General features: G+C 39.8%; 1 protein-coding gene across 1 annotated transcript; it reads left to right on the top strand.

Moving 5' to 3' along the window:
* The first annotated feature begins 129,394 nt into the window (after positions 1 to 129,394).
* LOC126416839 (piggyBac transposable element-derived protein 4-like) lies at positions 129,395 to 131,047 on the top strand. Its single transcript, XM_050084721.1, has one exon. It carries the CDS (start codon positions 129,395 to 129,397, stop codon positions 131,045 to 131,047), a length of 1,653 nt encoding a protein of 550 aa, XP_049940678.1.
* The last annotated feature ends 157,311 nt before the right edge of the window (positions 131,048 to 288,358 follow it).

Below are 288,358 nucleotides of genomic sequence, written 5' to 3'. Positions count from 1 at the left end.
GATACACTAAACCTGAAGTAATGCATCGGAATCTTAAACTGGACTCACAGGAGTTTTTCAAATCATAGAAAGTTAGAGTGTCAGTCCTCTTGTACTTAAGTCGGCTTTGTGCCTTTTGTATTAAATTTGGATGCAATTTCAGTGTTTCATCGTCAATAAGAAAGTCCAAGGGATACAGTAAACCTGAAGTGAAGCATCGGAATCTAAAACTGGATTCACAGGAGAGGTTCAAACCATAGAAAATTAGAGTGTCAGCCCTCTTGTCCTTAAGTCGGCTTTGTGCTTTTTGTACTAAATTCGGATGCAATTTCTGTGTTTCATCGTCAATATGAAGGTCCAAGGGATACAGTAAACCTGAATTGAAGCATCGAAATGTAAAACTGGACCAACAGGAGAAGTTCAAATTATCGAAAGTAAGAGTGTCAGTCCTCTTGTACTTAAGTCGGCATTGTGCCTTTTGTATTAAATTCGGATGCAATTTAGGTGTTTCATCGTCAATTAGAAGGTCCAAGGGATACAGTAAACCTGAAGTGAAGCATCAGAATCTAAAACTGGACTCACTGGAGAGGTTCAAACCATAGAAAATTAGAGTGTCAATGCTCTTGTACTTAAGTTGGCATTGTGCCTTTTGTTTAAATTCGGATGCAATTTCTGTGTTTCATCGTCAATAAGAAAGTCCAAGGGATACAGTAAAACTGAATTGAAGCATCGGAATGTAAAACTGGACCCACAGGAGAAGTTCAAATCATCGAAAGTTAGAGTGTCAGTCCTCTTGTACTTATGTCCGCATTAAGCCTTTTGTATAAAATTCGGATGCAATTTCTGTGTTTCATCGTCAATTAGAAGGTCCAAGGGATACAGAAAACCTGATGTGAAGCATCGGAATCTAAAACCGTACTCACAGGAGAGGTTCAAATCATAGAAAATTAGTGTGTCAGTCCTCTTGTACTTAAGTCGGAATTGTGCCTTTTGTATTAAATTCCGAGGCGATTTCTGTGTTTCATAGACGATAAGAAAGTATAACGGATACAGTAAACCTGAAGTGACGCATCGGAATCTAAAACTTGACTCACTGGAGAGGTTCAAATCGTAGAGAGTAAGAGTGTCAGTCCTCTTGTACTTAAGTCGGCATTGTGCCTTTTGTATTAAATTCGGATGCAATTTCTGTGATTCATCGTCAAAAAGAAGGTCCAAGGGATACAGTAAACCTGAATTGAGGCAACGGAATCTAAAACTGGACTCACAGGTGAGGTTCAAATCATAGAAAGTTAGAGTGTCAGTCCTCTTGTGCTTAAGTCGGCATTGTGCCTTTTGTATTAAATTTGGATGCAATTTCTGTGTTTCATCGTGATATAGAATGTCCAAGGGATACAATAAACCTGAAGTGAAGCATCGGAATCTAAAACTGGACTCACAGGAGAGGTTCAAATCATAGTGAGTTAGAGTGTCAGTCCCCTTCTACTTAAGTCGGTATTGTGCCTTTTGTATTGAATTCGGAAGTTATCACTGTGATTCATCATAAATAAGAAGGTCCAAGAGATACAGTAGACCTGATGTGGAGCTTCGGAATCTAAAACTGGACTCACAGGAGAGGTTCAAGTCATAGAAAGTTAGAGTGTCAGTCCTCTTGTACTTAAGTCAGCATTGTGCCGTTTGTATTTAATTTGGATGCAAATTCTGTGTTTCATCTTCAATAAGAAGGTCCAAGGGATACAGTAAACCTGATGTGAAGCATCGGAATCTAAAACTGCCCTCACAGGAGAAAATCAGAGTGTCAGTCCTCTTGTACTTAAGTCGGCATTGTGCCTTTTGTATTAAATTCGGATGCAGTTTCTGTGTTTCAGCGTCAATAAGAAGGTCCAAGGGATACAGTAAACCTGAAGTGAAGCATCGGAATCTAAAACTGGACTCACAGGAGATGTTCAAAACATAGAAAGTTAGAGTGTCAGACCTCTTGTACTTAAGTCGGCATTATGCCTTTTGTATTAAATTCGGATGCAATTTCTGTGTTTCATCGTCAATAAGAAGGTCCAAGGGATACTGTAAACCTGAATTGAAGCATCGTAAGCTAAAACTGGACTCACAGGAGAGTTTCAAATCATCGAAAGGTGGAGTTTCAGTCCTCTTGTGCTTGAGTCGGCAATGTGCTTCTTTTATTAAATTTGGATGCAATTTCTGTGTTTCATCGTCAATAAGAAGGTCCAAGAGATACAGTAAACCTGATGTGAATCATCGGAATCTAAAACTGGACTCACAGGAGAGGTTCAAATCATAGAGAGTTAGAGTGTCAGTCCTCTTGTACTTAAGTCGGCATTGTGCCTTTTGTATTAATTTCGGATGCAATTTCTGTGTTTCACCCTCAATAAGAAGATCCAAGGGATACAGTAAACCTGAAGTGAAGCATCGGAATCTAAAACTGGACTCACAGGAGAGGTTCAAATCATAGAAAGTTAGAGTGTCAGTCCTCTTGTACTTAAGTCGGCATTGTGCCTTTTCTATTAAATTCGGATGCAATTTCTGTGTTTCATCGACGATAAGAAAGTCCAAGGGATACAGTAAACCTGAAGTGAAGCATCGGAATCTAAAACTGGACCACTGGAGAGGTTCAAATCATAGAAAGTTAGGGTCTCAATCCTCTTGTACTTAAGTCGGCATTGTGCATTTCTTATTAAATTCGGATGCAATATCTGAGTTTCATCGTCAATAAGAAGGTCCAAGGGACACAGTAAACCTGAATTGAAGCATCGGAATCTAAAACTGGACTCACAGGAGAGGTTTAAATCGTAGAGAGTTAGAGTGTCAGTCCTCTTGTACTTAAGTCGGCACTGTGCCTTTTGTATTAAATTTGGATGCAATTTCTGTGTTTCATCGTCAATATGAAGGTCCAACGGATACAGTAAACTTGAAGTGAAGCATCGAAACCTAAAACTGGACTCACAGGAGAGGTTCAAATCATAGAGAGTTAGAGTGTCAGTCCTCTTTTACTTAAGTCGGTATTGTGCCTTTTGTATTGAATTCGGATGTAATTTCTGTGTTTCTTCATCAATAAGAAGGTCCAAGAGATACAGTAAACCTGATGTGAGGCATCGGAATCTAAAACTGGACTCACAGGAGAGGTTCAAATCATAGAAAGTTAGAGTGTCTTTCGTCTTGTACTTAAGTCGGCATTGTGCCTTTTGTATTAAATTCGGATCCAATTTCTGTGTTTCATCGTCAATAGGAAGGTCCAAGGGATACAGTAAACCTGAACTGAAGCATCGGAATCTAAAACTGGACTCACAGGCGAGGTTCAAATCATAGAAAGTTAGAGTGTCAGTCCTCTTGTACTTAACTCGGCATTGTGCCTTTTGTATTAAATTCGGATGCAATATCTGTGTTTCATCGTCAATAAGAAGATCCAAGGGATACAGTAAACCTGAATTGAAGCATCGGAATCTAAAACTGGACTCACAAGAGAGGTTCAAATCATTGAAAGTTAGAGTGTCAGTCCTCTTGTACTTAAGTCGGCATTGTGCCTTTTGTATTAAATTTGGATGCAATTTCTGTGTTTCATCGTCATTAAGAAGGTCCAAGGGAGACAGTAAACCTGATGTGAAGCATCGGAATCTAAAACTGGACTCACAGGAGAGTTTCAAATCATAGAGAGTTGGAGTGTCAGTGCTCATGTACTTAAGTCGGTATTGTGCCCTTTGAATTGAATTCGGATGTAATTTCTGTGTTTCATCGATGATAAGAAAGTCCAAGGGATACAGTAAACCTGAAGTGAAGCATCGGAATCTAAAAGTGGACTCACAGGTGAGGTTCAAATCATCGAAAGTTAGAGTGTCAGTACTCTTGTGCTTAACTCGGCATTGTGCTTTTTTTATTAAATTTGGATGCAATTTCTGTGTTTCATCGTGAATAAGAAGGTCCAAGGGATACAGTAAACCTGAAGTGAAGCATCGGAATCTAAAACTGGACTCACAGGAGAGGTTCAAATCATAGAGAGTTAGAGTGTCAGTCCTCTTGTACTTAAGTCGGAGTTGTGCCTTTTGTATTGAATTCGAATGTAATTTCTGTGTTTCATCATCAATAAGAAGGTCCAAGAGATACAGTAAACCTGATGTGAAGCATCGGAATCTAAAACTCGACTCACAGGAGAGGTTCAAATCATCGAGAGTTAGAGTGTCAGTCCTCTTTTGCATAAGTCGGCATTGTGCCTTTTATATTAAATTTGGATGCAATTTCTGTGTTTCATCGTCAATAAGAAGGTACAAGTGATACAGTAAACTTGAAGTGAAGCATCGGAATCTAAAACTGCACTCACAGGAGAGGTTCAAATCATAGAGAGTTAGAGTGTCAGTCCTCTTGCACTTAAGTCGGAGTTGTGCCTTTTGTATTGAATTCGAATGTAATTTCTGTGTTTCATCATCAATAAGAAGGTCCAAGGGATACAGTAAACCTGAATTGAAGCATCGGAATCTAAAACTGGACTCACAGGAGAGATTCAAATCATCGAAAGTTAGAGTTTCAGTCCTCTTGTGCTTGAGTCGGCATTGTTCTTTTTTTATTAAATTTGGATGCAATTTCTGTGTTTCATCGTCAATATGAAGGTCCAAGAGATACAGTAAACCTGATGTGAAGCATCGGAATCTAAAACTGGACTCACAGGAGAGGTTCAAATCATAGAGAGTTAGAGTGTCAGTCCTCTTGTACGTAAGTCGGTAATGTGCCTTTTGTATTGAATTCGGATGTAATTTTTGTGTTTCATCATCAATAAGAAGGTCCAAGAGATACAGTAAACCTGATGTGAAGCATCGGAATCTAAAACTGGACTCACAGGAGAGGTTCAAATCATAGAAAGTTAGAGTGTCAGTCCTCTTGTACTTAACTCGGAATTGTGCCTTTTGTATTAAATTCGGATGCAATTTCTGTGTTTCATCGTCAATAAGACGGTCCAAGGGATACAGTAAACCTGAATTGAAGCATCGGAATCTAAAACTGGACTCACAGGAGAGGTTCAAATCATTGAAAGTTAGAGTGTCAGTCCTCATGTACTTAAGTCGGCATTGTGCCTTTTGTATTAAAATTGGATGCAATTTCTGTGTTTCATCGTCAATAAGAAGGTCCAATGGAGACAGTAAACCTGATGTGAAGCATCGGAATCTAAAACTGGACTCACAGGAGAGTTTCAAATCATAGAGAGTTAGAGTGTCAGGCCTCTTGTACTTAAGTCGGTATTGTGCCTTTTGTATTGAATTCGGATGTAATTTCTGTGTTTAATCATCAATAAGAAGGTCCAAGAGATACAGTAAACCTGATGTGAAGCATCGGAATCTAAAACCGGACTCACAGGAGAGGTTCAAATCATTGAAAGTTAGAGTGTCAGTCCTCTTGTACTTAACTCGGCATTGTGCCTTTTGAATTAAATTCGGATGCAATTTCTGTGTTTCATCGACGATTAGTAAGTCCAAGGCATACAGTAAACCTGAAGTGAAGCATCGGAATCTAAAACTGGACTCACAGTGAGGTTCAAATCAACGAAAGTTAGAGTGTCAGTCCTCTTGTGCTTAACTCGACATTGTGCTTTTTTATTAAATTAGGATGCAACTTCTGTGTTTCATCGTGAATCAGAAGGTCCAAGGGATACAGTAAACCTGAACTGAAGCATCGAAATCTAAAACTGGACTCACAGGAGAGGTTCAAATCATAGAGAGTTAGAGTGTCAGTCCTCTTGTATTTAAGTCGGAGTTGTGCCTTTTGTATTGAATTCGAATGTAATTTCTGTGTTTCATCATCAATAAGAAGGTCCAAGAGATACAGTAAACCTGATGTGAAGCATCGGAATCTAAAACTGGACTCACAGGAGAGGTTCAAATCATCGAGAGTTAGAGTGTCAGTCCTCTTGTGCTTAAATCGGCATTGTGCCTTTTACATTAAATTTGGAGCAATTTCTGTGTTTCATCGTCAATAAGAAGGTCCAAGTGATACAGTACACTCGAAGTGAAGCATCGGAATCTAAAACTGGACTCACAGGAGAGGTTCAAATCATAGAAAGTTAGAGTGTCAGTCCTCTTGTACTTAAGTCGGCATTGTGCATTTTTTATTAAATTCGGATGCAATTTCTGTGTTTCATCGTCAATAAGAAGGTCCAAGGGATACAGTAAACCTGAATTGAAGCAACGGAATCTAAAACTGGACTCACAGGAGAGGTTTAAATCGTAGAGAGTTAGAGTGTCAGTCCTCTTGTACTTAAGTCGGCATTGTGCCTTTTGTATTCAATTTGGATGCAATATCTGTGTTTCATCGTCAATATGAAGGTCCAAGAGATACAGTAAACCTGATGTGAAGCATCGGAATCTAAAACTGGACTCACAGGAGAGGTTCAAATCATAGAAAGTTAGAGTGTCAGTCTTCTTGTACTTAAGTCGGCATTGTGCCTTTTGTATTAAATTAGGATGCAATTTCTGTGTTTCATCGTCAATAAAAGGGTCCAAGGGATACAGTAAACCTGAACTGAAGCATCGTAATCTAAAACTGGACTCACAGGAGAAGTTCAAATCATAGAAAGTTAGAGTGTCAGTCCTCTTGTACTGAAGTCGGCATTGTGCCTTTTGTATTAAATTCGGATGCAATTTCTGTGTTTCATCGTCAATAAGAAGGTCCAAGGGATACAGTAAACCTTAACTGAAGCATCGGAATCTAAAACTCTACTCACAGGAGCATTTCAAATCATAGAAAGTTAGAGTGTCAGTCCTCTTGTACTTAAGTCGGCATTGTGCCTTTTGTACTAAATTCGGATGCAATTTCTGTGTTTCATCGTCAATAAGAAGGTCCAAGGGATACAGTAAACCTGAATTGAAGCATCGGAATCTAAAACTTGACTCACAGGAGTTGTTCAAATCATTGAAATTTTGAGTGTCAGTCCTCATGTACTTAAGTCGGCATTGTGTCTTTTGTATTAAATTTGGATGCAATTTCTGTGTTTCATCGTCAATAAGAAGGTCCAAGGGAGACAGTAAACCTGAAGTGAAGCATCGGAATCTAAAACTGGACTCACAGGAGAGTTTCAAATCACAGAGATTTAGAGTGTCAGTCCTCTTGTACTTAAGTCGGTATTGTGCCTTTTGTATTGAATTCGGATGTAATTTCTGAGTTTAATCATCAATAAGAAGGTCCAAGAGATACATTAAACCTGAGGTGAAGCATCAGAATCAAAAACGGGACTCACAGGAGAGGTTCAAATCATTGAAAGTTAGAGTGTCATCCCACTTGTACTTATGTCGGCATTGTGCCTTTTGTATTAAATTTGGACGCAATTTCTGTGTTTCATCTTCAATAAGAAGGTCCAAGTGAGATAGTAAACCGGAAGTGAAGCATCGGAATCTAAAACTGGACTCACAGGAGAGTTTCAAATCATAGAGAGTTAGAGTGTCATTCCTCTTGTACTTAGAAATTACATCCGAATTCAATACAAAGGGCACAATACCGACTTGTGTTTCATCATCAATAAGAAGGTCCAAGATATACAGTAAACCTGATGTGAAGCATCGGAATTTAAAACCGGACTCACAGGAGAGTTTCAAATCATAGAAAGTTAGAGTGTCAGTCCTCTTGTACTTAAGTCGGCATTGTGCCTTTTGTATTAAATTCGGATGCAATTTCTGTGTTTCATCCTCAATAAGAAGGTCCAAGGGATACAGTTAACCTGAAGTGAAGCATCGGAATCTAAAACTGGACTCGCAGGAGATGTTCAATTCATAGAAAGTTAGAGTGTCAGTCCTCTTGTACTTAAGTCTGCATTGTGCCTTTTGTATTAAATTCGGATGCAATATCTGTGTTTCATCGACGATAAGAAAGTCCAAGGGATACAGTAAACCTGAAGTGAAACTTCGGAATCTAAAACTGGACTCACTGGAGAGGTTCAAATCGTAGAGAGTTAGAGTGTCATTCCTCTTGCACTTAAGTCGGCATTGTGCCTTTTGTATTAAATTTGGATGCAATTTCTGTGTTTCATCGTCAATAAGAAGGTCCAAGGGATACAGTTAACCTGAAGTGAAGCATCGGAATCTAAAACTGGACCCACAGGAGAGGTTCAAATCATAGAAAGTTAGAGTGTCAGTCCTCTTGTACTTAAGTCGGCATTGTGCATTTTGTATTCAATTCGGATGCAATTTCTGTAATTCATCGTCAATAAGAAGGTCCAAGGGATACAGTAAACCTGAATTGAAGCATCGGAATCTAAAACTGGACTCACAGGAGAGGTTTAAATCGAAGAGAGTTAGAGTGTCAGTCCTCTTGTACTTAAGTCGGCATTGTGCCTTTTGTATTAATTTTGGATGCAATATCTGTGTTTCATCGTCAATATGAAGGTCCAAGGGATACAGTAAACCTGAAGTGAAACATCGAAATCTAAAACTGGACTCACAGGAGAGGTTCAAATAATAGAGAGTTAGAGTGTTGTTCCTCTTGTACTTAAGTCGGTATTGTGCCTTTTGTATTGAATTCGGATGTAATTTCTGTGTTTCATCATCAATAAGAAGGTCCCAGAGATACAGTAAACCTGATGTGAAGCATCGGAATCTAAAACTGGACTCACAGGAGAGGTTCAAATCAAAGAAAATTAGAGTGTCAGTCCTCTTGTACTTAAGTCGGCATTGTGCCTTTTGTATTAAATTCGGATCTAATTTCTGTGTTTCATCGTCAATAAGAAGGTCCAAGGGATACAGTAAACCTGAATTGAAGCATCGGAATGTAAAACTGGACTCACAGGAGAGGTTCAAATCATCGAAAGTTAGAGTTTCACTCGACTTGCACTTAAGTCGGCATTGTGCCTTTTGTATTAAATTTGGATGCAATTTGTGTGTTTCATCGTCAATACGAAGGTACGAGAGATACAGTAAACCTGATGTGAAGCATCGGAATCTAAAACTGGACTCACAGGGGAGGTTCAAATCATCGAAAGTTAGGGTGTCAGTCCTCTTGTACTTAAGTCGTCATTGTGCCTTTTGTATTAAATTTGGATGCAATTTCTTTGTGTCATCGTCAATAAGAAGGACCAAGTGAGACAGTAAACGTGAATTGAAGCTTCGGAATCTGAAACTGGACTCACAGGAGAGTTTCAAATCATAGAGAGTTAGAGTGTCAGTCCTCTTGTACTTAAGTCGGTATTGTGGCTTTTGTATTGAATTCGGATGTAATTTCTGTCATTCATCATCAATAAGAAGGTCCAACCTGATGTGAAGCATCGGAATCTAAAACCGGACTCCCAGGAGAGGTTCAAATCATAGAAAGTTAGAGTGTCGGTCTCCTTGTACTTAAGTCGGCATTGTGCGTTTTGTATTAAATTCGGATGCAATTTCTGTGTTTCATCGTCAATAAGAATGTCCAAGGGATACAGCAAACCTGAATTGAAGCATCGGAATCTAAAACTGGACTCACAGGAGAGGTTCAAATCATTGAAAGTTAGAGTGTCAGTCCTCATGTACTTAAGTCGGCATTGTGCCTTTTGTATTAAATTTGGATGCAATTTCTGAGTTTCATCGTCAATAAGAAGGTCAAAGGGAGAAAGTAAACCTGAAGTGAACCATCGGAATCTAAAACTGGACTCACAGGGGAGGTTCAAATCATCGAATGTTAGAGTGTCAGTCCTCTTGTACTTAAGTCGTCGTTGTGCCTTTTGTATTAAATTTGGATGCAATTTCTTTGTTTCATCGTCAATAAGAAGGACCAAGTGAGACAGTAAACCTGATGTGAAGCATCGGAATATAAAACTGGACTCACAGGAGGTGTTAAAATCATTGAATATTAGAGTGTCAGTCCTCATGTACTTAAGTCGTCATTGTGCCTTTTGTATTAAATTTGCATGCAATTTCTGAGTTTCATCGTCAATAAGAAGGTCCAAGGGAGAAAGTAAACCTGAAGTAAAGCATCGGAATCTAAACCTGGACTCACAGGAGAGTTTCAAATCATAGAGAGTTAGAGTGTCAGTCCTCTTGTACTTAAGTCGGTATTGTGCCTTTTGTATTGTATTCGGATGTAATTTCTGTGTTTAATCATCAATAAGAAGGTACAAGAGATACAGTAAACCTGATGTGAATCATCTGAATCTAAAACCGGACTCACAGGAGACGTTCAAATCATTGAAAGTTAGAGTGTCAGTCCTCTTGTACTTAAGTCGGCATTGTGCCTTTTGTATTAAATTCGGATGTAATTTCTGTGTTTCATCCTCAATAAGAAGGTCCAAGGGATACAGTAAACCTGAAGTGAAGCATCGGAATCTAAAACTGGACTCATAGGAGAGGTTGATATCATAGATAGTTAGAGTGCCAGTCCTCTTGTACTTAAGTCGGCATTGTGCCTTTTGTATTAAATTCGGATGCAATTTCTGTGTTTAATCGACGATAAGAACGTCCAAGGGATACAGTAAACCTGAAGTGAAGCATCGGAATCTAAAACGGGACTCACAGGTGAGATTCAAATCATCGAATGTTTGAGTGTCAGACCTCTTGTGCTTAAGTCGGCATTGTGCCTTTTGTATTAAATTTGGATGCAATTTCTGTGTTTCATCGACGATAAGAAAGTCCAAGGGATACAGTAAACCTAAAGTGAAGCATCGGAATCTAAAACTTGATTTACTGGAGAGGTTCAAATCATAGAGAGTTAGAGTGTCAGTCCTCTTGTACTTAAGTCGGTATTGTGCATTTTCTATTGAATTCGGATGTATTTTCTGTGTTTCATCATCAATAAGAAGGTCCAAGAGATACAGTAAACCTGATGTGAAGCATCGCTATCTAAAACCGGACTCACAGGAGAGGTTCAAATCATAGAAAGTTAGAGTGTCTGTCCTCTTGTACTTAAGTCGGCATTGTGCCTTTTGTATTAAATTCGGATGCAATTTCTGTGTTTCATCCTCAATAAGAAGGTCCAAGGGATACAGTAAACCTGATGTGAAGCTTCGGAATCTAAATCTGGACTCACAGGGGAGTTTCAAATCATCGACAGTTAGAGTGTCAGTCCTCTTGTACTTAAGTCGGGATTGTGCCTTTTGTATTAAATTTGGATGCAATTTCTGTGTTTCATCGTCAATAAGAGGGTCCAAGTGAGACAGTAAACCTGAAGTGAAGCATCGGAATCTAAAACTGGACTCACAGGAGAGTTTCTAATCAAAGAGAGTTAGAGTGTCAGTCCTCTTGTACTTAAGTCGGTATTGTGCTTTTTGTATTGAATTCGGATGTAATTTCTGTGTTTCATCATCAATAAGAAGGTCCAAGAGATACAGTAAACCTGATGTGAAGCATCGGAATCTAAAACCGGACACCCAGGAGAGGTTCAAATTATAGAAAGTTAGAGTGTCAGTCCTCTTGTACTTAAGTCGGCATTGTGCCTTTTGTATTAAATTCGGATCCAATTTCTGTGTTCCATCCTCAATAAGAAGGTCCAAGGGATACAGTAAACCTGAAGTGAAGCATCGGTATCTAAAACTGGACTCACAGGAGAGGTTCAAATCATAGAAAGTTAGAGGGTCAGTCTCCTTGTACTAAAGTCGGCATTGTGCCTTTTGTATTAAATTCGGATGATATTTCTGTGTTTCATCATCAATGAGAAGGTCCAAGGGATACAGCAAACATGAATTGAAGCATCGGAATCTAAAACTGGACTCACAGGAGAGGTTCAAATCATCGAAAGTTAGAGTTTCAGTCATCTTGTACTTAAGTCGGCATTGTGCCTTTTGTATTAAATTCGGATGCAATTTCTGTGTTTCATCGTCAATAAGAATGTCCAAGGGATACAGTAAACCTGAATTGAAGCATCGGAATCTAAAACTGGACTCACAGGAGAGGTTTAAATCGAAGAGAGTTAGAGTGTCAGTCCTCTTGTACTTAAGTCGGCATTGTGCCTTTTGTATTAATTTTGGATGCAATATCTGTGTTTCATCGTCAATATGAAGGTCCAAGGGATACAGTAAACCTGAAGTGAAGCATCGAAATCTAAAACTGGACTCACAGGAGAGTTTCAAATCATAGAGAGTTAGAGTGTCAGTCCTCTTGTACTTAAGTCGGTATTGTGCCTTTTGTATTGTATTCGGATGTAATTTCTGTGTTTAATCATCAATAAGAAGGTACAAGAGATACAGTAAACCTGATGTGAATCATCTGAATCTAAAACCGGACTCACAGGAGACGTTCAAATCATTGAAAGTTAGAGTGTCAGTCCTCTTGTACTTAAGTCGGCATTGTGCCTTTTGTATTAAATTCGGATGTAATTTCTGTGTTTCATCCTCAATAAGAAGGTCCAAGGGATACAGTAAACCTGAAGTGAAGCATCGGAATCTAAAACTGGACTCATAGGAGAGGTTGATATCATAGATAGTTAGAGTGCCAGTCCTCTTGTACTTAAGTCGGCATTGTGCCTTTTGTATTAAATTCGGATGCAATTTCTGTGTTTAATCGACGATAAGAACGTCCAAGGGATACAGTAAACCTGAAGTGAAGCATCGGAATCTAAAACGGGACTCACAGGTGAGATTCAAATCATCGAATGTTTGAGTGTCAGACCTCTTGTGCTTAAGTCGGCATTGTGCCTTTTGTATTAAATTTGGATGCAATTTCTGTGTTTCATCGACGATAAGAAAGTCCAAGGGATACAGTAAACCTAAAGTGAAGCATCGGAATCTAAAACTTGATTTACTGGAGAGGTTCAAATCATAGAGAGTTAGAGTGTCAGTCCTCTTGTACTTAAGTCGGTATTGTGCATTTTCTATTGAATTCGGATGTATTTTCTGTGTTTCATCATCAATAAGAAGGTCCAAGAGATACAGTAAACCTGATGTGAAGCATCGCTATCTAAAACCGGACTCACAGGAGAGGTTCAAATCATAGAAAGTTAGAGTGTCTGTCCTCTTGTACTTAAGTCGGCATTGTGCCTTTTGTATTAAATTCGGATGCAATTTCTGTGTTTCATCCTCAATAAGAAGGTCCAAGGGATACAGTAAACCTGATGTGAAGCTTCGGAATCTAAATCTGGACTCACAGGGGAGTTTCAAATCATCGACAGTTAGAGTGTCAGTCCTCTTGTACTTAAGTCGGGATTGTGCCTTTTGTATTAAATTTGGATGCAATTTCTGTGTTTCATCGTCAATAAGAGGGTCCAAGTGAGACAGTAAACCTGAAGTGAAGCATCGGAATCTAAAACTGGACTCACAGGAGAGTTTCTAATCAAAGAGAGTTAGAGTGTCAGTCCTCTTGTACTTAAGTCGGTATTGTGCTTTTTGTATTGAATTCGGATGTAATTTCTGTGTTTCATCATCAATAAGAAGGTCCAAGAGATACAGTAAACCTGATGTGAAGCATCGGAATCTAAAACCGGACACCCAGGAGAGGTTCAAATTATAGAAAGTTAGAGTGTCAGTCCTCTTGTACTTAAGTCGGCATTGTGCCTTTTGTATTAAATTCGGATCCAATTTCTGTGTTCCATCCTCAATAAGAAGGTCCAAGGGATACAGTAAACCTGAAGTGAAGCATCGGTATCTAAAACTGGACTCACAGGAGAGGTTCAAATCATAGAAAGTTAGAGGGTCAGTCTCCTTGTACTAAAGTCGGCATTGTGCCTTTTGTATTAAATTCGGATGCAATTTCTGTGTTTCATCATCAATGAGAAGGTCCAAGGGATACAGCAAACCTGAATTGAAGCATCGGAATCTAAAACTGGACTCACAGGAGAGGTTCAAATCATCGAAAGTTAGAGTTTCAGTCATCTTGTACTTAAGTCGGCATTGTGCCTTTTGTATTAAATTCGGATGCAATTTCTGTGTTTCATCGTCAATAAGAATGTCCAAGGGATACAGTAAACCTGAATTGAAGCATCGGAATCTAAAACTGGACTCACAGGAGAGGTTTAAATCGAAGAGAGTTAGAGTGTCAGTCCTCTTGTACTTAAGTCGGCATTGTGCCTTTTGTATTAATTTTGGATGCAATATCTGTGTTTCATCGTCAATATGAAGGTCCAAGGGATACAGTAAACCTGAAGTGAAGCATCGAAATCTAAAACTGGACTCACAGGAGAGGTTCAAATAATAGAGAGTTAGAGTGTTGTTCCTCTTGTACTTAAGTCGGTATTGTGCCTTTTGTATTGAATTCGGATGCAATTTCTGTGTTTCATCATCAATAAGAAGGTCCCAGAGATACAGTAAACCTGATGTGAAGCATCGGAATCTAAAACTGGACTCACAGGAGAGGTTCAAATCATAGAAAATTAGAGTGTCAGTCCTCTTGTACTTAAGTCGGCATTGTGCCTTTTGTATTAAATTCGGATCTAATTTCTGTGTTTCATCGTCAATAAGAAGGTCCAAGGGATACAGTAAACCTGAATTGAAGCATCGGAATGTAAAACTGGACTCACAGGAGAGGTTCAAATCATCGAAAGTTAGAGTTTCAGTCGACTTGCACTTAAGTCGGCATTGTGCCTTTTGTATTAAATTTGGATGCAATTTGTGTGTTTCATCGTCAATACGAAGGTACGAGAGATACAGTAAACCTGATGTGAAGCATCGGAATCTAAAACTGGACTCACAGGGGAGGTTCAAATCATCGAAAGTTAGGGTGTCAGTCCTCTTGTACTTAAGTCGTCATTGTGCCTTTTGTATTAAATTTGGATGCAATTTCTTTGTTTCATCGTCAATAAGAAGGACCAAGTGAGACAGTAAACGTGAATTGAAGCTTCGGAATCTAAAACTGGACTCACAGGAGAGTTTCAAATCATAGAGAGTTAGAGTGTCAGTCCTCTTGTACTTAAGTCGGTATTGTGGCTTTTGTATTGAATTCGGATGTAATTTCTGTCATTCATCATCAATAAGAAGGTCCAAGAGATACAGTAAACCTGATGTGAAGCATCGGAATCTAAAACCGGACTCCCAGGAGAGGTTCAAATCATAAAAAGTTAGAGTGTCAGTCTCCTTGTACTTAAGTCGGCATTGTGCGTTTTGTATTAAATTCGGATGCAATTTCTGTGTTTCATCGTCAATAAGAATGTCCAAGGGATACAGCAAATCTGAATTGAAGCATCGGAATCTAAAACTGGACTCACAGGAGAGGTTCAAATCATTGAAAGTTAGAGTGTCAGTCCTCATGTACTTAAGTCGGCATTGTGCCTTTTGTATTAAATTTGGATGCAATTTCTGAGTTTCATCGTCAATAAGAAGGTCCAAGGGAGAAAGTAAACCTGAAGTGAACCATCGGAATCTAAAACTGGACTCACAGGGGAGGTTCAAATCATCGAATGTTAGAGTGTGAGTCCTCTTGTACTTAAGTCGTCGTTGTGCTTTTGTATTAAATTTGGATGCAATTTCTTTGTTTCATCGTCAATAAGAAGGACCAAGTGAGACAGTAAACCTGATGTGAAGCATCGGAATATAAAACTGGACTCACAGGAGGTGTTAAAATCATTGAATATTAGAGTGTCAGTCCTCATGTACTTAAGTCGTCATTGTGCCTTTTGTATTAAATTTGCATGCAATTTCTGAGTTTCATCGTCAATAAGAAGGTCCAAGGGAGAAAGTAAACCTGAAGTAAAGCATCGGAATCTAAAACTGGACTCATAGGAGAGTTTCAAATCATAGAGAGTTAGAGTGTCAGTCCTCTTGTACTTAAGTCGGTATTGTGCCTTTTGTATTGTATTCGGATGTAATTTCTGTGTTTAATCATCAATAAGAAGGTACAAGAGATACAGTAAACCTGATGTGAATCATCTGAATCTAAAACCGGACTCACAGGAGACGTTCAAATCATTGAAAGTTAGAGTGTCAGTCCTCTTGTACTTAAGTCGGCATTGTGCCTTTTGTATTAAATTCGGATGTAATTTCTGTGTTTCATCCTCAATAAGAAGGTCCAAGGGATACAGTAAACCTGAAGTGAAGCATCGGAATCTAAAACTGGACTCATAGGAGAGGTTGATATCATAGATAGTTAGAGTGCCTGTCCTCTTGTACTTAAGTCGGCATTGTGCCTTTTGTATTAAATTCGGATGCAATTTCTGTGTTTAATCGACGATAAGAACGTCCAAGGGATACAGTAAACCTGAAGTGAAGCATCGGAATCTAAAACGGGACTCACAGGTGAGATTCAAATCATCGAATGTTTGAGTGTCAGTCCTCTTGTGCTTAAGTCGGCATTGTGCCTTTTGTATTAAATTTGGATGCAATTTCTGTGTTTCATCGTGTATAAGAAGGTCCAAGGGATACAGTAAACCAGAAGTGAAGCATCGGAATCTAAAACTGGACTCACAGGAGAGGTTCAAATCATAGAGAGTTAGAGTGTCAGTCCTCTTGTACTTAAGTCGGTATTGTGCATTTTCTATTGAATTCGGATGTATTTTCTGTGTTTCATCATCAATAAGAAGGTCCAAGAGATACAGTAAACCTGATGTGAAGCATCGCTATCTAAAACCGGACTCACAGGAGAGGTTCAAATTATAGAAAATTAGAGTGTCAGTCCTCTTGTACTTAAGTCGGCATTGTGCCTTTTGTATTAAATTCGGATCCAATTTCTGTGTTCCATCCTCAATAAGAAGGTCCAAGGGATACAGTAAACCTGAAGTGAATCATCGGTATCTAAAACTGGACTCACAGGAGAGGTTCAAATCATAGAAAGTTAGAGGGTCAGTCTCCTTGTACTAAAGTCGGCATTGTGCCTTTTGTATTAAATTCGGATGCAATTTCTGTGTTTCATCATCAATGAGAAGGTCCAAGGGATACAGCAAACCTGAATTGAAGCATCGGAATCTAAAACTGGACTCACAGGAGAGGTTCAAATCATTGAAAGTTAGAGTTTCAGTCATCTTGTACTTAAGTCGGCATTGTGCCTTTTGTATTAAATTCGGATGCAATTTCTGTGTTTCATCGTCAATAAGAATGTCCAAGGGATACAGTAAACCTGAATTGAAGCATCGGAATCTAAAACTGGACTCACAGGAGAGGTTCAAATCATTGAATGTTAGAGTGTCAGTCCTCATGTACTTAAGTCGGCATTGTGCCTTTTGTATTAAATTTGGATGCAATTTCTGAGTTTCATCGTCAATAAGAAGGTCCAAGGGAGAAAGTAAACCTGAAGTGAACCATCGGAATCTAAAACTGGACTCACAGGGGAGGTTCAAATCATCGAATGTTAGAGTGTCAGTCCTCTTGTACTTAAGTCGTCATTGTGCCTTTTGTATTAAATTTGGATGCAATTTCTTTGTTTCATCGTCAATAAGAAGGACCAAGTGAGACAGTAAACCTGATGTGAAGCATCGGAATCTAAAACTGGACTCACAGGAGGTGTTAAAAGCATTGAAAATTAGAGTGTCAGTCCTCATGTACTTAAGTCGTCATTGTGCCTTTTGTATTAAATTCGGATGCAATTTCTGTGTTTCATCATCAATGAGAAGGTCCAAGGGATACAGTAAACCTGAATTGAAGCATCGGAATCTATAACTGGACTCACAGGAGAGGTTCAAATCATCGAAAGTTAGAGTTTCAGTCATCTTGTACTTAAGTCGGCATTGTGCCTTTTGTATTAACTTTGGATGCAATTTCTGAGTTTCATCGGTAATAAGAAGGTCTAAGAGATACAGCAAACCTGATGTGAACCATCGGAATCTAAAACTGGACTCACAGGAGAGGTTCAAATCATCGAAAGTTAGAGTGTCAGTCCTCTTGTACTTAAGTCGGCATTGTGCCTTTTGTATTAAATTCGGAAGCAATTTCTGTGTTCCATCGACGATAAGAAAGTCCAAGGGATTCAGTAAACCTGAAATGAAGCATCGGATCTAAAACTGGACTCACAGGTGAGGTTCAAATCATCGAAAGTTAGAGTATCAGTCCTCTTGTTCTTAAGTCGGCATTGTGCCTTTTGTATTAAATTTGGATGCAATTTCGGTGTTTCATCGTGTATAAGAAGGTCCAAGGGATACAGTAGACCTGAAGTGAAGCATCGGAATCTAAAACTAGACTCATAGGAGAGGTTCAAATCATCGAAAGTTAGAGTATCAGTCCTCTTGTTCTTAAGTCGGCATTGTGCCTTTTGTATTAAATTTGGATGCAATTTCGGTGTTTCATCGTGTATAAGAAGGTCCAAGGGATACAGTAGACCTGAAGTGAAGCATCGGAATCTAAAACTAGACTCATAGGAGAGGTTCAAATCATAGAGAGTTAGAGTGTCAACCCTCTTGTGCTTAAGTCGGCATTGTGCCTTTTGTACTAAATTTGGATGCAATATCTGTGTTTCATCGTCAATAAGAAGGTCCAAGAGATACAGTAAACCAGATGTGAAGCATGGGAATCTAAAACTGGACTCACAGGGGAGGTTCAACTCATCGAAAGTTAGATTGTCAGTCCTCTTGTACTTAAGTCGGCATTGTGCTTTTTGTATTAAATTTGGATGCAATTTCTGTGTTTCATCGTCAATAAGAAGGTCCAAGTGAGACAGTAAACCTGAAGTGAAGCATCGGAATCCAAAACTGGACTCACAGGAGAGTTTCAAATCATAGACAGTTAGAGTGTCAGTCCTCTTGTACTTAAGTCTGTATTGTGCTTTTTGTATTGAATTCGGATGTAATTTATGTGTTTCTTCATCAATAAGTAGGTCCAAGAGATACAGTAAACCTGATGTGAAGCATCGGAATCTAAAACCGGAGTCCCAGGAGAGGTTCAAATCATAGAAAGTTAGAGTGTCAGTCCTCTTGTACTTAAGTCTGCATTGTGCCTTTTGTATTAAATTCGGATCCAATTTCTGTGTTTCATCCTCAAAAAGAAGGTCCAAGGGATACAGTAAACCTGAAGTGAAGCATCGGAATCTAAAACTGGACTCACAGGACAGGTTCAAATCATATAAAGTTTGAGTGTCAGTCTCCTTTACTTAAGTCGGCATTGTGGCTTTTGTATTAAATTCGGATGCAATTTCTGTGTTTCATCGTCAATAAGAAGGTCCAAGGGATACAGTAAACCTGAATTGAAGCATCGGAATCTAAAACTGGACTCACAGGAGAGGTTCAAATCATTGAAAGTTAGAGTGTCAGTCCTCATGTACTTAAGTCGGCATTGTGTTATTTTTGTATTACATTTCGATGCAATTTCTGTGTTTCATCGTCAATAAGAAGGTCCAAGGGAGACAGTAAACCCGAAGTGAAGCATCGGAATCTAAAACTGGACTCACAGGAGTGTTTCAAATCATAGAGAGTTAGAGTGTCAGTCCTCTTGTACTTAAGTCGGCATTGTGCCTTTTGAATTGAATTCGGATGTAATTTCTGTGTTTAATCATCAATAAGAAGGTCCAAGAGATACAGTAAACCTGATGTGAAGCATTGGAATCTAAAACCGGACTCACAGGAGAGGTTCAAATCATTGAAAGTTAGAGTGTCAGTCCTCTTGTACTTAAGTCGGCATTGTGCCTTTGGTATTAAATTCCGATGCAATTTCTGTGTTTCATCCTCAATAAGAAGGTCCAAGGGATACAGTACACCTGAAGTGAAGCATCGGAATCTAAAACTGGACTCACAGGAGAGGTTCATATCATAGAAAGTTAGAGTGTCAGTCCTTTTGTACTTAAGTCGGCATTGTGCCTTTTGTATTAAATTCGGATGCAATTTCTGTGTTTCATCGACGATAAGAAAGTCCAAGGGATACAGTTAACCTGAAGGGAAGCATCGGAATCTAAAACTGGACTCACGGGTGAGGTTCAAATCATCGAAAGTTAGAGTGTCAGTCCTCTTGTGCTTAAGTCGGCATTGTGCCTTTTGTATTAAATTTGGATGCAATTTCTGTGTTTCATCGTGTATAAGAAGGTCCAAGGGATACAGTAAACCTGAAGTGAAGCATCGGAAACTAAAACTGGACTCACAGGAGAGGTTCAAATCATAGAGAGTTAGAGTGTCAGTCCTCTTGTACTTAAGTCGGTATTGTGCCTTTTGTATTGAATTCGGATGTATTTTCTGTGGTTCATCATCAATAAGAAGGTCCAAGAGATACAGTAAACCTGAATTGAAGCATCGGAATCTAAAACTGGACTCACAGGAGAGGTTTAAATCGTAGAGAGTTAGAGTGTCAGTCCTCATGTACTTAAGTCGGCATTGTTCCTCTTGTATTAAATTTGGATGCAATGTCTGTGTTTCATCGTCAATATTTAGGTCCAAGGGATACAGTAAACCTGAAGTGAAGCATCGAAATCTAAAACTGGACTCACAGGAGTGGTTCAAATCATAGAGAGTTAGAGTGTCAGTCCTCTTGTACTTAAGTCGGTATTGTGCCTTTTGTATTGAATTCGGATGTAATTTCTGTGTTTCATCATCAATAAGAAGGTCCAAGAGATACAGTAAACCTGATGTGAAGCATCGGAATCTAAAACTGGACTCACAGGAGAGGTTCAAATCATAGAAAGTTAGAGTGTCAGTCCTCTTGTACTTAAGTCGGCATTGTGCCTTTTGAATTAAATTCGGATGCAATTTCTGTGTTTCATCGTCAATAAGAAGGTCCAAGGGAGACAGTAAACCTGAAGTGAAGCATCGGAATCTAAAACTGGACTCACAGGGGAGTTTTAAATCATAGAGAGTTAAAGTGTCAGTCTTCTTGTACTTAAGTCGGTATTGTGCCTTTTGTATTGAATTCGGATTTAATTTCCGTGTTTAATCATCAATAAGAAGGTCCAAGAGATACAGTAAACCTGATGTGAAGCATCGGAATCTAAAACCGGAATCACAGGAGAGGTTCGAATCATTGAAACTTAGAGTGTCAGTCCTCTTGTACTTAAGTCGGCATTGTGCCTTTTTTTTTTTAAATTCGGATGCAATTACTGTGTTTCATCCTCCATAAGAAGGTCCAAGGGATACAGTAAACCTGATGTGAAGCATCGGAATCTAAAACTGGACTCACAAGAGAGGTTCAAATCACAGAATGTTAGAGTGTCAGTCCTCTTGTACTTAAGTCGGCATTGTGCCATTTGTATTAAATTTGGATGCAATTTTCGTGTTTCATCGACGATAAGAATGGCCAAGGGATACAGTGAACCTGAAGTGAAGCATCGGAATCTATAACTGGACTCAAAGGTGAGGTTCAAATCATCGAATGTTAGAGTGTCAGTCCTCTTGTGCTTAAGTCGGCATTGTGCCTTTTGTATTAACTTTGGATGCAATTTCTGTGTTTCATCGTGAATATAAAGGATTAAGGGATACAGTAAACCTGAAGTGAAGCATCGGAATCTAAAACTGGACTCACAGGAGAGGTTGAAATCATCGAGAGTTACAGTGTCAGTCCTCTTGTACTTAAGTCGGTATTGTGCCTTTTGTATTGAATTCGGATGTAATTTCTGTGTTTCATTATCAATAAGAAGGTCCTAGATATAGAATAAACCTGATGTGAAGCATCGGAATCTAAAACTGCCCTCACAGGAGAAAGTTAGAGTGTCAGTCCTCTTGTACATAAGTCGGCATTGTGCCTTTTGTATTAAATTCGGGTGCAATTTCTGTGTTTCATCATCAATGAGAAGGTCCAAGGGATACAGTAAACCTGATTTGAAGCATCGGAATCTAAAACTGGACTCGCAGGAGAGGTTCAAATCATAGAGACTTACAGTGTCAGTCCTCTTGTACTTAAGTCTGTATTGTGCCTTTTGTATTGAATTCGGATGCAATTTCTGTGTTTCATCGTCAATAAGAAGGTCCAAGGGATACAGTAAACCTGAATTGAAGCATCGGAATCTAAAACTGGACTCACAGGAGAGGTTCAAATCATTGAAAGTTACAGTGTCAGTCCTCATTTACTTAAGTCGGCATTGTGCTTTTTGTTTTAAATTTCGATGCAATTTCTGTGTTTCATCGTCAATAAGAAGGTCCAAGGGAGACAGTAAACCTGAAGTGAAGCATCGGAATCTAAAACTGGACTCACAGGAGTGTTTCAAATCATAGGGAGTTAGAATGTCAGTCCTCTTCTACTTAAGTCGGTATTGTGCCTTTTGTATTGAATTCGGATGTAATTTCTGTGTTTAATCATCAATAAGAAGGTCCAAGAGATACAGTAAACCTGATGTGAAGCATCGGAATCTAAAACCGGACTCACAGGAGAGGTTAAAATCATTGAAAGTTAGTCAGTCCACTTGTACTTAAGTCGGCATTGTGCATTTGGTATTAAATTCGGATGCAATTTCTGTGTTTCATCCTCAATAAGAAATTCCAAGGGATAAAGTAAACCTGAAGTGAAGCATCGGAATCTAAAACTGGACTAACAGGTGAGGTTCATATCATAGAAAGTTAGAGTGACAGTCCTCTTGTACTTAAGTCGGCATTGTGCCTTTTGTATTAAATTCGGATGCAATTTCTGTGTTTCATCGACGATAAGAAAGTCCAAGGGATACAGTAAAAATGAAGGGAAGCATCGGAATCTAAAACTGGACTCACGGGTGAGGTTCAAATCATCGAAAGTTAGAGTGTCAGTCCTCTTGTGCTTAAGTCGGCATTGTGCCTTTTGTATTAAATTTGGATGCAATTTCTGTGTTTCATCGTGTATAAGAAGGTCCAAGGGATACAGTAAACCCAAAGTGAAGCATCGGAAACTAAAACTGGACTCACAGGAGAGGTTCAAATCATAGAGAGTTAGAGTGTCAGTCCTCTTGTACTTAAGTCAGTATTGTGCCTTTTGTATTGAATTCGGATGTATTTTCCGTGTTTCATCATCAATAAGAAGGTCCAAGGGATACAGTAAACCTGAAGTGAAGCATCGGAATCTAAAACTGGACTCACAGAGAGTTTCAAATCATAGAGAGTTAGAGTGTCAGTCCTCTTGTACTTAAGTCGGTATTGTACCTTTTGTATTGAATTCGGATGTAATTTCTGTGTTTCATCATCAATAAGAAGGTCCAAGAGATACAGTAAACCTGATGTGAAGCTTCGGAATCTAAAACTGGGCTCACAGGAAAGGTTCAAATCATAGAAAGTTAGAGTGTCAGTCCTCTTGTACTTAAGTCGGCATTGTGCCTTTTGTACTAAATTCGGATGCAATTTCTGTGTTTCATCGTCAATAAGGTGGTCCAAGGGATACGTAAACCTGAAGTGAAGATCGGAATCTAAAACTGGACTCACAGGAGAGGTTCAAATCATCGAGAGTTACAGTGTCAGTCCTCTTGTACTTAAGTCGGTATTGTGCCTTTTGTATTGAATTCAGATGGAATTTCTGTTTTTCATTATCAATAAGAAGGTCCAAGATATAGAGTAAACCTGATGTGAACCATCGGAATCTAAAACTGCCCTCACAGGAGAAAGTTAGAATGTCAGTCGTCTTGTACACAAGTTGGCATTGTGCCTTTTGTATTAAATTCGGATGCAATTTCTGTGTTTCATCATCAATGAGAATGTCCAAGGGATACAGTAAACCTGATGTGAAGCATCGGAATCTAAAACTAGACTCGCAGGTGATGTTCAAATCATAGAGAGTTACAGTGTCAGTCCTCTTGTACTTAAGTCTGTATTGTGCCTTTTGTATTGAATTCGGATGTAATTTCTGTGTTTCATCATCAATAAGAAGGTCCAAGGGATACAGTAAACCAGAAGTGAAGCATCGGAATCTCAAACTGGACTCACAGGAGAGATTCAAATCATCGAAAGTTAGAGTGTCAGTCCTCTTATACGTAAGTCGGCATTGTGCCTTTTGTATTAAATTTGGATGCAATTTCTGTGTTTAATCTTGTACAAGAAGGTCCCAGGGATACAGTAAACCTGAAGTGAAACATTGGAATCTAAAACTGGGCCCACAGGAGAGGTTCAAGTCATAGAAAATTAGAGTGTCAGTCCTCTTGTACTTAAGTAGGCTTTGTGACTTTTGTATTAAATTCGGATGCAATTTCTGTGTTTCATCCTCAATAAGAAGGACAAAGGGATACAGTAAACCTGAAGGGAAGCATCGGAATCTAAAACTGGACTCACAGGAGACGTTCAAGTCATAGAAACTTAGCGTGTCAGTCCTCTTGTACTTGAGTCGGCATTGTGCCATTTGTATTAAATTCGGATGCAATTTCTGTGTTTCATCGACGATACGAAAGTCAAAGGGATACAGTAAACCTGAAGTGAAGCATCGAGATCTAAAACTGGACTCACAGGAGAGGTTCAAATCATAGAGAGTTAGAGTGTCAGTCCTCTTGTACTTAAGTCGGTATTGTGCCTTTTGTATAGAATTCGGATGCAATTTCTGTGTTTCATCCTCAAAAAGAAGGTCCAAGGGATACAGTAAACCTGAAGTGAAGCATCGGAATCTAAAACTGGACTCACAGGAGAGGTTCAAATCATCGAAAGTTAGAGTTTCAGTCCTCTTGTACTTATGTCGGCATTGTGCCTTTTGTATTAACTTTGGATGCAATTTCTGTGTTTCATCGTCAATAAGATGGTCCAAGAGATAAAGTAAACCTGATGTGAATCATCGGAATCTAAAACTGGACTCACAGGAGAGGTTCAAATCATCGAAAGTTAGAGTGTCAGTCCTCTTGTATTTAAGTCGGCATTGTGCCTTTTGTATTAAATTCGGAAGCAATTTCTGTGTTTCATCGACGATAAGAAAGTCCAAGGGATTCAGTAAACCTGAAGCGAAGCATCGGATCTAAAACTGGACTCACAGGTGAGGTTCAAATCATCGAAAGTTAGAGTGTCAGTCCTCTTGTTCTTAAGTCGGCATTGTGCCTTTTGTATTAAATTTGGATGCAATTTCGGTGTTTCATCGTGTATAAGAAGGTCCAAGGGATACAGTAAACCTGAAGTGAAGCATCGGAATCTAAAACTAGACTCACAGGAGAGGTTCAAATCATAGGAAGTTAGAGTGTCAGTCCTCTTGTACTTAAGTCGGCATTGTGCCTTTTGTATAAAATTCGGATGCAATTTCTGTGTTTCATCCTCAATAAGAAGGTCCAAGGGAGACAGTAAAACTGAAGTGAAACATCGGAATTTAAACTGGACTCACAGGAGAGTTTCAAATCATAGAGAGTTAGAGTGTCAACCCTCTTGTGCTTAAGTCGGCATTGTGCTTTTTGTATTAAATTTGGATGCAATTTCTGTGTTTCATCGTCAATAAGAAGGTCCAAGAGATACAGTAAACCAGATGTGAAGCATGGGAATCTAAAACTGGACTCACAGGGGAGGTTCAAATCATCGAAAGTTAGAGTGTCAGTCCTCTTGTACTTAAGTCGGCATTGTGCATTTTGCATTAAATTTGGATGCAATTTCTGTGTTTCATCGTCAATAAGAAGGTCCAAGTGAGACAGTAAACCTGAAGTGAAGCATCGGAATCTAAAACTGGAGTCACAGGAGAGTTTCAAATCATAGAGAGTTAGAGTGTCAGTCCTCTTGTACTTAAGTCTGCATTGTGCCTTTTGTATTAAATTCGGATCCAATTTCTGTGTTTCATCCTCAAAAAGAAGGTCCAAGGGATACAGTAAACCTGAAGTGAAGCATCGGAATCTAAAACTGGACTCACAGGACAGGTTCAAATCATATAAAGTTTGAGTGTCAGTCTCCTTTACTTAAGTCGGCATTGTGGCTTTTGTATTAATTTCGGATGCAATTTCTGTGTTTCATCGTCCATAAGAAGGTCCAAGGGATACAGTAAACCTGAATTGAAGCATCGGAATCTAAAACTGGACTCACAGGAGAGGTTCAAATCATTGAAAGTTAGAGTGTCAGTCCTCATGTACTTAAGTCGGCATTGTGTTATTTTTGTATTAAATTTCGATGCAATTTCTGTGCTTCATCGTCAGTAAGAAGGTCCAAGGGAGACGGTAAACCTGAAGTGAAGCATCGGAATCTAAAACTGGACTCACAGGAGTGTTTCAAATCATAGAGAGTTAGAGTGTCAGTCCTCTTGTACTTAAGTCGGCATTGTGCCTTTTGAATTGAATTCGGATGTAATTTCTGTGTTTAATCATCAATAAGAAGGTCCAAGAGAGACAGTAAACCTGATGTGAAGCATTGGAATCTAAAACCGGACTCACAGGAGAGGTTCAAATCATTGAAAGTTAGAGTGTCAGTCCTCTTGTACTTAAGTCGGCATTGTGCCTTTGGTATTAAATTCCGATGCAATTTCTGTGTTTCATCCTCAATAAGAAGGTCCAAGGGATACAGTACACCTGAAGTGAAGCATCGGAATCTAAAACTGGACTCACAGGAGAGGTCCATATCATAGAAAGTTAGAGTGTCAGTCCTCTTGTACTTAAGTCGGCATTGTGCCTTTTGTATTAAATTCGGATGCAATTTCTGTGTTTCATCGACGATAAGAAAGTCCAAGGGATACAGTAAACCTGAAGGGAAGCATCGGAATCTAAAACTGGACTCACGGGTGAGGTTCAAATCATCGAAAGTTAGAGTGTCAGTCCTCTTGTGCTTAAGTCGGCATTGTGCCTTTTGTATTAAATTTGGATGCAATTTCTGTGTTTCATCGTGTATAAGAAGGTCCAAGGGATTCAGTAAACCTGAAGTGAAGCATCGGAAACTAAAACTGGACTCACAGGAGAGGTTCAAATCATAGAGAGTTAGAGTGTCAGTCCTCTTGTACTTAAGTCGGTATTGTGCCTTTTGTATTGAATTCGGATGAATTTTCTGTGTTTCATCATCAATAAGAAGGTCCAAGAGATACAGTAAACCTGAATTGAAGCATCGGAATCTAAAACTGGACTCACAGGAGAGGTTTAAATCGTAGAGAGTTAGAGTGTCAGTCCTCATGTACTTAAGTCGGCATTGTTCCTCTTGTATTAAATTTGGATGCAATTTCTGTGTTTCATCGTCAATATTTAGGTCCAAGGGATGCAGTAAACCTGAAGTGAAGCATCGAAATCTAAAACTGGACTCACAGGAGAGGTTCAAATCATAGAGAGTTAGAGTGTCAGTCCTCTTGTACTTAAGTCGGTATTGTGCCTTTTGTATTGAATTCGGATGTAATTTCTGTGTTTCATCATCAATAAGAAGGTCCAAGAGATACAGTAAACCTGATGTGAAGCATCGGAATCTAAAACTGGACTCACAGGAGAGGTTCAAATCATAGAAAGTTAGAGTGTCAGTCCTCTTGTACTTAAGTCGGCATTGTGCCTTTTGTATTAAATTCGGATGCAATTTCTGTGTTTCATCGTCAATAAGAAGGTCCAAGGGAGACAGTAAACCTGAAGTGAAGCATCGGAATCTAAAACTGGACTCACAGGAGAGTTTTAAATCATAGAGAGTTAAAGTGTCAGTCTTCTTGTACTTAAGTCGGTATTGTGCCTTTTGTATTGAATTCGGATTTAATTTCCGTGTTTAATCATCAATAAGAAGGTCCAAGAGATACAGTAAACCTGATGTGAAGCATCGGAATCTATAACCGGAATCACAGGAGAGGTTCAAATCATTGAAACTTAGAGTGTCAGTCCTCTTGTACTTAAGTCGGCATTGTGTCTTTTTTTTTTTAAATTCGGATGCAATTTCTGTGTTTCATCCTCCATAAGAAGGTCCAAGGGATACAGTAAACCTGACGTGAAGCATCGGAATCTAAAACTGGACTCACAAGAGAGGTTCAAATCACAGAATGTTAGAGTGTCAGTCCTCTTGTACTTAAGTCGGCAATGTGCCTTTTGTATTAACTTTGGATGCAATTTCTGTGTTTCATCGTGAATATAAAGGATTAAGGGATACAGTAACCTGAAGTGAAGCATCGGAATCTAAAACTGGACTCACAGGAGAGGTTCAAATCATCGAGAGTTACAGTGTCAGTCCTCTTGTACTTAAGTCGGTATTGTGCCTTTTGTATTGAATTCGGATGTAATTTCTGTGTTTCATTATCAATAAGAAGGTCCTAGATATAGAATAAACCTGATGTGAAGCATCGGAATCTAAAACTGCCCTCACAGGAGAAAGTTAGAGTGTCAGTCCTCTTGTACATAAGTCGGCATTGTGCCTTTTGTATTAAATTCGGATGCAATTTCTGTGTTTCATCATCAATGAGAAGGTCCAAGGGATACAGTAAACCTGATGTGAAGCATCGGAATCTAAAACTGGACTCGCAGGAGAGGTTCAAATCATAGAGACTTACAGTGTCAGTCCTCTTGTACTTAAGTCTGTATTGTGCCTTTTGTATTGAATTCGGGTGCAATTTCTGTGTTTCATCGTCAATAAGAAGGTCCAAGGGATACAGTAAACCTGAATTGAAGCATCGGAATCTAAAACTGGACTCACAGGAGAGGTTCAAATCATTGAAAGTTACAGTGTCAGTCCTCATGTACTTAAGTCGGCATTGTGCTTTTTGTTTTAAATTTCGATGCAATTTCTGTGTTTCATCGTCAATAAGAAGGTCCAAGGGTGACAGTAAACCTGAAGTGAAGCATCGGAATCTAAAACTGGACTCACAGGAGTGTTTCAAATCATAGGGAGTTAGAGTGTCAGTCCTCTTCTACTTAAGTCGGTATTGTGCCTTTTGTATTGAATTCGGATGTAATTTCTGTGTTTAATCATCAATAAGAAGGTCCAAGAGATACAGTAAACCTGATGTGAAGCATCGGAATCTAAAACCGGACTCACAGGAGAGGTTCAAATCATTGAAAGTTAGTCACTCCTCTAGTACTTAAGTCGGCATTGTGCATTTGGTATTAAATTCGGATGCAATTTCCGTGTTTCATCCTCAATAAGAAATTCCAAGGGATAAAGTAAACCTGAAGTGAAGCATCGGAATCTAAAACTGGACTAACAGGAGAGGTTCATATCATAGAAAGTTAGAGTGACAGACCTCTTGTACTTAAGTCGGCATTGTGCCTTTTGTATTAAATTCGGATGCAATTTCTGTGTTTCATCGACGATAAGAAAGTCCAAGGGATACAGTAAAAATGAAGGGAAGCATCGGAATCTAAAACTGGACTCACGGGTGAGGTTCAAATCATCAAAAGTTAGAGTGACAGTCCTCTTGTGCTTAAGTCGGCATTGTGCCTTTTGTATTAAATTTGGATGCAATTTCTGTGTTTCATCGTGTATAAGAAGGTCCAAGGGATACAGTAAACCCAAAGTGAAGCATCGGAAAATAAAACTGGACTCACAGGAGAGGTGCAAATCATAGAGAGTTAGAGTGTCAGTCCTCTTGTACTTAGGTCTGTGTTGTGCCTTTTGTATTGAATTCGGATGTAATTTCTGTGTTTCATCATCAATAAGAAGGTCCAAGGGATACAGTAAACCAGAAGTGAAGCATCGGAATCTCAAACTGGACTCACAGGAGAGGTTCAAATCATCGAAAGTTAGAGTGTCAGTCCTCTTATACGTAAGTCGGCATTGTGCCTTTTGTATTAAATTTGGATGCAATTTCTGTGTTTAATCTTGTATAAGAAGGTCCCAGGGATACAGTAAACCTGAAGTGAAACATTGGAATCTAAAACTGGGCCCACAGGAGAGGTTCAAGTCATAGAAAATTAGAGTGTCAGTCCTCTTGTACTTAAGTAGGCTTTGTGACTTTTGTATTAAATTCGGATGCAATTTCTGTGTTTCATCCTCAATAAGAAGGACCAATAGATACAGTAAACCTGAAGGGAAGCATCGGAATCTAAAACTGGACTCACAGGAGACGTTCAAATCATAGAAACTTAGCGTGTCAGTCCTCTTGTACTTAAGTCGGCATTGTGCCATTTGTATTAAATTCGGATGCAATTTCTGTGTTTCATCGACGATACGAAAGTCAAAGGGATACAGTAAACCTGAAGTGAAGCATCGAGATCTAAAACTGGACTCACAGGAGAGGTTCAAATCATAGAGAGTTAGAGTGTCAGTCCTCTTGTACTTAAGTCGGTATTGTGCCTTTTGTATAGAATTCGGATGCAATTTCTGTGTTTCATCCTCAAAAAGAAGGTCCACGGGATACAGTAAACCTGAAGTGAAGCATCGGAATCTAAAACTGGACTCACAGGAGAGGTTCAAATCATCGAAAGTTAGAGTTTCAGTCCTCTTGTACTTAAGTTGGCATTGTGCCTTTTGTATTAACTTTGGATGCAATTTCTGTGTTTCATCGTCAATAAGATGGTCCAAGAGATACAGTAAACCTGATGTGAATCATCGGAATCTAAAACTGGACTCACAGGAGAGGTTCAAATCATCGAAAGTTAGAGTGTCAGTCCTCTTGTATTTAAGTCGGCATTGTGCCTTTTGTATTAAATTCGGAAGCAATTTCTGTGTTTCATCTACGATAAGAAAGTCCAAGGGATTCAGTAAACCTGAAGCGAAGCATCGGATCTAAAACTGGACTCACAGGTGAGGTTCAAATCATCGAAAGTTAGAGTGTCAGTCCTCTTGTTCTTAAGTCGGCATTGTGCCTTTTGTATTAAATTTGGATGCAATTTCGGTGTTTCATCGTGTATAAGAAGGTCCAAGGGATACAGTAAACCTGAAGTGAAGCATCGGAATCTAAAACTAGACTCATAGGAGAGGTTCAAATCATAGAGAGTTAGTGTGTTAGTCCTCTTGTAATTAAGTCGGTATTGTGCCTTTTGTATTGAATTCGGATGTATTTTCTGTTTCATCATCAATAAGAAGGTCCAAGAGATACAGTAAACCTGATGTGAAGCATCGCAATCTAAAACCGGACTCACAGGAGAGGTTCAAATCATAGAAAGTTAGAGTGTCAGTCCTCTTGTACTTAAGTCGGCATTGTGCCTTTTGTATAAAATTCGGATGCAATTTCTGTGTTTCATCCTCAATAAGAAGGTCCAAGGGAGACAGTAAACCTGAAGTGAAACATCGGAATTTAAACTGGACTCACAGGAGAGTTTCAAATCATAGAGAGTTAGAGTGTCAACCCTCTTGTGCTTAAGTCGGCATTGTGCCTTTTGTATTAAATTTGGATGCAATTTCTGTGTTTCATCGTCAATAAGAAGGTCCAAGAAATACAGTAAACCAGATGTGAAGCATGGGAATCTAAAACTGGACTCACAGGGGAGGTTCAAATCATCGAAATTAGAGTGTCAGTCCTCTTGTACTTAAGTCGGCACTGTGCATTTTGTATTAAATTTGGATGCAATTTCTGTGTTTCATCGTCAATAAGAAGGTCCAAGTGAGACAGTAAACCTGAAGTGAAGCATCGGAATCTAAAACTGGAGTCACAGGAGTGTTTCAAATCATAGAGAGTTAGAGTGTCAGTCCTCTTGTACTTAAGTCGGTATTGTGCCTTTTGTATTGAATTCGGATGTAATTTCTGTGTTTCATCATCAATAAGAAGGTCCAAGAGATACAGTAAACCTGATGTGAAGCATCGGAATCTAAAACCGGACTCCCAGGAGAGGTTCAAATCATAGAAATTTAGAGTGTCAGTCCTCTTGTACTTAAGTCTGCATTGTGCCTTTTGTATTAAATTCGGATCCAATTTCTGTGTTTCATCCTCAAAAAGAAGGTCCAAGGGATACAGTAAATCTGAAGTGAAGCATCGGAATCTAAAACTGGACTCACAGGACAGGTTCAATTCATATGAAGTTTGAGTGTCAGTCTCCTTGTACTTAAGTCGGCATTGTGGCTTTTGTATTAAATTCGGATGCAATTTCTGTGTTTCATCGTCAATAAGAAGGTCCAAGGGATACAGTAAGCCTGAATTGAAGCATCGGAATCTAAAACTGGACTCACAGGAGAGGTTCAAATCATTGAAAGTTAGAGTGTCAGTCATCATGTACTTAAGTCGGCATTGTGCTCTTTGTATTAAATTTCGATGCAATTTCTGTGTTTCATCGTCAAAAAGAAGGTCCAAAAGAGACAGTAAACCTGAAGTGAAGCATCGGAATCTAAAACTGGACTCACAGGAGTGTTTCAAATCATAGAGAGTTAGAGTGTCAGTCCTCTTGTACTTATGTCGGTATCGTGCCTTTTGTATTGAATTCGGATGTAATTTCTGTGTTTAATCATCAATAAGAAGGTCCAAGAGATACAGTAAACCTGATGTGAAGCATCGGAATCTAAAACCGGACTCACAGGAGAGGTTCAAATCATTGAAACTTAGAGTGTCAGTCCTCTTGTACTTAAGTCGGCATTGTGCCTTTGGTATTAAATTCCGATGCAATTTCTGTGTTTCATCCTCAATAAGAAGGTCCAAGGGATACAGTAAACCTGAAGTGAAGCATCGGAATCTGAAACTGGACTCACAGGAGAGGTTCATATCATAGAAAGTTAGAGTGTCAGTCGTCTTGTTCTTAAGTCGGCATTGTGCCTTTTGTATTAAATTCGGATGCAATTTCTGTGTTTCATCGACGATAAGAAAGTCCAAGTAATACAGTAAACCTGAAGGCAAGCATCGGAATCTAAAACTGGACTCACGGGTGATGTTCAAATCATCGAAAGTTAGAGTGTCAGTCCTCTTTTGCTTAAGTCGGCATTGTGCCTTTTGTATTAAATTTGGATGCAATTTCTGTGTTTCATCGTGTATAAGAAGGTCCAAGGGATACAGTAAACCTGAAGTGAAGCATCGGAAACTAAAACTGGACTCACAGGAGAGGTTCAAATCACAGAGAGTTAGAGTGTCAGTCCTCTTGTACTTAAGTCGGTATTGTGCCTTTTGTATTGAATTCGGATGTATTTTCTGTGTTTCATCATCAATAAGAAGGTCCAAGAGATAAAGTAAACCTGAATTGAAGCATCGGAATCTAAAACTGGACTTACAGGAGAGGTTTAAATCGTAGAGAGTTAGAGTGTCAGTCCTCTTGTACTTAAGTCGGCATTGTTCCTTTTGTATTAAATTTGGATGCAATTTCTGTGTTTCATCGTCAATATGAAGGTCCAAGGGATACAGTAAACCTGAAGCGAAGCATCGCAATCTAAAACTGGACAGACAGGAGAGATTCAAATCATAGAAAGTGAGAGTGTCAGTCCTCTTGTACTTAAGTCGGTATTGTGCCTTTTGTATTGAATTCGGATGCAATTTCTGTGTTTCATCGTCAATAAGAAGGTCCTAGGGATACAGTAAACCTGAAGTGAAGCATCGGAATCTAAAACTGGACAGAAAGGAGAGATTCAAATCATAGAAAGTGAGAGTGTCAGTCCTCTTGTACTTAAGTCGGTATTGTGCCTTTTGTATTGAATTCGGATGCAATTTCTGTGTTTTATCGTCAATAAGAAGGTCCAAGGGATACAGTAAACCTGAAGTGAAGCACCGAAATCTAAAACTGGACTCACAGCAGAGGTTCAAATCATAGAAAGTTAGAGTGTCAATCCTCTTGTACATAAGTCGGCATTGTGCCTTATCGTCAATAAGTAGTTCCAAGGGATACAGTAAACCTGAAGTGAAGCATCGGAATCTAACACTGGACTCACAGGAGAGGTTCAAATCATTGAAAGTTAGAGTGTCAGTCCTCTTGTACTTAAGTCGGCATTGTGCATTTGGTATTAAATTCGGATGCAATTTCTGTGTTTCATCCTCAATAAGAAATTCCAAGGGATAAAGTAAACCTGAAGTGAAGCATCGGAATCTAAAACTGGACTAACAGGAGAGGTTCATATCATAGAAAGTTAGAGTGACAGTCCTCTTGTACGTAAGTCGGCATTGTGCCTTTTGTATTAAATTTGGATGCAATTTCTGTGTTTCATCGTGTATAAGAAGGTCCAAGGGATACAGTAAACCCAAAGTGAAGCATCTGAAACTAAAACTGGACTCACAGGAGAGGTTCAAATCATAGAGAGTTAGAGTGTCAGTCCTCTTGTACTTAAGTCGGTATTGTGCCTTTTGTATTGAATTCGGATGTATTTTCTGTGTTTCATCATCAATAAGAAGGTCCAAGGGATACAGTAAACCTGAAGTGAAGCATCGGAATCTAAAACTGGACTCACAAGAGAGTTTCAAATCATAGAGAGTTAGAGTGTCAGTCCTCTTGTACTTAAGTCGGTATTGTACCTTTTGTATTGAATTCGGATGTAATTTCTGTGTTTCATCATCAATAAGAAGGTCCAAGAGATACAGTAAACCTGATGTGAAGCTTCGGAATCTAAAACTGGGCTCACAGGAAAGGTTCAAATCATAGAAAGTTAGAGTGTCAGGCGTCTTGTACTTAAGTCGGCATTGTGCTTTTGTACTAAATTCGGATGCAATTTCTGTGTTTCATCGTCAATAAGGTGGTCCAAGGGATACGTAAACCTGAATTGAAGATCGGAATCTAAAACTGGACTCACAGGAGAGGTTCAAATCATCGAGAGTTACAGTGTCAGTCCTCTTGTACTTAAGTCGGTATTGTGCCTTTTGTATTGAATTCGGATGTAATTTCTGTTTTTCATTATCAATAAGAAGGTCCAAGATATAGAGTAAACCTGATGTGAACCATCGGAATCTAAAACTGCCCTCACAGGAGAAAGTTAGAGTGTCAGTCGTCTTGTACACAAGTTGGCATTGTGCCTTTTGTATTAAATTCGGATGCAATTTCTGTGTTTCATCATCAATGAGAAGGTCCAAGGGATACAGTAAACCTGATGTGAAGCATCGGAATCTAAAACTAGACTCGCAGGTGATGTTCAAATCATAGAGAGTTACAGTGTCAGTCCTCTTGTACTTAAGTCTGTATTGTGCCTTTTGTATTGAATTCGGATGTAATTTCTGTGTTTCATCATCAATAAGGAGGTCCAAGGGATACAGTAAACCAGAAGTGAAGCATCGGAATCTCAAACTGGACTCACAGGAGAGGTTCAAATCATCGAAAGTTAGAGTGTCAGTCCTCTTATACGTAAGTCGGCATTGTGCCTTTTGTATTAAATTTGGATGCAATTTCTGTGTTTAATCTTGTATAAGAAGGTCCCAGGGATACAGTAAACCTGAAGTGAAACATTGGAATCTAAAACTGGGCCCACAGGAGAGGTTCAAGTCATAGAAAATTAGAGTGTCAGTCCTCTTGTACTTAAGTAGGCTTAGTGACTTTTGTATTAAATTCGGATGCAATTTCTGTGTTTCATCCTCAATAAGAAGGACTAAGGGATACAGTAAACCTGAAGGGAAGCATCGGAATCTAAAACTGGACTCACAGGAGACGTTCAAATCATAGAAACTTAGCGTGTCAGTCCTCTTGTACTTAAGTCGGCATTGTGCCATTTGTATTAAATTCGGATGCAATTTCTGTGTTTCATCGACGATACGAAAGTCAAAGGGATACAGTAAACCTGAAGTGAAGCATCGAGATCTAAAACTGGACTCACAGGAGAGGTTCAAATCATAGAGAGTTAGAGTGTCAGTCCTCTTGTACTTAAGTCGGTATTGTGCCTTTTGTATAGAATTCGGATGCAATTTCTGTGTTTCATCCTCAAAAAGAAGGTCCAAGGGATACAGTAAACCTGAAGTGAAGCATCGGAATCTAAAACTGGACTCACAGGAGAGGTTCAAATCATCGAAAGTTAGAGTTTCAGTCCTCTTGTACTTAAGTCGGCATTGTGCCTTTTGTATTAACTTTGGATGCAATTTCTGTGTTTCATCGTCAATAAGATGGTCCAAGAGATACAGTAAACCTGATGTGAATCATCGGAATCTAAAACTGGACTCACAGGAGAGCTTCAAATCATCGAAAGTTAGAGTGTCAGTCCTCTTGTATTTAAGTCGGCATTGTGCCTTTTGTATTAAATTCGGAAGCAATTTCTGTGTTTCATCGACGATAAGAAAGTCCAAGGGATTCAGTAAACCTGTAGCGAAGCATCGGATCTAAAACTGGACTCACAGGTGAGGTTCAAATCATCGGAAGTTAGAGTGTCAGTCCTCTTGTTCTTAAGTCGGCATTGTGCCTTTTGTATTAAATTTGAATGCAATTTCGGTGTATCATCGTGTATAAGAAGGTCCAAGGGATACAGTAAACCTGAAGTGAAGCATCGGAATCTAAAACTAGACTCATAGGAGAGGTTCAAATCATAGAGAGTTAGAGTGTTAGTCCTCTTGTAATTAAGTCGCGTATTGTGCCTTTTGTATTGAATTCGGATGTATTTTCTGTTTCATCATCAATAAGAAGGTCCAAGAGATACAGTAAACCTGATGTGAAGCATCGCAATCTAAAACCGGACTCACAGGAGAGGTTCAAATCATAGAAAGTTAGAGTGTCAGTCCTCTTGTACTTAAGTCGGCATTGTGCCTTTTGTATAAAATTCGGATGCAATTTCTGTGTTTCATCCTCAATAAGAAGGTCCAAGGGAGACAGTAAACCTGAAGTGAAACTTCGGAATTTAAACTGGACTCACAGGAGAGTTTCAAATCATAGAGAGTTAGAGTGTCAACCCTCTTGTGCTTAAGTCGGCATTGTGCCTTTTGTATTAAATTTGGATGCAATTTCTGTGTTTCATCGTCAATAAGAAGGTCCAAGAGATACAGTAAACCAGATGTGAAGCATGGGAATCTAAAACTGGACTCACAGGGGAGGTTCAAATCATCGAAAGTTAGAGTGTCAGTCCTCTTGTACTTAAGTCGGCATTGTGGATTTTGTATTAAATTTGGATACAATTTCTGTGTTTCATCGTCAATAAGAAGGTCCAAGTGAGACAGTAAACCTGAAGTGAAGCATCGGAATCTAAAACTGGAGTCACAGGAGAGTTTCAAATCATAGAGAGTTAGAGTGTCAGTCCTCTTGTACTTAAGTCGGTATTGTGCCTTTTGTATTGAATTCGGATGTAATTTCTGTGTTTCATCATCAATAAGAAGGTCCAAGAGATACAGTAAACCTGATGTGAAGCATCGGAATCTAAAACCGGACTCCCAGGAGAGGTTCAAATCATAGAAATTTAGAGTGTCAGTCCTCTTGTACTTAAGTCTGCATTGTGCCTTTTGTATTAAATTCGGATCCAATTTCTGTGTTTCATCCTCAAAAAGAAGGTCCAAGGGATACAGTAAATCTGAAGTGAAGCATCGGAATCTAAAACTGGACTCACAGGACAGGTTCAAATCATATGAAGTTTGAGTGTCAGTCTCCTTGTACTTAAGTCGGCATTGTGGCTTTTGTATTAAATTCGGATGCAATTTCTGTGTTTCATCGTCAATAAGAAGGTCCAAGGGATACAGTAAGCCTGAATTGATGCATCGGAATCTAAAACTGGACTCACAGGAGAGGTTCAAATCATTGAAAGTTAGAGTGTCAGTCATCATGTACTTAAGTCGGCATTGTGCTCTTTGTATTAAATTTCGATGCAATTTCTGTGTTTCATCGTCAAAAAGAAGGTCCAAAAGAGACAGTAAACCTGAAGTGAAGCATCGGAATCTAAAACTGGACTCACTGGAGTGTTTCAAATCATAGAGAGTTAGAGTGTCAGTCCTCTTGTACTTATGTCGGTATCGTGCCTTTTGTATTGAATTCGGATGTAATTTCTGTGTTTAATCATCAATAAGAAGGTCCAAGAGATACAGTAAACCTGATGTGAAGCATCGGAATCTAAAACCGGACTCACAGGAGAGGTTCAAATCATTGAAACTTAGAGTGTCAGTCCTCTTGTACTTAAGTCGGCATTGTGCCTTTGGTATTAAATTCGGATGCAATTTCTGTGTTTCATCCTCAATAAGAAGGTCCAAGGGATACAGTAAACCTGAAGTGAAGCATCGGAATCTGAAACTGGACTCACAGGAGAGGTTCATATCATAGAAAGTTAGAGTGTCAGTCGTCTTGTTCTTAAGTCGGCATTGTGCCTTTTGTATTAAATTCGGATGCAATTTCTGTGTTTCATCGACGATAAGAAAGTCCAAGTAATACAGTAAACCTGAAGGCAAGCATCGGAATCTAAAACTGGACTCACGGGTGATGTTCAAATCATCGAAAGTTAGAGTGTCAGTCCTCTTTTGCTTAAGTCGGCATTGTGCCTTTTGTATTAAATTTGGATGCAATTTCTGTGTTTCATCGTGTATAAGAAGGTCCAAGGGATACAGTAAACCTGAAGTGAAGCATCGGAAACTAAAACTGGACTCACAGGAGAGGTTCAAATCATAGAGAGTTAGAGTGTCAGTCCTCTTGTACTTAAGTCGGTATTGTGCCTTTTGTATTGAATTCGGATGTATTTTCTGTGTTTCATCATCAATAAGAAGGTCCAAGAGATACAGTAAACCTGAATTGAAGCATCGGAATCAAAAACTGGACTCACAGGAGAGGTTTAAATCGTAGAGAGTTAGAGTGTCAGTCCTCTTGTACTTAAGTCGGCATTGTTCCTTTTGTATTAAATTTGGATGCAATTTCTGTGTTTCATCGTCAATATGAAGGTCCAAGGGATACAGTAAACCTGAAGTGAAGCATCGAAAACTAAAACTGGACTCACAGGAGAGTTTCAAATCATAGAGAGTTAAAGTGTCAGTCCTCTTGTACTTAGGTCGGTATTGTGCCTTTTGTATTGAATTCGGATTTAATTTCTGTGTTTAATCATCAATAAGAAGGTCCAAGAGATACAGTAAACCTGATGTGAAGCATCGGAATCTAAAACCGGAATCACAGGAGAGGTTCAAATCATTGAAACTTAGAGTGTCAGTCCTCTTGTACTTAAGTCGGCATTGTGCCTTTTTCTTTAAATTCGGATGCAATTTCTGTGTTTCAACGTCAATAAGATGGTGCAAGGTATACAGTAAACCTGAAGCGAAGCATCGGAATCTAAAACTGGACAGACAGGAGAGATTCAAATCATAGAAAGTGAGAGTGTCAGTCCTCTTGTACTTAAGTCGGTATTGTGCCTTTTGTATTGAATTCGGATGTATTTTCTGTGTTTCATCATCAATAAGAAGGTCCAAGAGATACAGTAAACCTGAATTGAAGCATCGGAATCTAAAACTGGACTCACAGGAGAGGTTTAAATCGTAGAGAGTTACAGTGTCAGTCCTCTTGTACTTAAGTCGGTATTGTGCCTTTTGTATTGAATTCGGATGTAATTTCTGTGTTTCATTATCAATAAGAAGGTCCAAGATATAGAGTAAATCTGATGTGAAGCGTCGGAATCTAAAACTGCCCTCACAGGAGAAAGTTAGTGTGTCAGTCTTCTTGTACATAAGTCGTCATTGTGCCTTTTGTATTAAATTCGGATGCAATTTCTGTGTCATCATCAATGAGAAGGTCCAAGGGATACAGTAAACCTGATGTGAAGCATCGGAATCTAAAAGTGGACTCGCAGGAGAGGTTCAAATCATAGAGAGTTACAGTGTCAGTCCTCTTGTACTTAAGTCGGTATTGTACCTTTTGTATTGAATTCGGATGTAATTTCTGTGTTTCATCATCAATAAGAAGGTCCAAGAGATACAGTAAACCTGATGTGAAGCTTCGCAATCTAAAACTGGGCTCACAGGAAAGGTTCAAATCATAGAAAGTTAGAGTGTCAGTCCTTTTGTACTTAAGTCGGCATTGTGCCTTTTGTGATCAATTCGGATGCAATTTCTGTGTTTCATCGACGATAAGAAAGTCCAAGGTATCACAGTGAACCTAAAGTGAAGCATCGGAATCTATAACTGGACTCACAGGTGAGGTTCAAATCATCGAAAGATAGAGTGTCAGTCCTCTTGTGCTTAAGTCGGCATTGTGCCTTTTGTATTAATTTTGGATGCAAATTCTGTGTTTCATCATGAATAAGACGGTCCAAGGGATACAGTAAACCTGAAGTGAAGCATCGGAATCTAAAACTGGACTCACAGGAGAGGTTCAAATCATAGAGCGTTAGAGTGTCAGTCCTCTTGTACTTAAGTCGGTATTGTACCTTTTGTATTGAATTCGGATGTAATTTCTGTGTTTCATCATCAATAAGAAGGTCCAAGAGATACAGTAAACCTGAAGTGAAGTATCGGAATCTAAAACTGGACTCATAGGAGAGGTTCAAATCATAGAGCGTTAGAGTGTCAGTCCTCTTGTACTTAAGTCGGTATTGTACCTTTTGTATTGAATTCGGATGTAATTTCTGTGTTTCATCATCAATAAGAAGGTCCAAGAGATACAGTAAACCAGAAGTGAAGCATCGGAATCTGAAACTGGATTAACAGGAGAGGTTCAAATCATCGAAAGTTAGAGTGTCAGTCCTCTTGTACGTAAAGTCGGCATTGTGCCTTTTGTATTAGATTTGGATGCAATTTCTATGTATAATCTTCTATAAGAAGGTCCCAGGAATACAGAAAACCTGAAGTGAAGCATTGGAATCTAAAACTGGGCCTACAGGAGAGGTTCAAGTCATAGAAAATTAGAGTGTCAGTCCTCTCGTACTTAAGTAGGCATTGTGACTTTTGTATTAAATTCGGATGCAATTTCTGTGTTTCATCGACGATACGAAAGTCAAAGGGATACAGTAAACCTGAAGTGAAGCACCGAGATCTAAAACTGGACTCACAGGAGAGGTTCAAATCATAGAGAGTTAGAGTGTCGGTCCTCTTGTACTTAAGTCGGTATTGTGCCTTTTGTATAGAATTCGGATGCAATTTCTGTGTTTCATCCTCGAAAAGAAGGTCCAAGGGATACAGTAAACCTGAAGTGAAGCATCGGAATCTAAAACTGGACTCACAGGAGAGGTTCAAATCATCGAAAGTTAGAGTTTCAGTCCTCTTGTACTTAAGTCGGCATTGTGCCTTTTGTATTAAATTCGGAAGCAATTTCTGTGTTTCATCGACGATAAGAAAGTCCAAGGGATTCAGTAAACCTGTAGCGAACCATCGGATCTAAAACTGGACTCACAGGTGAGGTTCAAATCATCGAAAGTTAGAGTGTCAGTCCTCTTGTTCTTAAGTCGGCATTGTGCCTTTTGTATTAAATTTGGATGCAATTTCGGTGTTTCATCGTGTATAAGAAGGTCCAAGGGATACAGTAAACCTGAAGTGAAGCATCGGAATCTAAAACTAGACTCATAGGAGAGGTTCAAATCATAGAGAGTTAGAGTGTTAGTCCTCTTGTAATTAAGTCGGTATTGCGCCTTTCGTATTGAATTCGGATGTATTTTCTGTTTCATCATCAATAAGAAGGTCCAAGAGATACAGTAAACCTGATGTGAAGCATCGCAATCTAAAACCGGACTCACAGGAGAGGTTCAAATCATAGAAAGTTAGAGTGTCAGTCCTCTTGTACTTAAGTCGGCATTGTGCCTTTTGTATAAAATTCGGATGCAATTTCTGTGTTTCATCCTCAATAAGAAGGTCCAAGGGAGACAGTAAACCTGAAGTGAAACTTCGGAATTTAAACTGGACTCACAGGAGAGTTTCAAATCATAGAGAGTTAGAGTGTAACCCTCTTGTGCTTAAGTCGGCATTGTGCCTTTTGTATTAAATTTGGATGCAATTTCTGTGTTTCATCGTCAATAAGAAGGTCCAAGAGATACAGTAAACCAAATGTGCAGCATGGGAATCTAAAACTGGACTCACAGGGGAGGTTCAAATCATCGAAAGTTAGAGTGTCAGTCCTCTTGTACTTAAGTCGGCATTGTGCATTTTGTATTAAATTGGGATGCAATTTCTGTGTTTCATCGTCAATAAGAAGGTCCAAGTGAGACAGTAAACCTGAAGTGAAGCATCGGAATCTAAAACTGGAGTCACAGGAGAGTTTCAAATCATAGAGAGTTAGAGTGTCAGTCCTCTTGTACTTAAGTCGGTATTGTGCCTTTTGTATTGAATTCGGATGTAATTTCTGTGTTTCATCATCAATAAGAAGGTCAAAGAGATGCAGTAAACCTGATGTGAAGCATCGGAATCTAAAACCGGACTCCCAGGAGAGGTTCAAATCATAGAAATTTAGAGTGTCAGTCCTCTTGTACTTAAGTCTGCATTGTGCCTTTTGTATTAAATTCGGATCCAATTTCTGTGTTTCATCCTCAAAAAGATGGTCCAAGGGATACAGTAAATCTGAAGTGAAGCATCGGAATCTAAAACTGGACTCACAGGACAGGTTCAAATCATATGAAGTTTGAGTGTCAGTCTCCTTGTACTTAAGTCGGCATTGTGGATTTTGTATTAAATTCGGATGCAATTTCTGTGTTTCATCGTCAATAAGAAGGTCCAAGGGATACAGTAAGCCTGAATTGAAGCATCGGAATCTAAAACTGGACTCACAGGAGAGGTTCAAATCATTGAAAGTTAGAGTGTCAGTCATCATGTACTTAAATCGGCATTGTGCTCTTTGTATTAAATTTCGATGCAATTTCTGTGTTTCATCGTCAAAAAGAAGGTCCAAAAGAGACAGTAAACCTGAAGTGAAGCATCGGAATCTAAAACTGGACTCACTGGAGTGTTTCAAATCATAGAGAGTTAGAGTGTCAGTCCTCTTGTACTTATGTCGGTATCGTGCCTTTTGTATTGAATTCGGATGTAATTTCTGTGTTTAATCATCAATAAGAAGGTCCAAGAGATACAGTAAACCTGATGTGAAGCATCGGAATCTAAAACCGGACTCACAGGAGAGGTTCAAATCATTGAAACTTAGAGTGTCAGTCCTCTTGTACTTAAGTCGGCATTGTGCCTTTGGTATTAAATTCGAATGCAATTTCTGTGTTTCATCCTCAATAAGAAGGTCCAAAGGATACAGTAAACCTGAAGTGAAGCATCGGAATCTGAAACTGGACTCACAGGAGAGGTTCATATCATAGAAAGTTAGAGTGTCAGTCGTCTTGTTCTTAAGTCGGCATTGTGCCTTTTGTATTAAATTCGGATGCAATTTCTGTGTTTCATCGACGATAAGAAAGTCCAAGTAATACAGTAAACCTGGAGGCAAGCATCGGAATCTAAAACTGGACTCACGGGTGATGTTCAAATCATCGGAAGTTAGAGTGTCAGTCCTCTTTTGCTTAAGTCGGCATTGTGCCTTTTGTATTAAATTTGGATGCAATTTCTGTGTTTCATCGTGTATAAGAAGGTCCAAGGGATACAGTAAACCTGAAGTGAAGCATCGGAAACTAAAACTGGACTCACAGGAGAGGTTCAAATCATAGAGAGTTAGAGTGTCAGTCCTCTTGTACTTAAGTCGGTATTGTGCCTTTTGTATTGAATTCGGATGTATTTTCTGTGTTTCATCATCAATAAGAAGGTCCAAGAGATACAGTAAACCTGAATTGAAGCATCGGAATCTAAAACTGGACTCACAGGAGAGGTTTAAATCGTAGAGAGTTAGAGTGTCAGTCCTCTGGTACTTAAGTCGGCATTGTTCCTTTTGTATTAAATTTGGATGCAATTTCTGTGTTTCATCGTCAATATGAAGGTCCAAGGGATACAGTAAACCTGAAGTGAAGCATCGAAAACTAAAACTGGACTCACAGGAGAGGTTCAAATCATAGAGAATTAGAGTGTCAGTCCTCTTGTACTTAAGTCGGTATTCTGCCTTTTGTATTGAATTCGGATGTAATTTCTGTGTTTCATCATCAATAAGAAGGTCCAAGAGATACAGTAAACCTGAAGTGAAGCATCGGAATCTAAAACTGGACAGACAGGAGAGATTCAAATCATAGAAAGTGAGAGTGTCAGTCCTCTTGTACTTAAGTCGGTATTGTGCCTTTTGTATTGAATTCGGATGTATTTTCTGTGTTTCATCATCAATAAGAAGGTCCAAGAGATACAGTAAACCTGAATTGAAGCATCGGAATCTAAAACTGGACTCACAGGAGAGGTTTAAATCGTAGAGAGTTACAGTGTCAGTCCTCTTGTACTTAAGTCGGTATTGTGCCTTTTGTATTGAATTCGGATATAATTTCTGTGTTTCATTATCAATAAGAAGGTCCAAGATATAGAGTAAACCTGATGTGAAGCATCGGATTCTAAAACTGCCCTCACAGGAGAAAGTTAGAGTGTCAGTCTTCTTGTACATAAGTCGTCATTGTGCCTTTTGTATTAAATTCGGATGCAATTTCTGTGTCATCATCAATGAGAAGGTCCAAGGGATACAGTAAACCTGATGTGAAGCATCGGAATCTAAAAGTGGACTCGCAGGAGAGGTTCAAATCATAGAGAGTTACAGTGTCAGTCCTCTTGTACTTAAGTCGGTATTGTACCTTTTGTATTGAATTCGGATCTAATTTCTGTGTTTCATCATCAATAAGAAGGTCCAAGAGATACAGTAAACCTGAAGTGAAGCATCGGAATCTAAAACTGGACTCACAGGAGAGGTTCAAATCATAGAGCGTTAGAGTGTCAGTCCTCTTGTACTTAAGTCGGTATTGTGCCTTTTGTATTAAATTTGGATGCAATTTCTATGTATAATCTTCAATAAGAAGGTCCCAGGGATACAGAAAACCTGAAGTGAAGCATTGGAATCTAAAACTGGGCCTACAGGAGAGGTTCAAGTCATAGAAAATTAGAGTGTCAGTCCTCTCGTACTTAAGTAGGCATTGTGACTTTTGTATTAAATTTGGATGCAATTTCTTTGTTTCATCCACAACAAGAAGGTCCAAGGGATACAGTAAACCTGAAGTGAAGCATCGGAATCTAAAACTGGACTCACAGGAGACGTTCAAATCATAGAAACTTAGCGTGTAAGTCCTCTTGTACTTAAGTCGGCATTGTGCCTTTTGTGTTAAATTCGGATGCAATTTCTGTGTTTCATCGTCGATACGAAGGTCCAAGGAATACAGTAAACCTGAAGTGAAGCATCGGAATCTAAAACTGGACTCACAGGGGAGGTTCAAATCATAGAGAGTTAGAGTGTCAGTCATCTTGTACTTAAGTCGGTATTGTGCCTTTTGTACTGATTTCGGATGTAATTTCTGTGTTTCATCATCAATAAGAAGGTCCTAGAGATAGAGTAAACCTGATGTGAAGCAACGGAATCTAAAACTGCGATCACAGGAGAAAGTTAGAGTGTCAGTCCTCTTGTACTTAAGTCGGGATTTTGCCTTTTGTATCAAATTCGGATGCAATTTCTGTGTTTCATCGTCAATAAGAAGGTCCAAGGGATACAGTAAGCCTGAATTGAAGCATCGGAATCTATAACTGGACTCACAGGAGAGGTTCAAATCATTGAAAGTTAGAGTGTCTGTCATCATGTACTTAAATCGGCATTGTGCTCTTTGTATTAAATTTCGATGCAATTTCTGTGTTTCATCGTCAAAAAGAAGTTCCAAAAGAGACAGTAAACCTGAAGTGAAGCATCGGAATCTAAAACTGGACTCACTGGAGTGTTTCAAATCATAGAGAGTTAGAGTTTCAGTCCTCTTGTACTTATGTCGGTATCGTGCCTTTTGTATTGAATTCGGATGTAATTTCTGTGTTTAATCATCAATAAGAAGGTCCAAGAGATACAGTAAACCTGATGTGAAGCATCGGAATCTAAAACCGGACTCACAGGAGAGGTTCAAATCATTGAAACTTAGAGTGTCAGTCCTCTTGTACTTAAGTCGGCATTGTGCCTTTGGTATTAAATTCGAATGCAATTTCTGTGTTTCATCCTCAATAAGAAGGTCCAAGGGATACAGTAAACCTGAAGTGAAGCATCGGAATCTGAAACTGGACTCACAGGAGAGGTTCATATCATAGAAAGTTAGAGTGTCAGTCGTCTTGTTCTTAAGTCGCATTGTGCCTTTTGTATTAAATTCGGATGCAATTTCTGTGTTTCATCGACGATAAGAAAGTCCAAGTAATACAGTAAACCTGGAGGCAAGCATCGGAATCTAAAGCTGGACTCACGGGTGATGTTCAAATCATTGAAAGTTAGAGTGTCAGTCCTCTTTTGCTTAAGTCGGCATTGTGCCTTTTGTATTAAATTTGGATGCAATTTCTGTGTTTCATCGTGTATAAGAAGGTCCAAGGGATACAGTAAACCTGAAGTGAAGCATCGGAAACTAAAACTGGACTCACAGGAGAGGTTCAAATCATAGAGAGTTAGAGTGTCAGTCCACTTGTACTTAAGTCGGTATTGTGCCTTTTGTATTGAATTCGGATGTATTTTCTGTGTTTCATCATCAATAAGAAGGTCCAAGAGATACAGTAAACCTGAATTGAAGCATCGGAATCTAAAACTGGACACACAGGAGAGGTTTAAATCGTAGAGAGTTAGAGTGTCAGTCCTCTTGTACTTAAGTCGGCATTGTTCCTTTTGTATTAAATTTGGATGCAATTTCTGTGTTTCATCGTCAATATGAAGGTCCAAGGGATACAGTAAACCTGAAGTGAAGCATCGAAAACTAAAACTGGACTAACAGGAGAGGTTCAAATCATAGAGTGTCAGTCCTCTTGTACTTAAGTCGGTATTCTGCCTTTTGTATTGAATTCGGATGTAATTTCTGTGTTTCATCATCAATAAGAAGGTCCAAGAGATACAGTAAACCTGAAGTGAAGCATCGGAATCTAAAACTGGACTCACAGGAGAGGTTCAAATCATTGAAAGTTAGAGTGTCAGTCCTCATGTACTTAAGTCGGCATTGTGCCTTTTGATTTAAATTTGGATGCAATTTCTGTGTTTCATCGTCAATAAGAAGGTCCAAGGGAGACAGTAAACCTGAAGTGAAGCATCGGAATCTAAAAGTGGACTCACAGGAGAGTTTCAAATCATAGAGAGTTAAAGTGTCAGTCCTCTTGTACTTAAGTCGGTATTGTGCCTTTTGTATTGAATTTGGATTTAATTTCTGTGTTTAATCATCAATAAGAAGGTCCAAGAGATACAGTAAACCTGATGTGAAGCATCGGAATCTAAAACCGGAATCACAGGAGAGGCTCAAATCATTGAAACTTAGAGTGTCAGTCCTCTTGTACTTAAGTCGGCATTGTGCCTTTTTCTTTAAATTCGGATGCAATTTCTGTGTTTCATCGTCAATAAGATGGTGCAAGGTATACAGTAAACCTGAAGCGAAGCATCGGAATCTAAAACTGGACAGACAGGAGAGATTCAAATCATAGAAAGTGAGAGTGTCAGTCCTCTTGTACTTAAGTCGGTATTGTGCGTTTTGTATTGAATTCGGATGTATTTTCTGTGTTTCATCATCAATAAGAAGGTCCAAGAGATACAGTAAACCTGAATTGAAGCATCGGAATCTAAAACTGGACTCACAGGAGAGGTTTAAATCGTAGAGAGTTACAGTGTCAGTCCTCTTGTACTTATGTCGGTATTGTGCCTTTTGTATTGAATTCGGATATAATTTCTGTGTTTCATTATCAATAAGAAGGTCCAAGATATAGAGTAAACCTGATGTGAAGCATCGGAATCTAAAACTGCCCTCACAGGAGAAAGTTAGAGTGTCAGTCTTCTTGTACATAAGTCGTCATTGTGCCTTTTGTATTAAATTCGGATGCAATTTCTGTGTCATCATCAATGAGAAGGTCCAAGGGATACAGTAAACCTGATGTGAAGCATCGGAATCTAAAAGTGGACTCGCAGGAGAGGTTCAAATCATAGAGAGTTACAGTGTCAGTCCTCTTGTACTTAAGTCGGTATTGTACCTTTTGTATTGAATTCGGATGTAATTTCTGTGTTTCATCATCAATAAGAAGGTCCAAGAGATACAGTAAACCTGAAGTGAAGCATCGGAATCTAAAACTGGACTCACAGGAGAGGTTCAAATCATAGAGCGTTAGAGTGTCAGTCCTCTTGTACTTAAGTCGGTATTGTACCTTTTGTATTGAATTCGGATGTCATTTCTGTGTTTCATCATCAATAAAAAGGTCCAAGAGATACAGTAAACCAGAAGTGAAGCATCGGAATCTCAAACTGGATTAACAGGAGAGGTTCAAATCATCGAAAGTTAGAGTGTCAGTCCTCTTGTACGTAAAGTCGGCATTGTGCCTTTTGTATTAAATTTGGATGCAATTTCTATGTATAATCTTCTATAAGAAGGTCCCAGGGATACAGAAAACCTGAAGTGAAGCATTGGAATCTAAAACTGGGCCTACAGGAGAGGTTCAAGTCATAGAAAATTAGAGTGTCAGTCCTCTCGTACTTAAGTAGGCATTGTGACTTTTGTATTAAATTTGGATGCAATTTCTTTGTTTCACACACAACAAGAAGGTCCAAGGGATACAGTAAACCTGAAGTGAAGCATCGGAATCTAAAACTGGACTCACAGGAGACGTTCAAATCATAGAAACTTAGCGTGTAAGTCCTCTTGTACTTAAGTCGGCATTGTGCCTTTTGTATTAAATTCGGATGCAATTTCTGTGTTTCATCGTCGATACGAAGGTCCAAGGAATACAGTAAACCTGAAGTGAAGCATCGGAATCTAAAACTGGACTCACAGGAGAGGTTCAAATCATAGAGAGTTAGAGTGTCAGTCATCTTGTACTTAAGTCGGTATTGTGCCTTTTGTACTGATTTCGGATGTAATTTCTGTGTTTCATCATCAATAAGAAGGTCCTAGAGATAGAGTAAACCTGATGTGAAGCATCGGAATCGCAAACTGCGATCACAGGAGAAAGTTAGAGTGTCAGTCCTCTTGTACTTAAGTCGGGATTTTGCCTTTTGTATCAAATTCGGATGCAATTTCTGTGTTTCATCGTCAATAAGAAGGTCCAAGGGATACAGTAAACCTGAATTGAAGCATCGTAATCTAAAACTGGACTCACAGGAGAGGTTCAAATCATCGAAATTTAGAGTTTCAGTCCTCTTGTACTTAAGTCGGCATTGAGCTTTTGTATTAAATTTGGATGCAATTTCTGTGTTTCATCGTCATTATGAAGGTCCTAGGGCTCCAGTATACCTGAAGTGAAGCATCGGAAGCTAAAACTAGACTCACAGGAGAGTTTCAAATCATAGAGAGTTAGCGTGACAGTCCTCTTGTACTTAAGTCGGCATTGTGCCTTTTGTATTAAATTCGGATGCAATTTTTGTGTTTCATCGTCGATACGAAGGTCCAAGGGATACAGTAAATCTGAAGTGAAGCATCGGAATCTAAAACTGGACTCACAGGAGAGGTTCAAGTCATAGAAAGTTGGAGTGTCAGTCCTCTTGTACTTAAGTCAGCATTGTGCCTTTTGTATTAAATTTGGATGCAAATTCTGTGTTTCATCTTCAATAAGAAGGTCCAAGGGATACAGAAAACCTGAAGTGAAGGATCCGAATCTAAAACTGGACTCACAGGAGAGGTTCAAATCATAGAGAGTTACAGTGTCAGTCCTCTTGTACTTAAGTCGGCATTGTGCCTTTTGTATTAAATTCGGAAGCAATTTTCGTGTTTCATCGTCAATATGAAGGATCAAGGGATACAGTAAACCTGAAGTGAAGCAACGGAATCTAAAACTGGACTCACTGGAGAGGTTCAAATCATAGAGAGTTACTGTATCCCTCGGACCTTCTCATTGATGACGAAACACAGAAATTACATCTGAATTCAATACAAAAGGCACAATACCGACTTAAGTACAAGAGGACTGACACTCTCACTTTCTACGATTTGAACCTCTCCTGTGAGTCCAGTTATAGATTCCGATGCTTCACTTCAGGTTTACTGTATACCTTGCACCTACTTATTGACGATGAAACACAGAAATTGCATCCGAATTTAGTACAAAAGGCACAATGCCGATTTAAGTACAAGAGGACTGACACTCTCACTTTCTACGATTTGAACCTCTCCTGTGAGTCCAGTTTTAGATTCCGATGCTTCACTTCAGGTTTACTGTATACCTTGCACCATCTTATTGACGATGAAACACAGAAATTGCATCCGAATTTAATACAAAAGGCACAATGCCGACTTAAGTACAAGAGGACTGACACTCTCACTTTCTACGATTTGAACCTCTCCTGTGAGTCCAGTTATAGATTCCGATGCTTCACTTCAGGTTTACTGTATACCTTGCACCTTCTTATTGACGATGATACACAGAAATTGCATCGGAATTTAATACAAAAGGCGCAATGCCGACTTAAGTACAAGAGGACTGACACTCTCACTTTCTACGATTTGAACCTTTCCTGTGAGTCCAGTATTCGATTCTGATGCTTCACTTCAGGTTTTTTGTATACCTTGCACCTTCTTATTGATGATGAAACACAGAAATAGCATCCGAATAGAATGCAAAAGGCACAATGCCGACTTAAGTACAAGTGGACTGAGACTCTCACTTTCTACGATTTGAACCTCTCCTGTGAGTCCAGTTTTAGATTCCGATGCTTCACTTCAGGTTTACTGTATACCTTGAACCATCTTATTGACGATGAAACACAGAAATTGCATCCGAATTTAATACAAAAGCACAATGCCGACTTAAGTAGAAGAGGACTGACACTCTCACTTTCTACGATTTGAACCTCTCCTGTGAGTCAACTTTTAGATTCCAATGCTTCACTTAAGGTTTATTGTATACCTTGCACCTTCTTATTGACGATGAAAGACAGAAATTCCATCCGAATTTAATACAAAAGGCACAATACCGACTTAAGTACAAGAGGACTGACACTCTCACTTTCAATGATTTGAACTTCTCCTGTGGGTCCAGTCTTAGATTCCGATGCTTCACATCAGGTTTACTGTATCCCTTGGACCTTCTTATTGACGATGAAATGCATAGTTTGCATCCGAATTTAAAACAAAAGGCACAATGCCGACTTAAGTACAAGAGGACTGACACACTAACTTTCTATGATTTGAACCTCTCCTGTGAGTCCAGTTTTAAATTCCGATGCTTCACTTCACGTTTACAGTATCCCTTGGACCTTCTTATTGACGATGAAACACAGTAATTGCATCCGAATTTAATACAAAAGGCGCAATGCCGACTTGAGTAAAAGAGGCCTGACACTCTCACTTTCTCTGATTTGAACCTCTCCTTTGAGTCCATTTTTAGATTCCAATGCTTCACTTCAGGTTTACTGTATACCTTGCACATTCTTATTTAGAATGAAACACAGAAATTGCATCCGAATTCAATACAAAAGCACAATGCCGACTTAAGTACAAGAGGACTGATACTCTCACTTTCTACGGTTTGAACCTCTCCTGTGAGTCCAGTATTGGATTCCGATGCTTCACTTCAGGTTTACTGTATACCTTGCACCTTCTTATTGACGATGAAACACAGAAATTGCATCCGAATTTGATACAAGAGGCACAAAGCCAACGTAAGTACAAGAGGACTGACACTCTCACTTTCTACGATTTGAACCTCTCCTGTGAGTCCAGTTTTAGATTCCGATGATTCACTTCAGGTTTACTGTACACCTTGCACCATCTTATTGACCATGAAACACAGAAAATGCATCCGAATTTAATACAAATGGCACAATGCCGGGTTAAGTACAAGAGGACTGACACTCTCACTTTCTACGATTTGAACCTCTCCTGTGAGTCCAGTTTTAGATTCCGATGCTGACTTCAGGTTTACTGTATACCTTGCACCTTCTTAATGACGACGAAACAGAGAAATAGCATCCGAATTTAAAACAGAAGGCACAAGGCCAACTTAAGTACAAGAGGACTCACAATCTCACTTTCTATGATTTGAACCTCTCGTGTGAGTCCAGTTTTAGATTCCGTTGCTTCACTTCAGATTTACTGTATCCCTTGGACCTTCTTATTGACGATGAAACACAGAAATTGCAACCGAATTTAATACAAGAGCCACAATGCCGACATAAGTACAAGTTGACTGACACTCTCCCTTTCTACGATTTGAACCTCTCCTGTGAGTCCAATTTTAGATTCCGATGCTTCACTTCAGGTTTACTGTATCCCTTGGACCATCTTATTGACGATGAAACACAGAAATTGCATCCGAATTTAATACAAAAGTCACAATGCCGACTTAAGTACAAGTGGACTGACACTCTCACTTTCTACGATTTGAACCTCTCCAATGAGTCCAGTTTTAGATTCCGATGCTTCACTTCTGGTTTACTGTATACCTTGCACATTCTTATTGACGATGAAACACATAAATTGCATCCGAATTTAATACAAAAGGCACAATGCCGACTTAAGTAAAAGAGGACTGACACTCTCATTTTCTACGATTTGAGCCCCTCCTGTGAGTCCAGTTTTAGATTCCGATGCTACACTTCTGGTTTACTGTATACCTTGCACCTTCTTATTGATGATGAAACACAGAAATTGCATCCGAATTTAGTACAAAAGGCACAATGCCGATTTAAGTACAAGAGGACTGACACACTCCCTTTCTACGATTTCAACCTCTCCTGTGAGTCCAGTTTTAGATTCCGATGCTTCACTTCAGGTTTACTGTATACCTTACACCTTGTTATTGACGATGAAACACAGAAATTACATACGAATTTAATACAAAATGCACAATGCCGACTTAAGTACAAGAGGACTGACACTCTCACTTTATACGATTTGAACCTCTCCTGTGAGTCCAGTTTTAGATTCCGATGCTTCACTTCTGGTTTACTGTATACCTTGCACCTTCTTATTGACGATGAAACACAGAAATTGCATCCGAATTTAATACAAAAGGCACAATGCCGACTTAAGTACAAGTGGACTGACACTCTCACTTTCTACGATTTGAACCTCTCCTGTGAGTCCAGTATTCGATTCTGATGCTTCACGTCAGGTTTACTGTATACCTTGCACCTCTTATTGACAATGAAACACAGAAATTGCATCCGAATAGAATACAAAAGGCACAATGCCGACTTAAGTACAAGAGGACTGACACTCTCACTTTCTATGATTTGAATCTCTCCTGTAAGTCCAGTTTTAGATTCCGATGCATCACCTCAGGTTTACTGTATACCATGCACCTTCTTATTGACGATGAAACACAGAAATTGCATCCGAATTTTATACAAAAGCACAATGCCGACTTAAGTAGAAGAGGACTGACACTCTCACTTTCTACGATTTGAACCTCTCCTGTGAGTCAACTTTTAGATTCCAATGCTTCACTTAAGGTTTACTGTATACCTTGCACCTTCTTATTGACGATGAAAGACAGAAATTCCATCCGAATTTAATACAAAAGGCACAATACCGACTTAAGTACAAGAGGACTGACACTCTCACTTTCAATGATTTGAACTTCTCCTGTGGGTCCAGTCTTAGATTCCGATGCTTCACATCAGGTTTACTGTATCCCTTGGACCTTCTTATTGACGATGAAATGCATAATTTGCATCCGAATTTAAAACAAAAGGCACAATGCCGACTTAAGTACAAGAGGACTGACACACTAACTTTCTATGATTTGAACCTCTCCTGTGAGTCCAGTTTTAAATTCCGATGCTTCACTTCACGTTTACAGTATCCCTTGGACCTTCTTATTGACGATGAAACACAGTAATTGCATCCGAATTTAATACAAAAGGCGCAATGCCGACTTGAGTAAAAGAGGCCTGACACTCTCACTTTCTCTGATTTGAACCTCTCCTTTGAGTCCATTTTTAGATTCCAATGCTTCACTTCAGGTTTACTGTATACCTTGCACATTCTTATTTAGAATGAAACACAGAAATTGCATCTGAATTCAATACAAAAGCACAATGCCGACTTAAGTACAAGAGGACTGATACTCTCACTTTCTACGGTTTGAACCTCTCCTGTGAGTCCAGTATTGGATTCCGATGCTTCACTTCAGGTTTACTGTACACCTTGCACCATCTTATTGACCATGAAACACAGAAAATGCATCCGAATTTGATACAAGAGGCACAAAGCCGACGTAAGTACAAGAGGACTGACACTCTCACTTTCTACGATTTGAACCTCTCCTGTGAGTCCAGTTTTAGATTCCGATGCTTCACTTCAGGTTTACTGTACACCTTGCACCATCTTATTGACCATGAAACACAGAAAATGCATCCGAATTTAATACAAATGGCACAATGCCGGCTTAAGTACAAGAGGACTGACACTCTCACTTTCTACGATTTGAACCTCTCCTGTGAGTCCAGTTTTAGATTCCGATGCTGACTTCAGGTTTACTGTATACCTTGCACCTTCTTAATGACGACGAAACAGAGAAATAGCATCCGAATTTAAAACAGAAGGCACAAGGCCAACTTAAGTACAAGAGGACTCACACTCTCACTTTCTATGATTTGAACCTCTCGTGTGAGTCCAGTTTTAGATTCCGTTGCTTCACTTCAGATTTACTGTATCCCTTGGACCTTCTTATTGACGATGAAGCACAGAAATTGCAACCGAATTTAATACAAGAGCCACAATGCCGACATAAGTACAAGTTGACTGACACTCTCCCATTCTACGATTTGAACCTCTCCTGTGAGTCCAGTTTTAGATTCCGATGCTTCACTTCTGGTTTACTGTATACCTTGCACATTCTTATTGACGATGAAACACATAAATTGCATCCGAATTTAATACAAAAGGCACAATGCCGACTTAAGTAAAAGAGGACTGACACTCTCATTTTCTACGATTTGAGCCCCTCCTGTGAGTCCAGTTTTAGATTCCGATGCTACACTTCTGGTTTACTGTATACCTTGCACCTTCTTATTGATGATGAAACACAGAAATTGCATCCGAATTTAATACAAAAGGCACAATGCCGACTTAAGTACATGTGGACTGACACTCTCACTTTCTACGATTTGAACCTCTCCTGTGAGTCCAGTATTCGATTCTGATGCTTCACGTCAGGTTTACTGTATACCTTGCACCTCTTATTGACGATGAAACACAGAAATTGCATCCGAATTTAATACAAAATGCACAATGCCGACTTAAGTACAAGAGGACTGACACTCTCACTTTATACGATTTGAACCTCTCCTGTGAGTCCAGTTTTAGATTCCGATGCTCCACTTCAGGTTTACTGTATACCTTGCACCATCTTATTGACGATGAAACACAGAAATTGCATCCGAATTTAAAACAAAAGGCACAATGCCGACTTAAGTACAAGAGGACTGAAACACTAACTTTCTATGATTTGAACCTCTCCTGTGAGTCCAGTTTTAAATTCCGATGCTTCACTTCACGTTTACAGTTTCCCTTGGACCTTCTTATTGACGATGAAACACAGAAATTGCATCCGAATTTAATACAAAAGGCACAATGCCGACTTAAGTAAAAGAGGCCTGATACTCTCACTTTCTATGATTTGAACCTCTCCTTTCAGTCCATTTTTAGATTCCGATGCTTCACTTCAGGTTTACTGTATACCTTGCACCTTCTTATTGAGAATGAAACACAGAAATTGCATCCTAATTTAATACAAAAGCACAATGCCGACTTAAGTACAAGAGGACCGACACTCTCACTTTCTACGATTTGAACCTCCCCTGCGAGTCCAGTATTGGATACCGATGCTTCACTTCAGGTTTTCAGTATAACTTGCACCTTCTTATTGATGATGAAACACAGAAATTGCATCCGAATTTAATACAAAAGGCACAATGCCGACATAAGTACAAGAGGACTGACACTCTCACTTTCTACGATTTGAACCTCTCCTGTGAGTCCAGTTTTAGATTCCGATGCTTCACTTCAGGTTTACTGTATACCTTGCACCTTCTTACTGACGATGAAACACAGAAATTGCATCCGAATTTAATACAAAAGGCACAATGCCGGCTTAAGTACAAGAGGACTGACACTCTCATTTTCTACGATTTGAACCTTTCCTGTGAGTCCAGTTTTAGATTCCGATACTTCACTTCACGATTACTGTATACCTTGCTCCTTATTATTGACGATGAAACACAGAAAGTGCATCCGAATTTAATACAAAAGGCACAATGCCGACGTAAGTACATGAGGACAGACACTCTGACTTTCTACGATTTGAACATCGCCTGTGAGTCCAGTTTTAGATTCCGATGCTTCACTTCAGGTTTACTATATACATTGGACCATCTTATTGACGATGAAACACAGAAATTGCATCCGAATTTAATACAAAAGGCACAATGCCGACCTAAGTACAAGCGGACTGACACTCTCACTTTCAATGATTTGAACCTCTCCTGTGGGTCCAGTCTTAGATTCCGATGCATCACATCAGGTTTACTGTATCCCTTGGACCTTCTTATTGACGATGAAAGGGATAGTTTGCATCCGAATTTAAAACAAAAGGCACAATGCCGACTTAAGTAAAAGAGGCCTGACACTCTCACTTTCTATGATTTCAACCTCTCCTTTGAGTCCATTTTTAGATTCCGATGCTTCACTTCAGGTTTACTGTATACCTTGCACCTTCTTATTGAGAATGAAACACAGAAATTGCATCCGAATTTAACACAAAAGCACAATGCCGACTTAAGTACAAGAGGACTGACACTCTCGCTTCCTACGATTTGAACCTCTCCTGTGAGTCAACTTTTAGATTCCAATGCTTCACTTAAGGTTTACTGTATACCTTGCACCTTCTTATTGACGATGAAAGACAGATATTCCATCCGAATTCAATACAAAAGGCACAATGCCGACTTAAGTAAAAGAGGACTGACACTATTACTTTCTACGATTTGAACCTCTCCTGTGAGTCCAGTATTAGTGTCCGATGCTTCACTTCAGGTTTACTGTATACCTTGCACCTTCTTATTGACGATGAAACACAGAAATTGCATCCGAATTCAATATAAAAAGGCACAATGCCGACTTAAGTACAAGAGGACTGACACTCTCACTTTCTACGATTTGAAACTCTCCTGTGAGTCCAGTTTTAGATTCCGATACTTCACTTCAAGATTACTGTATACCTTGCACCTTCTTATTGACGATGAAACACAGAAATTGCATCCGAATTTAATACAAAAGGCACAATACCGACTTAAGTACAAGAGGACTGACACTCTCACTTTCTACTAGTAGAACCTCTCCTGTGAGAACAGTTTTAGATTCCAATGCTTCAGTTCAAGATTACTGTATACCTTGCACCTACTTACTGACGATGAAACACAGAAATTGCATCCGAATTTAATACAAAAGGCACAATGCCGACCTAAGTACAAGCGGACTGACACTCTCACTTTCAATGATTTGAACCTCTCCTGTGGGTCCAGTCTTAGATTCCGATGCTTCACATCAGGTTTACTGTATCCCTTGGACCTTCTTATTGACGATGAAAGGCATAGTTTGCATCCGAATTTAAAACAAAAGGCACAATGCCGACTTAAGTACAAGAGGACTGACACAATAACTTTCTATGATTTGAACCTCGCCTGTGAGTCCAGTTTTAAATTCCGATGCTTCACTTCACGTTTACAGTATCCCTTGGACCTTCTTATTGACGATGAAAGAGTAATTGCATCCGAATTTAATACAAAAGGCACAATGCCGACTTAAGTAAAAGAGGCCAGACACTCTCACTTTCTATGATTTGAACCTCTCCTTTGAGTCCATTTTTAGATTCCGATGCTTCACTTCAGGTTTACTGTATACCTTGCACCTTCTTATTGAGAATGAAACACAGATATTGCATCCGAATTTAATACAAAAGTCACAATGCCGACATAAGTACAAGAGGACTGACACTCCCACTTTCTACGATTTGAACCTCTCCTGCGAGTCCAGTATTGGATTCTGATGCTTCACTTCAGGTTTACTGTATACCTTGCACCTTCTTATTGACGATTAAACACAGAAATAGCATCCGAATAGAATACAAAAGGTACAATGCCGACTTAAGTACAAGAGGACTGACACTCTCACTTTCTATGATTTGAATCTCTCCTGTAAGTCCACTTTTAGATTCCGATGCTTCACTTCAGGTTTACTGTATACCTTGCACCTTCTTATTGACGATGAAACACAGTAATTGCATCCGAATTTAATACAAAATGCCCAATGCCGACTTAAGTACAAGAGGACTGACACTCTCACTTTCTACGATTTGAACCTCTCCTGTGAGTCCAGTTTTAGATTCCGATGCTTCACTTCAGGTTTACTGTATACCTTGCACCATCTTATTGACGATGAATCACAGAAATTGCATCCGAATTAATACAACAGGCACAGTGCCGACTTAAGGACAAGAGTACTGACACTCTCACTTTCTACGATTTGAACCTCTCCTGTGAGTCCTGTTTTAGATTCCGATTCTTCACGTCAGGTTTACTGTATACCTTGCACCTTCTTATTGACGATGAAACACAGAAATTGCATCCGAATTTAATACAAAATGCACAATGCCAACTTAAGTACAAGAGGACTGACGCTGTCACTTTCTACGATTTGAACCGCTCCTGTGAGTCAAGTTTAAGATTCCGATGCTTCAATTCAGGTTTACTGTATACCTTGCACCTACTTATTGACGATGAAACACAGAAATTGCATCCGAATTTAATACAAAAGGCACAATGCCGACTTAAGTACAAGAAGACTGACTCTCTCACTTTCTACGATTTGAAGCTCTCCTGTGAGTCCAGTTTTAGATTCCGATGCTGCATTTCAGGTTTACTGTATACCTTGCACCTTCTTATTGACGATGAAACACAGAAATTGCATCCGAATTTAAAACAAAAGGCACAATGCCGACTTAAGTACAAGAGGACTGACACTCTCACTTTCTACGATTTGAAACTGTCCTGTGAGTCCAGTTTTAGATTCCGATGCTTCACTTCAAGATTACTGTATACCTTGCACCTTCTTATTGACGATGAAACACAGAAATTGCATCCCAATTTAATACAAAAGGCACAATACCGACTTAAGTGCAAGACGACTGACACTCTCACTTTCTACTATTTGAACCTCTCCTGTGAGAACAGTTTTAGATTCCAATGCTTCAGTTCAAGATTACTGTATACCTTGCACCTACTTACTGACGATGAAACACAGAAACTGCATCCGAATTTAATACAAAAGGCACAATGCCGACCTTAGTACAAGCGGACTGACACTCTCACTTTCAATGATTTGAACTTCTCCTGTGGGTCCAGTCTTAGATTCCGATGCTTCACTTCAGGTTTACTGTATCCCTTGGACCTTCTTATTGACGATGAAACGCATAGTTTGCATCCGAATTTAAAACAAAAGGCACAATGCCGACTTAAGTACAAGAGGACTGACACACTAACTTTCTATGATTTGAACCTCTCCTGTGAGTCCAGTTTTAAATTCCGATGCTTCACTTCACGTTTACAGTATCCCTTGGACCTTCTTATTGACGATGAAACAGTAATTGCATCCGAATTTAATACAAAAGGCACAATGCCGACTTAAGTAAAAGAGGCCTGACACTCTCACTTTCTATGATTTGAACCCCTCCTTTGAGTCCATTTTTAGATTTCGATGCTTCACTTCAGGTTTACTGTATACCTTGCACCTTCTTATTGAGAATGAAACACAGAAATTGCATCCGAATTTAATACAAAAGCACAATGCCGACATAAGTACAAGAGGACTGACACTCTCACTTTCTACGATTTGAACCTCTCCTGTGAGTCCAGTATTGGATTCTGATGCTTCACTTCAGGTTTACTGTACACCTTGCACCATCTTATTGACCATGAAACACAGAAAATGCATCCGAATTTAATACAAATGGCACAATGCCGACTTAAGTACAAGAGGACTGACACTCTCACTTTCTACGATTTTAACCTCTCCTATGAGTCCAGTTTTAGATTCCGAAGCTTCACATCAGGTTTACTGTATACCTTGCACCTTCTTATTACGATGAAACACAGAAATTACGTCCGAATTTAATACAAAATGCACAATGCCGACTTAAGTACAAGAGGACTGACATTCTCACTTTATACGATTTGAACCTCTCCTGCGAGTCCAGTATTCGATTCTGATGCTTCACTTCAGGTTTACTGTATACCTTACACCTTCTTATTGACGATGAAGCACAGAAATAGCATCCGAATAGAATACAAAAGGTACAATGCCGACTTAAGTACAAGAGGACTGACACTCTCACTTTCTATGATTTGAATCTCTCCTGTAAGTCCAGTTTTAGATTCCGATGCTTCACTTCAGGTTTACTGTATACCTTGCACATTCTTATTGACGATGAAACACAGTAATTGCATCCGAACTTAATACAAAATGCACAATGCCGACATAAGTACAAGAGGACTGACACTCTCACTTTCTACGATTTGAACCTCTCCTGTGAGTCCTGTTTTAGATTCCGATGCTTCACGTCAGGTTTACTGTATACCTTGCACCTTCTTATTGACGATGAAACACAGATATTGCATCCGAATTTAATACAAAATGCACAATGCCGACTTAAGTACAAGAGGTCTGACACTCTCACTTTCTATGATTTGAACCTCTCCTGTGAGTCCAGTTTTAGATTCCGATGCTTCACTTCAGGGTTACTGTATACCTTGCACCATCTTATTGACGAAGAAACAAAGTAATTGCATCCGTATATAATACAAAAGGCACAGTGCCGACTTAAGTACAAGAGGACTGACACTCTCACTTTCTACGATTTGAACCTTTCCTGTGAGTCCAGTTTTAGATAGCGATGCTTCACTGCACGTTTACTGTATACCTTGCACCTTCTTATTGACGATGAAGCACAGAAATTACATCCGAAATTGATACAAAAGGCACAATGCCGACTTAAGTACAAGAGGACTGACACTCTCACTTTCTACGATTTGAAACTGTCCTGTGAGTCCTGTTTTAGATTCCGATTCTTCACGTCAGGTTTACTGTATACCTTGCACCTTCTTATTGACGATGAAACACAGAAATTGCATCCGAATTTAATACAAAATGCACAATGCCAACTTAAGTACAAGAGGACTGACGCTGTCACTTTCTACGATTTGAACCGCTCCTGTGAGTCCAGTTTAAGATTCCGATGCTTCAATTCAGGTTTACTGTATACCTTGCACCTACTTATTGACGATGAAACACAGAAATTGCATCCGAATTTAATACAAAAGGCACAATGCCGACTTAAGTACAAGAGGACTGACTCTCTCACTTTCTACGATTTGAAGCTCTCCTGTGAGTCCAGTTTTAGATTCCGATGCTGCACTTCAGGTTTACTGTATACCTTGCACCTTCTTATTGACGATGAAACACAGAAATTGCATCCGAATTTAAAACAAAAGGCACAATGCCGACTTAAGTACAAGAGGACTGACACTCTCACTTTCTACGATTTGAAACTGTCCTGTGAGTCCAGTTTTAGATTCCGATGCTTCACTTCAAGATTACTGTATACCTTGCACCTTCTTATTGACGATGAAACACAGAAATTGCATCCCAATTTAATACAAAAGGCACAATACCGACTTAAGTGCAAGAGGACTGACACTCTCACTTTCTACTATTTGAACCTCTCCTGTGAGAACAGTTTTAGATTCCAATGCTTCAGTTCAAGATTACTGTATACCTTGCACCTACTTACTGACGATGAAACACAGAAACTGCATCCGAATTTAATACAAAAGGCACAATGCCGACCTTAGAACAAGCGGACTGACACTCTCACTTTCAATGATTTGAACTTCTCCTGTGGGTCCAGTCTTAGATTCCGATGCTTCACTTCAGGTTTACTGTATCCCTTGGACCTTCTTATTGACGATGAAACGCATAGTTTGCATCCGAATTTAAAACAAAAGGCAAAAATGCCGACTTAAGTACAAGAGGACTGACACACTAACTTTCTATGATTTGAACCTCTCCCGTGAGTCCAGTTTTAAATTCCGATGATTCACTTCACGTTTACAGTATCCCTTGGACCTTCTTATTGACGATGAAACAGTAATTGCATCCGAATTTAATACAAAAGGCACAATGCCGACTTAAGTAAAAGAGGCCTGACACTCTCACTTTCTATGATTTGAACCCCTCCTTTGAGTCCATTTTTAGATTTCGATGCTTCACTTCAGGTTCACTGTATACCTTGCACCTTCTTATTGAGAATGAAACACAGAAATTGCATCCGAATTTAATACAAAAGCACAATGCCGACATAAGTACAAGAGGACTGACACTCTCACTTTCTACGATTTGAACCTCTCCTGTGAGTCCAGTATTGGATTCTGATGCTTCACTTCAGGTTTACTGTACACCTTGCACCAACTTATTGACCATGAAACACAGAAAATGCATCCGAATTTAATACAAATGGCACAATGCCGACTTAAGTACAAGAGGACTGACACTCTCACTTTCTACGATTTGAACCTCTCCTGTGAGTCCAGTTTTAGATTCCGAAGCTTCACTTCAGGTTTACTGTATACCTTGCACCTTCTTATTACGATGAAATACAGAAATTACGTCCGAATTTAATACAAAATGCACAATGCCGACTTAAGTACAAGAGGACTGACATTCTCACTATATACGATTTGAACCTCTCCTGCGAGTCCAGTATTCGATTCTGATGCTTCACTTCAGGTTTACTGTATACCTTGCACCTTCTTATTGACGATGAAACACAGAAATAGCATCCGAATAGAATACAAAAGGTACAATGCCGACTTAAGTACAAGAGGACTGACACTCTCACTTTCTACGATTTGAACCTCTCCTGTGAGTCCAGTTTTAGATTCCGAAGCTTCACTTCAGGTTTACTGTATACCTTGCACCTTCTTATTACGATGAAACACAGAAATTACGTCCGAATTTAATACAAAATGCACAATGCCGACTTAAGTACAAGAGGACTGACAGTCTCACCTTCTATGATTTGAACCTCTCCTTTGAGTCCATTTTTAGATTCCGATGCTTCATTTCAGGTTTACTGTATACTTTGCACCTTCTTATTGAGAATGAAACACAGAAATTGCATCCGAATTTAATACAAAAGCGCAAGGCCGACTTAAGTACAAGAGGACTGACACTCTCACTTTTTATGATTTGATCCTCTCCTTTGAGTCAATTTTTAGATTCCGATGCTTCACTTCAGGTTTACTGTATACCCTGCACCTTCTTATTGAGAACGAAACACAGAAATTGCATCCGAATTTAATACAAAAGCACAATGCCGACTTAAGTACAAGAGGACTGACATTCTCACTTTATACGATTTGAACCTCTCCTGCGAGTCCAGTATTCGATTCTGATGCTTCACTTCAGGTTTACTGTATACCTTGCACCTTCTTATTGACGATGAAACACAGAAATAGCATCCGAATAGAATACAAAAGGTACAATGCCGACTTAAGTACAAGAGGACTGACACTCTCACTTTCTACGATTTGAACCTCTCCTGTGAGTCCAGTTTTAGATTCCGAAGCTTCACTTCAGGTTTACTGTATACCTTGCACCTTCTTATTACGATGAAACACAGAAATTACGTCCGAATTTAATACAAAATGCACAATGCCGACTTAAGTACAAGAGGACTGACATTCTCACTATATACGATTTGAACCTCTCCTGCGAGTCCAGTATTCGATTCTGATGCTTCACTTCAGGTTTACTGTATACCTTGCACCTTCTTATTGACGATGAATCACAGAAATAGCATCCGAATAGAATACAAAAGGTACAATGCCGACTTAAGTACAAGAGGACTGACACTCTCACTTTCTACGATTTGAACCTCTCCTGTGAGTCCAGTTTTAGATTCCGATGCTTCACTTCTGGTTTACTGTATACCTTGCACCATCTTATTGACGATGAAACACAGAAATTGCATCCGAATTTAATACAAAAGGCACAATGCCAACTTAAGGACAAGAGTACTGACACTCTCACTTTCTACGATTTGAACCTCGCCTGTGAGTCCTGTTTTAGATTCCGATGCTTCACGTCAGTTTTACTGTATACCTTGCACCTTCTTATTGACGATGAAACACAGAAATTGCATCCGAATTTAATACAAAATGCACAATGCCGACTTAAGTACAAGAGGTCTGACACTCTCACTTTCTATGATTTGAACCTCTCCTGTGAGTCCAGTTTTAGATTCCGATGCTTCACTTCAGGTTTACTGTATACCTTGCACCATGTTATTGACGCTGAAACACAGTAATTGCATCCGTATATAATACAAAAGGCACAGTGCCGACTTAAGTACAAGAGGACTGACACTCTCACTTTCTACGATTTGAATCTTTCCTGTGAGTCCAGTTTTAGATTCCGATGCTTCACTTCACGTTTACTGTATACCTTGCAACTTCTTATTGACGATGAAGCACAGAAATTGCATCCGAAATTAATACAAAAGGCACAATGCCGACTTAAGTACAAGAGGACTGACACTCTCACTTTCTACGATATGAAACTCTCCTGTGGGTCCAGTATTAGTGTCCGATGACTCACTTCAGGTTTACTGTATACCTTGCACCTTCTTATTGACGATGAAACACATAAATTGCATCCGAATTGAATATAAACGGCACAATGCCGACTTAAGTACAAGAGGACTGACGCTGACACTTTCTACGATTTAAACCGCTCCTGTAAGTCCAGTTTTAGATTCCGATGCTTCAAATCAGGTTTACTGTATACCTTGCGCCTTCTTATTGACGATGAAACACAGAAATTGCATCCGAATTTAATACAAAGGCACAATGCCGACTTAAGTACAAGAGGACTGACTCTCTCACTTTCTACGATTTGAACCTCTCCTGTGAGTCCAGTTTTAGATTCCGATGCTCCACTTCAGGTTTACTGTATACCTTGCACCTTCTTATTGACGCTGAAACACAGAAATTGCATCCGAATTTAAAACAAAAGGCACAATGCCGACTTAAGTACAAGAGGACTGACACACTAACTTTCTATGATTTGAACCTCTCCTGTGCGTCCAGTTTTAAATTCCGATGCTTCACTTCACGTTTACAGTATCCCTTGGACCTTCTTATTGACGATGAAACACAGAAATTGCATCCGAATTTAATACAAAAGGCACAATGCCGACTTAAGTAAAAGCGGCCTGACACTCTCACCTTCTATGATTTGAACCTCTCCTTTGAGTCCATTTTTAGATTCCGATGCTTCATTTCAGGTTTACTGTATACTTTGCACCTCCTTATTGAGAATGAAACACAGAAATTGCATCCGAATTTAACACAAAAGCGCAATGCCGACTTAAGTACAAGAGGACTGACACTCTCACTTTCTACGATTTGAACCTCTCCTGTGAGTCCAGTATTGGATTCCGATGCTTCACTTCAGGTTTACTTTATACCTTGCACCTTCTTATTGACGATGAAACACGGAAATTGCATCCGAATTTAATACAAAAGGCACAATGCCAACGTAAGTACAAGAGGACTGACACTCTCACTTTCCTCGATTTGAACCTCTCCTGTGAGTCCAGTTTTAGATTCCGATGCTTCACTTCAGGTTTACTGTACACCTTGCACCATCTTATTGACGATGAAACACAGAAAATGCATACAAATTTAATACAAATGGCACAATGCCGACTTAAGTACAAGAGGACTGACACTCTCACTTTCTACGATTTGAACCTCTCCTGTGAGTCCTGTTTTAGATTCCGATGCTTCACGTCAGGTTTACTGTATACCTTGCACCTTCCTATTGATGATGAAACACAGAAATTGCATCCGAATTTAATACAAAATGCACAATGCCGACTTAAGTACAAGAGGACTGACACTCTCACTTTCTATGATTTGAACCTCTCCTGTGTGTCCAGTTTTAGATTCCGATGCTTCATTTCAGGTTTACTGTATACCTTGCACCATCTTATTGACGATGAAACACAGTAATTGCATCCGTATATAATACAAAAGGCACAAAGCCGACTTAAGTACAAGAGGACTGACACTCTCACTTTCTACGATTTGAACCTCTCTTTTGAGTCCAGTTTCAGATTCCGATGCTTAACTTCACGTTTACTGTATACCTTGCACCTTCTTATTGACGATGAAGCACAGAAATTGCATCCGAATTTAATACAAATGGCACAATGCCGGCTTAAGTACAAGATGACTGACACACTTACTTTCTATGATTTGAACCTCTCCTGGGAGTCCAGTTTTAAATTCCGATGCTTCACTTCACGTTTACAGTATACCTTGGACCTTCTTATTGACGATGAAACACAGAAATTGCATCCGAATTTAATACAAAAAACACAATGCCGACTTAAGTAAAAGAGGTCTGACACTCTAACTTTCTATGATTTGAACCTCTCCTTTGAGTCAATTTTTAGATTCCGATGCTTCACTTCAGGGTTACTGTATACCTTGCACCTTCTTATTGAGAACGAAACACAGAAATTGCATCCGAATTTAATACAAAAGCACAATGCCGACGTAAGTACAAGAGGACTGACACTCTCACTTTCTACGATTTGAACCTCTGCTGTAAGTCCAGTATAGGAGTCCGATGCTTCACTTCAGGTTTACTGTATACCTTGCACCCTCTTATTGACAATGAAACACAGAAATTGCATCCGAATATAATACAAAAGGCACAATGCCGACGTAAGTGCAAGAGGAGTGACATTCTCACTTTCTACGTTTTGAACCTCTCCTGTGAGTCCAGTTTTAGATACCGATGCTTCACTTAAGGTTTACTGTACACCTTGCACAATCTTATTGACGATGAAACACAGAAAATGCATCCGAATTTAATACAAATGGCACAATGCCGACTTAAGTACAAGAGGACTGACACTCTCACTTTCTACGATTTGAACCTCTCCTGTGAGTCCAGTTTTAGATTCCGATGCTCACTTCTGGTTTACTGTATACCTTGCACCTTCTTATTGATGATGAAACACAGAAATTGCATCCGAATTTAGTACAAAAGGCACAATGCCGATTTAAGTACAAGAGGACTGACACTCTCCCTTTGTACGATTTAAACCTCTCCTGTGAGTCCAGTTTTACATTCCGATGCTTCACTTCAGGTTTACTGTATACCTTGCACCTTCTTATTGACGATGAAACACAGAAATTACATCCGAATGTAATACAAAATACACAATGCCGACTTAAGTACAAGAGGACTGACACTCTCACTTTATACGATTTGAACCTCTCCTGTGAGTCCAGTTTTAGATTCCGATGCTTCACTTCTGGTTTACTGTATACCTTGCACCATCTTATTGACGATGAAACACAGAAATAGCATCCGAATTTAATACAAAAGGCACAATGCCGACTTAAGGACAAGAGGACTGACGCTCTCACTTTCTACGATTTGAACCTCTCCTGTGAGTCCAGTATTGGATTCCGATGCTTCACTTAAGGTTTACTGTATACCTTGCACCTTCTTATTGACGATGAAACACAGAAATTGCATCCGAATTTAATACAAAAGGCACAATGCCGACGTAAGTACAAGAGGACTGACACTCTCACTTTCCTCGATTTGAACCTCTCCTGTGAGTCCAGTTTTAGATTCCGATGCTTCACTTCAGGTTTACTGTACACCTTGCACCATCTTATTGACGATGAAACACAGAAAATGCATCCAAATTTAATACAAATGGCACAATGCCGACTTAAGTACAAGAGGACTGACACTCTCAATTTCTACGATTTGAACCTCTCTTGTGAGTCCTGTTGTAGATTCCGATGCTTCATTTCAGGTTTACCGTATACCTTGCACCATCTTATTGACGATGAAACACAGTAATTGCATCCGTATATAATACAAAAGGCACAAAGCCGACTTAAGTACAAGAGGACTGACACTCTCACTTTCTACGATTTGAACCTCTCCTTTGAGTCCAGTTTTAGATTCCGATGCTTCACTTCACGTTTACTGTATACCTTGCACCTTCTTATTGACGATGAAGCACAGAAATTGCATCCGAATTTAATAGAAAGGGCACAATGCCGGCTTAAGTACAAGAGGACTGACACACTAACTTTCTATGATTTGAACCTCTCCTGTGAGTCCAGTTTTAAATTCCGATGCTTCACTTCACGTTTACAGTATACCTTGGACCTTCTTATTGATGATGAAACACAGAAATTGCATCCGAATTTAGTACAAAAGGCACAATGCCGATTTAAGTACAAGAGGACTGACACTCTCCCTTTCTACGATTTCAACCTCTCCTGTGAGTCCTGTTTTACATTCCGATGCTTCACGTCAGGTTTACTGTATACCTTGCACCTTCTTATTGACGATGAAACACAGAAATTTCATCCGAATTTAATACAAAAGGCACAATGCCGACTTATTTACAAAAGGACTGACACTCTCACTTTCTATGATTTGAACCTCTCCTGTGAGTCCAGTTTTAGATTCCGATGCTTCACTTCAGGTTTACTGTATACCTTGCACCATCTTATTGACGATGAAACACAGTAATTACATCCGTATATAATACAAATGGCACAATACCGACTGAAGAACAAGAGGACTGACACTCTCACTTTCTACGATTTGAACCTCTCCTGTGAGTCCAGTTTTAGATTCTGATGCTTCACTTCACGTTTACTGTATACCTTGCACCTTCTTATTGACGATGAAACACAGAAATTGCATCCGAATTGAATATAAAAGGCACATTGCCGACTTAAGTACAAGAGGACTGACGCTATCACTTTCTACGATTTGAACCTCTCATGTGAGTCCAGTTTTAGATTCCGATGCTTCACTTCAGGTTTACTGTATACCTTGCACCTTCTTATTGACGATGAAACACAGAAATTGCATCCGAATTTAATACAAAAGGCACAATGCCGACTTAAGTACAAGAGGACTGACACTCTCACTTTCTACGATTTGAACCTCTCCTGTGAGTCCAGTTTTAGATTCCGATGCTCCACTTCAGGTTTACTGTATACCTTGCACCTTCTTATTGACGATGAAACACAGAAATTGCATCCGAATTTAAAACAAAAGGCACAATGCTGACTTAAGTACAAGAGGACTGACACACTAACTTTCAAAGATTTGAACCTCTCCTGTGAGTCCAGTTTTAAATTCCGATGCTTCACTTCACGTTTACAGTATCCCTTGGAGCTTCTTATTGACGATGAAACACAGAAATTGCATCCGAATTTAATACAAAAGGCACAATGCCGACTTAAGTAAAAGAGGCCTGACACTCTCACTTTCTATGATTTGAACCTCTCCTGTGAGTCTAGTTTTAGATTCCGATGCTTCACTTCAGGTTTACTGTATACCGTGCACCATCTTATTGACGATGAAACACAGTAATTGCATCCGTATATAATACAAATGGCACAATACCGACTGAAGAACAAGAGGACTGACACTCTCACTTTCTACGATTTGAACCTCTCCTGTGAGTCCAGTTTTAGATTCCGATGCTTCACTTCAGGTTTACTGTATACCTTGCACCTTCTTATTGACGACGAACCAGAGAAATAGCATCCGAATGTAAAACAAAAGGCACAAGGCCGACTTAAGTACAAGAGGACTCACACTCTCACTTGCTACGATATTAACCTCTCCTGTGAGTCCAGTTTTAGATTCCGATGCTTCACTTCAGGTTTACTGTATCCCTTGGACCTTCTTATTGACGATGAAACAAAGAAATTGCAACCGAATTTAATACAAAAGCCACAATGCCGACATAAGTACAAGAGGACTGACACTCTCCCTTTCTACGATTTGAAACTTTCCTATGAGTCCAATTTTAGATTCCGATGCTTCAGTATAGTTTTACTGTATCCCTTGGACCTTCTTATTGACAATGAAACACAGAAATTGCGTCCGAATTTAATACAAAATTCACAATGCCGACTTAAGTACAAGAGGACTGACGCTCTAATTTCCTACGATATGAGCCTCTCCTGTGAGTCCAGTTTTAGATTCCGATGCTTAACTTCAGGTGTACTGTATACCTTGCACCTTCTTATTGACGATGAAACACAGAAATTACATCCGAATTTAATACAAAATGCACAATGCCGACTTAAGTACAAGAGGACTGACACTCTAACTTTATACGATTTGAACCTCTCCTGTGAGTCCAGTTTTAGATTCCGATGCTTCACTTCTGGTTTACTGTATACCTTGCACCATCTTATTGACGATGAAACACAGAAATTGCATCCGAATTTAATACAAAAGGCACAATGCCGACTTAAGGACAAGAAGACTGACACTCTCACTTTCTACGATTTTAACCTCTCCTGTGAGCCTGTTTTAGATTCCGATGTTTCACGTTAGGTTTACTGTATACCTTGCACCTTCTTACTGACGATGAAACACAGAAATTGCATCCGAATTTAATACAAAAGGCACAATGCCGACTTAAGTACAAAAGGACTGACACTCTCACTTTCTACGATTTGTACCTCTCCTGTGAGTCCAGTTTTAGATTCCGATGCTTCACTTCAGGTTTACTGTATACCTTGCACCATCGTATTGACGATGAAACACAGTTATTGCATCCGTATATAATACAAATGGCACAATACCGACTGAAGTACAAGAGGACTGACACTCTCACTTTCTACGATTTGAACCTCTCCTGTGGGTCCAGTCTTCGATTCCGATGCTTTACTTCAGGTTTACTGTATCCCTTGGACCTTCTTATTGACGATGAAACTCATAGTTTGCATCCGAATATAAAACAAAAGGCACAATGACGACTTAAGTACAAAAGGACTGACACGCTAACTTTCCATGATTTGAACCTCTCCTGTGAGTCCAGTAATAAATTCCGATGCTTCACTTCACGTTTACAGTATCCCTTGGACCTTCTTATTGACGATGAAACACAGTAATTGCATTCGAATTTAATACGAAAGGCACAATGCCGACTTAAGTAAAAGAGGCCTGACACTCTCACTTTCTATGATTTGAACCCCTCCTTTGAGTCCATTTTTAGATATCGATGCTTCACTTCAGGTTTACTGTATACCTTGCACTTTCTTATTGAGAATGAAACACAGAAATTGCATCCGAATTTAATACAAAAGCACAATGCCGACTTAAGTACAAGAGGACAGACACTCTCACTTTCTACGATTTGAACCTCTCCTGTGAGTCCAGTTTTAGATTCCGATGCTTCACTTCACGTTTACTGTATACCTTGCACCTTCTTACTGACGATGAAGCACAGAAATTGCATCCGAATTTAATACAAAAGGCACAATGCCGGTTTAAGTACAAGAGGACTGACACTCTCACTTTCTACGATTTGAACCTCTCCTGTGAGTCCAGTATTAGTGTCCGATGCTTCACTTCAGGTTTACTGTATACCTTGCACCTCCTTATTGACGATGAAACACAGAAATTGCATCCGAATTTAATACAAAAGGCACAATGCCGACTTATGTACAAGAGGACTGACACTCTCACTTTCTACGATTTGAACCTCTCCTGTGAGTCCAGTTTTAGATTCCGATGCTCCACTTCAAGTTAACTGTATACCTTGCACCTTCTTATTGACGATGAAACACAGAAATTGCATCCAAATTTAAAACAAAAGGCACAATGCCGACTTAAGTACAAGAGGACTGACACACTAACTTTCTATGATTTGAACCTCTCCTGTGAGTCCAGTTTTAAATTCCGATGCTTCACTTCACGTTTACAGTATCCCTGGGACCTTCTTATTGACGATGAAACACAGAAATTGCATCCGAATTTAATACAAAAGGCACAATGCCGACTTAAGTAAAAGAGGCCTGACACTCTCACTTTCTATGATTTGTACCTCTCCTTTGAGTCCATTTTTAGATTTCGATGCTTCACTTCAGTTTTACTGTATACCTTGCACCTTCTTATTGAGAACGAACACAGAAATTGCATCCGAATTTAATACAAAAGGCACAATGCCGACATAAGTACAAGAGGACTGACACTCTCACTTTCTACGATTTGAACATCTCCTGTGAGTGCAGTTTTAGATTACGATGCTTCACTTCAGGTTTACTGTATACCTTGCGCATTCATATTGACGACGAAACAGAGAAATAGCATCCGAATTTAATACAAAAGTCACAATGCCGACTTAAGTACAAGAGGACTGACACTCTCACTTTCTACGATTTGAACAACTCTTGTGAGTCCAGTTTTAGATTCCGATGCTTCACTTCAGGTTTACTGTATCACTTGGACCTTCTTATTGACGATGAAACAAAGAAATTGCAACCGAATTTAATACAAAAGCCACAATGCTGACATAAGTACAAGAGGACTGACACTCTCCCTTTCTACGATTTGAAACTCTCCTATGAGTCCAATTTTAGATTTCGATGCTTCACTTTAGGTTTACTGTATCCCTTGGACCTTCTTATTGTCGATGAAACACAGAAATTGCGTCCGAATTTAATACAAAAGTCACAATGCCGACTTAAGTACAAGAGGACTGACACTCTCACTTTCTACGATTTGAACCTCTCCAATGAGTCCAGTTTTAGATTCCGATGCTTCACCTCTGGTTTACTGTACACCTTGCACCTTCTTATTGATGATGAAACACAGAAATTGCAACCGAATTTAGTACAAAAGGCACAATGCCGATTGAAGTACAAGAGGACTGACACTCTCCCTTTCTACGATTTCAACCTCTCCTGTGAGTCCAGTTTTAGATTCCGATGCTTCACTTCAGGTTTACTGTATCCCTTGGACCTTCTTATTGACGATGAAACGCATAGTTTGCATCCGAATTTAAAACAAAAGGCGCAATGCCGACTTAAGTACAAGAGGACTGACAGACTAACTTTCTATGATTTGAACCTCTCCTGTGAGTCCAGTTTTATATTCCGATGCTTCACTTCACGTTTACAGTATCCCTTGGACCTTCTTATTGACGATGAAACACAGTAATTGCATCCGAATTTAATACAAAAGGCACAATGCCGACTGAAGTAAAAGAGGCCTGACACTCTCACTTTCTATGATTTGAACCTCTCCTTTGAGTCCATTTTTAGATTCCGATGTTTCACTTCAGGTTTACTGTATACCTTGCACCTTCTTATTGAGAATGAAACACAGAAATTGCATCCGAATTTAATACAAAAGCACAATGCCGACTTAAGTACAAGAGGACTGACACTCCCACATTCTACGATTTGAACCTCTCCTGTGAGTCCAGTATTGGATTCCGATGCTTCACTTCAGGTTTACTGTATACCTTGCACCTTCTTATTGACGATGAAACACAGAAATTGCATCAGAATTTAATACAAAAGGCACAATGCCGACGTAAGTACAAGAGGACTGACACTCTCACTTTCTACGATTTGAACCTCTCCTGTGAGTCCAGTTTTAGATTCCGATGCTTCACTTCAGGTTTACTGTACACCTTGCACCATCTTATTGACCATGAAACACAGAAAATGCATCCGAATTAAATACAAATGGCACAATGCCGACTTAAGTACAGGAGGAAAGACACTCTCACTTTCGACGATTTGAACCTGTCCTGTGAGTCCAGTTTTAGATTCCGATGCTTCACTTCAGGTTTACTGTACACTTTGCACCATCATATTGACGATGAAACACAGAAAATGCATCCGAATTTAATACAAATGGCACAATGCCGACTTAAGTACAAGAGGACTGACACTCTCACTCTCTACGGCTTCAACCTCTCCTGTGAGTCCAGTTTTAGATTCCGATGCTCACTTCAGGTTTACTGTTACCTTGCACCTTCTTATTGACGACGAAACAGAGAAATAGCATCCGAATTTAATACAAAAGGCACAAGGCCGACTTAAGTACAAGAGGACTCACACTCTCACTTTCTACGATTTGAACCTCTCCTGTGAGTCCAGTTTTAGATTCCGATGCTTCACTTCATGTTTACTGTATCCCTTGGACCTTCTTATTGACGATGAAACACAGAAATTGCAACCGAATTTAATACAAAAGCCACAATGCCGACATAAGTACAAGAGGTCTGACACTCTCCCTTTCTACGATTTGAAACTCACCTGTGAGTGCAATTTTAGATTCCGATACTTCACTTCAGGTTTACTGTATCCCTTGGACCTTCTTATTGACGATGAAACACAGTAATTGCATCCGAATTTAATACAATAGGCACAATGCCGACTTAAGTACAAGAGGACTGACACTCTAATTTTCTACGGTTTGAGCCTCTCCTGTGAGTCCAGTATTAGATTCCGATGCTACACTTCTGGTTTACTGTATACCTTGCACCTTCTTATTGATGATGAAACACAGAAATTCCATCCGAATTTAGTACAAAAGGCACAATGCCGATTTAAGTACAAGAGGACTGACACTCTCCCTTTCTACGATTTCAACCTCTCCTGTGAGTCCAGTTTTAGATTCCGATGCTTCGCTTCTGGTTTACTGTATACCTTGCACCCTCTTATTGACGATGAATCACAGAAATTACATCCGAATTTAATACAAAATGCACACTGCCGACTTAAGCACAAGAGGACTGACACTCTCACTTTATACGATTTGAACCTCTCCTGTGAGTCCAGTTTTAGATTCCGATGCTTCACTTCTGGTTTACTGTATACCTTGCACCATCTTATTGACGAAGAAACACAGAAATTGCATCCGAATTTAATACAAAAGGCACAATGCCGACTTAAGGACAAGAGGACTGACACTCTCACTTTCTACGATTTGAACCTCTCCTGTGAGTCCTGTTTTAGATTCCGATGCATCACGTCAGGTTTACTGTATACCTTGCACCTTCTTATTGACGATGAAACACAGAAATTGCATCAGTATATAATACAAAAGGCACAATGCCGACTTAAATACAAGAGGAACAGAAATTGCATCCGATTTGAATATAAAAGGCACAATGCCGACTTAAGTACAAGAGCATGGACACTCTCACTTTCTACGATTTGAACCTCTCCTGTGAGTTCAGTTTTAGATTCCGATGCTTCACTTCAGGTTTACTCTATACCTTGCATCTTCTTATTGACGATGAAACACAGAAATTGCATCTGAATTTAATACAAAAGGCACAATGCCGACTTAAGTACAAGAGGACTGACACTCTAACTTTCAATGATTTGAACCTCTCCACTGGGTCCAGTCTTAGATTTCGATGCTTCACTTCAGGTTTACTGTATCCCTTGGACCATCTTATTGACGATGAAACGCATAGTTTGCATCCGAATTTAAAGCAAAAGGCACAATGCCGACTTAAGTACAAGAGGACTGACACACTAACTTTCTATGATTTGAACCTCTCCTGTGAGTCCAGTTTTAAATTCCGATCCTTCACTTCACGTTTACAGTATCCCTTGGACCTTCTTATTGACGATGAAACACAGTAATTGCATCCGAATTTAATACAAAAGGCACAATGCCGACTTAAGTAAAAGAGGCCTGACACTCTCACTTTCTACGATTTGAACCTCTCCATTGAGTCCATTTTTAGATTCCGATGCTTCACTTCAGGTTTACTGTATACCTTGCACCTTCTTATTGACGATGAAACACAGAAATTGCATCCGAATTTAATACATAAGGCACAATGCCGACTTAAGTACAAGAGGACTGACACTCTAATTTTCTACGATATGAGCCTCTCCTGTGAGTCCAGTTTTAGATTCCGATGCTACACTTCTGGTTTACTGTATACCTTGCACCTTCTTATTGATGATGAAACACAGAAATTGCATCCGTATTTAGTACAAAAGGCACAATGCCGATTTAAGTACAAGAGGACTGACACTCTCCCTTTCTACGATTTCAACCTCTCCTGTGAGTCCAGTTTTAGATTCCGATGCTTCACTTCAGGTTTACTGTATACCATGCACCTTCTTATTGACGATGAAACACAGTAATTGCATCCGAATTTAATACAAAAGGCACAATGCCGACTGAAGTAAAAGAGGCCTGACACTCTCACTTTCTATGATTTGAACCTCTCCTTTGAGTCCATTTTTAGAATCCGATGTTTCACTTCAGGTTTACTGTATACCTTGCACCTTCTTATTGAGAATGAAACACAGAAATTTCATCCGAATTTAATACAAAAGCACAATGCCGACTTAAGTACAAGAGGACTGACACTCCCACATTCTACGATTTGAACCTCTCCTGTGAGTCCAGTATTGGATTCCGATGCTTCACTTCAGGTTTACTGTATACCTTGCACCTTCTTATTGACGATGAAACACAGAAATTGCATCCGAATTTAATACAAAAGGCACAATGCCGACGTAAGTACAAGAGGACTGACACTCTCACTTTCTACGATTTGAACCTCTCCTGTGAGTCCAGTTTTAGATTCCGATACTTCACTTCAGGTTTACTGTACACCTTGCACCATCTTATTGACCATGAAACACAGAAAATGCATCCGAATTTAATACAAATGGCACAATCCCGACTTAAGTACAGGAGGAAAGACACTCTCACTTTCTACGATTTGAACCTCTCCTGTGAGTCCAGTTTTAGATTCCGATGCTTCACTTCAGGTTTACTGTACACCTTGCACCATCTTATTGACGATGAAACACAGAAAATGCATCCGAATTTAATACAAATGGCACAATGCCGACTTAAGTACAAGAGGACTGACACTCTCACTCTCTACGGCTTCAACCTCTCCTGTGAGTCCAGTTTTAGATTCCGATGCTCACTTCAGGTTTACTGTATACCTTGCACCTTCTTATTGACGACGAAACAGAGAAATAGCATCCGAATTTAATACAAAAGGCACAAGGCCGACTTAAGTACAAGAGGACTCACACTCTCACTTTCTACGATTTGAACCTCTCCTGTGAGTCCAGTTTTAGATTCCGATGCTTCACTTCATGTTTACTGTATCCCTTGGACCTTCTTATTGACGATGAAACACAGAAATTGCAACCGAATTTAATACAAAAGCCACAATGCCGACATAAGTACAAGAGGTCTGACACTCTCCCTTTCTACGATTTGAATCTCTCCTGTGAGTCCAATTTTAGATTCCGATACTTCACTTCAGGTTTACTGTATCCCTTGGACCTTCTTATTGACGATGAAACACAGAAATTGCATCCGAATTTAATACAATAGGCACAATGCCGACTTAAGTACAAGAGGACTGACACTCTAATTTTCTACGATTTGAGCCTCTCCTGTGAGTCCAGTTTTAGATTCCGATGCTACACTTCTGGTTTACTGTATACCTTGCACCTTCTTATTGATGATGAAACACAGAAATTCCATCCGAATTTAGTACAAAAGGCACAATGCCGATTTAAGTACAAGAGGACTGACACTCTCCCTTTCTACGATTTCAACATCTCCTGTGAGTCCAGTTTTAGATTCCGATGCTTCGCTTCTGGTTTACTGTATACCTTGCACCCTCTTATTGACGATGAATCACAGAAATTACATCCGAATTTAATACAAAATGCACACTGCCGACTTAAGCACAAGAGGACTGACACTCTCACTTTATACGATTTGAACCTCTCCTGTGAGTCCAGTTTTAGATTCCGATGCTTCACTTCAGGTTTACTCTATACCTTGCATCTTCTTATTGACGATGAAACACAGAAATTGCATCTGAATTTAATACAAAAGGCACAATGCCGACTTAAGGACAAGAGGACTGACACTCTCACTTTCTACGATTTGAACCTCTCCTGTGAGTCCTGTTTTAGATTCCGATGCTTCACGTCAGGTTTACTGTATACCTTGCACCATCTTATTGACGAAGAAACACAGAAATTGCATCCGAATTTAATACAAAAGGCACAATGCCGACTTAAGGACAAGAGGACTGACACTCTCACTTTCTACGATTTGAACCTCTCCTGTGAGTCCTGTTTTAGATTCCGATGCTTCACGTCAGGTTTACTGTATACCTTGTACCTTCTTATTGACGATGAAACACAGAAATTGCATCCGTACATAATACAAAAGGCACAATGCCGACTTAAATACAAGAGGAACAGAAATTGCATCCGATTTGAATATAAAAGGCACAATGCCGACTTAAGTACAAGAGCATGGACACTCTCACTTTCTACGATTTGAACCTCTCCTGTGAGTTCAGTTTTAGATTCCGATGCTTCACTTCAGGTTTACTCTATACCTTGCATCTTCTTATTGACGATGAAACACAGAAATTGCATCTGAATTTAATACAAAAGGCACAATGCCGACTTAAGTACAAGAGGACTGACACTCTAACTTTCATTGATTTGAACCTCTCCACTGGGTCCAGTCTTAGATTCCGATGCTTCACTTCAGGTTTACTGTATTCCTTGGACCATCTTATTGACGATGAAACGCATAGTTTGCATCCGAATTTAAAACAAAAGGCACAATGCCGACTTAAGTACAAGAGGACTGACACACTAACTTTCTATGATTCGAACCTCTCCTGTGAGTCCAGTTTTAAATTCCGATCCTTCACTTCACGTTTACAGTATCCCTTGGACCTTCTTATTGACGATGAAACACAGTAATTGCATCCGAATTTAATACAAAAGGCACAATGCCGACTTAAGTAAAAGAGGCCTGACACTCTCACTTTCTACGATTTGAACCTCTCCATTGAGTCCATTTTTAGATTCTGATGCTTCACTTCAGGTTTACTGTATACCTTGCACCTTCTTATTGACGATAAAACACAGAAATTGCATCCGAATTTAATACATAAGGCACAATGCCGACTTAAGTACAAGAGGACTGACACTCTAATTTTCTACGATATGAGCCTCTCCTGTGAGTCCAGTTTTAGATTCCGATGCTACACTTCTGGTTTACTGTATACCTTGCACCTTCTTATTGATGATGAAACACAGAAATTGCATCCGTATTTAGTACAAAAGGCACAATGCCGATTTAAGTACAAGAGGACTGACACTCTCCCTTTCTACGATTTCAACCTCTCCTGTGAGTCCAGTTTTAGATTCCGATGCTTCACTTCAGGGTTACTGTATACCTTGCACCTTCTTATTGACGATGAAACACAGAAATTACATCCAAATTTAATACAAAATGCACAATGCCGACTTAAGTACAAGAGGACTGACACTCTCACTTTCAATGATTTGAACCTCTCCTGTGGGTCCAGTCTTAGATTCCGATGCTTCACTTCAAGTTTACTGTATCCCTTGGACCTTCTTATTGACGATGAAACGCATAGTTTGCATCCGAATTTAAAACAAAAGGCGCAATGCCGACTTAAGTACAAGAGGACTGAGAAACTAACTTTCTATCATTTGAATCTCTCTAGTGAGTCCAGTTTTATATTCTGATGCTTCACTTCACGTTTACAGTATCCCTTGGACCTTCTTATTGACGATGAAACACAGTAATTGCATCCGAATTTAATACAAAACGCACAATGCCGACTTAAGTAAAAGAGGCCTGACACTCTCACTTTCTATGATTTGAACCTCTCCTTTGAGTCCATTTTTAGATTCCGATGCTTCACTTCAGGTTTACTGTATACCTTGCACCTTCTTATTGAGAATGAAACACAGAAATTGCATCCGAATTTAATACAAAAGCACAATGCCGACTTAAGTACAAGAGGACTGACACTCCCACTTTCTACGTTTTGAACCTCTCCTGTGAGTCCAGTATTGGATTCCGATGCTTCACTTCAGGTTTACTGTATACCTTGCACCTTCTTATTGACGATGAAACACAGAAATTGCATCCGAATTTACTACAAAAGGCACAATGCCGACGTAAGTACAAGAGGACTGACAATCTCACTTTCTACAAATTGAACCTCTCCTGTGAGTCCAGTTTTAGATTCCGATGCTTCACTTAAGGTTTACTGTACACCTTGCACCATCTTATTGACGATGAAACACAGAAAATGCATCCGAATTTAATACAAATGGCACAATGCCGACTTAAGTACAAGAGGACTGACACTCTCACTCTCTACGGCTTCAACCTCTCCTGTGATTCCAGTATTAGATTCCGATGCTCACTTCAGGTTTACTGTATACCTTGCACCTTCTTATTGACGACGAAACAGAGAAATAGCATCCGAATTTAATACAAAAGGTACAAGGCCGACATAAGTACAAGAGGACCCACACTCTCACTTTCTACGATTTGAACCTCTCCTGTAAGTCCACTTTTAGATTCCGATGCTTCACTTCAGGTTTACTGTATCCCTTGGACCTTCTTATTGACGATGAAACACAGAAATTGCAACCGAATTTAATACAAAAGCCACAATGCCGACATAAGTACAAGAGGACTGACACTCTCCCTTTCTACGATTTGAAACTCTCCTGTGAGTCCAATTTTAGATTCCGATACTTCACTTCAGGTTTACTGTAACCCTTGGACCTTCGTATTGACGATGAATCACAGAAATTGCATCCGAATTTAATACAAAAGTCACAATGCCGACTTAAGTACAAGTGGACTGACACTCTCACTTTCTACGATTTGAACCTCTCCAATGAGTCCAGTTTTAGAATCCGATGCTTCACTTCTGGTTTACTGTATACCTTGCACCTTCTTATTGACGTTGAAACACAGAAATTGCATCCGAATTTAATACAATAGGCACAATGCCGACTTAAGTACAAGAGGACTGACACTCTAATTTTCTACGATTTGAGCCTCTCCTGTGAGTCCAGTTTTAGATTCCGATGCTACACTTCTGGTTTACTGTATACCTTGCACCTTCTTATTGATGATGAAACACAGAAATTGCATCCGAATTTAGTACAAAAGGCACAATGCCGATTTAGGTACAAGAGGACTGACACTCTCCCTTTCTACGATTTCAACCTCTCCTGTGAGTCCAGTTTTAGATTCCGATGCTTCACTTCTGGTTTACTGTATACCTTGCACCTTCTTATTGACGATGAAACACAGATATTGCATCCGAATTTAATACAATAGGCACAGTGCCGACTTAAGGACAAGAGGACTCACACTCTCACTTTCTACGATTTGAACCTCTCCTGTGAGTCCTGTTTTAGATTCCGATGCTTCACGTCAGGTTAACTGTATACCTTGCACCTTCTTATTGACGATGAAACACAGAAATTGCATCCGTATATAATGCAAAAGGCACAATGCCGACTTAAATACAAGAGGAATAGAAATTGCATCCGATTTGAATATAAAAGGCACATTGCCGACTTAAGTACAAGAGCATGGGCACTCTTACTTTCTACGATTTGAACCTCTACTGTGAGTTCAGTTTTAGATTCCGATGCTTCACTTCAGGTTTACTCTATACCTTGCATCTTCTTATTGACGATGAAACACAGAAATTGCATCCGAATTTAATACAAAAGGCACAATGCCGACTTAAGTACGAGAGGCCTGACACTCTCACTTTCAATGATTTGAACCTCTCCTCTGGGTCCAGTCTTAGATTCCAATGCTTCACTTCAGGTTTACTGTATCCCTTGGACCATCTTATTGACGATGAAACGCATAGTTTGCATCCGAATTTAAAACAAAATGCACAATGCCGACTTAAGTACAAGAGGACTGACACACTAACTTTCTATGATTTGAACCTCTCCTGTGAGTCCAGTTATAAATTCCGATCCTTCACTTCACGTTTACAGTATCCCTTGGACCTTCTTATTGACGATGAAACACAGTAATTGCATCCGAATTTAATACAAAAGGCACAATGCCGACTTAAGTAAAAGAGGCCTGACACTCTCACTTTCTACGATTTGAACCTCTCCTGTGAGTCCAGTTTTAGATTCCGATGCTTCACTTCAGGTTTACTGTATACCTTGCACCTTCTTATTGACGATGAAACACAGAAATTGCATCCGAATTTAATACAAAAGGCACAATGCCGACGTAAGTACAAAAGGACTGACACTCTCACTTTCTACGATTTGAACCTTTCCTGTGAGTCCAGTTTTAAATTCCGATGCTTCACTTCAGGTTTACTGTACACCTTGCACCATCTTATTGACCATGAAACACAGAAAATGCATCCGAATTTAATACAAATGGCACAATGCCGACTTAAGTACATGAGGACTGAATCTCTCACTTTCTACGATTTGCACCTCTCCTGTGAGTCCAGTTTTAGATTCCGATGCTCACTTCAGGTTTACTGTATACCTTGCACCTTCTTATTGACGACGAAAACAGAGAAATAGCATCCGAATTTAATACAAAAGGCACAAGGCCGACTTAAGTACAAGAGGACCCACACTCTCACTTTCTACGATTTGAACCTCTCCTGTGAGTCCAGTTTAAGATTCCGTTGCTTCACTTCAGGTTTACTGTATCCCTTGGACCTTCTTATTGATGATGAAACACAGAATTTGCATCCGAATTTAGTACAAAAGGCACAATGCCGATTTAAGTACAAGAGGACTGACACTCTCACTTTCTACGATTTGAATCTCTCCTGTGAGTCCAGTTTTAGATTCCAATGCTTCACTTCAGGTTAACTGTATACCTTGCACCATCTTATTGACGATGAAACACAGAAATTGCATCCGAATTTAATACAAAAGGCACAATGCCGACTTAAGTACAAGAGGACTGACACTTTCACTTTATACGATTTGAACCTCTCCTGTGAGTCCAGTTTTAGATTCCGATGCTCCACTTCAGGTTTACTGTATACCTTGCACCTTCTAATTGACGATGAAATACAGAAATTGCAACCGAATATAAAACAAAAGGCACAATGCCGACTTAAGTACAAGAGGCCTGACACACTAACTTTCTATGATTTGAACCTCTCCTGTGAGTCCAGTTTTAAATTCCGATGCTTCACTTCACGTATACAGTATCCCTCGGACCTTCTTATTGACGATGAAACACAGAAATTGCATCCGAATTTAATACAAAAAGCACAATGCCGACTTAAGTAAAAGAGGCCTGACACTCTCACTTTCTATGAATTGAACCTCTCCTGTGAGTCCAGTTTTAGATTCCGATGCTTCACTACACGTTTACTGTATACCTTGCACCTTCTTATTGATGATGAAACACAGAAATTGCATCCGAATTTAAAACAAAAGGCACAATGCCGACCTAGGTACAAGAGGCCTGACACACTAACTTTCTATGATTTGAACCTCTCCTGTGAGTCCAGTTTTAAATTCCGATGCTTCACTTCACGTTTACAGTATCTCTTGGACCTTCTTATTGACGATGAAACACAGAAATTGCATCCGAATTTAACACAAAAGGCACAATGCCGACTTAAGTACAAGAGGACTGACACTCTAATTTTCTTCGATTTGAGCCTCTCCTGTGAGTCCAGTTTTAGATTCCGATGCTTCACTTCAGGTTTACTGTATACCTTGCACCATCTTATTGACGATGAAACGCAGTAATTGCATCCGTATATAATACAAATGGCAAAAGGCCGACTTCAGTACAAGAGGACAGACACTCTCACTTTCTACGATTTGAACCTCTCCTGTGAGTCCAGTTTTAGATTCGGATGCTTCACTTTACGTTTACTATATACCTTGCTCCTTCTTATTGACGATGAATCACAGAAATTGCATCCGAATTTAATACAAAAGGCACAATGCCGATTTAAGTACAAGAGAACTGACACTCTCACTTTCTACGATTTGAACCTCTCCTGTGAGTCCAGTATTAGTGTCCGATGCTTCACTTCAGGTTTACTGTATACCTTGCACCTTCTTATTGACGATGAAACACAGAAATTGCATCCGAATTGAATATAAATGGCACAATGCCGACTTAAGTATAAGAGGACTGACACTCTCACTTTCTACGATTTGAAGCTCTCCTGTGTGTCCAGTTTTAGATTCCGATGCTTCACTTCTGGTTTACTGTATACCTTGCACCTTCTTATTGACGATGAAACACAGAAATTGCATCCGAATTTATTACAAAAGGCACAATGCTGACTTAAGTACAAGAGGACTGACACTCTCACTTTCTACGATTTGAACCTCTCCTGTGAGTCCAGTTTTAGATTCCGATGCTCCACTTCAGGTTTACTGTATAGCTTGCACCTTCTTACTGACGATGAAACACAGAAATTGCATCCGAATATAAAACAAAAGGCACAATGCCGACTTAAGTACAAGAGGACTGACACTCTCACTTTCTATGATTTGAACATCTCCTGTGAGTTCAGTTTAAGATTCCGATGCTTCACTTCAGGTGTACTGTATACCTTGCACCTTCTTATTGACGATGAAACACAGTAAGTGCATCCGAATTTAATACAAAAGGCACAATGCCGACTTAAGTACAAGAGGACTGACACTCAAAGTTTATACGATTTGAACCACTCCTGTGAGTCCAGTTTTAGCTTCCGATGCTTCACTTCAAGTTTACTGTATACCTTGCACCTTCTTATAGACGACGAAGCACAGAAATTGCATCCGAATTTAATAGAAAAGGAACAATGCAGACTTAAGTACAAGAGGACTGACACTCTCACTCTCTATGATTTGAACCTCTCCTGTGAGTCCAGTTTTACATTCCGATGCTCCACTGCAGATTTACTGTATACCTTGCACCTTCTTATTGACGATGAAACACAGAAATTGCATCCGAATTTAATACAAAAGGCACATTGCTGACTTAAGTACAAGACGACTGACACTCTCACTTTCTACGATTTGAACATCCCCTGTGAGTCCACTTTTAGATTCCGATGCTTCACGTCAAGATAACTGTATACCTTGCACCTTCTTATTGACGATGAAACACAGAAATTGCATCCGAATATAATACAAATGCACAATGTCGACTTAAGTAGAAGAGGACTGACACCCTCACTTTCTACGATTTGAACCTCTCCTGTGGGTCCAGTATTAGATTCTGTTGCTTCACTTCAGGTTTACTGTATACCTAGCACCTTCTTACTGACGATGAAACACAGTAATTGCATCCGAATTTAATACAAAAGGCACAATGCCGATTTAAATACAAGAGGACTGACACTCTCACTTTCTACGATTTGAACCGCACCTGTGAGTCCAGTTTTAGGTTCCGATGCTTCACTTCAAGTTTACTGTATACCTTGCACCTTCTTATTGACGATGAAGCACAGAAATTGCATCCGAATTTAATACAAAAGGCACAATGCCGAATTAAGTACAAGAGGACTGACACTCTCACTCTCTATGATTTGAACCTCTCCTGTGAGTCCAGTTTTAGATTCCGATGCTCCACTTCAGGTTTAGTGTATACCTTGCACCATCTTATTGACGATGAAACACAGAAATTGCATCCGAATTTAATACAAAAGGCACAATGCCGACTTAATACAAGAAAGGAGACACTCTCCCTTTCTACGATGTCAACCTCTCCTGTGAGTCCCGTTTTAGATTCCGATGCTTCACTTCAGGTTTACTGTATACCTTGCACCTTCTTATTGACGATGAAACACAGAAATTGCATCCGAATTTAATATAAAAGGCACAATGCCGACTTATGTACAAGAGGACTCACACTCTCACTTTCTACGATTTGAACTTCTCCTGTGAGTCAAGTTTTAGATTCCGATGCTTCACTTCATGTTTACTGTATTCCTTGGACCTTCTTATTGACGATGAAACACAGAAATTGCATCCGAATTTAATATAAAAAGGCACAATGCCGACATAAGTACAAGAGGACTGACACTCTCACTTTCTACGATTTGAACCTCTTCTGTGATTCCAGTTTTAGATTCCGATGCTTCATTTCAGGTTAACTGTATACCTTGCACCTTCTTATTGACGATGAAACACAGAAGTTGCATCCGAATTTAGTACAAAAGGCACAATGCCGATTTAAGTTCAAGAGGACTGACACTCTCAATTTCTACGATTTGAACCTCTCCTGTGAGTCCAGTTTTGGATTACGATGCTTCACTTCAGGTTTACTGTATACCTTGCACCTTCTTATTGACGATAAAATACAGAAATTACATCTGAATTTAATACAAAATGCACAATGCCGACTTAAGTAAAGAGGACTGACACTCTCACTTTCTCCGATTTAAATCTCTCCTGAGAGTCCAGTTTTAGATTCCAATGCTTGACATCAGGTTTACTGTATACCTTGCACCTTCTTATTGACGATGAAACACAGAAATAGCATCCGAATTTAGTACAAAAGGCACAATGCCGACTTAAGTACAAGAGGACTGACACTCTCACTTTCTACGATTTGGACCTCTCCTGTGAGTCTAGTATTAGTTTCTGATGCTTCACTTCAGGTTTACTGTATACCTTGCACCTTCTTATTAACGAAGAAACACAGAAATTGCATCCGAATAGAATACAAAAAACACAATGACGACTTAAGTACAAGTGGACAGACACTCTCACTTTCTACGATTTGAACCTCTCCAGTGAGTCCAGTTTTAGATTCCGATGCTTCACTTCAGGTTTACTGTATACCTTGCACCTTCTTATTGACGATGAAACACAGAAATTGCATCCGAATTTAATACAAAAGGCACAATGCCGACTTAAGTACAAGAGGACTTACTTTTTCACTTTCTACGATATGAACCTCTTCTGTGAGTCCAGTTTTAGTTTCCGATGCTTCATTTCAGGTTTACTGTACACCTTGCACCTTCTTATTGACGATGAAACACAGAAATTGCATCCAAATAGAATACAAAAGGCACAATGTCGACTTAAGTACAAGAGGACTGACACTCTCACTTTCTATGATATGAATTCCTCCTATGAGTCCAGTTTTAGATTCCGAAGCGTCACTTCAGGTTTACCGTATATATTGCACCTTCTTATTGACGATGAAACACAGAAATTGCATCCGAATTTAATACAAAAGGCACAATGCCGACTTAAGTACAAGAGGACTCACTTTTTCACTTTCTACGATATGAACCTCTTCTGTGAGTCCAGTTTTAGTTTCCGATGCTTCATTTCATGTTTACTGTATTCCTTGGACCTTCTTATTGACGATGAAACACAGAAATTGCATCCGAATTTAATATAAACGCACAATGCCGACATAAGTACAAGAGGACTGACACTCTCGCTTTCTACGATTTGAACCTCTTCTGTGATTCCAGTTTTAGATTCCGATGCTTCATTTCAGGTTAACTGTATACCTTGCACCTTCTTATTGACGATGAAACACAGAAGTTGCATCCGAATTTAGTACAAAAGGCACAAAGCCGATTAAAGTACAAGAGGACTGACACTCTCACTTTCTACGATTTGAACCTCTTCTGTGAGTCCAGTTTTAGACTCCGACGCTTCATTTCAGGTTTACTGTATACCTTGCACCTTCTTATTGACGATGAAACACAGAAGTTGCATCCGAATTTAGTACAAAAAGCACAATGCCGATTTAAGTACAAGAGGACTGACACTCTCCCTTTCTACGATTTGAACCTCTCCTGTGAGTCCAGTTTTAGATTCCAATGCTTAACTTCAGGTTTACTGTATACCTTGCACCTTCTTATTGACGATGAAACACCGAAATTACATCCGAAATTAATACAAAATGCACAATGCCGACTGACGTACAAGAGGACTGACACTCTCACTTTCCACGATTGGAACCTCTCCTGTGAGCCCAGTTTTAGATTCCGATGCTTCTCTTAGCGTTTACTGTATACCTTGCACCTTCCTGTTGACGATGAGACACAGAAATTGCATCCGAATTTAATACAAAAGGCACAATGCCGACATAAGTACAAGAGGACTGACACTCTCACTTATTACGATTTGAACCTCTTCTGTGAGTCCAGTTTTAGATTCCGATGCTTCATTTCAGGTTTACTGTATACCTTGCACCATCTTATTGCCGATGAAATACGGAAGTTGCATCCGAATTTAGTACAAAAGGCACATTGCCGACATAAGTACAAGAGGACTGACACTCTCACTTATTACGATTTGAACCTCTTCTGTGAGTCCAGTTTTAGATTCCGATGCTTCATTTCAGGTTTACTGTATACCTTGCACCATCTTATTGCCGATGAAATACGGAAGTTGCATCCGAATTTAGTACAAAAGGCACAATGCCGATTTAAGTTCAAGAGGACTGACACTCTCACTTTCTCCGATTTAAACCTCTCCTGTGAGTCCAGTTTTAGATTCCAATGCTTGACATCAGGTTTACTGTATACCTTGCACCTTCTTATTGACGTTGAAACACAGAAATAGCATCCGAATTTAGTACAAAAGGCACAATGCCGACTTAAGTACAAGAGGACTGACACTCTCACTTTCCTCGATTTGGACCTCTCCTGTGAGTCCAGTATTAGTTTCTGATGCTTCACTTCAGGTTTACTGTATACCTTGCACCTTCTTATTAACGAAGAAACACAGAAATTGCATCCGAATAGAATACAAAAAACACAATGACGACTTAAGTACAAGTGGACAGACACTCTCACTTTCTACGATTTGAACCTCTCCAGTGAGTCCAGTTTTAGATTCCGATGCTTCACTTCAGGTTTACTGTATACCTTGCACCTTCTTATTGACGATGAAACACAGAAATTGCATCCGAATTTAATACAAAAGGCACAATGCCGACTTAAGTACAAAAGGACTCACTTTTTCACTTTCTACGATATGAACCTCTTCTGTGAGTCCAGTTTTAGTTTCCGATGCTTCATTTCAGGTTTACTGTACACCTTGCACCTTCTTATTGACGATGAAACACAGAAGTTGCATCCGAATTTAGTACAAAAGATACAATGCCGATTTAAGTACAAGAGGACTGACACTCTAACTTTTTGCGATTTGAACCTCTCCTGTGAGTCCAGTTTTAGGTTCCGATGCTTCACTTCAGGTTTACTGTATCCCTTGGACCTTCTTACTGACGATGAAAGACAGAAATTGCTTCCGAACTGAATACAAAAGGCACAATGCCGACATAAGTACAAGAGGACTGACACTCTCACTTATTACGATTTGAACCTCTTCTGTGAGTCCAGTTTTAGATTCCGATGCTTCATTTCAGGTTTACTGTATACCTTGCACCATCTTATTGCCGATGAAATACGGAAGTTGCATCCGAATTTAGTACAAAAGGCACAATGCCGACTTAAGTACAAGAGGACTGACACTCTCACTTTCTACGATTTGGACCTCTCCTGTGAGTCCAGTATTAGTTTCTGATGCTTCACTTCAGGTTTACTGTATACCTTGCACCTTCTTATTGACGAAGAAACACAGAAATTGCATCCGAATAAAATACAAAAAACACAATGACGACTTAAGTAAAAGTGGACAGACACTCTCACTTTCTACGATTTGAACCTCTCCAATGAGTCCAGTTTTAGATTCCGATGCTTCACTTCAGGTTTACTGTATACCTTGCACCTTATTATTGAAGATGAAACACAGAAATTGCATCCGAAATTAATACAAAAGGCACATTGTCGACTTAAGTACAAGAGGACGGACACTCTCACGTTCTACGATTTGAACCACTCCTATGAGTCCAGTATTAGACTCTGATGCTTCACTTCAGGTTTACTGCATACCTTGCACCTTCTTATTGACGATGAAACACAGATATTGCATCCGAATTTAATACAAAAGGCACAATGCCGACTTAAGTACAAGAGGACTGACACTCTCACATTCTATGATTCGAATCTTTCCTGTGAGTCCAGTTTTAGATTCCGATGCTTCTCTTCAGGTTTACTGTATACCTTGCACCTTCTTATTGACGATGAAACACAGAAATTGCATCCGAATTTAATACAAAAGGCACATTGCTGGTTTAAGTACAAGAGATCTGACACTCTCACTTTCTACGATTTGAACCTCTCCTGTGAGTCGAGTTATGGATTCCGATGCTTCACGTCAAGATTACTGTATACCTTGCACCTTCTTATTGACGATGAAACACAGAAAGTGCATCCAAATTTAATTCAAAAGGCACAATGCCGACTTAAGTACAAGAGGACTGACACTCTCACTTTCTACGATTTGAACCTCTCCTGTGAGTCCAGTATTAGATTCTGATGCTTCACTTCAGGTTTACTGTATACCTTGCACCTTCTTATTGACGAAGAAACACAGAAATTGCATCCGAATAGAATACAAAAAACACAATGACGACTTAAGTACAAGTGGACAGACACTCTCACTTTCTACGATTTGAACCTCTCCATGAGTCCAGTTTTAGATTCCGATGCTTCACTTCAGGTTTACTGTATACCTTGCACCTTCTTATTGACGATGAAAGACAGAAATAGCATCCGAATTTAATTCAAAAGGCACAATGCCGACTTAAGTACAAGAGGACTGACACTCTCACTTTCTACGATTTGAACCTCTCCTGTGAGTCCAGTATTAGATTCTGATGCTTCACTTCAGGTTTACTGTATACCTTGCACCTTCTTATTGACGAAGAAACACAGAAATTGCATCCGAATAGAATACAAAAAACACAATGACGACTTAAGTACAAGTGGACAGACACTCTCACTTTCTACGATTTGAACCTCTCCAATGAGTCCAGTTTTAGATTCCGATGCTTCACTTCAGGTTTACTGTATACCTTGCACCTTCTTATTGACGATGAAACACAGAAATAGCATCCGAATTACAAAAAAAGGCACAATGCCGACTTAAGTACAAGAGGACTCACTTTTTCACTTTCTACGATTTGAACTTCTTCTGTGAGTCCAGTTTTAGTTTTTGATGCTTCATTTCAGGTTTACTGTACACCTTGCACCTTCTTATTGACGATGAAACACAGAAGTTGCATCCGAATTTAGTACAAAAGGCACAATGCCGATTTAAGTACAAGAGGACTGACAATCTAACTTTTTGCGATTTGAACCTCTCCTGTGAGTCCAGTTTCAGATTCCGATGCTTCACTTCAGGTTAACTGTATACCTTGCACCTTCTTATTGACGATGAAACACAGAAATTGCATCCGATTTTAATACAAAGGGCACAATGCCGACTTAAGTACAAGAGGACTGGCACTCTCACTTTCTACGATTTGAACCTTTCCTGTGAGTCCAGTTTTAGATTCCGATGCTTCACTTCTGGTTCACTGTATACCTTGCACATTTTTATTGACGATGAAACACAGATATTGCATCCGAGTTTAATACAAAATGCACAATGCCAACTTAAGTACAAGAGGACTGACACTCTCAGTTTCTACGATTTGAACCTCCCCTGTGAGTCCAGATTTAGATTCCGATGCTTCACTCCAGGTTTACTGTATACCTTGCACCTTCTTATTGCCGACGAAACACAGAAATTGCATCCGAATTGAGTACAAAAGGCACAATGCCGATTTAAGTACAAGAGGACTGACACTCTCACTTTCTACTATTTGAACCTCTCCTGTGAGACCAGTTTTAGATTCCGATGCATCACTTCAGGTTTACTGTATAGCTTGCACCTTATTATTGAAGATGAAACACAGAAATTGCATCCGAAAGTAATACAAAAGGCACAATGTCGACTTAAGTACAAGAGGACTGACACTCTCACGTTCTACGATTTGAACCTCTCCTATGAGTCCAGTATTAGATTCTGATGCTTCACTTCAGGTTTACTGTATACCTTGCACCTTCTTATTGACGATGAAACACAGAAATTGCATCCGAATTTAATACAAAAGGCACAATGCCAACTTAAGTACAAGAGGACTGACACTCTCACATTCTATGATTTGAATCTCTCCTGTGAGTCCAGTTTTAGATTCCGATGCTTCACTTCAGGTTTACTGTATACCTTGCACCTTCTTATTGACGATGAAACACAGAAATTGCATCCGAATTTAATACAAAAGACACATTGCTGACTTAAGTACAAGAGATCTGACACTCTCACTTTCTACGATTTGAACCTCTCCTGTGAGTCGAGTTTTAGATTCCGATGCTTCACGTCAAGATTACTGTATACCTTGCACCTTCTTATTGACGATGAAACACAGAAAGTGCATCCGAATTTAATTCAAAAGGCACAATTCCTACTTAAGTACAAGCGGACTGACACTCACACTTTCTATGATTTGAACCTCTCCTGTGAGTCCAGTTTTAGATTCCGATGCTTCACTTCAGGTTTACTGTATACCTTGCACCTTCTTATTGACGATGAAACACAGAAATTGCATCCGAAATTAGTACAAAAGGCCCAATGCCAATTTTAGTACAAGAGGACTGTCACTCTCACTTTCTACGATTTGAACATCTCCTGTGAGTCCAGTCTTGGATTCCGATGCTTCACTTCAGGTTTATTGTATACCTTGGACCATCTTATTGACGATGAAACACAGAAATTGCATCCAAATTTCATACAAAATGCACAATGCCGACTTAAGTAGAAGAGGACTGACACTCTCACTCTCTATGATTTGAACCTCTCCTGTGAGTCCAGTTTTAGATTCCGATGCTCCACTTCAGGTATACTGTATACCTTGCACCTTCTTATTGACGATGAAACACAGAAATTGCATCCAAATTTAATGTAAAAGGCACAATGCCGACTTAAGCACAAGAGGACTGACACTCTAACTCTCGATGATTTGAACCCCTCCTGTGAGTCCAGTTTTAGATTCCGATGCTTCACTTCAGGTTTACAGTATACCTTGCACCTTCTTATTGACGATGAAACACAGAAATTGCATCCGAAAAGAATACAAAAGGCACATTGCCGACTTAAGTACAAGAGGACTGACACTCTCACTTTCTATGATTTGAATCTCTCCTATGAGTCCAGTTTTAGATTCCGAAGCGTCACTTCAGGTTTACTGTATACCTTGCACCATCTTATTGACGATGAAACACAGAAATTGCATCCGATTTTAATACAAAGGGCACAATGCCGACTTAAGTACAAGAGGACTGACACTCTCACTTTCTACGTTTTGAACCTTTCCTGTGAGTCCAGTTTTAGATTCCGATGCTTCACTTCTGGTTCACTGTATACCTTGCACATTCTTATTGACGATGAAACACAGAAATTGCATCCGAGTTTAATACAAAAGGCACAATGCCGACGTAAGTACAAGAGGACTGACACTCTCAGTTTCTACGATTTGAAACTCTCCTGTGAGTCCAGATTTAGATTCCGATGCTTCACTCCAGGTTTACTGTATACCTTGCACCTTCTTACTGACGATGAAACACAGAAATTGCATCCGAATTTAGTACAAAAGGCACAATGCCGATTTAAGTACAAGAGGACTGACACTCTCACTTTCTGCTATTTGAACCTCTCCTGTGAGACCAGTTTTAGATTCCGATGCATCACTTCAGGTTTACTGTATACCTTGCACCTTCTTATTGACGATGAAACACAGAAATTACATCCGAATTTAATACAAAATGCACAATGCCGACTTAAGTACAAGAGGACTGACACTCTCACTTTATACGATTTGAACCTTTCCTGTGAGTCCAATTTTAGATTCCGATGCTTCACTTCAGGTTTACTGCATACCTTGCCCCTTATTATTGAAGATGAAACACAGAAATTGCATCCGAAATTAATACAAAAGGCACAATGTCGACTTAAGTACAAGAGGACTGACACTCTCACGTTCTACGATTTGAACCTCTCCTATGAGTCCAGTATTAGATTCTGATGCTTCACTTCAGGTTTACTGTATACCTTGCACCTTCTTATTGACGATGAAACACAGAAATTGCATCCGAATTTAATACAAATGCACATTGCTCACTTAAGTACAAGAGATCTGACACTCTCACTTTCTACGATTTGAACCTCTCCTGTGAGTCGAGTTTTAGATTCCGATGCTTCACGTCAAGATTACTGTATACCTTTCACCTTCTTATTGACGATGAAACACAGAAAGTGCATCCGAATTTAATTCAAAAGGCACAATGCCGACTTAAGTACAAGCGGACTGACACTCACACTTTCTATGATTTGAACCTCTCCTGTGAGTCCAGTTTTGGATTCCGATGCTTCACTTCAGGTTTACTGTATACCTTGCACCTTCGTATTGACGATGAAACACAGAAATTGCATCCGAATTTAATACAAAAGGCACATTGCCGACTTAAGTACAAGAGGACTGACACTCTCACTTTCTACGATTTGGACCTCTCCTGTGAGTCCAGTTTTAGATTCCGATGCTTCACGTCAAGATAACTGTGTACCATGCACCTTCTTATTGACGATGAAACACAGAGATTGCATCCGATTTTAATACAAAATGCACAATGCCGACTTAAGTGGAAGAGGACTGACACTCTCACTTTCTACGATTTGAACGTCTCCAATGAGTCCAGTTTTAGATTCCGATGCTTCGCTTCAGGTTTACTGTATACCTTGCACCTTCTTATTGACGATGAAACACAGAAATAGCATCCGAATTTAATAAAAAAGGCACAATGCCGACTTAACTACAAGAGGACTCATTTTTTCACTTTCTACGATTTGAACTTCTTCTGTGAGTCCAGTTTTAGTTTCCGATGCTTCATTTCAGGTTTACTGTACACCTTGCACCTTCTTATTGACGATGAAACACAGATGTTGCATCCGAATTTAGTACAAAAGGCACAATGCCGATTTAAGTACAAGAGGACTGACAATCTAACTTTTTGCGATTTGAACCTCTCCTGTGAGTCCAGTTTTAGATTCCGATGCTTCACTTCAGGTTAACTGTATACCTTGCCCCTTCTTATTGACGATGAAACACAGAAATTACATCCGAATTTAATACAAAATGCACAATGCCGACTTAAGTACAAGAGGACTGACACTCTCAATTTCAACGATTTGAACCTCTCCTGTGAGTCCAGTTTTAGATTCCGATGCTTCACTTCAGGTTTACTGTATACCTTGCACCTTCTTATTGACGATGAAACACAGAAATTGCATCCGAATTTAATACAAAAGGCACAATGCCGACTTCAGTACAAGAGGACTGATACTCTCACTTTCTACGATTTGAACCTCTCCTGTGAGTCCAGTGTTAGATTCTGATGCTTCACTTCAGGTTTACTGTATACCTTGCACCTTCTTATTGACGATGAAACACAGAAATTGCATCCGAATAGAATACAAAAGGCACAATGTCGACTTAAGTACAAGAGGACTGACACTCTCACTTTCTATGATTTGAATCTCTCCTATGAGTCCAGTTTTAGATTCCGAAGCGTCACGTCTGGTTTACTGAATACTTTGCACCTTCTTATTGACGATGAAACACAGAAATTGCATCCGATTTTAATACAAAGGGCACAATGCCGACTTAAGTACAAGAGGACTGACACACTCACTTTCTACGATTTGAACCTTTCCTGTGAGTCCAGTTTTAGACTCCGATGCTTCACTTCTGGTTCACTGTATACCTTGCACATTCTTATTGACGATGAAACACAGAAATTGCATCCGAGTTTAATACAAAATGCACAATGCCGACTTAAGTACAAGAGGACTGACACTCTCAGTTTCTACGATTTGAACCTCTCCTGTGAGTCCAGATTTAGATTCCGATGCTTCACTCCAGGTTTACTGTATACCTTGCACCTTCTTATTGACGATGAAACACAGAAATTGCATCCGAATTTAGTACAAAAATCACAATGCCGATTTAAGTACAAGAGGACTGACACTCTCACTTTCTACTATTTGAACCTCTCCAGTGAGACCAGTTTTAGATTCCGATGCATCACTTCAGGTTTACTGTATACCTTGCACCTTCTTATTGATGAAGAAACACAGAAATTGCATCCGAATAGATTACAAAAGACACAATGACGACTTAAGTACAAGTGGACAGACACTCTCACTTTCTACGATTTGAACCTCTCCAATGAGTCCAGTTTTAGATTCCGATGCTTCACTTCAGGTTTACTGTATACCTTGCACCTTCTTATTGACGATGAAACACAGAAATAGCATCCGAATTTAATAAAAAAGACACAATGCCGACGTAAGTACAAGAGGACTCATTTTTTCACTTTCTATGATTTGAACTTCTTCTGTGAGTCCAGTTTTAGATTCCGATGCTTCACTTCAGGTTTACTGTATACCTTGCCCCTTCTTATTGACGATGAAACACAGAAATTACATCCGAATTTAATACAAAATGCACAATGCCGACTTAAGTACAAGAGGACTGACAGTCTCAATTTCAACGATTTGAACCTCTCCTGTTAGTCCAGTTTTAGATTCCGATGCTTCACTTCAGGTTTACTGTATACCTTGCACCTTCTTATTGACGATGAAACACAGAAATTGCATCCGAATTTAATACAAAAGGCACAATGCCGACTTAAGTACAAGAGGACTGATACTCTCACTTTCTACGATTTGAACCTCTCCTGTGAGTCCAGTGTTAGATTCTGATGCTTCACTTCAGGTTTACTGTATACCTTGCACCTTCTTATTGACGATGAAACACAGAAATTGCATCCGAATAGAATACAAAAGGCAAAATGCAGACTTAAGTACAAGAGGACTGACACTCTCACTTTCTATGATTTGAATCTCTCCTATGAGTCCAGTTTTAGATTCCGAAGCGTCACTTCAGGTTTACTGTATACCTTGCACCTTCTTATTGACGATGAAACACAGAAATTGCATCCGATTTTAATACAAAGGGCACAATGCCGACTTAAGTACAAGAGGACTGACACTCTCACTTTCTACGATTTGAACCTTTCCTATGAGTCCAGTTTTAGATTCCGATGCTTCACTTCTGGTTCACTGTATACCTTGCACATTCTTATTGACGAAGAAACACAGAAATTGCATCCGAGTTTAATACAAAAGGCACAATGCCGACTTAAGTACAAGAGGACTGACACTCTCAGTTTCTACGATTTGAACCTCTCCTGTGAGTCCAGATTTAGATTCCGATGCTTCACTCCAGGTTTACTGTATACCTTGCACCTTCTTATTGACGATGAAACACAGAAAGTGCATACGAATTTAATTCAAAAGGCACAATGCCGACTTAAGTACAAGCGGGCTGACACTCACACTTTCTATGATTTGAACCTCTCCTGTGAGTCCAGTTTCAGATTCCGATGCTTCACTTCAGGTTTACTGTATACCTTGCACCTTCTTATTGACGATGAAACACAGAAATTGCATCCGAAATTAGTACAAAAGGCCCAATGCCAATTTTAGTACAAGAGGACTGACACTCTCACTTTCTACGATTTGAACATCTCCTGTGAGTCCAGTCTTGGATTCCGATGCTTCACTTCAGGTTTATTGTATACCTTGGACCATCTTATTGACGATGAAACACAGAAATTGCATCCAAATTTCATACAAAATGCACAATGCCGACTTAAGTAGAAGAGGACTGACACTCTCACTCTCTATGATTTTAACCTCTCCTGTGAGTCCAGTTTTAGATTCCGATGCTCCACTTCAGGTATACTGTATACCTTGCACCTTCTTATTGACGATGAAACACAGAAATTGCATCCGAATTTAATACAAAAGGCACATTGCCGACTTAAGTACAAGAGGACTGACACTCTCATTTTCTACGATTTGGACTTCTCCTGTGAGTCCAGTTTTAGATTCCGATGCTTCACGTCAAGATAACTGTATACCATGCACCTTCTTATTGACGATGAAACACAGAAATTGCATCCGATTTTAATACAAAATGCACAATGCCGACTTAAGTGGAAGAGGACTGACACTCTAATTTTCTATGATTTGAACCTCTCCTGTGGGTCCAGTTTTAGATTCCGATGCTTCACTTCAGGTTTACTGTATCCCTTGGACCTTCTTATTGACGATGAAACACAGAAATTGCATCCGAAATCAATACAAAATGAACAATGCCGACTTAAGTAAAAGTGGACTGACACTCTAACTTACTATGATTTGAACCTCTCCTGTGGGTCCAGTTTTAGATTCCGATGCTTCACTTCAGGTTTACAGTATACCTTGCACCTTCTTATTGACGATGAAACACAGAAATTGCATCCGAATATAATACAAAAGGCACAATTCCGACTTAAGTACAAGAGGACTGACACTCTCACATTCTATGATTCGAAACTTTCCTGTGAGTCCAGTTTTAGATTCCGATGCTTCACTTCAGGTTTACTGTATACCTTGCACCTTCTTATTGACGATGAAACACAGATATTGCATCCGAATTTAATACAAAAGGCACATTGCTGACATAAGTACAAGAGATCTGACACTCTCACTTTCTACGATTTGAACCTCTCCTGTGAGTCGAGTTTTAGATTCCGATGCCTCACGTCAAGATTACTGTATACCTTGCACCTTCTTATTGACGATGAAACACAGAAAGTGCATCCAAATTTAATTCAAAAGGCACAATGCCGACTTAAGTACAAGAGGACTGACACTCTCACTTTCTACGATTTGAACCTCTCCTGTGAGTCCAGTATTAGATTCTGATGCTTCACTTCAGGTTTACTGTATACCTTGCACCTTCTTATTGACGATGAAACACAGAAATAGCATCCGAATTTAATAAAAAAGGCACAATGCTGACTTAAGTACAAGAGGACTCACTTTTTCACTTTCTACGATTAGAACTTCTTCTGTGAGTCCAGTTTTAGTTTCCGATGCTTCATTTCAGGTTTACTGTACACCTTGCACCTTCTTATTGACGATGAAACACAGAAGTTGCATCCGAATTTAGTACAAAAGGCACAATGACGATTTAAGTACAAGAGGACTGACAATCAAACTTTTTGCGATTTGAACCTCTCGTGTGAGTCCAGTTTTAGATTCCGATGCTTCACTTCAGGTTAACTGTATACCTTGCCCCTTCTTATTGACGATGAAACACAGAAATTACATCCGAATTTAATACAAAATGCACAATGCCGACTTAAGTACAAGAGGACTGACACTCTCAATTTCAACGATTTGAACCTCTCCTGTGAGTCCAGTTTTAGATTCCGATGCTTCACTTCAGGTTTACTGGATACCTTGCACCTTCTTATTGACGATGAAACACAGAAATTGCATCCGAATATAATACAAAAGGCACAATGCCGACTTAAGTACAAGAGGACTGATACTCTCACTTTCTACGATTTGAACCTCTCCTGTGAGTCCAGTGTTAGATTCTGATGCTTCACTTCAGGTTTACTGTATACCTTGCACCTTCTTATTGACGATGAAACACAGAAATTGCATCCGAATAGAATACAAAAGGCACAATGCCGACTTAAGTACAAGACGACTGACACTCTCACTTTCTATGATTTGAATCTCTCCTATGAGTCCAGTTTTAGATTCTGAAGCGTCACTTCAGGTTTACTGTATACCTAGCACCTTCTTATTGACGATGAAACACAGAAATTGCATCGGATTTTAATACAAAGTGCACAATGCCGACTTAAGTACAAGAGGACTGACACTCTCACTTTCTACGATTTGAACCTTTCCTGTGAGTCCAGTTTTTAATTCCGATGCTTCACTTCTGGTTCACTGTATACCTTGCACATTCTTATTGACGATGAAACACAGAAATTGCATCCGAGTTTAATACAAAAGGCACAATGCCGACTTAAGTACAAGAGGACTGACACTCTCAGTTTCTACGATTTGAACCTCTCCTGTGAGTCCAGACTTAGATTCCGATGCTTCACTCCAGGTTTACTGTATACCTTGCACCTTCGTATTGACGATGAAACACAGAAATTGCATCCGAATTTAGTACAAAAGGCACAATGCCGATTTAAGTACAAGAGGACTGACACTCTCACTTTCTACTATTTGAACCACTCCTGTGAGACCAGTTTTAGATTCCGATGCATCACTTCAGGTTTACTCTATACCTTGCACCTTCTTATTGACGATGAAACACAGATATTACATCCGAATTTAATACAAAATGCACAATGCCGACTTAAGTACAAGAGGACTGACACTCTCACTTTATGCGATTTGAACCTCTCCTGTGAGTCCAATTTTAGATTCCGATGCTTCACTTCAGGTTTACTGCATACCTTGCACCTTATTATTGAACATGAAACACAGAAATTGCATCCGAAATTAATACAAAAGGCACAATGTCGACTTAAGTACAAGAGGACTGACACTCTCACGTTCTACGATTTGAACCTCTCCTATGAGTCCAGTATTAGATTCTGATGCTTCACTTCAGGTTTACTGTATACCTTGCACCTTCTTATTGACGATGAAACACAGAAATTGCATCCGAATTTAATACAAAAGGCACAATGCCGACTTAACTACAAGAGGACTGACACTCTCACATTCTATGATTTGAATCTCTCCTGTGAGTCCAGTTTTAGATTCCGATGCTTCACTTCAGGTTTACTGTATACCTTGCACCTTCTTATTGACGATGAAACACAGAAATTGCATCCGAATTTAATACAAAAGGCACATTGCTGACTTAAGTACAAGAGATCTGACACTCTCACTTTCTACGATTTGAACCTCTCCTGTGAGTCGAGTTTTAGATTCCGATGCTTCACGTCAAGATTACTGTATACCTTGCACCTTCTTATTGACGATGAAACACAGAAAGTGAATCCGAATTTAATTCAAAAGGCACAATGCCGACTTAAGTACAAGCGGACTGACACTCACACTTTCTATGATTTGAACCTCTCCTGTGAGTCCAGTTTTAGATTCCGATGCTTCACGTCAGGTTTACTGTATACCTTGCACCTTCTTATTGACGATGAAACACAGAAATTGCATCCGAAATTAGTACAAAAGGCCCAATGCCAATTTTAGTACAAGAGGACTGACACTCTCACTTTCTACGATTTGAACATCTCCTGTGAGTCCAGTCTTGGATTCCGATGCTTCACTTCAGGTTTATTGTATACCTTGGACCATCTTATTGACGATGAAACACAGAAATTGCATCCAAATTTCATCCAAAATGCACAATGCCGACTTAAGTAGAAGAGGACTGACACTCTCACTCTCTATGATTTGAACCTCTCCTGTGAGTCCAGTTTTAGATTCCGATGCTCCACTTCAGGTATACTGTATACCTTGCACCTTCTTATTGACGATGAAACACAGAAATTTCATCCGAATTTAATACAAAAGGCACATTGCCGACTTAAGTACAAGAGGACTGACACTCTCACTTTCTACGATTTGGACCTCTCCTGTGAGTCCAGTTTTAGATTCCGATGCTTCACCTCAAGATAACTGTATACCATGCACCTTCTTATTGACGATGAAACACAGAAATTGCATCCGATTTTAATACAAAATGCACAATGCCGACTTAAGTGGAAGAGGACTGACACTCTAATTTTCTATGATTTGAACCTCTCCTGTGGGTCCAGTTTTAGATTCCGATGCTTCACTTCAGGTTTACTGTATCCCTTGGACCTTCTTATTGACGATGAAACACAGAAATTGCATCCGAAATCAATACAAAAGGCACAATGCCGACTTAAGTACAAGAGGACTGACACTCTCACTTTCTACGATTTGAACCTCTCCTGTGAGTCCAGTTTTGGATTCCGATGCTCCACTTCAGGTATACTGTATACCTTGCACCTTCTTATTGACGATGAAACACAGAAATTGCATCCGAATTTAATACAAAAGGCACGTTGCCGACTTAAGTACAAGAGGACTGATCCTCTCACTTTCTACGATTTGAACCTCTCCTGTGAGTCCAGTGTTAGATTCTGATGCTTCACATCAGGTATACTGTATACCTTGCACCCTCTTATTGACGAAGAAACACAGAAATTACATCCGAATAGAATACAAAAAACACAATGACGACTTAAGAACAAGTGGACAGACACTCTCACTTTCTACGATTTGAACCTCTCCAATGAGTCCAGTTTTAGATTACGATGCTACACTTCAGGTTTACTGTATATCTTGCACCTTCTTATGGACGATAAAACACAGAAATAGCATCCGAATTTAATAAAAAAGGCACAATGCCGACTTAAGTACAAGAGGACTCACTTTTTCACTTTCTACGATTTGAACTTCTTCTGTGAGTCCAGTTTTAGTTTCCGATGCTTCATTTCAGGTTTACTGTACACCTTGCACCTTCTTGTTGACGATGAAACACAGAAGATGCATCCGAATTTAGTACAAAAGGCACAATGCCGATTTAAGTACAAGAGGACTGACAATCTAACTTTTTGCGATTTGAACCTCTCCTGTGAGTCCAGTTTTAGATTCCGATTCTTCACTTCAGGTTAACTGTATACCTTGCACCTTATTATTGACGATGAAACAAAGAAATTACATCCGAATTTAATACAAAATGCACAATGACGACTTAAGTACAAGAGGACTGACACTCTCAATTTCAACGATTTGAACCTTTCCTGTGAGTCCAGTTTTACATTTCGATGCTTCACTTCAGGTTTACTGTATACCTTGCACCTTCTTATTGACGATGAAACACAGAAATTGCATCCGAATTTAATACAAAAGGCACAATGCCGACTTAAGTACAAGAGGACTGATACTCTCACTTTCTACGATTTGAACCTCTCGTGTGAGTCCAGTGTTAGATTCTGATGCTTCACTTCAGGTTTACTGTATACCTTGCACCTTCTTATTGACGATGAAACACAGAAATTGCATCCGAATAGAATACAAAAGGCACAATGCCGACTTAAGTACAAGAGGACTGACACTCTCACTTTCTATGATTTGAATCTCTCCTATGAGTCCAGTTTCAGATTCCGAAACGTCACTTCAGGTTTACTGTATACCTTGCACCTTCTTATTGACGATGAAACACAGAAATTGCATCCGATTTTAATACAAAGGGCACAATGCCGACATAAGTACAAGAGGACTGACACTCTCACTTTCTACGATTTGAACCTTTCCTGTGAGTCCAGTTTTAGATTCCGATGCTTCACTTCTGGTTCACTGTATACCTTGCACATTCTTATTGACGATGTAACACAGAAATTGCATCCGAGTTTAATACAAAAGGCACAATGCCGACTTAAGTACAAGAGGACTGACACTCTCAGTTTCTACGATTTGAACCTCTCCTGTGAGTCCAGATTTAGATTCCGATGCTTCACTCCAGGTTTACTGTATACCTTGCACCTTCTTATTGACGATGAAACACAGAAATTGCATCCGAATTTAGTACAAAAGGCACAATGCCGATTTAAGTACAAGAGGACTGACACTCTCACTTTCTACTATTTGAATCTCTCCTGTGAGAAAAGTTTTAGATTCCGATGCATCACATCAGGTTTACTGTATACCTTGCACCTTCTTATTGACGATTAAACACAGAAATTACATCCGAATTTAATACAAAATGCACAATGCCGACTTAAGTACAAGAGGACTGACACTCTCACTTTATACGATTTGAACCTCTCCTGTGAGTCCAATTTTAGATTCCGATGCTTCACTTCAGGTTTACTGTATACCTTGCACCTTATTATTGACGATGAAACACAGAAATTGCATCCGAATATAATACAAAAGGCACAATTCAGACTTAAGTACAAGAGGACTGATACTCTCACTTTCTACGATTTGAACCTCTCCTGTGAGTCCAGTGTTAGATTCTGATGCTTCACTTCAGGTTTACTGTATACCTTGCACCTTCTTATTGACGAAGAAACACAGAAATTGCATCCGAATAGAATACAAAAAACACAATGACGACTTAAGTACAAGTGGACAGACACTCTCACTTTCTACGATTTGAACCTCTCCAATGAGTCCAGTTTTAGATTCCGATGCTTCACTTCAGGTTTACTGTATATCTTGCACCTTCTTATGGACGATGAAACACAGAAATAGCATCCGAATTTAATAAAAAAGGCACAATGCCGACTTAAGTACAAGAGGACTCACTTTTTCACTTTCTACGATTTAAACTTCTTCTGTGAGTCCAGTTTTAGTTTCCGATGCTTCATTTCAAATTTACTGTACACCTTGCACCTTCTTATTGACGATGAAACACAGAAGTTGCATCCGAATTTAGTACAAAAGGCACAATGCCGATTTAAGTACAAGAGGACTGACAATCTAACTTTTTGCGATTTGAACCTCTCCTGTGAGTCCAGTTTTAGATTCTGATGCTTCACTTCTGGTTCACTGTATACCTTGCACATTCTTATTGACGATGAAACACAGAAATTGCATCCGAGTTTAATACAAAAGGCACAATGCCGATTTAAGTACAAGAGGACTGACAATCTAACTTTTTGCGATTTGAACCTCTCCTGTGAGTCCAGTTTTAGATTCTGATGCTTCACTTCTGGTTTACTGTATACCTTGCACCTTCTTATTGACGATGAAACACAGAAATTGCATCCGTATTTAATACAAAAGGCACAATGCCGACTTAAGTACAAGAGGACTGATACTCTCACTTTCTACGATTTGAACCTCTCCTGTGAGTCCAGATTTAGATTCTGATGCTTCACTTCAGGTTTACTGTATACCTTGCACCTTCTTATTGACGATGAAACACAGAAATTGCATCCGATTTTAATACAAAATGCACAATGCCGACTTAAGTGGAAGAGGACTGACACTCTAATTTTCTATGATTTGAACCTCTCCTGTGGGTCCAGTTTTAGATTCCGATGCTTCACTTCAGGTTTACTGTATCCCTTGGACCTTCTTATTGACGATGAAACACAGAAATTGCATCCGAAATCAATACAAAAGGCACAATGCCGACTTAAGTACAAGAGGACTGACACTCTCACTTTCTACGATTTGAACCTCTCCTGTGAGTCCAGTTTTAGATTCCGATGCTCCACTTCAGGTATACTGTATACCTTGCACCTTCTTATTGACGATGAAACACAGAAATTGCATCCGAATTTAATACAAAAGGCACATTGCCGACTTAAGTACAAGAGGACTGATCCTCTCACTTTCTACGATTTGAACCTCTCCTGTGAGTCCAGTGTTAGATTCTGATGCTTCACATCAGGTTTACTGTATACCTTGCACCCTCTTATTGACGAAGAAACACAGAAATTACATCCGAATAGAATACAAAAAACACAATGACGACTTAAGTACAAGTGGACAGACACTCTCACTTTCTACGATTTGAACCTCTTCAATGAGTCCAGTTTTAGATTCCGATGCTACACTTCAGGTTTACTGTATATCTTGCACCTTCTTATGGACGATGAAACACAGAAATAGCATCCGAATTTAATAAAAAAGGCACAATGCCGACCTAAGTACAAGAGGACTCACTTTTTCACTTTCTACGATTTGAACTTCTTCTGTGAGTCCAGTTTTAGTTTCCGATGCTTCATTTCAGGTTTACTGTACACCTTGCACCTTCTTATTGACGATGAAACACAGAAGATGCATCCGAATTTAGTATAAAAGGCACAATGCCGATTTAAGTACAAGAGGACTGACAATCTAACTTTTTGCGATTTGAACCTCTCCTGTGATTCCAGTTTTAGATTCCGATTCTTCACTTCAGGTTAACTGTATACCTTGCCCTTTCTTATTGACGATGAAACACAGAAATTACATCCGAATTTAATACAAAATGCACAATGACGACTTAAGTACAAGAGGACTGACACTCTCAATTTCAACGATTTGAACCTTTCCTGTGAGTCCAGTTTTACATTTCGATGCTTCACTTCAGGTTTACTGTATACCTTGCACCTTCTTATTGACGATGAAACACAGAAATTGCATCCGAATTTAATACAAAAGGCACAATGCCGACTTAAGTACAAGAGGACTGATACTCTCACTTTCTACGATTTGAACCTCTCGTGTGAGTCCAGTGTTAAATTCTGATGCTTCACTTCAGGTTTACTGTATACCTTGCACCTTCTTATTGACGATGAAACACAGAAATTGCATCCGAATAGAATACAAAAGGCACAATGCCGACTTAAGTACAAGAGGACTGACACTCTCACTTTCTATGATTTGAATCTCTCCTATGAGTCCAGTTTCAGATTCCGAAACGTCACTTCAGGTTTACTGTATACCTTGCACCTTCTTATTGACGATGAAACACAGAAATTGCATCCGATTTTAATACAAAGGGCACAATGCCGACTTAAGTACAAGAGGACTGACACTCTCACTTTCTACGATTTGAACCTTTCCTGTGAGTCCAGTTTTAGATTCCGATGCTTCACTTCTGGTTCACTGTATACCTTGCACATTCTTATTGACGATGTAACACAGAAATTGCATCCGAGTTTAATACAAAAGGCACAATGCCGACTTAAGTACAAGAGGACTGACACTCTCAGTTTCTACGATTTGAACCTCTCCTGTGAGTCCAGATTTAGATTCCGATGCTTCACTCCAGGTTTACTGTATACCTTGCACCTTCTTATTGACGATGAAACACAGAAATTGCATCCGAATTTAGTACAAAAGGCACAATGCCGATTTAAGTACAAGAGGACTGACACTCTCACTTTCTACTATTTGAATCTCTCCTGTGAGAAAAGTTTTAGATTCCGATGCATCACATCAGGTTTACTGTATACCTTGCACCTTCTTATTGACGATTAAACACAGAAATTACATCCGAATTTAATACAAAATGCACAATGCCGACTTAAGTACAAGAGGACTGACACTCTCACTTTATACGATTTGAACCTCTCCTGTGAGTCCAATTTTAGATTCCGATGCTTCACTTCAGGTTTACTGTATACCTTGCACCTTATTATTGACGATGAAACACAGAAATTGCATCCGAATATAATACAAAAGGCACAATTCCGACTTAAGTACAAGAGGACTGATACTCTCACTTTCTACGATTTGAACCTCTCCTGTGAGTCCAGTGTTAGATTCTGATGCTTCACTTCAGGTTTACTGTATACCTTGCACCTTCTTATTGACGAAGAAACACAGAAATTGCATCCGAATAGAATACAAAAAACACAATGACGACTTAAGTACAAGTGGACAGACACTCTCACTTTCTACGATTTGAACCTCTCCAATGAGTCCAGTTTTAGATTCCGATGCTTCACTTCAGGTTTACTGTATATCTTGCACCTTCTTATGGACGATGAAACACAGAAATAGCATCCGAATTTAATAAAAAAGGCACAATGCCGACTTAAGAACAAGAGGACTCACATTTTCACTTTCTACGATTTGAACTTCTTCTGTGAGTCCAGTTTTAGTTTCCGATGCTTCATTTCAGGTTAACTGTACACCTTGCACCTTCTTATTGACGATGAAACACAGAAGTTGCATCCGAATTTAGTACAAAAGGCACAATGCCGATTTAAGTACAAGAGGACTGACAATCTAACTTTTTGCGATTTGAACCTCTCCTGTGAGTCCAGTTTTAGATTCTGATGCTTCACTTCTGGTTCACTGTATACCTTGCACATTCTTATTGACGATGAAACACAGAAATTGCATCCGAGTTTAATACAAAAGGCACAATGCCGATTTATGTACAAGAGGACTGACAATCTAACTTTTTGCGATTTGAACCTCTCCTGTGAGTCCAGTTTTAGATTCTGATGCTTCACTTCTGGTTTACTGTATACCTTGCACCTTCTTATTGACGATGAAACACAGAAATTGCATCCGTATTTAATACAAAAGGCACAATGCCGACTTAAGTACAAGAGGACTGATACTCTCACTTTCTACGATTTGAACCTCTCCTGTGAGTCCAGTGTTAGATTCTGATGCTTCACTTCAGGTTTACTGTATACCTTGCACCTTCTTATTGACGATGAAACACAGAAATTGCATCCGAATAGAATACAAAAGGCACAATGCCGACTTAAGTACAAGAGGACTGACACTCTCACTTTCTATGATTTGAATCTCTCCTATGAGTCCAGTTTTAGATTCCGAAGCGTCACTTCAGGTTTACTGTATACCTTGCACCTTCTTATTGACGATGAAACACAGAAATTGCATCCGATTTTAATACAAAGGGCACAATGCCGACTTAAGAACAAGAGGACTGACACTCTCACTTTCTACGATTTGAACCTTTCCTGTGAGTCCAGTTTTAGATTCCGATGCTTCACTTCTGGTTCACTGTATACCTTGCACATTCTTATTGACGATGGAACACAGAAATTGCATCCGAGTTTAATACAAAAGGCACAATGCCGACTTAAGTACAAGAGGACTGACACTCTCAGTTTCTACGATTTGAACCTCTCCTGTGAGTCCAGATTTAGATTCCGATGCTTCACTCCAGGTTTACTGTATACCTTGCACCTTCTTATTGACGATGAAACACAGAAATTGCATCCGAATTTAGTACAAAAGGCACAATGCCGATTTAAGTACAAGAGGACTGACACTCTCACTTTCTACTATTTGAATCTCTCCTGTGAGACCAGTTTTAGATTCCGATGCATCACATCAGGTTTACTGTATACCTTGCACCTTTTTATTGACGATGAAACACAGAAATTACATCCGAATTTAATACAAAATGCACAATGCCGACTTAAGTACAAGAGGACTGACACTCTCACTTCATACGATTTGAACCTCTCCTGTGAGTCCAATTTTAGATTCCGATGCTTCACTTCAGGTTTACTGTATACCTTGCACCTTATTATTGAAGATGAAACACAGAAATTGCATCCGAAATTAATACAAAAGGCACAATGTCGACTTAAGTACAAGAGGACTGACACTCTCACGTTCTACGATTTGAACCTCTCCTATGAGTCCAGTATTAGATTCTGATGCTTCACTTCAGGTTTACTGTATACCTTGCACCTTCTTATTGACGATGAAACACAGAAATTGCATCCGAATTTAATACAAAAGTCACAATGCCGACTTAAGTACAAGAGGACTGACACTCACGCATTCTATGATTTGAATCTCTCCTGTGAGTCCAGTTTTAGATTCCGATGCTTCACTTCAGGTTTACTGTATACCTTGCACCTTCTTATTGACGATGAAACACAGAAATTGCATCCGAATTTAATACAAAAGGCACATTGCTGACTTAAGTACAAGAGATCTGACACTCTCACTTTCTACGATTTGAACTTCTCCTGTGAGTCGAGTTTTAGATTCCGATGCTTCACGTCAAGATTACTGTATACCTTGCACCTTCTTATTGACGATGAAACACAGAAAGTGCATCCGAATTTAATTCAAAAGGCACAATGCCTACTTAAGTACAAGCGGACTGACACTCACACTTTCTATGATTTGAACCTCACCTGTGAGTCCAGTTTTAGATTCCGATGCTTCACTTCAGGTTTACTGTATACCTTGCACCTTCTTATTGACGATGAAACACAGAAATTGCATCCGAAATTAGTACAAAAGGCCCAATGCCAATTTTAGTACAAGAGGACTGACACTCTCACTTTCTACGATTTGAACATCTCCTGTGAGTCCAGTCTTGGATTCCGATGCTTCACTTCAGGTTTATTGTATACCTTGGACCATCTTATTGACGACGAAACACAGAAATTGCATCCAAATTTCATACAAAATGCACAATGCCGACTTAAGTAGAAGAGGACTGACACTCTCACTCTCTATGATTTGAACCTCTCCTGTGAGTCCAGTTTTAGATTCCGATGCTCCACTTCAGGTATACTGTATACCTTGCACCTTCTTATTGACGATGAAACACAGAAATTGCATCCGAATTTAATACAAAAGGCACATTGCCGACTTAAGTACAAGAGGACTGACACTCTCACTTTCTACGATTTGGACCTCTCCTGTGAGTCCAGTTTTAGATTCCGATGCTTCACGTCAAGATAACTGTATACCATGCACCTTCTTATTGACGATGAAACACAGAAATTGCATCCGATTTTAATACAAAATGCACAATGCCGATTTATGTACAAGAGGACTGACACTCTCAATTTCAACGATTTGAACCTTTCCTGTGAGTCCAGTTTTACATTTCGATGCTTCACTTCAGGTTTACTGTATACCTTGCACCTTCTTATTGACGATGAAACACAGAAATTGCATCCGAATTTAATACAAAAGGCACAATGCCGACTTAAGTACAAGAGGACTGATACTCTCACTTTCTACGATTTGAACCTCTCGTGTGAGTCCAGTGTTAGATTCTGATGCTTCACTTCAGGTTTACTGTATACCTTGCACCTTCTTATTGACGATGAAACACAGAAATTGCATCCGAATAGAATACAAAAGGCACAATGCCGACTTAAGTACAAGAGGACTGACACTCTCACTTTCTATGATTTGAATCTCTCCTATGAGTCCAGTTTCAGATTCCGAAACGTCACTTCAGGTTTACTGTATACCTTGCACCTTCTTATTGACGATGAAACACAGAAATTGCATCCGATTTTAATACAAAGGGCACAATGCCGACATAAGTACAAGAGGACTGACACTCTCACTTTCTACGATTTGAACCTTTCCTGTGAGTCCAGTTTTAGATTCCGATGCTTCACTTCTGGTTCACTGTATACCTTGCACATTCTTATTGACGATGTAACACAGAAATTGCATCCGAGTTTAATACAAAAGGCACAATGCCGACTTAAGTACAAGAGGACTGACACTCTCAGTTTCTACGATTTGAACCTCTCCTGTGAGTCCAGATTTAGATTCCGATGCTTCACTCCAGGTTTACTGTATACCTTGCACCTTCTTATTGACGATGAAACACAGAAATTGCATCCGAATTTAGTACAAAAGGCACAATGCCGATTTAAGTACAAGAGGACTGACACTCTCACTTTCTACTATTTGAATCTCTCCTGTGAGAAAAGTTTTAGATTCCGATGCATCACATCAGGTTTACTGTATACCTTGCACCTTCTTATTGACGATTAAACACAGAAATTACATCCGAATTTAATACAAAATGCACAATGCCGACTTAAGTACAAGAGGACTGACACTCTCACTTTATACGATTTGAACCTCTCCTGTGAGTCCAATTTTAGATTCCGATGCTTCACTTCAGGTTTACTGTATACCTTGCACCTTATTATTGACGATGAAACACAGAAATTGCATCCGAATATAATACAAAAGGCACAATTCAGACTTAAGTACAAGAGGACTGATACTCTCACTTTCTACGATTTGAACCTCTCCTGTGAGTCCAGTGTTAGATTCTGATGCTTCACTTCAGGTTTACTGTATACCTTGCACCTTCTTATTGACGAAGAAACACAGAAATTGCATCCGAATAGAATACAAAAAACACAATGACGACTTAAGTACAAGTGGACAGACACTCTCACTTTCTACGATTTGAACCTCTCCAATGAGTCCAGTTTTAGATTCCGATGCTTCACTTCAGGTTTACTGTATATCTTGCACCTTCTTATGGACGATGAAACACAGAAATAGCATCCGAATTTAATAAAAAAGGCACAATGCCGACTTAAGTACAAGAGGACTCACTTTTTCACTTTCTACGATTTAAACTTCTTCTGTGAGTCCAGTTTTAGTTTCCGATGCTTCATTTCAGGTTTACTGTACACCTTGCACCTTCTTATTGACGATGAAACACAGAAGTTGCATCCGAATTTAGTACAAAAGGCACAATGCCGATTTAAGTACAAGAGGACTGACAATCTAACTTTTTGCGATTTGAACCTCTCCTGTGAGTCCAGTTTTAGATTCTGATGCTTCACTTCTGGTTCACTGTATACCTTGCACATTCTTATTGACGATGAAACACAGAAATTGCATCCGAGTTTAATACAAAAGGCACAATGCCGATTTAAGTACAAGAGGACTGACAATCTAACTTTTTGCGATTTGAACCTCTCCTGTGAGTCCAGTTTTAGATTCTGATGCTTCACTTCTGGTTTACTGTATACCTTGCACCTTCTTATTGACAATGAAACACAGAAATTGCATCCGTATTTAATACAAAAGGCACAATGCCGACTTAAGTACAAGAGGACTGATACTCTCACTTTCTACGATTTGAACCTCTCCTGTGAGTCCAGATTTAGATTCTGATGCTTCACTTCAGGTTTACTGTATACCTTGCACCTTCTTATTGACGATGAATCACAGAAATTGCATCCGATTTTAATACAAAATGCACAATGCCGACTTAAGTGGAAGAGGACTGACACTCTAATTTTCTATGATTTGAACCTCTCCTGTGGGTCCAGTTTTAGATTCCGATGCTTCACTTCAGGTTTACTGTATCCCTTGGACCTTCTTATTGACGATGAAACACAGAAATTGCATCCGAAATCAATACAAAAGGCACAATGCCGACTTAAGTACAAGAGGACTGACACTCTCACTTTCTACGATTTGAACCTCTCCTGTGAGTCCAGTTTTAGATTCCGATGCTCCACTTCAGGTATACTGTATACCTTGCACCTTCTTATTGACGATGAAACACAGAAATTGCATCCGAATTTAATACAAAAGGCACATTGCCGACTTAAGTACAAGAGGACTGATCCTCTCACTTTCTACGATTTGAACCTCTCCTGTGAGTCCAGTGTTAGATTCTGATGCTTCACATCAGGTTTACTGTATACCTTGCACCCTCTTATTGACGAAGAAACACAGAAATTACATCCGAATAGAATACAAAAAACACAATGACGACTTAAGTACAAGTGGACAGACACTCTCACTTTCTACGATTTGAACCTCTCCAATGAGTCCAGTTTTAGATTCCGATGCTACACTTCAGGTTTACTGTATATCTTGCACCTTCTTATGGACGATGAAACACAGAAATAGCATCCGAATTTAATAAAAAAGGCACAATGCCGACCTAAGTACAAGAGGACTCACTTTTTCACTTTCTACGATTTGAACTTCTTCTGTGAGTCCAGTTTTAGTTTCCGATGCTTCATTTCAGGTTTACTGTACACCTTGCACCTTCTTATTGACGATGAAACACAGAAGATGCATCCGAATTTAGTATAAAAGGCACAATGCCGATTTAAGTACAAGAGGACTGACAATCTAACTTTTTGCGATTTGAACCTCTCCTGTGAGTCCAGTTTTAGATTCCGATTCTTCACTTCAGGTTAACTGTATACCTTGCCCTTTCTTATTGACGATGAAACACAGAAATTACATCCGAATTTAATACAAAATGCACAATGACGACTTAAGTACAAGAGGACTGACACTCTCAATTTCAACGATTTGAACCTTTCCTGTGAGTCCAGTTTTACATTTCGATGCTTCACTTCAGGTTTACTGTATACCTTGCACCTTCTTATTGACGATGAAACACAGAAATTGCATCCGAATTTAATACAAAAGGCACAATGCCGACTTAAGTACAAGAGGACTGATACTCTCACTTTCTACGATTTGAACCTCTCGTGTGAGTCCAGTGTTAAATTCTGATGCTTCACTTCAGGTTTACTGTATACCTTGCACCTTCTTATTGACGATGAAACACAGAAATTGCATCCGAATAGAATACAAAAGGCACAATGCCGACTTAAGTACAAGAGGACTGACACTCTCACTTTCTATGATTTGAATCTCTCCTATGAGTCCAGTTTCAGATTCCGAAACGTCACTTCAGGTTTACTGTATACCTTGCACCTTCTTATTGACGATGAAACACAGAAATTGCATCCGATTTTAATACAAAGGGCACAATGCCGACTTAAGTACAAGAGGACTGACACTCTCACTTTCTACGATTTGAACCTTTCCTGTGAGTCCAGTTTTAGATTCCGATGCTTCACTTCTGGTTCACTGTATACCTTGCACATTCTTATTGACGATGTAACACAGAAATTGCATCCGAGTTTAATACAAAAGGCACAATGCCGACTTAAGTACAAGAGGACTGACACTCTCAGTTTCTACGATTTGAACCTCTCCTGTGAGTCCAGATTTAGATTCCGATGCTTCACTCCAGGTTTACTGTATACCTTGCACCTTCTTATTGACGATGAAACACAGAAATTGCATCCGAATTTAGTACAAAAGGCACAATGCCGATTTAAGTACAAGAGGACTGACACTCTCACTTTCTACTATTTGAATCTCTCCTGTGAGAAAAGTTTTAGATTCCGATGCATCACATCAGGTTTACTGTATACCTTGCACCTTCTTATTGACGATTAAACACAGAAATTACATCCGAATTTAATACAAAATGCACAATGCCGACTTAAGTACAAGAGGACTGACACTCTCACTTTATACGATTTGAACCTCTCCTGTGAGTCCAATTTTAGATTCCGATGCTTCACTTCAGGTTTACTGTATACCTTGCACCTTATTATTGACGATGAAACACAGAAATTGCATCCGAATATAATACAAAAGGCACAATTCCGACTTAAGTACAAGAGGACTGATACTCTCACTTTCTACGATTTGAACCTCTCCTGTGAGTCCAGTGTTAGATTCTGATGCTTCACTTCAGGTTTACTGTATACCTTGCACCTTCTTATTGACGATGAAACACAGAAATTACATCCGAATTTAATACAAAATGCACAATGCCGACTTAAGTACAAGAGGACTGACACTCTCACTTCATACGATTTGAACCTCTCCTGTGAGTCCAATTTTAGATTCCGATGCTTCACTTCAGGTTTACTGTATACCTTGCACCTTATTATTGAAGATGAAACACAGAAATTGCATCCGAAATTAATACAAAAGGCACAATGTCGACTTAAGTACAAGAGGACTGACACTCTCACGTTCTACGATTTGAACCTCTCCTATGAGTCCAGTATTAGATTCTGATGCTTCACTTCAGGTTTACTGTATACCTTGCACCTTCTTATTGACGATGAAACACAGAAATTGCATCCGAATTTAATACAAAAGTCACAATGCCGACTTAAGTACAAGAGGACTGACACTCACGCATTCTATGATTTGAATCTCTCCTGTGAGTCCAGTTTTAGATTCCGATGCTTCACTTCAGGTTTACTGTATACCTTGCACCTTCTTATTGACGATGAAACACAGAAATTGCATCCGAATTTAATACAAAAGGCACATTGCTGACTTAAGTACAAGAGATCTGACACTCTCACTTTCTACGATTTGAACTTCTCCTGTGAGTCGAGTTTTAGATTCCGATGCTTCACGTCAAGATTACTGTATACCTTGCACCTTCTTATTGACGATGAAACACAGAAAGTGCATCCGAATTTAATTCAAAAGGCACAATGCCTACTTAAGTACAAGCGGACTGACACTCACACTTTCTATGATTTGAACCTCACCTGTGAGTCCAGTTTTAGATTCCGATGCTTCACTTCAGGTTTACTGTATACCTTGCACCTTCTTATTGACAATGAAACACAGAAAGTGCATCCGAATTTAATTCAAAAGGCACAATGCCTACTTAAGTACAAGCGGACTGACACTCACACTTTCTATGATTTGAACCTCACCTGTGAGTCCAGTTTTAGATTCCGATGCTTCACTTCAGGTTTACTGTATACCTTGCACCTTCTTATTGACAATGAAACACAGAAATTGCATCCGATTTTAATACAAAATGCACAATGCCGACTTAAGTGGAAGAGTACTGACACTCGAATTTTCTATGATTTGAACCTCTCCTGTGGGTCCAGTTTTAGATTCCGATGCTTCACTTCAGGTTTACTGTATCCCTTGGACCTTCTTATTGACGATGAAACACAGAAATTGCATCCGAAATCAATACAAAAGGCACAATGCCGACTTAAGTAAAAGAGGACTGACACTCTAACTTACTATGATTTGAACCTCTCCTGTGGGTAGTGTTTTAGATTCCGATGCTTCACTTCAGGTTTACAGTATACCTGGCACCTTCTTATTGACGATGAAACACAGACATTGCATCCGAATATAATACAAAAGGCACAATTCCGACTTAAGTACAAGAGGACTGACACTCTCACATTCTATGATTCGAATCTTTCCTGTGAGTCCAGTTTTAGATTCCGATGCTTCACTTCAGGTTTACTGTATACCTTGCACCTTCTTATTGACGATGAAACACAGAAATTGCATCCGAATTTAATACAAAAGGCACATTGCTGACTTAAGTACAAGAGACCTGACACTCTCACTTTCTACGATTTGAACCTCTCCTGTGAGTCGAGTTTTAGATTCCGATGCTTCACGTCAAGATTACTGTGTACCTTGCACCTTCTTATTGACGATGAAACACAGGAAGTACATCCAAATTTAATTCAAAAGGCACAATGCCGGCTTAAGTACAAGAGGACTGACACTCTCACTTTCTACGATTTGAACCTCTCCTGTGAGTCCAGTATTAGATTCTGATGCTTCACTTCAGGTTTACTGTATACCTTGCACCTTCTTATTGACGAAGAAACACAGAAATTGCATCCGAATAGAATACAAAAAACACAATGACGACTTAAGTACAAGTGGACAGACACTCTCACTTTCTACGATTTGAACCTCTCCAATGAGTCCAGTTTTAGATTCCGATGCTTCACTTCAGGTTTACTGTATACCTTGCACCTTCTTATTGACGATGAAACACAGAAATAGCATCCGAAATTAATAAAAAAAGCACAATGCCGACTTAAGTACAAGAGGACTCACTTTTTCACCTTCTACGATTTGAACTTCTTCTGTGAGTCCAGTTTTAGTTTGCGATGCTTCATTTCAGGTTTACTGTACACCTTGCACCTTCTTATTGACGATGAAACACAGAAGTTGCATCCGAATTTAGTACAAAAGGCACAATGCCGATTTAAGTACAAGAGGACTGACAATCTAACTTTTTTCGATTTGAACCTCTCCTGTGAGTCCAGTTTTAGATTCCGATGCTTCACTTCAGGTTAACTGTATACCTTGCCCCTTCTTATTGACGATGAAACACAGAAATTACATCCGAAGTTAATACAAAATGCACAATGCCGACTTAAGTACAAGAGGACTGACACTCTCAATTTCAACGATTTGAACCTCTCCTGTGAGTCCAGTTTTAGATTCCGATGCTTCACTTCAGGTTTACTGTATACCTTGCACCTTCTTATTGACGAGGAAACACAGAAATTGCATCCGAATTTAATACAAAAGGCACAATGCCGACTTAAGTACAAGAAGACTGATACTCTCACTTTCTACGATTTGAACCTCTCCTGTGAGTCCAGTGTTAGATTCTGATGCTTCACTTCAGGTTTACTGTATACCTTGCACCTTCTTATTGACGATGAAACACAGAAATTGCATCCGAATAGAATACAAAGGGCACAATGCCGACTTAAGTACAAGAGGACTGACAGTCTCACTTTCTATGATTTCAATCTCTCCTATGAGTCCAGTTTTAGATTCCGAAGCGTCACTTCAGGTTTACTGTATACCTTGCACCTTCTTATTGACGATGAAACACAGAAATTGCATCCGATTTTAATACAAAGGGCACAATGCCGACTTAGGTACAAGAGGACCGACACTCTCACTTTCTACGAATTGAACCTTTCCTGTGAGTCCAGTTTTAGATTCCGATGCTTCACTTCTGGTTCACTGTATACCTTGCACATTCTTATTGACGATGAAACACAGAAATTGCATCCGAGTTTAATACAAAAGGCACAATGCCGACTTAAGTACAAGAGGACTGACACTCTCAGTTTCTACGATTTGAACCTCTCCTGTGAGTCCAGATTTAGATTCCGATGCTTCACTCCAGGTTTACTGTATACCTTGCACCCTCTTATAGACGATGAAACACAGAAATTGCATCCGAGTTTAGTACAAAAGGCACAATGCCGATTTAAGTACAAGAGGACTGACACTCTCACTTTCTACTATTTGAACCCCTCCTGTGAGGCCAGTTTTAGATTCCGATGCATCACTTCAGGTTTACTGTATACCTTGCACCTTCTTATTGACGATGAAACACAGAAATTACATCCGAATTTAATACAAAATGCACAATGCCGACTTAAGTACAAGAGGACTGACACTCTATCTTTATACGATTTGAACCTCTCCTGTGAGTCCAATTTTAGATTCCGATGCTTCACTTCAGGTTTACTGTATACCTTGCACCTTATTATTGAAGATGAAATACAGAAATTACATCCGAAATTAATACAAAAGGCACAATGTCGACTTAAGTACAAGAGGACTGACACTCTCACGTTCTTTGATTTGAACCTCTCCTATGAGTACAGTATTAGATTCTGATGCTTCACTTCAGGTTTACTGTATACCTTGCACCTTCTTATTGACGATGAAACACAGAAATTGCATCCGAATAGAATACAAAAGGCACAATGCCGACTTAAGTACAAGAGGAGTGACACTCTCACTTTCTATGATTTGAATCTCTCCTATGAGTCCAGTTTTAGATTTCGAAGCGTCACTTCAGGTTTACTGTATACCTTGCACCTTCTTATTGACGATGAAACACAGAAATTGCATCCGATTTTAATACAAAGGGCACAATGCCGACTTCAGTACAAGAGGACTGACACTCTCACTTTCTACGATTTGAACCTTTCCTGTGAGTCCAGTTTTAGATTCCGATGCTTCACTTCTGGTTCACTGTATACCTTGCACATTCTTATTGACGATGAAACACAGAAATTGCATCCGAGTTTAATACAAAAGGCACAATGCCGACTTAAGTACAAGAGGACTGACACTCTCAGTTACTACGATTTGAACCTCTCCTGTGAGTCCAGATTTAGATTCCGATGCTTCACTCCAGGTTTAGTGTATACCTTGCACCTTCTTATTGAAGATGAAACACAGAAATTGCATCCGAATTTAGTACAAAAGGCACAATGCCGATTTAAGTACAAGAGGACTGACACTCTCACTTTCTACTACTTGAATCTCTCCTGTGAGAACAGTTTTAGATTCCGATGCATCACATCAGGTTTACTGTATACCTTGCACCTTCTTATTGACGATGAAACACAGAAATTACATCCGAATTTAATACAAAATGCACAATGCCGACTTAAGTACAAGAGGACTGACACTCTCACTTTATACGATTTGAACCTCTCCTGTGAGTCCAATTTTAGATTCCGATGCTTCACTTCAGGTTTACTGTATACCTTGCACCTTATTATTGAAGATGAAACACAGAAATTGCATCCGAAATTAATACAAAAGGCACAATGTCGACTTAAGTATAAGAGGACTGACACTCTCACGTTCTACGATTTGAACCTCTCCTATGAGTCCAGTATTAGATTCTGATGCTTCACTTCAGGTTTACTGTATACCTTGCACCTTCTTATTGACGATGAAACACAGAAATTGCAGCCGAATTTAAAACAAAAGGCACAATGCCGACTTAAGTACAAGAGGACTGACACTCTCGCATTCTATGATTTGAATCTCTCCTGTGAGTCCAGTTTTAGATTCCGATGCTTCACTTCAGGTTTATAGTATACCTTGCACCTTCTTATTGACGATGAAACAAAGAAATTGCATCCGAATTTAATACAAAAGGCACATTGCTGACTTAAGTACAAGAGATCTGACACTCTCACTTTCTACGATTTGAACCTCTCCTGTGAGTCGAGTTTTAGATTCCGATGCTTCACGTCAAGATTACTGTATACCTTGGACCTTCTTATTGACGATGAAACACAGAAAGTGCATCTGAATTTAATTCAAAAGGCACAATGCCGACTTAAGTACAAGCGGACTGACTCTCACACTTTCTATGATTTGAACCTCTCCGGTGAGTCCAGTTTTAGATTCCGATGCTTCACTTCAGGTTTACTGTATACCTTGCACCTTCTTATTGACGATGAAACACAGAAATTGAATCCGAAATTAGTACAAAAGGCCCAATGCCAATTTTAGTACAAGAGGACTGACACTCTCACTTTCTACGATTTGAACATCTCCTGTGAGTCCAGTCTTGGATTCCGATGCTTCACTTCAGGTTTATTGTATACCTTGGACCATCTTATTGACGATGAAACACAGAAATTGCATCCAAATTTCATACAAAATTCACAATGCCGACTTAAGTAGAAGAGGACTGACACTCTCACTCTCTATGATTTCAACCTCTCCTGTGAGTCCAGTTTTAGATTCCGATGCTCCACTTCAGGTATACTGCATACCTTGCACCTTCTTATTGACGATGAAACACAGAAATTGCATCTGAATGTAATACAAAAGGCACATTGCCGACTTAAGTACAAGAGGACTGACACTCTCACTTTCTACGATTTGACCTCTCCTGTGAGTCCAGTTTTAGATTCCGATGCTTCACATCAAGATAACTGTATTCCATGCACCTTCTTATTGACGATGAAACACAGAAATTGCATCCGATTTTAATACAAAATGCACAATGCCGACTTAAGTGGAAGAGTACTGACACTCTAATTTTCTATGATTTGAACCTCTCCTGTGGGTCCAGTTTTAGATTCCGATGCTTCACTTTAGGTTTACTGTATCCCTTGGACCTTCTTATTGACGATGAAACACAGAAATTGCATCCGAAATCAATACAAAAGGCACAATGCCGACTTAAGTATAAGAGGACTGACACTCTAACTTACTATGATTTGAACCTCTCCTGTGGGTCCAGTTTTAGATTCCGATGCCTCACTTCAGGTTTACAGTATACCTTGCACCTTCTTATTGACGATGAAACACAGAAATTGCATCCGAATATAATACAAAAGGCACAATTCCGACTTAAGTACAAGAGGACTGACACTCTCACATTCTGTGATTCGAATCTTTCCTGTGAGTCCAGTTTTAGATTCCGATGCTTCACTTCAGGTTTACTGTATACCTAGCACCTTCTTATTGACGATGAAACACCGAAATTGCATTAGAATTTAATACAAAAGGCACATTGCTGACTTAAGTACAAGAGATCTGACACTCTCACTTTCTACGATTTGAACCTCTCCTGTGAGTCGAGTTTTAGATTCCGATGCTTCACGTCAAGATTACTGTATACCTTGCACCTTCTTATTGACGATGAAACACAGAAAGTACATCAAAATTTAATTCAAAAGGCACAATGCCGGCTTAAGTACAAGAGGACTGACACTCTCACTTTCTACGATTTGAACCTCTCCTGTGAGTCCAGTATTAGATTCTGATGCTTCACTTCAGGTTTACTGTATACCTTGCACCTTCTTATTGACGAAGAAACACAGAAATTGCATCCGAATAGAATACAAAAAACACAATGACTACTTAAGTACAAGTGGACAGACACTCTCACTTTCTACGATTTGAACCTCTCCAATGAGTCCAGTTTTAGATTCCGATGCTTCACTTCAGGTTTACTGTATACCTTGCACCTTCTTACTCACGATGAAACACAGAAATAGCATCTGAATTTAATAAAAATGGCACAATGCCGACTTAAGTACAAGAGGACTCACTTTTTCACTTTCTACGATTTGAACTTCTTCTGTGAGTCCAGTTTTAGTTTCCGATGCTTCATTTCAGGTTTACTGTACACCTTGCACCTTCTTATTGACGATGAAACACAGAAGTTGCATCCGAATTTAGTACAAAAGGCACAATGCCGATTTAAGTACAAGAGGACTGACAATCTAACTTTTTGCGATTTGAACCTCTCCTGTGAGTCCAGTTTTAGATTCCGATGCTTCACTTCAGGTTAACTGTATACCTTGCCCCTTCTTATTGACGATGAAACACAGAAATTACATCCGAATTTAATACAAAATGCACAATGCCGACTTAGGTACAAGAGGACTGACACTCTCAATTTCAACGATTTGAACCTCTCCTGTGAGTCCAGTTTTAGATTCCGATGCTTCACTTCAGGTTTACTGTATACCTTGCACCTTCTTATTGACGATGAAATACAGAAATTGCATCCGAATTTAATACAAAAGGCACAATGCCGACTTAAGTACAAGAGGACTGATACTCTCACTTTCTACGATTTGAACCTCTCATGTGAGTCCAGTGTTAGATTCTGATGCTTCACTTCAGGTTTACTGTATACCTTGCACCTTCTTATTGACGATGAAACACAGAAATTGCATCCGAATAGAATACAAAGGGCACAATGCCGACTTAAGTACAAGAGGACTGACAGTCTCACTTTCTATGATTTGAATCTCTCCTATGAGTCCAGTTTTAGATTCCGAAGCGTCACTTCAGGTTTACTGTATACCTTGCACCTTCTTATTGACGATGAAACACAGAAATTGCATCCGATTTTAATACAAAGGGCACAATGCCGACTTAAGTACAAGAGGATTGACACTCTCACTTTCTACGATTTGAACCTCTGATGTGAGTCCAGATTTAGATTCCGATGCTTCACTCCAGGTTTACTGTATACCTTGCACCTTCTTATTGACGATGAAACACAGAAATTGCATCCGAATTTAGTACAAAAGGCACAATGCCGATTTAAGTACAAGAGGACTGACACTCTCACTTTCTACAATTTGAACCTCTCCTGTGAGACCAGTTTTACATTCCGATGCATCACTTCAGGTTTACTGTATACCTTGCACCTTCTTATTGACGATGAAACACAGAAATTACATCCGAATTTAATACAAAATGCACAATGCCGACTTAAGTACAAGAGGACTGACACTCTCACTTTATACGATTTGAACCTCTCCTGTGAGTCCAATTTTAGATTCCGATGCTTCACTTCAGGTTTACTGTATACCTTGCACCTTATTATTGAAGATGAAACACAGAAATTGCATCCGAAATTAATACAAAAGGCACAATGTCGACTTAAGTACAAGAGGACTGACACTCTCACGTTCTACGATTTGAACCTCTCCTATGAGTCCAGTATTGGATTCTGATGCTTCACTTCAGGTTTACTGAATACCTTGCACCTTCTTATTGACGATGAAACACAGAAAGTGCATCCGAATTAAATTCAAAAGGCACAATGCCGACTTAAGTACAAGCGGACTGACACTCACACATTCTATGATTTGAACCTCTCCTGTGAGTCCAGTTTTAGATTCCGACGCTTCACTTCAGGTTTACTGTATACCTTGCACCTTCTTATTGACGATGAAACACAGAAATTGCATCCGAAATTAGTACAAAAGGCCCAATGCCATTTTTAGTACAAGAGGACTGACACTCTCACTTTCTACGATTTGAACATCTCCTATGAGTCCAGTCTTGGATTCCGATGCTTCACTTCAGGTTTATTGTATACCTTGGACCATCTTATTGACGATGAAACACAGAAATTGCATCCAAATTTCATACAAAATGCACAATGCCGACATAAGTAGAAGAGGACTGACACTCTAACTTTCTATGATTTGAACTTCTCCTGTGGGTCCAGTTTTAGATTCCGATGCATCACTTCAGGTTTACTGTATCCCTTGGACCTTCTTATTGACGATGAAACACAGAAATTGCATCCGAAATCAATACAAAAGGCACAATGCCGTCTTAAGTAAAAGAGGACTGACACTCTAACTTACTATGATTTGAACCTCTCCTGTGGGTCCAGTTTTAGATTCCGATGCTTCACTTCAGGTTTACAGTATACCTTGCACCTTCTTATTGACGATGAAACACAGAAATTGCATCTGAATATAATACAAAAGGCACAATTCCGACTCAAGTACAAGAGGACTGACACTCTCACTTTCTATGATTTGAACCTGTCCTGTGGGTCCAGTCTTAGATTCCGATGCTTCACTTCAGGTATACTGTATCGCTTGCGCCTTCTTATTGACGATGAAACGCATAGTTCGCATCCGAATTTAATACAAAAGGCACAATGCCGACTTAAGTACAAGAGGACTGACACTCTAACTTTCTATGATTTGAACCTCTCCTGTAAGTCCAGTTTTAGATTCCGATGCTTCACTTCAGGTTTACTGTATCCCTTGGACCTTCTTATTGACGATAAAAGACAGAAATTGCATCCGAAATTAATACAAAAGGCACAATGCCGACGTAAGTACAAGAGGACTGACACACTAACTTTCTATGATTTGAACCTCTCCTGTGGGTCCAGTTTTAGATTTCGATGCTTCACTTCAGGTTTACAGTATACCTTGCACCTTCTTATTGACGATGAAACACAGAAATCGCATCCGAATTTAATACAAAAGGCACAATGCCGACTTAAGTACAAGAGGACTGACACTCTCACTTTCTATGATTTGAACCTCTCCTGTGGGTCCAGTCTTAGATTCCGATGCTTCACTTCAGGTTCACTGTATCCCTTGCGCATTCTTACTGACGATGAAACGCATAGTTTGCATCCGAATTTAATACAAAAGGCACAATGCCGACTTAAGTACAAGAGGACTGACACTCTAACTCTCTATGATTTGAACCTCTCCTGTGAGTCCAGGTTTGGATTCCGATGCTCCACTTCAGGTTTACTGTATACCTTGCACCTTCTTATTGACGATGAAACTCAGAAAATGCATCCGAATTTAATACAAAAGGCACAATGCCGACTTAAGTACAATAGGACTGATACTCTCACTTTCTACGATTTGAACCTTTCCTGTGAGTCCAGTTTTAGATTTCGATGCTTCAGATCAGGTTTTTCTGTATACTTTGCACCTTCTTATTGACGATGAAACTCAGAAATTGCATCCGAATTTAATACAAAAGGCACAATGCCGACTTAAGTACAAGAGGACTGACACTCTCACTTTCTATGATTTGAACCTGTCCTGTGGGTCCAGTCTAAGATTCCGATGCTTCACTTCAGGTATACTGTATCCCTTGCGCCTTCTTATTGACGATGAAACGCATAGTTTGCATCCGAATTTAATACAAAAGGCACAATGCCGACTTAAGTACAAGAGGACTGACACTCTAACTTTCTATGATTTGAACCTCTCCTGTGAGTCCAGTTTTAGATTCTGATGCTTCACTTCAGGTTTACTGTATCCCTTGGACCTTCTTATTGACGATAAAACACAGAAATTGCATCCGAAATTAATACAAAAGGCACAATGCCGACTTAAGTACAAGAGGACTGACACTCTAACTGTCTATGATTTGAACCTCTCCTGTGGGTCCAGTTTTAGACTTCGATGCTTCACTTCAGGTTTACAGTATACCTTGCACCTTCTTATTGACGATGCAACACAGAAATTGCATCCGAATATAATACAAAAGGCACAATGCCGACTTAAGTACAAGAGGACTGACACTCTCATTTTCTATGATTTGAACCTCTCCTGTGGGTCCAGTCTTAGATTCCGATGCTTCACTTCAGGTTTACTGTATCCCTTGCGCATTCTTACTGACGATGAAACGCATAGTTTGCATCCGAATTTAATACAAAAGGCACAATGCCGACTTAAGTACAAGAGGACTGACACTCTCACTCTCTATGATTTGAACCTCTCCTGTGAGTCCAGGTCTAGATTCCGACGCTGCACTTCAGGTTTACTGTTTACCTTGCACCTTCTTATAGACGATGAAACACAGAAATTGCATCCGAATTTAATACAAAAGGCACATTGCCGACTTAAGTACAAGAGGACTGACACTCTCACTTTCTACGATTTGAACCTCTCCTGTGAGTCCAGTTTTAGATTCCGATGCTTCACGTCAAGATAACTAAATACCATGCACCTTCTTATTGACGATGAAACACAGAAATTGCATCCGAATTTAATACAAAATGCACAATGCCGACTTATGTAGAAGAGGACTGACACTCTAACTTTCTATGATTTGAACCTCTCCTGTGAGTCCAGTTTGGATTCCGATGATTCACTTCGGGTTTACTGTATCCCTTGGACCTTCTTATTGACGATAAAACACAGAAATTGCATCCGAAATTAATACAAAAGGCACAATGGCGACTTAAGTACAAGAGGACTGACACTCTAACTTTCTATGATTTGAACCTCTCCTGTGAGTACGGTTTTAGATTCCGATGCCTTACTTCAGGTTTACTGTATACCTTGCACCTTCTTATTGACGATGAAACACAGAAATTGCATCCGAATTTAATACAAAAGGCACAATGCCGACTTAAGTACAAGAGGACTGACACTCTCACTTTCTATGATTTGAACCCCTCCTGTGGGTCCAGTCTTAGATTCCGATGCTTCACTTCAGGTTTACTGTATCCCTTGCGCCTTCTTATTGACGATGAAACGCATAGTTTGCATCCGAATTTAATACAGAAAGCACAATGCCGACTTTAGTACAAGAGGACTGACACTCTAACTTTCTATGATTTGAACCTCTACTGTGAGTCCAGATTTAAATTCCGATGCTTCACTTCACGTTTACAGTATCCCTTGGACCTTCTTTTTGACGATGAAACACAGAAATTGCATCCCAATTTAATACAAAAGCACAATGCCGACTTAAGTACAAGAGGACTGACACTCTCACTTTCTACGATTTGAACCTCTCCTGTGAGTCCAGTATTTGATTCCGATGCTTCACTTCAGGTTTACTGTATACCTTGCACCTTCTTATTGACGATGAAACACAGAAAATGCATCCGAATTTAATACAAAAGGCACAATGCCGACTTAAGTACAATAGGACTGATACTCTCACTTTCTACGATTTGAACCTTTCCTGTGAGTCCAGTTTTAGATTTCGATGCTTCAATTCAGGTTTACTGCATACTTTGCACCTTCTTATTGACGATGAAACTCAGAAATTGCATCCGAATTTAATACAAAAGGCACAATGCCGACTTAAGTACAAGAGGACCGACACTATCACTTTCTACGATGTGAACCTCTCCTGTGAGTACAGTTTTAGATTCCGATGCTTCACTTCAGGTTTACTGTACACCTTGCACCATCTTATTGACGATGAAGCACAGAAATTGCATCCGAATTTAATACAAAAGCACAATGCCGACTTAAGTAGAAGAGGATTGACACTCTAATTTTCTATGATTTGAACCTCTCCTGTGAGTCCAGTTTTAGATTCCGATGCTTCACTTCAGGTTTACTGTATCCCTTGGACCTTCTTATTGACGATGAAACACAGAAATTGCATCCGAAATTAATACAAAAGGCACATTGCCGACTTAAGTACAAGAGGACTGACACTCTCACTTTCTACGATTTGGACCTCGTCTGTGAGTCCAGTTTTAGATTCCGATGCTTCACGTCAAGAGAACTGTATACCATGCACCTTCTTATTGACGATGAAACACAGAAATTGCATCCGATTTTAATACAAAATGCACAATGCCGACTTAAGTAGAAGAGAACTGACACTCTAGTTTTCTATGATTTGAACCTCTCCTGTGGGTCCAGTTTTAGATTCCGATGCTTCACTTCAGGTTTACAGTATACCTTGCACCTTCTTGTTGACGATGAAACACAGAAATTGCATCCGAATTTAATACAAAAGGCACAATTCCGACTTAAGTACAAGAGGACTGACACTCTCACTTTCTATGATTTGAACCTGTCCTGTGGGTCCAGTCTTAGATTCCGATGCTTCACTTCAGGTATACTGTATCCCTTGCGCCTTCTTATTGACGATGAAACGCATAGTTTGCATCCGAATTTAATACAAAAGGCACAATGCCGACTTAAGTACAAGAGGACTGACACTCTCACTTTCTATGATTTGAACCTCTCCTGTGGGTCCAGTCTTAGATTCCGATGCTTCACTTCAGGTTCACTGTATCCCTTGCGCATTCTTACTGACGATGAAACGCATAGTTTGCATCCGAATTTAATACAAAAGGCACAATGCCGACTTAAGTACAAGAGGACTGACACTCTCACTCTCTATGATTTGAACCTCTCCTGTGAGTCCAGGTTTGGATTCCGATGCTCCACTTCAGGTTTACTGTATACCTTGCACCTTCTTATTGACGATGAAACTCAGAAAATGCATCCGAATTTAATACAAAAGGCACAATGCCGACTTAAGTACAATAGGACTGATACTCTCACTTTCTACGATTTGAACCTTTCCTGTGAGTCCAGTTTTAGATTCCGATGCTTCACGTCAAGATAACTGAATACCATGCACCTTCTTATTGACGATGAAACACAGAAATTGCATCCGAATTTAATACAAAATGCACAATGCCGACTTAAGTAGAAGAGGACTGACACTCTAACTTTCTATGATTTGAACCTCTCCTGTGGGTACAGTTTTAGATTCCGATGCCTTACTTCAGGTTTACTGTATACCTTGCACCTTCTTATTGACGATGAAACACAGAAATTGCATCCGAATTTAATACAAAAGGCACAATGCCGACTTAAGTACAAGAGGACTGACACTCTCACTTTCTATGATTTGAACCCCTCCTGTGGGTCCAGTCTTAGATTCCGATGCTTCACTTCAGGTTTACTGTATCCCTTGCGCCTTCTTATTGACGATGAAACGCATAGTTAGCATCCGAATTTAATACAGAAAGCACAATGCCGACTTTAGTACAAGAGGACTGACACTCTAACTTTCTATGATTTGAACCTCTCCTGTGAGTCCAGATTTAAATTCCGATGCTTCACTTCACGTTTACAGTATCCCTTGGACCTTCTTTTTGACGATGAAACACAGAAATTGCATCCCAATTTAATACAAAAGCACAATGCCGACTTAAGTACAAGAGGACTGACACTCTCACTTTCTACGATTTGAACCTCTCCTGTAAGTCCAGTATTTGATTCCGATGCTTCACTTCAGGTTGACTGTATACCTTGCACCTTCTTATTGACGATGAAACACAGAAAATGCATCCGAATTTAATACAAAAGACACAATGCCGACTTAAGTACAATAGGACTGATAATCTCACTTTCTACGATTTGAACCTTTCCTGTGATTCCAGTTTTAGATTTCGATGCTTCAGTTCAGGTTTACTGCTTACTTTGCACATTCTTATTGACAATGAAACACAGAAATTGCATCCGAATTTAATACAAAAGCACAATGCCGACTTAAGTACAAGAGGACTGACACTCTCACTTTCTACGATTTGAACCTCTCCTGTGAGTCCGGTATTTGATTCCGATGCTTCACTTCAGGTTTACTGTATACCTTGCACCTTCTTATTGACGATGAAACACAGAAATTGCATCCGAATTTAATACAAAAGGCACAATGCCGACTTAAGTACAAGAGGACTGACACTCTCACTTTCTATGATTTGAACCTCTCCTGTGGGTCCAGTCATAGATTCCGATGCTTCACTTCAGGTTTACTGTATCCCTTGCGCATTCTTACTGACGATGAAACGCATAGTTTGCATCCGAATTTAATACAAAAGGCACAATGCCGACTTCAGTACAAGAGGACTGACACTCTCACTCTCTCTTGTTTTGAACCACTCCTGTGAGTCCAGGTTTAGATTCCGATGCTCCACTTCAGGTTTACTGTATACCTTGCACCTTCTTATTGACGATGAAACACAGAAATTGCATCCGATTTTAATACAAAATGCACAATGCTGACTTAAGTAGAAGAGGACTGACACTCTAGTTTTCTATGATTTGAACCTCTCCTGTGGGTCCAGTTTTAGATTCCGATGCTTCACTTCAGGTTTACAGTATACCTTGCACCTTCTTGTTGACGATGAAACACAGAAATTGCATCCGAATTTAATACAAAAGGCGCAATTCCGACTTAAGTACAAGAGGACTGACACTCTCACTTTCTATGATTTGAACCTGTCCTGTGGGTCCCGTCTTAGATTCCGATGCTTCACTTCAGGTATACTGTATCCCTTGCGCCTTCTTATTGACGATGAAACGCATAGTTTGCATCCGAATTTAACACTCTAAGCGCCAAGCCCGTAAAATTTACGGGCCTGGGATCGCGCGAAAATCACCAAGCCCGTAAAATTTACGGGCCGCTACATTTAATTTCATTCAAAACACTGCAACGTTATTTCTACGGGTTTGGCCAGCGCTATACGTTTTTCAGATGTTTATTAACAAAATGCGTCCATAGATGTCACGGCAGCGCTGTAATTCATGTTAAAACTTATCTTTGCGTTCTCAGTCTGTATATCATTCAGTTGTTTGTCATCATGTTTCGGCGCGGTTTATCAGACGCAGAAATTGCGGATTTGATCAATCATAGCGACACTCTGGATAATGTAGAGAGTGATTCAGACGATTCTGAATGCAATGGTGTGTTTGAAGGTACGTATTTCCGAATTTTCCACGTAATTGTGCAGTACGCACATATCTGTTGAACATGTGTAAACGATGTATGTAGTTACACATAATGTGATATTCTTTTTAGAAGACGAGATTGATGACAGTTTGTCTTCAGATGAAGACGAGAATGATGTTGAAGGTGTTGCTTCAAATCCAGCAGCTGTGCCGTATCCGAAAGACAGTGAGTGGACTGCAGTTGACACCTACCGACCTCTGCCTGTCAACACGACACCCAGGCAGATACTAGTGGATATTGATGAGTCGAGTTCTGTACTGGATTGCAGTAAAGTGTTCCTTACTGACAGTGACGTAAATGAACTCAAGAGACAGACAAATTTGTATGCATCACAGACAATACAGAAGAAAAGAAGAGGAAATAATCTGAAGCCCCATTCAGTTTTGAGTTCGTGGAAGCCAGTGACTATAAGTGAGATGAGGCGTTTCTTGGGTATTATTTTCCACATGTGTGTTTCGAAAAAGCCAAAAATTGCGGACCATTGGAGCACTAATCCTGTTCTTAGTTGTAACTTTTGTCCCCATGTCATGAGCCGTTTGCGTTTCACTCAGATACTGTCATGCTTGCATCTTGTTGACAATTCAAATCAGAAAAAACCAGGCGAAGATGGATTTCATCCACTTTACAAAGTTTTGCCATATTATAATAATTTGAAGGAGCGATGTATCCAGGCATATCGTCCCTCAGAAAAAGTGACAATTGATGAAGGAATTTGCCCATTTCGAGGTCGTGTGAGTTTCCGTGTTTACATGCAAAATAAGCCTCATAAGTATGGACTGAAAGTATATGCTGTTGCTGAAGCCAGTAGTGGCTATGTTGTAAATTTTGAAGTTTATGCTGGTAAGCATATTGTTGACAATTCTTCGTCTGCGGTTATTTTGCGATTGTTGTCTGACAGCAGCTTGCTGAACAAAGGCCACACTGTGTATTTAGATCGATTTTATTCCAGTCCAGAGCTATTTCAGCAACTGGCAGAGAAAGGCACTGGAGCTGTTGGTACTGTGAACAAATCCAGGAAAGGATTGCCTAAAGATTTAGTATCTGCTAAGCTGAAAAAGGGCGAAATGTCTTTTCGGCGTAAAGATAATGTATTGGCAATGAAGTGGAAAGATAAGAGAGATGTGTATACATTGTCTACAAGGCATCAAGCAACATTTGGTACGCATACTAAGAGAAATGGGTCTGTAGTATTGAAACCACTTCAGGTACTTGATTACAACCTCAATAAAATTGGAGTGGATATTGGAGACCAACGCCTGCAGTACAATCCGTTCCAGCACAGAACTGTGAAATGGTGGCGAAAATTATATTTCCATTTGCTGCTTATGGGAGTATCAAATGCATTTTGGCTGTACAATGCAGTGCACAGGAAGAAAATTACAATAACAGACTTTATAACAGTGCTTGCAGTTCAGCTTGTTGAAGACGACACACTTGAATTCATTCCAAGAAATGAAGGAACTGTAGGTCGGCTAACAAAGAGACATTTTTTGCAGCACATACCTGCAACTACTAAGAAGTATGCTGCTCGTGTGTGTCACGTGTGCAGTTCCAGGAGCAAGAAACAGAGTGGCAAGGCTTCTCGCAAAGAGACACGATACGAATGTGAACAGTGTGGCGTTGCACTCTGCCTGGAACCTTGCTTTAAAATTTTCCACACTAAAAAACAATATGATTCTGTGTGAAATTTATATGTAATACTGTATACTATCAGAAACATGTAATGTAGTGCCACAATTTTGGTTAAAAATAAATCACAATTGTATTCCCTTATTCGTATGACTTTTTCTAAATTCTTAAAACATCTAAGTGATTTCTATAACTGTACCTTAAAGCTGTGCATTGTAAAGTAGTTTCTTTCACTCAGAATTAAAGTAGAAATGTGCAGCTTCAAGATGGTACCAAATTTGCCACAATCCAAACAGTAGATTTGATGCAGTAATTTTTTTAATATTGGTAAAATTGCCCGGTTTCTAGGGACGGGTGCATAAAATAGGCCTGGTACAGAGAGTGTTAATACAAAAGGCACAATGCCGACTTAAGTACAAGAGGACTGACACTCTAACTTTCTATGATTTGAACCTCTCCTGTGAGTCCAGTTTTAGATTCCGATGCTTCACTTCAGGTTTACTGTATCCCTTGGACCTTCTTATTGACGATAAAACACAGAAATTGCATCCGAAATTAATACAAAAGGCACAATGCCGACTTAAGTACAAGATGACTGACACTCTAACATTCTATGATTTGAACCTCTCCTGTGGGTCCAGTTTTAGATTTCGATGCTTCACTTCAGGTTTACTGTATACCTTGCACCTTCTTATTGACGATGAAACACAGAAATCGCATCCGAATTTAATACAAAAGGGAAATGCCGACTTAAGTACAACAGGACTGACACTCTCACTTTCTACGATTTGGACTTCTCCTGTGAGTCCAGTTTTAGATTCCGATGCTTCACGTCAAGATAACTGTATACCATGCACCTTCTTATTAACGATGAAACACAGAAATTGCATCCGATTTTAATACAAAATGCACAATGCCGACTAAAGTAGAAGAGGACTGACACTCTAATTTTCTATGATTTGAAACTCTCCTGTGGGACCCGTTTTAGATTCCGATGCTTCACTTCAGGTTTACTGTATCCCTTGGATCTTCTTATTGACGATGAATCACAGAAATTGCATCCGAAGTTAATACAAAAGGCACAATGCCGACTTAAGTAAAAGAGGACTGACATTCTAACTTACTATGATTTGAACCTCTCCTGTGGGTCCAGTTTTAGATTCCGATGCTTCACTTCAGGTTTACAGTATACCTTGCACCTTCTGATTGACGATGAAACACAGAAATTGCATCCGAATTTAATACAAAAGGCACAATTCCGACTTAAGTACAAGAGGACTGAAACTCTCACTTTCTATGATTTGAACCTGTCCTGTGGGTCCAGTCTTAGATTCCGATGATTCACTTCAGGTATCTGTATCCCTTGCGCCTTCTTATTGACGATGAAACGCATAGTTTGCATCCGAATTTAATACAAAAGGCACAATGCCGACTTAAGTACAAGAGGACTGACACTCTCACTCTCTATGATTTGAACCTCTCCTGTGAGTCCAGGTTTGGATTTTGATGCTCCACTTCTGGTTTACTGTATACCTTGCACCTTCTTATAGACGATGAAACACAGAAATTGCATCGGAATTTAATACAAAAGGCACATTGCCGACTTAAGTACAAGAGGACTGACACTCTCACTTTCTACGATTTGAACCTCTCCTGTGAGTCCAGTTTTAGATTCCGATGCTTCACGTCAAGATAACTGAATACCATGCACCTTCTTATTGACGATGAAACACAGAAATTGCATCCGAATTTAATACAAAATGCACAATGCCGACTTAAGTAGAAGAGGACTGACATTCTCACTTTCTATGATTTGAACCTCTCCTGTGAGTCCAGTTTGGATTTCGATGCTTCACTTCGGGTTTACTGTATCCCTTGGACCTTCTTATTGACGATAAAACACAGAAATTGCATCCGAAATTAATACAAAAGGCACAACGCCGACTTAAGTACAAGAGGACTGACACTCTAACTTTCTATGATTTGAACCTCTCCTGTGAGTACAGTTTTAGATTCCGATGCTTCACTTCAGGTTTACTGTATACCTTGCACCTTCTTATTGACGATGAAACTCAGAAATTGCATCCGAATTTAATACAAAAGGCACAATGCCGACTTAAGTACAAGAGGACTGACATTCTCACTTTCTATGATTTGAACCCCTCCTGTGGGTCCAGTCTTAGATTCCGATGCTTCACTTCAGGTTTACTGTATCCCTTGCGCCTTCTTATTGACGATGAAACGCATAGTTTGCATCCGAATTTAATACAGAAAGCACAATGCCGACTTTAGTACAAGAGGACTGACACTCTAACTTTCTATGATTTGAACCTCTCCTGTGAGTCCAGATTTAAATTCCGATGCTTCACTTCACGTTTACAGTATCCCTTGGACCTTCTTTTTGACGATGAAACACAGAAATTGCATCCCAATTTAATACAAAACGCACAATGCCGACTTAAGTAAAAGGGACTGACACTCTCACTCTCTATGATTTGCACCTCCCTTTGAGCCCATTTTTAGATTCCGATGATTCACTTCAGGTTACCTGTATACCTTGCACCTTCTTATTGACAATGAAACACAGAAATTGCATCCGAATTTAATACAAAAGCACAATGCCGACTTAAGTACAAGAGGACTGACACTCTCACTTTCTACGATTTGAACCTCTCCTGTGAGTCCGGTATTTGATTCCGATGCTTCACTTCAGGTTTACTGTATACCTTGCACCTTCTTATTGACGATGAAACACAGAAATTGCATCCGAATTTAATACAAAACGCACAATGCCGACTTAAGTACAAGAGGACTGACACTCTCACTTTCTATGATTTGAACCTCTCCTGTGGGTCCAGACACAGATTCCGATGCTTCACTTCAGGTTTACTGTATCCCTTGCGCATTCTTACTGACGATGAAACGCATAGTTTGCATCCGAATTTAATACAAAAGGCACAATGCCGACTTCAGTACAAGAGGACTGACACTCTCACTCTCTATGATTTGAACCACTCCTGTGTGTCCAGGTTTAGATTCCGATGCTCCACTTCAGGTTTACTGTATACCTTGCACCTTCTTATAGACGATGAAACAAAGAAATTGCATCCGAATTTAATACAAAAGGCACATTGCCGACTTAAGTACAAGTGGACTGACACTCTCACTTTCTACGATTTGAAACTCTCCTGTGAGTCCAGTTTTAGATTCCGATGCTTCACGTCAAGATAACTGAATACCATGCACCGTCTTATTGACGATGAAACACAGAAATTGCATCCGAATTTAATACAAAATGCACAATACCGACTTAAGTAGAAGAGGACTGACACTGTAACTTTCTATGATTTGAACCTCTCCTGTGAGTCCAGTTTGGATTCCGATGCTTCACTTCGGGTTTACTGTATCCCTTGGACCTTCTTATTGACGATAAAACACAGAAATTGCATCCGAAATTAATACAAAAGGCACAATGCCGAGTTAAGTACAAGAGGACTGACACTCTAACTTTCTATGATTTGAACCTCTCCTGTGAGTACAGTTTTAGATTCCGATGCGTAACTTCAGGTTTACTGTATACCTTGCACCTTCTTATTGACGTTGAACCACAGAAAATGCATCCGAATTTAATACAAAAGGCACAATGCCGACTTAAGTACAAGAGGACTGACACTCTCACTTTCTATGATTTGAACCCCTCCTGTGGGTCCAGTCTTAGATTCCGATGCTTCACTTCAGGTTTACTGTATCCCTTGCGCCTTCTTATTGACTTTGAAACGCATAGTTTGCATCCGAATTTAATACAGAAAGCACAATGCCGACTTTAGTACAAGAGGACTGAAACTCTAACTTTCTATGATTTGAACCTCTCCTGTGAGTCCAGATTTAAATTCCGATGCTTCACTTCACGTTTTCAGTATCCCTTGGACCTTCTTTTTGACGATGAAACACAGAAATTGCAACCCAATTTAATACAAAACGCACAATGCCGACTTAAGTGAAAAGACGACTGACACTCTCACTTTCTATGATTCGAACCTCCCTTTGAGTCCATTTTTAGATTCCGATGATTCACTTCAGGTTACCTGTATACCTTGCACCTTCTTATTGACAATGAAACACAGAAACTGCATCCGAATTTAATACAAAAGCACAATGCCGACTTAAGTACAAGAGGACTGACACTCTCACTTTCTACGATCTGAACCTCTCCTGTGAGTCCAGTATTTGATTCTGATGCTTCACTTCAGGTTTACCGTATACCTTGCACCTTCTTATTGACGATGAAACACAGAAAATGCATCCGAATTTAATACAAAAGGCACAATGCCGACTTAAGTACAATAGGACTGATACTCTCACTTTCTACGATTTGAACCTTTCCTGTGAGTCCAGTTTTAGATTTCGATGCTTCAGTTCAGGTTTACTGTATACTTTGCACCTTCTTATTGACGATGAAACTCAGAAATTGCATCCGAATTTAATACAAAAGGTACAATGCCGACTTAAGTACAAGAGGACTGACACTCTCACTTTCTACGATGTGAACCTCTCCTGTGAGTCCAGTTTTAGATTCCGATGCTTCACTTCAGGTTTACTGTACACCTTGCACCATCTTATTGACGATGAAACACAGAAATTGCATCCGAATTTAATACAAAAGCACAATGCCGACTTAAGTACAAGAGGAGTGACACTCACACTTTCTACGATTTGAACCTCTCCTGTGAGTCCAGTTTTAGATTCCGATGCTTCACTTCAGGTTAACTGTATACCTTCCACCTTCTTATTGACGATGAAACACAGAAATTGCATGCGAATATAATACAAAAGGCATAATGCCTACTTAAGTAAAAGAGGACTGACACTCTCACTTTCTACGATTTGAACCTCTCCTGTGAGTCCAGTTTTAGATTTCGATGCTTCACGTCAGGTTTACTGTATCCCTTGGACCTTCATATTGACGATGAAACACAGAAATTGCATCCGATTTTAATACAATAGGCACAATGCCGACTTAAGTACAAGAGGACTGACACTCTCACATTCTACAATTTGAACCTCCTCTGTGAGTCCAGTTTTAGCTTCCGATGCTTAATTTGAGGTTTACTGTATTCCTTGCACCTTCTTATTGACGATGAAACACAGAAGTTGCATCCGAATTTAGAACAAAAGGCACAACGCCGATTTAAGTACAAGGGGACTGACACGCTCACTTTCTACGAAATAAACCCCTCCTGTGAGTCCAGTTTTAGATTCCGATGCTTCACTTCAGGTTTACTGTATACCTTGCACCTTCTTATTGACGATGAAACACAGAAATTACATCCGAATTTAATACAAAATGCAGAATGCCGACTTAAGTAAAAGAGGACTGACACTCTCACTTTCTACTATTTGAACTTCTCCTGTGAGTCCAGTTTTAGATTTTGATGCTTGAGTTCAGGTTTACTGTATACCTTGCACCTTCTTATTGATGATGAAACACAGAAATTGCATCCGAATTTAATACAAAAGGCACAATTCCGACTTAAGTACAAGAGGACTGAAACTCTCACTTTCTATGATTTGAACCTGTCCTGTGGGTCCAGTCTTAGATTCCGATGATTCACTTCAGGTATCTGTATCCCTTGCGCCTTCTTATTGACGATGAAACGCATAGTTTGCATCCGAATTTAATACAAAAGGCACAATGCCGACTTAAGTACAAGAGGACTGACACTCTCACTCTCTATGATTTGAACCTCTCCTGTGAGTCCAGGTTTGGATTTTGATGCTCCACTTCTGGTTTACTGTATACCTTGCACCTTCTTATAGACGATGAAACACAGAAATTGCATCGGAATTTAATACAAAAGGCACATTGCCGACTTAAGTACAAGAGGACTGACACTCTCACTTTCTACGATTTGAACCTCTCCTGTGAGTCCAGTTTTAGATTCCGATGCTTCACGTCAAGATAACTGAATACCATGCACCTTCTTATTGACGATGAAACACAGAAATTGCATCCGAATTTAATACAAAATGCACAATGCCGACTTAAGTAGAAGAGGACTGACATTCTCACTTTCTATGATTTGAACCTCTCCTGTGAGTCCAGTTTGGATTTCGATGCTTCACTTCGGGTTTACTGTATCCCTTGGACCTTCTTATTGACGATAAAACACAGAAATTGCATCCGAAATTAATACAAAAGGCACAACGCCGACTTAAGTACAAGAGGACTGACACTCTAACTTTCTATGATTTGAACCTCTCCTGTGAGTACAGTTTTAGATTCCGATGCTTCACTTCAGGTTTACTGTATACCTTGCACCTTCTTATTGACGATGAAACTCAGAAATTGCATCCGAATTTAATACAAAAGGCACAATGCCGACTTAAGTACAAGAGGACTGACATTCTCACTTTCTATGATTTGAACCCCTCCTGTGGGTCCAGTCTTAGATTCCGATGCTTCACTTCAGGTTTACTGTATCCCTTGCGCCTTCTTATTGACGATGAAACGCATAGTTTGCATCCGAATTTAATACAGAAAGCACAATGCCGACTTTAGTACAAGAGGACTGACACTCTAACTTTCTATGATTTGAACCTCTCCTGTGAGTCCAGATTTAAATTCCGATGCTTCACTTCACGTTTACAGTATCCCTTGGACCTTCTTTTTGACGATGAAACACAGAAATTGCATCCCAATTTAATACAAATCGCACAATGCCGACTTAAGTAAAAGGGACTGACACTCTCACTCTCTATGATTTGCACCTCCCTTTGAGCCCATTTTTAGATTCCGATGATTCACTTCAGGTTACCTGTATACCTTGCACCTTCTTATTGACAATGAAACACAGAAATTGCATCCGAATTTAATACAAAAGCACAATGCCGACTTAAGTACAAGAGGACTGACACTCTCACTTTCTACGATTTGAACCTCTCCTGTGAGTCCGGTATTTGATTCCGATGCTTCACTTCAGGTTTACTGTATACCTTGCACCTTCTTATTGACGATGAAACACAGAAATTGCATCCGAATTTAATACAAAACGCACAATGCCGACTTAAGTACAAGAGGACTGACACTCTCACTTTCTATGATTTGAACCTCTCCTGTGGGTCCAGACACAGATTCCGATGCTTCACTTCAGGTTTACTGTATCCCTTGCGCATTCTTACTGACGATGAAACGCATAGTTTGCATCCGAATTTAATACAAAAGGCACAATGCCGACTTCAGTACAAGAGGACTGACACTCTCACTCTCTATGATTTGAACCACTCCTGTGTGTCCAGGTTTAGATTCCGATGCTCCACTTCAGGTTTACTGTATACCTTGCACCTTCTTATAGACGATGAAACAAAGAAATTGCATCCGAATTTAATACAAAAGGCACATTGCCGACTTAAGTACAAGTGGACTGACACTCTCACTTTCTACGATTTGAAACTCTCCTGTGAGTCCAGTTTTAGATTCCGATGCTTCACGTCAAGATAACTGAATACCATGCACCGTCTTATTGACAATGAAACACAGAAATTGCATCCGAATTTAATACAAAATGCACAATACCGACTTAAGTAGAAGAGGACTGACACTGTAACTTTCTATGATTTGAACCTCTCCTGTGAGTCCAGTTTGGATTCCGATGCTTCACTTCGGGTTTACTGTATCCCTTGGACCTTCTTATTGACGATAAAACACAGAAATTGCATCCGAAATTAATACAAAAGGCACAATGCCGAGTTAAGTACAAGAGGACTGACACTCTAACTTTCTATGATTTGAACCTCTCCTGTGAGTACAGTTTTAGATTCCGATGCGTAACTTCAGGTTTACTGTATACCTTGCACCTTCTTATTGACGTTGAACCACAGAAAATGCATCCGAATTTAATACAAAAGGCACAATGCCGACTTAAGTACAAGAGGACTGACACTCTCACTTTCTATGATTTGAACCCCTCCTGTGGGTCCAGTCTTAGATTCCGATGCTTCACTTCAGGTTTACTGTATCCCTTGCGCCTTCTTATTGACTTTGAAACGCATAGTTTGCATCCGAATTTAATACAGAAAGCACAATGCCGACTTTAGTACAAGAGGACTGAAACTCTAACTTTCTATGATTTGAACCTCTCCTGTGAGTCCAGATTTAAAATCCGATGCTTCACTTCACGTTTTCAGTATCCCTTGGACCTTCTTTTTGACGATGAAACACAGAAATTGCAACCCAATTTAATACAAAACGCACAATGCCGACTTAAGTGAAAAGAGGACTGACACTCTCACTTTCTATGATTCGAACCTCCCTTTGAGTCCATTTTTAGATTCCGATGATTCACTTCAGGTTACCTGTATACCTTGCACCTTCTTATTGACAATGAAACACAGAAACTGCATCCGAATTTAATACAAAAGCACAATGCCGACTTAAGTACAAGAGGACTGACACTCTCACTTTCTACGATCTGAACCTCTCCTGTGAGTCCAGTATTTGATTCTGATGCTTCACTTCAGGTTTACCGTATACCTTGCACCTTCTTATTGACGATGAAACACAGAAAATGCATCCGAATTTAATACAAAAGGCACAATGCCGACTTAAGTACAATAGGACTGATACTCTCACTTTCTACGATTTGAACCTTTCCTGTGAGTCCAGTTTTAGATTTCGATGCTTCAGTTCAGGTTTACTGTATACTTTGCACCTTCTTATTGACGATGAAACTCAGAAATTGCATCCGAATTTAATACAAAAGGTACAATGCCGACTTAAGTACAAGAGGACTGACACTCTCACTTTCTACGATGTGAACCTCTCCTGTGAGTCCAGTTTTAGATTCCGATGCTTCACTTCAGGTTTACTGTACACCTTGCACCATCTTATTGACGATGAAACACAGAAATTGCATCCGAATTTAATACAAAAGCACAATGCCGACTTAAGTACAAGAGGAGTGACACTCACACTTTCTACGATTTGAACCTCTCCTGTGAGTCCAGTTTTAGATTCCGATGCTTCACTTCAGGTTAACTGTATACCTTCCACCTTCTTATTGACGATGAAACACAGAAATTGCATGCGAATATAATACAAAAGGCATAATGCCTACTTAAGTAAAAGAGGACTGACACTCTCACTTTCTACGATTTGAACCTCTCCTGTGAGTCCAGTTTTAGATTTCGATGCTTCACGTCAGGTTTACTGTATCCCTTGGACCTTCATATTGACGATGAAACACAGAAATTGCATCCGATTTTAATACAATAGGCACAATGCCGACTTAAGTACAAGAGGACTGACACTCTCACATTCTACAATTTGAACCTCCTCTGTGAGTCCAGTTTTAGCTTCCGATGCTTAATTTGAGGTTTACTGTATTCCTTGCACCTTCTTATTGACGATGAAACACAGAAGTTGCATCCGAATTTAGAACAAAAGGCACAACGCCGATTTAAGTACAAGGGGACTGACACGCTCACTTTCTACGAAATAAACCCCTCCTGTGAGTCCAGTTTTAGATTCCGATGCTTCACTTCAGGTTTACTGTATACCTTGCACCTTCTTATTGACGATGAAACACAGAAATTACATCCGAATTTAATACAAAATGCAGAATGCCGACTTAAGTAAAAGAGGACTGACACTCTCACTTTCTACTATTTGAACTTCTCCTGTGAGTCCAGTTTTAGATTTTGATGCTTGAGTTCAGGTTTACTGTATACCTTGCACCTTCTTATTGACGATGAAACACAGAAATTGCATCCGAATTTAATACAAAAGGCACAATGCCAACTTAAGTACAAGAGGACTGACACTCTCACTTTCTACGATTTGAACCTCTCCTTTGAGTCCTGTATTAGACTCTGATGCTTCACTACAGGTTTACTGTATACCTTGCACCTTCTTATTGACGATGAAACACAATAATTGCATCCGAATAGAATACAAAAGGCACAATGCCGATTAAAGTACAAGAGGACTGACACTCTCACTTTCTACGAAATGAACCTCTTCTATGAGTCCAGTTTTATATTCCGATGCTTCACTTCAGGTTTACTGTAACCCTTGCACCTTCTTATTGCCGATGAAACACAGAAATTACATCCGAATTTAATACAAAATGCAGAATGCCGACTTAAGTACAAGAGGACTGACACTCTCGCATTCTACGATTTGAAACTCTCCTGTGAGTCCACGTTTAGATTTCGATGCTTGACTTCAGGTTTACTGTATACCTTGTACCTTCTTATTGACGATGAAACACAGAAATTGCATCCGAATTTAATACAAAAGGCACAATGCCGACTTAAGTACAAGCGGAATGAAACTCTCACTTTCTACGCTTTGAACCTCTCCTGTGAGTCCAGTATTAGATTCTGATGCTTCACGTCAGGTTTACTGTACACCTTGCACCTTCTTATTGACGATGAAACACAGAAATTGCATCCGAATTTAATACAAAAGTCACAATGCCGACTTAAGTACAAGAGGACTGACACTCTTACTTTCCACGATTTGAACCTCTCCTGTGAGTCCAGTTTTAGATTCCGACGCTTCACTTCACTTTTACTGTATACCTTGCACCTTCTTATTGACGATGAAGCACAGAAATTGCATCCGAATTTAATACAAAAGGCACAATGCCGACTTAAGTACAAGAGGTCTGTCACTCTCACTTTCTACGATTTGAATCTCTCCTGTGAGTCCAGTTGTAGATTCCGATGCTTCACGTTAAGATTACTGTATACCTTGCACCTTCTTATTGACGATGAAACACAGAAATTGCATACGAATTTAATACAAAAGGCACATTGCCGACTTAAGTACAAGAGGACTGACACTCTCACTTTCTATGTCTTGAACCTCTCCTGTGAGTCCAGTTTTAGATTCCGATGCTTCACTTCAGGTTACTGTATACCTTGCACCTTCTTATTGACGATGAAACACAGAAATTGCATCCGAAATTAGTACAAAAGGCCCAATGCCGATTTAAGCACAAAAGGACTGAAACTCTCACTTTCTACGATTTGAACATCTCCTGTGAGTCCAGTTTTAGATTCCAACGCTTCACTTCAAGTTTACTGTATACCTTGGAACTTCTAATTGACAATGAAACACAGAAATTGCATCCGAATTAAATACAAATTGCACAATTCCGACTTAAGTACAAGAGGACTGACACTCTAACTTTCTATGATTTGAACCTCTCCTGTGGGTCCAGTTTTAGATTTCGATGCTTCACTTCATGTTTACAGTATACCTTGCACCTTCTTATTGACGATGAAACACAGAAATCGCATCCGAATGTAATACAAACGGCACAATGCCGACTATAGTACAAGAGGACTGACACTCTCACTTTCTATGATTTGAACCTCTCCTGTGGGTCCAGTCTTAGATTCTGATGCTTCACTTCAGGTTTACTGTATCCCTTGCGCATTCTTACTGACAATGAAACGCATAGTTTGCATCCGAATTTAATACAAAAGGCACAATGCCGACTTAAGTACAAGAGGACTGACACTCTCACTCTCTATGATTTGAACCTCTCCTGTGAGTCCAGGTTTGGTTTCCGATGCTCCACTTCAGGTTTACTGTATACCTTGCACCTTCTTATAGACGATGAAACACAGAAATTGCATCCGAATTTAATACAAAAGGCACAATGCCGACTTAAGTACAAGAGGACTGACATTCTCACTCTCTATGATTGGAACCCCTCCTGTGGGTCAAGTCTTAGATTCCGATGCTTCACTTCAGGTTTACTGTATCCCTTGCGCCTTCTTATTGACGATGAAACGCATAGTTTGCATCCGAATTTAATACAGAAAGCACAATGCCGACTTTAGTACAAGCGGACTGACACTCTAGCTTTCTATGATTTGAACCTCTCCTGTGAGTCCAGATTTAAATTCCGATGCTTCACTTCACGTTTGCAGTATCCCTTGGACCTTCTTTTGGACGATGAAACACAAAAATTGCATCCCAATTTAATACTAAAGGCACAATGCCGACTTAAGTAAAAGAGGACTGACACTCTCACTTTCTATGATTTGAACCTCCCTTTGAGTCCATTTTTAGATTCCGATGATTCACTTCAGGTTACCTGTATACCTTGCACCTTCTTATTGACAATGAATCACAGAAATTGCATCGTAATTTAATACAAAAGCACAATGCCGACTTAAGTACAAGAGGACTGACACTCTCACATTCTACGATTTGAACCTCTCCTGTGAGTCCAGTATTTGATTCCGGTGCTTCACTTCAGGTTTATTGTATACCTTGCACCTTCTTATTGACGATGAAACACAGAAAATGCATCCGAATTTAATACAAAAGGCACAATGCCGACTTAAGTACAATAGGACTGATACTCACACTTTCTACGATTTGAACCCTTCCTGTGAGTCCAGTTTTAGATTTCGATGCTTCAGTTCAGGTTTACTGTATACTTTGCACCGTCTTATTGACGATGAAACTCAGAAATTGCATCCGAATTTAATACAAAAGGCACAATGCCGACTTAAGTACGAGAGGACTGACACTCTCACTTTCTATGATTTGAACCCCTCCTGTGGGTCCAGTCTTAGATTCCGATGCTTCACTTCAGGTTTACTGTATCCCTTGCGCCTTCTTATTGACGATGAAACGCATAGTTTGTATCCGAATTTAATACAGAAAGCACAATGCCGACTTTAGTACAAGAGGACTGACACTCTAACTTTCTATGATTTGAACCTCTATTGTGAGTCCAGTTTAAGATTCCGATGCTTCACTTCGGGTTTACTGTATCCCTTGGGCCTTCTTATTGACGATGAAACACAGAAATTGCATCCGAATTTAATACAAAAGGCACAATGCCGACTTAAGTACAAGAGGACTGACACTCAAACTTTTTATGATTTGAACCTCTCCTGTGAGTCCAGTTTTAGATTCCGATGCTTCACTTCAGGTTTACTGTATCCCTTGGACGTTCTTATTGACGATATAACACAGAAATTGCATCCGAAATTAATACAAAAGGCACAATGCCGACTTAAGTACAAGAGGACTGACACTCTAACTTTCTATGATTTGAACCTCTCCTGTGGGTCCACTTTTAGATTTCGATGCTTCACTTCAGGTTTACAGTATACCTTGCACCTGCTTATTGGCGATGAAACACAGAAATTGCATCCCAATTTAATACAAAAGGCACAATGCCGACTTAAGTACAAGAGGACTGACACTCTCACTTTCTATGATTTGAACCTCTCCTGTGGGTCCAGTCTTAGATTCCGATGCTTCACTTCAGGTTTACTGTATCCCTTGCGCATTCTTACTGACGATGAAACGCATAGTTTGCATCCGAATTTAATACAAAAGGCTCATTGCCGACTTAAGTACAAGAGGACTGACACTCTCAGTCTCTATGATTTGAACCTCTCCTGTGAGTCCAGGTTTAGATTCCGATGCTCCACTTCAGGTTTACTGTATACCTTGCACCTTCTTATAGACGATGAAACACAGAAATTGCATCCGAATTTAATACAAAAGGCACATTGCCGACTTAAGTACAAGAGGACTGGCACTCTCACTTTCTACGATTTGAACCTCTCCTGTGAGTCCAGTTTTAGATTCCGATGCTTCACGTCAAGATAACTGAATACCATGCACCTCCTTATTGACGATGAAACACAGAAATTGCATCCGAATTTAATACAAAATGCACAATGCCGACTTAAGTAGAAGAGGACTGACACTCTAACTTTCTATGATTTGAACCTCTCCTGTGAGTCCAGTTTGAATTCCGATGCTTCACTTCGGGTTTACTGTATCCCTTGGACCTTCTTATTGACGATAAAACACAGAAATTGCATCCGAAATTAGTACAAAAGGCACAATGCCGACTTAAGTACAAGAGGACTGACACTCTAACTTTCTATGATTTGAACCTCTCCTGTGAGTACAGTTTTAGATTCCGATGCTTAACTTCAGGTTTACTGTATACCTTGCACCTTCTTATTGACGATGAAACACAGAAATTGCATCCGAATTAAATACAAAAGGCACAATGCCGACTTAAGTACAAGAGGACTGACACTCGCACTTTCTATGATTTGAACCCCTCCTGTGGGTCCAGTCTTAGAATCCGATTCTTCACTTCAGGTTTACTGTATCCCTTGCGCCTTCTTATTGACGATGAAACGCATAGTTTGCATCCGAATTTAATACAGAAAGCACAATGCCGACTTTAGTACAAGAGGACTGACACTCTAACTTTCTATAATTTGAACCTCTCCTGTGGGTCCAGTTTTAGATTTCGATGCTTCACTTCATGTTTACAGTATACCTTGCACCTTCTTATTGACGATGAAACACAGAAATCGCATCCGAATGTAATACAAACGGCACAATGCCGACTAAAGTACAAGAGGACTGACACTCTCACTTTCTATGATTTGAACCTCTCCTGTGGGTCCAGTCTTAGATTCTGATGCTTCACTTCAGGTTTACTGTATCCCTTGCGCATTCTTACTGACGATGAAACGCATAGTTTGCATCCGAATTTAATACAAAAGGCACAATGCCGACTTAAGTACAAGAGGACTGACACTCTCACTCTCTATGATTTGAACCTCTCCTGTGAGTCCAGGTTTGGTTTCCGATGCTCCACTTCAGGTTTACTGTATACCTTGCACCTTCTTATAGACGATGAAACACAGAAATTGCATCCGAATTTAATACAAAAGGCACAATGCCGACTTAAGTACAAGAGGACTGACATTCTCACACTCTATGATTGGAACCCCTCCTGTGGGTCCAGTCTTAGATTCCGATGCTTCACTTCAGGTTTACTGTATCCCTTGCGCCTTCTTATTGACGATGAAACGCATAGTTTGCATCCGAATTTAATACAGAAAGCACAATGCCGACTTTAGTACAAGCGGACTGACACTCTAACTTTCTATGGTTTGAACCTCTCCTGTGAGTCCAGATTTAAATTCCGATGCTTCACTTCACGTTTGCAGTATCCCTTGGACCTTCTTTTGGACGATGAAACACAGAAATTGCATCCCAATTTAATACAAAAGGCACAATGCCGACTTAAGTAAAAGAGGACTGACACTCTCACTTTCTATGATTTGAACCTCCCTTTGAGTCCATTTTTAGATTCCGATGATTCACTTCAGGTTACCTGTATACCTTGCACCTTCTTATTGACAATGAATCACAGAAATTGCATCGTAATTTAATACAAAAGCACAATGCCGACTTAAGTACAAGAGGACTGACACTCTCACATTCTACGATTTGAACCTCTCCTGTGAGTCCAGTATTTGATTCCGGTGCTTCACTTCAGGTTTATTGTATACCTGGCACCTTCTTATTGACGATGAAACACAGAAAATGCATCCGAATTTAATACAAAAGGCACAATGCCGACTTAAGTACAATAGGACTGATACTCACACTTTCTACGATTTGAACCCTTCCTGTGAGTCCAGTTTTAGATTTCGATGCTTCAGTTCAGGTTTACTGTATACTTTGCACCGTCTTATTGACGATGAAACTCAGAAATTGCATCCGAATTTAATACAAAAGGCACAATGCCGACTTAAGTACGAGAGGACTGACACTCTCACTTTCTATGATTTGAACCCCTCCTGTGGGTCCAGTCTTAGATTCCGATGCTTCACTTCAGGTTTACTGTATCCCTTGCGCCTTCTTATTGACGATGAAACGCATAGTTTGTATCCGAATTTAATACAGAAAGCACAATGCCGACTTTAGTACAAGAGGACTGACACTCTAACTTTCTATGATTTGAACCTCTATTGTGAGTCCAGTTTAAGATTCCGATGCTTCACTTCAGGTTTACTGTATCCCTTGGGCCTTCTTATTGACGATGAAACACAGAAATTGCATCCGAATTTAATACAAAAGGCACAATGCCGACTTAAGTACAAGAGGACTGACACTCAAACTTTTTATGATTTGAACCTCTCCTGTGAGTCCAGTTTTAGATTCCGATGCTTCACTTCAGGTTTACTGTATCCCTTGGACCTTCTTATTGACGATATAACACAGAAATTGCATCCGAAATTAATACAAATAGCACAATGCCGACTTAAGTACAAGAGGACTGACACTCTAACTTTCTATGATTTGAACCTCTCCTGTGGGTCCACTTTTAGATTTCGATGCTTCACTTCAGGTTTACAGTATACCTTGCACCTGCTTATTGGCGATGAAACACAGAAATTGCATCCCAATTTAATACAAAAGGCACAATGCCGACTTAAGTACAAGAGGACTGACACTCTCACTTTCTATGATTTGAACCTCTCCTGTGGGTCCAGTCTTAGATTCCGATGCTTCACTTCAGGTTTACTGTATCCCTTGCGCATTCTTACTGACGATGAAACGCATAGTTTGCATCCGAATTTAATACAAAAGGCTCATTGCCGACTTAAGTACAAGAGGACTGACACTCTCACTCTCTATGATTTGAACCTCTCCTGTGAGTCCAGGTTTAGATTCCGATGCTCCACTTCAGGTTTACTGTATACCTTGCACCTTCTTATAGACGATGAAACACAGAAATTGCATCCGAATTTAATACAAAAGGCACATTGCCGACTTAAGTACAAGAGGACTGGCACTCTCACTTTCTACGATTTGAACCTCTCCTGTGAGTCCAGTTTTAGATTCCGATGCTTCACGTCAAGATAACTGAATACCATGCACCTCCTTATTGACGATGAAACACAGAAATTGCATCCGAATTTAATACAAAATGCACAATGCCGACTTAAGTAGAAGAGGACTGACACTCTAACTTTCTATGATTTGAACCTCTCCTGTGAGTCCAGTTTGAATTCCGATGCTTCACTTCGGGTTTACTGTATCCCTTGGACCTTCTTATTGACGATAAAACACAGAAATTGCATCCGAAATTAGTACAAAAGGCACAATGCCGACTTAAGTACAAGAGGACTGACACTCTAACTTTCTATGATTTGAACCTCTCCTGTGAGTACAGTTTTAGATTCCGATGCTTAACTTCAGGTTTACTGTATACCTTGCACCTTCTTATTGACGATGAAACACAGAAATTGCATCCGAATTAAATACAAAAGGCACAATGCCGACTTAAGTACAAGAGGACTGACACTCGCACTTTCTATGATTTGAACCCCTCCTGTGGGTCCAGTCTTAGAATCCGATTCTTCACTTCAGGTTTACTGTATCCCTTGCGCCTTCTTATTGACGATGAAACGCATAGTTTGCATCCGAATTTAATACAGAAAGCACAATGCCGACTTTAGTACAAGAGGACTGACACTCTAACTTTCTATGATTCGAACCTCTCCTGTGAGTCCATTTTTAGATTCCGATGATTCACTTCAGGTTACCTGTATACCTTGCACCTTCTTATTGACAATGAAACATAGAAATTGCATCCGAATTTAATACAAAAGCACAATGCCGACTTAAGTACAAGAGGACTGACACTCTCACTTTCTACGATTTGAACCTTTCCTGTGAGTCCAGTTTTAGATTTCGATGCTTCAGTTCAGGTTTACTGTATACTTTGCACCTTCTTATTGACGATGAAACTCAGAAATTGCATCCGAATTTAATACAAAAGGCACAATGCCGACTTAAGTACAAGAGGACTGACACTCTCACTTTCTATGATTTGAACCCCTCCTGTGGGTCCAGTCTTAGATTCCGATGCTTCACTTCAGGTTTACTGTATCCCTTGCGCCTTCTTATTGACGATGAAACGCATAGTTTGCATCCGAATTTAATACAGAAAGCACAATGCCGACTTTAGTACAAGAGGACTGACACTCTAACTTTCTATGATTTGAACCTCTATTGTGAGTCCAGTTTAAGATTCCGATGCTTCACTTCAGGTTTACTGTATCCCTTGGGCCTTCTTATTGACGATGAAACACAGAAATTGCATCCGAATTTAATACAAAAGGCACAATGCCGACTTAAGTACAAGAGGACTGACACTCAAACTTTCTATGATTAGAACCTCTCCTGTGAGTCCAGTTTTAGATTCCGATGCTTCACTTCAGGTTTACTGTATCCCTTGGACCTTCTAATTGACGATATAACACAGAAATTGCATCCGAAATTAATACAAAAGGCACAATGCCGACTTAAGTACAAGAGGACTGACACTCTAACTTTCTATGATTTGAACCTCTCCTGTGGGTCCAGTTTTAGATTTCGATGCTTCACTTCATGTTTACAGTATACCTTGCACCTTCTTATTGGCGATGAAACACAGAAATTGCATCCCAATTTAATACAAAAGGCACAATGCCGACCTAAGTACAAGAGGACTGACACTCTCACTTTCTATGATTTGAACCTCTCCTGTGGGTCCAGTCTTAGATTCCGATGCTTCACTTCAGGTTTACTGAATCCCTTGCGCATTCTTATAGACGATGAAACACAGAAATTGCATCCGAATTTAATACAAAAAGCACAATGCCGACCTAAGTACAAGAGGACTGACACTCTCACTTTCTACGATTTGAACCTCTCCTGTGAGTCCAGTTTTCGATTCCGATGCTTCACGTCAAGATAACTGAATACCATGCACCTTCTTATTGACGATGAAACACAGAAATTGCATCCGAATTTAATACAAAATGCACAATGCCGACTTAAGTAGAAGAGGACTGACACTCTCACTTTCTACGATTTGAACCTCTCCTGTGAGTCCAGTTTTCGATTCCGATGCTTCACGTCAAGATAACTGAATACCATGCACCTTCTTATTGACGATGAAACACAGAAATTGCATCCGAATTTAATACAAAATGCACAATGCCGACTTAAGTAGAAGAGGACTGACACTCTAACTTTCTATGATTTGAACCTCTCCTGTGAGTCCAGTTTGAATTCCGATGCTTCACTTCGGGTTTACTGTATCCCTTGGACCTTCTTATTGACGATAAAACACAGAAATTGCATCCGAAATGAATACAAAAGGCACAATGCCGTATTAAGTACAAGAGGACTGACACTCTAACTTTCTATGATTTGAACCTCTCCTGTGAGTACAGTTTTAGATTCCGATGCTTAACTTCAGTTTTACTGTATACCTTGCACCTTCTTATTGACGATGAAACACAGAAATTGCATCCGAATTTAATACAAAAGGCACAATGCCGACTTAAGTACAAGAGGACTGACACTCTCACTCTCTATGATTTGAACCCCTCCTGTGGGTCCAGTCTTAGATTCCGATGCTTCACTTCAGGTTTACAGTATCCCTTGCGCCTTCTTATTGACGATGAAACGCATAGTTTGCATCCGAATTTAATACAGAAAGCACAATGCCGACTTTAGTACAAGAGGACTGACACTCTAACGTTCTATGATTTGAACCTCTCCTGTGAGTCCAGATTTAAATTCCGATGCTTCACTTCACGTTTACAGTATCCCTTGGACCTTCTTTTTGACGATGAAACACAGAAATTGCATCCCAATTTAATACAAAACGCACAATGCCGACTTAAGTAAAAGAGGACTGACACTCTCACTTTCTATGATTTGAACCTCCATTTGAGTCCATTTTTAGATTCCGATGATTCACTTCAGGTTACCTGTATACCTTGCACCTTCTTATTGACAATGAAACATAGAAATGGCATCCGAATTTAATACAAAAGCACAATGCCGACTTAAGTACAAGTGGACTGACACTCTCACTTTCTACGATTTGAACCTCTCCTGTGAGACCAGTATTTGATTCCGATGCTTCACTTCAGGTTTACGGTATACCTTGCACCTTCTTATTGACGGTGAAACACAGAAAATGCATCCGAATTTAATACAAAAGGCACAATGCCGACTTAAGTACAATAGGACTGATACTCTCACTTTCCACGATTTGAACCTTTCCTGTGAGTCCAGTTTTAGATTTCGATGCTTCAGTTCAGGTTTACTGTATACTTTGCACCTTCTTATTGACGATGAAACTCAGAAATTGCATCCGAATTTAATACAAAAGGCACAATGCCGACTTAAGTACAAGAGGACTGACACTCTCACTTTCTACGATGTGAACCTCTCCTGTGAGTCCAGTTTTAGATTCCGATGCTTCACTTCAGGTTTACTGTACACCTTGCACCATAGTATTGACGATGAAACACAGAAATTGCATCCGAATTTAATACAAAAGCACAATGCCGACTTATGTACAAGAGGAGTGACACTCACACTTTCTACGATTGAGCCTCTCCTGTGAGCCCAGTTTTAGATTCCGATGCTTCACTTCAGGTTAACTGTATACCTTCCACCTTCTTATTGACGATGAAACACAGAAATTTCATGCGAATTTAATACAAAAGGCACAATGCCTACTTAAGTACAAGAGGACTGACACTCTCACTTTCTACGATTTGAACCTCTCTTGTGAGTCCAGTTTCAGATTTCGATGCTTCACTTCAGGTTTACTGTATCCCTTGGACCTTCTTATTGACGATGAAACAAAGAAATTGCATCCGATTTTAATACAATAGGCACAATGCCGACTTAAGTACAAGAGGACTGACACTCTCACATTCTACAAATTGAACCTCCTCTGTGAGTCCAGTTTTAGCTTCCGATGCTTCATTTGAGGTTTACTGTATTCCTTGCACCTTCTTATTGACGATGAAACACAGAAGTTGCATCCGAATTTAGAACAAAAGGCACAATGCCGATTTAAGTACAAGGGGACTGACACGCTCACTTTCTACGAAATGAACCCCTCCTGTGAGTCCAGTTTTAGATTCCGATGCTTCACTTCAGGTTTAATGTATACCTTGCACCTTCTTATTGACGATGAAACACAGAAATTACATCCGAATTTAATACAAAATGCAGAATGCCGACTTAAGTAAAAGAGGACTGACACTCTCACTTTCTACGATTTGAACTTCTCCTGTGAGTCCAGTTTTAGATTTTGATGTTTGACTTCAGGTTTACTGTATACCTTGCACCTTCTTATTGACGATGAAACACAGAAAATGCATCCGAATTTAATACAAAAGGCACAATGCCAACTTAAGTACAAGAGGACTGACACTCTCACTTTCTACGATTTGAACCTCTCCTGTGAGTCCTGTATTAGACTCTGATGCTTCACTACAGGTTTACTGTATACCTTGCACCTTCTTATTGACGATGAAACACAATAATTGCATCCGAATACAATACAAAAGGCACAATGCCGACTTAAATACAAGAGGACTGACACTCTCACTTTCTATGATTTGAATCTCTCCTGTGAGTCCAGTTTTAGATTCCGATGCTTCACTTCATGTTTACAGTATACCTTGCACCTTCTTATTGACGATGAAACACAGAAATTGCATCCGAATATAATACAAATGTCACAATGCCGACTTAAGTACAAGAGGACTGAAACTCTCACTTTGTACGATTTGAACCCCTTCTGGTAGTCCAGTTTTAGATTCCGATGCTTCACTTTTGGTTTACTGTATACCTTGCACCTTCTTATTGACGATGAAACACAGAAATTGCATGCGAATTTAATACAAAAGGCACAATGCCGACTTAAGTACAAGAGGACTGACACTCTCACTTTCTACGATTTGAAACTCTCCTGTGAGTCCAGTTTTAGATTCCGATGCTTCACTTCAGGTTTACTGTATACCTTGCACCTTCTTATTGACGTTGAAACACAGATATTGCATCCGAATTTAATACAACAGGCCCAATGCCGACTTAAGTACAAGAGGACTGACACTCTCACTTTCTATGATTTGAACCTCTCCTGTGAGTCCAGTTTTAGATTCCAATGCTTCACTTCAGGTTTACTGTATATCTTGCACCGTCTTATTGACGATGAAACATAGTAATTGCATCAGAATTTAATACAAACGGCACAATGCCGACGTAAGTACAAGAGGACTGACACTCTCACTTTCTACAATTTGAACCTCTCCTGTGAGTCCAGTTTTAGATTCCGACGCTTCACTTCACGTTTGCTGTATATCTTGCACCGTCTTATTGACGATGAAACACAGTAATTGCATCAGAATTTAATACAAACGCCACAATGCCGACGTAAGTACAAGAGGACTGACACTCTCACTTTCTACAATTTGAACCTCTCCTGTGAGTCCAGTTTTAGATTCCGACGCTTCACTTCACGTTTGCTGTATACCTTGCACCTTCTTATTGATGATGAAGCACAGAAATTGCATCCGAATTTAATACAAAAGGCACAATGCCGACTTAAGTACAAGAGGACTGACACTCTCACTTTCTATGATTTGAACCTCTCCTGTGAGTCCAGTTTTAGATTCCGATGCTTTACTTCAGGTTTACTGTATACTTTGAACCTTCTTATTGACGATTAAACACAGAAATTGCATCTGAAATTAGTACAAAAAGCCCAATGCCGATTTAAGTACAAAAGGACTGACCCTCTCCCTTTCTAGGATTTGAACCTCTCCTTTGAGTCCAATTTTAGACTCCGATGCTTCACATCATGTTTACTGTATCCCTTGGACCTTACAATTGACGATGAAACACAGAAATTGCATCCGAATTTAATACAGAAGGCACAATGCCGACTTAAGAACAAGAGGTCTGACACTCTCACTTTCTACGATTTTAACCTCTCCAATGAGTCCAGTTTTAGATTACGATGCTTCACTTGAGGTTTACTGTATACCTTGCACCTTTTTATTGACGATGAAACACAGAAATTGCATCCGAATTTAATACAAAAGGCACAATGCCGACTTAAGTACAAGTGGACTGACACTCTCACTTTCTACGATTTGAACCTCTTCTGTGAGTCCAGATTTAGATTCCGATGCTTCATTTCAGGTTTACTGTACACCTTGCACCTTCATATTGACGATGAAACACAGAAGTTGCATCCGAATTTAGTACAAAAGGCACAATGCCGATTTAAGTACAAGTGGACTGACACTCTCACTTTCTACGAAATGAACCTGTCCTATGAGTCCAGTTTTAGATTCCGATGTTTCACTTCAGGTTTACTGTAACCCTTGCACCCTCTTATTGACGATGAAACACAGAAATTACATCCGAATTTAATACAAAATGCAGAATGCGGACTTAAGTACAAGAGGACTGACAATCTCGCATTCTACGATTTGAACCTCTCCTGTGAGTCCACGTTTAGATTTCGATGCTTGACTTCAGGTTTACTGTATACCTTGTACCTTCTTATTGACGATGAAACACAGAAATTGCATCCGAATTTAATACAAAAGGCACAATGCCGACTTAAGTACAAGCGGACTGACACTCTCACTTTCTACGCTTTGAACCTCTCCTGTGAGTCCAGTATTAGATTCTGATGCTTCACGTCAGGTTTACTGTATACCTTGCACCTTCTTATTGACGGTGAAACACAGAAATTGCATCCGAATAGAATACAAAAGGCACAATGCCGACTTAAGTACAAGAGGACTGACACTCACACTTTCTATGATTTGAACCTCTCCTGTGAGTCCAGTTTTAGATTCCGATGCTTCACTTCATGTTTACTGTATACCTTGCACTTTCCTATTGACGATGAAACACAGAAACTGCATCCGAATTTAATACAAAAAGTCACAATGCCGACTTAAGTACAAGAAGACTGACACTCTTACTTTCCACGATTTGAACCTCTCCTGTGAGTCCAGTTTTAGATTCCGATGCTTCACATCGAGTTTACTGTATACCTTGCACCTTGTTATTGACGGCGAAACACAGAAATTGCATCCGAATTTAATACAAATGTCACAATGCCGACTTAAGTACAAGACGACTGACACTCTCACATTCAACAATTTGAACCTCTCCTGTGAGTCCAGTTTTAGATTCCGATGCTTCACTTCAGGTTTACTGTATACCTTGGACCTTCTTATTGACGATGAAACACAGAAATTGCATCCGAATTTAATACAAAAGGCACAATGCCGACGTAAGTACAAGAGGACTGACACTCTCACTTTCTATGATTTGAACCTCTCCTATGAGTCCAGTTTTAGATACCGATGCTTCACTTCAGGTTTACTGAATACCTTGCACCATCTTATTGACGGTGAAACACAGTAATTGCATCCGAATTTAATACAAAAGGCACAATGGTCACTTAAGTACAAAAGGACTGACACTCTCACTTTCTACGATTTGAACCTCTCCTGTGAGTCCAGTTTTAGGTTCCGATGCTTCACTTCAAGTTTACTGTATACCTTGCACCTTCTTATTGACGATGAAGCACAGAAATTGCATCCGAATTTAATAAAAAAGGCACAATGCCGATTTAAGTACAAGAGGACTGACACTCTCACCCTCTATGATTTGAACCTCTCCTGTGAGTCCAGTTTTAGATTCCGATGCTCCACTTCAGGTTTACTGTATACCTTGCACCTTAATATTGACGATGAAACACAGTAATTGCATCCGAATTTAATACAAAAGTCACAATGCCGACTTAAGTACATGAGGACTGACACTCTCACTTTCTACGATTTGAGCCTCTCCTGTGAGTCCAGTTTTAGATTCTGATGCTTCACATCAGGTTTATTGTATACCTTGCACCTTCTTATTGACGATGAAACACAGTAATTGCATCCGAATTTAATACAAAAATCACAATGCCGACTTAAGTACAAGAGGACTGACACTCTCACTCTCTACGATTTGAACCTCTCCTGTGAGTCCAGTTTTAGATTCCGACGCTTCACTTCACGTTTACTGTATACCTTGCACCTTCTTATTGACGATGAAGCACAGAAATTGCATCCGTATTTAATACAAAAGGCACATGCCGACTTAAGTACAAGAGGACTGACACTCTCACTTTCTATGATTTGAACCTCCCCTGTGAGTCCAGATTTAGATTCCGATGCTTCACTTCAGGTTTACTGTATACCTTGCACCTTCTTATTGACGATGAAACACAGAAATTGCATCCGAATTTAATACAAAAGGCACATTGCCGACTTAAGTGCAAGAGGTCTGACACTCTCACTTTCTACGATTTTAACCGCTCCTGTGAGTCCAGTTGCAGATTCCGATGCTTCACGTCAAGATTACTGTATACCTTGCACCTTCATATTGACGATGAAACACAGAAATTGCATCCGAATTTAATACAAAAGGCACATTGCCGACTTAAGTACAAGAGGACTGACACTCTCACTTTCTATGATTTGAACCTCTCCTGTGAGTCCAGTTTTAGATTCCGATGCTTCACTTCAGGTTTACTGTATACCTTGCACCTTCTTAATGACGATGAAACACAGAAATTGCATCCGAAATTAGTACAAAAGGCCCAATGCCGATTTATGTACCAAAGGACTCTCACTCCCACTTTCTACGATTTGAACATCTCCTGTAAGTCCTGTTTTAGATTCAGATGCTTCACGTCAGGTTTACTATACGCCTTGGACCTTCTAATAGACAATGAAACACAGAAATTGCATCCGAATTTAATACAAAAGTCACAATGGAGACTTAAGTACAAGAATACTGACACTCTCACTTTCTATGATTTGAACCTCTCCTGTGAGTCCAGTTTTAGATTCCGATGCTTCACTTCGAGTTTACTGTAAACCTTGCACCTTCTTATTGACGGTGAAACACAGAAATTGCATCCGAATTTAATACAAAAGTCACAATGGAGACTTAAGTACAAGAGGACTGACACTCTCACTTTCTACGATTTGAACCTCTCCTGTGAGTCCAGTATTTGATTCAGATGTTTCACTTCAGGTTTACTGTGTACCTTGCACCTTCTTATTGACGATGAAGCACTGAAATTGCATCCGAATAGAATACGAAAGGCACAATGCCGACATAAGTACAAGAGGACTGACACTCTCACTTTCTATGATTTGAATCTCTCCTGTGAGTCCAGTTTTAGAATATGATGCTTCACTTCAGGTTTGCTGTATACCTTGCACCTTCTTATTGACGATGAAACACAGAAATTGCATCCGAAATTAATACAAAAGGCACAATGCCGACTTAAGTACAAGAGGACTGACACTCTCACTTTCTATGATTTGAACCTCTCCTGTGAGTCCAGTTTTAGATTCCGATGCTTCACTTCAGGTTTACTGTATACCTTGCACCTTCTTATTGACGATGAAACACAGAAATTGCATCCGAAATTAGTACAAAAGGCCCAATGCCGATTTATGTACAAAAGGACTGACACTCTCACTTTCTACTATTGGAACATCTCCTGTGAGTCCAGTTTTAGATTCCGATGCTTCACTTCAGGTTTACTGTATACCTTGGACCTCCTAATTGACAATGAAACACAGAAATTGCATCCGAATTTAATACAAAATGCACAATGCCGCCGTAAGTACAAGAGGACAGACACTCTCACTTTCTACGATTTGAACCTCTCCTGTGAGTCCAATTTTAGATTCCGATGCTTCACTTCATGTTTACACTATCCCTTGGACCTTCTAATTGATGATGAAACACAGAAATTGCATCCGAATTAATTACAAAAGGCACAATGCCGACTTAAGAACAAGAGGACTGACACTCTCACTTTCTACGATTTGAACCCCTCCAATGAGTCCAGTTTTAGATTCCGATGCTTCACTTCAGGTTTACTGTATACCTTACACCTTCTTATTGACGATGAAACACAGAAATTGCACCCGAATTTAATACAAAATGCGCAATGGAGATTTAAGTAAAAGAGGACTGACACTCTCACTTTCTACGATTTGAACCTCTCGTGTGAGTCCAGTTTTAGATTCTGATGCTTCACTTCAGGTTTACTGTATACCTTGGACCTTCTTATTGACGAAGAAACACAGAAATTGCATCCGCATTTTATACAAAAGGCACAATGTCGACCTAAGTACAAGAGGACTGACACTCTCACTTTCTATGATGTGAACCTCTCCTGTGAGTCCAGTTTTAGATTCCGATGTTTCACTTCTGATTTACTGTGTACCTTGCACCTTATTATTGACGATGAAACACAGAAATTGCATCCGAATTTAATACAGAAGGCACAATGCCGACTTAAGTAAAAGAGGACTGACACTCTCACTTTCTACGATTTGAACCTCTCCTGTGAGTCCAGTATTAGATTCAGATGTTTCACTTCAGGTTTACTGTATACCTTGCACCTTCTTATTGACGATGAAGCACTGAAATTGCATCCGAATAGAATACGAAAGGCACAATGCCGACATAAGTACAAGAGGACTGACACTCTCACTTTCTATGATTTGAATCTCTCCTGTGAGTCCAGTTTTAGAATCCGATGCTTCACTTCAGGTTTACTGTATACCTTGCACCTTCTTATTGACGATGAAACACAGAAATTGCATCCGAAATTAGTACAAAAGGCCCAATGCCGATTTATGTACAAAAGGACTGACACTCTCACTTTCTACTATTTGAACATCTCCTGTGAGTCCAGTTTTAGATTCCGATGCTTCACTTCAGGTTTACTGCATACCTTGGACCTCCTAATTGACAATGAAACACAGAAATTGCATCAGAATTTAATACAAAATGCACAATGCCGCCGTAAGTACAAGAGGACAGACACTCTCACTTTCTACGATTTGAACCTCTCCAATGAGTCCAGTTTTAGATTCCGATGCTTCACTTCAGGTTTACTGTATACCTTACACCTTCTTATTGACGATGAAACACAGAAATTGAATCCGAATTTAATACAAAATGCACAATGGAGACTTAAGTACAAGAGGACTGACACTCTCACTTTCTACGATTTGAACCTCTTCTGTGAATCCAGTTTTAGATTCCGATGCTTCATTTCAGGTTTACTGTATACCTTGCACCTTCTTATTGACGATGAAACACAGAAGTTGCATCCGAATTTAGTACAAAAGGCACAGTGCCGATTTAAGCACAAGAGGACTGACACTCTCACTTTCTACGAAATGAACCTCTCCTGTGAGTCCAGTTTTAGATTCCGATGCTTCACATCAGGTTTACTGTATACCTTGCACCTTCTTAATGACGATGAAACACAGAAATTACATCCGAATTTAATAAAAAAGATACAATGCCGACTTAAGTAAAAGTGGACTGACACTCTCACTTTCTACGATTGAAACCTCTCCTGTGAGTCCAGTTTTAGATTTCGATGCTTGACTTCAGCTTTACTGTCTACCTTGCACCTTCTTATTGACGATGAAACACAGAAATTGCATCCGAATTTAATACAAAAGGCACAATGCCGACTTAAGAACAAGAGGACTGACACTCTCACTTTCTACGTTTTGAACCTCTCCTGTGATTCCAGTATTTGATTCTGATGCTTCACTTCAGGTTTACTGTATACCTTGCACCTTCCTATTGACGATGAAACACAGAAATTGCATCCGAATAGAATACAAAAGGCACAATGCCGACTTAAGTACAAGAGGACTGACACTCTCACTTTCTATGATTTGAATCTCTCCTGTGAGTCCAGTTTTAGATTCCGATGCTTTACTTCATGTTTACTGTATACCTTGGACCTTCTTATTGACGATGAAACTCAGAAATTGCATCCGGATTTAATACAAAAGTCACAAAGCCGACTTAAGTACAAGAGGACTGACACTCTCACTTTCTACGATTTGAACCTCTCCTGTGAGTCCAGTTTTAGATTCCGATGCTTCACTTCAGGTTTACTGTATACCTTGGACCTTATTATTGTCGATGAAACACAGAAATTGCATCCGAATTTTATACAAAAGGCACAATGTCGACCTAAGTACAAGAGGACTGACACTCTCACTTTCTATGATGTGAACCTCTCCTGTGAGTCCAGTTTTATATTCCGATGCTTCACTTCAGGTTTACTGTATACCTTGGACCTCCTAATTGACAATGAAACACAGAAATTGCATCAGAATTTAATACAAAATGCACAATGCCGCCGTAAGTACAAGAGGACAGACACTCTCACTTTCTACGATTTGAGCCTCTCCTGTGAGCCCAGTTTTAGATTCTGATGCTTCACTTCAGGTTTACTGTATACCTTGGACCTTCTTATTGACGATGAAACACAGAAGTTGCATCCGAATAGAATACGAAAGGCACAATGCCGACATAAGTACAAGAGGACTGACACTCTCACTTTCTATGATTTGAATCTCTCCTGTGAGCCCAGTTTTGGAATCCGATGCTTCACTTCAGGTTTTTCTGTATACCTTGCACCTTCTTATTGATGATGAAACACAGAAATTGCATCCGAATTTAATACAAAAGGCACAATGCCATCTTAAGTACAAGAGGACTGACACTCTCACTTTCTATGATTTGAACCTCTCCTGTGAGTCCAGTTTTAGATTCCGATGCTTCACTTCAGGTTTACCGTATACCTTGCACCTTCTAATTGACGATGAAACACAGAAATTGCATCCGAAATTAGTACAAAAGGCCCAATGCCGATTAATGTACAAAAGGACTGACACTCTCACTTTCTACGATTTGAACATCTCCTGTGAGTCCAGTTTTAGATTCCGATGCTTCACTTCAGGTTTACTGTATACCTTGGACCTCCTAATTGACAATGAAACACAGAAATTGCATCAGAATTTAATACAAAATGCACAATGCCGCCGCAAGTACAAGAGGACAGACACTCTCACTTTCTACGATTTGAACCTCTCCTGTGAGCCCAGTTTTAGATTCTGATGCTTCACTTCAGGTTTACTGTATACCTTGGACCTTCTTATTGACGATGAAACACAGAAATTGCATCCGAATTTAATACAAAAGTCACAAAGCCAACTTAAGTACAAAGAGGACTGAAACTCACTTTCTACGATTTGAGCCTCTCCTGTGATTCCAGTTTAAGATTCCGATGCTTCATTTCTGGTTTACTGTATACCTTGCACCTTCTTATTGACGATGAAACACAGACATTGCATCCGAATTTAATACAAAAGGCACAATGCCGACTTAAGTACAAGAGGACTGACACTCTCACTTTCTACAATTTGAACCTCACCTGTGGGTCCAGTTTTTGATTCCGATGCTTCACTTCAGGTTTACTGTATACCTTGCACCTTCTTATTGACGATGAAACACAGAAATTGCATCCGAATTTAATACAAAAGGCACAATGCCGACTTAAGTACAAGAGGACTGACATTCTCACTTTCTATGATTTGAACCTCTCCTGTGAGTCCAGTTTTAGAATCCGATGCTTCACTTCAGGTTTACTGTATACCTTGGACCTTCTTATTGACGATGAAACACAGAAATTGCATCCGAATTTTATACAAAATGCACAATGCCGAACTAAGTACAAGAGGAATGACACTCTCACATTCTATGATTTGAACCTCTCCTGTGAGTCCAGTTTTAGATTCCGATGCTTCACTTCCGGTTTACTGTATACGTTGCACCTTCTCATTGACGATGAAACACAGTTACTGCATCCGAATTTTAAAAAAAAGCAAAATGCCGACTTAAGTACAAGAGGACTGACACTCTCACATTCTACGATTTGAACCTCTCCTGTGAGTCCAGTTTCAGATTCCGACGCTTCACTTCCCGTTTACTGTATACCTTGCACCTTCTTATTGACGATGAAGCACAGAAATTGCATTCGAATTTCATACAAGAGGCACAATGCCGACGTAAGTACAAGAGGACAGACACTCCCACTTTCTATGATTTGAACCTCTCCTGTGAGTCCAGTTTTAGATTCCGATGCTTCACTTCAGGTTTACTGTATACCTTGCACCTTCTTATTGACAATGAAACACATATATTGCATCCGAAATTAGTACAAAAGGCCCAATATCGATTTAAGTACAAAAGGACTTACACTCTCACTTTCTACGATTAGAACATCTCCTGTGAGTCCAGTTTTAGATTCCGATGCTTCACTTCAGGTTTACTGTATACCTTGGACCTTCTTATTGCCGATGAAACACAGAAATTGCATCCGAATTTAATACAAAATGCACAATGCCGACTTAAATACAAGAAGACTGACACTCTCACTTTCTACGATTTGAACCTGTCCTGTGAGTCCAGTTTTAGATTCCGATGCTTCACATCAAGTTTACTGTATACCTTGCACCTTCTTATTGACGATGAAACACGGAAATTGCTTCAGAATCTAATACAAAAGGCACAATGCCGACTTAAGTACAAGAGGACTGACACTCTCACTTTCTACGATTTGAACCTCTCCTGTGAGTCCAGTATTAGAGTCCGATGCTTCACATCAGGTTTACTGTATACCTTGCACCTTCTTATTGACGATGAAAGACAGAAATTGCATCCGAATTGAATATAAGAAGCACAATGCCGACATAAGTACATGAGGACTGACACTCTCACTTTCTACGATTAGAAACCTCTCCTGTGAGTCCAGTTTTAGATTCCGATGCTTCACTTCAGGTTTACTGTATACCTTGCACCTTCTTATTGACGATGAAACACAGAAATTGCACCGGAATTTAATACAAAAGGCACACTGCCGACTTAAGTCCAAGAGGACCGACACTCTCACTTTCTACGATTTGAACCTCTCCTGTGAGTCCAGTATTAGATTCAGATGCTTCACTTCCGGTTTACTGTATACCTTGCACCTTCTAATTGACGATGAAACACAGAAATTGCATCCGAATAGAATACAAAAGGCACAATGCCGACTTAAGTACAAGAGGGCTGACACTCTCACTTTCTATGATTTGAATCTCTCCTGTGAGTCCAGTTTTAGATTCTGATGCTTGACTTCAGGTTTACTGTATACCTTGCACCTTCTTATTGACGAAGAAATACAGAAATTGCATCCAAAATTAATACAAAAGTCACAATGCCGACTTAAGTACAAGAGGACTGACACTCTCACTTTCTACGATTTGAACCTCTCCTGTGAGTTCAGTTTTAGATTCCGATGCTTCACTCCTGGTTTACTGTATACCTTGCACCTTCTTATTGACGATGAAACACAGAAATTGCATCCGAATTTAATACAAAAGGCACAATGCCGACTTCAGTACAAGAGGACTTACACTGTCGTTTTCTACGATTTGAACCTCTCCTGTGAGTCCAGTATTAGATTCCGATGCTTCACTTCAGGTTTACTATATACCTTGCACCTTCTTATTGACGACGAAACATAGAAATTGCATCCGAATTTGATACAAAAGGCACAATGCCGTCTTAAGTACAAGAGGACTGACACTCTCACTTTCTATGATTGGAACCTCTCCTGTTAGTCCAATTTTAGATTCGGATGCTTCACTTCAGGTTTACTGTATACCTTGCACCTTCGTATTGACGATGAAACACAGTAATTGCTTCCGAATTTAATAGATAAGGCACAATGCCGACTTAAGTACTAGAGGACTGACTCTCTCACTTTCTACGGTTTGAACCTCTCCTGTGAGTCGAGTTTTAGATTCCGCGCTTCACTTCCCGTTTACTGTATACCTTGCACCTTCTTATTGACGATGAAGCACAGAAATTGCATCCGAATTTAATACAAAAGGCACAATGATGACTAAAGTACAAGAGGACTGACACTCTCACTTTCTACGATTTGAACCTCTCCTGTGAGTCCAGTATTAGATTCTGATGTTTCACTTCAGGTTTACTGTATACCTTGCACCTTCTTATTGACGATGAAGCACTGAAATTGCATCCGAATAGAATACGAAAGGCACAATGCCGACTTCAGTACAAGAGGACTGACACTCTCACTTTCTACGATTTGAACCTCTCCTGTGAGTCCAGTTTTAGATTCCGATGCTTCACTTCAGGTATACTGTATACCTTGCACCTTCTTATTGACGATGAAACACAGAAATTGCATCCGAATTCAATACCAAAGGCACAATGCCGACTTAAGTACCAGAGGACTGACACTCTCACTTTCTACGATTTTGAACCTCTCCTGTGAGTCCAGTTTTAGATTCCGATGCTTCACTTCAGGTTTACTGTATACCTTGCACCTTCTTATTGGCGATGAAACACAGAAATTGCATCCGAATTTAATACAAAAGGCACAATGCCGACTTAAGTACAAGAAGACTGACACTCTCACTTTCTACGATTTGAACCTCTCCTGTGAGTCCAGTATTAGAGTCCGATACTTCACTTCAGGTTTACTGTATACCTTGCACCTTCGTATAGACGATGAAAGGCAGAAATTGCATCCGAATTGAATATAAAAGGCACAATGCCGATATAAGTACAAGAGGACTGACACTCTCACTTTCTACGATTTGAACCTCTCCTGTTAGTCCAGTTTTAGATTCCGATCCTTCAACTCCGGTATACTGTATACCTTGCACCTTCTTATTGACGATGAAACACAGAAATTGCATCCGAATTTTATACAAAAGGCACAATGCCGACATAAGTACAAGAGGACTGACACTCTCACTTTCTAGGATTTGAATCTCTCCTATGAGTCCAGTTTTAGATTCCGATGCTTCACTTCGAGTTTACTGTATACCTTGCACATTCTTATTGACGGTGAAATACAGAAATTGCATCCGAATTTAATACAAAAGGCACAATGCTGACTTAAGTACAAGAGGACTGACACTCTCACTTTCTACGATTTGAACCTCTCCTGTGAGTCCAGTTTTAGATTCTGATGCTTCACTTCAGGTTTACTGTATACCTTGGACCTTCTTATTGACGATGTAACACAGAAATTGCATCCGAATATTATACAAAAGGCACAATGCCGACCTAAGTACAAGTGGACTGACACTCTCACTTTCTATGATTTGAACCTCTCCTGTGAGTCCAGTTTTAGATTCTGATGCTTCACTTCAGGTTTACTGTATACCTTGGACCTTCTTATTGACGATGGAACACAGAAATTGCATCCGAATTTAATACAAAATTTACAATGCCGACTTCAGTACAAGAGGACTGACACTCTCACTTTCTACGATTTGAACCTCTCCTGTGAGTCCAGTTTTAGATTCCGATGCTTCACTTCAGGTTTACTGTATACCTTGCACCTTCTTATTGACGATGAAACACAGAAATTGCATCGGAATTTAATACAAAAGGCACAATGACGACTTAAGTACAAGAGGACTGGCACTCTCACTTTCTAGGATTTGAACCTCTCCTGTGAGTCCAGTATTAGAATCCGATGCTTCACTTCAGGTTTACTGTATACCTTGCACCTTCTTATTGACGATGAAAGACAGAAATTGCATCCGAATTGAATATAAAATGCACAATGCCGACATAAGTACAAGAGGACTGACACTCTCACTTTCAACGATTTGAGCCTCTCCCGTGAGTCCAGTTTTAGATTCCGATGCTTCACTTCAGGTTTACTGTATACCTTGTACCTTCTTATTGACGATGAAACACAGAAATTGCATCCGAATTTAATACAAAAGGCACAATGCCGACTTAAGTACAAGTGGACTGACACTCTCACTTACTATGATTTGAGCCTCTCCTGTGAGTCCAGTTTTAGATTCCGATGCTTCACTTCGAGTTTACTGTATACCTTGCACATTCTTATTGACGGTGAAACACAGAAATTGCATCCGAATTTAATACAAAAGGCACAATGCTGACTTAAGTACAAGAGGACTGACACTCTCACTTTCTACGATTTTAACCTCTCCTGTGAGTCCAGTTTTAGATTCTGATGCTTCACTTCAGGTTTACTGTATACCTTGGACCTTCTTAATGACGATGAAACACAGAAATTGCATCCGAATTTTATACAAAAGGCACAATGCCGACCTAAGTACAAGAGGACTGACACTCTCACTTTCTATGATTTGAACCTCTCCTGTGAATCCAGTTTTAGATTCCGATGCTTCACTTCAGGTTTACTGTATACCTTGCACTTTCTTATTGACGATGAAACACAGAAATTGCATCCGAATTTAATACAAAAGGCACAATGCCGACTTAAGTACAAGAGGACTGACACTCTCACTTTCTTCGGTTCGAACCTCTCCTGTGAGTCCAGTATTAGATTCTGAAGTTTCACTTCAGGTTTACTGTATACCTTGCACCTTCTTATTGACGATGAAGGACTGAATTTGCATCCGAATAGAATACAAAAGGCACAATGCCGACTTAAGTACAAGAGGACTGACACTCTCACTTTCTATGATTTGAACCTCTCCTGCGAGTCCAGTTTTAGATTCCTTTGCTTCACTTCCGGTTTACTGTATCCCTTGAACCTTCTTATTGACGATGAAACACAGAAATTGCATCCGAATTTAATACAAAAGTCACAATGCCGACTTAAGTACAAGAGGACTGAAACTCTCACTTTCTACGATTTGAGCCTCTCCTGTGAGTCCAGTTTAAGATGCCAATGCTTCACTTCTGGTTTACTGTATACCTTGCACCTTCTTATTGACGATGAAACACAGAAATTGCATCCGAATTTAATACAAAAGGCACAATGCCGACTTAAGTACAAGAGGACTGACACTCTCACTATCTACGATTTGAACCACTCCTGTGAGTCTAGTTTTAGATTCCGATGCTTCACTTCAGGGTTACTGTATACCTTGCACCTTCTTATAGACGATGAAACACAGAAATTGCATCCGAATTTAATACAAAAGGCACAATGCCGACTTAAGTACAAGAGGACTGACACTCTCACTTTCTATGATTTGAACCTCTCCTGTGAGTCCAGTTTTAGATTCCGATGCTTCACTTCAGGTTTATTGTATACCTTGCACCTTCGTATTGACGAAGAAACAAAGTAATTGCATCCGAATTTAATACAAAAGGCACAATGCCGACTTAAGTACAAGAGGACTGACACTCTCACATTCTACGATTTGAACCTCTCCTGTGAGTCCAGTTCTAGATTCCGACGCTTCACTTCCCGTTTACTGTATACCTTGCACCTTCTTATTGACGATGAAGCACAGAAATTGCATTCGAATTTAATACAAGAGGCACAATGCCGACTTAAGTACAAGAGGACTGACACTCTCACTTTAAATGATTTGAACCTCTCCTGTGAGTCCAGTTTTAGATTCCGATGCTTCTCTTCAGGTTTACTATATACCTTGCACCTTCTTATTGACGAAGAAACACAGAAATTGCATCCGAATTTAATACAAAGGGCACATTGCCGACTTAAGTACAAGAGGTCTGACACTCTCACTTGCTACGATTTGAACCTCTCCTGTGAGTCGAGTTTTAGTTTCCGATGCTTCATGTCAAGATTACTGGATACCTTGCACCTTCTTATTGACGATGAAACATAGAAATTGCATCCGAATTTAATACAAAAGGCACAATGCCGATTTAGGTACAAGGGGTCTGACACTCTCACTTTCTATCATTTGAACCTCTCCGGTGAGTCCAGTTTTAGATTCCGATGCGTCACTTCAGGTTTACTGTATAGCTTGCACCTTCTTATTGACGATGAAACACAGATATTGCAACCGAAATTTTTACAAAAGGCCCAATATCGATTTAAGTACAAAAGGACTGACACTCTCACTTTCTACGATTTGAACATCTCCTGTGAGTCCAGTTTTAGATTCCGATGCTTCACTTCAAGTTTACTGTATACCTTGCACCTTCTCATTGACGATGAAACACGGAAATTGCTTCAAAATCTAATACAAAAGGCACAATGCCGACTTAAGTACAAGAGGACTTACACTCTCACTTTCTACAATTTGAACCTCTCCTGTGAGTCCAGTTTTAGATTCCGATGCTTCACTTCAGGTTTACTGTATACCTTGCACCTTCTTAATGACGATGAAACACAGAAATTGCATTCGAATTTAATACAAAAGGCACAATGCCGACTTAAGTACAAGAGGACTGACACTCTACCTTTTTCTACGATTTGAACCTCTCCTGTGAGTCCAGTTTTAGATTCCGATGCTTGACTTCGAGTTTACTGTATACCTTGCACCTTCTTATTGACGATGAAACACAGAAATTGCATCGGAATTTAATACAAAAGGCACACTGCCGACTTAAGTACAAGAGGACTGACACTCTCACTTTCTACGATTTGAACCTTTCCTGTGAGTCCAGTATTAGATTCTGATGCTTCACTTCAGGTTTACTGTATACCTTGCACCTTCTTATTGACGATGAAACGCAGAAATTGCATCCGAATGTAATACAAAAGTCACAATGCCGACTTAAGTACAAGAGGACTGACACTCCAAATTTCTATGATTTAAAAATCTCCTGTGAGTCCAGTTTAAGATTCCGAAGCTTCACTTCTGGTTTACTGTATACCTTGCACCGACTTATTGACGATGAAACACAGAAATTGCATCCGAATTTAATACAAAAGTCACAATGCCGACTTAAGTACAAGAGGACTGACACTCTCACTTTCTATGATTTGAACCGCTCCTGTGAGTCCAGTTTTAGATTCCGATGCTTCACTTCAGGTTTATTGTATACCTTGCATCTTCTTATTGACGATGAAACAAAGTAATTGCATCCGAATTTAATACAAAAGGTTCATTGCCGACTTAAGTACAAGAGGTCTGACACTCTCACTTTCTACGATTTGAACCTCTCCTGTGAGTCCAGTTTTAGTTTCCGATGCTTCATGTCAAGATTACTGTATATTTTGCACCTTCTTATTGATGATGAAACATAGAAATTGCATCCGATTTTAATACAAAAGGCACAATGCCGATTTAAGTACAAGGGGTCTGACACTCTCACTTTCTATCGTTTGAACCTCTCCGGTGAGTCCAGTTTTAGATTCCGATGCTTCACTTCAGGTTTACTGTATACCTTGCACCTCCTTATTGACGATGAAACACAGAAATTGCATCCGAATGTAATACAAAAGGCACAATGCCGACTTAAGTACAAGAGGACTGACACTCTCACTTTCTATGATTTGAACCTCTCCTTTGAGTCCAGTTTTAGATTTCGATGCTTCACTTCAGGTTTACTGTATACCTTGCACCTTCTTATTGACGATGAAACACAGAAATTGCATCCGAAATTAGTACAAAAAGCCCAACGCCGATTTATGTGCAAAAGGACTGACACTCTCATTTTCTACGGTTTGAACCTCTCCTGTGAGTCCAGTTTTAGATTCCGAAGCATCACTTCAGGTTTACTGTATACCTTGTACCTTCTTATTGACGATGAAACACAGAAATTGCATCCGAATTTAATACAAAAGGCACAATGCCGACTTAAGTACAAGAGGACTGACACTCTCACTTACTACGATTTGAACCTCTCCTGTGAGTCCAGTTTTAGATTCCGATGCTTCACTTCGAGTTTGCTGTATACCTTGCACCTTCTTATTGACGATGAAACATAGAAATTGCATCCGAAATTAATACAAAAGGCACAATGCCAAAATTAGTGTAAGAGGCCTGACACTCCCACTTTCTATGATTTGAACCTCTCCTTTGAGTCCAGTTTTAGATTCCGATGCTTCACTTCAGGTTTACTGTATACCTTGCACCTTCTTATTGCCGATGAAACACAGAAATCGCATCCGAAATTAGTACAAAAGGCCCAATGCCGATTTATGTACAAAAGGACTGACACTCTCACTTTCTATTATTTGAACATCTCCTGTGACTCCAGTTTGAGATTCCGATGCTTCACTTCAGGTTTACTGTATACCTTGGACATTCTAATTGACAATGAAACACAGAAATTGCATCCAAATTTAATGCAAAATGCACAATGCCGACTTCAGTACAAGAGGACTGACACTATCACTTTCTACGATTTCAACGTCTCCTGTGAGTCCAGTTTTAGATTCCTATGCTTCACTTCAGGTTTACTGTATACCTTGCACCTTCTTATTGACGATGAAACACAGAAATTGCATCCGAATTTAATACAAAAGGCACAATGCCGACTTAAGTACAAGAGGACTGACACTCTCACTTTCTACGATTTGAACCTCTCCTGTGAGTCCAGTATTAGAGTCCGATGCTTCACTTCAGGTTTACTGTATACCTTGCACCTTCTTATTGACGATGAAAGACACAAATTGCATCCGAATTGAATATAAAAGGCACAATGCCGACATAAGTACAAGAGGACTGACACTCTCACTTTCTACGATTTGAACCTCTCCTGTGAGTCCAGTTTTAGATTCCGATGCTTCACTTCAGGTTTACTGTATACCTTGTACCTTCTTATTGACGATGAAACACAGAAATTGCATCCGAATTTAATACAAAAGGCACAATGCCGATTTAAGTACAAGGGGTCTGACACTCTCGCTTTCTATCATTTGAACCTCTCCGGTGAGTCCAGTTTTTGATTCCGATGCTTCACTTCAGGTTTACTGTATACCTTGCACCTTCTTATTGACGATGAAACACAGAAATTGCATCCGAATGTAATACAAAAGGCACAATGCCGACTTAAGTACAAGGGGACTGACACACTCACTTTCTATGATTTGAACCTCTCCTTTGAGTCCAGTTTTAGATTCCGATGCTTCACTTCAGGTTTACTGTATACCTTGCACCTTCTTATTGACGATGAAACACAGAAATTGCATCCGAAATTAGTACAAAAGGCTCAATGCCGATTTATGTACAAAAGGACTGACACTCTCACTTTCTACGATTTGAACATCTCCTGTGAGTCCAGTTTTAGATTCCGATGCTTCACTTCAGGTTTACTGTATACCTTGGACCTTCTAATTGACAATGAAACACAGAAATTGCATCCAAATTTAATACAAAATGCACAATGCCGACTTCAGTACAAGAGGACTGACACTATCACTTTCTACGATTTGAACGGCTCCTGTGAGTCCAGTTTTAGATTCCGATGCTTCACTTCAGGTTTACTGTATACCTTGCACCTTCTTATTGACGATGAAACACAGAAATGGCATCCGAATTTAATACAAAAGGCACAATGCCGACTTAAGTACAAGAGGACTGACACTCTCACTTTCTACGATTTGTACCTCTCCTGTGAGTCCAGTATTAGAGTCCGATGCTTCACTTCGAGTTTACTGTATACCTTGCACCTTCTTATTGACGGTGAAACACAGAAATTGCATCCGAATTTAATACAAAAGGCACAATGCCGACTTAAGTACAAGAGGACTGACACTCTCACTTTCTACGATTTGAACCTCTCCTGTGAGTCCAGTTTTAGATTCTGATGCTTCACTTCAGGTTTACTGTATAACTTGGACCTTCTTATTGACGATGAAACACAGAAATTGCATCCGAATTTTATACAAAAGGCACAATGCCGACCTAAGTACAAGAGGACTGACACTCTCACTTTCCACGATTTGAACCTCTCCTGTGAATCCAGTTTTAGATTCCGATGCTTCACTTCAGGTTTACTGTATACCTTGCACCCTCTTATTGACGATGAAACACAGAAAATGCATCCGAATTTAATACAAAAGGCACAATGCCGACTTTAGTACAAGAGGTCTGACACTCTCACTTTCTTCGATTTGAACCTCTCCTGTGAGTCCAGTATTAGATTCTGATGTTTCACTTCAGGTTTACTGTATACCTTGCACCTTGTTATTGACGATGAAGCACTGAAATTGCATCCGAATAGAATACAAAAAGCACAATGCCGACATAAGTACAAGAGGACTGACACTCTCACTTTCTATGATTTGAACCTCTCCTGTGAGTCCAGTTTTAGATTCCGATGCTTCACTTCAGGTTTACTTTATACCTTGCACCTTCTTATTGACGAAGAAACACAGAAATTGCATCCGAATTTAATACAAAGGGCACATTGCCGACTTAAGTACAAGAGGTCTGACACTCTCACTTTCTACGATTTGAACCTCTCCTGTGAGTCCAGTTTTAGTTTCCGATGTTTCATGTCAAGATTACTGTATACCTTGCACCTTCTTATTGACAATGAAACATAGAAATTGCATCCGAATTTAATACAAAAGGCACAATGCCGATTTAAGTACAAGGGGTCTGACACTATCACTTTCTACGATTTCAACGTCTCCTGTGAGTCCAGTTTTAGATTCCGATGCTTCACTTCAGGTTTACTGTATACCTTGTACCTTCTTATTGACGATGAAACACAGAAATTGCATCCGAATTTTATACAAAAGGCACAATGCCGATTTAAGTACAAGGGGTCTGACACTCTCGCTTTCTATCATTTGAACCTCTCCGGTGAGTCCAGTTTTTGATTCCGATGCTTCACTTCAGGTTTACTGTATACCTTGCACCTTCTTATTGACGATGAAACACAGAAATTGCATCCGAATGTAATACAAAAGGCACAATGCCGACTTAAGTACAAGAGGACTGACACACTCACTTTCTATGATTTGAACCTCTCCTTTGAGTCCAGTTTTAGATTCCGATGCTTCACTTCAGGTTTACTGTATACCTTGCACCTTCTTATTGACGATGAAACACAGAAATTGCATCCGAAATTAGTACAAAAGGCTCAATGCCGATTTATGTACAAAAGGACTGACACTCTCACTTTCTACGATTTGAACATCTCCTGTGAGTCCAGTTTTAGGTTCCGATGCTTCACTTCAGGTTTACTGTATACCTTGGACCTTCTAATTGACAATGAAACACAGAAATTGCATCCAAATATAATACAAAATGCACAATGCCGACTTCAGTACAAGAGGACTGACACTATCACTTTCTACGATTTGAACGGCTGCCTGTGAGTCCAGTTTCAGATTCCGATGCTTCACTTCAGGTTTACTGTATACCTTGCACCTTCTTATTGACGATGAAACACAGAAATGCATCCGAATTTAATACAAAAGGCACAATGCCGACTTAAGTACAGGAGGACTGACACTCACACTTTCTACGATTTGAACCTCTCCTGTGAGTCCACTATTAGAGTCCGATGCTTCACTTCGAGTTTACTGTATACCTTGCACCTTCTTATTGACGGTGAAACACAGAAATTGCATCCGAATTTAATACAAAAGGCACAATGCCGACTTAAGTACAAGAGGACTGACACTCTCACTTTCTACGATTTGAACCTCTCCTGTGAGTCCAGTTTTAGATTCTGATGCTTCACTTAAGGTTTACTGTATAACTTGGGCCTTCTTATTGACGATGAAACACAGAAATTGCGTCCGAATTTTATACAAAAGGCACAATGCCGACCTAAGTACAAGAGGACTGACACTCTCACTTTCTACGATTTGAACCTCTCCTGTGAGCCCAGTATTAGAGTCCGATGCTTCACTTCAGGTTTACTGTATACCTTGCACCTTCTTATTGACGATGAAAGACACAAATTGCATCCGAATTGAATATAAAAGGCACAATGCCGACATAAGTACAAGAGGACTGACACTCTCACTTTCTACGATTTGAACCTCTCCTGTGAGTCCAGTTTTAGATTCCGATGCTTCACTTCAGGTTTACTGTATACCTTGTACCTTCTTATTGACGATGAAACACAGAAATTGCATCCGAATTTAATACAAAAGGCACAATGCCGATTTAAGTACAAGGGGTCTGACACTCTCGCTTTCTATCATTTGAACCTCTCCGGTGAGTCCAGTTTTTCATTCCGATGCTTCACTTCAGGTTTACTGTATACCTTGCACCTTCTTATTGACGATGAAACACAGAAATTGCATCCGAATGTAATACAAAAGGCACAATGCCGACTTAAGTACAAGGGGACTGACACACTCACTTTCTATGATTTGAACCTCTCCTTTGAGTCCAGTTTTAGATTCCGATGCTTCACTTCAGGTTTACTGTATACCTTGCACCTTCTTATTGACGATGAAACACAGAAATTGCATCCGAAATTAGTACAAAAGGCTCAATGCCGATTTATGTACAAAAGGACTGACACTCTCACTTTCTACGATTTGAACATCTCCTGTGAGTCCAGTTTTAGATTCCGATGCTTCACTTCAGGTTTACTGTATACCTTGGACCTTCTAATTGACAATGAAACACAGAAATTGCATCCAAATTTAATACAAAATGCACAATGCCGACTTCAGTACAAGAGGACTGACACTATCACTTTCTACGATTTGAACGGCTCCTGTGAGTCCAGTTTTGGATTCCGATGCTACACTTCAGGTTTACTGTATACCTTGCACCTTCTTATTGACGATGAAACACAGAAATGGCATCCGAATTTAATACAAAAGGCACAATGCCGACTTAAGTACAAGAGGACTGACACTCTCACTTTCTACGATTTGTACCTCTCCTGTGAGTCCAGTATTAGAGTCCGATGCTTCACTTCGAGTTTACTGTATACCTTGCACCTTCTTATTGACGGTGAAACACAGAAATTGCATCCGAATTTAATACAAAAGGCACAATGCCGACTTAAGTACAAGAGGACTGACACTCTCACTTTCTACGATTTGAACCTCTCCTGTGAGTCCAGTTTTAGATTCTGATGCTTCACTTCAGGTTTACTGTATAACTTGGACCTTCTTATTGACGATGAAACACAGAAATTGCATCCGAATTTTATACAAAAGGCACAATGCCGACCTAAGTACAAGAGGACTGACACTCTCACTTTCCACGATTTGAACCTCTCCTGTGAATCCAGTTTTAGATTCCGATGCTTCACTTCAGGTTTACTGTATACCTTGCACCCTCTTATTGACGATGAAACACAGAAAATGCATCCGAATTTAATACAAAAGGCACAATGCCGACTTTAGTACAAGAGGTCTGACACTCTCACTTTCTTCGATTTGAACCTCTCCTGTCAGTCCAGTACTAGATTCTGATGTTTCACTTCAGGTTTACTGTATACCTTGCACCTTGTTATTGACGATGAAGCACTGAAATTGCATCCGAATAGAATACAAAAAGCACAATGCCGACATAAGTACAAGAGGACTGACACTCTCACTTTCTATGATTTGAACCTCTCCTGTGAGTCCAGTTTTAGATTCCGATGCTTCACTTCAGGTTTACTTTATACCTTGCACCTTCTTATTGACGAAGAAACACAGAAATTGCATCCGAATTTAATACAAAGGGCACATTGCCGACTTAAGTACAAGAGGTCTGACACTCTCACTTTCTACGATTTGAACCTCTCCTGTGAGTCCAGTTTTAGTTTCCGATGTTTCATGTCAAGATTACTGTATACCTTGCACCTTCTTATTGACAATGAAACATAGAAATTGCATCCGAATTTTATACAAAAGGCACAATGCCGATTTAAGTACAAGGGGTCTGACACTATCACTTTCTACGATTTCAACGTCTCCTGTGAGTCCAGTTTTAGATTCCGATGCTTCACTTCAGGTTTACTGTATACCTTGTACCTTCTTATTGACGATGAAACACAGAAATTGCATCCGAATTTTATACAAAAGGCACAATGCCGATTTAAGTACAAGGGGTCTGACACTCTCGCTTTCTATCATTTGAACCTCTCCGGTGAGTCCAGTTTTTGATTCCGATGCTTCACTTCAGGTTTACTGTATACCTTGCACCTTCTTATTGACGATGAAACACAGAAATTGCATCCGAATGTAATACAAAAGGCACAATGCCGACTTAAGTACAAGAGGACTGACACACTCACTTTCTATGATTTGAACCTCTCCTTTGAGTCCAGTTTTAGATTCCGATGCTTCACTTCAGGTTTACTGTATACCTTGCACCTTCTTATTGACGATGAAACACAGAAATTGCATCCGAAATTAGTACAAAAGGCTCAATGCCGATTTATGTACAAAAGGACTGACACTCTCACTTTCTACGATTTGAACATCTCCTGTGAGTCCAGTTTTAGGTTCCGATGCTTCACTTCAGGTTTACTGTATACCTTGGACCTTCTAATTGACAATGAAACACAGAAATTGCATCCAAATATAATACAAAATGCACAATGCCGACTTCAGTACAAGAGGACTGACACTATCACTTTCTACGATTTGAACGGCTGCCTGTGAGTCCAGTTTCAGATTCCGATGCTTCACTTCAGGTTTACTGTATACCTTGCACCTTCTTATTGACGATGAAACACAGAAATGCATCCGAATTTAATACAAAAGGCACAATGCCGACTTAAGTACAGGAGGACTGACACTCACACTTTCTACGATTTGAACCTCTCCTGTGAGTCCACTATTAGAGTCCGATGCTTCACTTCGAGTTTACTGTATACCTTGCACCTTCTTATTGACGGTGAAACACAGAAATTGCATCCGAATTTAATACAAAAGGCACAATGCCGACTTAAGTACAAGAGGACTGACACTCTCACTTTCTACGATTTGAACCTCTCCTGTGAGTCCAGTTTTAGATTCTGATGCTTCACTTAAGGTTTACTGTATAACTTGGGCCTTCTTATTGACGATGAAACACAGAAATTGCGTCCGAATTTTATACAAAAGGCACAATGCCGACCTAAGTACAAGAGGACTGACACTCTCACTTTCCACGATTTGAACCTCTCCTGTGAATCCAGTTTTAGATTCCGATGCTTCACTTCAGGTTTACTGTATACCTTGCACCTTCTTATTGACGATGAAACACAGAAAATGCATCCGAATTTAATACAAAAGGCACAATGCCGACTTAAGTACAAGAGGTCTGACACTCTCACTTTCTTCGATTTGAACCTCTCCTGTGAGTCCAGTATTAGATTCTGATGTTTCACTTCAGGTTTACTGTATACCTTGCACCTTGTTATTGACGATGAAGCACTGAAATTGCATCCGAATAGAATACAAAAAGCACAATGCCGACATAAGTACAAGAGGACTGACACTCTCACTTTCTATGATTTGAACCTCTCCTGTGAGTCCAGTTTTAGATTCCGATGCTTCACTTCAGGTTTACTTTATACCTTGCACCTTCTTATTGACGAAGAAACACAGAAATTGCATCCGAATTTAATACAAAGGGCACATTGCCGACTTAAGTACAAGAGGTCTGACACTCTCACCTTCTACGATTTGAACCTCTCCTGTGAGTCCAGTTTTAGTTTCCGATGTTTCATGTCAAGATAACTGTATACCTTGCACCTTCTTATTGACAATGAAACATAGAAATTGCATCCGAATTTAATACAAAAGGCACAATGCCGATTTAAATACAAGGGGTCTGACACTCTCGCTTTCTATCATTTGAACCTCTCCGGTGAGTTTAGTTTTAGATTCCGATGCTTCACTTCAGGTTTACTGTATACCTTGCACCTTCTTATTGACGATGAAACACAGATATTGCATCCGAAATTAGTACAAAAGGCCCAATATCGATTTAAGTAAAAAAGGACGGACACTCTCACTTTCTACGATTTGAACATCTCCTGTGAGTCCAGTTTTAGATTCCGATGCTTCACTTCAAGTTTACTGTATACCTTGCACCTTCTTATTGACGATGAAACACGGAAATTGCTTCAGAATCTAATACAAAAGGCACAATGCCGACTTAAGTACAAGAGGACTGACACTCTCACTTTCTACGATTTGAACCTCTCCTGTGAGTCCAGTATTAGAGTCCGATGCTTCACTTCAGGTTTACTGTATACCTTGCACCTTCTTATTGACGATGATAGACAGAAGTTGCATCCGAATTGAATATAAGAGGCACAATGCCGACATAAGTACTGGAGGACTGACACTCTCACTTTCTACGATTTGAACATCTACTGCGAGTCCAGTTTTAGTTTCCGATGCTTCACTTCAGGTTTACTGTATACCTTGTACCTTCTTATTGACGATGAAACACAGATATTGCATCCGAATTTAATACAAAAGGCACAAGCCGACTTAAGTACAAGAGGACTGACACTCTCACTTACTACGATTTGAACCTCTCCTGTGAGTCCAGTTTTAGATTCCGATGCTTCACTTCGAGTTTACTGTATACCTTGCACCTTCTTATTGACGATGAAACATAGAAATTGCATCCGAATTTAATACAAAAGGCACAATGCCGAACTAAGTGTAAGAGGCCTGACACTCTCACTTTCTATGATTTGAACCTCTCCTTTGAGTCCAGTTTTAGATTCCGATGCTTCACTTCAGGTTTACTGTATACCTTGGACATTCTAATTGACAATGAAACACAGAAATTGCATCCAAATTTAATACAAAATGCACAATGCCGACTTCAGTACAAGAGGACTGACACTATAAATTTCTACGATTTCAACGTCTCCTGTGAGTCCAGTTTTAGATTCCGATGCTTCACTTCAGGTTTACTGTATACCTTGCACCTTCTTATTGACGATGAAACACAGAAATGGCATCCGAATTTAATACAAAAGGCACAATGCCGACTTAAGTACAAGAGGACTGACACTCTCACTTTCTACGATTTGAACCTCTCCTGTGAGTCCAGTATTAGAGTCCGATGCTTCACTTCAGGTTTACTGTATACCTTGCACCTTCTAATTGACGATGAAAGACAGAAATTGCATCCGAATTGAATATAAAAGGCACAATGCCGACATAAGTACAAGAGGACTGAAACTCTCACTTTCTACGATTTGAACCTCTCCTGTGAGTCCAGTTTTAGATTCCGATGCTTCACTTCAGGTTTACTGTATACCTTGTACCTTCTTATTGACGATGAAACACAGAAATTGCATCCGAATTTAATACAAAAGGCACAATGCCGATTTAAGTACAAGGGGTCTGACACTCTCGCTTTCTATCATTTGAACCTCTCCGGTGAGTCCAGTTTTTGATTCCGATGCTTCACTTCAGGTTTACTGTATACCTTTCACCTTCTTATTGACGATGAAACACAGAAATTGCATCCGAATGTAATACAAAAGGCACAATGCCGACTTAAGTACAAGAGGACTGACACACTCACTTTCTATGATTTGAACCTCTCCTTTGAGTCCAGTTTTAGATTCCGATGCTTCACTTCAGGTTTACTGTATACCTTGCACCTTCTTATTGACGATGAAACACAGAAATTGCATCCGAAATTAGTACAAAAGGCTCAATGCCGATTTATGTACAAAAGGACTGACACTCTCACTTTCTACGATTTGAACATCTCCTGTGAGTCCAGTTTGAGATTCCGATGCTTCACTTCAGGTTTACTGTATACCTTGGACCTTCTAATTGACAATGAAACACAGAAATTGCATCCAAATTTAATACAAAATGTACAATGCCGACTTCAGTACAAGAGGACTGACACTATCACTTTCTACGATTTGAACGGCTCCTGTGAGTCCAGTTTTAGATTCCGATGCTTCACTTCAGGTTTACTATATACCTTGCACCTTCTTATTGACGATGAAACACAGAAATGGCATCCGAATTTAATACAAAAGGCACAATGCCGACTTAAGTACAAGAGGACTGACACTCTCACTTTCTACGATTTGAACCTCTCCTGTGAGTCCAGTATTAGAGTCCGATTCTTCACTTCAGGTTTACTGTATACCTTGCACCTTCTTATTGACGATGAAACACAGAAATTGCATCCGAATTGAATATAAAAAACACAATGCCGACATAAGTACAAGAGGACTGACACTCTCACTTTCTACGATTTGAACCTCTCCTGTGGGTCCAGTTTTAGATTCCGATGCTTCACTTCAGGTTTACTGTATACCTTGTACCTTCTTATTGACGATGAAACACAGAAATTGCATCCGAATTTAATACAAAAGGCACAATGCCGACTTAAGTACAAGAGGACTGACACTCTCACTTACTACGATTCGAACCTCTCCTGTGAGTCCAGTTTTAGATTCCGATGCTTCACTTCGAGTTTACTGTATACCTTGCACCTTCTTATTGACGGTGAAACACAGAAATTGCATCCGAATTTAATACAAAAGGCACAATGCCGACTTAAGTACAAGAGGACTGACACTCACACTTTCTACGATTTGAACCTCTCCTGTGAGTCCAGTTTTAGATTCTGATGCTTCACTTCAGGTTTACTGTATAACTTGGACCTTCTTATTGACGATGAAACACAGGTATTGCATCCGAATTTTATACAAAAGGCACAATGCCGACCTAAGTACAAGAGGACTGACACTCTCACTTTCCACGATTTGATCCTCTTCTGTGAGTCCAGTTTTAGATTCCGATGCTTCACTTCAGGTTTACTGTATACCTTGCACCTTCTTATTGACGATGGAACACAGAAATTGCATCCGAATTTAATACAAAAGGCACAATGCCGACTTAAGTACAAGAGGACTGACACTCTCACTTTCTTCGATTTGAACCTCTCCTGTGAGTCCAGTATTAGATTCTGATGTTTCACTTTAGGTTTACTGTATACCTTGCACCTTCTTATTGACGATGAAGCACTGAAATTGCATCCGAATAGAATACAAAAAGCACAATGCCGACATAAGTACAAGAGGACTGACACTCTCACTTTCTATGATTTGAACCTCTCCTGTGAGTCCAGTTTTAGATTCCGATGCTTCACTTCAGGTTTACTTTATACCTTGCACCTTCTTATTGACGAAGAAACACAGAAATTGCATCCGAATTTAATACAAAGGGCACATAGCCGACTTAAGTACAAGAGGTCTGACACTCTCACTTTCTACGATTTGAACCTCTCCTGTGAGTCCAGTTTTAGTTTCCGATGCTTCATGTCAAGATTACTGTATACCTTGCACCTTCTTATTGACAATGAAACATAGAAATTGCATCCGAATTTAATACAAAAGGCACAATGCCGATTTAAGTACAAGGGGTCTGACACTCTCACTTTCTATCATTTGAACCTCTCCGGTGAGTTTAGTTTTAGATTCCGATGCTTCACTTCAGGTTTACTGTATACCTTGCACCTTCTTATTGACGATGAAACACAGATATTGCATCCGAAATTAGTACAAAAGGCCCAATATCGATTTAAGTAAAAAAGGACGGACACTCTCACTTTCTACGATTTGAACATCTCCTGTGAGTCCAGTTTTAGATTCCGATGCTTCACTTCAAGTTTACTGTATACCTTGCACCTTCTTATTGACGATGAAACACGGAAATTGCTTCAGAATCTAATACAAAAGGCACAATGCCGACTTAAGTACAAGAGGACTGACACTCTCACTTTCTACGATTTGAACCTCTCCTGTGAGTCCAGTATTAGAGTCCGATGCTTCACTTCAGGTTTACTGTATACCTTGGACATTCTAATTGACAATGAAACACAGAAATTGCATCCAAATTTAATACAAAATGCACAATGCCGACTTCAGTACAAGAGGACTGACACTATAAATTTCTACGATTTCAACGTCTCCTGTGAGTCCAGTTTTAGATTCCGATGCTTCACTTCAGGTTTACTGTATACCTTGCACCTTCTTATTGACGATGAAACACAGAAATGGCATCCGAATTTAATACAAAAGGCACAATGCCGACTTAAGTACAAGAGGACTGACACTCTCACTTTCTACGATTTGAACCTCTCCTGTGAGTCCAGTATTAGAGTCCGATGCTTCACTTCAGGTTTACTGTATACCTTGCACCTTCTAATTGACGATGAAAGACAGAAATTGCATCCGAATTGAATATAAAAGGCACAATGCCGACATAAGTACAAGAGGACTGAAACTCTCACTTTCTACGATTTGAACCTCTCCTGTGAGTCCAGTTTTAGATTCCGATGCTTCACTTCAGGTTTACTGTATACCTTGTACCTTCTTATTGACGATGAAACACAGAAATTGCATCCGAATTTAATACAAAAGGCACAATGCCGATTTAAGTACAAGGGGTCTGACACTCTCGCTTTCTATCATTTGAACCTCTCCGGTGAGTCCAGTTTTTGATTCCGATGCTTCACTTCAGGTTTACTGTATACCTTTCACCTTCTTATTGACGATGAAACACAGAAATTGCATCCGAATGTAATACAAAAGGCACAATGCCGACTTAAGTACAAGAGGACTGACACACTCACTTTCTATGATTTGAACCTCTCCTTTGAGTCCAGTTTTAGATTCCGATGCTTCACTTCAGGTTTACTGTATACCTTGCACCTTCTTATTGACGATGAAACACAGAAATTGCATCCGAAATTAGTACAAAAGGCTCAATGCCGATTTATGTACAAAAGGACTGACACTCTCACTTTCTACGATTTGAACATCTCCTGTGAGTCCAGTTTGAGATTCCGATGCTTCACTTCAGGTTTACTGTATACCTTGGACCTTCTAATTGACAATGAAACACAGAAATTGCATCCAAATTTAATACAAAATGTACAATGCCGACTTCAGTACAAGAGGACTGACACTATCACTTTCTACGATTTGAACGGCTCCTGTGAGTCCAGTTTTAGATTCCGATGCTTCACTTCAGGTTTACTATATACCTTGCACCTTCTTATTGACGATGAAACACAGAAATGGCATCCGAATTTAATACAAAAGGCACAATGCCGACTTAAGTACAAGAGGACTGACACTCTCACTTTCTACGATTTGAACCTCTCCTGTGAGTCCAGTATTAGAGTCCGATTCTTCACTTCAGGATTACTGTATACCTTGCACCTTCTTATTGACGATGAAACACAGAAATTGCATCCGAATTGAATATAAAAAACACAATGCCGACATAAGTACAAGAGGACTGACACTCTCACTTTCTACGATTTGAACCTCTCCTGTGGGTCCAGTTTTAGATTCCGATGCTTCACTTCAGGTTTACTGTATACCTTGTACCTTCTTATTGACGATGAAACACAGAAATTGCATCCGAATTTAATACAAAAGGCACAATGCCGACTTAAGTACAAGAGGACTGACACTCTCACTTACTACGATTCGAACCTCTCCTGTGAGTCCAGTTTTAGATTCCGATGCTTCACTTCGAGTTTACTGTATACCTTGCACCTTCTTATTGACGGTGAAACACAGAAATTGCATCCGAATTTAATACAAAAGGCACAATGCCGACTTAAGTACAAGAGGACTGACACTCACACTTTCTACGATTTGAACCTCTCCTGTGAGTCCAGTTTTAGATTCTGATGCTTCACTTCAGGTTTACTGTATAACTTGGACCTTCTTATTGACGATGAAACACAGGTATTGCATCCGAATTTTATACAAAAGGCACAATGCCGACCTAAGTACAAGAGGACTGACACTCTCACTTTCCACGATTTGATCCTCTTCTGTGAGTCCAGTTTTAGATTCCGATGCTTCACTTCAGGTTTACTGTATACCTTGCACCTTCTTATTGACGATGGAACACAGAAATTGCATCCGAATTTAATACAAAAGGCACAATGCCGACTTAAGTACAAGAGGACTGACACTCTCACTTTCTTCGATTTGAACCTCTCCTGTGAGTCCAGTATTAGATTCTGATGTTTCACTTCAGGATTACTGTATACCTTGCACCTTCTTATTGACGATGAAGCACTGAAATTGCATCCGAATAGAATACAAAAAGCACAATGCCGACATAAGTACAAGAGGACTGACACTCTCACTTTCTATGATTTGAACCTCTCCTGTGAGTCCAGTTTTAGATTCCGATGCTTCACTTCAGGTTTACTTTATACCTTGCACCTTCTTATTGACGAAGAAACACGGAAATTGCATCCGAATTTAATACAAAGGGCACATAGCCGACTTAAGTACAAGAGGTCTGACACTCTCACTTTCTACGATTTGAACCTCTCCTGTGAGTCCAGTTTTAGTTTCCGATGCTTCATGTCAAGATTACTGTATACCTTGCACCTTCTTATTGACAATGAAACATAGAAATTGCATCCGAATTTAATACAAAAGGCACAATGCCGATTTAAGTACAAGGGGTCTGACACTCTCACTTTCTATCATTTGAACCTCTCCGGTGAGTTTAGTTTTAGATTCCGATGCTTCACTTCAGGTTTACTGTATACCTTGCACCTTCTTATTGACGATGAAACACAGATATTGCATCCGAAATTAGTACAAAAGGCCCAATATCGATTTAAGTAAAAAAGGACGGACACTCTCACTTTCTACGATTTGAACATCTCCTGTGAGTCCAGTTTTAGATTCCGATGCTTCACTTCAGGTTTACTGTATACCTTGCACCTTCTTATTGACGGTGAAACACAGAAATTGCATCCGAATTTAATACAAAAGGCACAATACCGACTTAAGTACAAGATTACTGACACTCTCACTTTCTACGATTTGAACCTCTCCTGTGAGTCCAGTTTTTGATTCTGATGCTTCACTTCAGGTTTACTGTATAACTTGGACCTTCTTATTGAGGATGAAACACAGAAATTGCATCCGAATTTTATACAAAAGGCACAATGCCGACCTAAGTACAAGAGGACTGACACTCTCACTTTCTACGATTTGAACCTCTCCTGTGAGTCCAGTTTTAGATTCCGATGCTTCACTTCAGGTTTACTGTATACCTTGCACCTTCTTATTGACGATGAAACACAGAAATTGCATCCGAATTTAATACAAAAGGCACAATGGCGACTTAAGTACAAGAGGACTGACACTCTCACTTTCTTCGATTTGAACCTCTCCTGTGAGTCCAGTATTAGATTCTGATGTTTCACTTCAGGTTTACTGTATACCTTGCACCTTCTTATTGACGATGAAGCACTGAAATTGCATCCGAATAGAATACAAAAGGCACAATGCCGATTTAAGTACAAGAGGACTGACCCTCTCACTTTCTATGATTTGAATCTCTCCTGTGAGTCCAGTTTTAGATTCCTTTGCTTCACTTCCGGTTTACTGTATACCTTGCACCTTCTTATTGACGATGAAACACAGAAATTGCGTCCGAATTTAATACAAAAGTCACAATGCCGACTTAAGTACAAGAGGACTGAAACTCTCACTTTCTACGATTTGAGCTTCTCCTGTGAGTCAAGTTTAAGATTCCGATGCTTCACTTCTGGTTTACTGTATACCTTGCACCTTCTTATTGACGATGAAACACAGAAATTGCATCCGAATTTAATACAAAAGGCACAATGCCGACTTAAGTACAAGAGGACTGACACTCTCACTTTCTACGATTTGAACCTCTCCTGTGAGTCCAGTTTTAGATTCCGATGCTTCACTTCAGGGTTACTGTATACCTTGCACCTTCTTATTGACGATGAAACACAGAAATTGCATCCGAATTTAATACAAAAGGCACAATGCCGACTTAAGTACAAGAGGACTGACACTCTACCTTTTTCTACGACTTGAACCTCTCCTGTGAGCCCACTTTTAGATTCCGATGCTTGACTTCGAGTTTACTGTATACCTTGCACCTTCTTATTGACGATGAAACACAGAAATTGCATCGGAATTTAATACAAAAGGCACACTGCCGACTTAAGTACAAGAGGACTGACACTCTCACTTTCTACGATTTGAACCTCTCCTGTGAGTCCAGTATTAGATTCTGATGCTTCACTTCAGGTTTACTGTATACCTTGCACCTTCTTATTGACGATGAAACACAGAAATTGCATCCGAATAGAATACCGAAGGCACAATGCCGACTTAAGTACAAGAGGACTGACACTCTCATTTTCTATGAATTGAATCTCTCCTGTGAGTCCAGTTTTAGATTCCGATGCTTCACTTCAGGTTTATTGTGTACCTTGCACCTTCTTATTGACGATGAAACACAGAAATTACATCCGAATTTAATACAAAAGTCACAATGCCGACTTAAATACAAGAGGACTGAAACTCTCATTTTCTATGATTTGAATATCTCCCGTGAGTCCAGTTTTAGATTCCTTTGCATCACTTCCGGTTTACTGTATACCTTGCACCTTCTTATTGACGATGAAACACAGAAATTGCATCCGAATTTAATACAAAAGTCACAATGCCGACTTAAGTACAAGAGGACTGACATTCTCACTTTCTATGATTTGAACCGCTCCTGTGAGTCCAGTTTTAGATTCCGATGCTTCACTTCAGGTTTATTGTATACCTTGCACCTTCTTATTGACGATGAAACAAAGTAATTGCATCCGATTTTAATACAAAAGGCACAATGCCGACTTAAGTACAAGAGGACTGACACTCTCACATTCTACGATTTGAACCTCTCCTGTGAGTCCAGTTCTAGATTCCGACGCTTCACTTCCCGTTTACTGTATACCTTGCACCTTCTTATAGACGATGAAGCACAGAAATTGCATTCGAATTTAATAAAAGAGCCACAATGCCGACTTAAGTACAAGAGGACTGACACTCTCTTTTTCTATGATTTGAACCTCTCCTGTGAGTCCAGTTTCAGATTCAGATGCTTCACTTCAGGTTTACTTTATACCTGGCACCTTCTTATTCACGAAGTAACACAGAAATTGCATCCGAATTTAATACAAAGGGCACATTGCCGACTTAAGTACAAGAGGTCTGACACTATCACTTTCTACGATTTGAACCTCTCTTGTGAGTCCAGTTTTAGTTTCCGATGCTTCATGTCAAGATTACTGTATACCTTGCACCTTCTTATTGACAATGAAACATAGAAATTGCATCCGAATTTAATACAAAAGTCACAATGCCGATTTAAGTTCATGGGGTCTGACACTCTCACTTTCTATCATTTGAACCTCTCCGGTGTGTCCAGTTTTAGATTCCGATGCTTCACTTCAGGTTTACTGTGTACCTTGCACCTTCTTATTGACGATGAAACACAGATATTGCATCCGAAATTAGTACAAAAGGCCCAATATCGATTTAAGTAAAAAAGGACGGACACTCTCACTTTCTACGATTTGAACATCTCCTGTGAGTCCAGTTTTAGATTCCGATGCTTCACTTCTGGTTTACTGTATACCTTGCACCTTCTTATTGACGATGAAACACGAAAATTGCTTCAGAATCTAATACAAAAGGCACAATGCCGACTTAAGTACAAGAGGACTGACACTCTCACTTTCTACGATTTGAACCTCTCCTGTGAGTCCAGTATTAGAGTCCGATGCTTCACTTCAGGTTTACTGTATACCTTGCACCTTCTTATTGACGATGAAAGACAGAAATTGCATCCGAATTGAATATAAGAGGCACAATGCCGACATAAGTACAAGAGGACTGACACTCTCACTTTCTACGATTTGAACATCTCCTGTGAGTCCAGTTTTACATTCCGATGCTTCACTTCAGGTTTACTGTATACCTTGGACCTTCTAATTGACAATGAAACACAGAAATTGCATCCAAATTTAATACAAAATGCACAATGCCGACATCAGTACAAGAGGACTGACACTATCACTTTCTACGATTTGAACGTCTCCTGTGAGTCCAGTTTTAGATTACGATGCTTCACTTCAGGTTTACTGTATACCTTGCACCTTCTTATTGACGATGAAACACAGAAATGGCATCCGAATTTAATACAAAAGGCACAATGCCGACTTAAGTACAAGAGGACTGACACTCTCACTTTCTACGATTTGAACCTCTCCTGTGAGTCCAGTATTAGATTCTGATGCTTCACTTCAGGTTTACTGTATACCTTGCACCTTCTTATTGACGATGAAACACAGAAATTGCATCCGAATAGAATACCGAAGGCACAATGCCGACTTAAGTACAAGAGGACTGACACTCTCATTTTCTATGAATTGAATCTCTCCTGTGAGTCCAGTTTTAGATTCCGATGCTTCACTTCAGGTTTATTGTGTACCTTGCACCTTCTTATTGACGATGAAACACAGAAATTACATCCGAATTTAATACAAAAGTCACAATGCCGACTTAAATACAAGAGGACTGAAACTCTCATTTTCTATGATTTGAATATCTCCCGTGAGTCCAGTTTTAGATTCCTTTGCATCACTTCCGGTTTACTGTATACCTTGCACCTTCTTATTGACGATGAAACACAGAAATTGCATCCGAATTTAATACAAAAGTCACAATGCCGACTTAAGTACAAGAGGACTGACATTCTCACTTTCTATGATTTGAACCGCTCCTGTGAGTCCAGTTTTAGATTCCGATGCTTCACTTCAGGTTTATTGTATACCTTGCACCTTCTTATTGACGATGAAACAAAGTAATTGCATCCGATTTTAATACAAAAGGCACAATGCCGACTTAAGTACAAGAGGACTGACACTCTCACATTCTACGATTTGAACCTCTCCTGTGAGTCCAGTTCTAGATTCCGACGCTTCACTTCCCGTTTACTGTATACCTTGCACCTTCTTATAGACGATGAAGCACAGAAATTGCATTCGAATTTAATAAAAGAGCCACAATGCCGACTTAAGTACAAGAGGACTGACACTCTCTTTTTCTATGATTTGAACCTCTCCTGTGAGTCCAGTTTCAGATTCAGATGCTTCACTTCAGGTTTACTTTATACCTGGCACCTTCTTATTCACGAAGTAACACAGAAATTGCATCCGAATTTAATACAAAGGGCACATTGCCGACTTAAGTACAAGAGGTCTGACACTATCACTTTCTACGATTTGAACCTCTCTTGTGAGTCCAGTTTTAGTTTCCGATGCTTCATGTCAAGATTACTGTATACCTTGCACCTTCTTATTGACAATGAAACATAGAAATTGCATCCGAATTTAATACAAAAGTCACAATGCCGATTTAAGTTCATGGGGTCTGACACTCTCACTTTCTATCATTTGAACCTCTCCGGTGTGTCCAGTTTTAGATTCCGATGCTTCACTTCAGGTTTACTGTGTACCTTGCACCTTCTTATTGACGATGAAACACAGATATTGCATCCGAAATTAGTACAAAAGGCCCAATATCGATTTAAGTAAAAAAGGACGGACACTCTCACTTTCTACGATTTGAACATCTCCTGTGAGTCCAGTTTTAGATTCCGATGCTTCACTTCTGGTTTACTGTATACCTTGCACCTTCTTATTGACGATGAAACACGAAAATTGCTTCAGAATCTAATACAAAAGGCACAATGCCGACTTAAGTACAAGAGGACTGACACTCTCACTTTCTACGATTTGAACCTCTCCTGTGAGTCCAGTATTAGAGTCCGATGCTTCACTTCAGGTTTACTGTATACCTTGCACCTTCTTATTGACGATGAAAGACAGAAATTGCATCCGAATTGAATATAAGAGGCACAATGCCGACATAAGTACAAGAGGACTGACACTCTCACTTTCTACGATTTGAACATCTCCTGTGAGTCCAGTTTTACATTCCGATGCTTCACTTCAGGTTTACTGTATACCTTGGACCTTCTAATTGACAATGAAACACAGAAATTGCATCCAAATTTAATACAAAATGCACAATGCCGACATCAGTACAAGAGGACTGACACTATCACTTTCTACGATTTGAACGTCTCCTGTGAGTCCAGTTTTAGATTACGATGCTTCACTTCAGGTTTACTGTATACCTTGCACCTTCTTATTGACGATGAAACACAGAAATGGCATCCGAATTTAATACAAAAGGCACAATGCCGACTTAAGTACAAGAGGACTGACACTCTCACTTTCTACGATTTGAACCTCTCCTGTGAGTCCAGTATTAGAGTCCGATGCTTCACTTAAGGTTTACTGTATACCTTGCACCTTCTTATTGACGATGAAACACAGAAATTGCATCCGAATTGAATTTAAAAGGCACAATGCCGACATAAGTACAAGAGGACTGACACTCTCACTATCTACGATTTGAACCACTCCTGTGAGTCCAGTTTTAGATTCCGATGCTTCACTTCAGGTTTACTGTATACCTTATACCTTCTTATTGACGATGAAACACAGAAATTGCATCCGAATTTAATACAAAAGGCACAATGCCGACTTAAGTACAAGAGGACTGACACTCTCACTTACTACGATTTGAACCTCTCCTGTGAGTCCAGTTTTAGATTCCGATGCTTCACTTCGAGTTTACTGTATACCTTGCACTTTCTTATTGACGGTGAAACACAGAAATTGCTTCCGAATTTAATACAAAAGGCATAATGCCGACTTAAGTACAAGAGGACTGACACTCTCACTTTCTACGATTTGAACCTCTCCTGTGAGTCCAGTTTTAGATTCTGATGCTTCACTTCAGGTTTACTGTATAACTTGGACCTTCTTATTGACGATGAAACACAGAAATTGCATCCGAATTTTATACAAAAGGCACAATGCCGACCTAAGTACAAGAGGACTGACACTCTCACTTTCTACGATTTGAACGTCTCCTGTGAGTCCATTTTTAGATTCCGATGCTTCACTTCAGGTTTACTGTATACCTTGCACCTTCTTATTGACGATGAAACACAGAAATTGCATCCGAATTTAATACAAAAGGCACAATGCCGACTTAAGTACAAGAGGACTGACACTCTCACTTTCTTCGATTTGAACCTCTCCTGTGAGTCCAGTATTAGATTCTGATGTTTCACTTCAGGTTTACTGTATACCTTGCACCTTCTTATTGACGATGAAGCACTGAAATTGCATCCGAATAGAATACAAAAGGCACAATGCCGACTTAAGTACAAGAGGACTGACACTCTCACTTTCTTTGATTTGAATCTCTCCTGTGAGTCCAGTTTTAGATTCCTTTGCTTCACTTCCGGTTTACTGTATACCTTGCACCTTCTTATTGACGATGAAACACAGAAATTGCGTCCGAATTTAATACAAAAGTCACAATGCCGACTTAAGTACAAGAGGACTGACACTCTAACTTTCTACGATTTGAACCTCTCCTGTGATTCCAGTTTTAGATTCCGATGCTTCACTTCAGGCTTACTGTATACCTTGCACCTTCTTATTGACGATGAAACACAGAAATTGCATCCGAATTTAATACAAAAGGCACAATGCCGACTTAAGTACAAGAGGACTGACACTCTCACTTTCTATGATTTGAACCGCTCCTGTGAGTCCAGTTTTAGATTCCGATGCTTCACTTCAGGTTTATTGTGTACCTTGCACCTTCTTATTGGCGATGAAACAAAGTAATTGCATCCGAATTTAATACAAAAGGCACAATGCCGACTTAAGTACAAGAGGACTGACACTCTCACATTCTAAGATTTAACCTCTCCTGTGAGTCCAGTTCTAGATTCCGACGCTTCACTTCCCGTTTACTGTATACATTTGCACCTTCTTATTGACGATGAAACACAGAAATTGCATTCGAATTTAATAAAAGAGGCACAATGCCGACTTAAGTACAAGAGGACTGACACTCTCACTTTCTATGATTTGAACCTCTCCTGTGAGTCCAGTTTTAGGTTCCGATGCTTCACTTCAGGTTTACTTTATACCTTGCACCTTCTTATTGACGATGAAACACAGAAATTGCATCCGAATTTAATACAAAGGGCACATTGCCGACTTAAGTACAAGAGGTCTGACACTCTCACTTTCTACGATTTGAACCGCTCCTGTGAGTCCAGTTTTAGTTTCCGATGCTTCATGTCAAGATTACTGTATACCTTGCACCTTCTTATTGACGATGAAACACAGAAATTGCATCCGAATAGAATACCAAAGGCACAATGCCGACTTAAGTACAAGAGGACTGACACTCTCATATTCTATGATTTGAATCTCTCCTGTGAGTCCAGTTTTAGATTCCTTTGCTTCACTTCCGGTTTACTGTATACCTTGCACCTTCTTATTGACGATGAAACACAGAAATTGCATCTGAATTTAATACAACAGTCACAATGCCGACTTAAGTACAAGAGGACTGAAACTCTCACTTTCTACGATTTGAGCATCTCCTGTGATTCCAGTTTAAGATTCCGATGCTTCACTTCTGGTTTACTGTATACCTTGCACCTTCTTATTGACGATGAAACACAGAAATTGCATCCGAATTTAATACAAAAGGCACAATGCCGACTTAAGTACAAGAGGACTGACACTCTAACTTTCTACGATTTGAACCTCTCCTGTGAGTCCAGTTTTAGATTCCGATGCTTCACTTCCGGGTTACTGTATACCTTGCACCTTCTTATTGACGATGAAACACAGAAATTGCATCCGAATTTAATACAAAAGGCACAATGCCGACTTAAGTACAAGAGGACTGACACTCTCACTTTCTATGATTTGAACCGCTCCTGTGAGTCCAGTTTTAGATTCCGATGCTTCACTTCAGGTTTATTGTGTACCTTGCACCTTCTTATTGGCGATGAAACAAAGTAATTGCATCCGAATTTAATACAAAAGGCACAATGCCGACTTAAGTACAAGAGGACTGACACTCTCACATTCTACGATTTAACCTCTCCTGTGAGTCCAGTTCTAGATTCCGACGCTTCACTTCCCGTTTACTGTATACATTTGCACCTTCTTATTGACGATGAAACACAGAAATTGCATTCGAATTTAATAAAAGAGGCACAATGCCGACTTAAGTACAAGAGGACTGACACTCTCACTTTCTATGATTTGAACCTCTCCTGTGAGTCCAGTTTTAGATTCCGATGCTTCACTTCAGGTTTACTTTATACCTTGCACCTTCTTATTGACGATGAAACACAGAAATTGCATCCGAATTTAATACAAAGGGCACATTGCTGACTTAAGTACAAGAGGTCTGACAATCTCACTTTCTACGATTTGATCCTCTCCTGTGAGTCCAGTTTTAGTTTCCGATGCTTCATGTCAAGATCACTGTATACCTTGCACCTTCTTATTGACGATGAAACACAGAAATTGCATCCGAATAGAATACCAAAAGCACAATGCCGACTTAAGTACAAGAGGACTGACACTCTCATTTTCTATGATTTGAATCTCTCCTGTGAGTCCAGTTTTAGATTCCTTTGCTTCACTTCCGGTTTACTGTATACCTTGCACCTTCTTATTGACGATGAAACACAGAAATTGCATCCGAATTTAATACGACAGCCACAATGCCGACTTAAGTACAAGAGGACTGAAACTCTCACTTTCTACGATTTGAGCATCTCCTGTGAGTCCAGTTTAAGATTCCGATGCTTCACTTCTGGTTTACTGTATACCTTGCACCTTCTTATTGACGATGAAACACAGAAATTGCATCCGAATTTAATACAAAAGGCACAATGCCGACTTAAGTACAAGAGGACTGACACTGTCACTTTCTATGATGTGAACCGCTCCTGTGAGTCCAGTTTTAGATTCCGATGCTTCACCTCAGGTTTATTGTATACCTTGCACCTTCTTATTGACGATGAAACAATGTAATTGCATCCGAATTTCATACAAAAGGCACAATGCCGACTTAAGTACAAGAGGACTGACACTCTCACATTCAACGATTTGAACCTCTCCTGTGATTCCAGTTCTAGATTATGACGCTTCACTTCCCGTTTACAGTATACCTTGCACCTTCTTATTGACGATGAGGCACAGAAATTGCATTCGAATTTAATACAAGAGGCACAATGCCGACTTAAGTACAAGAGGACTGACACTCTCACTTTCTATGATTTGAACCTGTCCTGTGAGTCCAGTTTTAGATTCCGATGCTTCACTTCAGGATTACTGTATACCTTGCACCTTCTTATTGGCGATGAAACACAGAAATTGCATCCGAATTTAATACAAAAGGCACATTGCCGACTTACGTACAAGAGGTCTGACACTCTCACTTTCTACGATTTGAACCTCTCCTGTGAGTCGAGTTTTAGTTTCCGATGCTTCATGTCAAGATTACTGTATACCTTGCACCTGCATATTGACGATGAAACATAGAAATTGCATCCGAATTTAATACAAAAGGCACAATGCCGATTAAAGTACAAGGGGTCTGACACTCTCACTTTCTATCATTTGAACCTCTCCGGTGAGTCCAGTTTTAGATTCCGATGCTTCACTTCAGGTTTACTGTATACCTTGCACCTTTTTATTGACGATGAAACAGATATTGCATCCGAAATTAGTACAAAAGGCCCAATATCGATTTAAGTACAAAAGGACTGACACTTTCACTTTCTACGATTTGAACATCTCCTGTGAGTCCAGTTTTAGATTCCGATGCTTCACTTCAAGTTTACTGTATACCTTGCACCTTCTTATTGACGATGAAACACGGAAATTGCTTCAGAATCTAATACAAAAGGCACAATGCCGACTTAAGTACAAGAGGACTGACACTCTCACTTTCTACGATTTGAACCTCTCCTGTGAGTAAAGTATTAGAGTCCGATGCTTCACTTCAGGTTTACTGTATACCTTGCACCTTCTTATTGACGATGAAAGACAGAAATTGCATCCGAATTGAATATAAAAGGCACAATGCCGACATAAGTACAAGAGGACTGACACTCTCACTTTCTACGATTTGAACCTCTCCTGTGAGTCCAGTTTTAGATTCCGATGCTTCACTTCAGGTTTACTGTATACCTTGCACCTTCTTATTGACGATGAAACACAGAAATTGCATCCGAATTTAATACAAAAGGCACAATGCCGACTTAAGTACAAGAGGACTGACACTCTAACTTTCTACGATTTGAACCCCTACTGTGATTCCAGTTTTAGATTCCGATGCTTCACTTCAGGGTTACTGTATACCTTGCACCTTCTTATTGACGATGAAACACAGAAATTGCATCCGAATTTAATACAAAAGGCACAATGCCGACTTAAGTACAAGAGGACTGACACTCTCACTTTCTATGATTTGAACCGCTCCTGTGAGTCCAGTTTTAGATTCCGATGCTTCACTTCAGGTTTATTGTGTACCTTGCACCTTCTTATTGGCGATGAAACAAAGTAATTGCATCCGAATTTAATACAAAAGGCACAATGCCGACTTAAGTACAAGAGGACTGACACTCTCTCATTCTACGATTTAACCTCTCCTGTGAGTCCAGTTCTAGATTCCGACGCTTCACTTCCCGTTTACTGTATACATTTGCACCTTCTTATTGACGATGAAACACAGAAATTGCATTCGAATTTAATAAAAGAGGCACAATGCCGACTTAAGTACAAGAGGACTGACACTCTCACTTTCTATGATTTGAACCTCTCCTGTGAGTCCAGTTTTAGGTTCCGATGCTTCACTTCAGGTTTACTTTATACCTTGCACCTTCTTATTGACGATGAAACACAGAAATTGCATCCGAATTTAATACAAAGGGCACATTGCCGACTTAAGTACAAGAGGTCTGACACTCTCACTTTCTACGATTTGTACCGCTCCTGTGAGTCCAGTTTTAGTTTCCGATGCTTCATGTCAAGATTACTGTATACCTTGCACCTTCTTATTGACGATAAAACACAGAAATTGCATCCGAATAGAATACCAAAGGCACAATGCCGACTTAAGTACAAGAGGACTGACACTCTCATATTCTATGATTTGAATCTCTCCTGTGAGTCCAGTTTTAGATTCCTTTGCTTCACTTCCGGTTTACTGTATACCTTGCACCTTCTTATTGACGATGAAACACAGAAATTGCATCCGAATTTAATACAACAGTCACAATGCCGACTTAAGTACAAGAGGACTGAAACTCTCACTTTCTACGATTTGAGCATCTCCTGTGAGTCCAGTTCTAGATTATGACGCTTCACTTCCCGTTTACTGTATACCTTGCACCTTCTTATTGACGATGAAGCACAGAAATTGCATTCGAATTTAATACAAAAGGCACAATGCCGACTTAAGTACAAGAGGACTGACACTCTCACTTTCTATGATTTGAACCTGTCCTGTGAGTCCAGTTTTAGATTCCGATGCTTCACTTCAGGATTACTATATACCTTGCACCTTCTTATTGGCGATGAAACACAGAAATTGCATCCGAATTTAATACAAAAGGCACATTGCCGACTTAAGTACAAGAGGTCTGACACTCTCACTTTCTACGATTTGAACCTCTCCTGTGAGTCGAGTTTTAGTTTCCGATGCTTCATGTCAAGATTACTGTATACCTTGCACCTGCTTATTGACGATGAAACATAGAAATTGCATCCGAATTTAATACAAAAGGCACAATGCCGATTAAAGTACAAGGGGTCTGACACTCTCACATTCTATCATTTGAACCTCTCCGGTGAGTCCAGTTTTAGATTCCGATGCTTCACTTCAGGTTTACTGTATACCTTGCACCTTTTTATTGACGATGAAACAGATATTGCATCCGAAATTAGTACAAAAGGCCCAATATCGATTTAAGTACCAAAGTACTGACACTTTCACTTTCTACGATTTGAACATCTCCTGTGAGTCCAGTTTTAGATTCCGATGCTTCACTTCAAGTTTACTGTATACCTTGCACCTTCTTATTGACGATGAAACACGGAAATTGCTTCAGAATCTAATACAAAAGGCACAATGCCGACTTAAGTACAAGAGGACTGACACTCTCACTTTCTACGATTTGAACCTCTCCTGTGAGTAACGTATTAGAGTCCGATGCTTCACTTCAGGTTTACTGTATACCTTGCACCTTCTTATTGACGATGAAAGACAGAAATTGCATCCGAATTGAATATAAAAGGCACAATGCCGACATAAGTACAAGAGGACTGACACTCTCACTTTCTACGATTTGAACCTCTCCTGTGAGTCCAGTTTTAGATTCCGATGCTTCACTTCAGGTTTACTGTATACCTTGCACCTTCTTATTGACGATGAAACACAGAAATTGCATCCGAATTTAATACAAAAGGCACAATGCCGACTTAAGTACAAGAGGACTGACACTCTACCTTTTTCTACGATTTGAACCTCTCCTGTGAGCCCAGTTTTAGATTCCGATGCTTGGCTTTGAGTTTACTGTATACCTTGCACCTTCTTATTGACGATGAAACACAGAAATTGCATCGGAATTTAATACAAAAGGCACACTGCCGACTTAAGTACAAGAGGACTGACACTCTCACTTTCTACGATTTGAACCTCTCCTGTGAGTCCAGTATTAGATTCTGATGCTTCACTTCAGGTTTACTGTATACCTTGCACCTTCTTATTGACGAAGAAACACAGAAATTGCATCCGAATAGAATACCAAAGGCACAATGCCGACATAAGTACAAGAGGACTGACACTCTCACTTTCTACGATTTGAACCTCTCCTGTGAGTCCAGTTTTAGATTCCGATGCTTCACTTCAGGTTTACTGTATACCTTGCACCTTCTTATTGACGATGAAGCACAGAAATTGCATCCGAATTTAATACAAAAGGGCACAATGCCGATGTATGTAAAGGAGGACTGACACTCTTACTTTCTATGGTTTGAACCTCTCCTGTGAGTCCAGTTTTAGATTCCGATGCTTCACTTCAGGTTTACTGTATACCTTGCACCTTCTTATTAACGATGAAACACAGAAATTGCATCCGAATTTAATACAAAAGGCACAATGCCGACTTAAGTACAAGAGGTCTGACACTCTCACTTTCTACGATTTGAACCTCTCCTGTAAGTCCAGTTTTAGATTCCGAAGCTTCACGTCAAGATTACTGTATACCTTGCACCTTCTTATTGACGTTGAAACACAGAAATTGCATCCGAATTTAATACAAAAGGCACAATGCCGACTTAAGTACAAGAGGACTGACACTCTCACTTTCTATGATTTGAACCTCTCCTGTGAGTCCAGTTTTAGATTCCGATGCTTCACTTCAGGTTTACTGTATACCTTGCACCTTCTTATTGACGATGAAACACACAAATTGCATCCGAATTTAGTACAAAAGGCCCAATGCCGATTTAAGTACAAAAGGACTGACACTCTCACTTTCTACGATATGAACATCTCCTGTGAGTCCAGTTTTAGATTCCGATGCTTCACTTCAGGTTTACTGTATACCTTGGACCTTCTTATTGACAATGAAACACAGAAATTACATCCGAATTTAATACAAAATGCATAATGCCGACTTAAGTACAAGAGGACTGACACTCTCACTTTCTACGATTTGACCGTCTCCTGTAAGCCCAGTTTTAGATTCCGATGCTTTACGTCAAGATTACTGTATATCTTGCACCTTCTTATTAACGATGAAACACAGAAATTGCATCCGAATTTAATACAAAAGGCACAATGCCGACTTAAGTACAAGAGGTCTGACACTCTCACTTTCTACGATTTGAACCTCTCCTGTAAGTCCAGTTTTAGATTCCGACGCTTCACTTCATGTTTACTGTATACCTTGCACCTTCTTATTGACGATGTAGCACAGAAATTGCATCCGAATTTAATACAAAAGGCACAATGCCGACGTATGTACAAGGGGACTGACACTCTCACTTTCTATGGTTTGAACCTCTCCTGTGAGTCCAGTTTTAGATTCCGATGCTTCACTTCAGGTTTACTGTATACCTTGCACCTTCTTATTAACGATGAAACACAGAAATTGCATCCGAATTTAATACAAAAGCACAATGCCGACTTAAGTACAGGAGGTCTGACACCCTCACTTTCTACGATTTGAACCTCTCCTGTAAGTCCACTTTTAGATTCCGATGCTTCACGTCAAGATTACTGTATACCTTGCACCTTCTTATTGACGTTGAAACACAGAAATTGCATCCGAATTTAATACAAAAGGCACAATGCCGACTTAAGTACAAGAGGACTGACACTCTCACTTTCTATGATTTGAACCTCTCCTGTGAGTCCAGTTTTAGATTCCGATGCTTCACTTCAGGTTTACTGTATACCTTGCACCTTCTTATTGATGATGAAACACACAAATTGCATCCGAAATTAGTACAAAAGGCCCAATGCCAATTTAAGTACAAAAGGACTGACACTCTCACTTTCTACGATATGAACATCTCCTGTGAGTCCAGTTTTAGATTCCGATGCTTCACTTCAGGTTTACTGTATACCTTGGACCTTCACATTGACAATGAAACACAGAAATTGCATCCGAAATTAATACAAAATGCATAATGCCGACTTAAGTACAAGAGGACTGACACTCTCACTTTCTACGATTTGAACGTCTCCTGTAAGCCCAGTTTTAGATTCCGATGCTTTACGTCAAGATTACTGCATACCTTGCACCTTCTTATTGACGATGAAACACAGAAATTGCATCCGAATTTTATACAAAAGGCACAATGCCGACTTAAGTACAAGAGGACTGACACTCTACCTTTTTCTACGATTTGAACCTCTCCTGTGAGCCCAGTTTTAGATTCCGATGCTTGACTTCGAGTTTACTGTATACCTTGCACCTTCTTATTGACGATGAAACACAGAAATTGCATCGGAATTTAATACAAAAGGCACACTGCCGACTTAAGTACAAGAGGACTGACACTCTCACTTTCTACGATTTGAACCTCTCCTGTGAGTCCAGTATTAGATTCTGATGCTTCACTTCAGGTTTACTGTATACCTTGCACCTTCTTATTGACGATGAAACACAGAAATTGCATCCGAATAAAATACCAAAGGCACAATGCCGACTTAAGTACAAGAGAACTGACACTCTCACTTTCTATGATTTGAATCTCTCCTGTGAGTCCAGTTTTAGATTCGGATGCTTCACTTCATGTTTACTGTATACCTTGCACCTTCTTATTGACGATGAAGCACAGAAATTGCATCCGAATGTAATACAAAAGGCACAATGCCGACGTATGTACAAGGGGACTGACACTCTCACTTTCTACGATTTGAACCTCTCCTGTAAGTCCAGTTTTAGATTCCGATGCTTCACGTCAAGATTGCTGTATACCTTGCACCTTCTTATTGACGTTGAAACACAGAAATTGCATCCGAATTTAATACAAAAGGCACAATGCCGACTTAAGTACAAGAGGACTGACACTCTCACTTTCTATGATTTGAACCTCTCCTGTGAGTCCAGTTTTAGATTCCGATGCTTCACTTCAGGTTTACTGTATACCTTGCACCTTCTTATTGATGATGAAACACACAAATTGCATCCGAAATTAGTACAAAAGGCCCAATGCCGATTTAAGTACAAAAGGACTGACACTCTCACTTTCTACGATATGAACATCTCCTGTGAGTCCAGTTTTAGATTCCGATGCTTCACTTCAGGTTTACTGTGTACCGTGGACCTTCTTATTGACAATGAAACACAGAAATTGCATCCGAATTTAATACAAAATGCATAATGCCGACTTAAGTACAAGAGGACTGACACTCTCACTTTCTGCGATTTGAACGTCTCCTGTAAGCCAAGTTTTAGATTCCGATGCTTTACGTCAAAATTACTGTATACCTTGCACCTTCTTATTGACGATGAAACACAGAAATTGCATCCGAATTTTATACAAAAGGCACAATGCCGACTTAAGTACAAGAGGACTGACACTCTCACTTTCTATGATTTGAACCTCTCCTGTAAGTCCAGTTTTAGATTGCGATGCTTCATTTCAGGTTTACTGCATACCTTGCACCTTCTTATTGACGATGAAACACAGTAATTGCATCCGAATTTAATACAAAAGGCACAATGCCGACTTAAGTACTAGAGGACTGACACTCTCACTTTCTACGATTTGAACCTCTCCTGTGAGTCCAGTTTTAGATTCCGACGCTTCACTTCGTGTTTACTGTATACCTTGCACATTCTTATTGACGATGAAGCACAGAAATTGCATCCGAATTTAATACAAAAGGCACAATGCCGACGTATGTACAAGAGGACTGACACTCTCACTTTCTATGGTTTGAACCTCTCCTGTGAGTCCAGTTTTAGATTCCGATGCTTCACTTCAGGTTTACTGTATACCTCGCACCTTCTTATTAACGATGAAACACAGAAATTGCATCCGAATTTAATACAAAAGGCACAATGCCGACTTAAGTACAAGAGGTCTGACACTCTCACTTTCTACGATTTGAACCTCTCCTGTAAGTCCAGTTTATGATTCCGATGCTTCACGTCAAGATTACTGTATACCTTGCACCTTCTTATTGACGATGAAACACAGAAATTGCATCCGAATTTAATACAAAAGGCACAATGCCGACTTAAGTACAAGAGGACTGACACTCTCACTTTCTATGATTTGAACCTCTCCTGTGAGTCCAGTTTTAGATTCCGATGCTTCACTTCAGGTTTACTGTATACCTTGCACCTTCTTATTGACGATGAAACACACAAATTGCATCCGAAAATAGTACAAAAGGCCCAATGCCGATTTAAGTACAAAAGGACTGACACTCTCACTTTCTACGATATGAACATCTCCTGTGAGTCCAGTTTTAGATTCCGATGCTTCACTTCAGGTTTACTGTATACCTTGGACCTTCTTATTGACAATGAAACACAGAAATTGCATCCGAATCTAATACAAAATGCATAATGCCGACTTAAGTACAAGAGGACTGACACTCTCACTTTCTACGATTTGAACGTCTCCTGTAAGCCCTGTTTTAGATTCCGATGCTTTACGTCAAGATTACTGTATACCTTGCACCTTCTTATTGACGATGAAACACAGAAATTGCATCCGAATTAAATACAAAAGGCACAATGCCGACGTAAGTACAAGAGGACTGACACTCTCACTTTCTATGATTTGGTACCTCTCCTGTGAGTCCAGTTTTAGATTGCGATGCTTCACTTCAGGTTCACTGTACACCTTGCACCTTCTTATTGACGATGAAACACAGTAATTGCATCCGATTTTCATACAAAAGGCATAATGCCGACTTAAGTACAAGAGGACAGACACTCTCACTTTCTACGGTTTGAACCTCTCCTGTGAGTCCAGTTTTAGATTCCGACGGTTCACTTCACGTTTACTGCATACCTTGCACCTTCTTATTGAAGATGAAGCACAGAAATTGCATCCGAATTTAATACAAAAGGCACAATGCTGACTTAAGTACAACAGGACTGACTCTCTCACTTTCTATGATTTGAACCTCTCCCGTGAGTCCAGTTTTAAATTCCGATGCTTCACTTCAGGTTTACTGTATACCTTGCACCTTCTTATTGACGATGAAACACAGAAATTACATCCGAATTTAATACAGAGGGCACATTGCCGACTTAAGTACAAGACGTCTGACACTCTCACATTCTACGATTTGAACGTCTCCTGTAAGCCCAGTTTTAGATTCCGATGCTTCACGTTGCGACCGAACCGCCGAATCTTTCCATCAGTAAATGGGGTATGTTCTCAACTGACTCAGTTGTTTTAACCCCTCCACTGACGGAATGTCCCGCTTCCTACTTCCGTATGTATAAAGCCAATACGGACTTGTAGCTGTCACGCCTTTGCGCTTACTGCTACGTATTTTAACCGTATATAGCTCAGCCCTAATGGTAAGAGGTAGTAGTGAGTTCACGTTATTAATCTTTGAAGACAGCACAGCTGCCACAAGCTCAGCTCACTTTTACTCCACTCCTACCCTCGCCATTACACCAAATTAACTAGGTGCTACATGGACCTTGCTAAATTCACTTGCGTATACATTTTCGACCGTTACTCGCCAGTATTTACCTATTGGATTAGTACACTCCTAACCGGACTATTTCCCAAAGAGCTGTGATGATTGAACGGGTTCGATCCACGGCCTACAGTGCCCTACAGTTCACACGGTAACACTGCCTACCTGACCCATTTAACTTGGTAGTGAGCTAAAGTATCCAATCACCACTGCTAGCAGCAGTGGATAATCCTATCAGCACGACGAGAGCAGCAGACTTACCGTCGAATCCTCCTGAAAATACTTATAACTACGGTCGCCAGCTCTGAAGGAGCAAAAGAATAAATCAATTTTTTGGCTCGTTTCAAAGTGCAACGGCATGAGTTGAATTTTACTCTTAATTCTGAATATTACTATTTCTGATCATTCTAGGTGATTCTACAAAGCAAATTCTCTCTCAATTTCTGTGAGTTGTTATGGTAATTACCACCAAGACAATTTATGCAACTTAGGTTAACAAAATTCTATCCTTCAACTTATTTAATGATTTTGGATATTAAGTTAAGTGACTTTACTTGAAAGGTTACTCAGAAAAATTTAAGTAACTAAAAATAGGCGACTCATTCTGGTGTGACCATTGCTCTTTTCAACATTCTTATACGCTAAATTATTCTACAACCAAAAGAATTGTAAATGAAAGAGGCGATGGTGGCCTCAGTCTGATTTCACTACACTATGTTTCAGGTTACTACACTTTACAATGAACAACATGCCTCGTAATTTTACTCATTACTATATTCTGTCCTCTGCACTTGAATAAAAGATAACTGGTATTCTCCTTTTACATGTATACAAAGTTCGACTTAACAATTGCAAGCAGTCTTGCCTTGGGTAGACGTGTCGGTGCTGGTGGTGAGATGCAGGTGGCTAACGCAGCTCTTCACGCCTCATGCCCTTAATGGCGGCTGGAACTACGAGCTGTAGCACTCGTATAAGCTACTGCACGTCCGCCATAAAATCTGGGCGCAGGAACTCTTACAATCAGCCCCAGTGGCATAAAGACGGCTTCGACAACCATTCGTCGCGTTCCGCTCCACAAACGGCGACGGTATTCGCCTCTTCGCTGTTGCACAATCACTTTTGCATGAGCACAGTTACGCACGTCCTGTCACGTCAACACTCCCCAGGCCATTCCATTGTTCAGTCCCTGTGTCTCCAGCTACCTCTAGCTATGCTCGTATCACCAAGAGTGAGGGCGTTTCCCTACCACCTGTTCACCGAAATCATTTAGTATTTAAGAATATTTATATTTATTACCCTGGAGTTCATACCAGTCATATTAATTTACTACCAGAATCTTTATAACATTAAATCATACAGTAATAACTTATTATTACCAACCAAAAGAATACATTTGACTCCGAGAGTTTAGTGCATTGTCTGAGAGCCAGCGCTCATTCCCAGTTTCGCCAATAGATGGCATCAGGGTGCACTCCCTGGCAGTCTCACACCAGCGCGCCTGTTTCCGATGCGCGGGCTCCAAATTACTGTCTGCCCACCATCATTTCAGTTCCGTTACAACGTCAAGATTACTGTATACCTTGCACCTTCTTATTGACGATGAAACACAGAAATTGCATCCGAATTTAATACAAAAGGCACAATGCCGACTTAAGTACAAGAGGACTGACACTCTCACTTTCTATGATTTGAACCTCTCCTGTGAGTCCAGTTTTAGATTCCGATGCTTCACTTCAGGTTTACTGTATACCTTGCACCTTCTTATTGACAATGAAACACAGAAATTGATCCGAATTTAATACAAAATGCACAATGCCGACTTAAGTACATCAGCACTGACACTCTCACTTTCTACGATTTGAACCTCTCCTGTGAGTCCAGTTTTAGGTTCCGATGCTTCAATTCAGGTTTACTGTATACCTTGCACCTTCTTATTGACGATGAAACACAGAAATTGCATCCGAATTTAATACAAAAGGCACAATGCCGACTTAAGTACAAGAGGACTGACACTTTCACTTTCTACGATTTGAACCTCTCCTGTGAGTCCAGTTTTAGAGTCCGGTGCTTCACTTCAGGTTTACTGTATACCTTGCACCTTCTTATTGACGATGAAAGACAGAAATCACATCCGAATTGAATATAATAGGCACAATGCCGACATAAGTACAAGAGGACTGACACTTTCACTTTCTACGATTTGAACCTCTCCTGTGAGTCCAGTTTTAGATTCCGATGCTTCACTTCAGGTTTACTGTATACCTTGCACCTTCTTATTGACGATGAAACACAGAAATTGCATCGAATTTAATACAAAAGGCACAATGCCGACTTAAGTACAAGAGGACTGACACTCTCACTTTCTATGATTTGAATCCCTCCTGCGAGTCCAGTTTTAGATTCCGATGCTTCACTTCGGGTTTACTGCATACCTTGCACCTTCTTGTTGACGATGAAACACAGATACTGCATCCGAAATTAGTACAAAAGGCCCAATGCCGATTTAAGTACAATAGGACTGACACTCTCACTTTCTACGTTTTGAACATCTCCTATGAGTCCAGTTTTAGATTCCGATGCTTCACGTCAGGCTTACTGTATACCTTGGACTTTCTTATAGACGACGAAACACAGAAATTGCATCAGAATGTAATACAAAATGCACAATGCCGACATAAGTACAAGAGGACTGACACTCTCACTTTCTACGATTTGAACCTCTCCTGTGAGTCCAGTTTTAGATTCCAATGCTTCACTTAAGGTTTACTGTATACCTTGCACATTCTTATTGACGATGAAACACAGAAATTGCATCCGAATTTAATACAAAAGGCACATTGCCGACTTAAGTACAAGAGGACTGGCACTCTCACTTTCTGCGATTTGAACCTCTCCTGTGAGTCCAGTTTTAGATTCCGTTGCTTCACTTCGAGTTTACTGTATACCCTGCACCTTCTTATTGACGATGAAACACAGAAATTACATCCGAATATAATACAAAGTGCACAATGCCGATTTAAGTACAAGAGGACTGACACTCTTACTTTCTACGATTTGAACCTCTCCTGTGAGTCCAGTTTTAGATTCCGATGCTTCACTTCAGGTTTACTGTATACCTTGCACGTTCTTATTGACGATGAAACACAGAAATTGCATCCGAATTTAATACAAAAGGCCCAATGCCGATTTAAGTACAATAGGACTGACACTCTCACTTTCTACGTTTTGAACATCTCCTATGAGTCCAGTTTTAGATTCCGATGCTTCACGTCAGGCTTACTGTATACCTTGGACTTTCTTATAGACGACGAAACACAGAAATTGCATCAGAATGTAATACAAAATGCACAATGACGACTTAAGTACAAGAGGACTGACAACCTCACTTTCTATGAATTGAATCTCTCCTGTGAGTCCAGTTTTACATTCTGATGCTTCACTTCAGGTTTACTGTATACCTTGCACCTTGTTATTGACGATGAAACACAGATATTGCATCCGAAATTAGTACAAAAGGCCCAATGCCTTTTAAGTACAAAGGGACTGACATTCTTACTTTCTACGATTTGAACAGCACCTGTGAGTCCAGTTTTAGATTCCGATGCTTCACTTCAGGTTTACTGTATACCTTGGACCCTCTTATTGACGATGAAAGACTGAAATTGCATCCGAATTTAATACAAAATGCACAATGCCGGCTTAATTACAAGAGGACTGACACCCTCATTTTCTACGATATGAACCTCTCCTGTGAGTCCAGTTTCAGATTCCGATGCTTCACTTAAGGTTTACTGTATACCTTGCACCTTCTTATTGACGATGAAACACAGAAATTGCATTAGAATTTAATACAAAAGTCACAATGCCGGCTTAAGTACAAGAGGACTGGCACTTCCACTTTCTACGATTTGAGCCTCTCCTGTGAGTCCAGTTTTAGATTCCGATGCTTCACTTCTGGTTTACTGTATACCTTGCGCCTTCTTATTGACGATGAAACAAAGAAATTGCATCCGAATTTAATACAAAAGGCACAATGCCGACTTCAGTACAAAAGGACAGACACTCTCACTTTCTACGATTTGAACATCTCCTGTGAGTCCAGTCTTAGATTCCGATGCTTCACGTCAGGTTTACTGTATACCTTGGACCTTCTTATTGACGATGAAACACAGAAATTGCATCCGAATTTAATACAAAATGCACAATGCCGACATACGTACAAGAGGACTGACACTCTCACTTTCTACAATTAGAACCTCTCCTGTTAGTCCAGTTTTAGATTCCGATGCTACACTTAAGGTTTACTGTAAACCTTGGACCTTCTTATTGACAATGAAACACAAAAATTGCATCCGAATTTAATACAAAATGCACAATGCCGACTTAAGTACAGGAGGACTGACACTCTCCCTTTCTACGATTTGAACCTCTCCTGTGAGTCCAGTTTTAGATTCCGATGCTTCACTTCAGGTTTACTGTATGCCTTGCACCTTCTTATTGACGATGAAACACAGAAATTGCATCCGAATTTAATACAAAAGGCACAAAGCCGACTTAAGTACAAGAGGACTGACACTCTCACTTTCTATGAATTGAATCTCTCCTGTGAGTCCAGTTTTAGATTCTGATGCTTCACTTAAGGTTTACTGTATACCTTGCACCTTGTTATTGACGATGAAACACAGAAATTGCATCTGAATTTAATACAAAAGTCCCAATGCCGACTTAAGTACAAGAGGACTGACACTCTCGCTTTCTACGATTTGAGCCTCTCCTGTGAGTCCAGTTATAGATTCCGATGCTTCACTTCTGGTTCACTGTATACCTTGCACCTTCTTATCGACGATGAAACACAGAAATTGCATCCGAATTTAATACAAAAGGCACAATGCCGACTTAAGTACAAGAGGACTGACACTCTCACTTTCTACGATTTGAACCTCTCCTGTGAGTCCAGTTTTAGATTCCGATGCTTCACTTCAGGTTTACTGCATACCTTGCACCTTCTTATTGACGATGAAAGACAGAAATTGCATCCGAATTTAATACAAAATGCACAATGCCGACTTAAGTACAAGATAACTGACACTCTCATTTTCTACGATATGAACCTCTCCTGTGAGTCCAGTTTCAGATTCCGATGCTTCACTTAAGGTTTACTGTATACCTTGCACCTTCTTATTGACGATGAAACACAGAAATTGCATTAGAATTTAATACAAAAGTCACAATACCGACTTAAGTACAAGAGGACTGACACTCTCTCTTTCTACGATTTGAGCCTCTCCTGTGAGTCCAGTTTTAGATTCCGATGCTACACTTCTGGTTTACTGTATACCTTGCGCCTTCTTATTGACGATGAAACACAGAAATTGCATCCGAATTTAATACAAAAGGCACAATGCCGACTTCAGTACAAAAGGACTGACACTCTCACTTTCTACGATTTGAACATCTCCTGTGAGTCCAGTCTTAGATTCCGATGCTTCACGTCAGGTTTACTGTATACCTTGGACCTTCTTATTGACGATGAAACACAGAAATTGCATCCGAATTTAATACAAAATGCACAATGCCGACATACGTACAAGAGGACTGACACTCTCACTTTCTACAATTAGAACCTCTCCTGTGAGTCCAGTTTTAGATTCCGATGCTACACTTAAGGTTTACTGTATACCTTGGACCTTCTTATTGACAATGAAACACAAAAATTGCATTCGAATTTAATACAAAATGCACAATGCCGACTTAAGTACAAGAGAACTGACACTCTCCCTTTCTACGATTTGAATCTCTCCTGTGATTCCAGTTTTAGATTCCGATGCTTCACTTCAGGTTTACTGTATGCCTTGCACCTTCTTATGGACGATGAAACACAGAAATTGCATCCGAATTTAATACAAAAGGCACAATGCCGACTAAAGAACAAGAGGGCTGACACTCTCACTTTCTATGATTTGAACCTTTCCTGTGAGTCCAGTTTTAGATTCCGATGCTTCACTTCGAGTTTACTGTATACCTTGCACCTTCTTATTGACGATGAAACACAGAAATTGCATCCGAATTTAATACAAAAGGCACAATGCCGACTTAAGTACAAGAGCACTGACACTCTCACTTTCTACGATTTGAACTTCTCCTGTGAATCCAGTTTTGGAATCTGATGCTTCACTTCAGGTTTACTGTATACCTTGGACCTTTTTATTGACGATGAAACACACAAATTGCATCCGAATTTAATACAAAAGGCACAATGCCGACTTAAGTACAAGAGGACTGACACTCTCACTTTCTATGAATTGAATCTCTCCTGTGAGTCCAGTTTTAGATTCTGACGCTTCACTTAAGGTTTGCTGTATACCTTGCACCTTGTTATTGACGATAAAACACAGAAATTGCATACGAATTTAATACAAAAGTCCCAATGCCGACTTAAGTACAAGAGGACTGACACTCTCACTTTCTACGATTTTAGCCTCTCCTGTGAGTCCAGTTTTAGATTCCGATGCTTCACTTCTGGTTTACTGTATACCTTGCACCTTCTTATCGACGACGAAACACAGAAATTGCATCCGAATTTAATACAAAAGGCACAATGCCGACTTAAGTACAAGAGGAATGACACTCTCACTTTCTACGATTTGAACCTCTCCTGTGAGTCCAGTTTTAGATTCCGATGCTTCACTTCAGGTTTACTGCACACCTTGCACCTTCTTGTTGACGATGAAACACAGATATTGCAACCGAAATTAGTACAAAAGGCTCAATGCCGATTTAAGTACAAAAGGACTGACACTCCCACTTTCTACGATTTGAACCTCTCCTGTGAGTCCAGTTTTAGATTCCGATGCTTCACTTCAGGTTTACTGTATGCCTTGCACCTTCTTATGGACGATGAAACACAGAAATTGCATCCGAATTTAATACAAAAGGCACAATGCCGACTAAAGTACAAGAGGGCTGACACTCTCACTTTCTATGATTTGAACCTCTCCTGTGAGTCCAGTTTTAGATTCCGATGCTTCACTTCGAGTTTACTGTATACCTTGCACCTTCTTATTGACGATGAAACACAGAAATTGCATCCGAATTTAATACAAAAGGCACAATGCCGACTTAAGTACAAGAGCACTGACACTCTCACTTTCTACGATTTGAACTTCTCCTGTGAATCCAGTTTTGGAATCTGATGCTTCACTTCAGGTTTACTGTATACCTTGGACCTTTTTATTGACGATGAAACACAGAAATTGCATCCGAATTTAATACAAAAGGCACAATGCCGACTTAAGTACAAGAGGACTGACACTCTCACTTTCTATGAATTGAATCTCTCCTGTGAGTCCAGTTTTAGATTCTGACGCTTCACTTAAGGTTTACTGTATACCTTGCACCTTGTTATTGACGATAAAACACAGAAATTGCATACGAATTTAATACAAAAGTCCCAATGCCGACTTAAGTACAAGAGGACTGACACTCTCACTTTCTACGATTTTAGCCTCTCCTGTGAGTCCAGTTTTAGATTCCGATGCTTCACTTCTGGTTTACCGTATACCTTGCACCTTCTTATCGACGATGAAACACAGAAATTGCATCCGAATTTAATACAAAAGGCACAATGCCGACTTAAGTACAAGAGGAATGACACTCTCACTTTCTACGATTTGAACATCTCCTATGAGTCCAGTTTTAGATTCCGATGCTTCACGTCAGGTTTACTATATACCTTGGACTTTCTTATAGACGACGAAACACAGAAATTGAATCAGAATTTAATACAAAATGCACAATGCCGACATAAGTACAAGAGGACTGACACTCTCATTTTCTACGATTTGAGCATCTCCTGTGAGTCCAGTTTTAGATTCCGATGCTTCACTTCAGGGTTACTGTATACCTTGCACCTTCTTATTGACGATGAAACACAGAAATTGCATCCGAATTTAACACAAAAGGCACAATGCCGACTTAAGTACAAGAGGACTGACACTCTCACTTTCTATGATTTGAACCGCTCCTGTGAGTCCAGTTTTAGATTCCGATGCATCACTACAGGTTTATTGTATACCTTGCACCTTCTTATTGACGATGAAACAATGTAATTGCATCCGAATTTAATACAAAAGGCACAATGCCGACTTAAGTACAAGTGGACTGACACTCTCACATTCTACGATTTGAACCTCTCCTGTGAGTCCAGTTCTAGATTCCGACGCTTCACTTCCCGTTTACTGTATACCTTGCACCTTCTTATTGACGATGAAGCACAGAAATTGCATCCGAATTTATGACAAGAGGCACAATGCCGACTTAAGTAGAAGAGGACTGACACTCTCACATTCTACGATTTGAACCTCTCCTGTGAGTCCAGTTCTAGATTCGGACGCTTCACTTCCCGTTTACTGTATACCTTGCACCTTCTTATTGACGATGAAGCACAGAAATTGCATTCGAATTTAATACAAGAGGCACAATGCCGACTTAAGTACAAGAGGTCTGACACTCTCACTTTCTACGATTTGAACCTCTCCTGTGAGTCGAGTTTTAGTTTCCGATGCTTCATGTCAAGATTAGTGTATACCTTGCACCTTCTTATAGACGATGAAACATAGAAATTGCATCCGAATTTAATACAAAAGGCACAATGCCGATTTAAGTACAAGGGGTCTGACACTCTCACTTTCTATCATTTGAACCTCTCCGGTGAGTCCAGTTTTAGATTCCGATGCTTCACTTCAGGTTTACTGTATACCTTGCACCTTCTTATTGACGATGGAACAGATATTGCATCCGAAATTAGTACAAAAGGCCCAATATCGAATTAAGTACAAAAGGACTGACACTTTCACTTTCTACGATTTGAACATCTCCTGTGACTAAAGTATTAGAGTCCGATGCTTCACTTCAGGTTTACTGTATACCTTGCACCTTCTTATTGACGATGAAAGACAGAAATTGCATCCGAATTGAATATAAAGGGCACAATGCCGACATAAGTACAAGAGGACTGACACTCTCACTTTCTACGATTTGAACCTCTCCTGTGAGTCCAGTTTTAGATTCCGATGCTTCACTTCAGGTTTACTGTATACCTTGAACCTTCTTAATGACGATGAAACACAGAAATTGCATCCGAATTTAATACAAAAGGCACAATGCATACTTAAGTACAAGAGGACTGACACTCTACCTTTTTCTACGATTTGAACCTCTCCTGTGAGCCCAGTTTTAGATTCCGATGCTTGACTTCGAGTTTACTGTATACCTTGCACCTTCTTGTTGACGATGAAACACAGAAATTGCATCGGAATTTAATACAAAAGGCACACTGCCGACTTAAGTACAAGAGGACTGACACTCTCACTTTCTACGATTTGAACCTCTCCTGTGAGTCCAGTATTAGATTCTGATGCTTCACTTCAGGTTTACTGCATACCTTGCACCTTCTTATTGACGATGAAACACAGAAATTGCATCCGAATAGAATACCAAAGGCACAATGCCGACTTAAGTACAAGAGAACTGACACTCTCACTTTCTATGATTTGAATCTCTCCTGTGAGTCCAGTTTTAGATTCCGATGCTTCACTTCAGGTTTACTGTATACCTTGCACCTTCTTATTGACGAAGAAATTCAGAAATTGCATCCGAATTTAATACAAAAGGCACAATGCCGACATAAGTACAAGTGGACTGACACTCTCACTTTCTACGATTTGAACCTCTCCTGTGAGTCCAGTTTCAGATTCCGATGCTTCACTTCAGGTTTACTGTATACCTTGCACCTTCTTATTGACGATGAAACATAGAAATTGCATCCGAATTTATTACAAAAGGCACAATGCCGACTTAAGTACAAGAGGACTGACACTCTCACTTTCTATTATTGGAACCTCTCCTGTGAGTCCAGTTTTAGATTCGGATGCTTCACTTCATGTTTACTGTATTCCTTGCACCTTCTTATTGACGATGAACCACAGAAATTGCATCCGAATTTAATACAAAAGGCACAATGCCGACGTATGTACAAGAGGACTGACACTCTCACTTTCTATGGTTTGAACCTCTCCTGTGAGTCCAATTTTAGATTCCGATGTTTCACTTCAGGTTTACTGTATACCTTGCACCTTCTTATTGACGATGAAACACAGAAATTGCATCCGAATTTTATACAAAATGCACAGTGCCGAACTAAGTACAAGAGGACTGACACTCTCACATTCTATGATTTGAACCTCTCCTGTGAGTCCAGTTTTAGATTCCGATGCTTCACTTCCGGTTTACTGTATACGTTGCACCTTCTCATTGACGATGAAACACAGTTATTGCATCCGAATTTTAAAAAAAAGCAAAATGCCGACTTAAGTACAAGAGGACTGACACTCTCACATTCTACGATTTGAACCTCTCCTTTGAGTCCAGTTTCAGATTCCGACGCTTCACTTCCCGTTTACTGTATACCTTGCACCTTCTTATTGACGATGAAGCACAGAAATTGCATTCGAATTTAATACAAGAGGCACAATGCCGACGTAAGTACAAGAGGACAGACACTCCCACTTTCTATGATTTGAACCTCTCCTGTGAGTCCAGTTTTAGATTCCGATGCTTCACTTCAGGTTTACTGTATACCTTGCACCATCTTCTGACGATGAAACACAGAAATTGCATCCGAATTTAATACAAAAGCCACATTGCCGACTTAAGTACAAGAGGTCTGACACTCTCACTTCCTACGATTTGAACCTCTCCTGTGAGTCCAGTTTTAGTTTCCGATGCTCATGTCAAGATTACTGTATACCTTGCACCTTCTTATTGACGATGAAACATAGAAATTGCATCCGAATTTAATACAAAAGGCACAATGCCGATTTAAGTACAAGGAGCTGACACTCTCACTTTCTATGATTTAAACCTCTCCTGTGAGTCCAGTTTTAGATTCCGATGCTTCACTTCAGGTTTACTGTATACCTTGCACCTTCTTATTGACAATGAAACACATATATTGCATCCGAAATTAGTACAAAAGGCCCAATATCGATTTAAGTACAAAAGGACTTACACTCTCACTTTCTACGATTAGAACATCTCCTGTGAGTCCAGTTTTAGATTCCGATGCTTCACTTCAGGTTTACTGTATACCTTGGACCTTCTTATTGCCGATGAAACACAGAAATTGCATCCGAATTTAATACACAATGCACAATGCCGACTTAAATACAATAAGACTGACACTCTCACTTTCTACGATTTGAACCTGTCCTGTGAGTCCAGTTTTAGATTCCGATGCTTCACATCAAGTTTACTGTATACCTTGCACCTTCTAATTGACGATGAAACACAGAAATTGCATCCGAATAGAATACAAAAGGCACAATGCCGACTTAAGTACAAGAGTGCTGACACTCTCACTTTCTATGATTTGAATCTCTCCTGTGAGTCCAGTTTTAGATTCTGATGCTTGACTTCAGGTTTACTGTATACCTTGCACCTTCTTATTGACGAAGAAATACAGAAATTGCATCCAAAATTAATACAAAAGTCACAATGCCGACTTAAGTACAAGAGGACTGACACTCTCACTTTCTACGATTTGAACCTCTCCTGTGAGTTCAGTTTTAGATTCCGATGCTTCACTTCAGGTTTACTATATACCTTGCACCTTCTTATTGACGACGAAACATAGAAATTGCATCCGAATTTGATACAAAAGGCACAATGCCGTCTTAAGTACAAGAGGACTGACACTCTCACTTTCTATGATTGGAACCTCTCCTGTTAGTCCAGTTTTAGATTCGGATGCTTCACTTCAGGTTTACTGTATACCTTGCACCTTCGTATTGACGATGAAACACAGTAATTGCTTCCGAATTTAATACATAAGGCACAATGCCGACTTAAGTACTAGAGGACTGACACTCTCACTTTCTACGGTTTGAACCTCTCCTGTGAGTCGAGTTTTAGATTCCGCGCTTCACTTCCCGTTTACTGTATACCTTGCACCTTCTTATTGACGATGAAGCACAGAAATTGCATCCGAATTTAATACAAAAGGCACAATGATGACTAAAGTACAAGAGGACTGACACTCTCACTTTCTACGATTTGAACCTCTCCTGTGAGTCCAGTATTAGATTCTGATGTTTCACTTCAGGTTTACTGTATACCTTGCACCTTCTTATTGACGATGAAGCACTGAAATTGCATCCGAATAGAATACGAAAGGCACAATGCCGACTTCAGTACAAGAGGACTGACACTCTCACTTTCTACGATTTGAACCTCTCCTGTGAGTCCAGTTTTAGATTCCGATGCTTCACTTCAGGTTTACTGTATACCTTGCACCTTCTTATTGACTATGAAACACAGAAATTGCATCCGAATTTAATACCAAAGGCACAATGCCGACTTAAGTACCAGAGGACTGACACTCTCACTTTCTACGATTTTGAACCTCCCCTGTGAGTCCAGTTTTAGATTCCGATGCTTCACTTCAGGTTTACTGTATACCTTGCACCTTCTTATTGACGATGAAACACAGAAATAGCATCCGAATTTAATACAAAAGGCACAATGCCGACTTAAGTACAAGAAGACTGACACTCTCACTTTCTACGATTTGAACCTCTCCTGTGAGTCCAGTATTAGAGTCCGATACTTCACTTCAGGTTTACTGTATACCTTGCACCTTCGTATAGACGATGAAAGGCAGAAATTGCATCCGAATTGAATATGAAAGGCACAATGCCGATATAAGTACAAGAGGACTGACACTCTCACTTTCTACGATTTGAACCTCTCCTGTGAGTCCAGTTTTTGATTCCGATCCTTCACCTCAGGTTTACTGTATACCTTGCACCTTCTTATTGACGATGAAACACAGAAATTGCATCCGAATTTTATACAAAAGGCACAATGCCGACATAAGTACAAGAGGACTGACACTCTCACTTTCTAGGATTTGAATCTCTCCTATGAGTCCAGTTTTAGATTCCGATGCTTCACTTCGAGTTTACTGTATACCTTGCACATTCTTATTGACGGTGAAATACAGAAATTGCATCCGAATTTAATACAAAAGGCACAATGCTGACTTAAGTACAAGAGGACTGACACTCTCACTTTCTACGATTTGAACCTCTCCTGTGAGTCCAGTTTTAGATTCTGATGCTTCACTTCAGGTTTACTGTATACCTTGGACCTTCTTATTGACGATGAAACACAGAAATTGCATCCGAATTTTATACAAAAGGCACAATGCCGACCTAAGTACAAGAGGACTGACACTCTCACTTTCTATGATTTGAACCTCTCCTGTGAGTCCAGTTTTAGATTCTGATGATTCACTTCAGGTTTACTGTATACCTTGGACCTTCTTATTGACGATGAAACACAGAAATTGCATCCGAATTTAATACAAAATTTACAATGCCGACTTCAGTACAAGAGGACTGACACTCTCACTTTCTACGATTTGAACCTCTCCTGTGAGTCCAGTTTTAGATTCCGATGCTTCACTTCAGGTTTACTGTATACCTTGCACCTTCTTATTGACGATGAAACACAGAAATTGCATCCGAATTTAATACAAAAGGCACAATGCCGACTTAAGTACAAGAGGACTGACACTCTCACTTTCTAGGATTTGAACCTCTCCTGTGAGTCCAGTATTAGAGTCCGATGCTTCACTTCAGGTTTACTGTATACCTTGCACCTTCTTATTGACGATGAAAGACAGAAATTGCATCCGAATTGAATATAAAATGCACAATGCCGACATAAGTACAAGAGGACTGACACTCTCACTTTCAACGATTTGAGCCTCTCCTGTGAGTCCAGTTTTAGATTCCGATGCTTCACTTCAGGTTTACTGTATACCTTGTACCTTCTTATTGACGATGAAACACAGAAATTGCATCCGAATTTAATACAAAAGGCACAATGCCGACTTAAGTACAAGAGGACTGACACTCTCACTTACTACGATTTGAGCCTCTCCTGTAAGTCCAGTTTTAGATTCCGATGCTTCACTTCGAGTTTACTGTATACCTTGCACAATCTTATTGACGGTGAAACACAGAAATTGCATCCGAATTTAATACAAAAGGCACAATGCTGACTTAAGTACAAGAGGACTGACACTCTCACTTTCTACGATTTGAACCTCTCCTGTGAGTCCAGTTTTAGATTCTGATGCTTCACTTCAGGTTTACTGTATACATTGGACCTTCTTATTGACGATGAAACACAGAAATTGCATCCGAATTTTATACAAAAGGCACAATGCCGACCTAAGTACAAGAGGACTGACACTCTCACTTTCTATGATTTGAACCTCTCCTGTGAGTCCAGTTTTAGATTCCGATGCTTCACTTCAGGTTTACTGTATACCTTGCACTTTCTTATTGACGATGAAACACAGAAATTGCATCCGAATTTAATACAAAAGGCACAATGCCGACTTAAGTACAAGAGGACTGACACTCTCACTTTCTTCGGTTCGAACCTCTCCTGTGAGTCCAGTATTAGATTCTGAAGTTTCACTTCAGGTTTACTGTATACCTTGCACCTTCTTATTGACGATGTAGGACTGAATTTGCATCCGAATAGAATACAAAAGGCACAATGCCGACTTAAGTACAAGAGGGCTGACACTCTCACTTTCTATGATTTGAACCTCTCCTGCGAGTCCAGTTTTAGATTCCTTTGCTTCACTTCCGGTTTACTGTATCCCTTAAACCTTCTTATTGACGATGAAACACAGAAATTGCATCCGAATTTAATACAAAAGTCACAATGCCGACATAAGTACAAAAGGACTGACACTCTCACTTTCTACGATTTGAGCCTCTCCTGTGAGTCCAGTTTAAGATTCCGATGCTTCACTTCTGGTTTACTGTATACCTTGCACCTTCTTATTGACGATGAAACACAGAAATTGCATCCGAATTTAATACAAAAGGCACAATGCCGACTTAAGTACAAGAGGACTGACACTCTCACTATCTACGATTTGAACCACTCCTGTGAGTCTAGTTTTAGATTCCGATGCTTCACTTCAGGGTTACTGTATACCTTGCACCTTCTTATAGACGATGAAACACAGAAATTGCATCCGAATATAATACAAATGGCACAATGCCGACTTAAGTACAAGAGGACTGACACTCTCACTTTCTATGATTTGAACCTCTCCTGTGAGTCCAGTTTTAGATTCCGATGCTTCACTTCAGGTTTATTGTATACCTTGCACCTTCTTATTGACGAAGAAACAAAGTAATTGCATCCGAATTTAATACAAAAGGCACAATGCCGACTTAAGTACAAGAGGACTGACACTCTCACATTCTACGATTTGAACCTCTCCTGTGAGTCCAGTTCTAGATTCCGACGCTTCACTTCCCGTTTACTGTATACCTTGCACCTTCTTATTGACGATGAAGCACAGAAATTGCATTCGAATTTAATACAAGAGGCACAATGCCGACTTAAGTACAAGAGGACTGACACTCTCACTTTAAATGATTTGAACCTCTCCTGTGAGTCCAGTTTTAGATTCCGATGCTTCTCTTCAGGTTTACTATATACCTTGCACCTTCTTATTGACGAAGAAACACAGAAATTGCATTCGAATTTAATACAAAGGGCACATTGCCGACTTAAGTACAAGAGGTCTGACACTCTCACTTTCTACGATTTGAACCTCTCCTGTGAGTCGAGTTTTAGTTTCCGATGCTTCATGTCAAGATTACTGTATACCTTGCACCTTCTTATTGACGATGAAACATAGAAATTGCATCCGACTTTAATACAAAAGGCACAATGCCGATTTAGGTACAAGGGGTCTGACACTCTCACTTTCTATCATTTGAACCTCTCCGGTGAGTCCAGTTTTAGATTCCGATGCGTCACTTCAGGTTTACTGTATAGCTTGCACCTTCTTATTGACGATGAAACACAGATATTGCAACCGAAATTAGTACAAAAGGCCCAATATCGATTTAAGTACAAAAGGACTGACACTCTCACTTTCTACGATTTGAACATCTCCTGTGAGTCCAGTTTTAGATTCCGATGCTTCACTTCAGGTTTACTGTATACCTTGCACCTTCTTAATGACGATGAAACACAGAAATTGCATCCGAATTTAATACAAAAGGCACAATGCCGACTTAAGTACAAGAGGACTGACACTCTACCTTTTTCTACGATTTGAACCTCTCCTGTGAGCCCAGTTTTAGATTCCGATGCATGACTTCGAGTTTACTGTATACCTTGCACCTTCTTATTGACGATGAAACACAGAAATTGCATCGGAATTTAATACAAAAGGCACACTGCCGACTTAAGTACAAGAGGACTGACACTCTCACTTTCTACGATTTGAACCTTTCCTGTGAGTCCAGTATTAGATTCTAATGCTTCACTTCAGGTTTACTGTATACCTTGCACCTTCTTATTGACGATGAAACGCAGAAAGTGCATCCGAATTTAATACAAAAGTCACAATGCCGACTTAAGTACAAGAGGACTGAAACTCTCACATTCTACGATTTGAGCATCTCCTGTGAGTCCAGTTTAAGATTCCGACGCTTCACTTCTGGTTTACTGTATACCTTGCACCGACTTATTGACGATGAAACACAGAAATTGCATCCGAATTTAATACAAAAGTCACAATGCCGACTTAAGTACAAGAGGACTGAAACTCTCACTTTCTATGATTTGAACCGCTCCTGTGAGTCCAGTTTTAGATTCCGATGCTTCACTTCAGGTTTATTGTATACCTTGCATCTTCTTATTGACGATGAAACAAAGTAATTGCATCCGAATTTAATACAAAAGGTTCATTGCCGACCTAAGTACAAGAGGTCTGACACTCTCACTTTCTACGATTTGAACCTCTCCTGTGAGTCCAGTTTTAGTTTCCGATGCTTCATGTCAAGATTACTGTATATTTTGCACCTTCTTATTGACGATGAAACATAGAAATTGCATCCGATTTTAATACAAAAGGCACAATGCCGATTTAAGTACAAGGGGTCTGACACTCTCACTTTCTATCATTTGAACCTGTCCGGTGAGTCCAGTTTTAGATTCCGATGCTTCACTTCAGGTTTACTGTATACCTTGCACCTCCTTATTGACGATGAAACACAGAAATTGCATCCGAATGTAATACAAAAGGCACAATGCCGACTTAAGTACAAGAGGACTGACACTCTCACTTTCTATGATTTGAACCTCTCCTTTGAGTCCAGTTTTAGATTTCGATGCTTCACTTCAGGTTTACTGTATACCTTGCACCTTCTTATTGACGATGAAACACAGAAATTGCATCCGAAATTAGTACCAAAAGCCCAATGCCGATTTATGTACAAAAGGACTGACACTCTCATTTTCTACGATTTGAACCTCTCCTGTGAGTCCAGTTTTAGATTCCGAAGCTTCACTTCAGGTTTACTGTATACCTTGTACCTTCTTATTGACGATGAAACACAGAAATTGCATCCGAATTTAATACAAAAGGCACAATGCCGACTTAAGTACAAGAGGACTGACACTCTCACTTACTACGATTTGAACCTCTCCTGTGAGTCCAGTTTTAGATTCCGATGCTTCACTTCGAGTTTGCTGTATACCTTGCACCTTCTTATTGACGATGAAACATAGAAATTGCATCCGAATTTAATACGAAAGGCACGATGCCGAATTAAGTGTAAGAGGCCTGACACTCCCACTTTCTATGATTTGAACCTCTCCTTTGAGTCCAGTTTTAGATTCCGATGCTTCACTTCAGGTTTACTGTATACCTTGCACCTTCCTATTGACGATGAAACACAGAAATCGCATCCGAAATTAGTACAAAAGGCCCAATGCCGATTTATGTACAAAAGGACTGACACTCTCACTTTCTACGATTTGAACATCTCCTGTGACTCCAGTTTGAGATTCCGATGCTTCACTTCAGGTTTACTGTATACCTTGGACATTCTAATTGACAATGAAACACAGAAATTGCATCCAATTTTAATACAAAATGCACAATGCCGACTTCAGTACAAGAGGACTGACACTATCACTTTCTACGATTTCAACGTCTCCTGTGAGTCCAGTTTTAGATTCCGATGCTTCACTTCAGGTTTACTGTATACCTTGTACCTTCTTATTGACGATGAAACACAGAAATTGCATCCGAATTTAATACAAAAGGCACAATGCCGACTTAAGTACAAGAGGACTGACACTCTCACTTTCTACGATTTGAACCTCTCCTGTGAGTCCAGTATTAGAGTCCGATGCTTCACTTCAGGTTTACTGTATACCATGCACCTTCTTATTGACGATGAAAGACACAAATTGCATCCGAATTGAATATAAAAGGCACAATGCCGACATAAGTACAAGAGGACTGACACTCTCACTTTCTACGATTTGAACCTCTCCTGTGAGTCCAGTTTTAGATTCCGATGCTTCACTTCAGGTTTACTGTTTACCTTGTACCTTCTTATTGACGATAAAACACAGAAATTGCACCAGAATTTAATACAAAAGGCACAATGCCGATTTAAGTACAAGGGGTCTGACACTCTCGCTTTCCATCATTTGAACCTCTCCGGTGAGTCCAGTTTTTAATTCCGATGCTACACTTCAGGTTTACTGTATACCTTGCACCTTCTTATTGACGATGAAACACAGAAATTGCATCCGAATGTAATACAAAAGGCACAATGCCGACTTAAGTACAAGAGGACTGACTTACTCACTTTCTATGATTTGAACCTCTCCTTTGAGTCCAGTTTTAGATTCCGATGCTTCACTTCAGGTTTACTGTATACCTTGCACCTTCTTATTGACGATGAAACACAGAAATTGCATCCGAAATTAGTACAAAAGGCTCAATGCCGATTTATGTACAAAAGGACTGCCACTCTCACTTTCTACGATTTGAACATCTCCTGTGAGTCCAGTTTTAGATTCCGATGCTTCACTTCAGGTTTACTGTATACCTTGGACCTTCTAATTGACAATGAAACACAGAAATTGCATCAAAATTTAATACAAAATGCACAATGCCGACTTCTGTACAAAAGGACTGACACTATCACTTTCTACGATTTGAACGGCTCCTGTGAGTCCAGTTTTAGTTTCCGATGCTTCACTTCAGGTTTACTATATACCTTGCACCTTCTTATTGACGATGAAACACAGAAATGGCATCCGAATTTAATACAAAAGGCACAATGCCGACTTAAGTACAAGAGGACTGACACTCTCACTTTCTACGATTTGAACCTCTCCTGTGAGTCCAGTATTAGAGTCCGATGCTTCACTTCGAGTTTACTGTATACCTTGCACCTTCTTATTGACGGTGAAACACAGAAATTGCATCCGAATTTAATACGAAAGGCACAATGCCGACTTAAGTACAAGAGGACTGACACTCTCACTTTCTACGATTTGAACCTCTCCTGTGAGTCCAGTTTTAGATTCTGATGCTTCACTTCAGGTTTACTGTATAACTTGGACCTTCTTATTGACGATGAAACACAGAAATTGCATCCGAATTTTATACAAAAGGCACAATGCCGACCTAAGTACAAGAGGACTGACATTCTCACTTCCCACGATTTGAACCTCTCCTGTGAATCCAGTTTTAGATTCCGATGCTTCACTTCAGGTTTACTGTATACCTTGCACCTTCTTATTGACGATGAAACACAGAAAATGCATCCGAATTTAATACAAAAGGCACAATGCCGACTTAAGTACAAGAGGTCTGACACTCTCACTTTCTTCGATTTGAACCTCTCCTGTGAGTCCAGTATTAGATTCTGATGTTTCACTTCAGGTTTACTGTATACCTTGCACCTTCTTATTGACGATGAAAGACACAAATTGCATCCGAATTGAATATAAAAGGCACAATGCCGACATAAGTACCAGAGGACTGACACTCTCACTTTCTACGATTTGAACCTCTCCTGTGAGTCCAGTTTTAGATTCCGATGCTTCACTTCAGGTTTACTGTATGCCTTGTACCTTCTTATTGACGATGAAACACAGAAATTGCATCCGAATTTAATACAAAAGGCACAATGCCGATTTAAGTACAAGGGGTCTGACACTCTCGCTTTCTATCATTTGAACCTCTCCGGTGAGTCCAGTTTTTGATTCCGATGCTTCACTTCAGGTTTACTGTATACCTTGCACCTTCTTATTGACGATGAAACACAGAAATTGCATCCGAATGTAATACAAAAGGCACAATGCCGACTTAAGTACAAGAGGACTGACACACTCACTTTCTATGATTTGAACCTCTCCTTTGAGTCCAGTTTTAGATTCCGATGCTTCACTTCAGGTTTACTGTATACCTTGCACCTTCTTATTGACGATGAAACACAGAAATTGCATCCGAAATTAGTACAAAAGGCTCAATGCCGATTTATGTACAAAAGGACTGACACTCTCACTTTCTACGATTTGAACATCTCCTGTGAGTCCAGTTTTAGGTTCCGATGCTTCACTTCAGGTTTACTGTATACCTTGGACCTTCTAATTGACAATGAAACACAGAAATTGCATCCAAATTTAATACAAAATGCACAATGCCGACTTCAGTACAAGAGGACTGACACTATCACTTTCTACGATTTGAACGGCTGCCTGTGAGTCCAGTCTTAGATTCCGATGCTTCACTTCAGGTTTACTGTATACCTTGCACCTTCTTATTGACGATGAAACACAGAAATGGCATCCGAATTTCATACAAAAGGCACAATGCCGACTTAAGTACAAGAGGACTGACACTCACACTTTCTACGATTTGAACCTCTCCTCTGAGTCCAGTATTAGAGTCCGATGCTTCACTTCGAGTTTACTGTATACCTTGCACCTTCTTATTGACGGTGAAACACAGAAATTGCATCCGAATTTAATACAAAAGGCACAATGCCGACTTAAGTACAAGAGGACTGACACTCTTACTTTCTACGATTTGAAACTCTCCTGTGAGTCCAGTTTTAGATTCTGATGCTTCACTTCAGGTTTACTGTATAACTTGGGCCTTCTTATTGACGATGAAACACAGAAATTGCATCCGAATTTCATACAAAAGGCACAATGCCGACCTAAGTACAAGAGGACTGACACTCTCACTTTCCACGATTTGAACCTCTCCTGTGAATCCAGTTTTAGATTCCGATGCTTCACTTCAGGTTTACTGTATACCTTGCACCTTCTTATTGACGATGAAACACAGAAAATGCATCCGAATTTAATACAAAAGGCACAATGCCGACTTAAGTACAAGAGGTCTGACACTCTCACTTTCTTCGATTTGAACCTCTCCTGTGAGTCCAGTATTAGATTCTGATGTTTCACTTCAGGTTTACTGTATACCTTGCACCTTGTTATTGACGATGAAGCACTGAAATTGCATCCGAAATTAGTACAAAAGGCCCAATATCGATTTAAGTAAAAAAGGACGGACACTCTCACTTTCTACGATTTGAACATCTCCTGTGAGTCCAGTTTTAGATTCCGATGCTTCACTTCAAGTTTACTGTATACCTTGCACCTTCTTATTGACGATGAAACACGGAAATTGCTTCAGAATCTAATACAAAAGGCACAATGCCGACATAAGTACAAGAGGACTGACACTCTCACTTTCTACGATTTGAACCTCTCCTGTGAGTCCAGTATTAGAGTCCGATGCTTCACTTCAGGTTTACTGTATACCTTGCACCTTCTTATTGACGATGAAAGACAGAAGTTGCATCCGAATTGAATATAAGAGGCACAATGCCGACATAAGTACTAGAGGACTGACACTCTCACTTTCTACGGTTTGAACATCTCCTGCGAGTCCAGTTTTAGTTTCCGATGCTTCACTTCAGGTTTACTGTATACCTTGTACCTTCTTATTGACAATGAAACACAGATATTGCATCCGAATTTAATACAAAAGGCACAATGCCGACTTAAGTACAAGAGGACTGACACTCTCACTTACTACGATTTGAACCTCTCCTGTGAGTCCAGTTTTAGATTCCGATGCTTCACTTCGAGTTTACTGTATACCTTGCACCTTCTTATTGACGATGAAACATAGAAATTGCATCCGAATTTAATACAAAAGGCACAATGCCGAACTAAGTGTAAGAGGCCTGACCCTCTCACTTTCTATGATTTGAACCTCTCCTTTGAGTCCAGTTTTAGATTCCGATGCTTCACTTCAGGTTTACTGTATACCTTGCACCTTCTTATTGACGATGAAACACAGAAATCGCACCCGAAATTAGTACAAAAGGCGCAATGCCGATTTATGTTCAAAAGGACTGACACTCTCACTTTCTACGATTTGAACATCTCCTGTGAGTCCAGTTTGAGATTCCGATGCTTCACTTCAGGTTTACTGTATACCTTGGACATTCTAATTGACTATGAAACACAGAAATTGCATCCAAATTTAATACAAAATGCACAATGCCGACTTCAGTACAAGAGGACTGACACTATAACTTTCTACGATTTCAACGTCTCCTGTGAGTCCAGTTTTAGATTCCGATGCTTCACTTCAGGTTTACTGTATACCTTGCACCTTCTTATTGACGATGAAACACAGAAATTGCATCCGAATTTAATACAAAAGGCACAATGCCGACTTAAGTACAAGAGGACTGACACTCTCACTTTCTACGATTTGAACCTCTCCTGTGAGTCCAGTATTAGAGTCCGATGCTTCACTTCAGGTTTACTGTATACCTTGCACCTTCTAATTGACGATGAAAGACAGAAATTGCATCCGAATTGAATATAAAAGGCACAATGCCGACATAAGTACAAGAGGACTGACACTCTCACTTTCTACGATTTGAACATCTCCTGTGAGTCCAGTTTTAGATTCCGATGCTTCACTTCAGGTTTACTGTATACCTTGTACCTTCTTATTGACGATGAAACACAGAAATTGCATCCGAATTTAATACAAAAGGCACAATGCCGATTTAAGTACAAGGGGTCTGACACTCTCGCTTTCTATCATTTGAACCTCTCCGGTGAGTCCAGTTTTTGATTCCGATGCTTCACTTCAGGTTTACTGTATACCTTGCACCTTCTTATTGACGATGAAACACAGAAATTGCATCCGAATGTAATACAAAAGGCACAATGCCGACTTAAGTACAAGAGGACTGACACACTCACTTTCTATGATTTGAACCTCTCCTTTGAGTCCAGTTTTAGATTCCGATGCTTCACTTCAGGTTTACTGTATACCTTGCACCTTCTTATTGACGATGAAACACAGAAATTGCATCCGAAATTAGTACAAAAGGCTCAATGCCGATTTATGTACAAAAGGACTGACACTCTCACTTTCTACGATTTGAACATCTCCTGTGAGTCCAGTTTTAGATTCCGATGCTTCACTTCAGGTTTACTGTATACCTTGCACCTTCTTATTGACGATGAAACACAGAAATTGCATCCGAAATTAGTACAAAAGGCTCAATGCCGATTTATGTACAAAAGGACTGACACTCTCACTTTCTACGATTTGAACATCTCCTGTGAGTCCAGTTTTAGATTCCGATGCTTCACTTCAGGTTTACTGTATACCTTGCACCTTCTTATTGACGATGAAACACGGAAATGGCATCCGAATTTAATACAAAAGGCACAATGCCGACTTAAGTACAAGAGGACTGACACTCTCACTTTCTACGATTTGAACCTCTCCTGTGAGTCCAGTATTAGAGTCCGATGCTTCACTTCAGGTTTACTGTATACCTTGCACCTTCTTATTGACGATGAAACACAGGAATTGCATCCGAATTGAATATAAAAAACACAATGCCGACATAAGTACAAGAGGACTGACACTCTCACTTTCTACGATTTGAACCTCTCCTGTCGGTCCAGTTTTAGATTCCGATGCTTCACTTCAGGTTTACTGTATAACTTGTACCTTCTTATTGACGATGAAACACAGAAACTGCATCCGAATTTAATACAAAAGGCACAATGCCGACTTAAGTACAAGAGGACTGACACTCTCACTTACTACGATTCGAGCCTCTCCTGTGAGTCCAGTTTTAGATTCCGATGCTTCACTTCGAGTTTACTGTATACCTTGCACCTTCTTATTGACGGTGAAACACAGAAATTGCATCCGAAGTTAATACAAAAAGCACAATGCCGACTTAAGTACAAGAGGACTGACACTCTCACTTTCTACGATTTGAACCTCTCCTGTGAGTCCAGTTTTAGATTCTGATGCTTCACTTCAGGTTTACTGTATAACTTGGACCTTCTTATTGACGATGAAACACAGATATTGCATCCGAATTTTATACAAAAGGCACAATGCCGACCTAAGTACAAGAGGACTGACACTCTCACTTTCCACGATTTGAACCTCTCCTGTGAGTCCAGTTTTAGATTCCGATGCTTCACTTCAGGTTTACTGTATACCTTGCACCTTCTTATTGACGATGGAACACAGAAATTGCATCCGAATTTAATACAAAAGGCACAATGCCGACTTAAGTACAAGAGGACTGACACTCTCACTTTCTTCGATTTGAACCTCTCCTGTGAGTCCAGTATTAGATTCTGATGTTTCACTTCAGGTTTACTGTATACCTTGCACCTTCTTATTGACGATGAAGCACTGAAATTGCATCCGAATAGAATACAAAAAGCACAATGCCGACATAAGTACAAGAGGACTGACACTCTCACTTTCTATGATTTGAACCTCTCCTGTGAGTCCAGTTTTAGATTCCGATGCTTCACTTCAGGTTTACTTTATACCTTGCACCTTCTTATTGACGAAGAAACACAGAAATTGCATCCGAATTTAATACAAAGGGCACATTGCCGACTTAAGTACAAGAGGTCTGACACTCTCACTTTCTACGATTTGAACCTCTCCTGTGAGTCCAGTTTTAGTTTCCGATGCTTCATGTCAAGATTACTGTATACCTTGCACCATCTTATTGACAATGAAACATAGAAATTGCATCCGAATTTAATACAAAAGGCACAATGCCGATCTTTTGAACCTCTCCGGTGAGTCCAGTTTTAGATTCCGATGCTTCACTTCAGGTTTACTGTATACCTTGCAGCTTCTTATTGACGATGAAACACAGATATTGCATCCGAAATTAGTACAAAAGGCCCAATATCGATTTAAGTAAAAAAGGACGGACACTCTCACTTTCTACGATTTGAACATCTCCTGTGAGTCCAGTTTTAGATTCCGATGCTTCACTTCAGGTATACTGTATACCTTGCACCTTCTTATTGACGGTGAAACACAGAAATTGCATCCGAATTTAATACAAAAGGCACAATGCCGACTTAAGTACAAGATTACTAACACTCTCACTTTCTACGATTTGAACCTCTCCTGTGAGTCCAGTTTTAGATTCTGATGCTTCACTTCAGGTTTACTGTATAACTTGGACCTTCTTATTGACGATGAAACACAGAAATTGCATCCGAATTTTATACAAAAGGCACAATGCCGACCTAAGTACAAGAGGACTGACACTCTCACTTTCTACGATTTGAACCTCTCCTGTGAGTCGAGTTTTAGATTCCGATGCTTCACTTCAGGTTTACTGTATACCTTGCACCTTCTTATTGACGATGAAACACAGATATTGCATCCGAATTTAATACAAAAGGCACAATGCCGACTTAAGTACAAGAGGACTGACACTCTCACTTTCTTCGATTTGAACCTCTCCTGTGAGTCCAGTATTAGATTCTGATGTTTCACTTCAGGTTTACTATATACCTTGCACCTTCTTATTGACGATGAAGCACTGAAATTGCATCCGAATAGAATACAAAAGGCACAATGCCGATTTAAGTACAAGAGGACTGACACTCTCACTTTCTATGATTTGAATCTCTCCTGTGAGTCCAGTTTTAGATTCCTTTGCTTCACTTCCGGTTTACTGTATACCTTGCACCTTCTTATTGACGATGAAACACAGAAATTGCGTCCGAATTTAATACAAAAGTCACAATGCCGACTTAAGTACAAGAGGACTGAAACTCTCACTTTCTACGATTTGAGCCTCTCCTGTGAGTCCAGTTTAAGATTCCGATGCTTCACTTCTGGTTTACTGTATACCTTGCACCTTCTTATTGACGATGAAACACAGAAATTGCATCCGAATTTAATACAAAAGGCACAATGCCGACTTAAGTACAAGAGGACTGACACTCTCACTTTCTACGATTTGAACCTCTCCTGTGAGTCCAGTTTTAGATTCCGATGCTTCACTTCAGGGTTACTGTATACCTTGCACCTTCTTATTGACGATGAAACACAGAAATTGCATCCGAATTTAATACAAAAGGCACAATGCCGACTTAAGTACAAGAGGACTGACACTCTCACTTTCTATGATTTGAACCGCTCCTGTGAGTCCAGTTTTAGATTCCGATGCTTCACTTCAGGTTTATTGTGTACCTTGCACCTTCTTATTGACGATGAAACAAAGTAATTGCATCCGAATTTAATACAAAAGGCACAATGCCGACTTAAGTACAAGAGGACAGACACTCTCACATTCTACGATTTGAACCTCTCCTGTGAGTCCAGTTCTAGATTCCGACGCTTCACTTCCAGTTTACTGTATACCTTGTACCTTCTTATTGACGATGAAACACAGAAATTGCATCCGAATTTAATACAAAAGGCACAATGCCGATTTAAGTACAAGGGGTCTGACACTCTCGCTTTCTATCATTTGAACCTCTCCGGTGAGTCCAGTTTTTGATTCCGATGCTTCACTTCAGGTTTACTGTATACCTTGTACCTTCTTATTGACGATGAAACACAGAAATTGCATCCGAATTTAATACAAAAGGCACAATGCCGATTTAAGTACAAGGGGTCTGACACTCTCGCTTTCTATCATTTGAACCTCTCCGGTGAGTCCAGTTTTTGATTCCGATGCTTCACTTCAGGTTTACTGTATACCTTGCACCTTCTTATTGACGATGAAACACAGGAATTGCATCCGAATTGAATATAAAAAACACAATGCCGACATAAGTACAAGAGGACTGACACTCTCACTTTCTACGATTTGAACCTCTCCTGTGGGTCCAGTTTTAGATTCCGATGCTTCACTTCAGGTTTACTGTATACCTTGTACCTTCTTATTGACGATGAAACACAGAATCTGCATCCGAATTTAATACAAAAGGCACAATGCCGACTTAAGTACAAGAGGACTGACACTCTCACTTACTACGATTCGAGCCTCTCCTGTGAGTCCAGTTTTAGATTCCGATGCTTCACTTCGAGTTTACTGTATACCTTGCACCTTCTTATTGACGGTGAAACACAGAAATTGCATCCGAAGTTAATACAAAAAGCACAATGCCGACTTAAGTACAAGAGGACTGACACTCTCACTTTCTACGATTTGAACCTCTCCTGTGAGTCCAGTTTTAGATTCTGATGCTTCACTTCAGGTTTACTGTATAACTTGGACCTTCTTATTGACGATGAAACACAGATATTGCATCCGAAATTTATACAAAAGGCACAATGCCGACCTAAGTACAAGAGGACTGACACTCTCACTTTCCACGATTTGAACCTCTCCTGTGAGTCCAGTTTTAGATTCCGATGCTTCACTTCAGGTTTACTATATACCTTGCACCTTCTTATTGACGATGGAACACAGAAATTGCATCCGAATTTAATACAAAAGGCACAATGCCGACTTAAGTACAAGAGGACTGACACTCTCACTTTCTTCGATTTGAACCTCTCCTGTGAGTCCAGTATTAGATTCTGATGTTTCACTTCAGGTTTACTGTATACCTTGCACCTTCTTATTGACGATGAAGCACTGAAATTGCATCCGAATAGAATACAAAAAGCACAATGCCGACATAAGTACAAGAGGACTGACACTCTCACTTTCTATGATTTGAACCTCTCCTGTGAGTCCAGTTTTAGATTCCGATGCTTCACTTCAGGTTTACTTTATACCTTGCACCTTCTTATTGACGAAGAAACACAGAAATTGCATCCGAATTTAATACAAAGGGCACATTGCCGACTTAAGTACAAGAGGTCTGACACTCTCACTTTCTACGATTTGAACCTCTCCTGTGAGTCCAGTTTTAGTTTCCGATGCTTCATGTCAAGATTACTGTATACCTTGCACCTTCTTATTGAAAATGAAACATAGAAATTGCATCCGAATTTAATACAAAAGGCACAATGCCGATCTTTTGAACCTCTCCGGTGAGTCCAGTTTTAGATTCCGATGCTTCACTTCAGGTTTACTGTATACCTTGCAGCTTCTTATTGACGATGAAACACAGATATTGCATCCGAAATTAGTACAAAAGGCCCAATATCGATTTAAGTAAAAAAGGACGGACACTCTCACTTTCTACGATTTGAACATCTCCTGTGAGTCCAGTCTTAGATTCCGATGCTTCACTTCAGGTATACTGTATACCTTGCACCTTCTTATTGACGGTGAAACACAGAAATTGCATCCGAATTTAATACAAAAGGCACAATGCCGACTTAAGTACAAGATTACTGACACTCTCACTTTCTACGATTTGAACCTCTCCTGTGAGTCCAGTTTTAGATTCTGATGCTTCACTTCAGGTTTACTGTATAACTTGGACCTTCTTATTGACGATGAAACACAGAAATTGCATCCGAATTTTATATAAAAGGCACAATGCCGACCTAAGTACAAGAGGACTGACACTCTCACTTTCTACGATTTGAACCTCTCCTGTGAGTCCAGTTTTAGATTTCGATGCTTCACTTCAGGTTTACTGTATACCTTGCACCTTCTTATTGACGATGAAACACAGAAATTGCATCCGAATTTAATACAAAAGGCACAATGCCGACTTAAGTACAAGAGGACTGAAACTCTCACTTTCTACGATTTGAGCCTCTCCTGTGAGTCCAGTTTAAGATTCCGATGCTTCACTTCTGGTTGACTGTATACCTTGCACCTTCTTATTGACGATGAAACACAGAAATTGCATCCGAATTTAATACAAAAATCACAATGCCGACTTAAGTACAAGAGGACTGACACTCTCACTTTCTACGATTTGAACCTCTCCTGTGAGGCCAGTTTTAGATTCCGATGCTTCACTTCAGGGTTACTGTATACCTTGCACCTTCTTATTGACGATGAAACACAGAAATTGCATCCGAATTTAATACAAAAGGCACAATGCCGACTTAAGTACAAGAGGACTGACACTCTCACTTTCTATGATTTGAACCGCTCCTGTGAGTCCAGTTTTAGATTCCGATGCTTCACTTCAGGTTTATTGTGTACCTTGCACCTTCTTATTGACGATGAAACAAAGTAATTGCATCCGAATTTAATACAAAAGGCACAATGCCGACTTAAGTACAAGAGGACTGACACTCTCACATTCTACGATTTGAACCTCTCCTGTGAGTCCAGTTCTAGATTCCGACGCTTCACTTCCAGTTTACTGTATACCTTGCACCTTCTTACTGACGATGAAGCACAGAAATTGCATTCGATATTTAATAAAAGAGGCACAATGCCGACTTAAGTACAAGATTACTGACACTCTCACTTTCTATGATTTGAATCTCTCCTGTGAGTCCAGTTTTAGATTCCGATGCTTCACTTCAGGTTTACTTTATACCTTGCACCTTGTTATTGACGATGAAACACAGAAATTGCATACGAATTTAATACAAAGGGCACATTGCCGACTTAAGTACAAGTGGTCTGACACTCTCACTTTCTACGATTTGAACCTCTCCTGTGAGTCCAGCTTTAGTTTCCGATGCTTCATGTCAAGATTACTGTATACCTTGCACCTTCTTATTGACAATGAAACATAGAAATTGCATCCGAATTTAATACAAAAGGCACAATGCCGATTTAAGTACAAGGGGTCTGACACTCTCACTTTCTATCATGTGAACCTCTCCGGTGAGTCCAGTTTTAGATTCCGATGCTTCACTTCAGGTTTACTGTATACCTTGCACCTTCTTATTGACGATGAAACACAGATATTGCATCCGAAATTAGTACAAAAGGCCCAATATAGATTTAAGTAAAAAAGGACGGACACTCTCACTTTCTACGATTTGAACATCTCCTGTGAGTCCAGTTTTAGATTCCGATGCTTCACTTCAAGTTTACTGTATACCTTGCACCTTCTTATTGACGATGAAACACGGAAATTGCTTCAGAATCTAATACAAAAGGCACAATGCCGACTTAAGTACAAGAGGACTGACACGCTCACTTTCTACGATTTGAACCACTCCTGTGAGTCCAGTATTAGAGTCCGATGCTTCACTTCAGGTTTACTGTATACCTTGCACCTTCTTATTGACGATGAAAGACAGAAATTGCATCCGAAATGAATATAAGAGGCACAATGCCGACATAAGTACAAGAGGGCTGACACTCTCACTTTCTACGATCTGAACCTCTCCTGTGAGACCAGTTTTAGATTCTGAAGCTTCACTTCAGGTTTACTGTATACCTTGCACCTTCTTATTGACGATGAAACAAAGAAATTGCATCCGAATTTAATACAAATGGCACGATGCCGACTTAAGTACAAGAGGACTGACACTCTACCTTTTTCTACGACTTGAACCTCTCCTGTGAGCCCACTTTTAGATTCCGATGCTTGACTTCGAATTTACTGTATACCTTGCACCTTCTTATTGACGATGAAACACAGAAATTGCATCGGAATTTAATACAAAAGGCACACTGCCGACTTAAGTACAAGAGGACTGACACTCTCACTTTCTACGATTTGAACCTCTCCTGTGAGTCCAGTATTAGATTCTGATGCTTCACTTCAGGTTTACTGTATACCTTGCACCTTCTTATTGACGATGAAACACAGAAATTGCATCCGAATAGAATACCAAAGGCACAATGCCGACTTAAGTACAAGAGGACTGACACTCTCATTTTCTATGAATTGAATCTCTCCTGTGAGTCCAGTTTTAGATTCCTTTGCTTCACTTCCGGTTTACTGTATACCTTGCACCTTCTTATTGACGATGAAACACAGAAATTGCATCCGAATTTAATACAAAAGTCACAATGCCGACTTAAGTACAAGAGGACTGAAACTCTCATTTTCTATGTTTTGAATCTCTCCTGTGAGTCCAGTTTTAGATTCCTTTGCTTCACTTCCGGTTTACTGTATACCTTGACCTTCTTATTGACGATGAAACACAGAAATTGCATCCGAATTTAATACAAAAGTCACAATGCTGACTTAAGTACAAGAGGACTGACACTCTCACTTTCTATGATTTGAACCGCTCCTGTGAGTCCAGTTTTAGATTCCGATGCTTCACTTCAGGATTATTGTATACCTTGCACCTTCTTATTGACGATGAAACAAAGTAATTGCATCCGAATTTAATACAAAAGGCACAATGCCGACTTAAGTACAAGAGGACTGACACTCTCACATTCTACGATTTGAACCTCTCCTGTGAGTCCAGTTCTAGATTCCGACGCTTCACTTCCCGTTTACTGTATACCTTGCACCTTCTTATTGACGATGAAGCACAGAAATTGCTTTCGAATTTAATAAAAGAGCCACAATGCCGACGTAAGTACAAGAGGACTGACACTCTCACTTTCTATGATTTGAACCTCTCCTGTGAGTCCAGTTTCAGATTCAAATGCTTCACTTCAGGTTTACTTTATGCCTTGCACCTTCTTATTCACGAAGAAACACAGAAATTGCATCCGAATTTAATACAAAGGGCACATTGCCGACTTAAGTACAAGAGGTCTGACACTCTCACTTTCTACGATTTGAACCTCTCCTGTGAGTCCAGTTTTAGTTTCCGATGCTTCATGTCAAGATTACTGTATACCTTGCACCTTCTTGTTGACGATGAAACACAGAAATTGCATCCGAATTGAATTTAAAAGGCACAATGCCGACATAAGTACAAGAGGACTGACACTCTCACTTTCTACGATTTGAACATCTCCTGTGAGTCCAGTTTTACATTCCGATGCTTCACTTCAGGTTTACTGTATACCTTGGACCTTGTAATTGACAATGAAACACAGAAATTGCATCCAAATTTAATGCAAATTGCACAATGCCGACATCAGTACAAGAGGACTGACACTATCACTTTCTACGATTTGAACGTCTCCTGCGAGTCCAGTTTTAGATTCCGATGCTTCACTTCAGGTTTACTGTATACCTTGCACCTTCTTATTGACGATGAAACACAGAAATGGCATCCGAATTTAATACAAAAGGCACAATGCCGACTTAAGTACAAGAGGACTGACACTCTCACTTTCTACGATTTGAACCTCTCCTGTGAGTCCAGTATTAGAGTCCGATGCTTCACTTCAGGTTTACTGTATACCTTGCGCCTTCTTATTGACGATGAAACACAGAAATTGCATCCGAATTGAATTTAAAAGGCACAATGCCGACATAAGTACAAGAGGACTGACACTCTCACTTTCTACGATTTGAACCTCTCCTGTGAGTCCAGTTTTAGATTCCGATGCTTCACTTCAGGTTTACTGTATACCTTGTACCTTCTTATAGACGATGAAACACAGAAATTGCATCCGAATTTAATACAAAAGGCACAATGCCGACTTAAGTACAAGAGGACTGACACTCTCACTTACTACGATTTGAACCTCTCCTGTGAGTCCAGTTTTAGATTCCGATGCTTCACTTCGAGTTTACTGTATACCTTGCACCTTCTTATTCACGGTGAAACACAGAAATTGCATCCGAATTTAATACAAAAGGCACAATGCCGACTTAAGTACAAGAGGACTGACACTCTCACTTTCTACGATTTGAACCTCTCCTGTGAGTCCAGTTTTAGATTCTGATGCTTCACTTCAGGTTTACTGTATAACTTGGACCTTCTTATTGACGATGAAACACAGAAATTGCATCCGAATTTTATACAAAAGGCACAATGCCGACCTAAGTACAAGAGGACTGACACTCTCACTTTCTACGATTTGAACCTCTCCTGTGAGTCCAGTTTTAGATTCCGATGCTTCACTTCAGGTTTACTGTATACCTTGCACCTTCTTATTGACGATGAAACACAGAAATTGCATCCGAATTTAATACACAAGGCACAATGCCGACTTAAGTACAAGAGGACTGACACTCTCACTTTCTTCGATTTGAACCTCTCCTGTGAGTCCAGTATTAGATTCTGATGTTTCACTTCAGGTTTACTGTATACCTTGCACCTTCTTATTGACGATGAAACACAGAAATTGCGTCCGAATTTTATACAAAAGTCACAATGCCGACTTAAGTACAAGAGGACTGAAACTCTCACTTTCTACGATTTGAGCCTCTCCTGTGAGTCCAGTTTAAGATTCCGATGCTTCACTTCTGGTTTACTGTATACCTTGCACCTTCTTGTTGACGATGAAACACAGAAATTGCATCCGAATTTAATACAAAAGGCACAATGCCGACTTAAGTACAAGAGGACTGACACTCTAACTTTCTACGATTTGAACCTCTCCTGTGAGTCCAGTTTTAGATTCCGATGCTTCACTTCAGGGTTACTGTATACCTTGCACCTTCTTATTGACGATGAAACACAGAAATTGCATCCGAATTTAATACAAAAGGCACAATGCCGACTTAAGTACAAGAGGACTGACACTCTCACTTTCTATGATTTGAACCGCTCCTGTGAGTCCAGTTTTAGATTCCGATGCTTCACTTCAGGTTTATTGTGTACCTTACACATTCTTATTGGCGATGAAACAAAGTAATTGCATCCGAATTTAATACAAAAGGCACAATGCCGACTTAAGTACAAGAGGACTGACAACCTCACATTCTACGATTTAACCTCTCCTGTGAGTCCAGTTCTAGATTCCAACGCTTCACTTCCCGTTTACTGTATACATTTGCACCTTATTATTGACGATGAAACACAGAAATTGCATTCGAATTTAATAAAAGTGGCACAATGCCGACTTAAGTACAAGAGGACTGACACTCTCACTTTCTATGATTTGAACCTCTCCTGTGAGTCCAGTTTTAGGTTCCGATGATTCACTTCAGGTTTACTTTATACCTTGCACCTTCTTATTGACGATGAAACACAGAAATTGCATCCGAATTTAATACAAAGGGCACATTGCCGACTTAAGTACAAGAGGTCTGACACTCTCACTTTCTACGATTTGAACCGCTCCTGTGAGTCCAGTTTTAGTTTCCGATGCTTCATGTCAAGATTACTGTATACCTTGCACCTTCTTATTGACGATGAAACACAGAAATTGCATCCGAATAGAATACCAAAGGCACAATGCCGACTTAAGTACAAGAGGACTGACACTCTCATTTTCTATGATTTGAATCTCTCCTGTGAATCCAGTTTTAGATTCCTTTGCTTCACTTCCGGTTTACTGTATACCTTGCACCTTCTTATTGACGATGAAACACAGAAATTGCATCCGAATTTAATACAACAGTCACAATGCCGACTTAAGTACAAGAGGACTGAAACTCTCACTTTCTACGATTTGAGCATCTCCTGTGAGTCCAGTTTAAGATTCCGATGCTTCACTTCTGGTTTACTGTATACCTTGCACCTTCTTATTGACGATGAAACACAGAAATTGCATCCGAATTTAATACAAAAGGCACAATGCCGACTTAAGTACAAGAGGACTGACACTCTAACTTTCTACGATTTGAACCTTTCCTGTGAGTCCAGTTTTAGATTCCGATGCTTCACTTCCGGGTTACTGTATACCTTGCAACTTCTTATTGACGATGAAACACAGAAATTGCATCCGAATTTAATACAAAAGGCACAATGCCGACTTAAGTACAAGAGGACTGACACTCTCACTTTCTATGATTTGAACCGCTCCTGTGAGTCCAGTTTTAGATTCCGATGCTTCACTTCAGGTTTATTGTGTACCTTGCACCTTCTTATTGGCGATGAAACAAAGTAATTGCATCCGAATTTAATACAAAAGGCACAATGCCGACTTAAGTACAAGAGGACTGACACTCTCACATTCTACGATTTAACCTCTCCTGTGAGTCCAGTTCTAGATTCCGACGCTTCACTTCCCGTTTACTGTATACATTTGCACCTTCTTATTGACGATGAAACACAGAAATTGCATTCGAATTTAATAAAAGAGGCACAATGCCGACTTAAGTACAAGAGGACTGACACTCTCACTTTCTATGATTTGAACCTCTCCTGTGAGTCCAGTTTTAGATTCCGATGCTTCACTTCAGGTTTACTTTATACCTTGCACCTTCTTATTGACGATGAAACACAGAAATTGCATCCGAATTTAATACAAAGGGCACATTGCCGACTTAAGTACAAGAGGTCTGACACTCTCACTTTCTACGATTTGAACCTCTCCTGTGAGTCCAGTTTTAGTTTCCGATGCTTCATGTCAAGATTACTGTATACCTTGCACCTTCTTATTGACGATGAAACACAGAAATTGCATCCGAATAGAATACCAAAGGCACAATGCCGACATAAGTACAAGAGGACTGACACTCTCATTTTCTATGATTTGAATCTCTCCTGTGAGTCCAGTTTTAGATTCCTTTGCTTCACTTCCGCTTTACTGTATACCTTCCACCTACTTATTGACGATGAAACACAGAAATTGCATCCGAATTTAATACAACAGTCACAATGCCGACTTAAGTACAAGAGGACTGAAACTCTCACTTTCTACGATTTGAGCATCTCCTGTGAGTCCAGTTTAAGATTCCGATGCTTCACTTCTGGTTTACTGTATACCTTGCACCTTCTTATTGACGATGAAACACAGAAATTGCATCCGAATTTAATACAAAAGGCACAATGCCGACTTAAGTACAAGAGGACTGACACTCTCACTTTCTATGATGTGAACCGCTCCTGTGAGTCCAGTTTTAGATTCCGATGGTTCACCTCAGGTTTATTGTATACCTTGCACCTTCTTATTGACGATGAAACACAGAAATTGCATCCGAATTTAATACAAAAGGCACAATGCCGACTTAAGTACAAGAGGACTGACACTCTCACTTTCTATGATTTGAACCGCTCCTGTGAGTCCAGTTTCAGATTCCGATGCTTCACTTCAGGTTTATTGTGTACCTTGCACCTTCTTATTGGCGATGAAACAAAGTAATTGCATCCGAATTTAATACAAAAGGCACAATGCCGACTTAAGTACAAGAGGACTGACACTCTCACATTCTACGATTTAACCTCTCCTGTGAGTCCAGTTCTAGATTCCGACGCTTCACTTCCCGTTTACTGTATACATTTGCACCTTCTTATTGACGATGAAACACAGAAATTGCATTCGAATTTAATAAAAGAGGCACAATGCCGACTTAAGTACAAGAGGACTGACACTCTCAATTTCTATGATTTGAACCTCTCCTGTGAGTCCAGTTTTAGATTCCGATGCTTCACTTCAGGTTTACTTTATACCTTGCACCTTCTTATTGACGATGAAACACAGAAATTGCATCCGAATTTAATACAAAGGGCACATTGCCGACTTAAGTACAAGAGGTCTGACACTCTCACTTTCTACGATTTGAACCTCCCCTGTGAGTCCAGTTTTAGTTTCCGATGCTTCATGTCAAGATTACTGTATACCTTGCACCTTCTTATTGACGATGAAACACAGAATTTGCATCCGAATAGAATACCAAAGGCACAATGCCGACATAAGTACAAGAGGACTGACACTCTCATTTTCTATGATTTGAATCTCTCCTGTGAGTCCAGTTTTAGTATCCTTTGATTCACTTCCGGTTTACTGTATACCTTGCACCTACTTATTGACGATGAAACACAGAAATTGCATCCGAATTTAATACAACAGTCACAATGCCGACTTAAGTACAAGAGGACTGAAACTCTCACTTTCTACGATTTGAGCATCTCCTGTGAGTCCAGTTTAAGATTCCGATGCTTCACTTCTGGTTTACTGTATACCTTGCACCTTCTTATTGACGATGAAACACAGAAATTGCATCCGAATTTAATTCAAAAGGCACAATGCCGACTTAAGTACAAGAGGACTGACACTCTCACTTTCTATGATTTGAACCTGTCCTGTGAGTCCAGTTTTAGATTCCGATGCTTCACTTCAGGATTACTGTATACCTTGCACCTTCTTATTGGCGATGAAACACAGAAATTGCATCCGAATTTAATACAAAAGGCACACTGCCGACTTAAGTACAAGAGGACTGACACTCTCACTTTCTACGATTTGAACATCTCCTGTGAGTCCAGTTTTAGATTCCGATGCTTCACTTCAAGTTTACTGTATACCTTGCACCTTCTTATTGACGATGAAACACGGAAATTGCTTCAGAATCTAATACAAAAGGCACAATGCCGACTTAAGTACAAGAGGACTGACACTCTCACTTTCTACGATTTGAACCCCTCCTGTGAGTAAAGTATTAGAGTCCGATGCTTCACTTCAGGTTTACTGTATACCTTGCACCTTCTTATTGCCGATGAAAGACAGAAATTGCATCCGAATTGAATATAAAAGGCACAATGCCGACATAAGTACAAGAGGACTGACACTCTCACTTTCTACGATTTGAACCTCTCCTGTGAGCCCAGTTTTAGATTCCGATGCTTGACTTCGAGTTTACTGTATACCTTGCACCTTCTTATTGACGATGAAACACAGAAATTGCATCGGAATTTAATACAAAAGGCACACTGCCGACTTAAGTACAAGAGGACTGACACTCTCACTTTCTACGATTTGAACCTCTCCTGTGAGTCCAGTATTAGATTCTGATGCTTCACTTCAGGTTTACTGTATACCTTGCACCTTCTTATTGACGAAGAAACACAGAAATTGCATCCGAATAGAATACCAAAGGCACAATGCCGACATAAGTACAAGAGAACTGACACTCTCACTTTCTATGATTTGAATCTCTCCTGTGAGTCCAGTTTTAGATTCGGATGATTCACTCCATGTTTACTGTATACCTTGCACCTTCTTATTGACGATGAAGCACAGAAATTGCATCCGAATTTAATACAAAAGGCACAATGCCGATGTATGTACAAGAGGACTGACACTCTCACTTTCTATGGTTTGAACCTCTCCTGTGAGTCCAGTTTTAGATTCCGATGCTTCACTTCAGGTTTACTGTATACCTTGCACCTTCTTATTAACGATGAAACACAGAAATTGCATCCGAATTTAATACAAAAGGCACAATGCCGACTTAAGTACATGAGGTCTGACACTCTCACTTTCTACGATTTGAACCTCTCCTGTAAGTCCAGTTTTAGATTCCGATGCTTCACGTCAAGATTACTGTATACCTTGCACCTTCTTATTGACGTTGAAACACAGAAATTGCATCCGAATTTAATACAAAAGGCACAATGCCGACTTAAGTACAAGAGGACTGACACTCTCACTTTCTATGATTTGAACCTCTCCTGTGAGTCCAGTTTTAGATTCCGATGCTTCACTTCAGGTCTACTGTATACCTTGCACCTTCTTATTGACGATGAAACACACAAATTGCATCCGAATTTAGTACAAAAGGCCCAATGCCGATTTAAGTACAAAAGGACTGACACTCTCACTTTCTACGATATGAACATCTCCTGTGAGTCCAGTTTTAGATTCCGATGCTTCACTTCAGGTTTATTGTATACCTTGGACCTTCTTATTGTCAATGAAACACAGAAATTACATCCGAATTTAATACAAAATGCATAATGCCGACTTAAGTACAAGAGGACTGACACTCTCACTTTCTACGATTTGACCGTCTCCTGTAAGCCCAGTTTTAGATTCCGATGCTTTACGTCAAGATTACTGTATACCTTGCACCTTCTTATTAACGATGAAACACAGAAATTGCATCCGAATTTAATACAAAAGGCACAATGCCGACTTAAGTACAAGAGGACTGACACTCTCACTTTCAACGCTTTGAACCTCACCTGTGAGTCCAGTATTAGAGTCCGATGCTTCACTTCAGGTTTACTGTATACCTTGCACCTTCTTATTGACGATGAAACACAGAAATTGCATCCGAATTTAATACACAAGGCACAATGCCGACTTAAGTACAAGAGGACTGACACTCTCACTTTCTTCGATTTGAACCTCTCCTGTGAGTCCAGTATTAGATTCTGATGTTTCACTTCAGGTTTACTGTATACCTTGCACCTTCTTATTGACGATGAAACACAGAAATTGCGTCCGAATTTTATACAAAAGTCACAATGCCGACTTAAGTACAAGAGGACTGAAACTCTCACTTTCTACGATTTGAGCCTCTCCTGTGAGTCCAGTTTAAGATTCCGATGCTTCACTTCTGGTTTACTGTATACCTTGCACCTTCTTGTTGACGATGAAACACAGAAATTGCATCCGAATTTAATACAAAAGGCACAATGCCGACTTAAGTACAAGAGGACTGACACTCTAACTTTCTACGATTTGAACCTCTCCTGTGAGTCCAGTTTTAGATTCCGATGCTTCACTTCAGGGTTACTGTATACCTTGCACCTTCTTATTGACGATGAAACACAGAAATTGCATCCGAATTTAATACAAAAGGCACAATGCCGACTTAAGTACAAGAGGACTGACACTCTCACTTTCTATGATTTGAACCGCTCCTGTGAGTCCAGTTTTAGATTCCGATTCTTCACTTCAGGTTTATTGTGTACCTTGCACATTCTTATTGGCGATGAAACAAAGTAATTGCATCCGAATTTAATACAAAAGGCACAATGCCGACTTAAGTACAAGAGGACTGACAACCTCACATTCTACGATTTAACCTCTCCTGTGAGTCCAGTTCTAGATTCCAACGCTTCACTTCCCGTTTACTGTATACATTTGCACCTTATTATTGACGATGAAACACAGAAATTGCATTCGAATTTAATAAAAGTGGCACAATGCCGACTTAAGTACAAGAGGACTGACACTCTCACTTTCTATGATTTGAACCTCTCCTGTGAGTCCAGTTTTAGGTTCCGATGATTCACTTCAGGTTTACTTTATACCTTGCACCTTCTTATTGACGATGAAACACAGAAATTGCATCCGAATTTAATACAAAGGGCACATTGCCGACTTAAGTACAAGAGGTCTGACACTCTCACTTTCTACGATTTGAACCGCTCCTGTGAGTCCAGTTTTAGTTTCCGATGCTTCATGTCAAGATTACTGTATACCTTGCACCTTCTTATTGACGATGAAACACAGAAATTGCATCCGAATAGAATACCAAAGGCACAATGCCGACTTAAGTACAAGAGGACTGACACTCTCATTTTCTATGATTTGAATCTCTCCTGTGAATCCAGTTTTAGATTCCTTTGCTTCACTTCCGGTTTACTGTATACCTTGCACCTTCTTATTGACGATGAAACACAGAAATTGCATCCGAATTTAATACAACAGTCACAATGCCGACTTAAGTACAAGAGGACTGAAACTCTCACTTTCTACGATTTGAGCATCTCCTGTGAGTCCAGTTTAAGATTCCGATGCTTCACTTCTGGTTTACTGTATACCTTGCACCTTCTTATTGACGATGAAACACAGAAATTGCATCCGAATTTAATACAAAAGGCACAATGCCGCTTAAGTACAAGAGGACTGACACTCTAACTTTCTACGATTTGAACCTTTCCTGTGAGTCCAGTTTTAGATTCCGATGCTTCACTTCCGGGTTACTGTATACCTTGCAACTTCTTATTGACGATGAAACACAGAAATTGCATCCGAATTTAATACAAAAGGCACAATGCCGACTTAAGTACAAGAGGACTGACACTCTCACTTTCTATGATTTGAACCGCTCCTGTGAGTCCAGTTTTAGATTCCGATGCTTCACTTCAGGTTTATTGTGTACCTTGCACCTTCTTATTGGCGATGAAACAAAGTAATTGCATCCGAATTTAATACAAAAGGCACAATGCCGACTTAAGTACAAGAGGACTGACACTCTCACATTCTTCGATTTAACCTCTCCTGTGAGTCCAGTTCTAGATTCCGACGCTTCACTTCCCGTTTACTGTATACATTTGCACCTTCTTATTGACGATGAAACACAGAAATTGCATTCGAATTTAATAAAAGAGGCACAATGCCGACTTAAGTACAAGAGGACTGACACTCTCACTTTCTATGATTTGAACCTCTCCTGTGAGTCCAGTTTTAGATTCCGATGCTTCACTTCAGGTTTACTTTATACCTTGCACCTTCTTATTGACGATGAAACACAGAAATTGCATCCGAATTTAATACAAAGGGCACATTGCCGACTTAAGTACAAGAGGTCTGACACTCTCACTTTCTACGATTTGAACCTCTCCTGTGAGTCCAGTTTTAGTTTCCGATGCTTCATGTCAAGATTACTGTATACCTTGCACCTTCTTATTGACGATGAAACACAGAAATTGCATCCGAATAGAATACCAAAGGCACAATGCCGACATAAGTACAAGAGGACTGACACTCTCATTTTCTATGATTTGAATCTCTCCTGTGAGTCCAGTTTTAGATTCCTTTGCTTCACTTCCGCTTTACTGTATACCTTGCACCTACTTATTGACGATGAAACACAGAAATTGCATCCGAATTTAATACAACAGTCACAATGCCGACTTAAGTACAAGAGGACTGAAACTCTCACTTTCTACGATTTGAGCATCTCCTGTGAGTCCAGTTTAAGATTCCGATGCTTCACTTCTGGTTTACTGTATACCTTGCACCTTCTTATTGACGATGAAACACAGAAATTGCATCCGAATTTAATACAAAAGGCACAATGCCGACTTAAGTACAAGAGGACTGACACTCTCACTTTCTATGATGTGAACCGCTCCTGTGAGTCCAGTTTTAGATTCCGATGGTTCACCTCAGGTTTATTGTATACCTTGCACCTTCTTATTGACGATGAAACACAGAAATTGCATCCGAATTTAATACAAAAGGCACAATGCCGACTTAAGTACAAGAGGACTGACACTCTCACTTTCTATGATTTGAACCGCTCCTGTGAGTCCAGTTTCAGATTCCGATGCTTCACTTCAGGTTTATTGTGTACCTTGCACCTTCTTATTGGCGATGAAACAAAGTAATTGCATCCGAATTTAATACAAAAGGCACAATGCCGACTTAAGTACAAGAGGACTGACACTCTCACATTCTACGATTTAACCTCTCCTGTGAGTCCAGTTCTAGATTCCGACGCTTCACTTCCCGTTTACTGTATACATTTGCACCTTCTTATTGACGATGAAACACAGAAATTGCATTCGAATTTAATAAAAGAGGCACAATGCCGACTTAAGTACAAGAGGACTGACACTCTCAATTTCTATGATTTGAACCTCTCCTGTGAGTCCAGTTTTAGATTCCGATGCTTCACTTCAGGTTTACTTTATACCTTGCACCTTCTTATTGACGATGAAACACAGAAATTGCATCCGAATTTAATACAAAGGGCACATTGCCGACTTAAGTACAAGAGGTCTGACACTCTCACTTTCTACGATTTGAACCTCCCCTGTGAGTCCAGTTTTAGTTTCCGATGCTTCATGTCAAGATTACTGTATACCTTGCACCTTCTTATTGACGATGAAACACAGAATTTGCATCCGAATAGAATACCAAAGGCACAATGCCGACATAAGTACAAGAGGACTGACACTCTCATTTTCTATGATTTGAATCTCTCCTGTGAGTCCAGTTTTAGTATCCTTTGATTCACTTCCGGTTTACTGTATACCTTGCACCTACTTATTGACGATGAAACACAGAAATTGCATCCGAATTTAATACAACAGTCACAATGCCGACTTAAGTACAAGAGGACTGAAACTCTCACTTTCTACGATTTGAGCATCTCCTGTGAGTCCAGTTTAAGATTCCGATGCTTCACTTCTGGTTTACTGTATACCTTGCACCTTCTTATTGACGATGAAACACAGAAATTGCATCCGAATTTAATTCAAAAGGCACAATGCCGACTTAAGTACAAGAGGACTGACACTCTCACTTTCTATGATTTGAACCTGTCCTGTGAGTCCAGTTTTAGATTCCGATGCTTCACTTCAGGATTACTGTATACCTTGCACCTTCTTATTGGCGATGAAACACAGAAATTGCATCCGAATTTAATACAAAAGGCACACTGCCGACTTAAGTACAAGAGGACTGACACTCTCACTTTCTACGATTTGAACATCTCCTGTGAGTCCAGTTTTAGATTCCGATGCTTCACTTCAAGTTTACTGTATACCTTGCACCTTCTTATTGACGATGAAACACGGAAATTGCTTCAGAATCTAATACAAAAGGCACAATGCCGACTTAAGTACAAGAGGACTGACACTCTCACTTTCTACGATTTGAACCCCTCCTGTGAGTAAAGTATTAGAGTCCGATGCTTCACTTCAGGTTTACTGTATACCTTGCACCTTCTTATTGCCGATGAAAGACAGAAATTGCATCCGAATTGAATATAAAAGGCACAATGCCGACATAAGTACAAGAGGACTGACACTCTCACTTTCTACGATTTGAACCTCTCCTGTGAGCCCAGTTTTAGATTCCGATGCTTGACTTCGAGTTTACTGTATACCTTGCACCTTCTTATTGACGATGAAACACAGAAATTGCATCGGAATTTAATACAAAAGGCACACTGCCGACTTAAGTACAAGAGGACTGACACTCTCACTTTCTACGATTTGAACCTCTCCTGTGAGTCCAGTATTAGATTCTGATGCTTCACTTCAGGTTTACTGTATACCTTGCACCTTCTTATTGACGAAGAAACACAGAAATTGCATCCGAATAGAATACCAAAGGCACAATGCCGACATAAGTACAAGAGAACTGACACTCTCACTTTCTATGATTTGAATCTCTCCTGTGAGTCCAGTTTTAGATTCGGATGATTCACTCCATGTTTACTGTATACCTTGCACCTTCTTATTGACGATGAAGCACAGAAATTGCATCCGAATTTAATACAAAAGGCACAATGCCGATGTATGTACAAGAGGACTGACACTCTCACTTTCTATGGTTTGAACCTCTCCTGTGAGTCCAGTTTTAGATTCCGATGCTTCACTTCAGGTTTACTGTATACCTTGCACCTTCTTATTAACGATGAAACACAGAAATTGCATCCGAATTTAATACAAAAGGCACAATGCCGACTTAAGTACATGAGGTCTGACACTCTCACTTTCTACGATTTGAACCTCTCCTGTAAGTCCAGTTTTAGATTCCGATGCTTCACGTCAAGATTACTGTATACCTTGCACCTTCTTATTGACGTTGAAACACAGAAATTGCATCCGAATTTAATACAAAAGGCACAATGCCGACTTAAGTACAAGAGGACTGACACTCTCACTTTCTATGATTTGAACCTCTCCTGTGAGTCCAGTTTTAGATTCCGATGCTTCACTTCAGGTCTACTGTATACCTTGCACCTTCTTATTGACGATGAAACACACAAATTGCATCCGAATTTAGTACAAAAGGCCCAATGCCGATTTAAGTACAAAAGGACTGACACTCTCACTTTCTACGATATGAACATCTCCTGTGAGTCCAGTTTTAGATTCCGATGCTTCACTTCAGGTTTACTGTATACCTTGGACCTTCTTATTGTCAATGAAACACAGAAATTACATCCGAATTTAATACAAAATGCATAATGCCGACTTAAGTACAAGAGGACTGACACTCTCACTTTCTACGATTTGACCGTCTCCTGTAAGCCCAGTTTTAGATTCCGATGCTTTACGTCAAGATTACTGTATACCTTGCACCTTCTTATTAACGATGAAACACAGAAATTGCATCCGAATTTAATACAAAAGGCACAATGCCGACTTAAGTACAAGAGGTCTGACACTCTCACTTTCTACGATTTGAACCTCTCCTGTAAGTCCAGTTTTAGATTCCGACGCTTCACTTCATGCTTACTGTATACCTTGCACCTTCTTATTGACGATGAAGCACAGAAATTGCATCCGAATTTAATACAAAAGGCACAATGCCGACGTATGTACAAGGGGACTGACACTCTCACTTTCTATGGTTTGAAGCTCTCCTCTGAGTCCAGTTTTAGATTCCGATGCTTCACTTCGGGTTTACTGTATACCTTGCACCTTCTTATTAACGATGAAACACAGAAATTGCATCCGAATTTAATACAAAAGGCACAATGCCGACTTAAGTACAAGAGGACTGACACTCTCACTTTCTATGATTTGAACCTCTCCTGTGAGTCCAGTTTTAGATTCCGATGCTTCACTTCAGGTTTACTGTATACCTTGCACCTTCATATTGATGATGAAACACACAAATTGCATCTGAAATTAGTACAAAAGGCCCAATGCCAATTTAAGTACAAAAGGACTGACACTCTCACTTTCTACGATATGAACATCTCCTGTGAGTCCAGTTTTAGATTCCGATGCTTCACTTCAGGTTTACTGTATACCTTGGACCTTCAAATTGACAATGAAACACAGAAATTGCATCCGAATTTAATACAAAATGCATAATGCCGACTTAAGTACAAGAGGACTGACACTCTCACTTTCTACGATTTGAACGTCTCCTGTAAGCCCAGTTTTAGATTCCGATGCTTTACGTCAAGATTACTGTATACCTTGCACCTTCTTATTGACGATGAAACACAGAAATTGCATCCGAATTTTATACAAAAGGCACAATGCCGACTTAAGTACAAGAGGACTGACACTCTACCTCTTTCTACGATTTGAACCTCTCCTGTGAGCCCAGTTTTAGATTCCGATGCTTGACTTCAGGTTTACTGTATACCTTGCACCTTCATATTGATGATGAAACACACAAATTGCATCTGAAATTAGTACAAAAGGCCCAATGCCAATTTAAGTACAAAAGGACTGACACTCTCACTTTCTACGATATGAACATCTCCTGTGAGTCCAGTTTTAGATTCCGATGCTTCACTTCAGGTTTACTGTATACCTTGCACCTTCTTATTGACGATGAAACACAGAAATTGCATCCGAATTTAATACAAAAGGCACAATGCCGACTTAAGTACAAGAGGACTGACACTCTCACTTTCTATGATTTGAACCGCTCCTGTGAGTCCAGTTTCAGATTCCGATGCTTCACTTCAGGTTTATTGTGTACCTTGCACCTTCTTATTGGCGATGAAACAAAGTAATTGCATCCGAATTTAATACAAAAGGCACAATGCCGACTTAAGTACAAGAGGACTGACACTCTCACATTCTACGATTTAACCTCTCCTGTGGGTCCAGTTCTAGATTCCGACGCTTCACTTCCCGTTTACTGTATACATTTGCACCTTCTTATTGACGATGAAACACAGAAATTGCATTCGAATTTAATAAAAGAGGCACAATGCCGACTTAAGTACAAGAGGACTGACACTCTCACTTTCTATGATTTGAACCTCTCCTGTGAGTCCAGTTTTAGATTCCGATGCTTCACTTCAAGTTTACTTTATACCTTGCACCTTCTTATTGACGATGAAACACAGAAATTGCATCCGAATTTAATACAAAGGGCACATTGCCGACTTAAGTACAAGAGGTCTGACACTCTCACTTTCTACGATTTGAACCTCTCCTGTGAGTCCAGTTTTAGTTTCCGATGCTTCATGTCAAGATTACTGTATACCTTGCACCTTCTTATTGACGATGAAACACAGAATTTGCATCCGAATAGAATACCAAAGGCACAATGCCGACATAAGTACAAGAGGACTGACACTCTCATTTTCTATGATTTGAATCTCTCCTGTAAGTCCAGTTTTAGTATCCTTTGATTCACTTCCGGTTTACTGTATACCTTGCACCTACTTATTGACGATGAAACACAGAAATTGCATCCGAATTTAATACAACAGTCACAATGCCGACTTAAGTACAAGAGGACTGAAACTCTCACTTTCTACGATTTGAGCATCTCCTGTGAGTCCAGTTTAAGATTCCGATGCTTCACTTCTGGTTTACTGTATACCTTGCACCTTCTTATTGACGATGAAACACAGAAATTGCATCCGAATTTAATTCAAAAGGCACAATGCCGACTTAAGTACAAGAGGACTGACACTCTCAATTTCTATGATTTGAACCTGTCCTGTGAGTCCAGTTTTAGATTCCGATGCTTCACTTCAGGATTACTGTATACCTTGCACCTTCTTATTGGCGATGAAACACAGAAATTGCATCCGAATTTAATACAAAAGGCACACTGCCGACTTAAGTACAAGAGGACTGACACTCTCACTTTCTACGATTTGAACATCTCCTGTGAGTCCAGTTTTAGATTCCGATGCTTCACTTCAAGTTTACTGTATACCTTGCACCTTCGTATTGACGATGAAACACGGAAATTGCTTCAGAATCTAATACAAAAGGCACAATGCCGACTTAAGTACAAGAGGACTGACACTCTCACTTTCTACGATTTGAACCCCTCCTGTGAGTAAAGTATTAGAGTCCGATGCTTCACTTCAGGTTTACTGTATACCTTGCACCTTCTTATTGCCGATGAAAGACAGAAATTGCATCCGAATTGAATATAAAAGGCACAATGCCAACATAAGTACAAGAGGACTGACACTCTCACTTTCTACGATTTGAACCTCTCCTGTGAGCCCAGTTTTAGATTCCGATGCTTGACTTCGAGTTTACTGTATACCTTGCACCTTCTTATTGACGATGAAACACAGAAATTGCATCGGAATTTAATACAAAAGGCACACTGCCGACTTAAGTACAAGAGGACTGACACTCTCACTTTCTACGATTTGAACCTCTCCTGTGAGTCCAGTATTAGATTCTGATGCTTCACTTCAGGTTTACTGTATACCTTGCACCTTCTTATTGACGAAGAAACACAGAAATTGCATCCGAATAGAATACCAAAGGCACAATGCCGACATAAGTACAAGAGAACTGACACTCTCACTTTCTATGATTTGAATCTCTCCTGTGAGTCCAGTTTTAGATTCGGATGATTCACTCCATGTTTACTGTATACCTTGCACCTTCTTATTGACGATGAAGCACAGAAATTGCATCCGAATTTAATACAAAAGGCACAATGCCGATGTATGTACAAGAGGACTGACACTCTCACTTTCTATGGTTTGAACCTCTCCTGTGAGTCCAGTTTTAGATTCCGATGCTTCACTTCAGGTTTACTGTATACCTTGCACCTTCTTATTAACGATGAAACACAGAAATTGCATCCGAATTTAATACAAAAGGCACAATGCCGACTTAAGTACATGAGGTCTGACACTCTCACTTTCTACGATTTGAACCTCTCCTGTAAGTCCAGTTTTAGATTCCGATGCTTCACGTCAAGATTACTGTATACCTTGCACCTTCTTATTGACGTTGAAACACAGAAATTGCATCCGAATTTAATACAAAAGGCACAATGCCGACTTAAGTACAAGAGGACTGACACTCTCACTTTCTATGATTTGAACCTCTCCTGTGAGTCCAGTTTTAGATTCCGATGCTTCACTTCAGGTCTACTGTATACCTTGCACCTTCTTATTGACGATGAAACACACAAATTGCATCCGAATTTAGTACAAAAGGCCCAATGCCGATTTAAGTACAAAAGGACTGACACTCTCACTTTCTACGATATGAACATCTCCTGTGAGTCCAGTTTTAGATTCCGATGCTTCACTTCAGGTTTACTGTATACCTTGGACCTTCTTATTGACAATGAAACACAGAAATTACATCCGAATTTAATACAAAATGCATAATCCCGACTTAAGTACAAGAGGACTGACACTCTCACTTTCTACGATTTGACCGTCTCCTGTAAGCCCAGTTTTAGATTCCGATGCTTTACGTCAAGATTACTGTATACCTTGCACCTTCTTATTAACGATGAAACACAGAAATTGCATCCGAATTTAATACAAAAGGCACAATGCCGACTTAAGTACAAGAGGACTGACACTCTACCTCTTTCTACGATTTGAACCTCTCCTGTGAGCCCAGTTTTAGATTCCGATGCTTGACTTCGAGTTTACTGTATACCTTGCACCTTCTTATTGACGATGAAACACAGAAATTGCATCGGAATTTAATACAAAAGGCACACTGCCGACTTATGTACAAGAGGACTGACACTCTCACTTTCTACGATTTGAACCTCTCCTGTGAGTCCAGTATTAGATTCTGATGCTTCACTTCAGGTTTACTGTATACCTTGCACCTTCTTATTGACGATGAAACACAGAAATTGCATCCGAATAAAATACCAAAGGCACAATGCCGACTTAAGTACAAGAGAACTGACACTCTCACTTTCTATGATTTGAATCTCTCCTGTGAGTCCAGTTTTAGATTCGGGTGCTTCACTTCATGTTTACTGTATACCTTGCACCTTCTTATTGACGATGAAGCACAGAAATTGCATTCGAATTTAATACAAAAGGCACAATGCCGACGTATGTACAAGAGGACTGACACTCTCACTTTCTATGGTTTGAACCTCTCCTGTGAGTCCAGTTTTAGATTCCGATGCTTCACTTCAGGTTTACTGTATACCTTGCACCTTCTTATTAACGATGAAACACAGAAATTGCATCCGAATTTAATACAAAAGGCACAATGCCGACTTAAGTACAAGAGGTCTGACACTCTCACTTTCTACGATTTGAACCTCTCCTGTAAGTCCAGTTTTAGATTCCGATGCTTCACGTCTAGATTACTGTATACCTTGCACCTTCTTATTGACGTTGAAACACAGAAATTGCATCCGAATGTAATACAAAAGTCACAATGCCGACTTAAGTACAAGAGGACTGACACTCTCACTTTCTATGATTTGAACGTCTCCTGTAAGCCCAGTTTTAGATTCCGATGCTTTACGTCAAGATTACTGTATACCTTGCACCTTCTTATTAACGATTAAACACAGAAATTGCATCCGAATTTAATACAAAAGGCACAATGCCGACTTAAGTACAAGAGGTCTGACACTCTCACTTTCTACGATTTGAACCTCTCCTGTAAGTCCAGTTTTAGATTCCGATGCTTCACGTCAAGATTACTGTATACCTTGCACCTTCTTATTGACGATGAAACACAGAAATTGCATCCGAATTTAATACAAAAGGCACAATGCCGACTTAAGTACAAGAGGACTGACACTCTCACTTTCTATGATTTGAACCTCTCCTGTGAGTCCAGTTTTAGATTCCGATGCTTCACTTCAGGTTTACTGTATACCTTGCACCTTCTTATTGACGATGAAACACACAAATTGCATCCGAAAATAGTACAAAAGGCTAATGCCGATTTAAGTACAAAAGGACTGACACTCTCACTTTCTACGATATGAACATCTCCTTTGAGTCCAGTTTTAGATTCCGATGCTTCACTTCAGGTTTACTGTATACCTTGGACCTTCTTATTGACAATGAAACACAGAAATTGCATCCGAATCTAATACAAAATGCATAATGCCGACTTAAGTACAAGAGGACTGACACTCTCACTTTCTACGATTTGAACGTCTCCTGTAAGCCCAGTTTTAGATTCCGATGCTTTACGTCAAGATTACTGTATACCTTGCACCTTCTTATTGACGATGAAACACAGAAATTACATCCGAATTTAATACAGAGGGCACATTGCCGACTTAAGTACAAGACGTCTGACACTCTCACATTCTACGATTTGAACGTCTCCTGTAAGCCCAGTTTTAGATTCCGATGCTTCACGTTGCGACCGAACCGCCGAATCTTTCCATCAGTAAATGGGGTATGTTCTCAACTGACTCAGTTGTTTTAACCCCTCCACTGACGGAATGTCCCGCTTCCTACTTCCGTATGTATAAAGCCAATACGGACTTGTAGCTGTCACGCCTTTGCGCTTACTGCTACGTATTTTAACCGTATATAGCTCAGCCCTAATGGTAAGAGGTAGTAGTGAGTTCACGTTATTAATCTTTGAAGACAGCACAGCTGCCACAAGCTCAGCTCACTTTTACTCCACTCCTACCCTCGCCATTACACCAAATTAACTAGGTGCTACATGGACCTTGCTAAATTCACTTGCGTATACATTTTCGACCGTTACTCGCCAGTATTTACCTATTGGATTAGTACACTCCTAACCGGACTATTTCCCAAAGAGCTGTGATGATTGAACGGGTTCGATCCACGGCCTACAGTGCCCTACAGTTCACACGGTAACACTGCCTACCTGACCCACTTAACTTGGTAGTGAGCTAAAGTATCCAATCACCACTGCTAGCAGCAGTGGATAATCCTATCAGCACGACGAGAGCAGCAGACTTACCGTCGAATCCTCCTGAAAATACTTATAACTACGGTCGCCAGCTCTGAAGGAGCAAAAGAATAAATCAATTTTTTGGCTCGTTTCAAAGTGCAACGGCTTGAGTTGAATTTTACTCTTAATTCTGAATATTACTATTTCTGATCATTCTAGGTGATTCTACAAAGCAAATTCTCTCTCAATTTCTGTGAGTTGTTATGGTAATTACCACCAAGACAATTTATGCAACTTAGGTTAACAAAATTCTATCCTTCAACTTATTTAATGATTTTGGATATTAAGTTAAGTGACTTTACTTGAAAGGTTACTCAGAAAAATTTAAGTAACTAAAGTAGGCGACTCATTCTGGTGTGACCATTGCTCTTTTCAACATTCTTATACGCTAAATTATTCTACAACCAAAAGAATTGTAAATGAAAGAGGCGATGGTGGCCTCAGTCTGATTTCACTACACTATGTTTCAGGTTACTACACTTTACAATGAACAACATGCCTCGTAATTTTACTCATTACTATATTCTGTCCTCTGCACTTGAATAAAAGATAACTGGTATTCTCCTTTTACATGTATACAAAGTTCGACTTAACAATTGCAAGCAGTCTTGTTTTGGGTAGACGTGTCGGTGCTGGTGGTGAGATGCAGGTGGCTAACGCAGCTCTTCACGCCTCATGCCCTTAATGGCGGCTGGAACTACGAGCTGTAGCACTCGTATAAGCTACTGCACGTCCGCCATAAAATCTGGGCGCAGGAACTCTTACAATCAGCAACAGTGGCATAAAGACGGCTTCGACAACCATTCGTCGCGTTCCGCTCCACAAGCGGCGACGGTATTCGCCTCTTCGCTGTTGCACAATCACTTTTGCATGAGCACAGTTACGCACGTCCTGTCACGTCAACACTCCCCAGGCCATTCCATTGTTCAGTCCCTGTGTCTCCAGCTACCTCTAGCTATGCTCGTATCACCAAGAGTGAGGGCGTTCCCCTACCACCTGTTCACCGAAATCATTTAGTATTTAAGAATATTTATATTTATTACCCTGGAGTTCATACCAGTCATATTAATTTACTACCAGCTCTTTATAACATTAAATCATACAGTAATAACTTATTATTACCAACCAAAAGAATACATTTGACTCCGAGAGTTTAGTGCATTGTCTGAGAGCCAGCGCTAATTCCCAGTTTCGCCAATAGATGGCATCAGGGTGCACTCCCTGGCAGTCTCACACCAGCGCGCCTGTTTCCGATGCGCGGGCTCCAAATTACTGTCTGCCCACCATCATTTCAGTTCCGTTACAACGTCAAGATTACTGTATACCTTGCAAATTCTTATTGACGATGAAACACAGAAATTGCATCCGAATTTAATACAAAAGGCACAATGCCGACTTAAGTACAAGAGGACTGACACTCTCACTTTCTATGATTTGAACCTCTCCTGTGAGTCCAGTTTTAGATTCCGATGCTTCACTTCAGGTTTACTGTATACCTTGCACCTTCTTATTGACAATGAAACACAGAAATTGCATCCGAATTTAATACAAAATGCACAATGCCGACTTAAGTACATGAGCACTGACACTCTCACTTTCTACGATTAGAACCTCTCCTGTGAGTCCAGTTTTAGGTTCCGATGCTTCACTTCAGGTTTACTGTATACCTTGCACCTTCTTATTGACGATGAAACACACATATTGCATCCGAATTTAATACAAAAGGCACAATGCCGACTTAAGTACAAGAGGACTGACACTTTCACTTTCTACGATTTGAACCTCTCCTGTGAGTCCAGTTTTAGATTCCGATGCTTCACTTCTGGTTTACTGTATACCTTGCGCCTTCTTATTGACGATGAAACACGGAAATTGCATCCGAATTTAATACAAAAGGCACAATGCCGACTTCAGTACAAAAGGACTGACACTCTCACTTTCTACGATTTGAACATCTCCTGTGAGTCCAGTCTTAGATTCCGATGCTTCACGTCAGGTTTACTGTATACCTTGGACCTTCTTATTGACGATGAAACACAGAAAATGAATCCGAATTTAATACAAAAGGCACAATGCCGACGTATGTACAAGAGTACTGACACTCTCACTTTCTATGGTTTGAACCTCTCCTGTGAGTCCAGTTTTAGATTCCGATGCTTCACTTCAGGTTTACTGTATACCGTGGACCTTCTTATTGACAATGAAACACAGAAATTGCATCCGAATTTAATACAAAATGCATAATGCCGCCTTAAGTACAAGAGGACTGATACTCTCACTTTCTACGATTTGAACGTCTCCTGTAAGCCCAGTTTTAGATTCCGATGCTTTACGTCAAAATTACTGTATACCTTGCACCTTCTTATTGACGATGAAACACAGAAATTGCATCCGAATTTTATACAAAAGGCACAATGCCGACTTAAGTACAAGAGGACTGACACTCTCACTTTCTATGATTTGAACCTCTCCTGTAAGTCCAGTTTTAGATTGCGATGCTTCATTTCAGGTTTACTGCATACCTTGCACCTTCTTATTGACGATGAAACACAGTAATTGCATCCGAATTTAAAACAAAAGGCACAATGCCGACTTAAGTACTAGAGGACTGACACTCTCACTTTCTACGATTTGAACCTCTCCTGTGAGTCCAGTTTTAGATTGCGACGCTTCACTTCGTGTTTACTGTATACCTTGCACATTCTTATTGACGATGAAGCACAGAAATTGCATCCGAATTTAATACAAAAGGCACAATGCCGACGTATGTACAAGAGGACTGACACTCTCACTTTCTATGGTTTGAACCTCTCCTGTGAGTCCAGTTTTAGATTCCGATGCTTCACTTCAGGTTTACTGTATACCTCGCACCTTCTTATTAACGATGAAACACAGAAATTGCATTCGAATTTAATACAAAAGGCACAATGCCGACTTAAGTACAAGAGGTCTGACACTCTCACTTTCTACGATTTGAACCTCTCCTGTAAGTCCAGTTTTAGATTCCGATACTTCACGTCAAGATTACTGTATACCTTGCACCTTCTTATTGACGATGAAACACATAAATTGCATCCGAATTTAATACAAAAGGCACAATGCCGTCTTAAGTACAAGAGGACTGACACTCTCACTTTCTATGATTTGAACCTCTCCTGTGAGTCCAGTTTTAGATTCCGATGCTTCACTTCAGGTTTACTGTATACCTTGCACCTTCTTATTGACGATGAAACACACAAATTGCATCCGAAAATAGTACAAAAGGCCCAATGCCGATTTAAGTACAAAAGGACTGACACTCTCACTTTCTACGATATGAACATCTCCTGTGAGTCCAGTTTTAGATTCCGATGCTTCACTTCAGGTTTACTGTATACCTTGGACCTTCTTATTGACAATGAAACACAGAAATTGCATCCGAATCTAATACAAAATGCATAATGCCAACTTAAGTACAAGAGTACTGACACTCTCACTTTCTACGATTTGAACGTCTCCTGTAAGCCCAGTTTTAGATTCCGATGCTTTACGTCAAGATTACTGTATACCTTGCACCTTCTTATTGACGATGAAACACAGAAATTGCATCCGAATTAAATACAAAAGGCACAATGCCGACTTAAGTACAAGAGGACTGACACTCTCACTTTCTATGATTTGAACCTCTCCTGTGAGTCCAGTTTTAGATTGCGATGCTTCACTTCAGGTTCACTGTACACCTTGCACCTTCTTATTGACGATGAAACACAGTAATTGCATCCGATTTTCATACAAAAGGCATAATGCCGACTTAAGTACTAGAGGACAGACACTCTCACTTTCTACGGTTTGAACCTCTCCTGTGAGTCCAGTTTTAGATTCCGACGGTTCACTTCACGTTTACTGTATACCTTGCACCTTCTTATTGAAGATGAAGCACAGAAATTGCATCCGAATTTAATACAAAAGGCACAATGCTGACTTAAGTACAACAGGACTGACTCTCTCACTTTCTATGATTTGAACCTCTCCCGTGAGTCCAGTTTTAAATTCCGATGCTTCACTTTAGGTTTACTGTATACCTTGCACCTTCTTATTGACGATGAAACACAGAAATTACATCCGAATTTAATACAGAGGGCACATTGCCGACTTAAGTACAAGACGTCTGACACTCTCACATTCTACGATTTGAACGTCTCCTGTAAGCCCAGTTTTAGATTCCGATGCTTCACGTTGCGACCGAACCGCCGAATCTTTCCATCAGTAAATGGGGTATGTTCTCAACTGACTCAGTTGTTTTAACCCCTCCACTGACGGAATGTCCCGCTTCCTACTTCCGTATGTATAAAGCCAATACGGACTTGTAGCTGTCACGCCTTTGCGCTTACTGCTACGTATTTTAACCGTATATAGCTCAGCCCTAATGGTAAGAGGTAGTAGTGAGTTCACGTTATTAATCTTTGAAGACAGCACAGCTGCCACAAGCTCAGCTCACTTTTACTCCACTCCTACCCTCGCCATTACACCAAATTAACTAGGTGCTACATGGACCTTGCTAAATTCACTTGCGTATACATTTTCGACCGTTACTCGCCAGTATTTACCTATTGGATTAGTACACTCCTAACCGGACTATTTCCCAAAGAGCTGTGATGATTGAACGGGTTCGATCCACGGCCTACAGTGCCCTACAGTTCACACGGTAACACTGCCTACCTGACCCACTTAACTTGGTAGTGAGCTAAAGTATCCAATCACCACTGCTAGCAGCAGTGGATAATCCTATCAGCACGACGAGAGCAGCAGACTTACCGTCGAATCCTCCTGAAAATACTTATAACTACGGTCGCCAGCTCTGAAGGAGCAAAAGAATAAATCAATTTTTTGGCTCGTTTCAAAGTGCAACGGCTTGAGTTGAATTTTACTCTTAATTCTGAATATTACTATTTCTGATCATTCTAGGTGATTCTACAAAGCAAATTCTCTCTCAATTTCTGTGAGTTGTTATGGTAATTACCACCAAGACAATTTATGCAACTTAGGTTAACAAAATTCTATCCTTCAACTTATTTAATGATTTTCGATATTAAGTTAAGTGACTTTACTTGAAAGGTTACTCAGAAAAATTTAAGTAACTAAAAATAGGCGACTCATTCTGGTGTGACCATTGCTCTTTTCAACATTCTTATACGCTAAATTATTCTACAACCAAAAGAATTGTAAATGAAAGAGGCGATGGTGGCCTCAGTCTGATTTCACTACACTATGTTTCAGGTTACTACACTTTACAATGAACAACATGCCTCGTAATTTTACTCATTACTATATTCTGTCCTCTGCACTTGAATAAAAGATAACTGGTATTCTCCTTTTACATGTATACAAAGTTCGACTTAACAATTGCAAGCAGTCTTGCCTTGGGTAGACGTGTCGGTGCTGGTGGTGAGATGCAGGTGGCTAACGCAGCTCTTCACGCCTCATGCCCTTAATGGCGGCTGGAACTACGAGCTGTAGCACTCATATAAGCTACTGCACGTCCGCCATAAAATCTGGGCGCAGGAACTCTTACAATCAGCAACAGTGGCATAAAGACGGCTTCGACAACCATTCGTCACGTTCCGCTCCACAAACGGCGACGGTATTCGCCTCTTCGCTGTTGCACAATCACTTTTGCATGAGCACAGTTACGCACGTCCTGTCACGTCAACACTCCCCAGGCCATTCCATTGTTCAGTCCCTGTGTCTCCAGCTACCTCTAGCTATGCTCGTATCACCAAGAGTGAGGGCGTTCCCCTACCACCTGTTCACCGAAATCATTTAGTATTTAAGAATATTTATATTTATTACCCTGGAGTTCATACCAGTCATATTAATTTACTTCCAGCTCTTTATAACATTAAATCATACAGTAATAACTTATTATTACCAACCAAAAGAATACATTTGACTCCGAGAGTTTAGTGCATTGTCTGAGAGCCAGCGCTAATTCCCAGTTTCGCCAATAGATGGCATCAGGGTGCACTCCCTGGCGGTCTCACACCAGCGCGCCTGTTTCCGATGCGCGGGCTCCAAATTACTGTCTGCCCACCATCATTTCAGTTCCGTTACAACGTCAAGATTACTGTATACCTTGCAAATTCTTATTGACGATGAAACACAGAAATTGCATCCGAATTTAATACAAAAGGCACAATGCCGACTTAAGTACAAGAGGACTGACACTCTCACTTTCTATGATTTGAACCTCTCCTGTGAGTTCAGTTTTAGATTCCGATGCTTCACTTTAGGTTTACTGTATACCTTGCACCTTCTTATTGACAATGAAACACAGAAATTGCATCCGAATTTAATACAAAATGCACAATGCCGACTTAAGTACATGAGCACTGACACTCTCACTTTCTACGATTTGAACCTCTCCTGTGAGTCCAGTTTTAGGTTCCGATGCTTCACTTCAGGTTTACTGTATACCTTGCTCCTTCTTATTGACGATGAAACACAGAAATTGCATCCGAATTTAATACAAAAGGCACAATGTCGACTTAAGTACAAGAGGACTGACACTTTCACTTTCTACGATTTGAACCTCTCCTGTAAGTCCAGTTTTAGATTCCGATGCTTCACTTCAGGTTTACTGTATACCTTGCACCTTCTTATTGACGATGAAACACAGAAATTGCATCGAATTTAATACAAAAGGCACAATGCCGACTTAAGTACAAGAGGACTGACACTCTCACTTTCTATGATTTGAATCTCTCCTGCGAGTCCAGTTTTAGATTCCGATGCTTCACTTCAGGTTTACTGTATACCTTGCACCATCTTATTGACGATGAAACACAGAAAATGCATCCGAATTTAATACAAAATGCACAATGCCGACATACGTACAAGAGGACTGACACTCTCACTTTCTACAATTAGAACCTCTCCTATGAGTCCAGTTTTAGATTCCGATGCTACACTTAAGGTTTACTGTATACCTTGGACCTTCTTATTGACAATGAAACACAAAAATTGCATCCGAATTTAATACAAAATGCACAATGCCGACTTAAGTACAAGAGGACTGACACTCTCCCTTTCTACGATTTGAACATCTCCTGTGAGTCCAGTTTTACATTCCGATGCTTCACTTCAGGTTTACTGTATGCCTTGCACCTTCTTATTGACGATGAAACACAGAAATTGCATCCGAATTTAATACAAAAGGCACAATGCCGACTAAAGCACAAGAGGACTGACACTCTCACTTTCTACGATTTGAACCTCTCCTGTGAGTCCAGTTTTAGATTCCGATGCCTCACTTCGAGTTTACTGTATACCTTGCACCTTCTTATTGACGATGAAACACAGAAGTTGCATCCGAATTTAATACAAAAGGCACAATGCCGACGTAAGTAAAAGAGGACTGACACTCTCACTTTCTACGATTTGAACTTCTCCTGTGAATCCAGTTTTGGAATCTGATGCTTCACTTCAGGTTTACTGTATACCTTGGACCTTTTTATTGACGATGAAACACAGAAATTGCATCCGAATTTAATACAAAAGGCACAATGCCGACTTAAGTACAAGAGGACTGACACTCTCACTTTCTATGAATTGAATCTCTCCTGTGAGTCCAGTTTTAGATTCTGATGCTTCACTTCAGGTTTACTGTATACCTTGCACCTTGTTATTGACGATGAAACACAGAAATTGCATCCGAATTTAATACAAAAGTCACAATGCCGACTTAAGTACAAGAGGACTGACACTCTCACTTTCTACGATTTGAGCCTCTCCTGTGAGTCCAGTTTTAGATTCCGATGCTTCACTTCTGGTTTACAGAATACCTTGCACCTTCTTATCGACGATGAAACACAGAAATTGCATCCGAATTTAATACAAAAGGCACAATGCCGACTTAAGTACAAGAGGACTGACACTCTCACTTTCTACGATTTGAACCTCTAATGTGAGTCCAGTTTTAGATTCCGATGCTTCACTTCGGGTTTACTGCATACCTTGCACCTTCTTGTTGACGATGAAACACAGATACTGCATCCGAAATTAGTACAAAAGGCCCAATGCCGATTTAAGTACAATAGGACTGACACTCTCACTTTCTACGATTTGAACATCTCCTATGTGTCCAGTTTTAGATTCCGATGCTTCACGTCAGGCTTACTGTATACCTTGGACTTTCTTATTGACGACGAAACACAGAAATTGCATCAGAATGTAATGCAAAATGCACAATGCCGACATAAGTACAAGAGGACTGACACTCTCACTTTCTACGATTTGAACCTCTCCTGTGAGTCCAGTTTTAGATTCCAATGCTTCACTTAAGGTTTACTGTATACCTTGCACATTCTTATTGACGATGAAACACAGAAATTGCATCCGAATTTAATACAAGAGGCACATTGCCGACTTAAGTACAAGAGGACTGGCACTCTCACTTTCTGCGATTTGAACCTCTCCTGTGAGTCCAGTTTTAGATTCCGTTGCTTCACTTCGGGTTTACTGTATACCCTGCACCTTCTTATTGACGATGAAACACAGAAATTACATCCGAATTTAATACAAAGTGCACAATGCCGATTTAAGTACAAGAGGACTGACACTCTTACTTTCTACGATTTGAACCTCTCCTGTGAGTCCAGTTTTAGATTCCGATGCTTCACTTCAGGTTTACTGTATACCTTGCACCTTCTTATTGACGATGAAACACAGAAATTGCATCCGAATTTAATACAAAAGGCACAATGCCGACTTAAGTACAAGAGGACTGACACTCTCAATTCCTACGATTTGAATCTCTCCTGTGAGTCCGGTTTTAGATTCCGATGCTTCACTTCAGGTTTACTGTATACCTTGCTCCTTCTTATTGTCGATGAAACACAGAAATTGCATCCGAATTTAATACAAAAGGCACAATGCCGACTTAAGTACAAGAGGACTGACACTCTCACTTTCTATGAATTGAACCTCTCCTGTGAGTCCCGTTTTAGATTCCGATGCTTCACTTCAGGTTAACTGTATACCTTGCACCTTCTTATTGACGATGAAACACAGAAATTGCATCCGACTTTAATACAAAAGGCACAATGCCGACTTAAGTACAAGAGGAATGACACTCTCACTTTCTACGATTTGAACCTCTTCAGTGAGTCCAGTTTTAGATTCCGACGCTTCACTTCACGTTTACTGTATACCTTGCACCTTCGTATTGACGATGAAGCATAGAAATTGCATCCGAATTTAATACAAAAGGCACAATGACGACTTAAGTACAAGAGGACTGACACTCTCACTTTCTATGAATTGAATCTCTCCTGTGAGTCCAGTTTTACATTCTGATGCTTCACTTCAGGTTTACTGTATACCTTGCACCTTGTTATTGACGATGAAACACAGATATTGCATCCGAAATTAGTACAAAAGGCCCAATGCCTTTTAAGTACAAAGGGACTGACATTCTTACTTTCTACGATTTGAACAGCACCTGTGAGTCCAGTTTTAGATTCCGATGCTTCACTTCAGGTTTACTGTATACCTTGGACCCTCTTATTGACGATGAAAGACTGAAATTGCATCCGAATTTAATACAAAATGCACAATGCCGGCTTAAGTACAAGAGGACTGACACTCTCATTTTCTACGATATGAACCTCTCCTGTGAGTCCAGTTTCAGATTCCAATGCTTCACTTAAGGTTTACTGTATACCTTGCACCTTCTTATTGACGATGAAACACAGAAATTGCATTAGAATTTAATACAAAAGTCACAATGCCGACTTAAGTACAAGAGGACTGACACTTCCACTTTCTACGATTTGAGCCTCTCCTGTGAGTCCAGTTTTAGATTCCGATGCTTCACTTCTGGTTTACTGTATACCTTGCGCCTTCTTATTGACGATGAAACACAGAAATTGCATCCGAATTTAATACAAAAGGCACAATGCCGACTACAGTACAAAAGGACAGACACTCTCACTTTCTACGATTTGAACATCTCCTGTAAGTCCAGTCTTAGATTCCGATGCTTCACGTCAGGTTTACTGTATACCTTGGACCTTCTTATTGACGATGAAACACAGAAATTGCATCCCAATTTAATACAAAATGCACAATGCCGACATAAGTACAAGAGGACTGACAATCTCACTTTCTACAATTAGAACCTCTCCTGTTAGTCCAGTTTTAGATTCCGATGCTACACTTAAGGTTTACTGTAAACCTTGGACCTTCTTATTGACAATGAAACACAAAAATTGCATCCGAATTTAATACAAAATGCACAATGCCGACTTAAGTACAGGAGGACTGACACTCTCCCTTTCTACGATTTGAACCTCTCCTGTGAGTCAAGTTTTAGATTCCGATGCTTCACGTCAGGTTTACTGTATGCCTTGCACCTTCTTATTGACGATGAAACACAGAAATTGCATCCGAATTTAATACAAAAGGCACAATGCCGACTTAAGTACAAGAGGACTGACACTCTCACTTTCTATGAATTGAATCTCGCCTGTGAGTCCAGTTTTAGATTCTGATGCTTCACTTAAGGTTTACTGTATACCTTGCACCTTGTTATTGACGATGAAACACAGAAATTGCATCCGAATTTAATACAAAAGTCCCAATGCCGACATAAGTACAAGAGGACTGACACTCTCACTTTCTACGATTTGAGCCTCTCCTGTGAGTCCAGTTATAGATTCCGATGCTTCACTTCTGGTTTACTGTATACCTTGCACCTTCTTATCGACGATGAAACCCAGAAATTGCATCCGAATTTAATACAAAAGGCACAATGCCGACTTAAGTACAAGAGGTCTGACACTCTCACTTTCTACGATTTGAACCTCTCCTGTGAGTCCAGTTTTAGATTCCGATGCTTCACTTCAGGTTTACTGCATACCTTGCACCTTCTTATTGACGATGAAAGACAGAAATTGCATCCGAATTTAATACAAAATGCACAATGCCGACTTAAGTACAAGATGACTGACACTCTCATTTCCTACGATATGAACCTCTCCTGTGAGTCCAGTTTCAGATTCCGATGCTTCACTTAAGGCTTACTGTATACCTTGCACCTTCTTATTGACGATGAAACACAGAAATTGCATTAGAATTTAATACAAAAGTCACAATGCCGACTTAAGTACAAGAGGACTGACACTCTCACTTTCTACCATTTGAGCCTCTCCTGTGAGTCCAGTTTTGGATTCCGATGCTTCACTTCTGGTTTACTGTATACCTTGCGCCTTCTTATTGACGATGAAACACAGAAATTGCATCCGAATTTAATACAAAAGGCACAATCCCGACTTCAGTACAAAAGGACTGACACTCTCACTTTCTACGATTTGAACATCTCCTGTGTGTCCAGTCTTAGATTCCGATGCTTCACGTCAGGTTTACTGTATACCTTGGACCTTCTTATTGACGATGAAACACAGAAATTGCATAAGAATTTAATACAAAATGCACAATGCCGACATACGTACAAGAGGACTGACACTCTCACTTTCTACGATTTGAACCTCTCCTGTGAGTTCAGTTTTAGATTCCGATGCTTCACTTCTGGTTTACTGTATACCTTGCACCTTCTTATTGACGATGAAACACAGAAATTGCATCCGAATTTAATACAAAAGGCACAATGCCGACATAAGTACAAGTGGACTGACACTCTCACTTTCTACGATTTGAACGTCTCCTGTGACTCCAGTTTCAGATTCCGATGCTTCACTTCAGGTTTACTGTATACCTTGCACCTTCTTATTGACGATGAAACACAGAAATTGCATCCGAATTTAATACAAAAGGCACATTGCCGACTTAAGTACAAGAGGACTGGCACTCTCACTTTCTGCGATTTGAACCTCTCCTGTGAGTCCAGTTTTAGATTCCGTTGCTTCACTTCGAGTTTACTGTATACCCTGCACCTTCTTATTGACGATGAAACACAGAAATTACATCCGAATTTAATACAAAGTGCACAATGCCGATTTAAGTACAAGAGGACTGACACTCTTACTTTCTACGATTTGAACCTCTCCTGTGAGTCCAGTTTTAGATTCCGATGCTTCACTTCAGGTTTACTGTATACCTTGCACCTTCTTATTGACGATGAAACACAGAAATTGCATCCGAATTTAATACAAAAGGCACAATGCCGACTTAAGTACAAGAGGACTGACACTCTCAATTCCTACGATTTGAATCTCTCCTGTGAGTCCGGTTTTAGATTCCGATGCTTCACTTCAGGTTTACTGTATACCTTGCTCCTTCTTATTGTCGATGAAACACAGAAATTGCATCCGAATTTAATACAAAAGGCACAATGCCGACTTAAGTACAAGAGGACTGACACTCTCACTTTCTATGAATTGAACCTCTCCTGTGAGTCCCGTTTTAGATTCCGATGCTTCACTTCAGGTTAACTGTATACCTTGCACCTTCTTATTGACGATGAAACACAGAAATTGCATCCGACTTTAATACAAAAGGCACAATGCCGACTTAAGTACAAGAGGAATGACACTCTCACTTTCTACGATTTGAACCTCTTCAGTGAGTCCAGTTTTACATTCTGATGCTTCACTTCAGGTTTACTGTATACCTTGCACCTTGTTATTGACGATGAAACACAGATATTGCATCCGAAATTAGTACAAAAGGCCCAATGCCTTTTAAGTACAAAGGGACTGACATTCTTACTTTCTACGATTTGAACAGCACCTGTGAGTCCAGTTTTAGATTCCGATGCTTCACTTCAGGTTTACTGTATACCTTGGACCCTCTTATTGACGATGAAAGACTGAAATTGCATCCGAATTTAATACAAAATGCACAATGTCGGCTTAAGTACAAGAGGACTGACACTCTCATTTTCTACGATATGAACCTCTCCTGTGAGTCCAGTTTCAGATTCCAATGCTTCACTTAAGGTTTACTGTATACCTTGCACCTTCTTATTGACGATGAAACACAGAAATTGCATTAGAATTTAATACAAAAGTCACAATGCCGACTTAAGTACAAGAGGACTGACACTTCCACTTTCTACGATTTGAGCCTCTCCTGTGAGTCCAGTTTTAGATTCCGATGCTTCACTTCTGGTTTACTGTATACCTTGCGCCTTCTTATTGACGATGAAACACAGAAATTGCATCCGAATTTAATACAAAAGGCACAATGCCGACTACAGTACAAAAGGACAGACACTCTCACTTTCTACGATTTGAACATCTCCTGTAAGTCCAGTCTTAGATTCCGATGCTTCACGTCAGGTTTACTGTATACCTTGGACCTTCTTATTGACGATGAAACACAGAAATTGCATCCGAATTTAATACAAAATGCACAATGCCGACATAAGTACAAGAGGACTGACAATCTCACTTTCTACAATTAGAACCTCTCCTGTTAGTCCAGTTTTAGATTCCGATGCTACACTTAAGGTTTACTGTAAACCTTGGACCTTCTTATTGACAATGAAACACAAAAATTGCATCCGAATTTAATACAAAATGCACAATGCCGACTTAAGTACAGGAGGACTGACACTCTCCCTTTCTACGATTTGAACCTCTCCTGTGAGTCAAGTTTTAGATTCCGATGCTTCACGTCAGGTTTACTGTATGCCTTGCACCTTCTTATTGACGATGAAACACAGAAATTGCATCCGAATTTAATACAAAAGGCACAATGCCGACTTAAGTACAAGAGGACTGACACTCTCACTTTCTATGAATGAATCTCTCCTGTGAGTCCAGTTTTACATTCTGATGCTTCACTTAAGGTTTACTGTATACCTTGCACCTTGTTATTGACGATGAAACACAGAAATTGCATCCGAATTTAATACAAAAGTCCCAATGCCGACATAAGTACAAGAGGACTGACACTCTCACTTTCTACGATTTGAGCCTCTCCTGTGAGTCCAGTTATAGATTCCGATGCTTCACTTCTGGTTTACTGTATACCTTGCACCTTCTTATCGACGATGAAACCCAGAAATTGCATCCGAATTTAATACAAAAGGCACAATGCCGACTTAAGTACAAGAGGTCTGACACTCTCACTTTCTACGATTTGAACCTCTCCTGTGAGTCCAGTTTTAGATTCCGATGCTTCACTTCAGGTTTACTGCATACCTTGCACCTTCTTATTGACGATGAAAGACAGAAATTGCATCCGAATTTAATACAAAATGCACAATGCCGACTTAAGTACAAGATGACTGACACTCTCATTTCCTACGATATGAACCTCTCCTGTGAGTCCAGTTTCAGATTCCGATGCTTCACTTAAGGCTTACTGTATACCTTGCACCTTCTTATTGACGATGAAAAACAGAAATTGCATTAGAATTTAATACAAAAGTCACAATGCCGACTTAAGTACAAGAGGACTGACACTCTCACTTTCTACCATTTGAGCCTCTCCTGTGAGTCCAGTTTTGGATTCCGATGCTTCACTTCTGGTTTACTGTATACCTTGCGCCTTCTTATTGACGATGAAACACAGAAATTGCATCCGAATTTAATACAAAAGGCACAATGCCGACTTCAGTACAAAAGGACTGACACTCTCACTTTCTACGATTTGAACATCTCCTGTGTGTCCAGTCTTAGATTCCGATGCTTCACGTCAGGTTTACTGTATACCTTGGACCTTCTTATTGACGATGAAACACAGAAATTGCATAAGAATTTAATACAAAATGCACAATGCCGACATACGTACAAGAGGACTGACACTCTCACTTTCTACGATTTGAACCTCTCCTGTGAGTTCAGTTTTAGATTCCGATGCTTCACTTCTGGTTTACTGTATACCTTGCACCTTCTTATTGACGATGAAACACAGAAATTGCATCCGAATTTAATACAAAAGGCACAATGCCGACATAAGTACAAGTGGACTGACACTCTCACTTTCTACGATTTGAACGTCTCCTGTGAGTCCAGTTTCAGATTCCGATGCTTCACTTCAGGTTTACGGTATACCTTGCACCTTCTTATTGACGATGAAACATAGAAATTGCATCCGAATTTATTACAAAAGGCACAATGCCGACTTAAGTACAAGAGGACTGACACTCTCACTTTTTATTATAGGAACCTCTCCTGTGAGTCCAGTTTTAGATTCGGATGCTTCACTTCATGTTTACTGTATTCCTTGCACCTTCTTATTGACGATGAACCACAGAAATTGCATCCGAATTTAATACAAAAGGCACAGTGCCGACGTATGTACAAGAGGACTGACACTCTCACTTTCTATGGTTTGAACCTCTCCTGTGAGTCCAATTTTAGATTCCGATGCTTCACTTCAGGTTTACTGTATACCTTGCACCTTCTTAGTAACGATGAAACACAGAAATTGCATCCGAATTTAATACAAAAGGCACATTGCCGACTTAAGTACAAGAGGACTGGCACTCTCACTTTCTGCGATTTGAACCTCTCCTGTGAGTCCAGTTTTAGATTCCGTTGCTTCACTTCGAGTTTACTGTATACCCTGCACCTTCTTATTGACGATGAAACACAGAAATTACATCCGAATTTAATACAAAGTGCACAATGCCGATTTAAGTACAAGAGGACTGACACTCTTACTTTCTACGATTTGAACCTCTCCTGTGAGTCCAGTTTTAGATTCCGATGCTTCACTTCAGGTTTACTGTATACCTTGCACCTTCTTATTGACGATGAAACACAGAAATTGCATCCGAATTTAATACAAAAGGCACAAAGCCGACTTAAGTACAAGAGGACTGACACTCTCAATTCCTACGATTTGAATCTCTCCTGTGAGTCCGGTTTTAGATTCCGATGCTTCACTTCAGGTTTACTGTATACCTTGCTCCTTCTTATTGTCGATGAAACACAGAAATTGCATCCGAATTTAATACAAAAGGCACAATGCCGACTTAAGTACAAGAGGACTGACACTCTCACTTTCTATGAATTGAACCTCTCCTGTGAGTCCCGTTTTAGATTCCGATGCTTCACTTCAGGTTAACTGTATACCTTGCACCTTCTTATTGACGATGAAACACAGAAATTGCATCCGACTTTAATACAAAAGGCACAATGCCGACTTAAGTACAAGAGGAATGACACTCTCACTTTCTACGATTTGAACCTCTTCAGTGAGTCCAGTTTTACATTCTGATGCTTCACTTCAGGTTTACTGTATACCTTGCACCTTGTTATTGACGATGAAACACAGATATTGCATCCGAAATTAGTACAAAAGGCCCAATGCCTTTTAAGTACAAAGGGACTGACATTCTTACTTTCTACGATTTGAACAGCACCTGTGAGTCCAGTTTTAGATTCCGATGCTTCACTTCAGGTTTACTGTATACCTTGGACCCTCTTATTGACGATGAAAGACTGAAATTGCATCCGAATTTAATACAAAATGCACAATGTCGGCTTAAGTACAAGAGGACTGACACTCTCATTTTCTACGATATGAACCTCTCCTGTGAGTCCAGTTTCAGATTCCAATGCTTCACTTAAGGTTTACTGTATACCTTGCAACTTCTTATTGACGATGAAACACAGAAATTGCATTAGAATTTAATACAAAAGTCACAATGCCGACTTAAGTACAAGAGGACTGACACTTCCACTTTCTACGATTTGAGCCTCTCCTGTGAGTCCAGTTTTAGATTCCGATGCTTCACTTCTGGTTTACTGTATACCTTGCGCCTTCTTATTGACGATGAAACACAGAAATTGCATCCGAATTTAATACAAAAGGCACAATGCCGACTACAGTACAAAAGGACAGACACTCTCACTTTCTACGATTTGAACATCTCCTGTAAGTCCAGTCTTAGATTCCGATGCTTCACGTCAGGTTTACTGTATACCTTGGACCTTCTTATTGACGATGAAACACAGAAATTGCATCCGAATTTAATACAAAATGCACAATGCCGACATAAGTACAAGAGGACTGACAATCTCACTTTCTACAATTAGAACCTCTCCTGTTAGTCCAGTTTTAGATTCCGATGCTACACTTAAGGTTTACTGTAAACCTTGGACCTTCTTATTGACAATGAAACACAAAAATTGCATCCGAATTTAATACAAAATGCACAATGCCGACTTAAGTACAGGAGGACTGACACTCTCCCTTTCTACGATTTGAACCTCTCCTGTGAGTCAAGTTTTAGATTCCGATGCTTCACGTCAGGTTTACTGTATGCCTTGCACCTTCTTATTGACGATGAAACACAGAAATTGCATCCGAATTTAATACAAAAGGCACAATGCCGACTTAAGTACAAGAGGACTGACACTCTCACTTTCTATGAATGAATCTCTCCTGTGAGTCCAGTTTTACATTCTGATGCTTCACTTAAGGTTTACTGTATACCTTGCACCTTGTTATTGACGATGAAACACAGAAATTGCATCCGAATTTAATACAAAAGTCCCAATGCCGACATAAGTACAAGAGGACTGACACTCTCACTTTCTACGATTTGAGCCTCTCCTGTGAGTCCAGTTATAGATTCCGATGCTTCACTTCTGGTTTACTGTATACCTTGCACCTTCTTATCGACGATGAAACCCAGAAATTGCATCCGAATTTAATACAAAAGGCACAATGCCGACTTAAGTACAAGAGGTCTGACACTCTCACTTTCTACGATTTGAACCTCTCCTGTGAGTCCAGTTTTAGATTCCGATGCTTCACTTCAGGTTTACTGCATACCTTGCACCTTCTTATTGACGATGAAAGACAGAAATTGCATCCGAATTTAATACAAAATGCACAATGCCGACTTAAGTACAAGATGACTGACACTCTCATTTCCTACGATATGAACCTCTCCTGTGAGTCCAGTTTCAGATTCCGATGCTTCACTTAAGGCTTACTGTATACCTTGCACCTTCTTATTGACGATGAAACACAGAAATTGCATTAGAATTTAATACAAAAGTCACAATGCCGACTTAAGTACAAGAGGACTGACACTCTCACTTTCTACCATTTGAGCCTCTCCTGTGAGTCCAGTTTTGGATTCCGATGCTTCACTTCTGGTTTACTGTATACCTTGCGCCTTCTTATTGACGATGAAACACAGAAATTGCATCCGAATTTAATACAAAAGGCACAATGCCGACTTCAGTACAAAAGGACTGACACTCTCACTTTCTACGATTTGAACATCTCCTGTGTGTCCAGTCTTAGATTCCGATGCTTCACGTCAGGTTTACTGTATACCTTGGACCTTCTTATTGACGATGAAACACAGAAATTGCATAAGAATTTAATACAAAATGCACAATGCCGACATACGTACAAGAGGACTGACACTCTCACTTTCTACGATTTGAACCTCTCCTGTGAGTTCAGTTTTAGATTCCGATGCTTCACTTCTGGTTTACTGTATACCTTGCACCTTCTTATTGACGATGAAACACAGAAATTGCATCCGAATTTAATACAAAAGGCACAATGCCGACATAAGTACAAGTGGACTGACACTCTCACTTTCTACGATTTGAACGTCTCCTGTGAGTCCAGTTTCAGATTCCGATGCTTCACTTCAGGTTTACGGTATACCTTGCACCTTCTTATTGACGATGAAACATAGAAATTGCATCCGAATTTATTACAAAAGGCACAATGCCGACTTAAGTACAAGAGGACTGACACTCTCACTTTTTATTATAGGAACCTCTCCTGTGAGTCCAGTTTTAGATTCGGATGCTTCACTTCATGTTTACTGTATTCCTTGCACCTTCTTATTGACGATGAACCACAGAAATTGCATCCGAATTTAATACAAAAGGCACAGTGCCGACGTATGTACAAGAGGACTGACACTCTCACTTTCTATGGTTTGAACCTCTCCTGTGAGTCCAATTTTAGATTCCGATGCTTCACTTCAGGTTTACTGTATACCTTGCACCTTCTTAGTAACGATGAAACACAGAAATTGCATCCGAATTTAATACAAAAGGCACAATGCCGACTTAAGTACAAGAGGTCTGACACTCTCACTTTCTACGATTTGAACCTCTCCTGTAAGTCCAGTTTTAGATTCCGACGCTTCACTTCATGTTTACTGTATGCCTTGCACCTTCTTATTGACGATGAAGCACAGAAATTGCATCCGAATTTAATACAAAAGGCACAATGCCGACGTATGTACAAGAGGACTGACACTCTCACTTTCTATGGTTTGAACCTCTCCTGTGAGTCCAGTTTTAAATTCCGATGCTTCACTTCAGGTTTACTGTATACCTTGCACCTTCTAATTAACGATGAAACACAGAAATTGCATCCGAATTTAATACAAAAGCACAATGCTGACTTAAGTACAAGAGGTCTGACACTCTCACTTTCTACGATTTGAACCTCTCCTGTAAGTCCAGTTTTAGATTCCGATGCTTCACGTCAAGATTACTGTATACCTTGCACCTTCTTATTGACGTTGAAACACAGAAATTGCATCCGAATTTAATACAAATGGCACAATGCCGACTTAAGTACAAGAGGACTGACACGCTCACTTTCTATGATTTGAACCTCTCCTGTGAGCCCAGTTTTAGATTCCGATGCTTCACTTCAGGTTTACTGTATGCCTTGCCCCTTCTTATTGACGATGAAACACATAAAATGCATCCGAATTTAATACAAAAGGCACAATGCCGACTAAAGCACAAGAGGACTGACACTCTCACATTCTACGATTTGAACCTCTCCTGTGAGTCCAGTTTTAGATTCCGATGCTTCACTTTGAGTTTACTGTATACCTTGCACCTTCTTATTGACGATGAAACACAGAAATTGCATCCGAAATTTATACAAAAGGCACAATGCCGACTTAAGTAAAAGAGGACTGACACCCTCACTTTCTACGAATTGAACTTCTCCTGTGAATCCAGTTTTGGAATCTGATGCTTCACTTCAGGTTTACTGTATACCTTGGACCTTTTTATTGACGATGAAACACAGAAATTGCATCCGATTTTAATACAAAAGGCACAATGCCGACTTAAGTACAAGAGGACTGACACTCTCACTTTCTATGAATTGAAACTCTCCTGTGAGTCCAGTTTTAGATTCTGATGCTTCACTTCAGGTTTACTGTATACCTTGCACCTTGTTATTGACGATGAAACACAGAAATTGCATCCGAATTTAATACAAAAGTCACAATGCCGACTTAAGTAGAAGAGGACTGACACTCTCACTCTCTACGATTTGAGCCTCTCCTGTGAGTCCAGTTTTAGATTCCGATGCTTCACTTCTGGTTTACTGTATACCTTGCACCTTCTTATCGACGATGAAACACAGAAATTGCATCCGAATTTAATACAAAAGGCACAATGCCGACTTAAGTACAAGAGGACTGACACTCTCACTTTCTACGATTTGAACCTCTCCTGTGAGTCCAGTTTTAGATTCCGATGCTTCACTTCAGGTTTACTGCATACCTTGCACCTTCTTGTTGACGATGAAACACAGATATTGCATCTGAAATTAGTACAAAAGGCCCAATGCCGATTTAAGTACAAAAGGACTGACACTCTCACTTTCTACGATATGAACATCTCCTATGAGTCCAGTTTTAGATTCCGATGCTTCACGTCTGGTTTACTGTATACCTTGGACTTTCTTATAGACGACGAAACACAGAAATTGCATCAGAATGTAATACAAAATGCACAATGCCGACATAAGTACAAGAGGACTGACACTCTCACTTTCTACGATTTGAACCTCTCCTGTGAGTCCAGTTTTAGATTCCAATGCTTCACTTAAGGTTTACTGTATACCTTGCACATTCTTATTGACGATGAAATACAGAAATTGCATCCGAATTTAATACAAAAGGCACATTGCCGACTTAAGTACAAGAGGACTGGCACTCTCACTTTCTACTATTTGAACCTCTCCTGTGAGTCCACTTGTAGATTCCGTTGCTTCACTTCGAGTTTACTGTATACCCTGCACCTTCTTATTGACGATGAAACACAGAAATTAAATCCGAATTTAATACAAAGTGCACAATGCCGATTTAAGTACAAGAGGACTGACACTCTCACTTTCTACGATTTGAACCTCTCCTGTGAGTCCAGTTTTGGATTCCGATGCTTCACTTCAGGTTTACTGTATACCTTGCACCTTCTTATTGACGATGAAACACAGAAATTGCATCCGAATTTAATACAAAAGGCACAATGCCGACTTAAGTACAAGAGGACTAACACTCTCAATTTCTACGATTTGAATCTCTCCTGTGAGTCCACTTTTAGATTCCGATGCTTCACTTCAGGTTTACTGTATACATTGCACCTTCTTATTGTCGATGAAACATAGAAATTGCATCCGAATTTAATACAAAAGGCACAATGCCGACTTAAGTACAAGAGGACTGACACTCTCACTTTCTACGATTTTAGCGTCTCCTGTGAGTCCAGTTTTAGATTCCGATGCTTCACTTCTGGTTTACTGTATACCTTGCACCTTCTTGTCGACGATGAAACACAGAAATTGCATCCGAATTTAATACAAAAGGCACAATGCCGACTTAAGTACAAGAGGACTGACACTCTCACTTTCTACGATTTGAACCTCTTCAGTGAGTCCAGTTTTAGATTCCGACGCTTCACTTCACGTTTACTGTATACCTTGCACCTTCGTATTGACGATGAAGCACAGAAATTGCATCCGAATTTAATACAAAAGGCACAATGACGACTTAAGTACAAGTGGACTGACACTCTCACTTTGTACGATTTGAACCTCTCCTGTGAGTCCAGTTTTAGATTCCGATGCTTCAGGTCAAGATTACTGTATACCTTGCACCTTCTTATTGACGATGAAACACAGAAATTGCATCCGAGTTTAATACAAAAGGCACAATGCCGACTTAAGTACAAGAGGACTGACACACTCACTTTCTATGATTTGAACCCCTCCTGTGAGTCCAGTTTTAGATTCCGTTGCTTCACTTCAGCTTTATTGTATACCTTGCACCTTCTTATTGACGATGAAACACAGATATTGCGTCCGAAATTAGTAGAAAAGGCCCAATGACTTTTAAGTACAAAGGGACTGACATTCTTACTTTCTACAATTTGAACATAACCTGTGAGTCCAGTTTTAGATTCCGATGCTTCACTTCAGGTTTACTGTATACCTTGGACCTTCTTATTGACGATGAAAGACAGAAATTGCATCCGAATTTAATACAAAATGCACAATGCCGACTTAAGTACAAGAGGACTAACACTCTCACTGTCTACGATATGAACCTCTCCTGTGAGTCCAGTTTCAGATTCCGATGCTTCACTTAAGGTTTACTGTATACCTTGCACCTTCTTATTGACGATGAAACACAGAAATTGCATTAGAATTTAATACAAAAGTCACAATGCCGACTTAAGTGTAAGAGGACTGACACTCTCACTTTCTACGATTTGAGCCTCTCCTGTGAGTCCAGTTTTAGATTCCGATGCTTCACTTCTGGTTTACTGTATACCTTGCGCCTTCTTATTGACGATGAAACACAGAAATTGCATCCGAATTTAATACAAAAGGCACAATGCCCACTTCAGTACAAAAGGACTGACACTCTCACTTTCTACGATTTGAACATCTCCTGTGAGTCCAGTCTTAGATTCCGATGCTTCACGTCAGGTTTACTGTATACCTTGGACCTTCTTATTGACGATGAAACACAGAAATTGCATCCGAATTTAATACAAAATGCACAATGCCGACATACGTACAAGAGGACTGACACTCTCACTTTCTACAATTAGAACCTCTCCTGTGAGTCCAGCTTTAGATTCCGATGCTACACTTAAGGTTTACTGTATACCTTGTACCTTCTTATTGACAATGAAACACAAAAATTGCAACCGAATTTAATATAAAATGCACAATGCCGACTTAAGTACAAGAGGACTGACACTCTCCCTTTCTACGATTTGAACCTCTCCTGTGAGTCCAGGTTTAGATTCCGATGCTTCACTTCAGGTTTACTGTATGCCTTGCACCTTCTTGTTGACGATGAAACACATAAATTGCATCCGAATTTAATACAAAAGGCCCAATGCCGACTAAAGTACAAGAGGACTGACACTCTCACTTTCTATGATTTGAACCTCTCCTGTGAGTCCAGTTTTAGATTCCGATGCTTCACTTCGAGTTTACTGTATACCTTGCACCTTCTTATTGACGATGAAACACAGAAATTGCATCCGAATTTAATACAAAAGGCACAATGCCGACTTAAGTACAAGAGGACTGAGACTCTCACTTTCTACGATTTGAACTTCTCCTGTGAATCCAGTTTTGGAATCTGATGCTTCACTTCAGGTTTACTGTATACCTTGGACCTTTGTATTGACGATGAAACACAGAAATTGCATCCGAATTTAATAAAAAAGGCACAATGCCGACTTAAGTACAAGAGGACTGACTCTCTCACTTTCTATGAATTGAATCTCTCCTGTGAGTCCAGTTTTAGATTCTGATGCTTCACTTCAGGTTTACTGTATACCTTGCACCTTGTCATTGACGATGAAACACAGAAATTGCATCCGAATTTAATACAAATGTCCCAATGCCGACTTAAGTACAAGAGGACTGACACTCTCACTTTCTACGATTTGAGCCTCTCCTGTGAGTCCAGTTTTAGATTCCGATGCTTCACTTCTGGTTTACTGTATACCTTGCACCTTCTTATCGACGATGAAACACAGAAATTGCATCCGAATTTAATACAAAAGGCACAATGCCGACTTAAGTACAAGAGGACTGACACTCTCACTTTCTACGATTTGAACCTCTCCTGTGAGTCCAGTTTTAGATTCCGATGCTTCACTTCAGGTTTACTGCATACCTTGCACTTTCTTGTTGACGATGAAAAAGAGAAATTGCATCCGAATTTAATACAAAAGGCACATTGCCGACTTAAGTACAAGAGGACTAGCACTCTCACTTTCTACGATTTGAACCTCTCCTGTGAGTCCAGTTTTAGTTTCCGTTGCTTCACTTCGACTTTACTGTATACCCTGCATCTTCTTATTGACGATGAAACACAGAAATTACATCCGAATTTAATACAAAGTGCACAATGCCGATTTAAGTACAAGAGGACTGACACTCTCACTTTCTACGATTTGAACCTCTCCTGTGAGTCCAGTTTTAGATTCCGATGCTTCACTTCAGGTTTACTGTATACCTTGGACCTTCTTATTGGCGATGAAAGACAGAAATTGCATCAAAATTTAATACAAAATGCACAATGCCGACTTAAGTACAAGTGGACGGACACTCTCACTTTCTACGATATGAACCACTCCTGTGAGTCCCGTTTCCGATTCCGATGCTTCACTTATGGTTTACGGTATACCTTGCACCTTCTTATTGACGATGAAACACAGAAATTGCATTAGAATTTAAAACAAAAGGCACAATGCCGACTTAAGTTTAAGAGGACTGACACTCTCACTTTCTACGATTTGAACCTCTTCTGTGAGTCCAGTTTTAGATTCCGATGCTTCACTTCATGTTTGCTGTATACCTTGCACTTTCTTATTGACGATGAAGCGCAGAAATTGCATCCGAATTTAATACAAAAGGCACAATGCCGACGTAAGTACTAGAGGACTGACACTCTCACTTTCTATGATTTGAACCTCTCCTGTGAGTCAATTTTTAGATTCCGATGCTTCACTTCAGGTTTAATGTATACCTTGCACCTTCTTATTGACGATGAAACACAGAAATTGCAATCGAATTTAATACAATAGGCACATTGCCGACTTAAGTACAAGAGGTCTGACACTCTCACTTTCTACGATTTGAACCTCTCCTGTGAGTCCAGTTTTAGATTCCGATGCTTCACGTCAGGATTACTGTATACCTTGCACCTTCTTATTGACGATGAAACACAGAAATTGCATCCGAATTTAATACAAAAATCACAATGCCGACTTAAGTATCAGAGGACTGACACTCTTACTTTCTATGATTTGAACCTGTCCTGTGAGTCCAGTTTTAGATTCCGATGCTTCACTTCAGGTTTACTGTATACCTTGCACCTTCTTATTGACGTTGAAACACAGAAATAGCATCCGAAATTAGTACATAAGGCCCAAAGCCGATTTAAGAACAAAAGGACTGACACTCTCACTTTCTACGATTTCAACAACTCCTGTGGGTCCAGTTTTATATTCCGATGCTTCACTTCAGGTTTACTGTATACCGTGGACCTTCTTATTGACGATGAAACACAGAAATTGCATCCGAATTTAATACAAAATGCACAATGCCGACTTAAGTACAAGAGGACTGACACTCTCACTTTCTGCGATTTGATCCTCTCCAGTGAGTTCAGTTTTAGATTCCGATGCTTCACTTCAGGTTTACTGTATACCGTGTACCTTCTTATTGATGATGAAACACAGAAATTGCATCCGAATTTAATAAAAAAGGCAGAATGCCGACTTAAGTACGAGGACTGACACTCCCACTTTCTACGATTTGAACCTCTCCTGTGAGTCCAGTATTAGTGTCCGATGCACCACTTCAAGTTTACTGTATACCTTGCACCTTCTTATTGGCGATGAAACACAGAAATTGCATCCGAATTTAATACAAAAGGCACAATGCCGACTTAAGTACAACAGGACTGACACTCTCACTTTCTACGATTTGAACCTCTCCTGTGAGTCCAGTTTTAGATTCCGATGCTCCACTTCAGGTTTACTGTATACCTTGCACCTTCTTATTTGCGATGAAACACAGAAATTGCATCCGAATTTAATACAAATGGCACAATGCCGACTTAAGTACAAGACTACTGACACTCTCACTTACTACGATTTGAGCCTCTCCTGTGAGTCCAGTATTAGATTCTGATGCTTCACTTCAGGTTTACTGTATACCGTGCACCTTCTTATTGACGATGAAACACAGAAATTGCATCCGAATAGAATACAAAAGGCACAATGCCGACTTAAGTGCAAGAGGACTGACACTCTCACTTTCTATGATTTAAACCTCTCCTGTGAGTCCAGTTTTAGATTCCGATGCTTCACTTCCGGTTTACTGTATACCTTGCATATTCATATTGACGATGAAACACAGAAATTGCATCCGAATTTATTACAAAAGGCACAATGCCGACTTAAGTACAAGAGGACTGACACTCTCACTTTCTACGATTTGAACCTCTCCTGTAAGTCCAGTTTTAAATTCCGACGCTTCACTTCACGTTTACTGTATACCTTGCACCTTCTTATTGACGATGAAGCACAGAAATTGCATCCGAATTTAATACAAAAGGCACAATGCCGACATAAGTACAAGGGGACTGACACTCTCACTATCTATGATTTGAACCACCCTGTGAGTCCAGTTTAGGATTCCGATGCTTCACTTCAGGTTTAATGTATACCTTGCACCTTCTTATTGACGATAAAACACAGAAATTGCATCCGAATTTAATACAAAAGGCACATTGCCGACTTAAGTACAAGAGGTCTGACACTCTCACTTTCTACGATTTGAACCTCTCCTGAGAGTCCAGTGTTAGATTCCGATGCTTCACGTCAAGATTACTGTATACCTTGCACCTTCTTATTGACGATGAAACACAGAAATTGGATCCGAATTTAATACAAAAAGCACAATTCCGACTTAAGTACAAGAGGACTGACACTCTCACTTTCTTTGATTTGAACCTCTCCTGTGAGTCCAGTTTTAGATTCCGATGCTTCACTTCGAGTTTACTGTATACCTTGCACCTTCTTATTGACGATGAAACACAGAAATAGCATCCGAATTTAATACAAAAGGCACAATGCCGCCCTAAGTACAAGAGGACTGACACTCTCACTTTCTACGATTTGAAACTCTCCTGTGAGTCCAGTTTTAGATTCCGATGCTTCACTTCAGGTTTACTGTATACCTTGCACCTTCTTATTTGCGATGAAACACAGAAATTGCATCCGAATTTAATACAAAAGGCACAATGCCGACTTAAGTACAAGAGGACTGACACTCTCACTTCCTACGATTTCAACCTCTCCTGTGACACCAGTATTAGATTCTGATGCTTCACTTCAGGTTTACTGTGTACCTTGCACCTTCTTATTGACGATGAAACACAGTTATTGGATCCGAATAGAATACAAAAGGCACAATGCCGACTTAAGTACAAGAGGACTGACTCTCTCACTTTCTACGATTTGAATCTCTCCTGTGAGTCAAGTTTTAGATTCCGATGCTTCACTTCAGGTTTACTGTATACCTTGCACCTTCTTATTGACGATGAAACACAGAAATTGCATCCGAATTTAATACAAAAGGCACAATGCAGACTTAAGTACAAGAGAACTGACACTCTCACCTTCTATGATTTGAACCTCTCCTGTGAGTCCAGTTTTAGATTCCGATACTTCACTTCACGTTTACTGTATACCTTGCACCTTCTTATTGACGATGAAACACAGAGTTTGCATCCGAAATTAATACATAAGGCACAATGCCGACTTCAGTACAAGAGGACTGACACTCTCACTTTCTATGATTTGAACCTCTCCTGTGAGTACAGTTTTAGATTCCGATGCTTCACATCAGGTTTACTGTATACCGTGGACCTTCTTATTGACGATGAAACACAGAAATTGCATTCGAATTTAATACAAAATGCACAATGCCGACTTAAGTACAGGCGGACTGACACTATCACTTTCTACGATTTGAACCTCTCCAGTGAGTTCAGTTTTAGATTCCGATGCTTCACTTCAGGTTTACTGTATACCGTGTACCTTCTTATTGACGATGAAACACAGAAATTGCATCCGAATTTAATAAAAAAGGCACAATGCCGACTTAAGTAAGAGGACTGACACTCCCACTTTCTACGATTTGAACCTCTCCTGTGAGTCCAGTATTAGTGTCCGATGCACCACTTCAAGTTTACTGTATGCCTTGCACCTTCTTATTGACAATGAAACACAGAAATTGCATCCGAATTTAATACAAAAGGCACAATGCCGCCTTAAGTAAAAGTGGACTGATACTCTCACTTTCTACGAATTGAACTTCTCCTGTGAATCCAGTTTTGGAATCTGATGCTTCACTTCAGGTTTACTGTATACCTTGGACCTTTTTATTGACGATGAAACATAGAAATTGCATCCGAATTTAATACAAAAGGCACAATGCCGACTTAAGTACAAGAGGACTGACACTCTCACTTTCTATGAATTGAATCTCTCCTGTGAGTCCAGTTTTAGATTCTGATGCTTCACTTCAGGTTTACTGTATACCCTGCACCTTGTTATTGACGATGAAACACAGAAATTGCATCCGGATTTAATACAAAAGTCACAATGCCGACTTAAGTACAAGAGGACTGACACTCCCACTTTCTACGATTTGAGCCTCACCTGTGAGTCCAGTTTTAGATTCCGATGCTTCACTTGTGGTTTGCTGTATACCTTGCATCATCTTATCGACGATGAAACACAGAAATTGCATCCGAATTTAATACAAAAGGCACAATGCCGACTTAAGTACAAGAGGACTGACACTCTCACTTTCTACGATTTGAACCTCTCCTGTGAGTCCAGTTTTAGATTCCGATGCTTCACTTCAGGTTTACTGCATACCTTGCACCTTCTTGTTGACGATGAAACACAGATATTGCATCCGAAATTAGTACAAAAGGCCCAATGCCGATTTAAGTACAAAAGGACTGACACTCTCACTTTCTACGATTTGAGCATCTCCTATGAGTCCAGTTTTAGATTCCGATGCTTCACGTCAGGTTTACTGTATACCTTGGACTTTCTTATAGACGACGAAACACAGAAATTGCATCAGAATGTAATACAAAAAGCACAATGCCGACATAAGTACAAGAGGACTGACACTCTCACTTTCAACGATTTGAACCTCTCCTGTGAGTCCAGTTTTAGATTCCAATGCTTCACTTAAGGTTTACTGTATACCTTGCACATTCTTATTGACGATGAAACACAGAAATTGCATCCGAATTTAATACAAAAGGCACATTGCCGACTTAAGTACAAGAGGACTGGCACTCTCACTTTCTACGATTTGAACCTCTCCTGTGAGTCCAGTTTTTAGATTCCGTTGCTTCACTTCGAGTTTACTGTATACCCTGCACCTTCTTATTGACGATGAAACACAGAAATTACATCCGAATTTAATACAAAGTGCACAATGCCGATTTAAGTACAAGAGGACTGACACTCTCACTTTCTACGATTTGAACCTCTCCTGTGAGTCCAGTTTTAGATTCCGATGCTTCACTTCAGGTTTACTGTATATCTTGCACCTTCTTATTGACGATGAAACACAGAAATTGCATCCGAATTTTATACAAAAGGCACAATGCCGACTTAAGTACAAGAGGACTGACACTCTCAATTTCTACGATTTGAATCTCTCCTGTGAGTCCAGTTTTAGATTCCGATGCTTCACTTCAGGTTTACTGTATACCTTGCACCTTCTTATTGTCGATGAAACACAGAAATTGCATCCGAATTTAATACAAAAGGCACAATGCCGACTTGAGTACAAGAGGACTGACACTCTCACTTTCTATTATTTGAACCCCTCCTGTGAGTCCAGTTTTAGATTCCGATGCTTCAGGTCAAGATTACTGTATACCTTGCACCTTCTTATTGACGATGAAACACAGAAATTGCATCCGAATTTAATACAAAAGGCACAATGCCGACTTAAGTACAAGAGGACTGACACACTCACTTTCTATGATTTGAACCCCTCCTGTGAGTCCAGTTTTAGATTCCGTTGATTCACTTCAGATTTATTGTATACCTTTCACCTTCTTATTGACGATGAAACACAGATATTGCATCCGAAATTAGTACAAAAGGCCCAATGCCTTTTAAGTACAAAGGGACTGACATTCTTACTTTCTACGATTTGAACATCACCTGTGAGTCCAGTTCTAGATTCCGATGCTTCACTTCAGGTTTACTGTATACCTTGGACCTTCTTATTGACGATGAAAGACAGAAATTGCATCAAAATTTAATACAAAATGCACAATGCCGACTTAAGTACAATTGGACTGACACTCTCACTTTCTACGATTTGAACCTCTCCTGTGAGTCCAGTTTTAGATTCCGATGCTTCACTTAAGGTTTACTGTACAACTTGCACCTTCTTATTGACGATGAAACACAGAAATTGCATTAGAATTTAATACAAAAGGCACAATGCCGACTTAAGTTTAAGAGGACTGACACTCTCACTTTCTACGATTTGAACCTCTTCTGTGAGTCCAGTTTTAGATTCCGACGCTTCACTTCACGTTTGCTGTATACCTTGCACTTTCTTATTGACGATGAAGCGCAGAAATAGCATCCGAATTTAATACAAAAGGCACAATGCCGACGTAAGTACTAGAGGACTGACACTCTCACTTTCTATGATTTGAACCTCTCCTGTGAGTCAATTTTTAGATTCCGATGCTTCACTTCAGGTTTAATGTATACCTTGCACCTTCTTATTGACGATGAAACACAGAAATTGCAATCGAATTTAATACAAAAGGCACATTGCCGACTTAAGTACAAGAGGTCTGACACTCTCACTTTCTACGATTTGAACCTCTCCTGTGAGTCCAGTTTTAGATTCCGATGCTTCACGTCAAGATTACTGTATACCTTGCGCCTTCTTATTGACGATGAAACACAGAAATTGCATCCGAATTTAATACAAAAATCACAATGCCGACTTAAGTACAAGAGGACTGACACTCTCACTTTCTATGATTTAAACCTGTCCTGTGAGTCCAGTTTTAGATTCCGATGCTTCACTTCAGGTTTACTGTATACCTTGCACCTTCTTATTGACGATGAAACACAGAAATAGCATCCGAAATTAGTACAAAAGGCCCAATGCCGATTTAAGTACAAAAGGACTGACACTCTCACTTTCTGCGATTTCAACAACTCCTGTGGGTCCAGTTTTATATTCCGATGCTTGACTTCAGGTTTACTGTATACCGTGGACCTTATTATTGACGATGAAACACAGAAATTGCATCCGAATTTAATACAAAATGTACAATGCCGACTTAAGTACAAGAGGACTGACACTCTCACTTTCTACGATTTGTTCCTCTCCAGTGAGTTCAGTTTTAGATTCCGATGCTTCACTTCAGGTTTACTGTATACCTTGCACCTTCTTATTTGCGATGAAACACAGAAATTGCATCCGAATTTAATACAAAAGGCACAATGCCGACTTAAGTAAGAGGACTGACACTCCCACTTTCTACGATTTGAACCTCTCCTGTGAGTCCAGTATTAGTGTCCGATGCACCACTTCAAGTTTACTGTATACCTTGCACCTTCTTATTGACGATGAAACACAGAAATTGCATCCGAATTTAATACAAAAGGCACAATGCCGACTTAAGTACAAGAGGACTGACACTCTCACTTTCTACGATTTGAACCTCTCCTGTGAGTCCAGTTTTAGATTCCGATGCTCCACTTCAGGTTTACTGTATACCTTGCACCTTCTTATTTGCGATGAAACACAGAAATTGCATCCGAATTTAATACAAAAGGCACAATGCTGACTTAAGTACAAGACTACTGACACTCTCACTTCCTACGATTTGAGCCTCTCCTGTGAGTCCAGTATTAGATTCTGATGCTTCACTTCAGGTTTACTGTATACCGTGCACCTTCTTATTGACGATGAAACACAGAAATTGCATCCGAATAGAATACAAAAGGCACAATGCCGACTTAAGTGAAGAGGACTGACACTCTCACTTTTTACGATTTGAATGTCTGCTGTGAGTCCAGTTTTATATTCCGTTGCTTCACTTCAGGTTTACTGTATACCTTGCACCTTCTTATTGACGATGAAACACAGAAATTGCATCCGAATGTAATACAAAAGGCACAATGCCGACTTAAGTGCAAGAGGACTGACACTCTCACTTTCTATGATTTAAACCTCTCCTGTGAGTCCAGTTTTAGAATCCGATGCTTCACTTCAGGTTTACTGTATACCTTGCACCTTCTTATTGACGATGAAGCACAGAAATTGCATCCGAATTTAATACAAAAGGCACAATGCCGACATAAGTACAAGGGGACTGACACTCTCACTATCTATGATTTGAACCTCTCCTGTGAGTACAGTTTTAGATTCCGATGCTTCACATCAGGTTTACTGTATACCGTGGACCTTCTTATTGACGATGAAACACAGAAATTGCATTCGAATTTAATACAAAATGCACAATGCCGACTTAAGTACAGGCGGACTGACACTATCACTTTCTACGATTTGAACCTCTCCAGTGAGTTCAGTTTTAGATTCCGATGCTTCACTTCAGGTTTACTGTATACCGTGTACCTTCTTATTGACGATGAAACACAGAAATTGCATCCGAATTTAATAAAAAAGGCACAATGCCGACTTAAGTAAGAGGACTGACACTCCCACTTTCTACGATTTGAACCTCTCCTGTGAGTCCAGTATTAGTGTCCGATGCACCACTTCAAGTTTACTGTATGCCTTGCACCTTCTTATTGACAATGAAACACAGAAATTGCATCCGAATTTAATACAAAAGGCACAATGCCGCCTTAAGTAAAAGTGGACTGATACTCTCACTTTCTACGAATTGAACTTCTCCTGTGAATCCAGTTTTGGAATCTGATGCTTCACTTCAGGTTTACTGTATACCTTGGACCTTTTTATTGACGATGAAACATAGAAATTGCATCCGAATTTAATACAAAAGGCACAATGCCGACTTAAGTACAAGAGGACTGACACTCTCACTTTCTATGAATTGAATCTCTCCTGTGAGTCCAGTTTTAGATTCTGATGCTTCACTTCAGGTTTACTGTATACCCTGCACCTTGTTATTGACGATGAAACACAGAAATTGCATCCGGATTTAATACAAAAGTCACAATGCCGACTTAAGTACAAGAGGACTGACACTCCCACTTTCTACGATTTGAGCCTCACCTGTGAGTCCAGTTTTAGATTCCGATGCTTCACTTGTGGTTTGCTGTATACCTTGCATCATCTTATCGACGATGAAACACAGAAATTGCATCCGAATTTAATACAAAAGGCACAATGCCGACTTAAGTACAAGAGGACTGACACTCTCACTTTCTACGATTTGAACCTCTCCTGTGAGTCCAGTTTTAGATTCCGATGCTTCACTTCAGGTTTACTGCATACCTTGCACCTTCTTGTTGACGATGAAACACAGATATTGCATCCGAAATTAGTACAAAAGGCCCAATGCCGATTTAAGTACAAAAGGACTGACACTCTCACTTTCTACGATTTGAGCATCTCCTATGAGTCCAGTTTTAGATTCCGATGCTTCACGTCAGGTTTACTGTATACCTTGGACTTTCTTATAGACGACGAAACACAGAAATTGCATCAGAATGTAATACAAAAAGCACAATGCCGACATAAGTACAAGAGGACTGACACTCTCACTTTCAACGATTTGAACCTCTCCTGTGAGTCCAGTTTTAGATTCCAATGCTTCACTTAAGGTTTACTGTATACCTTGCACATTCTTATTGACGATGAAACACAGAAATTGCATCCGAATTTAATACAAAAGGCACATTGCCGACTTAAGTACAAGAGGACTGGCACTCTCACTTTCTACGATTTGAACCTCTCCTGTGAGTCCAGTTTTTAGATTCCGTTGCTTCACTTCGAGTTTACTGTATACCCTGCACCTTCTTATTGACGATGAAACACAGAAATTACATCCGAATTTAATACAAAGTGCACAATGCCGATTTAAGTACAAGAGGACTGACACTCTCACTTTCTACGATTTGAACCTCTCCTGTGAGTCCAGTTTTAGATTCCGATGCTTCACTTCAGGTTTACTGTATATCTTGCAACTTCTTATTGACGATGAAACACAGAAATTGCATCCGAATTTTATACAAAAGGCACAATGCCGACTTAAGTACAAGAGGACTGACACTCTCAATTTCTACGATTTGAATCTCTCCTGTGAGTCCAGTTTTAGATTCCGATGCTTCACTTCAGGTTTACTGTATACCTTGCACCTTCTTATTGTCGATGAAACACAGAAATTGCATCCGAATTTAATACAAAAGGCACAATGCCGACTTGAGTACAAGAGGACTGACACTCTCACTTTCTATTATTTGAACCCCTCCTGTGAGTCCAGTTTTAGATTCCGATGCTTCAGGTCAAGATTACTGTATACCTTGCACCTTCTTATTGACGATGAAACACAGAAATTGCATCCGAATTTAATACAAAAGGCACAATGCCGACTTAAGTACAAGAGGACTGACACACTCACTTTCTATGATTTGAACCCCTCCTGTGAGTCCAGTTTTAGATTCCGTTGATTCACTTCAGGTTTATTGTATACCTTTCACCTTCTTATTGACGATGAAACACAGATATTGCATCCGAAATTAGTACAAAAGGCCCAATGCCTTTTAAGTACAAAGGGACTGACATTCTTACTTTCTACGATTTGAACATCACCTGTGAGTCCAGTTCTAGATTCCGATGCTTCACTTCAGGTTTACTGTATAC

This window comes from Schistocerca serialis, chromosome 8, assembly GCF_023864345.2.
Source record: "Schistocerca serialis cubense isolate TAMUIC-IGC-003099 chromosome 8, iqSchSeri2.2, whole genome shotgun sequence".
Classification (NCBI taxonomy): Eukaryota; Metazoa; Arthropoda; class Insecta; order Orthoptera; family Acrididae; genus Schistocerca; species Schistocerca serialis.
This window is presented reverse-complemented; position numbering and strand designations above follow the sequence as displayed.

What these genes read in the sequence shown, in the direction of transcription:
- LOC126416839 (XM_050084721.1), top strand. Translation starts at nt 129,395, where the DNA reads ATGTATGTAGTTACACATAATGTGATATTCTTTTTAGAAGACGAGATT.